The sequence below is a fragment of the Opisthocomus hoazin genome, chromosome 7 (genome assembly GCF_030867145.1).
Source record: "Opisthocomus hoazin isolate bOpiHoa1 chromosome 7, bOpiHoa1.hap1, whole genome shotgun sequence".
Classification (NCBI taxonomy): Eukaryota; Metazoa; Chordata; class Aves; order Opisthocomiformes; family Opisthocomidae; genus Opisthocomus; species Opisthocomus hoazin.
Window position 1 is genome coordinate 42,904,004 of NC_134420.1, and position 288,358 is coordinate 43,192,361.

General features: G+C 38.3%; 1 protein-coding gene across 3 annotated transcripts; it reads right to left on the bottom strand.

Annotated features, from left to right (window-relative positions):
- Positions 1-7,317: 7,317 nt before the first annotated feature.
- On the bottom strand, positions 7,318-160,206 carry PRKD1 (protein kinase D1). 3 transcript variants are annotated; one of them, XM_075425851.1, is made up of 19 exons: positions 159,847-160,206; positions 77,452-77,590; positions 53,427-53,558; positions 52,545-52,705; positions 49,657-49,680; positions 38,162-38,372; positions 36,416-36,493; positions 32,736-32,940; positions 30,149-30,272; positions 29,265-29,342; positions 28,265-28,544; positions 26,035-26,087; positions 24,582-24,654; positions 23,489-23,595; positions 22,879-23,040; positions 21,433-21,531; positions 20,067-20,334; positions 10,406-10,491; positions 7,318-8,246 (listed from the first exon to the last, which is right to left on the bottom strand). In XM_075425851.1, the coding sequence occupies exons 1-19, from the start codon at positions 160,045-160,047 to the stop codon at positions 8,028-8,030; spliced, it is 2,700 nt and encodes an 899-aa protein (XP_075281966.1). In that variant the 5' UTR covers positions 160,048-160,206; the 3' UTR covers positions 7,318-8,027. The 3 variants fall into 3 exon arrangements, with proteins under 3 accessions (XP_075281966.1, XP_075281968.1, XP_075281967.1); XM_075425853.1 differs by lacking the exon at positions 159,847-160,206 and adding an exon at positions 158,839-158,904; XM_075425852.1 differs by lacking the exon at positions 49,657-49,680.
- Positions 160,207-288,358: the final 128,152 nt, after the last annotated feature.

Below are 288,358 nucleotides of genomic sequence, written 5' to 3' on the forward strand. Positions count from 1 at the left end.
ATGAAAAATACTGCAGTATTTATGATACTAGTCCTGCATCCTCTGTACTACGTAGCCTTCCCGCTCTGTAGTCTCCTTCCCCAGAGCCGAGGAGGTATTATCTTCATAGGCTGTCTGCTAAAACAGTGGAAGAGCTGGTAGACAGTCTTCTTCCTTCTGCCCAAAACCTGCCTGAGCCTCCTTTCAAGCAATAGCATCTAGCAGGTCTACAGTAAATCTGGAAACAGTGGAGGTCTGTGAGATGCAAAAGGAACTGGTGGGATGCGAGGGGCTATGCAAGGGCAAAGCACGCCGAAGCCGTTAAAAGAACGGCAGGGAGTGTCCCCTGCCACAGGCACTGGAGCCCCAGCCACAAGATGCTTCTAGGGACAGGTAAGATCAGCTTTGGCTGGAAGGCTGGGAAACGAGAAGCAGAAGAAATTGTAATCGTAGTACCATCACTGATACCTCTGTCCTCTTGATCAGAAGCGTAAAATGTCATGCAGCCATGCTTTTTTTTCATATGTCATGGTGAAGTGCTATCACCCATCGGTGACACACTGTCTATTTGTGTGTGCATTCATTATTCCACTGGACTGCAAGGCTGTTTTTGCAGTTTAATCTAATGAACCATGAAACTGTACCCTACTTTGTCATAGTACTTTGTTAGCCACGTGCAAAGAGATTTGTGCTAAACGAGGTCAGAAACCCATGGATCTGCCATGGCTAGCGAGTGCCTGTTATGAGGACTTCAAGGGCTCAGCAGCTAGCACGCGGACATTGTGACCTCTGAGACAACTGTGGCTGTAGTTGCAGGAATTCTGTATATTTACAAGCTCTCTAAATGTCTCAGAAAAAGACTTCTTTGTAAATGGATTGTAATTCCCACATCATGCACACAGTATAGCCTTTGCCTCTCACAGAACATCTCATCTAAGGGTGCATATTCTTTGGATGCATCAAAGTTGGCCTGGAAAGGTGAGAAAACATCACCTACTATGCCTGCCTTTACTTGGCTTTGAGTTCCAGATCACTGCTCTCTGCTCCCAAGTCATTCATTTACTTTCTTTGTCAGTTTGCCGTCTACAAATGGAGTTAAATATAGAAATGTGACGAGGGGCTGACTGAGAATATTGTACATTCCTGCATATTTTTGAATGTTGTGTTTTCCAAGCGTCATTAATTCCATAAGAAAATGAAGATATAAGTCAGGACAATGTCTGGCTGTGAAGGTACTCTTGTTTTGAGACTGCTTTTGAGGCTGATTTTTTTTAAATGTAAGCTTGTTTTGAGCAAGCCAGTTCATGTGTTTAAACCTGTGTTACCCCAGATGTGAAGCACAAACAGTGGTATTTGCCTACTTTCTGACAGACAAGTGGCTAATAGTCATAAATTTTTAGAAAAGGTAAAAGTGTTGTGCATATGAATAATTGCAAAAAGAGGAGTAGAATTCTGGATATCTAGCAGTTTTGCTTTGTGCTCTTTCCAATTTGTAAGTATGGATTCATCATCCTAATCCTACAACTCTCTCTGAATTTCCTGAAATGTTGTGACCTTGAAAACCAACAGCCCATGAAATTTTTCCTTCATGTTTTACTGAGTTCTGAGAATGAGAAGAGCTATTTGAATTTTAAATATATCATTCTTTCTTATGATGCTTTGCTTGTTTAACAGGTACTCTTCCAACTTTCCATTAATATGGAAATTAATTCCATTAATATGTATATGCATATATACATACGTATGCATTTTTTCAGGGGAGGGAGGCTGTTTACAGGCCACAATGAATATGAAAAAGCCATTATCAGATTCAAAGCGGTTAATCTTGAACTGGCCCATTTTCCGGATGGAACTTTGATGTACAAAACTTCCCATTAGGATTAAGGTAAAGTTGAGTTCAGACCAGGAACATAAAAAGTATTCCTTATTTCCCTATGAAAGACTACAGTCATTATGTTTCTACTAGTAGGTCCCATTTTGCCTATTAGAGGTTTTCAGGTCTGGGGCTGTGAGCCAAATGCCTACTCTAAGTTTTCACCGCTTTGTTCCATGAATATTCTTGACTGTACATGCTGCTGAACATACTTCCTTCTGACAGATTACAGAATAAGGCCTGTGGATATATACATTTTACATGAGCATGGGTTTGTAACATCACCTTAATTATTGTTTCTATTAAGATTCCTATTCGTAACACCTGTAGTGATCATCTGTGGTGAGCACATCTAGAAACACAATGCCATGATCAAAAGTGTCGGGATTAGAAACCTCAGCAGTCCTTAGTTACTCACTGAGGACCTTAAATCCTATTTCAGAAGAAATCAGGAATCATGGGACACTTAGAAATCCACAGGGATTCAAGCTTGCAAGCTCCTAATCAGAAATACAATTAAGGACTCCGGCACGTGAATTCTGGCTATGGTAGTGCAATACCTGCACTCTCCCTCCTGCCCTTTTTCCAGATGCCTCCCTGTGGCAGAGCTGGCAGAATGGAGCATCACAGCTCTAATTCGCAATCGGGCAAATGAACTTACACATTAAGACAAAAATTGTGCTCAGATGCTTTTGAGTGTCAGCTAGAAAAGTTGAAATGTTCTATTTTCACTCTGTTATAAGGCCAGTAACGAAAAGCTGGGGGCTGACACAGTAACATCTTAAACTGCTGCAGCTGTTTACTTGGTAAATGTGAGCCAGGTCCCACAAGTAAATTTTTATTTTTTTCTTCTGAATATGTCAGTGCACTTTCCACTTATTAAATTTAGTGACCTTACTGCTCAAAATTAACTCATGCTTTTGTATGCCTAAGTCAACAGTGGAACCAAAATGAACTACTTGCTTTTCAAAGGGTAATTACTAGGACTTTCTGAAAAACCAGTCCCCATTAAAAATGTTAAGAGGTCATCATTAATAAGTAACTATTCATTTTGGAAGTTCTAGCAGAAGCAGTTTAAGTTATAGCTGGCAAATGTATCATAAATTCAGACTGGAAACTAGTTTGTCTGGATAGAAATACTTCAACAGAACCTGCCAATTTTTGTCAAACTTTGGCAGCACACACGTGCTTGCAGATTTCGGCATTTGCCTTAAAGGCACGCTTCATTGTGCCTGCTTTCCTTTTAGCTGCCCTGGTCGGCACCCTGCCTGGCAGACCTCTGCACCGTGAGGCCTCAGGCCCTCCAGGCTCACAGTGGAGCTAGACACTCTAGGGTGTAAGACCTTAGTGCTTGGATGCCCAAAGAAAACATTTCATTTCATGGGACCTTTCAAAACAGCAATTTTTCAGTCCAAAACGTAAGTAGACTTTTTTTGAATTCGTATTTGAATTGAACCACTGATGTTTGTAGATGTGCTTAGTAAGGCAGCAAAACAGTTTACCTTTCTTACAATGTGTGCTCCCTATTCGTCTCCTAAGCAAAGCAAAGTTTCAGTAAGAAGCACAGACAAATACCAGCTCACCCAGCAGACCCTGATTTCAGCATACACTTGCTCCAGTTGCTAGGAACAAGCTAAGCAAAAACAAGGTGAAACTCTGCATCCCATTCAGGTCAAATTTGTCACCACTGAAAAGTACTTGATCTACCAAGACAGTTCTTCTGGTTTACATTTGATTTAGTTGAGCTCCTTCCCATCTGGCACATGCACAGCAAATGCCAGGAATATGAGACTTGGTTCAGATGCCGTTAAGTCTGGTCGTGAGGTAGAAAGTGGCCTGTGCCGTACGTGGCTGGCTTCCTTTGCTGCTAGAATAAATTATAGCCTATGTTTCTGGGAAAAAAACAAACAAACAAACAAAAAAGAATTAGTATCTCTGTGAAACCGATAAGTTGAACAAAGTTTGGGGTGCTCAGCAGCTACAGGAGCTACAGGGACAGGGCTCTGGTTTATCTGCATGAGGCAGAGCTTTTCCAGGATGTAAATATTTTGGTATACCTAACTGAATAATACTGCACCATAATCCCTAATTACTCATCTCTGATCTTTCTCCCTGTGTCTTATGGACTGAAGTAGTATATGGGGGTTAACCTGCCGAATGATTAATTCTTAAAATTCCCCTGGGAGTTATCTTTTTTTCCTTTCTCCCTTGTTTCACGGGATTCCAAGTATCTGTTCCCACTAGTCCAGTAAGAGTTTGGGTTTTTTTTCAGCTTATTAGCATTTTCCATTTCCTCTGTGACTTCACTGTCCAGGATAAATTCAGGTATACAGAAGAGGTATTGATTTAGCCAATTAATGTAAAATAAATAACCTGGTTTGTTTAATCTCTCAAACAAAAAAAGACTGTTGTTGACACACAACCCAGATGGTTATTGCCTCGCCATGAGGTCAGGATTTACAACTTTACTTTTCTGGAGAGGTCAGATTCTAGGAAAGCTTTGCAGTAATGAGGCATAGAGGGGAAGGAGGAGGAAGAAAAGGGGAAGGCAGAATATCCAACTAGTTTTGAAGAGATCCGGCTAAGCTGAGGAGGTCTGATGTAGTATCTGACACAATGGGAGACAAAGCCCTCTGACAGGAATTCCCTTCCATCCTACATGGTAAAGGCATGGATGGATGGTCACACGTGGCTAAGCAGCTCTGTGACAGTTGAGCTGTACAAGTTGTATAAGTGCGTGCTTTTTGCTCACCTTATTGGCTGAATTAGTTAAACTGCTGGGACAAGACAGTGGATAAAGAAAGTGTACATGACTGAATAAAGAAGATCGTAGAAGTGAAAAAGGCAACAACATAAATCAGAAGTTCTAACTTCCAAGTATGTGTTGGTTACTCCTCTGCCCTCCACAGCTAAACTTTGACACAATAAACGTATCTACAGATGTATGATTATGTGTATACATGTGCTTGATATGCATGTGATATGCAGTATTAGAGCAGAAAAGGAAATACCATCAACAGAGCCTCAGGTCAATATTTATGTGCAGCATAACCACTGTTGATTTTGCTTCCATGATGCACACGCAGGAACTGTTAGCCTAATGGAAAATGTAAAGGCCATGGAAACATTACTACAGAGCAGCCTACCATTCCTCTTCCCTGAGTAAAACAAGCCAAGGAAAATCATGCAGGACGACACAGTCCCAGATTTGCTTCAGTACACTTCGATGCTGATGCATCTGGAAGAGCAAGTTTCCATTTAGGCTTTGAGTTAGGAATCAGTGAATTCATGTCTGGCTGAACTGCAAACAGTTCAAATTTCACAGTGCAACATTTTTGAATGGCAGCAGGGAAAATTTTAATTTATTGCATTGGCCAATGGCAGATTCTTTTTTGAAAAGCAATGAATATTTGCACAAGTTCCTTAAAGCCACGAAGCAAGCTTCAGCGCTCAAAAAACCCACAGGCATGGGGAGGAAAAAAAGAGTAATATGCCCCTAGTAATATAACAAGAGTTCCTTTGAAATCATGTTTGGTAGCTAGTGAGAAAGTGTCTCACAGTAGTAATTTATTCATAATTTTGTCCTTGCTCTGTTGGCAAAGAGTTTATCAAAAGTTCTCCATGTGCTTAAATATGTTTATCAACATAGGTCTGTGCTTGGCAAACCCTTGTGCATGATAAGCATTGTTACGGCAGAAGCCAGCAGATGATAGGGTTTAGTGTGCGTACTTGATGTCCTTCCTTCATTTAAAGTTGCGCTGGTTTTAGTTTTGTCACCCAGCTTCTTAGAGATGCTGTTGCAAGCTGCAAAGTAGTTTTAATCTCCTGACTAGTGTCCATGCTTGAGAACAGAATGCCATTATGCCATCTGATATTTTTGAGAATTTAAGTCCTTTGCTCAAGGGTTGGTACACCACTGTAAAGAAAAACAAGCCACTAATAAAAACCTGACTCACCTAAACTGATAAATATGAAAGCAGAACTCTGAATCTCTGTTACTGGTTAACGTAGAGGAATGAAACAACAAAATTAAGGCACTTCTGTGGTCATGGCTCCTTATGAACAGTCATGATATCAACATCTGACTGAATTGTTTATGATTCTGATAATTTTCCTCAGTTTCCTTTTGGAAAAGTTAATTTGGCTTGGCTTCTGGGGTTGTTAAAGAGCTGTGAGTCCACCACTGCACCTTTAAGTGGACTTTCTTTTAAATATACGTATATACTTTTACTGACAGAAGTTTAATAATGAGCCTGAGTCTGTTTTTGTGTTTATTTTACAGCTGATTTAAAAATGAAGCTGAATGAAAAAGAAAGAATGGCCAGTGATTGTCCAAATTTAGCCTTGTCCTGACTGAAAATACAGACATTACAGCATGGCAGAAGAGTCAACACATTCGGACTCTGCCCAGCCGGAGTTGCTTCAGAACATGTTATGAGGCTAGTGTTACTGGAGAGCTTCCTTCAGGGTCCACCTGAAGTGGAAAAGGATTTCTGAGCTTGAATGGGTATCTTTCTTTTCTGGCAGTAGGAGTAGGGGAAAAGAGGCGGGTAGGAGGAAGAGGAGATTAGTAAGTAATTTTTCACAATTTTTTTTAATTTTCTGTAATTTTTCCTGTTTGAATAAAGGTGCCTTTTCTTCCTTTCTTCTACAGTACACATTATCTGTCCAGTAAAGGTGCAATATCAATAAAATTCTGCTGGCTTTGGTCATGTTATGTATCTGGCACAAACTTCCTCTGGACAAAGCTCTTCTCTAAGGAAAGAATGGATTTATCTAATGAAAAGCTCATGATCGTATCATAAAGCCAAGATTTGATCAGTAGAGGTTTATTGCATGTGACTCCAATCATTGCACACTTCTGCCTCTCATCCCATGTCTCTCTTCTTTTTCGACCTCACTCTTCAATACCTGTATATCAGCTGCTCTTCTCAGAGATGACCTGTGGCACAGAACAATTTTCAGCTTGTCACTGAGTTACTCTGGCACATGTTTTACAGTGCAGCCTGAACCCCTCTCACAGTTAAAGCTAAATGGGTTAGTGTTGGAACACTAAGTAATTGTTAGAAATGAAAATTAGTATCTTCAAAGTTTTCAGGGGAAGGAGGGTGGGAGGGATCCATATTACCTTGTCAGTTCAATGGAACTCAGTGGAAAAAGCAGAAGCAGCATGTTTCTCCAATAAATAAATTCCCATTAATTTCACTAGTGCAAAATCGGTGTACTGAACTTCCCCACTCCCCCATTATGTTTCAAAACTGACTGAACTTACGATGCAAAAGCATGCAAGTAGTTTCTTATAAAGTGTGTTTTATAGGTACGCAGGTTAGCTGGCAGCATTTTCCTACCTACCCCTACATGGGCTTCTTCCACCTACTTCTGATGCCACTCCAGGGATATTTTAAACAGAAAGATTAATCAAGTGAACCTATTTTAACAAGACTTTTATTGAAAACATACACAAAGTCAACAAGTTATTTAGCTTCTGAATGTACATATTAGAGTATACTAATATTAGAGAAGAATATTTTAAGAAAAGGGGAAATACAACCGACATATGCTGCAGTTTACATTACTAAGGCATTTAGGCTTAAGGGCAAGATATAGTGTGTGTGTATCTATATACAAAAACACACCTACACACAGGTTAACTGATCTGAACCTGTACAGTGCTATGCAATTTGTTATTTTTTGCTTTTTCTATTTTTTCAACACTAAATAAAGCTTTTCTCCAAATGGTAGAAGTTGTTCACAGAACAGCAGTTATAATCTACTCTTCAAGAGTTTGCTTACAATTACAATACTAACGATGCACAAAAAACCCCCCAGATCTTCATGGGAAAGTTCTCTCTTACCAAAATGAGGCTCAAGTAAGAAAAACACTAGTTTGCAAAGGCACCGTGGAGACAGGTTTTAATACATTAAATACAACATGAATCATTCACAATAACAAGTTTAGTGTTTCTGGGAACTTTTGTAAATACAACACAGTTGGTCACACAAAAATGTTTCTGTTGATTTGTCTTGGCAACTCAGATATATCAACAGTGTAACAGCATAACAGCTTTGTTCCCATCTGACAGAAAATAATGGCAGTTCTGCAAGGCAAACGTTAAACCTGACCGTATGTATTTATTAATTCCACAGTGTTTTGACAGATTATAGGGGATGCAACTTAAAGGATGCTGACACGCTCACTGAGGGCTTTCATTTCTGTTTCTTCCAGCTTGGTGTTTTCATTATGGTTAGCACTTGGACTGATAAGGTGTGCTGGGTACTGCAATCCATGTTCTCCTGAATACTGTTCCCATCGGGAGTCGTCACTTTCATGGGTGATGTAACGCTCCCCCATTTTACATTCAAGTTCCCTTAAATCTAACCAGGTTTGATAGTCCTGAAATAGAATAACAGTATCAGTTTTAAATTCCTAAAATAAATGACATTCCCTTCTACAATCAATAATATGCAAAGCGCTATTAACTCGACAATCTACAGGTCATGTATCCCTACTGCTCCGAATGGAAAAATCTTATAATTTATAGATATGAAATCTGCCTATAGAGATAGGTTTCATCTCTAGAGGATTGTTTAATTCATCAATTTATTAAACTCTGTCACAAGTATAGTATGTAGATGTTACAGGTTGTTTTGCATGATGTGTGGATAGTCTACGGATTTCCATAACATCTAAATGAGGCATGGGTGGTAAAACAATTCCTCACACTAGTCACAAGGTGAATAAGGAAGAAGAAACATCTTTAAATCATACATGTACATCCTAGTGGTCTGTATCAGATAGTCAAGACAGGTGCTGCATCTCAGTATAATGGTGCAGGATATGAATTCAGCTTTGGCTAGAAAAAATCTACTTTTCCAAACTTGGACAATTACTTGTGTGCTCAAAGAGTCGTATACACCTAAACATCAAGGTACTTTGGAACTTCATGCTGACAGTCAACAGTAAGGCTGGAAACTGGTTTGGTTCTCATGCTGTTTAGACCATCACACTCTGCAGCCTCTGACCTTGTTTTCGTATACCTACCCAAAGCATACATGACACTGCAGTTATAAAGCCAATCCTAGCCCCATGCAGACTAACCTTTGCTCGTGATCCTGTACCCAGTTTTTTCTCCTTGAACTTGTCTCAACTTAAGACACAACCCCAGTCACCTAGCCAAAGCACCAGAAAGCTCACATGCTGTAAGTGCGTAAAAGCCTTCTTCCTTAGTATCTCACATCCTCTGGCCCACTTCTCACACAGACGTCCTCCCAGAAATCATCTCTAAGTCTCACCGCCCTGCACCACTGTTAATCTTTCCTTAGCCCACAAGATTGGGCTCTTCTGGAAACAGGACTCATTTTGTCTTCAGTGCTAGAGCTGCTGCTCTGCTGACTCACCTTGGCTCATCTCCACTCACTATTGCACCAGCGATAAAAGTGGATATAGAGAGGTGAAGGACTCTGTCCCACCATGTGAGACAGCCAGCATCTTTGCTGCAGACCTTAGCCCAGATCACCTCTCTGGTCCCCAAAGGCTCAGACAAATGTATTCTGCAATCGTTGCCAGGGGGAAGAGCAGTCCTGGAGGAGAGTGGCAGGAAATCTGGGAGGAAGAAAGCAAGCCCAGGGGAAATGTCCCTGAGGAACGTGGGGTGTGGGGTGAGAGGTTGCAGCCCTTTTCCTTCTACGCCAGTAGGTCACCCTCTACTTTGAGAGACAGTTGCAAGTCTAAAGTACTGGAGTAGTAGCCAGGTTTCAGTTTGGATAAAGATTCCTTTGGGATTGTGGATTACGCATCTGATCTGTGCCATGCCTGTGCCGTGATTACTTTCCTAGATGCAAATGTGGATGCCTTGGGAGATGCTGCGGGCTGATGTCCCAGCCTGGCCTCAGCCTGTCCCTGTGCCCAGAGAGGGGCCCAATACCCTGGCCTGGGGCTGCCCCCAGCCTGCGCTACTCCCCACCTGGGGGCGGTGGGACTGGCCCGGGATGCTCACTACACTGGTTCTGGTTTAGGTCTTTAACTTGCAGTGATATGGCTGCTGCCAGGATAAAGAAATTACCATATGAGGAGCAGAAGACAGTGGCTGCTAGCATCTCAGAAGTTTCTAACATTTCAGTTTTTAGTTGAAGACTTCAACTGCATGTAGCTAATGTATTTTCCTGGAAAGCATACAACTTCACTAGTTCTGATATCTGTGAAGTGAAAGCCCATTGACTAATTTTAAGAAGTAGTGAATCAGGGTAGACTCCAGGCAATGAGATAATGTAAGTCAAAATTTTTTATATACATTATATTCTCAGCAGACAAGCAAGATAAAATATGTTTGTAATGTATTTTGAAAACAGGAGACAGTTTAGTATTGGAATCTAATACTTCAGAAATTAATGAGAATCTATAGGTAAATTGGTGAAGGAATATGAGTGTCTCAGGATCTGAAAACATCTTCAGGTTTGCAGATTTGCTTAGATTCTACTGTGCTTAAAGATGAAAATTTGTTATGTACTTAGAGCCTAAATGCATAGGAAAAAACATGGAATCCATAGCAATACCTGTAACCACGGGTGGCTTAATGTTTTGTCCACACTGTAGCGCTTTCTCATTTTCACTTGCAACAAATTATTTATGAGATCAATAGCTGGAAAGAAATAATATTGGAAAATGTCAGTTTAAATATATTTGTTTCAACTAGGACATGTAAACAGAGAAAGACATGGTAGTTGCAAAAAACGGACAATTATCCCTTCTTACTCCAGCTTTTTACAAACTGCAGTCAATGCTGATGTCCCTGAAGGTACCAATGCAACCATTCATAATGGGATTACAGCTATTTTACTAAACAGTTGCCTCCTAGCTAGCGCATCATCTACCTCTGTGTGTTCATTTGCAGGCATGCAGCAAAGTCTGAAGATAATTCTGACGGTTCCTGCTCAAGTGAAAAAAATCTCAGGTAAGTGAAGACTACAGTATTCTTCAGGTATCACAATAAACATACATATATGTGTGTATATATTTCTCTGAGACTCTCAGTATCACTTTTAGATGATTGACAGAGGCACCTTCACAGGCACTGAGTGGAGGGATCAGGTTTTGTGAGTCACTAAGTCTTGCAATACTGTGCTTTAGAACTGAGCATTGCTTCTACCTGCTAGTCAGCTGTATGGTGTTTCATAAAGGCAAAATGGGTTCTTTACAAATTTCTTAATTTCTGTGTTTTTGAAGGAGTCAGTGATTCACTAACGTTATAGGTATGTGTGCTGTGATGCCTGAAGGGGAAGAGGCCCATGAGTCAATGACCAGTGCATGGAACTACACTGAGTGACCCATTTGGAAAAATCTCTGGGATGAGCCTACTGAGCTTTGGACACATCTACTAACACCACTTAAAACATTTAAAAAATAAAAAATGAGGGTATCATGAAAGGTTAAATTCTGTTCTAGGCAGTGCTGAATGTTCAGCATGTGCTCTGGGGGAAGCTTATTGTTAAAGAATAATTGACTGGCCACTAGGAATTATAATGTCACTGCAACTTTCCCATTTCATCACAATATCCATTGGCTTGTCCAAAGTATGCTGGTTCACATCTTTATTTCTTTGGCTATACCATAATGACAGGGAAAGATGGTCTTGAAAGTTACACAGAAACATGGCATCATTGAGGTGAATTGGGTCTGAAACATGTCACAGAATCACAGAACGTTAAGGGTTGGAAGGGACCTCTGGGGATCATGGAGTCCAACCCCCCTGCCGAAGCAGGGTCACCTACAGCAAGCTGCACAGGACCTTGTCCAGGCAGGTTTTGAATATCTCCAGAGAAGGAGACTCTGCAGTGTCAGATGGACACTGTTGCCAGCTGGGTATTGAAGGAGCTGAATAATCATCTTGCCTGTTTTAAGCATAGGACATGGGACAAAATTCCTTAAAGTGGTACATCTCTGAGATTGTATTTTGTGCAGCAATATGGAAAAACTTTTTTTTTTTTTTTAACAGAGGCTCCCTCTCCTCAGGCTCAACTTGCCAACTAGAGCTTTCTGTGTGTTTCTGCCATGGGGCAGAGCACAATGTCCAGGAAAACAGGAATGGTATGTGGCAGCCTATCTGGATGTATGCAGTGCGTTTGCCAGATAAACCTTTTCTTAGCAATAGCACACTATTACTAAAGTAGCCCTGACTTCCTGGTGCTGAGTATTATCCTGGAAATCAAAGCAATTGTGGGAATGAGAGAAAACAAATCTCAGGACTTCTGACAAATAAGGCATTGCCAGAGGTTCTGAGCCATGATTTTCCTAGAACAGATGGTCCTAATTTTACTTTTTCTGTTGTGGACAAACAGATTTTTAGCTACTGTCTCTTTTAGTGTAAAGTACATTTCATGCTAAATTCTCTAACTCATGTTTATTTTGTTCCCTCTCACAATGTCCATGAAGTGGATGTGGGATCAGAAAGCCAGTGGATAGCCAATAGGACCACTACTGATAGACGACAGCACTCTGAAAACTCATTTGTTTTCCAGAATCATGGGGTTTATCTTTTCCTCTTTATTGGCAAGAGAAGTTCTCAAGTTCCAAGCTATGAGCAAGAGACAGAAAGGTCAGTCATATGCCACGGTTCAGTTATAGAGTGACTTCTGATATAACCCGGGAAAAAGCAGTGGCCATGATTTTTATCTGATGCTTGGAAGAGAAGATAGTTCTTATCCACTGCAATAAATCTGGGTATCAGAAAACATCAGCATCTTCTACAACACTATCATCTTAGCCTTAAATTCAGCAGAACTACGGTAAGGCTTCAGCCTGGCTTTTGATAAATAGGCCAGTGCTGAATGTGAATTTAATAGGGTTCCCATTTGTTTATTATCTTCAGTGGTATTCAGGTGTATATCATCTTCAGAGATAATATTTCATCATTTGCTATGAATCTCAGTTTGGCAAATAGGTCAAGAACTTGATGAAAGTGTGCAGTGTCCTGTGAACTAATTTCAGTCAGCCAGCTGTTGAGATATAAGTGCTTGCTTCCCAAGATATGCCTCTGTAACTGCCAAGTACCTACTGAATATTCTTCCTGCCATGGAGTATTGATATTATGCATCTTCTGTCCAACCCGCTGGAAATAGCTATGACTGTGAGCCTTACAAGTGACAAAATTATACATAGCTATTCAGCCTCCCTCAGGTTACAACAGGATGAAGACCCCTTTGCCCCTTTTTTGTCCTTCAGGACAATGACATACTACATGAAGTAACGTATTTCTTTGTATTCTTGGGGGAAATTACCAATGGCTTGTTGAACAGACCAGAAAGGCATTGATCTAAGAAACAATCACAAGAGAAGGTACACAAAGAAGGACAGCGAAGGAAACTAAGACGAAAGTGAAAAGGCAGCTTCACAGGATGGTTAGGACTGTCAGTACTGAGCAATCATTTGCTCTTGAGAACAGTTTACACAGATAGTCTGCTTGTTTCACCACTGGAACATTGCTGTCTCTGTAACAAGTTCTGGTGTTTGTTTTTATTTCTTTGTCTAGGGTTCTTTTTGCCAGGGAAGTTTTGAATATCACTTGCCTTTTAGCAATGAATAAGCACAAATGCAACGTGACTGTTATGAAGACTTCGGGCCCAAACTATCTGACAGTTCCATTTGCTTTAATACTCAAAATAATTCAAATGTAGGTGATAAAAGAGATCAAACATGAGTTTCAACAGCAAAAAGCATTTTCTATTTTTTACCAGGAAATTATGCAATCTAAGAAAAGCCACTTCTCCAGTCTAAGAGTTCTGAGTATCAGAAGTCAAGATGCAAGCGATATGCACTGGCAAGACTGTGTAAAGGAGAGCAGAAGCTAGGGAGTTCAATATAGACAGGCTGAGTGCTGGAACTGAAGGATTAAAGGATTTCCTTAGGGATCTGGAATAGTCTGTTAATGAGAAAATTCTGAATTTAACTGATGTTAAATAAATTGCAGAGGTTCAGACACTAACAGGTTCTGTGGGACTATTTAAAGGAAATGAGGAAAGATGCTGGTTGTTCTCTCTGTTTCAGCTTACAAAAAACCATCCTGTCCTGATACTGTCCTGACAGCCACTATCTAAACAGTAAGATTCACATTGACTCAATTTCCAAATTAAAAAGATATTAATATAGTTAATAGCTTGATGATTTTGTTTTGAGTTGTACTGCTTAAAAACACTGGAGGTAAGAATTTGGAAGGTATTAACATTTAGTTTAGACTCAAGTGTGATTCAGGGGACCAGACTGTGGCATCACCTGTTAGGAAATGAAGTTTTCTGTCTCGGAAGACAAAGAAGTTTTGAGAAGAAGGCAGCAACTACACTGTATTTAAAGTACATTTTATGAATTTTCACTGGAGACTGATTTTTTTTTTTAATCAGGTTTTAAAGTAATCTTTGTCAAGCATTTCAGGAGCTTTATAAAGTTTGACTATATTCCTCTGTAAATTCATAATTCAATAAATGCAGAGCATTAAGAAAGACCACCTGTGGTCTGCACATCATCTATGGGAATCCAACAGGTAATCACCAAGGAAGCAACCTGAATGAAAGTTCTAAGAGGATTATGGTACTGCTTCTTCTAACGCTTCTATGGTCTCCTGTTTACCTGCTGTGATTTAAGGACAGCGTAAGTAGCCAGCTGAGGGCTTATCAAGTTCCAGGAGCTGGAGACTTTGTTAAAGGGCATAAACTAGCCAAGTACTCCAACAGCATAACTACTGGTCATTAAGGTAGGTGATCATTCAACAGAATCCCCAATGAGAAGATTCAAATGCAACTTCAAGAAGCTGTATAACCCCTTGATTTTTGGAAAGATTGCTCTTGAGCTCCATTTTACTGGGAAGAACTGAACACACCTATCATTAACACATGAAAATTACAGTTTTCATAGGAATGACTGCTTTAACTCAATTAGGATGTGACCCACACATTAACACAAAAGTTTCCGAAATATCTGAACAGCCTATTATGAACCTACCATTACTTTAGTCCTATCATACAGACTTTAGCTTTTCATATAAGTTATAAAAAAGAAATCACCTTAAGAATATCAAGAAAAGCAGTCCTAAATTAACAATAAATTTATACTTGGTCCAGAAGTTTTAAAGTTCACCCATAATATTAGGTACTGTTACAGCCATCACTTGTAAAAATTTAAACTGCTGCCATTAATGCAGAACTTGGGAATTCTAGGTCCTGGATTCCTCTGAGTACAGTTCTGTTGATTAGTGGTATCATTTTTTCATAAACATAAACCTCTTCCCTATTACTGGTCAATACAGCTTTGTTGACAAATGCTGTAGTACACATCCACTTATTTTGGCAAAAAATAATCTGCCAGAGCTTATTATTTTCAGAGACATGGATTCAAGAAATCATTAGCAATTACAAGCTGCACCTTTACAAGACAGGTTTTCTAATACTAATCTATCTTAGCAAACATGTGTAAGTAGAGCCAACACCTTAGTTTAAACAGCTAGTTAAACTTCTACTGAGGTAGAGAGCATCTTTGATCTACAGCATGCTTTGACCTCCTTGTCCTTAATGCTCATTCATGTGACTTTGTCATTAATGTGTGAAACAGTTTCTATTCACATTATGCTGAAACAAGTCTATATAAAGACTGGCTCGAAGGCAGCTGTGGTATTTATTTCTGATTCAAGTGTAACAGGTACACCATGATCAAATTTAATGCATGGAAGAAATGGCATTGTTTCTTCCCAAATTATATAATACTATGAAGTAGTCTAGTAGGAATAGCTCTGTTGCTAGCTGATGAAAAAAACAATTGTGAATACAATTACTTATGAAAATTCCACAACAGAATGAAACACACCATGAATAATCCAAAGTTTGACAGAGCACATTTTAGGACCATGCAGTTCAAAAGAACAGCCACCACAGTGAAGACACACCAGGTACACTAACAGGTAGAGAGACAAAATCCTTCAGGGAGTTCTGTCTTTGTATTTACCAGTATTTATTTTTTGTAACCCGCAGTTAAGTCAAAATAGATATTTTGAGATGAAGCAGATTTGGTGAACTGGAAGGTCAAAGCTGCAAATGAACAGTAATGCTGAAAATGCTGAAAATAAACACCATGTTTGATAGATGTGAAATTTAAAGCTACAGAATAGGAAAAAATTCTACAAGTAGATTCCTCTGTATGAATATTTAGCAAAATTCCACAATGAAGTCTGAATTAAGGTCAAATTGTCATACAGCAATTGAGTGACTTTTGAAATGTAAGCTGGCTTGGCAGTCACTGAAGACAGAACAGAAATAGCAAATTGGGCGATGGAATGTTGAATGGCTGTGACAAAATCTGGTTTTCTACAAGACATCCAAAGTTTACCAGAGAAACTACCTCTCTACTGTAATGTCTTAAAATTCTGTTTAGACATACAAACACAAACTTAGTTTTGGGGGAGTATTCTTTCAAAAGAAAGAAGCTATTGGAAAAAGTTGGTAAAACATAGCCATTTAGTGAGAGTGGAAATCACAATTCCTGATGGAGGAATCTGTGTGTACGCACACATTCTCTGAAAAACATTTAAAATGTAAAGCAATTGGGTTTGGCACAGTTAGGGATGGGATTTTGTGCATGAGGGCTAAGCTTTGGGAAACGATGCTTGCAGAAATGTTCTGAATGGATAATCAGTTGGGGAAAAATACATTTCTGAGAGCGACAAAACTGAAAAGTCGTAGTTTTTATAGGTTAAGTTTTAATGGGGGAAGAGGACAGACAAAGCATTACACAGCAAAGCTAGAATTTCTCAGCAGGAAGAGCTGATGAGATTAATCCAGATGTTATGATATCAGACAGACACATTATGGAGAGAAAAGAGCCATAGTCAGTGACTAGACCACATTCCTGAGTGGCAGAGAAGACAGAACTGTTGATAGAGACTGAAAGACATTAAACACTCAAAAATATTATTCTCAAATGGATTCTGCCTTCTTTCTTGGCTTGTGACTGCAGACTTTTATTTGAAAAATCGCTAGAAAATGCTACAGAAAAAGTAGTTCTTGGGAAAACAAACCAACACAGACCACACTACTACACTGATGACGCACTCTTCCTCCAAGATAGTGTTTCTTTGCATATGTGTTTACTCAGTACCTGCTACACTTTAAGTGTATTATTTATATAATCGTACAGTTTGAACTGTTATGGGTCATGTGTTTTCACAGATCTATCGCCTTATCAGTACAGTTTAGAATTTAGTGCATGGCAAAGCACCTTAAAAAGATCCTTCTTACCTTTATTAAAGATAATATTTACTTTGTATTTCTTTTATCTGCAACAACAATACTTGTCTAATCAATTTTGGTTTCAACTTTATAATGCTATAGCAGTGCAGCAAAATTTTGGTTGAAGGCTTCTGTGAAGACTGTGGTTGTTTATTATGTGTTAAAGCTCTCAAATATTTACACAAGTTTTTAAATGTCAATAAATAAATTGGACTAACTGCTGGATCTTCAACATTTTTTCTGTCTTAGAAGTAAAAATGTAACTTAAATAATTTTGTCTGAATTTTAAAACAATGGATAATGCTTCTTGCAAGAAGAGATCTGTGTAGGTCCTTCAAGACAAACAGCAATTTCAAATCATATCAGCTTGAAAGACACAGGTTGATCAATATTTATTTACAAAGAATTTACTGGATTCTCCTGCAGCATTACATTCCACACTGCGACATAACTCCCTTACAAGCCTGAGTGGAAGAACTGGTTTATGTTAATTAATGTCCTCTTGGGAGAATTACTACTATGATACAAATTCCAGGAAACAGTTAAACAAAAAATCTATTGTGCCTTTAAAAGAAATCCATTATGGGTCTTTTTATATGAAAATTAAAATATCACAAAAAGTAATCAGCCATGTATGTTAAAACTTCTGTTGAAAAATCTTCAGTGATTAATAATAATTGGCACAAAGAATAATGGAAAAGATATGGTAGGCAAATACCCCATTCATTAGCTTAACCTGTTTAGGAAGCTGGAAGAGCCTACCACAAGCTAATGGAAGATTTTCAAGTACACAAATGTAACCTGTTGGGATGGAAACTAATTCTCTGTCTGAATTTTGTAGATTCATGGCACAGTGCTGAGAAATTTATGAGCCCCAGTGAGCGTATTTTAGCTTGAAATGAGCTTCATGTTACTATAGCTCACACCTAATTATACAAAATTTTAAAATTGTTTTTATCTGTAATGTTGAGTAAGCAACTTCATAAAATCTTCAAATACTCATCTGTGCTTGCCCCCCAATGCTTCAACAATTTATAGCATCAATTATCATGGCACTGTTCAGAATTGTAATCCAGATTCGATGTGTTAGGATACCGGGCACAGATTTCCATTTTTACCATGCTATATGGTCATAGACCACACAGATTGGATGGGGCCAGCAGGTGTCCAGGGCCCAGGCACCTGCCCGCTTGTGACCTGCACAGGAGTGTGGACCAGAGTAGCTGACATGAGAATACTGTTCCTTTGTTTCCCCTAGCTAATTTGGAGTTTGAGTTCAATTTTGAGCTATAAGTCAGCACTATCAAGTAATACTTGGACAGAGATCTAGACTCCAACTCCCTGTGTTGAACAGAATGGATCTATTCGAACTTTTTTCAGGTTTTCATTTAGCACAACAGAGTGGCTCATCAGCTAGGAATTAAAAATATATAATAAAATCACAATGTATAAACAGATTTCAATTTAGTAATTTGTTAAAGTGTATCCTTTCCCACCCTTCTGCATGCTTGCTGCCTGATATCCATTAACTTTTAATGAAGGCTGTGATTTTACGAAAGGAGAGGTAACACCCCAGTAGGTGAGTTTTCTGTAGGTGCTTTACTGAATCTTCACCTCTGAATGTAGAAATTATCTTCTGTCTACCACAGCAGAAACTTGTGGGAGACAATTTCTTGCAGCCTCTTCTGTGTTGATTGCTGTTTGCTTATCTCTCTCGCCAGATAAAGCAATGCTGCCAACAGATTCTGTCAGCATACATATCAGAAGTGTGTGGAGGTTCAGGAGGACTTCAGTGTGTAATTGTGCAGATTTATAGCTGCTTTCTTTTTTTTTTTTTTTTTGGTTTCCCAACAGATCTGATCAAACCTCATCTGCCACCGAGATAAAACAACAGACAATGCTCTCGGAGCATTTTTCAGCTGAGAATCTCACACGGCTATAACATATATTATAGTGAGCAGCAGGCACACTTCTCTAAGCTACCATTAAGATGCAAGTTAAACATGTCATCTGAAACCCAGAAAAACTGTGCTGTAAATATCAGAAGTTATAAATGCTGGTATTTTAATTCAATTTGGTATATACTACAATTCAGAAAAAAAATAATAATCTGATGTTTATAATGTTTCCTTTGCTTTTAAGACTTACGGAGCAATCTTGCAAAAAGTTAAGGACATAAAGAAAATGACTTAAAAAAAAAATCCCAAAGAAAATGAAGGTGCCTGAAAATGTCTGTTATGTACAAGAAAATGTTGGTAAAACCAGAACTGATCTTTTTGTTAAATGCCCTACTTTATAGTGTTTAGAGACATCTTTCATAGAATTCATTTACCTTCTTTAAAGATGTACATAGCGAATTATTCACATTGTTCTTTTACTGTCAAAAACCTTTGATGTCATTGATCAGAATTCTATTTTCAAGTCTTGATGGTTATCTCCAAGCCTCCCCTCCTCTGCAGAAAGCCGCTTCTCTGACACATTCTCACACTGTTCTTGAAACCTCATCTGCTTGGAATTGTTCCATTTATTTTTTATCTTCTCCACAGAAAGACTATCAGGGTACAGTATGCTACTGAACAGAAACTAAAGTACTGGCACAAGTAGAATGAGAAAAAGACTGCAGAGGCACTAGAGCTGAAAGAAGAGGTACAGAAGTAAATATAAGCAACACCAGTCCCAGCAGCTGAGGTTCCCCACAAGATTCTATAGCAACCCAACCTGTACGTGGCTACGTGCCTCCTGCTACACCTCCCGCAGAGATCTCATTCTAGGGGATTACGCCACATGTAATACACATGCTCTGCAGGAAATGTGTAAAGCAGCTGATAGCACAAACCTGAGACAATACATTACCTTCAAATTTTTTTCACCAGTATGTACGGGGAGGGGGGGGCAAAATAGAACTACTTTTATTTATCATTTTATATAAACAGTCACAAACAGATACTACCTTCAGGAGAAATTTCTTTCCATGGATTAGGTGGATACATGAAAGCGGCATTCTGGATTTGGTCATGTATGTCTTCATCTTCATTGAATGGAAAGGTACCACTGAGGCTTACATAAATGATGACACCCACAGACCACATATCCAGAGATCTGTTGTAGCCTTTGTTTCTCAGCACTTCTGGAGCAAGGTACGCTGGTGTTCCCACAACTGAACGCCTGAATGATTTCTCTCCAATGATTCGGGCAAAGCCAAAATCACAAAGTTTTACCTGTTTAAAGAAAAGTGCTACCGTAAGACAGCCATTATTTTTATTATCAAATATGTACTTGAGGAACTTTTGTCATGGTTTAGTTGCAAGATGCATCTCCTACTGTTTCTTCAAGGACACCTTTTTTTAAAACTCCTCTACTCCTTCACTCCATGAATAAAGCATGGTAAAAGCAGCAGCGCAGGGCAGCTTAGAACGAAAGAAATGCAGTTTTGGATGGGCCTAACAGCTCAGGCTCCTGGTGAAAGCAGTAAAGTAATGCTTATTCATTCACAGCATAAAAACATGGCAAACGGAAAAATTGTTTTACCTATGGCTTTTTCCTGAATCAAGCAAATTGACAACATTTAGTTCTTGAACTTTCACTTTCATTTTATTGTGGACCTAGTTACACCCTGCCTCTCTGCAGACTTCCTTGTCTCATTTCTTCAGAGGGACAGATTTAGCAGCTTAAAAATCCTCACTTAATGCCTCAGTGTAGATCCTTCCTTTCCAATTATTGATATTGGTATTATTTACAAATTATCAACAGCGGTCCTTTTGAATATGGGCAGTTGGAGGAGATTATAGATGAAATCTGCAGATGAAAGCTAACAGGAGCTGATACAAATACCTTCGACTGAGAAATACAACGAGCCAGAAAGTGTATTTAAATACTCTGCAATCTACCTGGCATTTAAATTCCTAAACTTAAAGAAGCAGCTCTTGTTCTTCCTGAGCTCTACCCTAACTTTCAGAAAAATAACTGTCTTTCCAGTGACTGCTTGCAAATTGTCACTTCTCTGGACCTAATCAACCAGATAAGTAATTAGTGCTGTAATGGTGAGCACATTAGAAACAATCACACAAGTAGTTATGTCACACTTGAAAATCTAGTTTAATATTGTAGGCAAATGACAAAAGGTGAGGATTTTCAAACATGTCTTCTTTGGAAAGCTTTTTGAATAAGTGAACATTTTTTTTGATATCTAAAATTTCTGTGTAGTCCCTGGAGGAGATACAGAGAGGTCACTAGTCACTTTTTTGTTTGTTCATAAAATCATTGCTAACACTTATTAATTTGAACAATTCATTTAAGAAAGGGCATTTTCTACTTGCCTGTGGGAAAGGATCAGCTGATGCCAGTAACACATTTTCTGGTTTGAGGTCACAATGAACAATATTTTTGAAATGAAGATGTCTCAAAGCAACAAGTATCTGTGAAGAAATAAATCAGAAAAAAATTCAGTTTTAAAAGTATTTTTTTTTCTTTTATAATGTTCAGACAATATTAGTGATCAGAGGATCAAGGCGCAGAGAGAAACAATCCAACAAAAATGTACCTTTTACAACAAAAATCTACAATGGAAAAAAAAATATCAAAAATGTCAGCTATTATTTACTGTGCCTCAAGTTTTCTTGACGTTTCACAGTATGGAATATGACTTTTCCCTTTCAAAAGACTTCATATTCTAAACATTTTTTTTTTTTAAATGGGTTCTAAGTACTTTTTGTACTTTTTTTTTTGTGTGACATCTTTGGATGCAGGAACATTTGCAAAATGACCTTCCAGATCTAAATCCACTAAAAAAATTTCACAGAAATATTATGTGATCCATTTAAAACGTTTTCTTGAGGGAAGAAAGCATAGGGTGTCTTGCATGGGTTTTTTTTATTCTGTTAGACACACAAGAGAATGTGACAGAATGTGACAGAAGTTTTCTCCTATTCCTGTGGCTTTAACTCCTTCCCTTGAGTCTGGTGAGAGGCTGGCAGAATTTCCCACTATATTAGAGTAGGGAATGACGAGGAGGCTGAATGAACTTGGGAAGGCAAGAAACCCAATTCTGAAGCTGGTGGCAGTTTCACCTGTGAAAGGCTGAAAACTAGGCAACCTACTACATTCTACCCTGAATAACAAACTTCCACTGTAACACTGTTGTTCCAGCTTCTTTCTTTTTCCTGACTGCTGAAACAGACTGTTCTGACTCTGAGGTGGCTCACAACTTAATTTGTACCTAAATTTAAATCAGTATTATGGGCAGCCAAAGAAGCAATATGATAATGTGACAACAAGAACAACAAAAAAAGCCCCCTAGACCACATTGTTAACAGAATTCATACAGGAAACCAGACTAACTTAATCAGAGGTAGTGCTGAGATACAGTCTCTGCACAGAAAACATGCCCAAAAGTGCATGGTATGAACCACAGTGGTAAGATATGGGGCAGTTCAAGAGGCCCAAATTTCTTTGTGTAGGTCTTCAACAGTTTGCTGTTAGTGCTTTGCATCCCTTTCTTGTGCTTAATTCTTCAGGCGTATGAGAAACAGTAGCTTGATGGCCCTTCATCCAGCAGCTAGACAGCTGCACATGTGTCTAGTTCTAGGTCCTTCTAATGGTTTACTACCTATCAGATAAGGTACACAAAGCTGTCTGTACCATCCCTGGTATTACGATTCAGGCTTTCATAAATCAGACAGGTAAATTACAGCAAAAGCAAAACATACAAAACTGGGATAGTAACTGACCTCAAATCTCTCCTAGGTCTATACTTAATTTCTTACCTGAGTAATTAAAAACTTTGTTATTCTCTCTGGCAATCTGCCCTTTTCACTTGATAAGATCATCTCCAGCATGTCTCCATGGAGTTTTTCCATAACAACAAACACTCTTTCCGGTGTCTCAAACATACACTCCAGATTTACAACCCCAGGATGATGAAGATTCTATTAAAGATAAATACAGCACTCGAGTAACATAGATTTCCCAACATGATTAGTAGGTTTTATCGTTACATAGCCAGTCCTCAGACCTCCCTAAACCAGGCGACATTTCAGTCTTCCGTAATTTAAACTGTGTGCCTAATCTGTAGGCAACAGGCATGAAATTTCTAGGGACAGTATAGGAGAATGGATGAACTTCAAATCAGTTTAACAAACACACACTTTCCTTATTCTTCCTGGTGCTTAAAACTGCAGCAACTGTAATTCTTAGCTTTACATTCCAAATACATTTGGTCTTGGCTATTTATGCAGATTCAGCAGCAAAAATACTAGTATTTTTATTTATTTTACAAAATACTGGTGATTATCAATTAAAATAATTATCATATTATCTGATATTTATAGTAATGCATAAACGGAGTTAATACAGTAAAAAAAAAAAAGAAAATACCTGTAAAATTGCAACTTCATTACGAAGTTGACTTTCCTGTTTAGTTGGAAATCTTAGTTTGTCAATTATTTTAATGGCAACATCTCTTCCTGTTTTACGATGTTTTCCTGCATTATTAAAACAAAAGGCCTCTATCAATTAACACGATTAATTCTGAAAAATGTTCCACTTTCACTGGACTGTACAAATGACCACAACCAAGTAATTCTCAGAGCAGGTTTGCAGCAAATTAAGTCACATAAGTAATTAAAAGTTTCCTGTAATTTCCCTTACTTCTATCCTTTGACAAGAGATCTTTTCTCATTATCATCTACAACACTGTTTAAATATGTAAGAAACATACACATATGAGAAAGTCAGCTCTGCATTTCAAGAATACAGATACAAAGTTAACTTTCTGTTATCTCTCTCTCTCTCTCTGTGCTTGTTGATCTACTTAAGCTGCATTCTCTGCAGTTGGCAGGTTGTATGCTTAGTCCTTCAATAGTAGTTCCAGACTAGCAACTAATGATATAGGTGACTGTCTTTAGGCATGGGAGTGCATGTCCCAGGTTTACCAGAGACTCACAGAGATTCTTCAGTGAGAAATTTATAGTTAGTTCTCATTTCACACTGTCTCAAACAACAGCTGTACCTAAATACACCCCCAAAAACTGCTGAAAAAAGGAGAAAAAAGAGGCAAAATTATTATGAAAATGTATAAAAAAGAAACAATTGTAACAAACTATTGAAAAATGAAGGAGAAAACCTCATAAAAACATGCCAAGAAAAACAGCAGGAAGAAGAAACTATACTTTTTTTTTCTTCTTCAATTACAGTTCTCAAAAAGAACAGTGTTCTGCACTTCAGGGTTTTCTTTCCTAGAACTTACAGAGAATATGAAGCTATTGATATGCACTGACCCACTACTGCGTTGAAAACTTCAAATTACAAAACAGCTTTGTCAGCAAAAAAACAGTTTCATTGTTTAATGAATACTGCTTGTATAAAACAATGGGTAGCTAATTTCTGTAACATTTCAGAGCCCAAATACTTTCACTATTCAAGAAATTTTCTGTCTTAAGCATAAGCGTACAGCACACCAAAGCCTTACCTCCATAAACAATTCCAAACTGTCCTGATCCCAACACCTCATCTGGGAAGATCTGGTATACAGTGCTAATATCCTGTTTATATAAACATGAGAAATATTAAGCCCTCAGATATGGAAACAAAATTTGTATTCCATTTGATTTTTCTAACGGGAAGTAGCACACATTTACTACAGTATATTTCAAAACCCATTATCTGCCAAAAACATTCGTGCAAGTTTTCTTCAAAGCCACGTTTACTGCAATTGCTGTAAAAGCTGCTGCATCTTTGACAGGTTCCAGCTGCTGCCATCTGCCAAGCCAGGAGCCCCCAGCGCACAACATTACACTTTATCTTTATGAAATTTGAAGGTGAAAGTACATATGGAATTAAAGAGGGTGTTGTTAGCAACGTTCCACCCTGAAAGTCCCAAGATCCCAGATCTAGGAATTACTGCTGGTTTTTATGAAAACGGAGAAATTATTAATTTAAAATTTTCTTGAAAAAGTTACTATGTCAGCCACAGCAATGCATGTGGTTTCTCAGTTTATTGACAGCTTTGTGAGCATCAGCTGTTCTGGGCTTTGGCTGTTTGCGTTTGTCCACTGAGAGGGGGGTAAAATATTCCATCCATGCCAGAGAGGACATCTCACTATTTCTTAGTGCCTAAACACAGGCTAAAGCACAAGCTGTTAGTGGATTCATTTGGGAGACTCAAACAAACCTCAAATCTTGGAGCTCAGTTTCATTTTCCTGATATTTAACCAGCAGCAGATACAAAGAAGAGTAAAAGAATGCCAAGGAGTTGATAAAAAAGGCTGTCTTGCTTTTTCTTCACAAACAAATGTACACATCCTTCCCAGGCATTTTTCTGGCAAATGCCAGAGCTGCCTCAAAGCTGTACTTGGCTGCAGGCAGTCCTGTTTATTTCCTCTGCCCATCAGACAGAAGATCAGTGGTTTGACTGTTTACCTTGACCACATGTCCTGTGTCTAACAATCCTAGGTAAAAGAAACTCAGAATTCTTTACATATGTGTAACACCATATGTTACTCTTCCTTCAGACAGAGCTGCTTCATCTTTGTACAACAGAGAATATCTGATCTCTCAGTGATGACAGGAAACACCATACTTATCAAGGCTTGTGATTAGCTTTACAAAGTTCAGCTGACAGAAATCCCATGCACTAATAACTTCGACAGCTCGCTTTTCCTTTTGGCAATTAACATCCTGCAAGAACACGTGGTGAAATTCTGTGTTAAGAGGCATTACTCATACGTAATTCTCGTGTCTCAAGACAAGGTGCCCTGAAGATGATTGTTCTCAGAAGTTAGCAAAGCTAATTGTTAATTTCTACAAAGTAAGCAAAATGGCTGATGGGAACTCCTCTCCAACATTCCTCTTTGCAAAACAGATCGATGACTTTGCAAGCTTAATCATAGCACGTCTAGCACCAGCATCCAGAGAATACTCACCACATTTTCTTGAACTTGGCAGTTTGACACAGAAATACTGATGGATATATCCCCTAGGGAAGAAAGTAAAATATACTTTAGATTGCTGTGCTTTTAGTTCAAACATGTAGTAATAGGAAATGACATTTATGTTACATCAATATCTACTGACAGCTCTAGAAATTGGACCAATTAGGTCAGCTTGTTCATCTACCAGCCAATATAAAATTACACCGGCCCACAAATATGTGACGTGAACAACAGTTTTGCAGTGTATGGTAAAGAACAGAATTATACATGTCATTATTAATTTTTTAACAGTGGAATCTCATAATTCCTGTTTTTAAGCTTACTATTGCTTTTGTGCATTCTTTTTGGGGGCTTTATACCTCATGCAAATAACACAACTGCAACTAGGGTAAACTGGTTTTATTTAGTGGATTTAATAACCATTTTTATTTACAGCGTCATCTGCAATGCACTTTATGCTTTTCATGCCGATACTCAAAACTGGTACGCATACTGTTAGAAGTAATACACATTTCAACTGGCTTTGGAGACTTTATTAAAACACATAATGGAAATAAAAACTTGCACTTGTGCTTTAATACAACAAGTATCAGATCCAACCTCTACAAAATCAGATCTTAGGATGTTACCATAAGCATTTTGAACTGCAAACCTACTGAGGGTTTCAATAAAGCTTGAGAATATGTCTATTGCTAGGTGCTGCCTAGAATTTCTTAGTATGGATTTCAGCCTCATCAAAACCAGTGTTCTTTACTATAAAGCCCGTATTACACACTGAAGACACTCATCACTGCCCATCAGCACCTTTCCTAGCTGCAGTAAGTAGCACGAGTAACTTCTGCCCCGTGTGACTTATTCCCTCATCCTTTTCTTAGGAATAGACAGTTTTTGGAATGGAATGTTTCGGTTATGTAGAGGCTTTTTTTCATTACCAGTTTGTTTTCAAATGTACATACTGCTTTGTGTTTACATGAAAAAAAAAAGCATGGACAAAGACTGTGAGGGGAAGACAGAAGGTTGCTGTCATTCTCAGTTCCCAGAGGAGTTTGTTCTAAAGGTCTCAGATGACCTTGATTTTCACACAAAAACCCCAAAGATAACGACTAACTTGTAAAGAAAACTTCCCAAGAGAGGACAGCTGTCATTCCCAGTCCAGCATTTTAGGTGATTTGTTTAGTTATGCTGGGCTCAAAGCAGAGGCACTAGGCAACTAGCCTGACTGAAATGACATCCAGAGTTTGACACTATTTTATGCAGGAATCCAGTCAAGAAAGCAAAAGACAGAGCTGATCTAAGTTGATACGTGAGCTGCTGTGCCTGGAGACGCAATGTCACAGCCTGCTCTATCATTTGGTTCCTGAAGGGCTTGGGGTCTCCTTAGCGTTTTGTGCTGCATTAATAGCATCCAGATGTCAAGTGCTAAAGCGGGTGTATATTGCAACAAAAGGTCTAATCCAAATTGCATAGACATCCTCAAATTTGCTCTACACTAACTAGGCTGAGTATGAGCAGCCAGCAGCACACGCCTAGTAGCAGGGAATTGTTTGGACTGTGCTACTTTGTCATCAGTACCTGAGCTAGATTTAAACGAGTTTCATGTTTGGTTTACATAAGATGTCATCTTTGCTCGAGAGTTCCTCAAATGTACATAAATTTGGGGCAAAGATACATTCGGTCCTTTTGGTCCTGGGTAACATCCACATCTTGTGCTCAGAACAGCTGTTCTTCATGCTTGAGCTCATTTCATCTCAGCATGGGATAACATTTGTGGCAGTTGTAGAGCCAAATGTGATGAAAGGGAGTATATCATCTATGCTGCAGTGAAGAGCTGCTTCTGCAGATAGCTAGAAACGTACCTTAGAGTCATGATGGGAAAAATCTATCAATTCCCAACTGGATCTCAGAAACCTCCATGCCTCTGCATAAGGAGGCTATTATATCAGCAACACAAATGTGGATGAGATACCTTACAAAACAGAACAGCTATTTGCTCGCTAACAAATCTGCATCTTCTATATTAACACAGATGCTTTAGCGTAAATTTGAAACACATGGATGTGAAACTGCGGCGTTAAAAATAATACGCAGACAGGTGATAAGCCATGACAGAACAGCCTTTACTGGCTGTGCAATACTTCCTTTCAACGTGTGCAGATGATTGAGCAATGCCACTTGTGATATGACTCTACTTATCTGAAATGGAGAAAAAGAATAAACTTACTGTGCAGGCTGGGTCCTGAGCCAGTTGATGCCCCTTTAGGGATGACGGGCATCAGGGCATGCTGTATCGCCATCTCCCACATTCGTGCCACATCAATGCCAATACCACTGGTGATAACACTGTTATTCAGTGGAACACTTGAGAGGTTTTCTATGTTTTCTCCAACATAATAGACTGTATTTGCTGTGCTTATTTCAAAACAATGAAGATTGGCTCCTTGAGGCAGTAAAGTGAAAGTTTTTGCAGGATCCAGAGACAAAATTTCAGACAATGGGATTTCCTAATGAAAAAAATGATTTATTTTCTGTGTAAAGATTTTCAACATACAAAACTAAAGCATGAACTTTATTTAACTAATTTATGATATTAGCTGTTGCTTTTAACCACATGATTCTTGTACAAACAAAAAAGGCTCTTGTAACCTGAAACTCCATGACACAGAGGACTGTTGATGTTAAAATACTAAAGATTTCTGTCCAAGACCAAGTAGAATTTTACTCATTCAATTAAACTCATCAGAGAGATGAGTAAGGTGCCATCAGAAAAGAGCAAGCCCATCCACATATCAACAGAACTCCACTAGAAAATTAAACCCTGTTGACTCCTTTAATAAAACTGATTTGCAATAAATTATTTGCAGAATAAATGTATTCAACATTAAGATTCCAAAACCACCAATTGTTTGGACAGAATTTGTATTATGAATGACAGAATGTCAGATGAGTTTCATGGCAGAATTTGTCCCTGGTACTGAATTGCCCCTGTATAAAAACCTTCCATTTCCGCAATATGTATTTTACAGATCCTTGTTAGCTGACACCTTTCTGACCTGAGACTTGTTTGTGAAAGGCAAAACACGCATAATGAATATTCTTAAATAATGAAAACAAACATAGATCAAAGTTAAACTACTACTGTACTTTTAGTAAGTATCCATTAATCCAGCAATTCAGTCATTATATTCTGCTGGTAGCGAAAGAGATTGAAAAATATTCCTTACTTTGTAATATTTGCTTCCAGTATCATTCTGAAAAAGTGTAATGCATTTGCTGTCCAGTCTCCAGTAGTGTCGTTTCCTCTGTAATGAAAAACAAGGGAAAAATCTTTCTAGTGTTTTCCAAGTAAACTAATGATATGTTCATTTCTCAAAAGCATCACTTAAAAATGTTTCACTTAAATCTGAAGAGATGAATTGTAAATGATAAAGATTCATTTGCTATTACAAGATTTTTATGAGGACTTTATATTTAAGTTTCGAATTTATAAGACTCCTCTGTTGTTTTGGTAATAACCTAACACCGTTCAAATTGTTCAAGTTTTAATAATTTAAAATGTCCCTTTGACATCTGCGTTACATTCAGCACAATTTGCTACAGGTATGTGGCTAGAACATTTCAGATTTTTTTTTGTATCAGTTGTAACACTCCAGCTCACTTCAGAAGGCCACATACCGGAGTCTTTATTCCTGTTTTAGCAGGTCGGAATGAAAATAATTTTTTTTCTACACTAAATCTATTTTACAAAACTCTCAATTCACCTAGCAGTAAGATATCAAGGAGACTGCAGCTGGAAGGTAAAGCTACCTTCCAGAACCCCTAAGGTGCTAGTATTATTTTTTCCTTCCTTCAGAGTGTCTTCACATTTGGCTGCCTATGATAATGAAACTGACACATTCAGACAGTTTTCGTGTGTTTCAGCTGTCTCCTGTTTCTTACAAGCAGTGCCAGTCCTCAGTTGTGACAAGAGTCAGGACTTTAGGAATCACAAATACTGCAAAAAAGGTCTTACATGAGTGACTGTAAATTCTGAAAGTATTGTTAGGACTTGATTCTGTACTATCATGTAGTATGTACGGTAAGACAGGTCTTTCTTTACATTTCTTACCAGTGTGTCCTTGCTTGTATAGTGAACCATCCAACCCTCCTTCATCACTGTGCTGCTTCTTCGTTTTGTGTGCTTCACAGATTGTACCACTCTCATTAATGGAATATTATTGCTGGTTGAAGGGCTTAAGAATAAATCAATAAAGGTTTTTACAACAAGAAGACAATTTAGGATGAAAAAACAGCTCTTTTAAATCAGAAAACATGTATCTCATATCCACATTTATATTTATCATCACTATCAGACCTGGACTGGACACTATTTTGTTTTGTCGTTCCAAGTATCTTGACGTTACAAAGGAAAAAAATAATGTTACACCAGGAGAATGTCAGAGACCTTCTGAAGGCTTACACACACACACACATACAAACACACACTCTCCATCTTTCTCTCTCTCCCAGAAATATTCCTAAAGATGAGCTAAGAAGATGGGCCAATGACTAGGGCCTCAGCTAGGGTGTGGGAGCCATAGCTCAAGCCTGTGCTATGCATGATTCAGACCAGTACTTGATCTTGAATCTCTCCTAACTGAAGTAAACACTGTCCATCAGATTACTGTCCTGTGATCTTTCTTGGGTTCAAACAGACAGTGGATTTCTAATGGTTTACAGAGCAGAAAATGTGTGAGCTGACCAGCTGTGAGTACCCTGGCAGGGCACAGCAGAGAATATGCTGGAACCTCTCAGAGAAAGAGGTTTAAGCTATATATTTTATCTTCAAAGACCTAAAGCAACATCCAATTGCCTTGCACTCTGGGGTATGCATGCTGAAACTTTCCACGATCTGCTGACACGCAGTAAGTTGGGAAGGCATGGGAACTTGACAGTATGTCTGATAGCACTGTCAGATAAAATCTGGACTATCTAGTTGGAGACGTTTAAGAAGCCAAGCCCATTCTCCCACTTTCCTTGCTGCTGGAGTCAACCATTCTTAGAGCAGATTCTGCATAATGGAATATGGACTCATCATGCTTAGTTATTTCTGGCAGAACTTTAAACGGAGATGCTGCATTGTATGTGAAAACACAGCACAGAGAGCTCATGCAAAGCTATTGGTGCAACAACTCCAACAAAAAAGGGCAGAAACCACCCAGGAAAAGAATAATATCTTAAGTATCGACAATTGTTCTGACCGTGGATGTCTGCGGATGGCCCTGCTTCACTGTAATGCATCCTAGCAATAAAACATTTTGTGAATTGGCAGTTTCCGATCAAAACACAAAACGTGTACTGTCTTAAAGTTTCATTAAGACTGTAACATGCAATTAACATCTCTCTTTTGCTAAAAATGATCAAGTGAGCTACAGTCCCTATATAACTATTCTTGTCTATACTGACAAGATATTTACTTTTTTATTTGCTTTTAACAGATAACTTAAAAACAATCCATGGACATAGAGACGACCCATATGAATGTATTACTGCATACATTACAAAGGTATTACTGGAAATACAGGGATGCTTCTCAACTAAGTAAAACACGTACCTTGGTTATGAATATTTTTATTAGTTATAATTGGCTATTTATATTTTAAAAACCTGCAATGCTCTCTATTTAATGTAACTTGGACATTGAAAATGTTATATGACACTGATTTTGTGATATAAGCACAGGCTTACATTCCAGTGACACCAGGTATCTATAGATAGTGTCTATGCAGATGAATATGACAGTAGGAACAACAGTTCACTGCTGCGAGAGGTAAAACTGCAGATTGTTGAAACGGATCGCTTTCTATCAGTGCAACAGGTGTATAGGTTAGTAAGAGAGCTAAGGGGAACATGTTACCCAAACAGACTCCTAGTAAGCAAAATAAAAAAGTTGACTGCAGGTCAAACTGGGACCCACGAAAGAAAAATATTCTATTAATTCCTCAAGGTACAGATCCCTTGCATCAAGGAAATCACAGCTGAAAGGACCTTAATTCATTTTAGGTTCCCTGACAATGAATAGTACCTACTTTTTATCCTACTAGTCTGTACAGTTCCAATAAGTGAATAATGCTTCCTTCTCTTCAGACATTTCTAAGGTAAGTTGCACAACTCAATTCATGTTTTCCTTCCTGATTAGTCATTTCAAACCACTGATCTATTTTGTAACTTGCTTGAAACTACTACTACAAGTTTGTCAAACTTTCCTTCTTTCTAAAGGTATCTAAAAACACAAATAATTAATCTAGAGCGATTATACCACAGCCACTTACATAATTTCTTTTTTTTTTTTAATTTAAATGACAAGGCATTGCAATTTTAGTCAGGGAAAAAATGCTTGGGAAAATAAATGAAAAAAAATTGCTCTCTATTGCTTATGCACAAGGTTTCACAATGTAATTTTCATAAAAGGGTAGACCCGTAACAATTACTTGTGCATCAGTTTTCAGTTGCTACTTCAAATTGACAATAAAGTTTCTCTTAAATTCCTATTGCCGATATTCAGTGAGGCAATCTCACCGCAATTTCAGAACGACCACATATCACTGGCTCTCTCCATTCTCAAGGAGTGAGAATAGGGTCCATGTAGATTCCCCCTTGACCCCTAGGCATGACACTTACAAATAAATACAAAAGAAGATGGAAGGTACACTCACCTGATCATCCTGTTAGACTCATCGTGATCTAGATCAGCATCCTGCATTTCGCCATTGTCACTATGGCATCCTGTCATTGACATCTCGGAATCATGAGCTATAGATTCTTCCATGTCATCTATAAAACCACTGTTTCTTTCACTGTCATTGTCGTCACTCCCTTCTTCCATGACCACGTCAGACTCAGCCCCAGGACTAAGGAGATCTGGAATATCATTTCTGAAGTTATTATCTGAAAACATACAATACTCCTATCCCAACATCCTAACACACTTCTAGCTTCAGGAAAACTCAGGTTCTCTTTGGGTCTATCTCTACTCAGTGTGTACTGGTGAAGCGTGGTCTGTAACCAGCCATTGAGAAAATCACTACAGAAAACTGTATATGCATCAAACCAAAATACTTTCAGAAATATAACTTTCTATTACAAAATGCCAGAGTCAAGGCAAAATTTCTTATCCATGGATTTCTATCAAACATTCTACAACCATGAGCTTTATTTCTGAGATCTGGCAGATTTTCTATACCGCTTGTATGTTTTATACTGGCTTAACGGCTGTTGGCAGGCTACAGCTGCAAACTGATGCCAGAAGAGCAGTGATTTCAAAACCAGGAATTTTGTAATATGACGATGACATGACGATGAACTACTGAAATAACTCCCAAGAAAATTAATTACAATGTGAACTATATTTGGGGGGAAAAAAAGATATTTTCTTTGCACCAGTGTTCTCTGTGAAGGCTGCACAATATGGCGCAGTAACCTATATTATTGAAATAACACTCCCTGCCTTTAGAAAAGAAATATTAAATAAATGTCAGAAAGTCCAATGTAAGATAGCATAGGAAAAAAATACAGACATAGGATTTAACTTATTTGATTATGGCATAGTATTAATAGTACTTTCCAGCATATATTTAAATTATGTTCAACTTTCCAATTTCAAGATTAAATATGCCTGAGCAAGATCAATGAAAAAAACAACTTTTTATTGTATTGCTGCTTATGAATAGATTTATCTGGAAGACAGAAAGGAAAATTTTAAACGTATTTACCTAAGGACTTACTTTACAAAACCAACCAAACAAAACCAAACCATAATTTAAAAAAAACCCACAAACACAAAAAAGGGCATTTTGTTGAAACTCAGCCTGCTGCTACACAGGCTGTGATATAACAGGTCAAAATCATCAGTCCTGTCAGACAGAAGAGACAGCAAGAGTTTTTCTGGGATGTTTCCAGCGTTCCAGGAATCTGAAGTAACGTAAAGTCACATAGAATACACCAAATATTCTCATCGAGAAACTTTTGCCTAATGGTGTGGAGGGAAGTTCTTGACAGTCAATATAGAGGATGCCCCAAAAGAAAAAGCATGCTGAACTGGCTGACAGCAAAATGTTTTGAATTGATAGCACTTCACTCAAATCGGAAGTGCACAGTTGAAAGGTTTGTTTTCATGTAAAGTAGTCTTAAAATGTTTGGATATAAGTTACTGATGTGTGATTAAGGACACATTATACTTCATCTCTAGCAGAAACAGTCATCCAGTCATGAATGACACTTCACAGTGCAAGGCTCTCTCTTTGCTATTCCTACACCACTTTTTTAATCTCTATTTTTAATAAACCCACAACCAGTTAAAAATAACCTCCCACATTTAGTATTTAATGTGTTTATTAATGAGACCATACTTGGAATTTTATTGCTTCAGCTTTCCTTCACTTGCTATTTTGGGGAAGATGCATCACACAGCAGATGGACAGAGTGACAGACACTGTATTTATTTATTAAGTTTGAAAATAATCCAAATTACTCTAAAAAGAGAAATGAGATACCAGGATGAAATTGCCTTTGATAATCCTATGGACCCTACTATGAGTCATTTAGGACACACAATTAAGAGTCCTACTCTGACACTATGGATACCATACTATGGATATTATTTGGTGGGGAAAAGCCAAATGCTATGAATTTTAAGACAGAGAGCTTCAAGAACTACACTTGGAGTAAGCCTGGAGTATGTGTTCTCACTCCAAGTGGCTTTGCAGAAGGTTTCCTCACTCAGTTCTTCCTCAGACAAACCACCACTTCCTGTGAGGCCGGGATCAGATTCATACGTAGGGGGCAAGTCAACAAAAGTAGCATGTTGCTTGTGGGGCAAAGGCACAGAGGGTGTGCTGGAGGGAAGAAATACAGCTGTCTTAGATGGAAAGAGGGAACTTCAAGGAGTAATTCAGAAATAAATGTAAATTTTGTTCAGTTAGTGCAGCTGTCCAGAAACAAGGCTTGGCTTCCTGTCTTCTCTTAGCACTTTTCACTAATTCTGTTTTGCACTCCTCTCTAAAAACTTCACCTATGCAGGAAAAATTTTATCATTTATAAGCAGCTTTAGCTACTTTCTCTGACTGCAAATCTCAGGAAAAACTCTATACTGTTATCAATGGAATTAACATATCATGGTGTATGTTTAGCTCTCGGATTTGAAAATCAAGCCTTAAACTTCCATAAGCATCATTACTCGCATTCCTGAAGAGAGTTATGTTGTGGGATGGTTAATGGTGAAGTGAGCTATAAATGGTGTAAAGATTAAAAAAACCTCAATAATAATAGTGAGTTCAAGAGTCCAGTTTGAGGTGCATCAGAGACGAACATGCAGTAGGAGTGCAACACCAACCTTCCAGAAAATCATGCACCTTATCACATTTCAAGTTGGATACTCGGCATCTGATATATTTTTGCCTACACTAATTGCCATTAAACAGAAAAAACTTTGTAGTAACACAGTCACAATACCATGGGAAATACTACAAAAAATATTAGTTAACATTCCTGACTTCAGAAATTCTTGATAGCTCTTCAGTAAAGTAGGTCACCGATTTAAAGTTTGAAAAAGGATACCTAATAAGGCAATACTTATATTAACTTCATGACAAGTTTAGGCTGACAAATTAACATAGTAATACGCATTAGAAGCTGAACTCTTTACCACACTTCTCATTCCCTTATCACATAGAAAAGTGACATTTTAAAGGCAATCAACAACTCATCTACAACCACCCGCTTTTTCTCCAGTACCGTCTGTCAAGCCTACCCATACATTCCTATAGCTGACACAAAACCGACAGCACATGTATGGGAAAATCGGCAGATACTCAAGCTTTTATTTCTGGCAACTGATACCATTAGTTTTACGCCAACAGTAAGTGGTGGAATTTTTTTGTGGGAGGCCTCCCCAGTTCTTCCAGGTGTACTTTTCCTTCTCAGGAAGATTATCCTAAAACAAACACTATTTCCCCCCACCAGATTAAAAAGCAATTTTGTGCTTGTATCTGACAGGTGAATGCCAACTTCTCATGCACGTGGCTTTTTGCTTTACTTTGGCATCCTGCATCCAACAGGCTCTGATCAGCCAGCTGCTCGGCTGCTGACACCACCTCCGGGGCACGGCTGAGCCCATCTGTCAGTGCCACCTATTTGGAAGACACGCGCTCTGCGCTGATGGCATATGAACCATTCGTAGGGTTCCTCCCACACTTCAGCTTCGACGTACAACGGAAATACTGCGGAGGAAAGGCCACTCAAGCAATGGAAAAACGTGTCTTTGTCCATGACACAGTGTTACATTTCTATTTAACTGGTGGTTTAAACAGTGGCAGAAACAATTGTTAAGGCAACTTACCTCCATTAATGGCAACTTCTCCCAGGCAGTTATTTGGCACTTTCGGAGCACAGCGTTTGTGACAATTGAACCTACAGTCTGATAAGAAAACAAGGGATACAGTAAAATTATGTCTCTTTTTCTGCAACACGACTAACTTTTTTTTCTGCTATCCAGCCTATAAATGTCAAGCCCTACCATTTCACTAATACAAAGTTGACGTGTCCAGAGAGCGTTCCTTAGCTGGGATGCAGGCCACCTGCCCATGGAAGGGACAGGATGAAGATGCTGCAAGTGTGCTTCCCTGAGGGGAAAGGAAAGCGTCACCAAGGGCAGCTGGGTGCAGGCACTAGCCGTAGCTGTAGCCTGTGCTTGACTCTTCTAGGGGAGTGATCCGGAGTCCCGAGGGCTTGGCTGCAAAGCCAGAGCTGCTTTTCCAGTGAAAGCAGCAGATTGGGCTGCAGTACACCCACTGCAGCTCCAGAGATTGACTACATATCCAATACTGACGACTGAAAATTGAAACAGCAGAACTCTAGCCAACAATTATAAGTGAGAAAATACTCAAAACAACTTCTAGACAGCTTTAGGTGGAGGGTTCCTTCAATACCTTCCTTATTTTCCAGATATGTTTATTTCACTCTACCTTTACTTTTTTCCTATCTGTAAGTAGCACTTTATTAGATGTCATCTTAACTGCTTTGTTTTGGCATATGGAACACGCTTTACCTAAACTAAAAGCTGTAACTTATTAACACACCTGGAAAACCAAAGAGTCAAGAAGGAAGAAATATACTAAGGTTGTCCTTGTAATTATTTAACTTCGGTTGATCCAAAAACCAGCTGAGGTACAGCAGTGCCAAACTGTACGTAAATATTTTTTTAAAAAATCAGGTTAATATTTTCTAATGTCACTGGGATTCAAAATGAAGTGAAACAGATGACGCATTCATAGAGATTTTGCTTTAGTTAAATCACAACAGAATCACATCTTAACTTAAACAAATGCAGCTTCGAATTTTTGCGGGGTATTAGTTCAAAGAGGCAACACAAAGTATACCAATTAATTCTATGATAATTATTGTTTATTTTAATAGAAGGAAGGTGATTTTAAGGATCTGTTAGCCAATGTTATCTAACATCATAGCATGCACAATGCTTTGTATTTATGGGCACTGAAGTTGGATAAAGTGAGCCAGTCACCTTGGCTACAGTCCAAGGGGCTTAATTCATTCTGGCACCTACTCAGGTACAACACCATGAGACCTGAGAGCACATTAGTCACATTGAAAAAATGTGGTTTTAAATTCTCGCATAAGCTCATCTTATTTTATTTCCATTACAACTCCCCCAAACCCCTGAACTGCTAGGACTCATGCACATGCTTCAATTCAAGCATAAGACTTTGTAGACTGCAAACAATGCAGATAAGAATACAGTCCTTTGTGTTCACTGTTCTGCTGTAACTGCCTGTGAGCACATGCTCACCTAGAGCCAAGCACAAGATAATTTACACCTGCATGAAAAAGATGCAAGCTGCTGCTGATATACCGCAGGGTAAGAATGAACAGCCATGCAGCCAGCTCCTGCAGAACAGCAATTACTGTAATTTTGATTCTTAGCTTAATCCAACATAATTGTATGTGTGCCTACACCTAGATAGTTTAGTGAAGAAATCATGAGTAAGGCCACATAGTAACTACTCAAACACTAATCTATTAATTTGATTATGCTTAGCTTTTATGTTCCTAAAGGGCGTTTACTTACCTTTGCACTGCAAACCCTGTCTAAAAAGCCCTTTGAGAAGCTTCTTACAGTACTGGCAAACTGTTGGCCGTGTGTAAGAGTGGATGACAAAAGTGTGAGGCACTTTAACCTTGGACAGTAAGATCTTGTCTAGCTGAATAGGCCGTCCAATGTAGGACTGTGAATTTGATCTCTTCTCTCGCCCAGTGAATGATTCTGATGGTGTCTTTTGCTGGGAAATACATAAAAAGAATATTTGAAATAATCATTATATATTAATTTTTAAAAGAATAGCATATTTAAATATTCACTCACCTCAAGAACACTAAGTCATATGTCATGAAAAGTAACGTAAGTGCTTTTAAACAGTAACAGAACATGCAACATACCCATCTCAGACTGCTTCTGAAAAATTTGAATAATATCAAACAATATCTTTGCCAACACTACTATCATACATTTCACATTGTGGCTGGAACAGGTTTTTATTAAAAAAAAAATCTGATAAAAATTAAAATACTCACTAAAATTTTCTCAGAAAACCATTTTGTGTTCCAATAAAAACACAAGCCATTTTTAACTCTCATTTTCTGTTTTATATCAAAGCTAACTTTGAAAGGCTGTATTTTTTTGTATAAACATTAACAAAATTATTACCTTTTTCTATGTGCATGCAGGTTTTTGATAGAAAGTGGATCAGTGTTGTCCATCTCCTTTATTAATAATTTTTGCTATTGTTAACCTTACCACATTTAGATTATGCACAACAGATCACAACAGGTATTTAAATACATATATATAATTATGTATGAAGTGAGACACACAGTCTGGAATAAAAAGAATTCCTGAAAGGAACAAGTTTCTCTGCTAAATTCATTTATATGTAAGTATGGTAATGACTCCCAGAACAACTCAAAACAGCTGACCCAGAAAACTGCCTTCTCCTAAGAACTGCCCTCGAGAAACAACCAAACTACAGCCACAGTTAATATGGAAAGGAGAAAAAAAAAAGTGACAAGATGCAGCTTGATCATTTAAAACTCTGCATCTTCTTACCATCATCTGCAAATAATCTGGTAATTGAAGGCTAGAAACCAAGTCATTCCCAGTGACCCTGCACTGTTCAAAAAGTTGTAGCAGCTGAAACTTCAGACTGGCCTAACTTGAAAAACTGTTGGTTTCAAACTAATAATGCTATAGGAAATTCTGCATCTGAGAAGGCTGATTAATCATTATTTCCTGGTCACCAAAATATAAAAATACATTTCTGTATGCTTCTGTCTGAGAATCTTGGAGCAAAGAGGAATTTGAAAGTCATTTTGATGGCAGAACCACCTCAGGAGTTCCACGCTTTGCCTTTTTGCCATAGGGGAGGGAAGAAAAGTTTCTTCCTTCCAATGGTCAAGACAGGTTTCTTACCGTGTAGATCAACATTTTTCTTTTGATTATACTGCAGAACTACCTGTCTTTCCAAAGACACACGTGCAATAGATATCCTGAACATTAGAGCTACCGTGCTAATTGACAACAATGCCAACATCACACGCTTGAATGGAGTCCTCCCAAATCAAGGAGAAATATGCAGAATAGACTGTACGAGCCAGGTACCTGTGATCACCATAAACAAACCAGATTTAGTAAGAAAGTACCTGTCATTTCTTCATCACGAATAAAAGTGGAAAAATTGTGAGTATATACTTTGATATTATGTGTTTACTTCCTGAGTTTCAGATCTTTGTGCTCTGTAAAGCACTTGTGCACATGAAAAAAACTCCCAAACTAGTCTTAATTTAGGACTAAATTTATTTAATATATGTTAGTTAGCAACATTGTTTGCCTAATATTTCCAAGGCAGATTGCATTAAGTCTTAGGAAGTCAACACGAGCAGGGCTTTGGAAGGGAGGGCAGAAGTCGAGCAGGAAGGAAGAGGGAGCACATATATACAGCACCAACTGCATCGCTCACCTTCTGCAAACCACCTGCAAATGACAGCCCTCAGTACCTGGGGACAGGATAAAACTCACAAGAGGAGCTCCTCCCAAGAGGAGGAACGAAAGTCCCATCCTCAACCCCATGCTATGGTCAGATACCTAGCTCTGAATTTGCTCACAATAAGAACAGTTATACATGTGACGTTACATTTTAATATAAGTATTTTCTTTTTGAATTAAGTCATTCTTTAAAGGTTTTCCTTAATTCTAATCACTACCTGCAAGGCATTAGTCACAACACTTTGCTGTCTTTGTCCTGAATATGCACATTTGGTGGACTTTTCACATGTAGTGACACCATTCTCTTAAAATGTACTTCAATTGAAAAGGAGTAAGAATTCCTAAGGGGAAAGAGTTCTATTGTTTGCTTTCATTATGTCACTGTAACAAATTAATATTTCAGTTTACTGTTCTTACCACTAGAGCTATTTCTCTGAAGAACGAGTGATCCAAGTATCTGCTAACATTATGATCTCTCTTAGAACCCTGTCTAGTATCACCTGAAGTACATCTACTTTGTCTTGTCATTCTTTGCCTTCATTTTCCAAACTATTGCCAAATCAAAAATCATTTTGGCAAATGAATACAGCTAAAAGCTTTTTAAAAGTCCAAACCACCCACATCTAAGTTAACCTCATGCTCAACGGATTTCAGAAAGCTGGTTTGGTCCAGTTTTTCCTCACCATATGCTGCGCAGGTTTTAGAAACTTCAGTAGTGTTGCTGAAATGTACTCAGACTAATCTTAGACACTGACATGACTAACAGAGAGAGTCAGGCTTCCCTACAGCATTAACTCTGACCACTGAGATGCGCTGTCTAGATGATGTCTGCTCAAACCTCAAGTGTGGTACGGTATGAGTGTAGGACAAATTATTTGTTATATTTTTTGCTTTTTCAGTCTGATGGCAAGTTTTTTCAGTTTTAATATGCTAGTATATGCTTCTGGATGGTTCTGAGAAAATGTCAGGTTGACAAAAAGTGAATTCTGTGTGCTCTACATCGACACAATCCTTTCTGAAAGATAACTGCAACAATCATTTATCATGATCATCATCTATGATTATATCACATACCATCAGCTTTGATCAAATACCACGTTACCATTGAGAAAGTTTTTGTCCTATTGTTTATTAAACTTGTTTATCAAAATCTTTATCGGTCTATGCACAGCTGTAATTTTTGAAGGATTTACTTCAAGTCTAACTTCACATGGCTGCTGAGCAATGTTAGAGAATAGGTGACTAACGACATTTTTGCTAGTAATTCAGAAGTATTCTCTACAGTTCAAGCAGTAATGGATACTAAACAAAAGATAAACATTGGAAGATCTACTGCAGAATGTCAGTCTTCAAGACTCGTACCTACCATAATTCAACATGATTTTAATAGTCAAACTGCTGCTTATATTTCTGTTAAAAATAATACACTGAGAATCCATAACAAGCTCAGTAACAGAAAAACACAATTTCACTGCCTTTACCTCAAAACGAATGAAAGGAAATAGGTAGGCTTAAACTCATTGGAACAAATTCTTTGTAGAAAACATTCATCAGCTTTTTCTATTTACAGAAAAGTATTTTGGCTTTTCTTTGCCATTCTGCAAGCACTGGGCTGCTACACAATAGCACACCGCGTAACACACCAGCAATTCTTAATTTACAGTGTCTGCAGGTCAAGTAAGAGGTAAAGGTGAGTTTCACTGTCTCCCGTACTAGAAGAAACATCAGCAGGCATGGCCCTGGTCTCCTGCACACCCAAGCCTGGTCTGAGGGACTCGCACTCCTGCCGTCTTCCAGCTGGAGGCAAAGTGACCCTCTGCTTCTGCTCAGAGGTAGCAAGGGAAGGGCAGCTGGTGACAGAACATTCGTGGGAGGAGCAGGCAGAGCGGTCACTCCACAGCCCTCTGATGAGTGGCCGATTAAGAGGAGGAGTACCTCCTCCATCTTGTCAATGACAAGCTTCTCCTCCCAATATCTTCCAAAACTCCTGTCAATATCCCTCAACTTTAACTTGCAGCACTCCTAGCATTGGATAGATGCTGCAATTTAAAGTTCCTGAAAGAAAAGGAAAACAGAAACTATCCTATTTTGACTGCAAAAGCAAGAATCTCTTCCACAAAGCACCTTCTTCTTCAGCCGGTACGCCTGGTTAGTTAGAAAGATAAATTAGTTTTTCCTGGTAGTCAGCCAGACTACTGACTCAGCAAATCTGGAAACTTCCCAGGAAATGATTGCTTAACTGGATTACACCATGGAAACTAACAGCCTACGCAGCTCCAAACACTAAACAGCCCTTTAGAACAACCATCCCAGCAAGGTAATCTATACCTTAACAGCTCAGAATATGACTTTCCAAGTGACAACAAACATGAAGAAACATGTGCAGATATTTAACTGTATGGATGTCTGACCAAGCCAGTGACACTGATCACATCCAGAGACTTCAATGCAATTATGCCTTAAACTGTGAGAATATCTAATAGAATTCAGTGTTGGCTTACTCTTTTATTTTAAGAAAAGTTTCTTTTTTTTTTTAATTCAGAGAAGGGAGAGGTGCCAAGCTTTTCCCCAACATGGGGCAATCTTATTGCCCTTCCTTCTTGCTCAATTTCTTCGAATTTTTGGAATATACTGAAGCTACTCATGGTTTATCTGGTGAGCTTTGCTAAAAGCTATTCAAGAACACAAGTTTGCCTACAGTAGCCAAAAGCACAAAGTCACTGTGCAGAACCCTGTCACTGCAGGAAGGAGACAATCCTCCATATAACTGCTACCCCAAAGGTAAAATCCTTCGGTAGGAGAACCCTCTGTCTGTGTTTTTACCTTGTCTAAAACCTTTGCAAAATACAATTAAGAAACTGAAATAAATACTGATTCCCTGCCAACAGACTCAGCCGTTCTCTTTAGCTGGGTGAGTCTGACTGTCTTCTGGCACCACTTCTATCCCTCCCAGGCACTGAAATCAGAGAAACTTCAGGGAGATACTGAAGGGACTAATGGGAAGCAATAAATGCTGACTGGATGCAGAGTTGGCCTCTTGGGAACAAAGACAAGGAACAGTCCTGTAATCCAACTGCACAGGCTAGCCTAAAACATAAACCAGACTGCTGTTTGCCTGACTTCTTTTAAAAGTTTTCAACAGTCCCACTAAAAATGTCCCACGGATTCTGACAAAACTTGCTTGAACAGCTTCATGTTCTAGAAGAGTCAGAAAATAAATACTTCAGTTTTGACATCTGATCATTTTATTTTAAAGCATGCTTGAGGAAACACATTCAAGTGAGTAAACTACACTCAGAATTCTGAGAACAGCCTACACATTCTGTACACTCCTAAATATATAATTTTTCAAGACTGTTCACAAAGAAGTGCTAACCTTTTGCAGGCGCAATATCTAAAAAAGTATTGTAACATTATTTCTGTACTCTACACAGATGTTAAATCAAAAACAACACAGGTATTCCTACTTTTTTAAATGTTTGCCTTAACAAAAGAAGCAAACTATCATGAGCTAGGTTTTTTTTATTTACTTTGACAACTGAGAAAAGTGATGTATATTTAAAAAAACAAAACAGCAATAACTGTCCACACGAAGTTTCATTTTAAGTGTTGAAGCACACTTGTTGAAACATGCATTTCCTTCCTATATTGAAGCCAGAGGATAAAGCCTTAACACGTTCATATACAATTTCTTCATAGGAAGCTACTGTCAAATGAGGTGCTAGATAGCTAAGTAACCACAGGAACTACCAGGTTTTTAACGCAACGCAAATGTTGACTTTCTTTTACAAATTAAACTATGTGACTGTAATTAAATGAATTCAAGGGAACAAATCTTCAGTTAAATATACTGAAATGCCACACTTCGAATGCAATCAACTGTGTTGTCTTTCAAGGCTTCTTACACTCTTCTCTTTAAGTCAAGTGTATGATTTAATCCTACAAGCATCATAGTTAGATAGCTATGGTCTGAAAAACACTTCAGTGTCACATGTGTAAACACATCAAAGAACTGACTTCAGTACAAGCTTTTAATATTAAACTATCCACAGATGGAAATTATTATGTACCCTGCTCCTCCACTCAGACATGATTACCAGCAAACAGTGGTTTGAACGCTATGTCTGTAACCTGTCTTATTTTGCAAAGTAATAACAAGAGAAGATTACTGGGTTTCAGCAGCCCTTGTGTGTCTACACTGACTTCTCAGAGTCAGGGATTTCCCAAAACAAAAGCCCTTTGTTGACAAAGAATTTGCTAGTGACAGCAGGCATAGTAGGGCTTATATAGCACAAAGCTTTTTTTCCTGCATCTTACAGATGCAAATTCCTTCAAAAATATTAGGTTTAGTTAGACATTCTATTATGTGCTTCATAATTTTAAGTATAATAATTTTAAGTAATAAATTAGTTCTATGTAAGTCTCTTGCACTACTAGAATGCCCACACCGTAAGCCAGACTCAGCAGCTCAGTTGTGCTTACTGCAAAGAACTAATAAAAAAGGAAAAAAGGCACATTCCATGATACAAAGGTAGTATAGCAAAGTTATAATTCAAGACAAAACCTTTCAGGGAACAACTCTGGTTCACACTATCACGTATGGATATTGCCTTTTCCCCCCCCCCCCAGTGTCTGTGTAAATGCCTCCCATCTGACACTGTCTCCATACCATTCTTACCAAATCAAGGATAACCAGAAGGCCCTCAGCTTAATGAAGAGCCGTTGCTTTGAAAAAAGATTTGGCAGTGGACAAAGGGGGTGTAGAAAAATCAGCTTGGTGAGGCTTGTCTCAAGGGAGAGTTTGGGGACAGTACACTGTTACGATGCACAAAACCAAGGGAAAGCACCATTGACCACGTCTGGGCCAGGTAAGTGGAGATAAAAGGTTGCACTGATTGCCTCTATTCCTCAGAATACAAATCGCATGTAACGATTGTACCATTTCAGAAGATGGAGTGCCAACATGAATGATGTTTCAGAGATGGCATAGGAAAGTAAAATGTGTGCTGCACAGTTTGCCACTTTTTAAAACTGTAGACACGTAAATCCTAGTGTTAGTATTTAGAAGCTACAAAAACTTTGCTCTGAGTGTACGTTTGCTTAGATGTATCATGCACTCCTAAAGAATTTCTTCTGCCACAGTTGCAGAGCATCCACAAGTCCTCAATTTAAGCTGTGGAGGCTTATATGGAGGATCATAGTCTGACAACTATTATTGCATGTCTTTCGTAAAAACAAAATAGGGGATCTAAGAGTAAGTAGCAATTATCTGAGGACAAGAACAACCTGAACCTCTCTCCTCTTCCAAGCTGAAGAATGAAATACACACAAAACCTCTCCAAGGGATCACAAACAAGTTGCACTGAAAAGCATCAGCAGACATGGCACATACGAAATTTCAGGACATGTACATCTTAAACTGTTTACCGTTTTCTCTTCCACCTATCTTCCTAGATATTTGTAAAATATTAGATGCAAAATTGATGCAATATTTAACGCTTTCCTAAAGATACATCTTTTAACGTAAAATAATTAGCTTGATCATCTTTTAGATCTAATCTAGCTGTGATGAACTTCTGAACAATCTTATTCAGGCAAATTAGGACAGAAAAGCTCTAATATAGTTTGAATTAGTCAAAAGATACTCAGTTCTACAATATTTAGTCCAGAATACTGCTACATGGCAGCTAGTACAGGGACTACTACTGTTTTACAGCACAGCAGTGTACAAGGTAAGCCATTCCAAATTTAGCTTCTGTATCCTACAATTTTTAATTCAGGGTTCAGTTGGACTTTGATTGTCATAGACATGCAATGCTTTAAGAAAAAAAGGAACTACATTTTTAATAGTTTTTGTTGAATTTTTTAAACTTAATATGTTTTAATATTTTAAATAATTGTACAAAAGCAAGAAAAATAAAAAATTACACCTAAAAGATTGTGGAATTAACTCAAATTCCTATTTAAACATTTAACTTTCAGTGTCAGATTCACTGAGTTCTTGATTCTCAATTCTGTTCAGTGCACGACCCTAGATTCACCTGGTGAATCTGGTACTAAATCAATGTACACATTACTTAGGATTGTTTTAGTTCACAGCCTATATTTTACACTTCTGTTATTTTTAAATAATATCTAGATTTTGGACCTCAAAAAATTTCCAGGAGCACTGCCCAAAATAGCTCAGGATTTTCTACTAAACAAATGAGCACACTGAAAACAAGTTCCTGTAAGACAGAGAGGAAGGTGCAGAGCACAGGAGGATAACTTCAGGGTGACAAGAACAGAACATAACTACGAACAGTATTAATTTAGAGTTGAGTGTCTTCAAGAGGAAACAGTAATTTTGCCTCTGAGGATCTTCGGTCTAATGAACTCTATCCATTAGAAAAGGACTCCTACTAATTACAACTGGCTTAAGGCATGAAGCTGTTCTCAGCTGCAACACCCTAGCTCTTCTTTAACCTTTCCCTCAAGGGCTCCTTTTTTCCAGTCCAGTGAGTTGGGGAGGCATATGAGGCTCTGTAGGGACTGGAACTGGGAAAAGGAGATGCATCTTCTGTTCAAGCATGGAGAAGGAAGGCTTTGTAGAGTGGGAATCTTTGACTCATGGGAAAGGAGGACTCCGTATTTCAGTAGAGTAAAAGAACAGCCGTATTAAGAGCTGGGTACAAGGGAAAGAAGAAAACGGCTATCTACAGCTCAAGACAATTCTCTCCCAGAGACTCTGCTGTCCTAGTTCTGCAAAATCACTGTTCTATATATAGCTGAGAAGCCTCAAGCCAGCCCTGCTTATATCAAATCTTGTAACAGAGGCAGACAACACCTGGTACTTTATATTCTGCCTGTGATATATAAAAAGTCTTTTTAAACTAAAATGAAGTAAATTATTCAGTAAAAAATAATTCCTGATCCTCCCTCAAAAAGCAAAGATAATACGTAAGTAACTAATATTCTGCCAAAGGTCTTGGAAGCCTGGGGTGGCCGCTGCTGGGTGGAAGCTAGCCAATGTTATTCTAATCTACAAAAAAGGTGTGAGGAAAGACCCAGGGAACTACAGACCAGTTAGTCTAACCTCATTTCCTCAAAAATTGCAGAGAAGATTATACTGCATACTTTTAAAAAGTATTTAAAGAATAATGCAATCATCAGGCACAGACAACATGGGTTCACAAAAGGAAGGTCCTGTTAACTAACTTGACATCCTTCTCTGATAAGGTCATATGCCTAGTGAAGGCAGTGGAGGTAGTTTTTCTGGATTTTAGTAAGGCTTTAGATACTGTCCCTCACAGCATCCTTCTGGACAAGTTGTCCAGCTGTGGGATGAGCAGGTTTGCTGTGCACTGGGTGAAGCACTGGCTGAATGGCAGGGCTCAAAGAGTTGTAGTGAATGGGGCTACATCTGTCTGGCTACCGGTCACCTGTGGTGTTCCTCAGGGTTCAATTCTAGGGCCAGTCATGTTCAATATATTTATCAACAATCTGGATGCAGGACTTGAATGCACCATTAGCAAGTTTGCTGATGATACTAAACTGGGAGGTGCTGTTGACTCTTGAGGGACAATCTAGACAGATTGGAGCATTTGGCTATGATTAATGGGATGAAATGTAACAAGGTGAAATGCCAGATTCTGCACATAGCATGGAGGAATGCCAGGCACAAGTATAAACTGGGAGAGGAGTGACTGGAGAGCAGCACTGCAGAAAGGGATCTGGGGGTGCTGGCTGGCAGCAGGCTCAGTCTGAGCCAGCAGCGTGCCCTGGCAGCCAGGAGGACAAACCCCATCCCAGGGTGCATCAAACACAGCACAACCAGCTGGTCAAAAGAGGTGATTATAATCCCACTGTATTTAGCATTGGTATGGCCTCACCTTGAGTACTGTGTGCAGTTCTGGGCCCCACAATTTAATAAGGATGTGAAGGTCCTCGAATGTGCCCATAGGAGGGCAACAACGTTGGTGAAGGGCTGGAAGGCACGTCCTGTGAGGAAAGGCTGAGGACTTTGGGCTTGTCTGCTTTGGAGAAAAGGAGGCCGAGGGGTGACCTCACTGCTCTCTACAGCTTCCTGAGGAGGGGAAGTGGAGGGAGGTGCTGGTCTCTGCTCCCTGGGATCCAGGGATAGGATGTACAGGAACAGTCCAAAGCTGCACCAGGGGAGGTTTAGACTGGGTATTAGGAAACATTTCTTTACCGAGAGGATGGTCAGACACTGGAACAGGCCTCCTAGAGAGGTGTTCGATGCCCCAAGCCTGTCAGTGTTTAAAAGGCATTTGGACAATGCCCTTAATAACATGCTTTAACTTGATCAGCCTTAAACTGGTCAGGCAGTTGCACTAGATGATCGTTGTAGGTCCCTCGGAACTAAATAGTCTATTCTATTCTGTTCTGTTCTATTCTATTCAACTTCCCTGTGTCCTGTAAGACACAGCATTCCTATTTTAAATGCAAAGCTCAACTAGGTTTTTTCTGAGAAATCACTGCCAATATGTCTAAAAATTACCTTAACACATCAACATTCATCTCTTCTAGAAAAATTAATAAAACTTACCAAAATAATGGAAATGCATATAAAAATAAATAGAAATAAAATGCTGTTGTGTCACATAAATATATTTTTTACTTCTTTTTACTAAAGAAACACAATTCTGTTTTTACTCCAAATACCTGTATCTTTTTTCATTATTACTTTTAATTATTGTTAATTTAGGGTAATGCACCGCCATCTTGATTGCTGGATTTACCTTTGTTCAGATAGCACATACTTACAATAAAACTATCTTGGATATTACAAAAATCGCATTCTCTATATGCTTTGCATTGTTTTATGCATATTCTGTACAGTTGTAGTTTTGGGGCACACTATGATACTTAGGCACACTACAACCAGAATATATGTGTTTTAGGAAGAAATTCAGTTATTTCTTTCAAAAAGATAGATATTTGGCCATCATAATCTCCACTTCAGCATAACAAAGTATTCCTCAGATTAACTATGCAGTATTTCTGAAAAGAAGAACATTTGCAAAGCCCGCTCTTCTCTGGCTGCATCTCAAATACATGCTGCGTGGGAAAGATGCTGAGATTTCATAGTTTCAAAACCTTTTGAAACTTTAAACATCAAACAAACTTCTTTAGAAAATCCACACTGAAAGCCAAAGGACAGTCTTTAAAGTGAAGTTAAAATTATCCTCCTGTGTGTTACTACCAGTAAAAAAGGTCTACAGTCCAACCAATGATCTCTATTATGCCTAAGAAATGAAAATGCCACTTTTGTGTCAAAATATTTTAATGTTACTTAATTTTACTGTTTAAAATAAGAGTTATGACCTTCGCTTTGGAATCCAGACTTCAGAGTTTTGCACTGGATATATTCTTTCTAAAAGAAAAATAATTGCTCTTGAGTTCTAAAGATCATAAAATACTAATCTGATTAAATTCCTGCATTTCTTCACATTGACACTGACAATCATAAAAGAAGATGTTCCTGATAGTATGATAGGAAGTAGAGCAAATTCAGTACATACCTCATAGCCGGGGCTGACAGGACACTGAGACAGGAGGTTGGAAGGAAGAAAAAACAGAACAAAGAAGTAAGAAGGGGAAAAAAAAGACAGAAAATAATGTTACTTTAGAAGCAAGCATGAGTATGTGATCATTTTATACTATTTTATTCTATTCTATGTTCTAGAACAGAATGAAAAAGAATTGCATTTGAGCTATGGCAGGTAAAAATCTGAGCTGCATAGCACCCTCCTAGTTCTACATGCTTTTAGCATTTCTGTTTGAAGAGTTTAACTGCTAAGTTAAGAATCAAAAAAAGGACATTGCCCAGATATTATTCTTTGGAGGCAGATTTTTAAAGCCGCATTTCAATGTAGCCACCAGTCAATTTTCAGCTCAAATGAAAAATGTTTTATTGGCAAATGAAAACATTTATACCGAAACTGAAACTGTGTTTATGTGTGATGGTTCCCTATGAAGGGATAATTAAAGGATCCTTTGCAGGATTCCATATTATCCTGTCTCAAAGATTTTTCGAATGCCACAATTTCATAAGTTAGGGTATAACTTCTTCACTTCATAAGTGGTATTTTTCCAGAAGCTAGACTTACAACCTAAATTTAACACTGTGAGCTAAAGGTGGCTTCTTGCTGATTCACAACATCAACAAAATGGTTCCGAAATCACAACTTAGTTAATTCCATCTATGAAAAAAAGGTCTCCAGGAACTCCTCCTCTCTCAACTGCTCCGATTCTACATAGTAAATAGGGATAAAAATAACATTTATTTTAGTCCTATTTGAAGAATTGGCAGACATCTGATTGAATTCAGTGGTCCCAAACAGAAGTTCTATTTTGTTACCAGTGATTCAAATGCCCCACCAATACAAATAACGAACGATACGATTTTGTGAACGAGGATGATGTTTCTTAGTATAGTCAGGATGTTTCTTAGTATATTCAGACAGACTGTAGAAAAATGAAACACATTCCAAAGTGCATGCTTTGATTGGTACCACAGTATAAACTGCCATAAAACTTATCTCATGAACAGAGTAGAAGAATGGAGTCCAAAGGACAGATCTGATACAGGAGAACTGACAAAGTTTATGCACACTTAAAAAAAAGTGAAAAAGAACTGAAACTCATTCGATGCAAAAAAAAAAAAAAGCAGAACAAAACGAAAGACATATAGAAGCCATATGTGACAGCATTTCTGAAAATCTGGTAAATGATACCATGATTTCCTGAAACAAAGGCAAAATTGGAAAGCTATTTCATTTCTCTAGGCCAATGCCCACCCCTGTACCTACTGTAAACCTATTTTCTTTGTGCATGCCTGTGTGTGTATGCATGTGTGATGTTCTGAATCATCAGCGTGGGTACACCGATGATGACAAGTTCTTAGAGAAGTATAGCCTGCAGCGCATATGAAACTTACTGTATTTCTTCACTGGCAATTTTAATATTTTCAACAGTTTTAAAATATTTAGCTTTGCAAAACAGGTATTTCGTATCAGAATGTATCAACAAACAACACAGTCATATAATTAAAAATGTTTTCAAACAGAAATCTTTTGCTACATTGTAACTGTACAGTGCAGTCAATATTTACAGACAGTATACCAGGACACACACTCCTATATTTTTTTAAACAAAATTCCAGAAACAACCCAGAATTAGGGCCAGCCTTCCTTAAAATTTTCTGTCTTGGTCCGAATAAGTCAGCATTTCTGACACAACCTACTGAGAATTATGAATAATCTATAAAGATTTCTTGCTGCAGCTTTTGCAGAACTTAAGCACCTTACTCATTTATGCATCTTTTCAATTAAAAATACAGATTCATAATGTTAACCTTAATTTCCAAGTAGCTTTAGGCTAATGATAATCAGTAGCATAAGTACATAATTATGGTTCGTAGATGGTACTGCATATAACACCAGGTCTACATCATTTGCAATAGTGTCCTTTTAGTATGTCAAGTTTAATAAGTTTAATACTCTAATTGAGAGGAAAACATTATAATTGTTGTGTGTACTTATAAATTCTCTCCTCTCTTTCAAACCTGAAGGTTTTCAAAACTTTCACTTAGGAGTGGATTCATTTACACACAGTGTAAGTTCTTAAGTCTTCAAGTATATTATGACCATGAGTGTTAAAAGGAACAAATATGCCAAAGATAAAGAATACGTATCATTCTAATTTAGTCCAGTTGTTACATTTTGTTCTCAGAAGAGTTGTTTTTATGATAGAAAACTACTGTATTGATGCATATACAAGTATACCACATATTTACGTGTGTCTGTGTGCATACTGTACATCTACAGCTACACCTACACACATATATACAGATATATACAAACATTCACCACAAAGATCTCTAAGGAAAAAATGATTTCTCCTGCTTTCTTCTGAACCTTAGAAACATGCTAAATACACAGGCTCCAACGAATTAGCTATAGCTTAAGTGTTACAGATACCCAGTTTGATACAGTGGTGTTTGGGTCATAGTGTTCTCCTGAGTCAAATTTTTCATATATAATAAACCAACGGATATAACGGTCTGATTTAGAAGAAATTAAACTTTAAGTGCCACGGAAGAAATCCTCCAAGATGCAACTGCTCACATTAGCATGGGTGGCAGTTTTATACCTTCGAAATAACCTAGTTCTTGCCAAAGGGAGGAGACTATTGGGAGTGTCAGAAGTGCCACATACCTTACACCCAGATATCTTAAGCTGGTGACCTCACTTTTACATTGAGATGCCTTTTCTCACAGTAATGCTTTATAATTTACATACCACCCTCCTCTGTAGTCTATAGCAGGCAAAACTGGATCCTGTAGCACTAGATGTCATTGTTTCTCAGCAGCAACACCCATGGCCTCTATAGCTAGGGAATCCCATACCAAAAGGGCTTCATCCGGCACGCTGGCCGAGGGTTCTGCAGACACTGTCCGAATGGTGCTGAGTCCTGTTAGGGAAACGTTTGACAGGCGCCTTTTCCGTACTCCACTGCAGTTGTTAGGGATTTTAAATGCACATCTCTTATGGTAATTTAGACCACATCCTGAAAAGAGAAATTTAAAACCCATTGATTATGGTTTATTACTGGAAAAAGCAAACAACCCAAGGGTTCAAAAACATCACCCTTATTTTTGATTAAACTTTTTTCTTCTACTCTGCTGGCTTAGCTCCTATATTCTACAAGTTTTTAGAGAGATAATGTTATGAGCTCTGAATAGTTCTATCTATAACCAGTGTTTTAGCTTCATTTTTCAAAAATCTGTGGTCCCAAAGTGCAAGAAATATCTGTCATCCCCATTTGGGAGGTAAGGAAGTCTTTCACTGGAAATGGTATATTCCATTGGATAGAGTCTGCCAGGAGTCAAAGAGTTGTGGCAAAATGAGAAAAGATAGCTATTACAACCTCACATGGACTGACAGTAACTTCAGTTAAATGATTTGAATTAATACGATGTAGAATTAGATACTGGCTCATGCTCAGAAGGAGAGCATAAGGCACAGAAAACTTTTTCTTAAAAATATATATAAAGCAATTTTTTTGCACTTCAGGTTACAGAGCCATATCTAGGAGGCTTCAGAGCAGCCAAAAGGATTAGTTCCATAACCAGTTAATTATTTTGATAGTTCTTACTGTCTCTACCTTACTGCACCTATTTTTTTTTCTGATGCGTAACCAGTTTAGAAGCAGCATCAGAGACAACATGTGTAAGTGGAAAGGACGGGTCTCTTCCTGAGACTGGAAATCCCATCTCACTGCAGCTTACCTTCACATTTGAGTCCCTGACGCACCAGCCCCCACAGCATTTCTCCACAGTGGTCACAGAAAGCTGGCGCTCGATATGAATGAACAAAAAGAGCATGAGGCCGAATTTGAAAGTCTTCAAATGTAGCAGAAGCTGTAACAAGAAGATCATTCCGAAAATAAGTAAAATTAGTAACATAACTAAGATGCTTCATTTATGTGGTACTTCGTCACAGAACAAAGCAAAACACTTTTTGGTCACTATGATGAAGAACTTTGACTTTTCTATTGGTTGTTCTACTATATTTTAAAGACAAAAAGATTGATGATATACCAGCGACCAATGGTATAGCATATATGATATACAGCAACAACTGGAAAAAGAATAAAGCTTCTTTTACAAACTTGCAGCAATAACTTCTCTGACAATACTTTTTCAAACACAGGAGGATAATAGCATATCAAACATTTAACAGAAACTGGCAGAGTTCAATCACCTGTTGGAAATTTTTCAACATACTCTTTTACAGACTGTAAAGGTCCACAGATATAAGATAAACTGAATACATCCAGTAAAGAACCATCTTTTTTTTTAGACAAGTAAAGGAATATGTATCAAAAATGGGCCATTTCAGCTGACCATTTGGTACCTCTTATTCAGTAGCCTGTGCTGGTATCGGTGAACTGCTCGCTCAAGTTGAACATATACATTAGAGTTTAAGAAGAAAACATGTAATTATGCAGCCAATCATCAAAGACCAAAACCCTGCAGAGCAGTCTGGAAGACTGCAGTACAGTTCCTGAGGCGCCAATCCTTTTAAAGCAATGTGAGCTTGCAACTAGTGTAACAGTCGCAAAAGTTACTGGGGCTAGTTAAAGGCACTTGTGTAAGCTACAAAAATAAACAATGACAGTGTTTTAAGAACTATGTAGTATACAGAGGCAGCCAATACCATAATACTTTTAAAAATCTGTTTTAATGAAGTATTTTCTTTTTCTTATTAACTGTTAAACATATATCAGATAGTTTAATGAAAATAATATCTGTCAAATGTTAAACATTAAGCACATATGCAAACATTTGATCTCACTCAGACTGCCATTTAAGCAGCTGATTTGTGTGTGCTTACTCTTCACAGATACCAGTATGAATGACCCAGGTATGTGGCCACTTAACAGAAATGCTTTGTCTCTCAACAGAAATACATTCCTGATTCGCAACTGAGACAAAAGAAAACATTTTTTTTTAATGGTCCAGTTCAAATGAATTCCTAAAAGATCCACGTACCTGTAGTCCCTGACTTGTTCCTTCTGTATTAATGAAAAGAGGACCAAAATCTGCATACCAATCAAGGAAAGGTTTTTAACTGATTAGAGTGGAGTACCAATAAAGATCTGTGCTCAGGACTCACTGTCGTCTGTGCACAAAACTGCTACTCTTGGGAAAAACCTTTCTAAAAATGTCAATGGAAAAACATGTTTCTAGTCTCAACTGATTTCCAGTCTAGGGATCTTTTAACAGAGCTATTTGGAATACCACCATAAAAGTAGGATCCAATGACTCCAATCATATAAAACCCTTTTTAAAAAATTTTTATTAAAACCATCCAAATTGCCTAACAGTTTGTTTAATTCAGGATTTCATTTTCGTTTCCCAGAATTATTCTGTTCCTAGTTTTCATAATAAACCATGTTAACAAGCTTACTTAATTCATAAAAGTAGGACTTCATAAAACAGTCCGATGTGTTAGAACATGTCAGATCTGAAACAAAATAGTTTTATGTTTATTTAACAATGTTAGGCCAGCCATTTTTTTCAGCCTCAAGGGCTTCCAAACACATAAGGGTACTTGTTCAAATTGGTTATTTTGCTGTTTTTTTTCCTGACTACAGCAGTCAAGTTCACTACTGTTAAGGCGATGCTCACTCTGTAATGGTAATGCTGTCCTTGGTACACTAGAAAACACAACTCATCAGAACGCATTTTTGATGTTGAACAGAATTCTTGCTGTTTTACTTTGTCTAGGACTTAAAGTCAACCATCTTTTCTGTGCATATAGCCAGATGTTTTTCTGCAATTGTGACCGAATCAAACAATACGTTGGAAGGATCAAGCACTCGAACTTTAAAATATATTTTGATGTTATTTAAAATACAAAAATATGCATTTATTCTTCACTTGTACAAACAGAACAAAGTACAGGCATATTAACTTCCCTATTTAATTTCGTATTTAAGATATATTATAGGAACTAGGACAACACCTCCCCAGTAGATCATTGGTTTGTGGAGTTTGAGAAGGATTCATTTTTCTGGGTCTCTGTATCACCAGCATGCAACCACCAGGAGGAAAACGTGCTACATTCAGGCAACAGACACCTCTATGGTCCTACCACATACGGATCCTAACTGAGCTACAACAGCCCAGGAGCTGGATGAGATGAAATTATAGACGGAAAGCATACTGAACCTAAAGAAATGTTGGACTGGAGAAGCAGAAGCAAGAAAACACTTCCAGGAGTTCACAGTCATGCTGTAACTTCTCTGCATAGAACACACATGCTAGCATCTGTGCTCGTCAGCCTACAGGTTAGGAGGTTGGATTCTCTACTGTTGTCTCACATGGAAGCAGCTGACAGAGATATCTTCTGTCACCTGTTGTCCTAGAGACTACCAAGGAGTCATTTTGGGCCTTGGTAATTCACACCTGCCTCTCCTCTTGACTGGTCTACAAAACTGTGATATACACGTGCAGACATGGTCTTCAGCATTTTGGAAACTCCAGCCATACGGCATGCTACAATAGACCTCCTCAGCAATGCAGACTGCTATAAGCACATCACTAAGCCTTCACATCTCTCTACTTAGTTCCTTCAGAGTTTCAATCTAAGTCCAGAGCCTCAGCCTTTCTCTTCAGGACTTTTGATTCTCTATTTTCCACAGCGTATGTACCTACAGCTTTATGAAAAGTACTGTGATTAACATCTCCACTTCTTTGCAAAACAAAATGATCATGGAAAAGCTATGTATCTGGGAGCTTTCTCAAGGATGAGAACCAAAACTGTAACACCATGCCCTACCAGCTTCCAACAGAACTGCAATGTACGCTGCTTTGCTATTGTCTCTAGTTTAAATTTACATGTAACAAATATAAACCTGAAAAGCTTACTAAAACAAGATACCCTGTGAGAATACATTTCTCCCCATTGAAGAAGACAAGGAAATACATTATTGTAAGATGCTTAGACATGATAGCTGTGAATTTTGATAACGTGTAAGTGATGCCAACTTTTTTTTCACAGAGTAGACTTTCCTGAGGTTGCTTCTAAAAGCATACAAGTAATAATCAAAGCACTACTAAAACACGAGTGATGTGTAAAATAAAAATAGCGTAAGCCTCAATCTAGCAAAGGATTTAAGTACGCACATAAGTTTATGCCTATTTCCTTAAATACCTACCTAAAGTTATGCATGTATTTAAATTCTATTTTCAGTAAATTACGTTTGCTAAATTGGAAGATTGGAGAGGAGTTTTACATGGATTTACTGGGTGGGTTCTTCAAATAGTATGAACACTGCAGTAAAAACACAACTAAGATTAGAAAAAGAAGAAACTTCAATTGATCTTAGTAATTTAGATCATGGATTAGAAATATTTTAATATACCTTGATATTAAAACTATCATTACCTTGATATAAAACTATACTAGTTTTTGTGAAAAGTAAATATCGCTATCTCTGTAGAAGCAAATCTGAAATTAAAACCTCTCACAAGCAGTTTTGCCTCAGGGATTTGATCATTTGGCTTTCTTCCTGTGTCCTGAATTCAGTTCTATCTGAAGCTGTTAAGTGGATGGCAAGTATTTTGTTATTGAGTGCCATTCTCTCAACTTCATTTCTGTTGTACTGGTCTATTCCAACCCCCCACTGTCCCTTCACAAATGGTGAAGAAATAATTGATATCCTTTCCATTGAAGCTGTAACTGAACCTTCCAGTCTCCCTGCAAATTAATTAATGGGTTATCATGGCTCATGCTCTTGTAATAAGAAATGTTTCTACTTCCAAGGCAAAAAAAAATTAATTTAGAAATAACTTTATTATTTCTTTTGTTTAGTTCACGTTACAAATATATGTGACATTAAATAAATACCACACTTAGCAGTAATAAAGTTTATGCAATTTTAGGGAGGCAGAAATCAAATGTGAAGACACTTCTCAAAGTACTGAACTTGTTGTACCAGTTTCTATAAACACACATGTAGTATTACATATTTAGGGTTTTTTTGTGTAAACGTCCTTTAGTTTAAATGTCCTTAAAATTTCTTATACAGTACATGTTGTAAAATAGAGATGACCATTTTTCAAAGAAATTGCCTTTCAATGGAAGCTTAAATTTTGCCTAAGCATTTAATTAATTACTGTATTAACACTGGGATTTTTTTCCTTGACAGAAAGATAAATTGTCTGTGCTGAATTACAGCTGGATTTAAATAGCTCTGCAGCAGGTTAGGCTGTCATTTTCACGGTGAACTCAACCTCCTTTATCTGCTGTATCTGCCACAACACTAACTTTGTATTGGAGTTAAAACTCAGCAGGGATGAGTTGACCAGCAAAACTGTCCACCTGCCATGAACTGTGAGACACCTGTATTTCTGTGACAACAAGCGAGCAGGAGCTAGTAATGAAGGGTCCACCTGAACTGAAAGGTCCTGAAAGTTATGCGTAGAAGCTCCAGAAACCGGCGACAGAGCACAGAAAGGCAGGGAACAGTGAAGGATTGGTAGATCCTACCTTTGGACCGATTTTTGCAGCGGGAATACAAGGGAGTATAGACCAGCATCCCAACAAACCACTACTAGAGGATTTACTCCCCCGCTTAAAGACAGTTGTAGGCATCACCCATAGAGAAGGTCAGCAAGAAACTGAACTTAACAATCAACTACTAGATAAGGAACATCAATCTGTTGGTTGAAAAGGTAACTGAGGCAAGTTCTAGGATGCTTCCAGCATTATAAAAAAAAAAAAAAAAGATATCAATGATAAAAAATATCCTCCACACAATGGTAAAGATAAGCAGTCATAATACCATTCTTCTTCTACATTTCAACCCTCCTGGCTGAACAGAAGACTTATCATGTCATTTTATATAACGATATATTAAAAAAAATATTTTTTTTACTGACTTGATAAATATTCAAAAATAAAAGACAGGGAGAAAAAAAAGCGCATTTTATTTTAAGAAAGCTTTAAGTTTGGCAAGTACTACAGAATACAGCAGTAAGAAGAATATAAAACATCGTTCTTTTTCCTTCTATTGAAACTGTTTGGGTAATATTCCACTCTGTTGAAAGGCATAGAAGTGTTTTGGGTTTTAATTTTTAAGGTAAACATAGTGCTTTTCTATGCTTCAGATTTACGTGTTCTCATCAGGCTTTACAGACAGGATTCTTTTTTCTTGTCTCACAAAATGATGTTATTTCAGAGCACTATTCACTGAAACTAGTGTGTCATTAGTACCTGGCTACATTAGCCATCAAGTTACACAAATCTTTAATCTGTACAAACATTGATAATTCATATTATTCATATTTGAGAGAGTTGGCGCTGTTCAGTCTCGAGAAGGCTCCAGGGAGACATTCTAGCAGCCTTCCAGCAAGTGAAGAGGGCCTACAAGATAGCTGAAGAGGGACTTTTTACAAGGGCATGTTGCGGTAGGACAAGTGGTAATGGCTTCAAGCTGAAAGAGGGCAGATATACATTAGACACAAGAAAAAAATTCTTTACTATGAGGGTGGTGAGGCACTAGAAGAGGTCGCCCAGAGAAGCTGTGGATGCCCCCTCCCTGGAAGTGTTCAAGGCCAGGCTGGATGGAGCTCTGAGCAACCTGGTCTAGCGGAAGATGTCCCTGGCCATGGCAGGGGCATTGGAAGTAGATGATCTGTAACATCCCTTCCAATCCAAACCATTCTATGATTCTATGATCCTGTATTTCTTCTTCTGCCACCTGTATGGCGTAGTTGACTTTCTATAGCTAAACCTAGCACAGCTTAAATTTTCAGAGCATGCAATTCCAGAAGCAGTTGTATATGGATTAGGTTCTTCTTTTAAATTTCTTTATCATTTTGTAACTTGTTACTTTAATTTACATGTCTAGAAAGGCTTTCACTAACAGTTCTACCTTTCAGAATACTCCTGTGTTATTGACTGGAAAAATAAAAGCCCTGCTGATGAAGAGACAGATATGTATAATTTTTTTCAAATTAAGCAGAGACCTTTCTTGTTAACAAAAAAGCCTCTGTAATGTCAGGCTCTCCTCTTGCTTTGACAGAGCACTGATCCTGTGAAGGCAGCTTTCTGGCTGTACGTAAAATCGTGCAGGAAAAAAAGAAGGGCTTCCAAATATGCCTACAACCATATCCTGAAAAACTTACTACTCTGCAGAAAAGTTTGCAATATTACATTCTTAAAATGATACTGTTACACTGTTAACTCTCAGGTTAACCTGTCATCATCTGTTTAGCATTCTGAGTATCACCAAAACACAGACATTGAAACTACAACAGTTTTGACAAGACTATTTCATCAAGTCTGTTAATGACTCGGCTGTTCATGGCTAGTACTCCTTGTTCTGGGCTCAGGAGCAGATCTGTCATTCAGCACAGCTGGGAATGAGAACAAGAAGCCATTGCAACTCAGAGAGGCAAGGTCCTACTTTCAGAAAGAGGCAAATGATTTACTGATCTTCTTGAGTTCCAAGCCCAAAAGGGCTTTGAACTATTAGCAGAGGTGAGATCCTGGTATTATGAGCAACAAAGCTTCATGTAATGGGAGCTGTCATCTAGCATCCACGCCTCTTACAGCATAAGAAACCATCAACCACATGACCAGCAGTATCTTGCAGCTGTGAAAAGCAGACATTCTCCTGCCACCCTCTCCCATGTGGAATGCGTTTAAGAGTAATGTATCCCATGGACTGGCCACAGGCACTCCTGAGTCCTTCCCTACAACAACTGCTGGCATTCACCACTTAAAAAATAAGTACCTGCCATCATACACTATTCCACTTCAAGCACTGATTAAGCCATAACAATTAATGACTGTATATACAAATTCACTGGGCTAAGAGTAAGGAAAACATTTTCTTCTTTTTGCTGTTCCATCCTGGTAATCGAAGACAGTCTGAGTTTTCAGAGTCCCATCAAAGTCAGCAGGGCTGGGGCAGTTCACACAGGCCAAAGATTTGATCTCTGATCTCCATCTTGAAATCTGATTTAAAAATTAAACTAAGATTATTGGGACCATAGTACATAATAGAAATCACAACTTTCTAAAATCTGGACATGTACAGATTTATAATCACTCAGTTTCGTTATTTGCTCTGAAAAGGGAAACTTGGATTTGGAAAATTTGAATCTAATGAGCTTTCTGGATATTTATGTGAGTATGTCAGCACCCTAAATTTTACATGCAGGAAAGTCTGTCTAATCCAGTAAGTTTTGCTTTGTTTTCCTTCGCTATTATTGTATCCCAGTGTTTTAGGTGAAAAAAAGCTTAAGTTATGAATGCTAACAGTTGGCATGTACTTGGCTGTAGAGAGGCAGGAATGGAGGAGGAGACAAATTTTCAGAACAGAATTTTGAGCTCTCAAGCAGAAGCCTGCTATTTTGTTAATTCCAACTGGTAGAGGCTAGTCACTTTTTTTTTTAACACCCAGACTAAGCAAAAGTGGCATGTTCTCAGTCTGCCAGTGGCAGGGAGACAGGAAACTGAACCACCAACTACAAGGCTGATCACAGTTGGGCTGCTGCACATGGACTATTTAGATTGGAAACACTGTGAGCTTGGGGGTCTGGAAAGAAGAGGAGGTGGAAAAGAAAGGTCCCCAGAAAGAAGCAGTCATCTCAGGAAGAAGGGGGGCTGGAAAGACGAAGATGAAGATCGTGCTTAGAGGTAACAGGCTGGAAGTGGCGGAAGATCCCAGAGATCAGGCAGACGGAGGCCAGGGGACGTCCGTGCATTTTGGTCAATGACACCCGCGACTGGTAGCTGCAAGCAGTGGCACAGCAGGAATGAACACAATTTTGTGCCCAGCCTTCCCTGGCCAGCAGCTACCTCCTTACTGAGAGGTCCAGCGGGGAGCTAGTGAATGTAAGGCTGGGAAGGGAGCAAATGAGCCAGGGTGGAAGGCATTCAAGTAAGGTAAAAGCTCTGATCTCCTTTGTTCTTAAAGCCCAGTATCCAGATTCACTATGGGTTGTTTACATTGTCTGACCTGTGACATGAGATTTAAGCAATAAATCGTAGGAGAAAATAAACCATTTGCAATCATTTGTCCAGTGCTAGCTCAGACTTTTATGGAGGGTGTTAATAAAAAATTAACATTTATGAGTCAACATGCTTGATTCATCTGTACATTCTGAATGTCAATTTCAATTCATTCTGAAGTTCAATTTTAATGTACTTCTACTCATTTGAGAATGATTCCACAGTTTCAAACCCACAAACTATACAGCACAGCAGGTTTTGTATTAATTTGAAATCCCAGCACAGAACTCTTCCTTTATGAATTTACCCATTTTTCACCCAAGTGGAAAAAAAAGCAATACCTTAGTTCACTGATTCAGGCCCTGTTAATCATAAAATTACACTGCAGAGGTATTAATTTAGCACTGGAAAACAAAATTAACTACTCATCAAGTTTATTTGAGCTATTGATGCAGTGTTCAAAATTAATTCTGACCATGGGCCATAAGGAGCAGCTCCAAACTAAAAATAAAGCCTCTTGCTCGTTTTCTGTGCTCACACTGTTCTAAATTAGTATCATAAAGTAAACACTACAAGTCCTTTACATCTTTAATTCCTCTGACTTTGTTTTGTAAGTTCTTCATAGTTCTTTTCCAAGGCTTCTGAAAAAAATCAACTGATGGATTACAATTACATGGTCACTGTCAGAAGTATCATCTCCAGAAGAAGAGGAGCTCAAAGAGAATTAGTAACACTTGTAAAATTTACCTAGTTCCTTCAAGTTTCTTTCATAAACAGTTAAGAAAATGGTTTATTACATAGTGAATAAATGCTAATGGCTAAAAGTACATATGGTGAATAAATGCTGATGCCTACAAGTATAATGGAATTAAAAATACAATCTTATGTTGAACTCAGTAACGAACCTCTGTGTACATTATTTTTAACACTCTTTCATGTGAATGATCTGCAAAAGTTTAGATATCTCTTAAAATTACCCTAAGAACTCATAAATATATATCATTATATACAGAATATGCACAGGTGGGGTTTTTTTTGCGTAGTGTCATCGGATGTCCATGGGCTCTGATGGGGTACACCCAGAAGTGCTGAGGGATCTGGCTGGTATCATTGCAAGGCCACTCTCAACAATCTTTCAGTGATCACGGAAATTGGGAGAAGTGCTCAAAGACTGGAGGAAAGCAAATGTCACTTTTACCTTCAAGAAAGGGGATACGGAGGACCCAGCCTCACCTCGAGCCCTGGGAAGGTGATGAAACAACTAATCCTGGAAATATACAACCACTTCTGGCACACGTTTTAGTGTCTGCCTGACTAAAAATGCTTTCTTCAGGTCTCAAGTCTTTGATAAGGGACCATCAGAGACAAGGAACAGAAGCATGACTGTATATAACTGTTGCATTTTCTCATCCCCACTTTAATTTTTCTAAGAGAGATCTGAAAAGGGAGAAGGGAGAAGGGAAGCTGACAATGCCAAGTAAATGGACAATTTGCACATGAAATGCCCAAGATTACATAGAAGAAACAAATGAATTATTGCTCTGAACTGTGGTTAATCTTTTTAAATCGATTACAACAGTTCAAGAATGACTCATCATGGAAACATCTCCAGTGCCCGGCCAGGTAGATCTGAAGGTAAATAACATAAGCAAAATGTTTAGAGAATACATCATTGCTCCACTGATAAGAAAAGTGTTTTTCTGACTCAACAGGTTTACTCAGGATTTCACCCCTGCACATAAATAAATGGAATTGAAGTTAACATTGGGAAATGGTAATACTAGTATTCCTCACTTGACATTCTGTGTTCAGTTACCGAGAGACCCACACAAAAAGAAGTACAATAAGAGGGAAGAACTGATGAATGAGAAAAACCAGTGGAGGCATGGAAGAGACTTCCATACAAGGAGAGATTAAAAGACTGGAATTGTATCATTTGGAAAGGAAATGAGTAAGAGTTTACCAGGTTCCAGAAGAGGAGGAAGCCAAAAAACCAAACCAGGAAACAAACATAACCCCTGTAATATAACCTTCTGCAGCAACAAACCAGAGTGATAGTAGTTTTTCTTTCCTAAGAAGCAGGCAAGCTCTCCAGATGTCTTTTTGGCAACAAGTTACACCTTAAATGGGTTAACAGAAACATTTTTGGGGAATCTTTAAGAGCCACAGTGAGCCAGATTTCAGTCAGAATGACAGTCTCCAGGCCTTAGTCACACTACCATCCAGATATAAAAACAAGCAGATTGTAACCTGTGGCAGTTCCTGAGCCTCCTCCTCCTTAGTTTCCGTTTCAAACTGTTACATTCCCCAAGGGAAGGAGGTTTGCTTGTTTGTGCTCAGACCTGCTTTAGCTACAAACCTCAAGCACTTCCTAAAAGACGATGTGTATCTTACCACAAAGGGTTGCAAACATCATTTACTGGAAATAACACTGAGACTGTGTACTGCTATTTGCTCTTTCAAAATACCAAAGCCAGCAGCCAGCCAATGAAAGCAAATTCGATGAGTTTAATAGTGATACTGAAAGATATATTTTTTAAATAAGTCATACTTAATTTGAAAACAACTGGAGCAATGAGTTCTTGATACCATGAATTAAAAAAGACTGAAAAAGCAGAGACTCTCCATATAGTAGACTGTTTTCCTGACATATATCCAAGCAGTGTAGAACACACTGTTGACAGGTTAACACCACAACTAGTCTGATGGGCAAAGTGCTCCAAGTAGGTTACCTTTTATTTTTAATTATGTTCCTCTCCGAATCATTTACAGTTACTCTCCATTCAAGACTCACTACTATCAACAGATGCAATGATACAAATGTTTCATCAAGCATGTATTGGTCAAAGAAACTGTCAAACAAATGTATCAAATAAAAACCTGTTTGACAAATCAGAGTTTTCTGCTTAGCCTAGGCAACCTTGTTCCCAATTACATGTTGTAGCTAGTGAAAATAAAGTGGGAGAGGTAGTTATTTGACGGAACGGAATGGAGTCTGGTGAGGAAGAGAAATCTTCAAGTTTTGGCAGTTTTATGATCAGAATCGGTGTTAGTAGTAGTAACAACTGAAAGCATATGAAGAACTAAGAAAGGAGAAAGAAAATTTGATGGAAGCTTTCTTACTCACACACTCAAAAAAGACAATTTAAATTTTTTAGAGGTGAACAATTTTTTTTCTAACATACAACTTCAAGTGAACCTATAGCAGTGGTCTCCACAACGGGGTGCACACACCTCTGGGTGTGCGCAAGACAATCCATCAGGGTGCAGGAAGAAAATATTAGAACTTCAGCAAAACATGCAAGTTATAAATAAATAAATATACATATATTGAGGGTATATGCTCAAAAATTTTAAGTGATGGGGTGCATGATAAAAAAATTTGGCGACCACTGATGTATAGGATTTTGCCACTTTACCTTCAAGAAAAGCTCAAGTGCTATTAAAGACACATCCTGTGAAATAATTTATAAGCCATGTCCAAGTTTCACACACCACAGCATAAGGAAAGACTAAATCAATTAAATAAATTTGTAAAACAGTGAACATAGTTGAGTCATCTTTTGATGGAAATAACAGGCCCTTTTGTTTTCTCCATCAATGCCTTTTTAATCATAAGCATTTCATATTGATTCAGATAGCTAACCAGATGATTAAAAGTCCAAATGACAACCCTCTGAGTTCTGCCATTCAGCCAGTTCTCTATCCACTTCACTGACCACTCATCCAGCCCACACTTCCTCAGCTTCCCTAGGAGGATATCATGGGAGACTGTGTCGAAAGCCTTGCTGAAGTCCAGGTAGACAACATCCACGGCTCTCCCTTCATCTACCCAGCCAGTCATGTCATCGTAGAAAGCTATTAGATTGGTCAGGCATGATTTCCCCTTCGTGAATCCATGCTGACTGCTCCTGATAACCTTCTTTTCTTCCACTTGCTTCATGATGGCCTCCAGGATAAGCTGCTCCATCACCTTTCCCGGGATGGAGGTGAGGCTGACCGGCCTGTAGTTCCCTGGGTCCGCCTTCTTGCCCTTTTTGAAGATTGGAGTGACATTGGCCTTTCTCCAGTCCTCGGGCACCTCTCCTGTCCTCCAGGACCTCTCAAAGACGATGGAGAGTGGCTCAGCAATGACATTCGCCAGCTCCCTCAGCACTCGTGGGTGCATTCCATCGGGGCCCATGGATTTGTGGACGTCCAGATCGCTTAAGCTATCCCTCACACAGTCCTCCTCGACCAAGGGAAAGTCATCCTCTTTGTAGGCTTCTTCTCTTACCTCCGGGGCCTGGGATTCCTGAGGGCCAGTCTTAGCACTGAAGACTGAAGCAAAGAAGGCATTCAGTAGCTCTGCCTTCTCCGCATCCTCCATCACCAGGACACCCTCCTCATTCAGCAGCGGCCCCACATTGTCCCTAGCCTTCCCTTTGCTGCTGATGTAGTTGAAGAAGCCCTTCTTGTTGTTTTTGACATCCCTTGCAAGCTTCAATTCCAGGTGGGCCTTGGCCTTCCTCGTCGCATCCCTGCATGCTCTCACCACGTTTCTGTACTCTTCCCAAGTGGCCTGCCCCTCTTTCCACATTCCACGGACCTTTCTCTTCTGCCTGATCTCTGCTAGAAGCTCCTTGTTTAACCATGCAGGTCTCCTGCCTCCTTTGCTAGATTTCTTTCTCAGGGGGATGCATTGCTCCTGTGCATGGAAGAAGTGTTGTTTAAAGGGCGACCAGCACTCATGGACCCCCCTGCCTTCGAGAGCCCTGGCCCACGGGATTCCTGCAAGTAGCTCCTTGAAGAGGGCAAAGTCAGCCCTCCTGAGGTCCAGGGTTTTGATCCTGCTTATCGCCCTGCTTCCTCATATGAAGACATACACTGCTTGCTTTCTTGTAATTCACGTCCACAAAATCTTGCAGTTATTTCAGATTTTCTGCTGCTGAAATAATCCTTAAATACCGAAAACATACAGAAAGACCCAAGGAAGAATAACTAGCATGGCCTGTATTTCTGTAAGCGCACCAGAAGCAAAGTCAGAACATTAACCGCTTCCCTACTAACATTTGCCTGTCGCATATCATTTTACTCAGTGTGTATTGTTGATAAGCCAGAGAATACAAGGAAGATATGTTTATAGGATATCTGTTTCTTTCATCCTATTTTTACCTACTCTTTCCTGAAACAGAAAGAAAAGAACGGTAAGGCAAGACAGTCAGGGAGTTCAGAAAGATTCTGCTGATGCAGAACAAACACAGATCTTGAAATCTGTATCCAGAGGTAACCATTATAAAACTTATAAACTGAAGAAAAGACAATGAGGCAAAACACAAACAATGAAGGAAAAAAAAAATCTTTTAATCTTAAGAGCTTCCAACACAAAGTCATCTATCTGAAATTCATCCAAGCACCATGTAGGCTAATGAATAGCGAGGGATACAAAATCAATCCACTTTAACGTGATTGGTAGTGAGCCCTACCTCTACAGAAATAAGAAAAAAGATGACAGCTAGAGACCATTAAAAAGACGTAGAGGAAGGATAATTTTAAAAGGTATCATCTTGGACAGGACAGAGAAAAGATAGTTGTATTTTTCAAAGACACCAGAAAAAGGGGGTGTCAACATAGCCATGAAGACACCAAGAGAACGTTTTTCACTCACAATGAAGCAAAGCCATAAACTATGACCAACCATATAAGTATTATAAAATGATGTTCAAAGATATAACATCATAATGTTTCTCTCAAGGAGCTGACAGTCAAGCTAACGTTACAATCCAGTTATACGTTGATATATGGCATTTATTATAATTGCAGTTACCCACAGCTTTTACTCAGTTCAATATATTTTATCATATACAAGACAGTGTAAATTGCACTGAATCCAAATAAAATGTCAGCATCTAATGATCAGATGGTGTACCATCTATGTGATATTAAAACACAAACAGCTTCTTAACAAAAGCAGTGGATCAATTCCTGTCCTCATCAGCTCAGCAAGGGAACACAAAATAGCTGCTATTTGACTTTCCTGCTTCAGGAATCCTGCCAAGCTGAGCACAACTGCTCACAGCAAGCAGATGAAGTACATTCCACTAATTTGCACAAGATGCTAACATTTCATCGTCTGCCTTCCCGTGGCTGGCAAAGATTTCTTACATCCCAACATAATTTTGCCCCAGTAAAAACAGACAGAATTTTTATAAACAAACTCATATTAAAACTGTAAATATAAAATTGGGTTTTGCCCTATATAACATGAAAAGACTTGGCAAATCTACACAGCAGTTTTTAATAAGCTTTCATGAACAAGGTATATGCTGGCAAGAACAAAAGTCTGAAAACATCTAAAGTAATGGTTTCCTTGAAGGCCTCGAGAACCAGAACTCTCTAAAGAGAGTCTGAGTATAGAAGTACAGAGCCACAGCAACTCTCGTCACCTCATTCTATAGAGTCCGCGTATGAAGGACTGTACCTCTTCATCATTAATATCTCTTCATTGGCGTTAACAAATGGCAGTTGAAATAAATAATTTTTAAAAGTTAGTCAAAAGAATAACAAACAGCTTCAAAAATCTAAAAGTTGAGCTTAAAGAAGCCAGTATATCAGAGCAAGCATATTCCATTCAGTTCAAATCTCCTGTGAATTTTACATTATGTTATTTTGGTGATTCTCATTTGTATCCTTTATTTCCCGAGTGGAACATGAAAGTTACATTTTCATAGATCTGGCTGAAGCTTGTAGCAAATACTACTTAATCACATCAAGACCAAAGAAGACTTTTCAACTTAAGCTCAGCTTACATAAAATTTACTCCCTTTTCTTGAGCAAACAGTAAGCCTGCATTTTAGAGAGGGACACCTACAAAGCTGCAACTTTCGGTTTCTTTTCCTTTCAGTGTTTCTGAATGACTGACTGCTCATTTACAGCCACCTTTGATGATAACACTGACAGCAACTGCTGTACCTTTCTCCCCAGTTTGGGCTGCCTACTAATTTTGAGAGTGTTCTCTCTAGAAGGAACCCTTCCTACAAATATAAATTGATAAAATCCTTTCTCCAAAGATTCGGATCCTTTTTCAGTCTGAAATGGAACTCCACTAAGTAAATGTCGGATTCAATGCACACATTAGTGGAGATTTCCACAGCACTAGTACAGGACTTTCCTCTTTTGTGCACCAGGAGACCAGATGCACTTTTCTAACATTTTGAAGAAGAAATGAAACAGAAAATACACAACTAAGGAAACAGCAACATGGCAAATGACACGTTACTGATAGAATGGTATTAGTGATACTGTTCAATGAACACTCAGGAGCGTGTAGCCTAATAAACCAACTGGGTCCAACATACAAATCAGCGGGTTTAAGTAGTACATTTCTGACATATCCGCGCATCTCCTACACTATCAGAATCCCATGTAGTCAACTGAAAAAGTATTAAAACGGGTAATATTTTAAAAAATACATAAAAGGAAGAAACAGTGTAAGAGGTGAAAATAAAACTGTACTTATGAGGGCTACTAATATTCATAATGAAAGTTCCCTTTTCCTCTTTTAATGTGCAGTTGACTGAATCTGTAACTCAGCATACCCTTCTGATTCTGGTCTCATAATAACACCCAACCTTCCACTTCCAAAATGCCAGAATCTGTATTGGCACTGAACAACAATTCCTCTGGTTGACTACAACCGCCTGTGCTTATCTCCTCTGGCCCGGTCAGCACACAGACACACAACATTTGTTCAACGGGCTGCATGATTCTTACACTCCATTAAAATCCTACTGCATAATGCACCAGTGCAAAATGCAAGTAATAATGCTCATTATGAATATAAAAGCACAACAGGTGCTGCATTCTGAGCTAATTAAATTTCTTGTGTTTCACCAGAAACCTCTAGCTCTACCACAAACTATTTCAGTTATATTTTATGACATCCGCAGGTAAAATTTTCTACCCTAAGATGGACTAAACTGCTTCAGCTACAATGAGCAACTCTCTCAACTATAAATTTTTCTAGATAAATTTTCATATCTTTCCAGAACCTGTAATATAAGCTCTAAACCAGAAGATGATCATATTTATTATTTCTTAAACTGCCAAGAGTATAAGTACAATGGGGAAAAAAAAATAATCACATGCTGCCCAGCCTTTATAAAAGACCTTGTAACTACGTAAACTACAATGAAAACTAGAAAATGCACAATATTAGGATATGAACTGATTGTATAACCCCATAGTACTAGGACTGCGAGTTCAGCTTTCTCTACCCTGACCAGTATCGACACTTGCAATAAAAAATGAATGCAGTGGATCAGTAAAGCTTTTGACATCAGATATGAGTGCCTCAGGGGATGTGTACCCACAGCGAACAGAGCATTCAGCAGCAAAGCTGTAGCAGTAACACGACATTCTACTGCCTCTTTCAGACATGCTACTCAAAAATAACTGCCATAACATACCTTGAATTTACAGAACTTTAGAATGTATATTCTGTTCAGATATTTGTAATGTAGGCTAGAAGTAAAACACTTTTAACAAGTTCAACGTAAGCATCTGAACATACATTGCATGTATCTTGCCCTTCCCACTGCTCAAATGCTCAATATCATCCACTGTAGTGCTCAAGGCCAATCTCTCCTGTTTGCAAAGGGATTTTTTCCTCCCATCAAAATAAATTTTCAAGGAACATCCAAACTAAGTATCATGAAAAAAAATTCATATGGCCCTATATTTAGGTAGACTTTTTTTTTATTAAAAAGGAGAGCTAACCCATCTTCAGCTAATTTGTAATGCACTATTGCCAAAAGCTATCATAATTTGAAACTATGTCTGAATAGATTTCAATAAAATATTGCCTGCATTAGTTTGAATGCTTCCCTGAACTCTACAAACTGTTCATATAGTTCTCTTCTCCAGTGCTGCAGAACTGGGCATACTTTCCTTCCCTCCATTACACAGGAATTTTAACATTGCTCAAATGAATTGCTGCATTTAGTTAAGGCTCATCTGTGGAGGACATTGATGCTCTTGAGTGTTTATGGAGAAAGTGTATTTAATTTCTTGTGTAACTTGAGACAACTGACTGAAAGCTTTCATTTGTAATAGTGCAATGATCAGGTCATGACATACTGCAAGTTTCATTTGCTGTCCTTTCCATTTAGAGAGAAAAAAAGCCTTCTGAGCAGAGTGTGGTCTAGTGGAAAGCACTGAACGGTTAGCAGATGAGTCTGGCTAAACCCAGCCATTTCTGCAATGTTAAAGTTCATGTGCAATCGGAGCAGGATACCATTCTCAATTTTACAATATTAGAACAGGTACTGCGCGGCTGATCTTTTACTTGTTCTTGCTGTAGTGTTTAGGAGCTGGTACTACAGCATGTCCATATAGAAAACATGTCTTCGCAATTACTCTTCACAGGAAACTCCTGCAGTCGGACAGGAGGAAGATTGAAAGCAGACGCAAGTTGATGAAAGCAGGGATTCCAGCTTCAGGAAATCAAACGGAGGAATCTGGTGTAACAGTGCAACTGAAAAGGTGCAAACAACTGACACACTCCTTTTCTTGGGTTTCAGCTGTTAAACTCCCTGGGATATCACCAACTGATGACTGAATGGTCTCCATTCCTCCTCCTCCTCTGGTGAACATCATGTTGCTGTCAAGGTTTCATAATAAGATCTCTGTACACAGCTAGGTAGGTAACAACTGGTTTTGTTTGTTGTTGTGTTTGGGTTTTTTTTAAAACCCGATTTCAGTGTTTCATTAAAAAAATCACAACAGTTGGTCTAAGCAGCAGCTTGCATCAATTAACTACATCACTTCAAAACCTTTTATGTGCAACTGTACTAGCAGAAAGGCATTTATGGGTATGTGATCTACAAAATGAAGAGGTATGAGGAATGAAATTATATTTCTTGCTAAACTCACACCACTGTAATTGAGGAGGGAAAAAAAAGTCCTTGGCTCCAGAACTGCACAAACCAGATACTTAAGCAGTGGTTCTCCACTAAGCCCCATATAATTCTTGGATTATCAAAGTATAGCAGAAGAAAACACTTGTCATTTTCGGAGAAGAGGAGGGAAGAAGATCTGTAAATAAAGTTTATTAGTCTATAAGAGGAGTTGTGACATCTGACATTTTCTTTCCCAGTACCCTAGTAAAATAATAAGCAATAGAACTGTTTGCCTTCAGAGCTCAAATTTGCATAATCATTTCATATATTCCATACTTGAAATAACAAAATCATAAGACTTCTACAATTTTCTTTGGCATTTTGTTTGTATTATATAAGAACCTTAAAATCTTACATGCCAGAAAAGACAGTATATCTGAAAATAAACACCTGCTTAGAATTACAGAATAGTGTTCAAAAATGCATTATGCTTTCTTGAGGATCTAAAGGTCAGAAAGAGAAAATTTTCTGACATACCATTGCAATAATTGCTTTCATCCATTATCAGGATTTAAGGTGTATCTGTTTTAAAGTAAAACATTTTCTCTTTGATAGATCTGCTATTAAATACTTATTTCATCTAATACTAAAATATCAAAATAGTTTGGGGTCAAGATAGTGAAATAATTTAAATATTGTTTCCTGACTGCTTTAGTCCATTCTATCTGAATGGTCGTTCTAATACTTATAAACTGCTACCTGCTGCAAAATCCCTTGGTATCTGTTTAGGTCACGTGCAAGAAATGTCATTTTTATGCAAAGTTCTAATAACTTGTAGAAGATTTTATATAGTAGTTTTCTGAAGGATCACTGGCATAAGTGGTAGGCATAAAGTTAAAGAATCTAAAAAGTGGTACAAACGGCTTCAAAAAAACCCCACAGCACTTCTTGTCAGGAAGTGCCTTATATTTGTTACAAAAAGAGTGGAGCATTCAGTCACTAGCAGCCAGAAGACCTACAGTTGTATTTTTGTGATCTGTGGTGATATGATGGCTTGGTAAAGATTAACTGAAATCATCCTTACATAAACAATATTTGGAATGAAAATGCTGGAGAACTGCTGTTAAAGTACATTAATTCACAGTTTTGCTTCTTAAAGCATAACAGGAGTGAAAGATGAAACCAGAACCCTACATAAATGAGCTTTCTTACCAAAGCCCACTCAAGCAGAATAGTTCAAGAGCAGAGCACTAACTCACACAAGAACTCGGGCAACAGGAGAGAAGAGAGAAGATGAAGAACAAGAAAAAAGGACAACTAATAATTATACATGTAACAACACAGACCTACTTTAAGCATCTGAGGTGCATGTTTGTAATCTCTTCTCAGTCCCATTTCACCATATTGTGCTATGATGATTTCCACAAGCTTAAGAGAGAATACCTTTTGATTAAATATGAAGGAACAGTAAGGTTCACCTTAACTAAAGCAGCAAGACTAGGGAAAAGCATTAGGTTTATACTCTATGCAATGAAATATTAAACTGCTGATACTTCATGCAAGAAAAGAAGGTTATCAGGAGTAGTCAGCATGGATTCACCAAGGGGAAATCATGCCTGACCAATCTAATAGCTTTCTACGATGACATGACTGGCTGGGTAGACGAAGGGAGAGCCGTGGATGTTGTCCACCTGGACTTCAGCAAGGCTTTCGACACAGTCTCCCATGATATCCTCCTAGGGAAGCTGAGGAAGTGTGGGCTGGATGAGTGGTCGGTGAAGTGGATTAAGAACTGGCTGAATGGCAGAACTCAGAGGGTTGTCATCAGCAGCGCTGAGTCTAGTTGGAGGCTGGTAACAAGTGGTGTCCCCCAGGGGTCAGTACTGGGCCCAGTCTTGTTTAACTTATTCATCAGCGACCTGGATGAAGAGTTAGAATGTACCCTCAGCAAGTTTGCTGATGACACCAAACTGGGAGGTGTGGTAGATACACCAGAAGGCTGTGCTGCCATTCAGCGTGACCTAGATAGGCTGGAAAGCTGGGCAGAGAGGAACCTGATGAGGTTCAACAAAGGCAAATGCAGGGTCCTGCACCTGGGGAGGAACAACCTCATGCACCAGTACAGGCTTGGGACAGACCTGCTGGAGTGCAGCTCTGCAGAGAAGGACCTGGGTGTCCTGGTGGACGACAGGTTAACCATGAACCAGCAGTGTGCCCTGGCTGCCAAGAAGGCAAATGGAATCCTGGGGTGCATCAAGAAGAGTGTGGCCAGCAGGACGAGGGAGGTTCTCCTTCCCCTCTACACTGCCCTGGTGAGGCCCCATCTGGAGTACTGTGTCCAGTTCTGGGCTCCCCACTTCAAAAAAGATGAAGAGCTACTGGAGAGAGTCCAGCGGAGCGCTACAAGGATGATGAGGGGACTGGAACATCTCCCCTGCGAGGAGAGGCTGAGGGAGTTGGGCTTGTTCAGCCTGAAGAAGAGAAGGCTGCGAGGGGACCTAATAAATGCTTATAAATATCTGAAGGGTGGGTGTCAGGAGGATGGGGTCAAGGTCTTTTCAGTGGTGCCCAGTGACAGGACAAGGGGCAATGGGCACAAACTGAGGCACAGGAAGTTCCGTCTGAACATGAGGAAGAACTTCTTCCCTCTGAGGGTGACGGAGCACTGGAACAGGCTGCCCAGGGAGGTTGTGGAGTCTCCTTCTCTGGAGATATTCAAGACCCGCCTGGACAAGGTCCTGTGTAGCCTGCTGTAGGTGACCCTGCTTCAGCAGGAGGGTTGGACTAGATGACCCACAGAGGTCCCTTCCAACCCCTACTATTCTGTGATTCTGTGATTCTGTGATATGTGAAGACCAATTCTAATTTTCAAGCTACTCTGTTGTTAAGTATATGTTAAAATATCTATTGTACTTTATTGTTACTTGTTACATTTTGTCTGTACTGTTCTTCATTTCAGTGAGGACATGAGCGATGGCTGTAGTTAAGATTACATAAATTAGGCACTCTCAAAATAACATGTGAAACAGTTTTTAGCACTGGACTGGTAGTTGGTCAAAGAGATAGTAATACTTATCCCTTATGTTTTCCAGAAGTAGCTTTAGATATATGGGGGAGAACAACACCAAAACCAAACCAAGGCTGCCAAGAAAGCTAATGGGATCCTGGGATGCATTAGGAGGAATGTGGCCAGCAGGTCGAGGGAAGTTCTCCTTCCCCTCTACACTGCCCTGGGGAGGCCCCATCTGGAGTACTGTGTCCAGTTCTGGGCTCCCTACTTCAAGAACGATGAGGAGCTACTGGAGAGAGTCCAGCGGAGGGCTACGAGGATGATGAGGGGACTGGAACATCTCTCCTGCGAGGAGAGGTTGAGGGAACTGGGCTTGTTCAGCCTGAAGAAGAGAAGGCTGCGAGGGGACCTAATAAATGCTTACAAATATCTGAAGGGTGGGTGTCAGGAGGATGGGGCCAGACTCTTTTCACTGGTGCCCAGCAACAGGACAAGGGGCAATGGGCACAAACTGAAGCACAGGAAGTTCCGTCTGAACATGAGGAAGAACTTCTTCCCTCTGAGGGTGACAGAGCACTGGAACAGGCTGCCCAGGGAGGTTGTGGAGTCTCCTTCTCTGGAGATATTCAAGACCTGCCTGGACAGGGTCCTGTGCAGCCTGCTGTAGGTGACCCTGCTTCGGCAGGAGGGTTCGACTAGATGACCCACAGAGGTCCCTTCCAACCCCTAGCATCTGTCATTCTGTGAAACTAATTCTAACTACTACTAACAGGATGATAAAACTGCAACAAGAACCATTCTCAGGGATTAGAACTACTAATTGCTTTCAGTGAAAACAAGTTAATGAAATCAACAATTAAAGACCCAGAAACACTATGACTATGCAGGTATGATCACAGTCCATTTCCTGGAAAATTATGAAACAGTGTGCAAAAAATTATACTTAGTTCTCAATATATCATAATCTCACATGTGCGTTTTGCATTGCCAATTTATTCAAGACACAAGAATTTTCTTCATCTACAAATTTCCTCCATTACAATGACCTTTTAAAAGATCTGGATCCCCTAAATTATCTATTTTCTTTTTCTTTTTTTCAGCCCATCATGACACACTGCTACAGCTGCACAACTTTTGATACAGTTGACACAGCCATTGAATTGCAATAGGGAAACAGTCCATCACAGAAATTACGTAAATCAAGAACAAGAAGGTAATGAACAAAGATAAATTTCTTTCATGAGTTCATCATAAATAAAACCAGATTAAAGTATAGAGCTCATCAATACTGTCAATAAATGTATAACAGAATTATTAGGAAGCCTATAATAGTGCATTTTGGAGATTTACCTTTAGCTAAAATTTAGTTACTAGAACACAGTAGAACAGTACTTTGTAATATTAAAAATTCCAGGCCTTCAGCCATCAATGTGTACTCTAAGATGGAGGGTGAGAGGAAAAAAATACACAGAACCTGGGCAATTGTAAGTACCACCCACACTTTCACACAGTACTGGTTTAATAGCCTTCCCGTAAATATTGCTGAGTTGCTTATGCTTGACCACTTTTGTAGAGAGACACTTTACCTAAAAGTATAAAACTATAAATCCCCTAATACTCTTAAACTGCATAGTTCTCCTTTATCACTTGCAAGTACTGCATAAAGTGCTGCTCTTTAAGATTTAATCAGCTACTTGCCCAATTTTGGAAAACGGGAAGATATGTGGTCTCCATTTCAAAAGCATATAAACAATACATCAAATAAAGCACTAAAATCCTTGCTGATTTTTTTCCACCGCATCCGTTTTACTGATCTGGAGTGATTATATTCTGTGGGAAATATGAAATAGAGATTACTGGTATCTTTTCAAAAGGGAAAAAAATGTTTCCTGATATGGAAAAGATGAATGATGACTTACAGGAATGACTTACATTATTCCTTATTGTATTTCTTCCTATTCTAATCACAGAGTATGGAATAGGGTCCTGTACAAGAACTATATTTAAAAGCTCAGTTGACTTCGATTATGTGACCTAACTCTTACCTCTACTCTTTTCAGCATCCATTAGGACTTTGGCTTTCTCTTCACTAATCCTACACTCACCTGTAGATTGTTTCTGCCTTTATATGACATATGTGTCTCCCTATTTTTAAGCATCTTTCCAGATGCTCTAACTTTATGTTCCAACCACAAAAATAAAGCCCTTCAGCCATCTTCTAAGTTTTATTTATCAAATACCACCTTTGCATCTTTACAATTCCAGCATTCACTCTACTGCCTACCCTTGTGAACTCTGCACCATTCCCAGTCACATACCTCATCCCATGTACGGAGTGAGAGCAGCCCTGACAGAACGGCCTTGACAATTCCTCCACAGGTAATTATGAACTGACTGCACTGACTAGTAGAAAAATGTATACTCTATCCAATTAAATATTGAACTGTTGATACTTCATGCAAGATATGTGAAGACCAATTCTAATTTTCAAGCTACTTTTAATTAAGTAAATATTAAAATATCTATTGCATTTTGTTGTTACTTGCTACATTTTATTTCTACCGTGCTTCTTTGAATAGGGTTGTGCTGCCACACAGGATGATTTTTTTCCTCTAAAAATGTGGAGTATACCTGTGTCAAATTGCTTATTAAAATTAACCTGTTGCAGTAATATGGACAAAATAAAGGCTGTTAAAAAGTATACAGTGCAATACAAAAAGAAATAATAGGCATTAATATGTCAATATATACCCAAGAAAGATTTTGACCCAATGTAGGTGAAAGCCCATACAAACAAAATCTCCTTTTCCTTGAATCCTAACTGGGACAAAAATACTGTGGATCTTTTTGGTTGCAAAAGCATGACAGTAATTTTTACTGGTTTTTAGTTACCTGACAAGACAACTTCAACTAGGTCTCCTTCTTGAATATCTGCAGCTGATTTCACCAACTGGAGAATGTTTTCAGAGGTAGGGTCATGGCGGAAGAGCAGAATTTTGTCATACATTCCGTAGAAACCACATTCAGGAAACTGTAAATAGAAACCCATGAGAATTTACTACACTGTGAAACACATAACTGTAAAATACAATTAATTAATTTTGAGGGCAGAGTAGTCCATGTCTCAGACTAGTACCAAATAGGATATATATTTTTTCATATATGACAACATTTTTCACTGTATTCTTAAAATTTATTTTCCCCAGAGCAAGTAAGATCATTTGCCTTCCTCTTCCTCTGTGAGCAATGCGGTATCCACTAGGAAATGAGAGAGAAGTGCATCCCTTAGCCACTGCTGATGACTTTTCAAAGATAAGTCCTGAGCAAGGTGATCTAATTAGACCCTTCTGGAGCAGGTGTTTTGACTAGATGACCTGTGTAGGTCCCTTCCAGTCTATATTATTCCATGATTCTATAGTCTCCCCTGACTGGTGCCAAAAAGATGCCTTGAGTCCAGAATAAATATTTTTCGTCTCTGCCTAAGATGCAATGCCTAAATAATATCTCATTAAGAAATACCTATTTCTTGAGACTAAAGTTACTAGACACATACTACCTTAAGTTACTGTACACACAAAACAGTGTTTCCAAACTTAGTCATGATCATCCATTTCCATGCAAAGGTGTTGGAGCTTTGACACCAGATTAAGTCCTGTTTAAACTAAAAAAAATTTTTCAAAACTCTGAGTTTAGAAATTAAACTTGAGATTATAATCTAATCAACCTTTTTCCTTGTCCTGTTCACTGCAGCAGGAAAATGGGAGTTATTTTTTTTCATGCTCCCAGCTTAAAGACCTAAGATTTTGTTTTGAAAACATAACCAAGAAACCCTTTTTCTGATACACAACACTCAATTCGATTTTACATTACTGAACTACTTCATGTATTATTTGGTATTTTTATCAACATGCAATGAAAGAAACACAATGATAAGTATAGCTTGAGAGATAAACTGGCAGGTTTTGAGGTAATAATTACTTTGAAAAGAATGTAGAATGGAAGGAACCCGACAAAAAGTACCTTAAAACAGTATACACATTACTGATTACTAGAAGCTCTGGAACCTATCCAAGTATCCCAAGAAAGTTACGCTTTTTTTAAAGTTTTAAAGCATGCACTGAAAAGAGAGAGACTAAATGGTCAGATCCCTGGTTTGAACTAAATGCATCTAAGTCTCTGAAGTTTTGTCTGTCTTATTCCAGATTATACCATCAGTACCAACCCACTCCTGATTCTTGGGTTGGGCAGATTACCTGTCTGGAGGAAAAAAAAAAAAAAAAGTTGTTGTATCTAGTTATTCATACAGGTTTTACACTGAACAGAAACAATTTCTAGTCTCTGAAACATAAAACATTCTCACAGAATATCTGCAAAATACTACTACAGTGCATGTGTTTAAAGCAGCATTTTTGCTTATGTGCACCACATTAAAAATCCTAGATAGGACACTTATCTATATGACATGAGATACTATTTCAAGGCCATTTCATTGATCACCTCTATCAGCTACTAATCATGAAGACAAAGAGTTGGCAATCTATTGTCAAACTGAGAAGGTCAACACCAACATCAACCCGTCTACTTCTAAACAGGCATTACAACTACATATATGAGAGATACGTACATGTAAAGCTTTTCTAGCAATCAGTTAATCATTCATATTCACAAACTCAGTTCAATAACAGTCATAGTAACAGCAAGGTGTACTTTACCATGTTCATAAAGCTGAAAATTGCTTACTACGTCATGTACAATTCACATTTCCAAAATATTTCTCACTGATGTGTGGACCAAAACCTTGCTCTCTAGAAGTTTGGTCTGTTGCCTTCTAAAAATATTATGCATGGTTTTATTCTTGTTAAGAGGAGCAAAAATGGTATTTTCTCTTTTCATATTCCTCTGTAAAATCATGAACACTAAATAAGCTAGTTCTGCAACAAATATGCATTACTACATTCAAAACTGACAGAAGCAACACCAGGTGGAATAGAATTAGTAGGAAATGGATACTGAAATTTTCTTTATTTAAAATAAAATTGTCATATAGCCCACACTTGTAATGGAGTTGTTAGCCAGCCAAAAGTCACATTTTGTCATTAAATAACCAGTTAACTAATGAAACACTGCCATATTTGGATGATTCCACTGTGCAGGCACCTTCTACTTGCTTCATACTCCCCTTAGACAAGTGCCTTTTCCTGGGAAGCCAGGAACCATTCTTGACTGTACACAGACATTATTATTGGTGTCTACACATCAAAAACATCCAAATTTTATTCGATTACCAAAAGAGATGTAATATTAAGGAACCATATTAACATTCAGTTATTTTAAAAGCTTACCGAGAAGGAAAAACAGCAGAGTTTTGGAAAGAGAATGTAGACATAACCAATTTTCATTACGGAAGAATGAGTATCTGTGCGTCTTTGTGTCTTCCTGTTACTCTACAGGTATATTTTGATGCTCAAGTAATATGCTCTATCATCTTAACTAAAGAAGAAGGGGCAGAAGTGACCTGAAGTTTCAATATAATAGAACTCAACTCCTAAATATAGTAACAACGGTAATTTTCACCTAAGGGAGGAATTTCTGAGAAACAGTGCAAATCCTAAAAAATGTTCTCTTGCATGGAGCGTTCTTAACCTTGCATAAATACAACATAACCTAGATGACATTTTCTACCACAGTCCCAAATGCGAAGATAAATATTTCCAGTATCACATACTTAAGATGCAGTACATATTAAGGATTAAAACTGTAAGAATAAGCCAAATAATGCTGAAGGACCTTAATTCTCAAGGTATCACTGCTTCCAAATGTCATTAAAACAATAAATTATTCAACCTAGTGCAAAAAGCATTTTTCTAGTTCAAGAACAAATTAAATTCATGGCATACATGTGAAATAGTTACTCTACCTTTTAAAGAATTTGCTTCACATTAAGCGTAAGTGGGAATGAATCAAAAGCTTTCGACAGATGTAATCTGAACTGCAATTTACTCTCTTCATCCATAGCGGTGCTAGCATAGCATAGGTAATAAAAAAGCAGATGACACAGGCACTAAGAGACACCTGAGCGTCTTACAGAGCCATTCAATGTCTGAACTAGTAGTGTCGATCTGAACCTAAAAGCCTGCTGGAGCCACTCAGATGCCTATGTCCTGGTGCTCCACAGCTGGAGAAGGTCTTCTTCCCTCACACCAGCACGTGAGCTGGCAGCGGGCAGATCCACTCTTGTCATAAACGTTTTAAGTTTAGAACATGCATGACAAAGTAATCCTCGTGGCACTACAATTTTAATTAAACAGATTCCTAGCTTGCTACAGTATATAAGCCTGATGGCATGTCATAAGAGTGAGAATTTTCTTTTACAGGAGCAGTGAAAAATTTAAAAAATCCTTCAAAATGGGCACGGCTGATCTTTTGCAAACACTGAAAGAATTCTCTCATTTCACCAGATATCAGAGATAGTACAGGCATTTCCCTCTAAATTCATTATGACAAACTGTTTGTTCTTTCCCATTCCATTTGCTCTTTTCAAATTAGGTCTATTTTTTTATTAACTATAAAAGCATTTGCTATATTACATGTATTATATCTGGTTATGTATAAATAAGTGTATTTTGAGGTATCATTTATGACATTCTGTAGAGAAAAATAAATTAAGTCACAATATTTTTGGTAAGTTATATATAAGAACTATCTTCTGGGTTCAACCTAGTTTTCCTCAGATAAACTACTCTCATGCCAAGAAAGCCATTTTGATGGTGTGATTCTCCAAATAAAACATTGTGTAAGGACCAACTGTTGCAACAGTGACAAAAATACTCCCTCAGCTAAGCTTATTCCTGCCAACAATAATGTTGATATGCATAAACAAAAGTAAACAAAAAGCAGCCGCATTGCTTGGTACTACACCATTATAAATAGCATTTCTTTTTTCTAAATGTAGGGCAAAATAGGAAATACATATATGTCAAGCTACCAAAAAGCTAATTAAAGCTAAGCTAACTAAAAACTAACTAAAATCAATGGTATTGGATCTAAATTCCCAACACTAATAAAAGCCCTCGTTTTGACATAATAATGTGGAATTACCAGGAGTAAAACGGTCACTGTAACTTCTACAATGAGTGAATACGATATTTCTGTAAGAATCAGGAGAGTGTAAAATTGTTTACATGGGGTTCAGGAAAAGGATCTATTTCTGTATGCTTAACAAGGCATCAGTAGTCATTAAGACATCGCAACTGTGCACATACACATTGGTTGCCTACTCCAAGTGTGAAATAAAATGCATCTTCTTAAACTGCTTTCAGCGTGGTTGAATCCAAGGTGCATTAGTTTACAAGTGCAGCAAGATAAACTACCTTCACACATAACAACTTGTTAAACTGCCACAGTTTAGCTGTGTATTTCAAGTATGCCTCCCCCCCCCTTTTTTTTTTAACTGAGAGAAAGATCACCTCTCTAACACGATTCATATCACTTACAAACAATTCTGGGTTCCAGATTTGCAATGTGGCAAAATTTCTGCATCAATATGTCTATCCCCAGTCTTGATGTTGTTGTTTACCAGATATTTTCCAGTTTAAAGAGAAGAAATATTGGACAGTATGCTTCTAAGACACTTAAAACTACAAGATGTATTAGGTCAAAAAAATGCTAACCTTAGCATGACTGTTCTCGACTGTCATTATCATAGAGAGGAAACTGTGTATTAAACATCCACAGGTTTCGTTTATTAATTTACAAAATAAAAAGTAAAATAATGTAAGATTTTTTTTTAATTAAAATATAAACTATGCTAAGATGTACAATATTAGCTTTTCTACAAGAGCAGTTAATGTTGCCCAGCCTTGCTATGTAAATGCCATTTATTACTACATTTATATCAGTGCAACAGACTTACAGTGGAAGCACTGTATCATTCCCTCTTTCTGTATGGTAGGTATTTGAAGACTAGTCATTTATGTCCAGATCCCAGTTAAACAGCCTGTGATGTACCAGAGGGATATCATAGTACACTACAGGAAAACTACTGTAAAAGCTATATCACATATAAACAACTACTACTTTCAAAGCAAACTATTATCTGATCTATAACTTGCTCTTCTGCAAGAAAGGAAATACAATATACTATTTTTCATCATACTGACAATGACACTTAAATTAATCACCCTCCTGAAGAAACAAAATTCTGGCAGTAAATAAACTGACTGTTTACCTGGCTTAGAACTTCAAGGAGGATCTGGATTCTGTGCCCTTTACATTCAGTTGACTTACAATTTGTCTACTACTGACCAGTGTAACTATTTATAAGAACACACATTAAAGTTTGCAGGATAAAAGGTTTCAGTCATTAGTGTAAAATAGCATTCATGCATACACACAATTATGTCACAGTAAAGCCAAATTGATTTCAGACAGCTTGATGAGGAAAACTTGTAATTTGGAGATCATCTCCACCTAAAAATCAGCTTTTTTGTTTGAAGTTTTAGTGAGACGATGTTTCTGGATCAAGGTCCAAGTTATTTCTTACTTGTCCACTTTAAAAAGGAAAATGAAATATTCTATTTACAAGATAGCGTTCGTTACTATTGTTTGTTGAGATTACAGACGTATTACAATTTTGAATACAATGTGTTTGTTGGATGATAGTGATTTAAATTTGCTAGTTTATTAGCTTTTAAATTATTGCTGTAACTGAATGTAGATGCAGCAATCATTCACAGACTGTGAATACTTGTTTAGTACTACTGTAATCAATTACAGTGCCACAAAAAATGAAATGTATGTATACAACTCAAGGGGTGCGATTACCCTCAGCTTTACTTCTAAAAACATCAACAACAAAGACCTGAATGCCAGTTTTCAGCATTCCTAGTCTTGACTTTAAAAGAATACTTGTCTCATATTATGTCAACAGTTTCTCCTTACACGTACTATAATATTACCACAATAAAAGCGGATTATTTAGAAAAAGCATAACAGACCTTTATTCCAAACACTAAGCCTTAAAAATATGCTGTCTAAACATTCATATAAAACCTACTTTATATGATATTGTAGCAGCTTTTATGGTAAAAACAGGAAACACTGCAGCATTTGAAGTTACCCATAAGCAGACCGAAGTTGTGTCTTCTTTCATTTCCTGAAAATATCATGCAACCGTTATCTACCCAGAACACTTAAAAAAAATAGAAATAAAATAAGCAAAAAAAAAAAAATTACTTTTTTCAGATGAAAAAACTGCTGGTCAGGATCTCAAGTAATAATTTGGTATTGCCCAGCTTGTGGGTACTATGGTAGCAGACTATCTGTACAACACAGGGCAAAAGGAGGCTCAGCACTATCCTTTCCTCAGCAGATACCAAAGCAGAAGCAATCATTGAAGTGTTTTTACCCTTAGCAACTGTAAACACCTCAAGAAAATCCACCAAAATATTTCACCAATTACCGTACAGAAGCCAACTGATAACGCAAATTCTGGTTTTTCACTTAAAAAGATTTCAAGTGATACTACAAAAAAAACTGCAGACTCACACTAATTTTCAGTAACTAGAACCTCTAATTATAAGTATTCAGTAATTCATTTAATCCATTATCCATTGTATCAGTCAATAATTTTAATGGCATACATCCATCCACACGTAGGTACAAGCTGAACTACGTACACCCATAACTGTGCTGTCCTACTAACAATTGTTCTCCATACAGGGATGTGGCGGGCTGACCATGGCTGCACACCAGGTGCCCACCAAAGCCACTCCATCACTCCCATCCTGAGCTGGATAGGGGAGAGAAAAATATGACGAAAGTCTCATGGGTCGAGATAAGGATAGGGAGATCACTCACCAATTACCATCATGGGAAAACCAGATTCAACTTGGGGAAATTAGTTTAATTTATTACCAATAAAATCAGGGTAGGGTAATGAGAAATAAAAACTAAATCTTAAAACACGTTCCTCCACACCTTCCTTCTTCCCGGGTTCACCTTCACTCCCAAATTCTCTACCTCGTCCCCCCAAGCAGTGTAGGGGAATGGGGGCTGCGGTCAATTCATCACATGTTGCCTCTGCTGCTCCTTCCTCCTCAGGGGGAGGACCCCTCACACTCTTCCCCTGCTCCAGTGTGAGGTCCCTCCCACGGGAGACAGTCGTCCATGAAATTCTCCAGTGCGTCTCCCTCCCATGGGCTGCAGTTCTTCACAAACTGCTCCAGTGTCCTTCAGGATCAGGCTGCTCCAGCATGAGTCCCCCAGGGGGTCACAAGTCCTGCCAGCATACCTGCTCCAGCGTGGGCTCCTCTCTCCACAGGTCTGCAGGTCCCACCAGGAGCCTGCTCCAGCACAGGCTCTCCACAGGGTCACAGCCTCCTTCAGGCATCCACCTGCTCCTGCATGGGTCCTTCACAGGCTGCAGGTGGAGATCTGCTCCACCATGGACCTCCATGGGCTGCAGGGGGACAGCCTGCCTCACCACAGTCTTCTTCTCGATGGGCTTCAGCGAACCTCTGCTCTGGTGCTTGGAGCACCTCCTTGCCCTCCTGCTTCCCTGACCTTGGTGTTTGCAGAGTTGTTTTTCTCACACTTCACTCCTCTCTCTGCTGCTGTTTCCACAGCAGTTTTTTACCCCCCCTTCTTAAATACGTTATCCCAGAGGTTCTACCAACATCACTGATGGACTTGGCCTTGGCCAGCAGCAGGTCTGTCTTGGAGCCTGCTGGCACTGGCTCTGTCAGACATGGGGGAAGATTCTAGCAGCTTCTCACAGAAGTCACCCATGTAGCCCCCCTGCTACCAAAACCTTGCCGTGCAAACCCAACCTGCTTAAAAAAAAAAAGAAATGGTGGTATTTAAAACTCTATCCCATTACTGTGACAATCAAATGGTTTTATTATTAAAGGAACAGAACTTTAAAAGACCTGCTATATCTAAATGTTAACGTATTTCCAATATGACTTGGGAAGCTTTCAATAATTAATAGTAATTAACCATATACATAGTTATTTGAATGGAGAACATATTCAGCCTTCCTCTTCGCTGTAGTAAAGCACAATTTCTAACAGAAATTAAAAAAAGGAAAGGTGAGACTGTCTAAGGTGAGACAACTCTCACTAGTTTGGTTTAATGCTTATGTATTTGGAAGCTCAGCACAGTAGATAACTCAAATAGAAAACTGACAAGAAATAAATTTCTTCCACGTAAAGAACGTTATCTGGGACACCTGGAAAACACATACTCTAGACACTGATGCTGGTTTCAGTGTAATTATTAATGTAATCCAATAGTTGAAACAGTGTGTTGCTCTGATCGTTTTGCAAAAATACTTATCAACATACTAGAATTGCCATGTTTTTGTAACAAAACAGGTAGATAAATTCTCAGAGCTAAAGGTGCAAAAGAAAAAAAAAGTCCTCTTCTTGTTTCTGTCTTTTTGTATGTTACTACAATTTTGCACATTTCCTGTAAGGGATAGTTTCTGTTGCCTTAATCTGGGAAGTAATGATAGTTGTCTTTTCAATTTTTTCAGCCCTTGCTGACCTTTTTCTTACCATTACATTGAACTACGTCTTTTTTAGTGATAATTATTTTTTCCTTCTAAAAAGTAGCTATTTTTTCCTTCTAAATTAGTTAGATTTTTGCAAGCCTTCCTCTTAAGAGAAGTCCTCAGTGATTACCGTAACAGCAAAAAGAACCTTGTTAAAGCCTGGAAGTCTTTCACAGCACAAAGACAATTATCCAGCATACATACAGACCGTGGGCTAAACAATGTGTTCACAGCATCTGGAGAAGTTTACTCACGTTGAATGTTTGTTGACCTAACCTAACTTGCTAAAACACAAGTTAGGTTGACCTAACCTAAACAAGGTTGTTGACTTAACCCTAAATTGTTGAAAAACAAATAAATAAATAGTCCTACATTGATACAACTGTTTTAAAATAAAGATATAACTTTACAACATTTTTGAAACAATCATATTCACCAAAGAAACATTCTTCTTTTACATTCTTAAAATAACAATGCATTTTATTTTTAGAAGTCAGGATTTCCTTTCTCTACAGAGGTTATAATGCAGCAACTTCACGATACTGAAAAGCGGAGAATTTTTGGCCAAGAGGACTGCCTAAATTCTCACTTACTTCTGGCAGTCACTATTAACTCACTTGCAAAACTCAAGAGATTTTTAAAAGGTGCTGTTTACCAAGCGCAAAGCTATCAAGAAAACGTTAGTCTTCCGTTTATGCATACAGAAAATACCACAAGACTTCATGGCTTTGTTGTAAAAAAAACTTCAGTTAGTATTCAAAGACTTTTTTCACATGCACCACTATAGTTACTACAAACTCACACAAACTCTGAAGTTTAAATGGAAGTTCACACTGTGGCTATACAGCATATATGTAGTAACATCTGAGTAAGAACAGGAGCTGGTGCCTGCTCCAGCAGCAGTGGTATCCCCACCTCATTCCACGATGCTTCACACTGTGCTTAAGACATCTCAGAAATGGTGACTCTCTCTAGACCTTTCAAGTGATTGCCTTCGCACTTGCCAGGCAGCCAAACAGCAAGAATAGGCCATAAGCACCTATTCCCTTTCCTTTCTTTCCTTTTTTCTTTCCGATTTTCCCCAGACAATCAGTTTTCTGTTGTACAGGAAAGAAAAGTGTCAGAAAATTTTATAAAGAGTAGTACTCACCATCTGGATACTGCCTACATTGCAGTACTACCCAAGACAGGTTTAGGTCAAGCCCTTTTGTCACAGGTACAGAAAGGACGACAAATGATTGATCAACAAAGATCTTCCACTGGAAAGGTCAAGAAGCAACCAAAGAGATCTTGAAAGGTTAGGAACAGAGTTAACCAAAGCAAGGAAAATACACCTAGAACAGCGGCATAGGAAAGACCTTGATGTCTTGTGAGCCTTGAGGACAGCAGCAAGGAGCCAAGTGTACAAGGGTTAAAGCCACAAACGGGAACAGGAGTACAAGTCCTTGCTTCCTCTTTGCCTTTGCGTTCCTGAAAAACTATTAGAAGGTTTGCTTCCAATCTAATCACTAAGTGAAACAGAGAAGTTTCTAAGATTATACCCACTAAACCAGCCAGGAACCATTCTCAGGATCCAAGGCTAAGTGCCACGGAAATGGCTTGCTGACGTATAGCTGACCTCTTGCCCCAGGAGCAGGGAGACACCATTCCCATCACTTGTTTTAAACAGTCCCTTACACGTGCTGGGACCCAAACCACCTGGCCATCATCTAAGAGTGTGTCATTTCACACGGTTCAAACCGTATCAGGCAGCACACAACAAAACAACTAAAAAGTTTATGTGATTTCTGGGCCAGTGCTTGAGTCTGTATTCTTATTTTGGTTTATTTATATATTTTTAGATATAACTTCAGAGAACCATCACCATTTGGTACATTCCTAACATCAGTTAAGCTTCTTAATGTTTTAATACAGACGGTGTCATTCCCTATTTACAGAATTTATTCTTCTTTTTACTTTTTCACTACACTCCTTGATTAATTACATGTTCTATAAAGCACAATGCGATACCTGCAGCATAAAAGTTAATAAGCCCTTTCCAAGTGGGTCATCAGAAAGGAGAAAACTTCTTATTGTTCATAATGTAAACAATATTTTAGATAACAAATATGCACATACAAATATTTAGCTAATTCTGTTTGCAGCAGTGACTTGCAGCAGAAATCGGATTCCTCCATCTCTCTGAGATCAGGAGCAGAGTACTTTGCCCACACCCACTGACTTGGACTGGCACCAAACTACAACTTTTTCTGCAGTTGCCGTCTATGGAACAATGACGACCACAGAGGAAAAATACAGCTGAGCTCCCTCCCAGAAATAGTCGTGAAACAGATGAAACGTGGCCATGGCAAAACACAGGAATATGGCTATTTTGGAGAGAGCCCGACCTCTGAGCAATCTTTTTGTCAGCCTCTTTCGGTACAGGTTGTTCCCTGTGGCCTTTCAGGGCAGGAGTTGTTTCCTTTGCACAGTATCTTTAACCAGACACACCCTCTTGCTACCTGTGCCTCCTACCACTGCATGGCAGCTTGCCTTCTGTCACTCAAATTGCTCACTGCCAAAAATACTGAGTATACACCACATTACTCAAGCTACTTGTATGCAGACTTTTAAAACGTGTAATTAAGGACAAGCAGCAAGAGATATAGGCAGAGAATCAAAATAAAGGCATCTTAACAATACTACACAGCATTTTTTTCAAATATAAATTCTTTTATCCAACAGTAAAGAGAAAGCAAACTTCACAAATCAGAAACGCAGCTCAAAAAAGCTTCTTAAATTTTACTTGTGTGGTTGCAATTGAAAACTTCAGTAGTATCATGGTGACTTTGTAGATCCTGATTCCTGGTAATGTTGTTTTACTGATTTTAAGATATTTGAAGACCAGGGGGGAGGGGGGAGGGGAAGTGTTTTCTTCCATTACTCCTGAACAGTCTGGCAAGTAGCTGCTGGCTGGGGTCAACTCACCACAGCTCAATGCAATTAAACATGAAAAATCTTAAATAATAACACATCTCTCTAAGACAAAGAGATCTTTAGCATAATTAATGTAACTCTATTCGTCCTACCCCAAGACACTAATATAACTTTCTCCATTTCCAGTAAAAGAATTGGATTTATTTTTCATTGAGACTTCTGTGGAAGTACTTCATTCTGAATTACTGCCTGGAATGGGTATAAATATATGTTGATAGTGTCTTGGAAATTGATTTTCACTAATAAGATATACAGACTATCTTAATTTAAAATAACCTCTGACTCTTAAATACAATTTCTCTTCTCCAAGAATTAACTTTTTTACTGTTACTTCCTCAGCATTTTGTGAATACTTTATTACAGCTTCCAAAGCAATGAAGACGATGCAGAATCAAACAGATGTAAAGAAAAAGTCCAACTGAGATTGGAAAACATTCAAATAATTTTATCTCATAAAAATATTAAAATTTCATGTGCCATGCAAATCAAAACACACTTGTGTAGCTGACTTCTATCATGTAGCTTAAGAGGTTAATTCAATAGAAATATTTAGAAAAGTAATAAACACACAACAATGAACCTCAAAAGAGGAACTGCTCTTCGCATCCTGCTGCAGCCAAAAGTATTCTCACATATACGACATCTGCAAATGCTGCATAATTTCCATGAAAATTTTCACTGGCAGAAGCACTGAGGGAGAGCACTAGCAGTTTGCATCTTCTCCATTATTTCATATTGAGAGTTTGGGAGCACTGTTCTGCTAACACTGATCCATTAATGCCCCGTCTCTCTAAGGCAACATGGGGACCTCAACAGCCAGGCTCCCACAGCTCCTGTGTGCGTTCTCTGTGCAGCTCAACACTGCCCACCCCAGTACAGAATTATGGAGCTTCCTGTGAAGCATTCAGGAGAAAAACGTGACAACAACCGTGTCAGATTGTTGACAGGCATCCATTTATGTAGCTGCTTCACGAACAGATTGCAGTTCTCACCAAGGAGGTTGAGAACTAGAGCAGAAATTTTCATGACCTTCAGGGAATAGGCAGAAAAAGGATGATGAATCACTAAAAAAAAAATCAAGCACTTTTTCTAGTACTTTTAATCTAAAAAAAAGACTTAAGACAGTGACTAAAGAGTCCCTTGTTCACAAGTATTCACTGTTTCTGAAGCTGCAGTCTTACTAATTCTATGCCATATATTACATCTAGGAAAACAAACCCCTCATTTAAGAAAGATGAAGCGCAACCAATTCAAGCGCCAATTCTACACATTATTTTAAAAACAAACAAACAAACAACCCACACTCCCAGGCCTCCATTCCTGTGAAAGTCTACCACCAGAGGTGTTTTAGCTATCTCTGAGCAAGCATTACATCAATTCAGGAGACTCAAGTCAGCTACGTAACTCAATAGACTACACAGACACAGAGCAAGCTTTTTTCATCTTTTTACAGATTGCACAACATGTAAACTACTCACATCCAGTCAAAGTGTCTGTGTATGAGGTAAGAGATCTAGACAGATCTAATAAGGTAAGAGATCTAGAGATCATTCTCACTTATTTGTACCTCTACTCTGCTTCCAAAATACACTTCCATTTCCTTCAAGATAGATATCAGTTTAGGTAATTGCTTAAAGATAAATGCAAGTTTTATGGTATTTTTTTCAAAGAAACAGAAAACAGACCAGCTCTGATCAAGACTACTGTTTTAATTAAAGCATTCCCAAGTATATGGTTTCCTCCTGAAAAAGCAGAACTCCCTTACAGGCTGCCCAGGGAAGTGATGGAATCCCCATCCCTAGAGGTGTTCAAAAAATGTGTAGGTGTGGCACTTCAGGACATGGTTTAGTAGGCATGGTGGTGATGGTTTGACGGTTGGACTTGATGATCTTAGAGGTCTTTTCCAACCTTAATGATTCTATAATTCTATAATTTTGATTAAAGTGTTAATAGAGATTACTTACTCTTTCATCCGCTCACAACATTAATTCTTAGTCCAGGAAACACAATAAGAACCATCTGAAGAATAGTTGTAAAGGGCTCTCTTCTACTGAATTTGATAGAAATGTGGATTTTTTTTTTTTTTAAGTATCAGAAGCATGTTGGTTCAACTTTTAGTACTAATAATTAGTTTGTTCCTTGGTCAGCTGTCTATTTTACTTCCACTTATTAATAACTAGGATCCTTATTAGTAAAGGATAAAGAGACAACACCAAATAACAGGATTACTGGGCTCCCTAACCCTATAATGAATATAATCAGGAGGAGATTATAGCAGGAGAAAAGGCTGAGGGCCCTTACATCAGACACCAGTTCAGCATGAGAACACATACCCAGAACCAGGTCTCCACAGGTAGGCAGATGACTAACTTATAAGAACTTATAATATCATGTTACACACGTTAATTCCCCATTCAAAATGTGGCTTAGAAAAGCCAAAATACTAAGAGGAAACCATCCATAATAGCCAGTAAAGAACATTAGGACAGAAAGTCTGCAAATTATTGTATTACGCAAATTTATCATCTCTTTGCAGATCTGAGTAAGGCATGTCATGGGAGGTTTGGGATTCATTGTCCACAACACCCAAAAGGATTTTCCTTGCTGAACACCTGTTTGGGGGTAGGAAACCAGCAGGATTTTATTTTTTTTAACATGTCAAAAAAATGGCAGCTTTTATATAACAATACCAGATATATATACACAGACTTCCAGATAGTGAGTCACTCAGGCAGAGGCCACGGGGGTTTCCAGGCCTTCCTACTTGAGAGTTTCAAAGCTGGATGGTACAACTTTTCAAACACAGTCCTAATCACTAGGCTAGGACAAGATCACTAGAGAAACAGAAACCACTGAAAGATGTATGGGATCACAGATCACAGCAAAGCTTCTGTCTCTGTAATGGGCACTCAACAGAAACTGGACAGTTAAGAGATTTAAAATAAAAAGTCCTCCTGAGAGCAAAGACCTAAACTAAGATTCCTCTCTCCAAACATCTTGTCAGCAATACTGTTTCTTAACAAAAGTGCTTGTAGCTGCTGTGCTTCTATCTGCATCCAGTACATCCTTTAATAACACGTAAGCACTGAAAGAAAATCTCTCAGCACACTTGGGCATAAAAATTAAAAATATGTTTAAGTCTTCTGTGAATCTAGGAACACTTTCACAGAACTAGGAAAATCATTTAAAGAGAAGCACATGAATAAACCTAAAGGTTAATGAATTTTTAAAAAATTTATTTCCAAAGAATAAATGCACTAAACACACAGAAATTGCCAGGTTGCAAAAGGAGCTTTAAAGTGTGTCTCATACATACAGAAATATAATGTTCAAAACATAAAGTTCATAGCAACACATATAAATAGAAACTTAAGAGCTGTAGAAAACCACTAAGGAAATCCAGAAGATATGCAGAAATATTACGTTCAGCATACTTAAGGCACATTGAAATTTTTGCTAATACTTTAGAAACAAAAAGAACTAGAACAATTCTACCATCCCTAAATATTTATCAATCACTTTTCTTTCTTTCTTTTTCCCCCTACATTTTGGGAAAAGATAGTATTTGGTATTAATGATGAAACACTTTCTATTCTAAGAGCAGTTGATACAGATGTTGAAGAGGACTCACTGAAGCTGCATGCTTACATTCACAAGTCCAAAAAATTGTAAAGCAAAAACAAGAGAACTGTGAAATCAATGGCTGAGTTCTGGAGCAATCAAGAGGAGGAAAACTGATGTGTTACTCTTTAGAAAGGGAACCAGAGCGAACGGCATAACTGTAGACTTCTCAAAATAATGGAACAAAAGATGCACAGTTCAACAAATGAAAACATGAAGGACATTACTACTATTTAACTACCACCTTGGCTTATGGAAAATCTAGAGAACTTTGTAATGTAATGAGACTGCCCAAGCATAACTTTACATCAACACAAAGTCCGAATTTGCAAAATATTATGTCAGTCCCCTGGAAACATGGAATGCAAGCTGCTCTGATGTCAAAGGTACTATTCTGAAAAGCAATGATGAAATTTTGCTAATGTAGTGGGTAATTAGATGAACATGTGCTCCCAGTGAATTGCTTTTCCCATAAACTGGGGAATATCAAAGAAGCACACAGATTTATTACCTCTGCTTTTAGCTCTGACGCAGCTGCAACTGGAAGCCTGTACTCTACCTAGCATTTAAAATTCAAAAAACTAGGACACTGGACAAAGGATTCAGGGAAGAATGATGGACTAATTAATGAAATGAAAGACATGCTGTCCTGTATGTGGCAGCAGGGGATTAAACTGCTTAATTTCTAAAGGAAGGTCAGGATGTGATTTGATCATTTTTGATAAGCATCAGTATGAGAAAGTGAAATCTGACTATCTATTGAGTCACCTGCATTGCAGACAAAGAAACAGCAAGTTCCAATTTCTGGCAGCTGAGGCTATGTAGAACTAGACTACACAACAATTATCTTGCTGATCCAATTTATTTCTTTGCTTTTTTTAAGTAGCTAAAACGAGTGCTCACTGAAAAACAAATATGGTAGTGCTATTACCACATTATTGGATTTTTGTTTCTAAAAGAGATGCTCTGTTTGAAAAGGAATTAATTCAGACAACTCTTATTGCCTTTCATATATAAAAAACATCAAAACAAATTACCATAATGTTGTACTCTCTTAGTCGGCAACAACACTCAAAGTCAGGCCAACCAGAGTAAGCTAACAGCTTTCTTGGGGCTCTTCTCAGAGCATTTTTTTTTTTTTTTTTTGGTATCAGGATGACAAACCAGGTATCTAATACATCAAGTACCTGAAATTATCCTGCCACTCAATTTTGGCACTGACAAGACCTCTAATGTAATACTCTGTCCGGTTCTGGGTGCCCAGAGACAGTCCAAGGACAGCACCAAAAAAAAAAAAAAAAAAGAGTCCTGTAAAATGTGACATAAAAGGAAAGACTTAAAGAGCTAAGCAATGATCAAGGCAAAGAAGACAGATCGAAGTCTTTGATAGTCTTTAGTTCTGTTAGTTAGGCAGTAAGGAGTTTATACAAAGGGGATTTAAGTTAAATGTTAATTAAGGACAGTTGAAAAACTAGCAATGACTTTTTGGGGAGGCTGTGGCATCTCCGTCATGGGAGGTTTTCAGAACAGGTTACACAGAGAAGAATGGTACAGAGAGCGCTGATTCGAACTTGGACAAGAGGAATGCCTTTTGGGTCTTTCTATCCCTACATCTACGAGTTGTGTCTTCTGAAAGACACAAGAAAAAATTACTTGTGGTTCAGATAATAAAAATCAACAACATAAGGCACATTCCTACAGTTTCATGTTCCTTTCTGTAAGTCACATTCCTGAGACTCTCCTTTCTGATTATCTAAAACTCCCATTGTAAGTTCAACTGGAGAAATACTTCCCCATTTTTTATCCTGAACTCTTGTGTAGAGCTCCTCTGCAACTTTACATAGCTGCCACATTTCACAAGGGAAGTTTTTGCATCTCAGTGTGGGTGAATACATGTCCACCCCCATCCAACTAGTCCTGACGGATTATTTGACAGTTTAATTTCAGTCAGACCTATCTGCCTCAAGAATATTTTTAAATATCAAGACAAAACTTACTTTAGAGTTTAATACCTCTGGGATGTACATCATAGAAATCATATCTCTAACAGATTAAATGAACACACTGTTAACCCTGAATTTCTGCATAAGCTTGCCCATCTTCAACTATCCCCTCTCATCTTCCAATGCTTTAGTGTTTAATTTTTCCAGTACAGAATTTCACACTCACTAAATCTCATCTCTTCTCGTACAATGGGATTGATATTTGACAGTATTGTTCTCAGAGTCAGCAAGTGACTGAAACTATTCCCATGGCTCTGTCCCTCTGATGTTGGACTTGACATAGGTCTGCTATAGTTTTTGATGGGATTGAAGCTCTCCTGGTGCTAAAAAATTTGTAAATGCTTTTGTGAATACATATTGAATTAATCACGTCTCTGATTACTTAATTTACTTTTTATTCATTGTGCAGTGCTACAATTTTCAGTTACAGAACCATGTTCCACAATTGATGCTGGAATTTTAAGAAAACATGTTTTTTTAGAGTCATCTTCTTATCAATGTCTTAAACATGGCCATAAAATAAAGACAGAAGATTAGGGTTTGTTTTTTTTTTTATTTAAAGTCACAATTGTTACACTAGAAATGCTTCAGAAAATATATTTACACAGAGAAAAACAATGTAGATCACCTCCTTGAAGCTACTGGTTCACAGGGTAATTTCACACAGAATACCATATTGAAAATACATTGCTTCCAGCAAAGAAATTATGGCTTCCTGCCTTTTGTAGAGAAACTGAAGCCTTTGGCACGAACCACAATATTTTGAAGAGTGCTACAAGCAAAGTCAAAATTCTGTTCCTGGTAGGGGAAAGGCAGCTGTCACATCAAGCTAAGAAAACTTTTCAGACCTTCATCTAATATGTAAAGAAACCCTTCTAGGTTCTAATAACAAACGAGTCATTGTAAAGTAATCTCATTTGCTTGAAGTCTCAGCCATTTGGCACCCAGCCAGCTGGGGGTGAAGACCCAGACACTTAATACATGAAGTTCCTAGCAGCTAGAAGTCTGCAGGGAGCAGGAGATTGTATTACCAGCAGCTGAATGAACAAGGTCTCACATACTACAGAGGAATATACAGAATTCAGTTTTTGTGGGCCTTCTTAGTCTTTTGCGATAGATCAGAAGCAGGCAGACGGGCAGTCAGGTTCATAACCAAAGGGGGCAGAAACCTATATGTCATGTAAACTGCATGACCCTACAAACGTGGAGTAAAAATGCTAGGAGCCTAACTTCCAATGAAAGGAAAACAGAGGGAACAACATGGGTAGCCTCATTCATCACCATTTTAAAACCCAGTAACTCAGTTCAGCTGTTGGAATTTTCTACTCATAGCTAACAAGTCATCTTTTCTAGCAAGACAAAAAAAAAAAACCAAGACTTTTGAGTTTTTTTGGCTGAACTTTCAAATCCTCACCCCCACCCCATCTTTTCTTACACAGCAAAAGAAAGAGGCAAGTGACATGTAACTAAAAAGAGTAATTCCATTTTTTCATTCATAAATAATGGTAGTTAATCCTTTTAGCTCTGACTGCATTCATTTTTCTGGAGTGCTGCAGTGAGCCACAAGTTCTTAGTGCGCACCACGAGGAACAGACTCCTGGCCAGTGCAGGATTAAGAGAATACGCCAGAGTGCAAACCAAGCCAGACCAGCTGCAGCTGGGTGCTTCTGCTCCTCATCCTTTGTGTGTTGTACTTACCCAGCATTTCCCATGCCCAATACTGAACGTTCAAGGTGCTCCACACACAAACACCTAGTGCCACATGCTCATACCCACATGCAACCTCACACCATTTGCTCCACCCAGCTTCCAACAGTTTTACCCCCTGCTCAATCACTGAAGGGGTCACTGTGATCATAAAAACATCTAATGATCATTTAGAAACATAAATCTAAGTATTTTCCTGTGATTTGTTCCACTGTTTTGATTCTCTACAAGAGGCAGCGTTCTTACTATGCATCACTAAGTCATGAAATAATGGATGGATGTGTTATTAACATTATGACAAACCCATCCCTTTCATGGTATCAGAATCTCTGTAACTGCAAAGAGAAAATTTGGGGGTTTTTCCTTGCAATGTTTATGACCGTACTTCAGAGATAATATTTGTGCTTCTTGAATGGCTTCTCTTTTTCCGCACAGCAATGAATACTTTTACTCAACTAATTATGTATTATCAGCAGGTAATTTCACCTCAATTATTTCTTGCCTCTAAAATCGGTGAGTGCACAACTGTGTGAGGACAAAGCTATAAACATTTCAAATAAGCACTGATAGGAGTACTGTGATCCAGCATGCTATCTCGAGCTGCCGACATGTATGGCTGCAACAACAACAAATGACATTTCAGAAGCCTAAAGCAATCACCAAAGAATGCTTCACGGGTTATGGCACCTTTGATTCACTTTACAAAAGGTACCATTAGAAGCATACATTGATCATTACTTGCTATGCTCCAACAAGGTAAACAGGCACTTGAAACTGGATATAATGCAGATCAATCTGACTTTTTGGAATTTTCAACAGAGTAAAATGACCGAGGCCATGATTTTTTAAAAGCACCTTGTAATTGCTCTTATGCGTGGAAAGTTAAAATTGCCTTTTAGGAACTAGATTCTCTTGGTTCAACATTCATTTCTTATTGTTGTGCTGACCATTTGTAACCTGTGCCATAGTAAAACCTTCAAAAAGAAAGCTAAAAAAAAAAAAAGTCAAATGGAAAGAATGAAATGTATAGCTGTCTGTTAAGAGGATGCATGCAAGCAGAAGCTCTCTACAATCAGTTATAACTTCCTCACGAAATGATTCACCAGAAACCTCATTTCCACCACTGTGTAACCTATGCACAGAAGAGAAAGGTTTTTTATTGTTCACAAACAATCTTGGAATCCAGCAAAAATAAACTTAATGAGTCAGAAAAATAATGTATTATCATGAAGAGTCAAATCTGAATACAGACCAAATTACTGTGGCCAGAAACAGTTTTGCATGCACAGATGCAGATTTCATATCCAGGCAGGTGCGCATTCAAATTACATGCAAGCTTACATTGTGCATATTGGTTTCTGACCATTCCCTCCTTCCCGCCCACTGGTCCTTCTTTGGACCTATCGAGTCTGCAGATCATTTCAGCCCAAAACCACAAGTCTGGTTATAGCAAGAAGCTCTGCTTACAGCCTACAGAAGTCTGAGCAGATAATCTCCTTCAGAAAGCCAAAAAAATGCACTACTCTGAAAAAGTTACATTTCAGAAAAGCCCTAACAACTGATTATTTCTCATGATACAGCACAAAATACAGATAGGCAAGGTGGGGCTTCTAATTTCAACCACTTAAAAGATAATTAAATAAGGAATAGTCTAGAAATCTTTCTTGCAGTAGTTTATTTTTCTTCTAAAGGGAAGCAGACAAATGTTTAATGCGCTTTAGTGCAATGATAATACATCTCTCATTCCTCAGTATCACTCAAAATCATTTCAAGTTGCAAACTTGCCTATATTTTGTTAAATCTCTTGTTAAATACAGGCCAGTTCCTTTTTTGCTCTGAAGTTTTTACAGCCGCAGAAGTGGAGGAAAATGACCGCCCTGCAGTAGTTGTCTCAGAAAAAAAGTCTGGGCGAGGACGAATCACCAGTAGCTTGGTCTGCGTACCGGGGATAAGAACCAACGAGTCCATGCCAACTTCCCAACACCACAGCAGCCGCCTCCTCCCTCCCCCCTGAACTGCAGCTGGCTTTGCTGAGAGAAAAGCACTTGCTTTCACCCAAAAGCCCACGCAACCAAAACAATGGAATTGTCTGATCCTGAATGGAACTGGCTGTATTTATGTATTTATTAAAAAGCTGAAAGAAAAAAAAAAAAATGAACGAACTATACTATTCAGAGGAATTTTTCAACAGAAAGAGAACTCTTCACACTGGTATTTAAAAAAGTAAAAAATCATTCTGCCAATGATTACTTCTGCCAAACTGGAAAAAAAATCCTTCTGGTTAAAATGAAATATGCATACATATACAGGAGTGACAAAAGACTTTTTGTTTTTTTTCTTTCAGAGCACTATAATTTTACTTAAATGGTAGGTGTTCTTTCTAAACAGAATGGCATTTCAAAGAGACATCCAATCCTGCATTTCACATGCAGCAGTCATCTCTGAAACAGGGTCTTTAAGAAAATTTCTAAATAGCAAGAAGCAAATCAGTGAAAAAAAACTTATCAACAGTATTTTGAACAAAACCATAATCATCAGGAAACAAATGCACCTCTCCCTACCCTCCTTCTCCTTCCTCCAAAGCCTGTGTCTGCAGAGAGTTAGAAGAAGCCACTAAACCACAGAGTCCCACGCCTGCCAACCGCAATGGCTAAACTCACCATGTATCAGCATCATCATACATGAATGCCTTCCCCTGAGATGTGGAAGTAAATAAAAATGTATATAGCAAAGTGATCAGTGAAATTTAATGAGAACACTTTAAAATCTGTATCTTTTAACAATTATTTTTTCTTTACCGAAAAAGGTGAGCTTATGGCTTTATACTAGCACACAATGCGTCTCTGTACAGTGGCTGAGTGGCTTGAGTAGACCATCAAGTCGGAGGGCTTTTCCCTAATGACAAAAGTAGCAAACTTGCTACACAGATTATTTTTACTAATTGATTCTAATTGTTTAACCTTCATAACTATGATTAGAGGGAGAAGAATAAGGAAGATAAGAATATGGAGGATGAATTTAAATAACAAGAACAGTAAGTTTGGCCAATGCTGGTGAATGAGTGTGATGAGAGGAGAACAGGGCACAAAATTCCATGAACACTGATTCCAGAACTACAATGAAGGAGGATCTGGGTCTCACACCCAACAACTACTTCAATCTCTCCTACCCCTAAAGAAGAGCAGAAAGGTGCATTTTAGACTCTGTCTTACAATCAGGGTTCTTCACGAGGCCTGAGAGTGAAAAAGGATATGTACTGCACATTTATATCCACAATTATAGTATAACCAAAAGCCACTGATAGCAGTTCAAATTCAAACACTTCTTAGGTTGTTACTTTTATTTACTTGTTTCATCTGTCATGCTTTTTAAAAATATCAGTGACTTCCTTTATGCATTGCTATCTAGTACAACAGATAATACAGCCCTTTAGCACTAAAAAGCAAAAAATACCTTTTTTTTTAATACAGTGATAAAATGCTAGCACACCAGTACTGGCTAGGTAATGGTATCTTGTATATGGCTTTTAGCAACTGCAAGGTGCTGCAAATATCCTAGGAATGGATGAGACAGAAAAGCAGAAGACAATCTAGTGATGTTACAGACTGAAAAAGAAAAATCATTGAAAGGTAAAGAAAGCGATAGGCTACAAAACACAACAGACACCTAGAACCTGCACCCTGATGTCTCATACAAACCATCTACAATTTTTCTTTCTACTTCTTAATATTTATAATCTTTTTTTAATGAAATGCAGTGGAAAGCTAGGTTTCACTAGATTCTTGCTGTCATCTCACATACTTCACATGCATTATCAATGTAATCCAGAGACACTCCTGCCCTCCCCACCAGGTCAAACAAGTTATAAAATACTGATGGTAAATCCATTTAGACTGGCAACTCGGAAAACAGAAGCATATCATGTCGAGCAACCTCCTACACCCTCTTTTGAACTCAGCAGAAACTCCTTCAGAATTGTGAACACAGGAGTTTTTTACTTACTAAATTAGACATCAGTACTCTGCCTCATCATATCTGGTGGAAACATGCTGTTATATCCTTAAACAACAGCCGGCTGACCTCACATTCAACAGAAACTGGATCATGAAAGGACGTTTTGAACTAGATTTTAGAAGTCAATTAACAAAGATGATTTGTACTGAAATCGAAAGATTTATGCTAATTTATAGCAAAGCAGAGCCTAGATAGAAACAAGACACATTACATGAGGATACAAGGTCCGAAGTTAACTTTGATATTACAACTTTATAGACTTTTACCAAGAAGTACAATGTTGCATTTAATCTTAAACAAGTATAACACCTAAGTATGAAAATGGATGTGTCCCTATAAAAAAAAAAAAAATAAAAAAAAAAATCCATACCTCAGGTTCTAGGCATATTCAATAGAGAGGGATCTGTTTGCGCCATAGTACAAAGCACTGGTAAGACTTCAGGGTGGGTATGATGCATAATCCCTACACTCTACTGTCAATCAATCAATTATCAAATTGATTACGTGGAAAGAAGATAAAACTAATATGATTAAGGAAGAACTTCTTTACTTTGAGGGTGACGGAGCACTGGAACAGGCTGCCCAGAAGGGTTGTGAAGTCTCCTTCTCTGGAGATATTCAAGACCCGCCCGGACAAGGTCCTGTGTAGCCTGCTGTGGGAGACCCTGCTTCAGCAGGGGGGTTGGACTAGATGACCCACAGAGGTCCCTTCCAACCCCGAACATTCTGTGATTCTGTGAAGCAAAAGGGTAGTGTAGCTTATGGGATGAGACTAAGCTTTGTTTGGCTAATCTCTCTCCGTGAACCTGAAAGAGACAGTAATAGTAGCTTACATATATATCAAGATCTAGAACAGAGGAACAAGCAAACGCAAGACACAGCTGAACAGAAGTGAGTATCAGGTGACTAGGAAGAGGGTCAGGCTGAATACTTAAAGAGGATTCCTTAGCTTCAAAGAAATTTATCTTTTGGATAGCTTTTCTAACTAAAGCCCCAGAGGCAGAAAGCCAAATCTTCTTAAAAGTCAAGTTTGACAATTTCATGACACAAGTTAAATATGATTGTCTGCAACCACAGACGATAACACAGGAGATCCTTTTCAGTCCTAGAATCCCATGCGAATGTGAAGGAAAAAACATGCCCATGCTGCTACTAATCTTACCAAAATACTAAGTTATTACTAATCTGTTAATCAGTTTTATCCTCTTAGAAGTAGGCATAATGAATAAGCTGCTGAGGCAATGCAAAATCTTTTGAACCAAGTTGATATTAAAGCTGAAATCTGCTGAAATCTCCCAGTCATAAATTTTTGCAGTGTTTTATACTACCTTGTGGTAAAGAAACAGTGCAGAAGACATTAATTTTTACTAATGTGCAAACTTTTTAAATACATATGATAAACAATCTAATTCAAGTAATGCAAGTTTTCCTCCAGAAAGTTCTTAAACATTAATAGAAATACGAAACCAAACTAATTAATTCTATTTTCATCAGCCCAGAAATTTTTTCCTTTTGACCTGAGAAGTTTTTGTAACCTTTTCCTATCTAATACAGCTATCTGTATTACTATAATGCTCTGTTGTTCTAATATCTATATACGTTATGAAAATCTAGTTTATATATCTTTATAACAAGCTACTTCTATTAATGTTAAATGTCCAAGTGAGTTTTTTTGTACACAGAAGATTTATTTCTGAGGTGCTGTCTCACAGGTACAGTGGGATTACAATCTAGACTGACCTACCTGCTGGCAGGGTGGGGAAAAAAAAAAAAAAAAAAAAAGAGCTGCTGGCAAAAAGGGGGAAAAAAAAGAAAAAAATCAAGCGCTGCTGCGATGATGTGGGAATACAAACAATCCTCAGTGTTGCAGAAGCAATAACTACCTGTCTTTCTTACGAAGGCTAACAACCTTATCACCTTTCCCTTTGCTAATACTTCTCTCGTCACACAGGTTCCTACCTCCTTTTCACTGAAACTGTAACATGGATTAACGTAACTAAGAAAAATTCAGAACTGTTCTCAACTGTACTTAGTTGTAGAGCCACTGCTTCTACTTTAGCCCTAAAGAAGAGCTGGCATGATTTTTCCAAACAGATCAGTTAACACAAAAAAACACGTTACTTCTTCCTACTGCAGAAGTCAAAGACTACAGTTTTAAGTGTTTTATGTCTTATTTTTGATTTTTTAAATGAAACTGAATATAAATCTTTTCTCATGGTTTGGAATTCTTTTCATTTAATGTTGCACATTCTGCCTTCAGCCACCCCTACAACAGAGGCTACTTTCACCAGGTCAAAATACTGCTTTCCAGTAAAGCTGCACTGCTACCACTGGCATCCATATCTTCTGTGGTGTTTCAAGTATCATTCAAATTGTCATTATCTCCTGCTTTAAGTTTTATACTCTTCTAATTTGACAGTATTCTAGTCTTACAGCTTTGTCAATGGTCTGGATATTGCAATTTCTGATACCTATAGGCAATTGCTACAAGACTTTGCGATTAATGCTCTCTTTGTTCTTCTGCATTCTTCATATGTGAGTTATTTCATCTGCTTATACAATTTTAATTATTTTAATAATTTGTGATTTTTATAATTTACATTAAATTATACTCTTAAAAATAATTTATTTCTAGATAATTATTTTCCTAACTGCATATTTTGCATCTCCAGCAAGTCCTCTGACAACTACTCCCATAAGCTTATCAACTTCAAAAAGAATCAAAGTAAACCAATATAAAGCAATTTCATTGGGACTGAGGGTTGACAGGAATGAATCATTAGGTCATACATATTTGCAGAATCACGTCTTAAATTTACGCTTGAAAAAACGCACACATTGCTGAAGATCGATCTAGTGTTCATTTTTGAAAAGGCAGCTTTCTGCATTGACATTATCTTAGTCATCATCTTCAAATCAGTCAAACGAAACTTATAGACAGAGGTTACAAGAGCACTAACAGGTCCTGCATTTACACCACAACGAGAGCAAATATAAGTGTTTAGCAATACCGATGCTCAGAAAGCAAGCAGCATTTTGTCACAATTTGAACAGCAACAATAAACGGTACCAATCTTTTTTCTGTTTAAGTTTCTTTTTGAAAATCCATTTAATACTTTGTCTTTCAAGCACCTCAAGCTAAAGCAGATGCAGTAGCATCACACAGCTTTTGATTGCCCTCTGATTGAACGGTGTATTTGCCTGCTAAATCTACCCGACACAATGCCTAATCACTTGTTGCCAGAAATTCCTCCCCATGGAAACTTCAGTCTTTAAGCAAGCAAAAGGCAAAGTAGTGTTGCATTTAAGTTCAAGAAATTGAAAACCAAAATCCAGAGCTTGAATTTCTAGAAAGTCAAATTTCCCTTTCATCTTATATATGAATATAATCTCTAGCACATCACTGGTGCAGTTTAAGGAATATTAATTTTGCGTTGGTATTGGTAGACAGTCAGCATCACCAGGAAAAAGCAACCAAACTGGAAACCACTTGTATTCAAAGTCCTCCCTGTTCTTGTCTCCTGCTCCTCAGAACCGGGTTGCCCAGCAACAAGTGAACTTCCATACAACGTGATCCCTGCGTGCCATGGCAGAATGGAGTCGGCCGACACTATAGCTAGTAATTTAAATATCAGCAGACACAAAGAGTTTTAGGAAAAATAAAAACTATTTAATCAGAACTTTAGCTTAGTGACTACATGTTTTTCCCTGACAGAGCTAAATACCCCATGGGTGTACTGCACACACTCACTCTTGACTTTATTTAACAGCAAACATTCCCAGCAGAGTATCTGCAGTAAGTTTTAACATCACTCTCTTCAGTCCTTTCTTGTGGCTGAAAAAAGGTAAATGTGTGGTGTTTATCTGTCTATCTATATATGTGTTTCTGTATGTATGCACACAATAAAAATAAACCAATGCTTAATATTTGTAAGCAGAGTGAGGGATGAATTACAGTATCACAGGCCTAGTATTTTCCTTTGGTAAACCACCTCTTATTAAAAATGTTAACTCATTACTGCACCTGAAATATACATTAATGTGAAGAACAAATTACACCAGCTGTCCCAACTTTCCTTATTAATAATCCGTTCCAACTGTGGTTGGAACCACTATGCTTACAGGAAAATGGTATATTTAGGAGCTCTGAAGACCTTAATAAACAGAAAATGGTTTCAATCTATGCACCTGATTGACAAGTAGTACTAATATACTGCCTGAAAATATTTTTCCCGATTTTCACAGAGAGCTGCAGCAATACAGGAGGCTAAACAATGATGGCATGCATCAGTTTTCTGGGCAGTTATGTTACAATTTGTGACCAAATAGATATTCAACTTTTCCTCTTTAAATGAACAAAAATAACAATGGAAAGTGTAAATATTCACCATATATTCCCAGTGTCATCCATTTACTTCCCCTGAGCCCCCATACTAACTATGGTTTCTATCAAATATACATATTTCCATCATTTCTCTACCTAATTATATCAGCAAACACTTCTAAACTTTATTCACATGAAAGACATGTTTAGTTCATAAAGATTTTATATAAAAGTACAAGACGACAAGAATGAGCAGAAACAGAGTTCAGTTCAACAGTACTCTGGCAAATAAAATCTTTACTGAGGTTTACTTCAAACTTTAATACTGAAATAGAATTAATATTCTTAGCTTGTAAGTCATAGAAGTTTTCCTTTCTGTAGATTTGAAAAATTCAAATAAGAAAAACAAGTATTGTCATCTTCTTAAGCAACTCAAAAAAAACCCATGTCCATCAGGTTAACCTGATCATAAATTCATGAATAACATACTTCAATTAACACTAATATCCTGAGTTTGAAGACAGCTTTGCCTCTGCTAGACTGTGTCAAAAGCTTTCCTGAAGTCCCCACAATAGCATGTCATTTCCATTTCAGAGCATGCAGCACTAAGTCTCCTAGCCATAACTATCCTGGGACAATACATGCATCACCTTGATTTAGTGTCATAAAACCTAGAGCACAATGTACTGTGCCAGGTGGGCCGGCCCAGTCCAACCTCCCTGAGACATCTGCGTATTGAGCCCCAATTTTGCAATCTGGTATGACAATGCTTAGGTCTGTTACTTCACACAACAACATAAAAATTTACACTGAATAGGAATATAAATGTCAAGAAGTTTTAGCCAGAAGATTCAAGCACGTTGCCATAAGAGCAGAAGGAGGGAGCAGTAGCAGGGTCCTGCCTAGGAGACCTGGGCAGCTCAGACTTGAGTAGCAGGAAAAGCAGGTAAGGGTCCTTCAGCCACAGGATACTGAAGGAAAGGACCAACTCCTGTTGGTCTGTCCCCGCTGTGTAAAAGCACCACGCTAATGGCATTTCCTCTTGCCTCCTGCTCACCACATCTTTGTAACCAAGCCAGATGCAACATTCCCTCCATTGTACAGCCCACAGCTCTCACGCCATATAATGATCCGGGGGAATGAGAAGTGAGTTCATGAGAAAGCACGTGGGTCATCAGCAAAATATTGTGCCCAGATAAGCCATCCACCTGCTGCCTGAGACTCCACACTATCAGTCAATATAGATCTTGGAAGTCCAGTCTTGTCTCACCTGTTCCACCCACCAAAGCAAGTGCCCACGTAAAGACACTCACAGAATCCACGCTTCCACACAGTATTAAATACTTGTAGAGCTAGATCACCATTATTTCATACTATTACATCCCAGAAACTCTTTCAAATCTAAAGCCATTCAAGAGCACATAGTCCAAACCTGTAGTGTGCACAATCCCACATCATATCCTTCTACAATATACAAAAGTTTCCATGGGGATTTATGTTGCTTGGCACTCATCAGCCATTTACAAGCATGCCTGAAATATGGCAAGAGAAGACTAAGATATGAGGCTTGCTGGGACCCCTTTGGCAGGCTGGAATAATGCATGTGATGTAGGCAGGATCATGTCCATGCGGCATCTAGAGGTGAAACTATACCAATTGAACGCTGCTCTCCATTGGCCTTCCTAAGGAAGCTACTTACAACACAGTGTTAACAGTCAGTGAGAGAGGATGATGGCATGAAGCATGGAACACACTGACACAGACTCATTTAGATTGGAAGAGACCTTTGGAGCGTATCTAGTCCAACCTCCTCCTCCAAACATGATGGTATAGACATACCCTCAGAATTACCTGTTGGGCCATCTGGTCCAAAACCAATGCAGTAAAACCACATATTACCCTACATTCAGAGAGTTTTTAAATAAAAATCTATCACCTTTTTAATATGCATTTTGTTAAGACAAGACAATTACATATTTGAATAATCTTAGATTTCACTTTAAGTCATTGTTCCATTATAGATTTCTGTTTACATTGGAAGCTGGGGAATGCACTTCTTACACCTTTTTTTTTAATGTCAATGATATAGATTATACACATCAGCAGCAAAAAAGATTTTAAGTCTCACAAGAGTATGAAATCACTTGGAAGAATAAAGTCGGTTCTATTAGCCAATAGCAGAAGACATGGACGTTCAAAACACAAGCTTTTAAAGCTGAATATATGGGCAACACAATGTAAATATGTTGTACTCTGGACAGAAAAAAATAAAAAAATCTGATTTCCTTCACTTAAAGTCCCCTCTCAATGGTCTGACAAACGATAAAGTGTTTTCTTTTTGTTTTTGAAAGCGCAGTCCAACGCAAATTATGCATTACATTGACTAACTCCCCTGTAATCTTCCCCACTGTAGTTTTTCCTTACAGATTTTAACCTAGTATTCTAACAAAATTAAGTCATTGAAAAGATCAGAAAGATCTTTATTACAAAGTGGGGAAAAGATTAAAATATATCTTTTCACTGTAGCAGTCCTGAAAAAACTGCACTATCTTGTTAAGGATATTGCACTACAAAATCTAGGACTTGCTTAAATTTTCAGGAGGTTTATTAAATTTAAGGTGGCCATATAGTAAACATGATTGTTTTATCACCAGTCACCTCACTTCTTGGATATCTGTTATGGAAAAAAGCAGCAGCAATTTCTAAGCATTTTCATGCAAAGTCAGAGTACACCTGAACAACATACACTCATAATCCCCAGGAGCAACGCTGATGTCCTTAAATGTCTCTCATAATGAAAAGGATTGCAAATTGAAAGGTTAAATACTGCTAACTCAAAAGTGTGAATAAATGTCATATTTTCTAGCCATACATCAAAAAACACAGATGTTTTCAAGGCCCATGGTCCGACATCACAAGATTCTGAGGAAAAAAAAAACCACAAAAACCACACAATAATCCACAACCAAAAATCTACTCCAATAAATTACACATGTAATCTATAAATCTTAAAAAAAAACCAAAAAAATGAAAACCAACCACAACCCACACTGTTTACTCAGGGCCCCATGGTTTAAAGTTTTTGCTCAAACAATCTTAGCATCATAACAAAAATCTTATCTTACATTCCTGCTCTAAAACTGATGAGAGAAAAACAAATTGTTAAAAGAAATTTAATAAAGAAGCACTATGTAAAATGTTAGGTAATTTGAAAAGTTTTAATAAATATTCATGTTGGACTACCCCTGCCACAACAAAGAGAAAAAAAAAACATAAATATGCTTTCAGCATAAAACAATCATTAATTTCAAGTGGTACTTAATTAGTGAGTCTGGAACAAATTTACATAAATTCTCATTACAATATAAAGCACATTTATTTCAACCTTCTGAGTCAAGCTAACTGTGGGTAAATGAAGGGTTTGACCATCCTGTGTCAGCGTGCCGGTTAACGCTTTATCTCCTGCTTTCCAAAGTTTCAGTTTCCTGCCACTGTTCCTTCTGCAAAGACTGACAACCCTATCTAGAAAAACCAGCTACACATTGACAAAAACTTGCTAGTGAATTAAACATCTTTTAACAGAAATAGTAATTTCAGCAACCAAGTATGATTTTGTTAGTTGCAATTTTCACGAAGTTTGCATTTAAAAAGCTGTCGTGATGCTATGCAATTCCCACGTGTTACTCCTTTATCCAGGATAATTCACCACAATAGATTTGGATTTATGGCCCCACCGTGCAACATTGAGTTTATACTTGCTAATATTACCAGATGGAGGATTCACAGACATGCTCTGTATTCTAATATCTGAAGCATTTTACTGCACAGTGTTCACAGTAATTTTCAGTATGTGAGAGGACACCTCTGTTTCATCTTTCATTTTCTGGCCTGCAACACCAGGCAACTACTTCCACCTTCCCCAGGCTTTCCTTCTTATTAGTCCCTTACCAGTTCATTAACAACTAGCCAGAGCTGCTCTGTGCTGATTTAGCATCACACACCGCTTTCTAATACAGTTTACCACAACAGCCCTCACCTTCATAAGCATACAGCACTGAGTCATGCCCACATCCTCCTCCCTGCTGGGAGCCCCCAGGACTACTGCTACGTGCCTCAACCAGCTAAATGTTTTACCAAGCAGTTTCTGCACTATATTGCAAAGACGATATCTGTGCATGCAATATATACCATTACATTTCATTTCTTAGTTTCCAGAGGTTTAAATTTCAGTTATCTTCAAGATACCAACCCATATTATGAGTATCACTGGAATATTTCATGAGGATATAAACTAATATTGAAGGGTAGCTTCTTTCCAAATGCAAGCATAGAGAAGAAGCACTAAAACCCAGAACACAGCTCTTCCATCTTCCCTGATCCACAGGCAGCAAAAGTCTACACGGAGCAAACAATAAACAGTTGGAAATAGAATAAACTGCCTAAGATCTGGCATGTCATGGAAGTTACCCTTACTTTTATCTCCCACATTGCAAAAAGGAGCACAACACTGCAGTCGTTTCAGATGCCCTCAACATTTTTGTCTCAAGACGTTATTTCTCCAAATACTCTTAAATATGAAGAGCTTATGGCATTAATCTTTACTTTGAAGTATATGTATTACGAATTATTTAACTTATTTATTACTGTGTATGACAAAAGTCTAGGTTTCGTCTTTAGTGGAGGTATCAGAAAAGAGAGAAAAAACCACAAAACCAAATATACCCAAAAAACCCCTAAACTGCAAATCTGATCTTTGCATTTCATAAAATTGTTTGGGATTTTTCACTTGCTGGATTTTTTTCTTCTTTGAGTGTCTCAACAATTATATCAAGAGAGTAAAGCTTTAAAATTAAAGTCAAAACTTGGAAGAAAAGCACAGTCCACTATGAAAAAAATATAGCAAGGCTCGGAAAGAGAATGCCAATTTAGCAACATGTTCTAGGCAGTGATTAATGACGATTGTAAGCTTTCAATGCGTGAGTGGCTAGCTTACTGCCTGTACTTTGTCCTACAATAAACTGACTCAAAATTTTGTCATTTGTTTCCTCATAAAATTTTCCGTTTCTCCTCCAGCACCAAGGACTGCCAAAAATCTGATAAACTGGTTTGCCAGATTTTGTATACAAAATCCCATCTTCACTGACATAGGTTTATATCGACTTATTTTCACCTCCTGTACAGCTATGCAGATTCTGCTATAAATGTAAATGTATCTTGTGACAGTTTTACACTTTGGCAGATTGCAAATGCTGTCAGATTAGAGTTGGTATCTTCATTAAAGTAAGTTACACGGAATCACTACAGGAAAGGGCAGTGGGGATGAATGCCCACATTAGTACTCGATGCTGAAGCTCTCAGCAGCTGAACATTCATGCCTGAAGGCTAGGTGTTGCTGCTCATCATACTAAAACTCTGGTTTACATAAAGCAATGACATATCTGACTTTTGCTTTTATCACTTTTTTAATCGCTGTACAAAAGCTCCTGTAGTTCCCCATCAGGTATATAAAATGGAGAAGAAAGAAAACCAACCTGAAGTATAAAAAAATCCATGCACGCAAGAGCAGGAGGCGGTACTAAGGTCATAAGCAAGCTGTTCTGGGGGGTCATTCTTCTCTCTTTTAATACCAAACTCATTGTTAGCCCATAGCTGAAGCTCTGAGAATACTCTTGCAAACTGGCAAATTTTGTATCACTTCAGATTTTCATTAAGATTATGACAGAAATATTTACAGCAACAGACAGGAGACAATGCAACCTCCTGTGACTCTCCAGTGTGTTAAAGGAAATAAAAATAAAGAGAAGAAATATATATATGCGTATATAAAAAAACACTAAACATCTTTGGTGACAGTTTTCTATTTAATTTCAGGCAAAGTTGTATGTAACAACTTCAAGCTGGTGCTTAAAGGTGGGTGCTATGAACGTGTTCCATGCACTTACCACCAATACAATCCAACATTTACCTTCAGCAAGTGCTGAGGAAAACCCCTAAAGCGCACTAGAAGTAAGCAAATCTCCAGACTTAAAATGTGGACAGATGGATAAATGTATTCGGAAATTAGTTTCCTACACTTTCTGACTCCAGAAATAGTTGTACTGGCACACAGCAGCACCTGAGCAGAGATGTACATATAAACAACTTTGGACAAGCAATTATCCGAGGTGGCTGCCGTAGGGAAAAAGAGAGTTGTGACTATGTACAGTATGGAAGGAAAGGGGGACAAGTCAATATTTCCAAATGGTTTGCCTTCATGCCTCTTATCCTCCTCTACTTCTGTGTTTTTTCTCCCCCCAACACCTAATATGGCTTGTTTCCCAGACAAAAATAAAACATTTCTTTTCAGAGCTCTTCATTTCTTTGTACTTCAGGTATTTGTACATTAGCTCAACTTTTCTTACCATCTTATTCTCATCTTACACCACTCTCTTCCTTTCTGCTTCTACTTCTCTTAAATTTCTTTCAAATACTTGCCCTCCCTGACCGAGTTCCTATTGTTTTACCTCACTTCGTGTCTCTTGAGATCAATTTTCTTCTGCTTTCCACAAAAAAACTATGGCAGATGGAACCGCCCAGCTCCAGATGCAGGCATGTCCTCATACTATCACAAGGCTCTTTAATCCCATCACCATTCCACCAAGGAGAGCTGCAGCTGGCTTCCACAGCCAGCATAGCCTCCTGCATTTCCACTTCGCAGAACTAATCATTAGAAGGAAGCTTTGCTGATAGCTAGATCGAAGATGCTTCAAGTCAGCCATGCAAATTCTTCTCATAGGAGAATCCTGCTATAATTAACACAAGAAAAGCATCTACAGAAATATTATGGTATTGCAGAAACATTGTTCTCCTGCTTGTTGACCTCATACAGCAAGAGGTAAGGCATGAGTCACAAGGGAGATCACGTATTAGTCTATCTAGGGAGCACAATGAAAGTCATAAAACTCTTTGTAACATAACATAATTGAAAATGGTGCAGTTTTTATACAGTTCCCCAAATAACAACATACTCCACTGAACCACAACAGTTTTCATCACAGGGCCAGCCTACCTTAACATACACCCTCCTATTAACTGCAGACCTTTCCCATATCGCAAACATCTGGCTACTGCTGTTCTCAAGCAAGGAATTGTAACCTGTTGATTTTCAAACAAGAAAATCTAATTTAGTTTAAAAATACATGCTTTAGTGTTCTGAGAAATATCAGGTAGAAATTATATCAAATTACAGAGAATTTTATGCTCGGTCTAGACACTAGTCTTGAAGTTGTACACCTAAGGAAAACCAGACATGACCTGTATGAAAAAAAGAACTTTCTAAGAACGCATTAATTTTAATGCCAGGGTTCAGGCAGAGCTACAATTACCATCAACATTAATTCACTTCAAGCGAATGACTGGACAGGAGGGAAAAACCAGGAGAAGTCACTTTAACAGCAGACTTTGTCACTGCTCTAGCCAAATGAGTTCTCCAATGAAGCCAGAAAGAAAGCAGTTTTCACTCTATCCAGCTTTATGAATTCTCAAATATTCTCTGTCTCTGCAGCAGAAACAATCTCAGATCTTACAGAGTTTTACAGAAAGAAAAACACATTTCACACCAAAACAGCCAGCAGCTACTCATCAGCACACTTTCAGGGGGTTTGAGAGCCCGTGTTTTCACCCTAGTGCTCCCCAACTCAAATAACGAATTTCAATTTGTTACTATATTCCCATAGTTTTTCTCCAGTGCAATTCCTCCTTGTTGAGCGCCATTAATTGCTGGCTTTCTGTTCTCACTTCGAAAAAAAAAACCACACCCCACAACACAACTCTGTCTAAATCCGTGTAAAAATATCCTTAAAAACAGATATTAGAGTGAAAAACCATCTGTCAATTATGGCACAATAACAGTTTGTATTGATAACTGCAAATAACAGTTCTGCTTTTGGGTCATTTTTCACACATTTTGATGGCTTCTATCACACACACTGGCAGGCTCGAAAGTCGAAAGGTATGATAGCAAAGCTTTAGTGAAATCGGAGCCATCTTTCATTTTGCAGTTCTATGCCTACTAGAAACAATAGTAAGTGCTGATCTCCTCCAGTAAGTTCATCCACCAGTCAGGAAACCGCAAGCAATTTTACTGACATCCTGCTAGTCTCACACTCATTTTTAGGTACAAAATTTTTAAGTCATTGTGAATATGATAGGAGAGGTGTGGGGTTTTGTTCTCATTAGTAACTTCATTCACAATCTGATTCCCTTAAGAGCTAATAAAGAAAGCTGAACTATACTGCCAGCCATTTGCTAGCAAGAGGTTGGCAAACAAGTTCTTGAACTGAACATAAACACTAATTTTAATTATTTTAACTTCAATATTAAATACATATATAAGTAAAAATGGTCATGGAATGGGTACTATATTTTAGATTGTAAGTTTACTATTCATTCAGTAAAAACATTGAGAACCTTATTTAAATGAAAAATCAAACCCAGTGTTGGTGAGAAATCTTTCACTTTTCAAAACAGTAACTCTAGCCAATAGCTAAATTTTCCTTAAGAGAAAAGCCTGTTCAGTTCACACGGAATTTCTCTTTTTGCAGTGTAAAATCTGAAAAACGTATGTACTATAAAAAAAAACAAAACAGAAAATTCTAAACTGGAAGCAAACCACATCTATAAACACTAAGAAACATACCGTAGAATAAAGAACTACTCAGATTTCTCCACCCACAGCAGTTTAGTGTCATAATCCATACTGATACAAAATGTCCATACTTGTAATCAGTAACTGTGAATCAGTGCTGAAAACCAACTCATTGAATCCAATTCTTTGTACATTTAAGGACTGATAATTCCTTGACTCTACATCTACCAGCATCTAGCTCACGGCTTATACTCGCAGTCACTCTTCTACCATCAGCACAGAAAGCGATCCAGTTTTCACAATGAAAGATTTGAATAAATAATACAGAGTTGTTTAATGCAAAGTATTCATGACACTCGAGATGAAGAGCTCAGTCAGCAGTAGATCAAATTTAGTAACGTCAACAACTAACACAGTGGCTTTATTAACACCGTCTTTTTACCCCCATAAGTTTAAGAATGTGATCTGGTATCATTTATTAACAGTCACCTGTTCCACTTAAATACCTGCCACATAGTTTGCACCTTAATAGGAAAATATGCTAATCTATAACAGGAGTCCTCCTGTAATTTCTAATTTCATTTTAATAATTCATTTGAAACAATAACTAATTATCCTCCTTTAGAAACTGCTGTCATGTTGACAATCCTTCAGCATACAACTAAGAGTGCAAATAAAATCATTCCAATAAAAAGAAAAAAGATGCAAAAATCTTACAAGACCTTACAAAGAAGTTACCCTCAGTCAGCAAAACCAAGGAAAAATTTAGCCGCAACAACAGGATTCAGTAAACTGTCTAGTTTGTTATTAGTTATATAGCTAGTGTTTATACAGAAAGTATATGAAAATTGAACATCGGCAGTATTACCTACGCAGTTATGCCAGGTTTTTCCTTTTCCTTCAAAAGCCCATTCGCACCTGAGAACATTAAGCACATTTTTCTCCATTACCAGTTTTGTTACACAATTAGTATTGAGCGGTGCAATACCAAATGTCTGCCTGCTCTCCACGAGCGAACTTCCCAGCGTACACTGCAAGCAGCAATCAGAACACGCACAGTTGGAAGTCAGCGCTCAAGGCTCTTCAATAGTTTAATCAATCCATGTGCATTTTAAGTGAGTTGTCTGCAACAAGAATGGAGGTCTATTCCCAGCAGTGGTTATGGTGTTATTCTAAGCAAACAATAGAAAGCAAAAACTGTTTTCACAGAATCACAGAATCACAGAATAGTAGGGGTTGGAAGGGACCTCTGTGGGTCATCTAGTCCAACCCTCCTGCCGAAGCAGGGTCACCTACAGCAGGCTACACAGGACCTTCTCCAGGCGGGTCTTGAATATCTCCAGAGAAGGAGACTCCACCACCTCCCTGGGCAGCCTGTTCCAGTGCTCCGTCACCCTCAGAGGGAAGAAGTTCTTCCTCATGTTCAGACGGAACTTCCTGTGCCTCAGTTTGTGCCCATTGCCCCTTGTCCTGTCACTGGGCACCACTGAAAAGAGCTTGGCCTCATCCTCCTGACACCCACCCTTCAGATATTTATAAGCATTTATTAGGTCCCCTCGCAGCCTTCTCTTCTTCAGGCTGAACAAGCCCAGCTCCCTCAGCCTCTCCTCGTAGCAGAGATGTTCCAGTCCCCTCATCATCCTCATAGCCCTCCGCTGGACTCTCTCCAGTAGCTCCTCACCTTTCTTGAACTGGGGAGCCCAGAACTGGACACAGTACTCCAGATGGGGCCTCACCAGGGCAGTGTAGAGGGGAAGGAGAACCTCCCTCGTCCTGCTGGCCACACTCTTCTTGATGCACCCCAGGATTCCATTGGCTTTCTTCGCAGCCAGGGCACACTGCTGGCTCATGGTTAACCTGTCGTCCACCAGGACACCCAGGTCCCTCTCCGCAGAGCTGCACTCCAGCAGGTCCGTCCCAAGCCTGTACTGGTGCATGAGGTTGTTCCTCCCCAGGTGCAGGACCCTGCATTTGCCTTTGTTGAACCTCATCAGGTTCCTCTCTGCCCAGCTTTCCAGCCTATCTAGGTCACGCTGAATGGCAGCACAGCCTTCCGGTGTGTCTACCACACCTCCCAGTTTGGTGTCATCAGCAAACTTGCTGAGGGTACATTCTAACTCTTCATCCAGGTCGCTGATGAAGAAGTTAAACAAGACTGGGCCCAGTACTGACCCCTGGGGGACACCACTTGTTACCAGCCTCCAACTAGACTCAGCGCCACTGATGACAACCCTCTGAGTTCTGCCATTCAGCCAGTTCTCTATCCACTTCACCGACCACTCATCCAGCCCACACTTCCTCAGCTTCCCTAGGAGGATATCATGGGAGACTGTGTCGAAAGCCTTGCTCAAGTCAAGGTAGACAACATCCACGGCTCTCCCTTCATCTACCCAGCCAGTCATGTCATCGTAGAAAGCTATCAGATTGGTCAGGCATGATTTCCCCTTGGTGAATCCATGCTGACTACTCCTGATAACCTTCTTTTCTTCCACTTGCTTCATGATGGCCTCCAGGATAAGCTGCTCCATCACCTTTCCCGGGATGGAGGTGAGGCTGACCGGCCTGTAGTTCCCTGGGTCCTCCTTCTTGCCCTTTTTGAAGATTGGAGTGACACTGGCCTTTCTCCAGTCCTCGGGCACCTCTCCTGTCCTCCAGGACCTCTCAAAGATGATGGAGAGTGGCTCAGCAATGACATCCACCAGCTCCCTCAGCACTTGTGGGTGCATTCCATTGGGGCCCATGGATTTGTGGACGTCCAGATCGCTTAAGTGATCCCTCACACAATCCTCCTCGACCAAGGGAAAGTCATCCTCTTTGTAGGCTTCTTCTCTTACCTCCGGGGCCTGGGATTTCTGAGGGCCAGTCTTAGCACTGAAGACTGAAGCAAAGAAGGCATTCAGTAGCTCTGCCTTCTCTGCATCCTCCGTCACCAGGACACCCGCCTCATTCAGCAGTGGCCCCACATTGTCCCTAGCCTTCCCTTTGCTGCTGATGTAGTTGAAGAAGCCCTTCTTGTTGTTTTTGACATCCCTTGCCAGCTTCAATTCCAGGTGGGCCTTGGCCTTCCTCGTCGCATCCCTGCATGCTCTCACCACGTTTCTGTACTCTTCCCAAGTGGCCTGCCCCTCTTTCCACATTCCATGGACCTTTCTCTTCTGCCTGATCTCTGCTAGAAGCTCCTTGTTTAACCATGCAGGTCTCCTGCCTCCTTTGCTAGATTTCTTTCTCAGGGGGATGCATTGCTCCTGTGCATGGAAGAAGTGTTGTTTAAAGAGCGACCAGCACTCATGGACCCCCCTGCCTTCGAGAGCCCTGGCCCACGGGATTCCTCCCAGTAGCTCCTTGAAGAGGGCAAAGTCAGCCCTCCTGAGGTCCAGGGTTTTGATCCTGCTTATCGCCCTGCTTCCTCCACGCAGGATCCTGAACTCGACCATTTCATGGTCACTGCAGCCGAGTCTACCTCCAGCCTTCACATCCTCCACCAGTCCCTCCTTGTTTGTTAACACAAGGTCCAGCAGCGCGCCTTTCCTTGTTGGTTCCTCCACCACTTGCATCAGAAAGTTATCATCGACACTCTGTAGGAACCTCCTGGATGGCACCTGCCTAGCTGTATGGTCTTCCCAGCTGATGTCAGGGTGGCTGAAGTCCCCATGAGAAGAACCAGGGCCTGTGACTGTGAGGCTGCTTGCAGCTGCCTGTAGAAGGCCTCATCAACCTCCTCCTCCTGGTCAGGTGGCCTGAAGTACACACCCACCGTAATGTCACCCTTATGAGCCTGTCCCTTAATTCCAACCCACAAGCTTTCAACTTGTTCCTCATTTGCCCCCAGGCCAAGCTCAATGCATTCTACTTGCTCCTTCATATATAGAGCAACTGCCCCACCTCTCCTTGTTGGTCTGTCTTTCCTAAAGAGTCTGTAGCCATCCATGACAGCATGCCAGTCATGCGAGTTGTCCCACCACGTTTCTGTGATGGCGACCAAGTCGTAGCCGTCCTGCTGTATAATGGCTTCCAGCTCCTCCTGTTTATTGCCCATGCTACATGCATTGGTGTAAATACACTTGAGCTGGGCTGTCAATCTCACCCCTGGCCTTGGCACGCCAAGCCTAGGCTCATCCCTAGTGAGCTGGGCAATATCCCCTTCCCCCTTCGAACCTAGTTTAAAGCCCTCTTTTTCATATTAAGGAAATGTGAGGTATGGAAAAAAAAGAACAAACCACAATTTTTTATTTTTATTTTTTTTAATTCTTCAGGTGTGTAGCAGTGATCCACTGACACTTCAGTGCCTCCAGTTTCTCTCTGCATTCAACTCATGGTCTGTCTTGGATATGAAGCTTTAGCCATTAGGAGCTTACAACTACTTCAAATTCTTAAGACACTTGGTTTATAGGTTGATGACACAAATCTGATATATCTGTATCGCTGGTTCCAATAACTGCAGCCACGAAAATGCTGGACTGCTCAATGAACAGTAAAGCTTAGTTTTCAGGATGCTGCTATTACATAGTCTTAAATTCGAAGCAGTGTGAAAAATGTCTTAGTTACCATTTTTTCTTTGTTTGGTGTTTTTAGTTATTTAATATTTTGCATTGTTACAGATACTTAGGTGAAAATTCTCCAAACCAATACAGGCAAAAATGTCAAGAGTACTAACCATTTCATACTCATATGTAAGTACTCTCCAGTATGTAACAGGTAAGTTACCTACAAAGAGGACAGAAGCTGCCTCTTCACTCACAAGGAGTCAGATGGAGAAGACAAGGGGTAACAGGTACAAGCTGCACAGGGAGAGGTTTCACCAAAAAATAAGCACTCTCTACAGCGAGAGCAATCAATCACTGGAACAACCTCCCCAGGGACACTAGGTAGAGGCCCCATAACCAGAGGTTTTCGAGATCAATTGGACAGGGTGCTACATAATCTCTTCTAGCTCCCTTTCCCACAAAAGGCTGTACCAGATGATCTTTCAAGATCCCTTCCAACCTGGGCTGTTCTACAACATAAAAATCTGGCCACCAGAAAAAGAAAATAAAAGAGCATACACAAAATATTGTCAGTACTGTTAACAATCAAACTGTAACAATTTTTAAATTGCATGATCAGTTAAATCAAATGAACAAATAAAGCAATTTTCATGTTTTCTTTGTCACTAGAGAAGGACAAAATTTTAATATAACAACTTTACTTGACTTTTTTGCGTTTACGTACACTGGTTCTTTTCTGCCTGCACATCTGCTCTGTAGCTGTCCTGCATCAATTTGAAATGTGCTGGAACCACCATGTTCTGCAGGAACCCACTCAAAGTTTACATATATTCAGCAAGGCTGCAGCAATGTAATGATGTATGCAGATTTTTCTGCCCATGTCTGATGGAGGAGAGGTTCACTAAAATACAACTTTTATTAAACCAAACTAAGTCAGAAAATGAAACCATCACTGAATGGCCTGTCATTCTCGTTTTTAAAAAATATTTTGTAACATACCTAACTGCAGCACAGATAGCTCCTACAATGAAAGTAAGGTCTGTATCACCCCGGACTGGTAGCAACTCAGACATAAGCCGTTACAGAGCTGGTTTAGGTTAGCTTTAACCTGTGTATAGAACTTATTAGAACTATTTATTAATTTCTCATTAAAGTATCTGTGAAACTTGGTTGGAGGCAATTGCCTTTCATCAGAAAAGTCATTTAATAAACTCAAATATTTGTTCAACCTAAATATTTGAAGAAAAAGCACACAGCTTCGAACTTGGTTTGTTTTAAGTTAGCTAAATCAGGTAACACACCAAGACAAATCCAACAAGTACTGTTTGCTAGTAAGAAAAGAACATTTTAAGGCAATTACTTCAAAATAAAATACACATATCTTATCCTTATCTTTAAAGATTAACAATTACATGTTGCAAATTATTCAATAAAAAGATATTTTTGTAAGAGTTACAATTACCAAATTAAAACAAATTAAAAATACTGTTCCAACTGGCAGTGAAGCAACCTATCTGCCAAAACTGTAAAATTTTGAGTATCTAAACAAACAGAAAGAAGTTCTACTTAAAATTTAACTACGTTCATTATTGTCCAAAATTTGCTAATCAGTCCTTCGTGATAACAAGTTGTACTGCCCTCCTAGTGAAATAAACAAACAAAAAAGGCCTCTGATTTAGATACACTTTGTTGTTGACAGAATTCACATAAAGCTTTTATTTATAGACACACACATATGTATATAAAATATTAATGAAGTAACAGTGTTACATGCAGACATTGCCTACTTTATCTCTTTCACTTGCAAATACATTTTAAATGAGCTAATTGAGACAACACATTTGCAACTGCTGTTGCTTCTTCTCCAGCATTTATTCACAATTCAAATCTTAAAATAGCTAATCTACAGCATTCTGGGGCTAATCTATGGATACTGTACTTAAAAGTGCATTGTTTGAGCATCTGGAAAGCTAAAAATCTACTAAATAGCCAATCCCCTAAACATATGATTAGAGAATAAAAATCTGTCTTAGATCCGTTTATACAAAATGGCTTGAAACAGTATATATTGCAAACTGTACTTACTTCTGCTGAATATGGTTTTTTAAAAGTATTGATTTTACTTCATCTTAATTCAAATCTAATCTCGAAAAGGACATTCACCTCATCAAATTAACTTACTGAAAATTTAAATTATTCCTGTTAAGAAACTACTTAGGAAATGTGATTTTTAAATATTAATTTATCTCCAAGTGATTGTATGATATCAGCCTGTCTTGGTAATGTCTTTGTGCAAGATTTGAATTAAATGCCATTTGAGGGGCACAAAAACATTAATTTCCAGACATCAGCCTACAGTCAACGTTCAACTAGTTTTAAGCACTGTCATTACTGTGAAAATAAGAACACATTATGGGTAGATTGTTGTCAGGTTATTGAGCTTTTCTAAGAAAAAAAAAAGTATAATTTATTGTTTTATTCATTTTAAGCAACAATGTAACTGAAATTGCTATGAAGAACTGGGTTAACACTGAAATACAGCTGAAGAGAAAAATTTCACAGAGTTCATAATGACAAGATGACATGCGTTTTATTTAAATTCTGCTCACTGGGACACCCTCATGAGATGCATACCTCATTAAAATGAGGACATCTGGATGACAATTGTAAAATTTGACTATGAAATGTAATGACTAAGGTCTAAACTGCATGAACTTACAGACATAATTACTCAGCATGTACCATACAGTATAAGCAAATGAAGTGAGAAGATCTATTAATCAAGTTTAAATACAGTGATAGTGTGGTACAAATGACGTCCAGCAAGTACTATAAATAATATTTTGCAAGCAGTACAAACTAAACTGCTCTATGACCTAATATTTATTGAAAAAACTCTCGATATTTAAAAGAGTTTATAGCCATTTGATACTGCTCAGCCCCACCAACACCATCTCCAGGAAGGTGACTACTTTAGAGGTCATACAGGCTATTAGGGCAAATCCTAACTTAGGTACTCTAAACTGCATTGCTCTTAAACTTATTTCCCCCCATTACTTTGAAGAGCTGACGTTATTTTCGGTATCTCTTTTGGGTATCGCCCCAACCCTACAGCTGACTCGCTCACAGTGCCACGTTTCTACTCCACCAGGGTAGAAAACCCGCTAATTGTACTACCATTTATACGTGTTTTAGCTTATTGCAACTTGACATTAAAATATGATCTCTGAAGGAATTAACTTCATGCTAAGAAAAAAACTAAATTAGCCTCAGTAGAGCAGCTATAGTTTTGAAAGTCTTAGGAAGAACTTTTTAATTTTTCCTATGTATTCAGAATCTAAAACAGTGTCTCTCAGCTTTCATAACACTAACTCCATGTCACAACAGATGAAAGCATTGAAGACCTTATCCACCTCATCATAACTGAAGGTAGAGGCTACCTATATTTAATATGTGTACAAATAAACTTTTAAAGAACATATATAAAAAGATCGGAAGACCTGCTGACTGACTTGCTGATTGAACATCTGCTTGACTGTTGACATAAACCAGGGGTAAAAGACAGAGAGGGATCAACCAACCCAAAACACAAATGTCTTAATTTATGGGTTAACTTCAACTTCTGTGGCAGCTGGTTATATTCCCTACAGAGATGAGGCCCCTGACACAGACATGATTTTCAGGTTGACCTGTAGTATAATTTTCTGAAACAATGCTGCAGTTTACCTCATTTCTTTTTAAACATACAAATATCCTCGTGATTAAGATATCTGCTAAGAAACTGTGAAATTAGCATATTTTGTTTCCATTGAAAACATTACTATGCAAATTGATGAATATCAAACGAGAAAATAATAGAGTTCACCTTTGTGTAATCAAACATTCTGGGAAAGACATTCTTTTTCTCCTCAAAAATTGAAAAAAGTAAAGGCAACACAGGAGTAAGGCTACCATCAGTTTGCCAATTTAAGTAAAAAAAGAAAATGAAATACATTTAGTACTGATTACATTTAGCTATATGTTATTTGTAGACAATATCAAACGTACAAAATTTGAGTTGTGTAAAATACCATTACTTTTCATGGTAGAATCATAGAAAGTTTTGGGTTGGAAGGGACCCCTAGAGGTCATCTAGTCCAACCCCCCCCCCGCAGCGAGCAGAGAAAGCAGTTCAGATTTTGAACAGCGGATTTAATATGCAGTATATTTACAAGGCAACCTATCAGTAAACAGTATACTCAATTGCTCCTAGTCCAAATCTAGCAGGACAAGAAATCAATGGCTCAGATTCTGAATTTCTCAAACTATTCCTTCTAGAAAAGTAGAAAAGGCAAGACAAGGTATCCACAACACACCACCACACAAAAACCTAGCAAGACATAAGCAGAACTTGGGAAGTCCTCACAGCATAAAAAAAACCAGTAAAGTATCTTGGAAAATCTTTTCATAGAGAGGAAATTTTGGACTGTACAAGTAAAATTAATATGGAAAAACAAAGTCTATTGTCTGAAAAATAAAACTAAAATTGATAAAATGTCTTTCAATACAGATACATACCTCCTTCCTTAGTTTTGGCATTAGTGGTAGGTCAGGCAAGAAAACATGCCTTTTGCTTCCATTTTTCCACACCAATGCAGTTGCCTATTGACACTCTCTTCAAGGTTTGGTGTGCCCATTAACATACCTCCCCAAACCAGACCTGCTATTCCTGTACCTTCATTGAATTAAGAAGACCCATGTGGACCAGCCATAAAAGCAATCTTGCCTATTTATTTCACATATTTAAGCTTAAGGATGTAGACAGACAAGTTCTTGTATTGACACCAAATCCTTTGCTTAAATCTATAAAGAGACTAGGACTCCAGAACTCTAAGAACTTGGTCCCTTATCCTTTTCCTATTTCTCCCCAGAATTTACACCAGAATTTGTCTTGAATGTAAAAAAGTCACACACTCTATGAACTCCAGTTATAAGAAATCCTGTCTCTGTCTTTATATATGTATATATATGTATACACATTTGTATAGTATTCTATTATTGCACTTGTACACTTCAGGAATCTAGATAGTGCAACAACAGGTCTGCAGCCGTACCTGAAATGGATACTCAGATCTATAATTTACCCATACCTTGTACAGGTATAAGATAATAGGCATGTACACAAGAAAAGCAGTATTTCAAAACTATTTTCCAAGATGAATATGGCCCAGGAGATACAAAAAAATACTAATGAATCATTGCTTTCAAAAGAGGAAAAAAAACCCAGTGTTTGCAAGAAAAAAAAAATTGCTGGGAACATCATTATTATTTAAGTAATGAAACTGAAGAACATCCAAAATCCTCACTACCTACTACATCTTCCATCATTCATAGGGTATGAACTAAAAATACTGTTTTGGCTAACAAGCTAATACTCACCTTTCAAACTTGTGTCACTTTTTAGGGAAGAGGGGGGCTGGAGGGGGACAGGAAGGAGATAAAATGAAAGCAAACACTGTTGTTTGTACACGTTGCTTAGCAATACACCATATGAAACGAGCAGAAACAGTGACATAGGCCCCCGGTTGAATTTACATAAACGCTAAACGTGCGTCACTGAAAGAGGTGTGAATGCAAAGTGTCAGGTATATAACCTATAACAACAAAAGAGACGCAGCAGCACAGAGATACTAAAATCTAAACAGAAATGTCATTTCTTTATAGTATAGAAATGTTTAAAGTATTTCCCTTTTGTGATTTGGGAACTGATATGAATTAAAATTCAAAATAATTTTCTTTTCCCGATAAGCACCACAATAAAAGAAATTAATTGTATTCCTGTAACAATGATTGAATACATCTTTAAAACATGCACTTCCCACAAATAAGCTTTGCCTCATAGCACGACTTTTTTGTACTTACTTCATTAATCACCTATTTTTATTCTGAATAAAGTTTAAAAATAGTTATATACTACTGTTATTACCAGTAACACTTCTGTAAGCATTGCCCACTGATCCCAAAGCACGTAACTGTAGAAAGAGTGAAATATACTTGTTCTTTTTAAAGGTGAAAAAATAAAGGCAAAGTGATGTAATGACTCAATCAAGTACACGAAAGGGTCAGAGAGTAAAATTTTCACAACAGAAACAAAATATTGAAAGTAACAGTAAATTAATGTCAGCACTTTCATACCACAGTTCAGCCCACAGTCCATATATAAGGTCAGTTCTATCTACAGCAATATGTCAAAACACAGAGATCAAAGACTTACGGGAGAACGGCTTATATTTTAAATTTTTTTGCAGGTTTTATACACACTTTTAAACACATTATCTACACACACGTAGAACAAGTTTGTATATATTCCCTTCTTCATTAAAATGAAATCTTTAGAAAACAGTTGAGGAAATTTCCTGAGCAGTTTCTTACAACTTCGTACATAAAATAGGTATTTTTTTCCAAAGTAGAGGAAAAAAAATCAGGACACAAAACATTTTTTAAATATTCAATATAAGATAGTACATGTTTTTATCCCAATAATCTGCAACAGCCAAAAGAGATAACAAAGGATACAATAACTTCATATTATAATACCTTATTGCTATATAGTTAAACTTCTAAGAATAATTACTTTTCAAGCAAAGTGATTCAAAAGTTTAAAGGTCATCATATGACACTAATTCTACATTAAATATACTAACCAAGAATGTAATCTACACAGTGAAAACACAAATACCACTCTCTATACATAGATAAAGCCATTATTTTTTTTTAAAGCAGGGATTGAGTAGGGGTTTGTATTTCATGATAATGAAAATTCATATGGTCTATTTTTATTTCCACTTACTGGTTTTCACATACATAGCAATTAGTTAAACAGCTGAAAACCAAAAAAACCTGCCAGATTGTCTTTTTTCAGCTGTGGATCCATATTTCTAAAGCACGTCACTGAGTATTCAGTCTGATAAGACAGATGCAATGATTATCGGTGGTCTTTTTGGAGGTTGGGGACAAACAAATGCATCAAAATCCTCTTCCCAACAGCCTGCCCAGTGCCATTGTGAGTGATGTACTCCACAGGGATAGTTATCCTACCACCTTGTGAGCAAACAGTATCTTCACTGGCCTTCAGAAGGCAAATCTCTACTGCACTGCAGAGTAGATATTCCCCTTATTTCCTCATCTGAAACGGCTCCAATTCTTCAAGTTAGTCTCTTTTTTGATAGCTGATCAACTGAGTTGGAAAAATGATGCAAACTTGAAACACAGTAGGACATAAAAAATTCCACAGATTGTTGTTGCATCCTGAAACTTTTCTTCCTGAACAATTTAGTCTCTATTCTTCACACACAGTAATAAACATAATTTTAAAGCAAGAATGTTTGCTAGTGTGTATGTTCAGGTGTAGCTATTTCTTCCTCCTCTTCTGAATTAGGATGGCCCACATGACACATAATAAAACTCCAAAATGTAGAGAAACATTTTCATTTTCTATGAATTAGCCAGAGGAAATACAAAGTGAAAGTAAGAACATACCACTTAGTTCAATACTTAAAATAATGTCAGAAAAAGTCATTACACATAGTGAATTGGAAACTGTTGTTTTCTTGTATGACAGAAACTCCCAGCTGGCCAAAAATGGAAGGAGGCGTTTCATATTCTGTTCAGAAGCAACAATTACAATAAATATACAGCAGACTTTTATACACACTATCAGAGTGAGGCATTCCAAGTACTAAGTTTTTCAAGCTTCCTGAAAAAAACTCTGAAAAATCTATTATTCTTGCAATATTCAATTCAGGCCCAAAGAAACCAAATCATGAAGAATTTTGATTGATGGATAACCAAATGATCGATGTTTACATTACAGCTTAAACAACATGTTCTACTCTGCAATTGGGATGGACTAAAAACACACCAAAGGATCAGTTACAGCATCAAATGTGACTGAGATAATTTAACCATGCTTCATTATCTGTCCATGCTCCAGCTAGCCCTTATTAAATCAACCCAAGCAGACTTAAAGTAAGCAGTATCTAATACTCAGAGACATATGACTATCATCCTACCCTACCAGTAGCGTCCATCATGACACAAGAGCATGACTGTCTTTTTCCCCACATGAAAACTGTACACGTGGCTATCGAATAGCTGCAAGGATCTCATGAAAGAGGGTGCAGGGCATGAGTTACAATGTACCAGAACAATTGATTTGGCTGCATTCAACACTCACTTTTTTTCAGGCCCATAGTTCCAGAACCTTTTGGTATACTCTCAGAATGCAGTATAAAAGACTCAAGATGACCACAAGATATGAGAAAACTATCCCTGATGACAGATTGAGATTTACACACACAGCTCTTATCATGCTCCAGCTGACAACTATAGCCAACCCTTTCTCTGTAACTATAAGTAGCACTCTAGCTAAAGAAATGCCTCAGGTTCCTCAGGCACAGAGTAGACAGGCTTACACAAAATTTGTTAGCTCTAGTATAGAGAGATCTTGTGGAATCAGAAGTATCAACAGAATCAAAAAGGTATTAGATAAATAAATCGACCACAGGTCCAAACCGGATCCTAAAATAAGAATAGATGTGCCCTCTAAAATCCCTAATCAATGATTTGGAGTTGGGGAGCGGTGTGGGAAACAAGCTCATAAGAGGCACCAGGCTTAAGCCGCCTCCTCAAAGAGCTTCTCCTAACTACTGCTGCTGGAGACAGGAGTACTTGCCCAGACAAACAACTGGTCTGGCTTGTGAGAATTTTGATGTGCTGAAGTCCTTTTGTACAGATTGGTGCACTATGGAGACCAGAAAAAAAAAATTAAGTCTCATTTTATACAATTTAAAAATCAAAACAAACCTTTTAATTGTTCACCACCAGGGCTACAAATGCTATGGCCATTTCAATCCATTTCCTACATTCCTCCCTTAAGCAAAAACTAGTGATGGCAACTGAGGAGAAAGGAAATAGAATTTTTACTGCAGGTGTTTTATTTTAAAGTAGAAGAATGTCAGCAATGGCACGCGCATTTTATGTCCTTCATGAGGCACATGATTTTTCAAACTTTCTGCCTCGTACAGAAAGTACTTGCCTCAGGGGACACAAATAAAAGAAACTTCCAACTCCTGTACATATTTGCAGAAGGGACAACACATTTAGTTGCCTAGAAGAAGTAAAGTTAATTGCACCATGAAGTTCCAGATCACTGGATTGGAAGACTGATGAGTGGATTTGATGTGAGATTATGGGATTGAATTCAATTTACTAGGCTGCTCATTAGCATTAGTTACCATATATAGTTTGCTCCCATATTAAAAATGCATTCATTTAAGACACTAGTGCTCTTAAACCTAATGTATACAACATAATTTAATTGGAGGATCTGAGCACAAATTAGAACTATTTATAAATATGAATCCGATTAATGTAAAAAGAGTATAATTCACAAGAACCATATGACTTCATAGCATAGTCTTTGTCTTGACAGTGATTTTCTTCTGCTGTATTGTTCAACAAATGACCCAGGGAAACAGAAACTCTGATCACCTGAACTACTTACTCAGAATCAGATTGGCAAAAATATTTAATTACAGCACTATCTGAGAATTTTTCTAAATGTAAAGTGTTTACAGATATTTTGTAAACATATAATATTTTATCATGGAATGTGATGACATCACAAGCTGCAGGATGAAAACAGAAACATTAAACATATTCGTCTAGTTTATTAGGTCAATTGGCAAAACTGTAAGAAGGTTTAAGGTTTCCAAGTCAAACAATAAAGCACACAGACATCAGTACAATTAATTTACATTCTCCTTGTACGTGTTTGAAATAGTATGCTATACATCTTAACATACACAAAAAGATTAAGTTTGCAAAGCCAGACATTTCAAACTTCAGAAGTGCCAAAATTAAGGCTGCCTATGAAAGCTTCATCTGCTTTGCAGGACCCTAATACTACTGGTAGTCATTACACTTGTAATTATACTACTTTTGACCCCTCCATCACTCCATGCCTGCAACTAAACAGTTTATCTTATTGCTCTTCGTATACAGTATGGAGCATCTTATTTTAAGTTGCTGATAATTTTCTTTTAAATAATGTTTGAATAAAGTTTCCTCAATTACTTAGGTATGCTACTCATTGCTATAATATGTTAATCTTTCCAAAAATATTACTGTGACAACAGTCAAGTGAAATAAGAAACACGATTAGGTCTGTTTGAATTATCATGAACTTAGTCAAAGGAAGAGTAAGCAGAAAGTAGTTGTCTGTGCCCAGGTTCATCTTACATGTATCTGGGTAACTTTATCCCCAAAAAACTTCCCATTACATATGGCTGACATGTACAATGCAAACCCAGAAATGAAGGTGGCACATCCTCTGTGTCGCAAAATATAAAGAAGGGCTGTGCTTGGAGCCACAGCAGGAGATACTGGAGAGAGTCTGGCGGGGGGCTACAAAGATCATTAGGAGACTGGAGCATCTCTCCTACAAGGAAAGGCTGAGGGAGCTGGGATTGTTTAGCCTGAAGAAGACTGAGGGGACCTAATAAATGCTTATAAATATCTTAAGGGTGGATGTCAGGAGGATGGTGCCCAGAGACAGGACAAGGGGCAACGGGCACAAACTGAAGCATAGGAAGTTCTGTCTGAACATGAGGAAGAACTTGTTCACTTTGAGGGTGACGAAGCACTGGAACAGGTTGCCCAGAAAGGTTGTGGAGTCTCCTTCTCTGGAGATACTCAAAATCCACCTAGATGAGGTCCTGTGCAACCTGCTCTAGATGACCCTGCTTTGTCAGGGAGGTTGGACTAGATGATCCCCAGAGGTCCCTTCCAACCCCTACCACTCTGTGATTCTGTAACAGTGGGAGAAATGGCTTTTCACAGCACTGCAAGTTGTAAGTGATGAAGCGTAATCGACAAGATAAAGCCACAATAATTTCTTCCCTTTTGCTCTTCCTTACACCCAAAATAAATCCGTGTTTGTTAACATGGTGTTCAGTTCATTCAACATTTCATGTAGTTGCAGATGCAAGCCCCTACACTTCCACAAGCCAGGTTTCATAGTTTGAGATTGGATACAAAGAAAGGGATGGTGCAATATTAATGAAAAGTTGCTTCTCTTGCTCCACAAAGGAATCTAGCAGCAGGTATGGGGATCAATACATTCTGCCAAAATGGCATCCTACTGTATAAACTATGCCGTTATCCCTTCTCTTTTTCCACTTTCCTGCCTCATTCACCACATGCACTTCAAAATTTGCACCAAATAAAGATGATTCTATGTTGGCAACCGCCTCCTTCACTATTCAGTCCCAGTTCAACCCCAGAGCCTATAGCCCGAAAGTTCAAACACGTTTGTATTCCTCTGGGCGCTTTCTTTACCAGTGGAATAGCTGGCACAGACCTATTGCTTCAGATCTACTAGATCTTCACTACTGCAAGGTATTTGTACAGCGAGTTGTACAAACATGATTTCCTGGTCTACTATTGCCAATAAATTAGGACATGGCATATAAGTGGTTCCAGATACAGAGGTTGCATAGAGAACCAGATCTCAACAGTTTTACAGCTCCACCCTAATTGTATTTTCTACAATCTCAGTTTGTACATTTTACAGAACATCTCATCCTCAGGCTAAAAGAAAAACCTGATATTTTTATAAAGATTAAAAAGAAAAAAGAAAAGAGTTGGCAAGACTTCTCCACACTTGATTTCAGTCAATAAATTCCACTATGTTCTTGTTCCCTAGGTTTCCCTCAAAAAAATCCTAGTTACTCATCAAATGCCGGGGAGAGGTAAAGTTTCATTAGCAATGGAGCCAAGCCCTCTGAAAATTTGTTTCTTCCAATTGTCATCTCACGCAGCTATACTAGCACATGCACTGACTAGTAAAAATTTACCATAATGTTACTTGTGTCTCCTAAAACCGATCGCTTAAGTATTTCTACAGCTCTGAAAGAACTGCTCGGCTTCCTTGAGAAGAATCCTAAAAGGTGAAAGAAGTAAAACCACCAGGTTCCCCAGGAAACAGATTCCTTTTGTGGATACACGATCTGAAGTGCCCTCAAGTGCTGGCTGACATTCAGGGAGCTGTGCAAGAAGCATGCATGTGCAAACACGGCATGCAGTTGATGGAAAAACAAACACAGAGTAGCCTAACAGTGGAAGTGCGTGGCAAATGAAAAAGTTCACAGACAACTATTTCTCCAGGCTTGGGGGTCAGATCTAAACAACCGCTTCCATCCGGTCTCAAGTATTTATTTTATTGTTGCTTAACTTATTTTAAGGAATGCAGGAGACTCTCCTTATCCTGACAGAAATGTAGATATAGAAAATCTGTGCCAGTTACAAAGAGCACTAAGGATGTTAATTAGCTTGTTTACAATCAGTAAAAGAATTGTTCTAAAAATGATTATATTCTTAAGACTTACTGTCAAACCACAGAAAAGCTTTTTAGCTTAAAACTCTAACCAAGGTAGAAGTGCAGCATTTTCTAAATCAGCTTAAACCAAATTTGTTCTCAATGGAAGAAATGCAGTCAAGTTTAAAACACAACTGACGTTCTGAACAAACTGTGCAGCTTTTTCTTGCACGTTTTTTAGCATACTATCACTGAGCTTAATTATATCTTGTACATTCCATGAAACAATATTTACACTTATCTATGAGAGTAAATTACATCCTCTTAACAAAAAGAGTTGGAAACAAAAATGTAACTGACATTCTCTTTTTAGGCTCCTCAAGTTTTAAAGGTTTCTTGACCTAAACTGATTTAGTAAGTTGAATCTTTGATTTTGTTGCAGAATTTTTCTTCTGCAGTCCCTTCTTCATAAAAACTACAATGCAGACAAACCAATATGCTCCAAAACTCTACATCTAAACTAGACCTGTATTTCTGTAGTTAAATAAATTGCTTTTGTTCTCAGTTGTAAAAATGAATATTCCTGAAACATAAATACATCCCCAGCTATTTTTTCCTCATCCAGCTCCCTACTTTTCCTCTAAGTTACCTATTCCCATTGTATCACTCAACTGACTGATTTCTCTTTTCATGACAACAGAGCTTACTCCAAGAAGGTTACACAAATTGCGTGGGTGTTTTTTTTTAACTGGAAAGAGAAAAAAAATAGGTGCAATCAGAAATTATTAGAACCCTAGTTCAGATTCCCTCCACATTTCACGAGACAAAGGAAGACCAAATTAGGCTTGGTGTATAATGAGCAAAAGCACACCCCTTCAGCTGCAGCTCTTCTTCACAGGCATTCATGCATACTAATACCATAAAAACAAAATGCTAGAGTTGAAGACAACTTCACAGTATCTGGGCTTTGTTCAAAAGATTTACTATTATAACCACAAACAACATGAGAAAACAGTCTTAAATTTGCATTCTACTGCTATATCATAAGGTGTCCGATATACTGAAGCATGGACCAATCCGTCCTATTAAAGCATGGCAATTTTCTGCACATTTTTAGACATGCTAATCAATTTAGATCAGAGGATACTGGAAAACCATTCCAGATTGTTGCTTTCAACCAGAAGGATTTTCGAACCTTTGAATAAGCAACCTCACAAATACTGAAAATTTAATTCTTAGTTTTCAACTGAAATACAGTACCTCTTCCAACATGCAATACCTCTGCACCTGCTGCTTTACTGCTAAACCTAACCCAACAAGCCTTACTCATCTTGGAGACCTCATCAATAGTTAAGGAAAAATCATGGCTGCACTCCTCTGAATCTCGTCCAATAGGAAAAAGGAGACCACTTAGAATCACCAAGAGACACATTTGACAATTTTCGGATGCAGATGTCAAGCTGCCAGAGTAGGCATTGTTCCACAATCATCCTGTTTACTTCATCGTTCCTACAGAGAATATTATTGATATATTACAAGTTGTCACTCAAATGTCTTCATGCAGTCCTGAAATTTACAGGTTCGTAAAACTGATTTACATTTTTTGATTCTCGGGAGGAAGGATCACCTTTTTATTTATATATACAAATATATGTGTGTGTATGGATTTTTGTTGATAAATCTTAATTATATTAATCTATTTTAAAAAGTCCTCTTTACAGCATTTGCACAAATTACTATTGCAAAAATACGCAAAAATAGCATATTTTTGTGTTTGGTTAATATACAAAAATTCCGCCAAAGCTTAGTGGAAAAACTCTGTAAGGCATAGATATCCTTCAGGGTAATTACAACCAACTTCCTCATAACCAGACAAGATAATCTACTGTTTCAGACGATCCAGAACGTCACTCAAATCCATAACCTAAAACCAAGTAGTGGGAACTCATATGGTTAAATATAAAATTCATCATATTCACCTTGTCTTAAATTCTTTTAGACTCTTTTCTTGGTCAGCTAGGGTTGTAATTGAGCTTTTTTTATTTTTCTTAACAAAAGAGGTTAGCAAGGCCATTGTGACAGTTTAAAAAATTGTAGCATATATTCATTAGTAAAAATAATGCAAGAGTGGCCAGCAGGTCGAGGGAGGTTCTCCTTCCCCTCTACACTGCCCTGGTGAGGCCCCATCTGGAGTACTGTGTCCAGTTCTGGGCTCCCCGGTTCAAGAAAGATGAGGAGCTACTGGAGAGAGTCCAGCGGAGAGCTACAAGGATGATGAGGGGACTCAAACATCTCTCCTATGAGGAGAGGCTGAGGGAGCTGGCCTTGTTCAGCCTGAAGAAGAGAAGGCTGCGGGGGGACCTAACATATACTTACAAATATCTGAAGGGTGGGTGTCAGGAGGATGGAGCCAAGCTCTTTTCAGTAGTGCCCAGCAACAGGACAAGGGGCAATGGGCACAAACTGAAGCATAGGAAGTTCCGTCTGAACGTGAGGAAGAACTTCTTCCCTCTGAGGGTGACGGAGCACTGGAACAGGCTGCCCAGGGAGGTTGTGGAGTCTCCTTCTCTGGAGATATTCAAGACCCGCCTGGACAAGGTCCTGTGCAGTCTACTGTAGGTGACCCTGCTTCGGCAGGAGGGTTGGACTAGATGACCCACAGAGGTCCCTTCCAACCCCTACCATTCTGTGATTCTGTGATTTCCTACCAGCAGCAAGCTGGTGCTTGCTGGTAAGAAAGGAAAAAAAAAAAAAATCTGTAATTTTCAGATCTTTAAGTGGGACCAAGAAAAGTGGAAAATAGGAAAAAATGATTTTGAAAGTGATGATACTACCGACCTTTATAAACACTTTGAAATTCATTATTTGAATTTAAAGACATTATTGAATACTCTAACATACTACACCCAAGATACCTTCAGATTTACAAGTCACATTTGATTCACTTGTGGCAATCCATTTTAAAAATAGGTTGGAGAATGAGTTGAGGAGCTGCAGGAACTTTTAACAAAATATAGGAGTGTACATATTTCTAAGCCTTATGCTTTTTTACATACTATGAATTTACATGTTTGAATATTTTTCTCCTCTCTGGATAAAGTGACTACATGCAGATCATTCTTTCATTCCCCCAGAAACATCTGATTAATTTTTAAAGAATCATTTTGCCATTAGTTATGGATTTGACAGAAACAAAGACAGCTGAGGTACATTCATGTAGTTTCAGAAAGCAGTGGGTGGAAGATAAACAGAGTCTGAAACTCTGGGCCATAAGCAAGTCTGCACACAAGGAAACAGAAATGTGACAATAAATAGAAGTAGAATGGTGGAAAGAGACATTTACTTTTTTTCCCCTGGGAGAACAAATATTCACAAAGACAAATAACTCCTTCCAAATCCTGTTCTTGTTTCTACAGCTTCTAGCTGACATCAGTCTTTGTAGCAATAGTAGCTCACTCACCTTGCTGTCCTACAAACTGACACATAATTGAAGACACAGAGCAAACACACATATTCCATGAAAACCAAATGTTTTCATGGAAAACACTTTTTTTTTTTCATGGAAAACACTTTTTTTTTTCACTTTTTTTTAAACAAAAATTCAACCAAGAAATCCAAAAAACTTTTTTACCCCTTGAAGATTTACTTCCATAAATGTATTCACTTTTTTTTCTTTTTCCTTCTTGTATTTAACAAACTTTATTAGTTGATCATTACCTAAAAACATGGACAACAGTTGCCAATATGCTGTTCACTTTTAGTAACACAGCTAGTCAGCGAAATCTTCGACAACCATTTATCTTCCTTCATGCAACTGCTGCCCAGAGCCTTCCTGGGCTGAATGCACCAGACCTTAGTTGCACTTGGAAGCCCTGGAACTGGCTAATATTTGAACACCACTCAGGAATCCTTGACATCACACATAACCCAAATAATCAAAACTTAGTGAGCATCAGACTATAGATACCAAATACACTAGTAGGGAAAAAAAAAGTCTAAAAGTAAGATTCTAACAACTGAGAATGCTGCCTAGAACATTTACACAAAGGCAAGAGACCAGAGAATGAATGTCTAGTGAGGAACAGAATTGAAAAGACCTTTTTCATTTTCCAGGAAATGGAGACCTGTGTTTCTGCGATCTTAACTAAATTCAAAGAAATGACACAACTTTAACTGCAGAACAGAACACTTTCCTTAATGTTGATATAACTCAGCACACACAAGTAGATTGCTTATATTTTTACAAGTAACATTTAATGGGGTTTGTGCCTCTGTTACTCTTCCTTGCATATTAGATCTTCAGTAAATCATTTCCCCAGGTATGTATCCGGAAGCATTGTTAATAAAATTCAGAGCTGTTTCTACAAACATAAATAAGTAAGGAAAATCTACTTTCTATCAGAAAACTGAACTTTCCCAGTTTAACCAAAAACACTTACAAGTGTTAACTGAAGTGCAACCACAGGTAGAAGACATTGCCTTCAGCCACATTTCTTTGGTGAACAAATAGTTACTGAGAGTCAAGACTACATGCTGAATATTTACTGTATTAGTTTATTTTTAGATGGTTTATTGATTTGATAAACTATTCTTCCTATTCCTGAAATTGGTATAAATTAATTTCCGATTATAGTTTCAAATATTGCACATACGCCAAGAAAGCTCAAAACCTCTACTGAAAGCTGCAAAAAGTTATTTTCCATCTATGTATCAGTGTACTATTCATAAAGCCAGTCCTACAAGCTGACTAAATATGCAATGATGGGTACAATAGCAGCACGGCCCCTCAGTAACATGGCCCAGAATTCTTTTTTTGGACAATTCTTTCACAGGATTTAGAAAAAGGTTGTGAGCTTTGCATAAATCATAGTACTAGCAGACAAGCAAGTGCCAGTGCAAACATTTTTGATCCCATGATAATAAGTGAAATTAGCCTATTAAATTTGTGGACGCCTGCCACAAATCACTCACAGAAACACTCCAAAAATTCTCAGGACAGGAGTCCAGGCAAAATGGTTACATTTCCATGAGTCTGACTGTACTTCCACAGTTGACACAGTTCACTAGGATGGCGGAAGTGACCGTCTTCTACCCCTATTGTTACCTTATTTCACAGAATGGTTGTGGTTGGAAGGGACCTCTGAAGGTTATCTGGTCCAACCCCCCTGCTCAAGCAGGGCCACCTACAGCCAGCTGCCCAGGACCGTGTCCAGACAGCTTGCAAGTATCTCCAAGGATGGAGACTCCACAACCTCTGTGGGTAACCTGTGCCAGTGTTTGGTCACCCTCACAGTAAAAAAGTGATTCCTGATGTTCCGATAGACCCTTCTGTGTTTCAGTTTGTGCTCACTGCCTCTGGTCCTGGCACTGGGCACCTCTGAAAAGAGTCTCGATCTGACTTCTTTACACCCTCCCATTAGGAGGGTATAAATCTTACAATGGTAAGATCCCCCCAGCCTTCTCTTCTCCAGGATGAACAGTACCAGGTCTCTCAGCCTCTCCTCATACGAGAGTTGCTCCAATCCCTTGGTAACAGCTGCAGCCGTCCACTGAACTCTCTACAGTATGTCCCTCTCATACTGAGGAGCCCAGAACTAGAGACAGTACTTCAGATGTGGCCTCATCAGTGCTGAGCAGAGAGGAAGGATCACCTCCCTTGACCCACTGGCAATGCTTTGTCTAATGCAGTGCAGGATACCATTTGCCACCTTTGGGGCAAGGGCACATTGCTGGCTCATTTCTGTTTAGAAAAAAAAAAAAAAGAGGAAGTAGTGACAAAACTCCACAGTAAAGATTAAACACAGAAACATGTACAAAACATGCTTTGCATGAAAAAGGATAGAGAGATGGCTACTCATAGTAACATTACAGGCGGAAAACAACTTGGGGACATCACACAACTTAATACACATAGTATGGGAAATAAACCAGAGGACGTGGATGTTCTAAGGCATAATTAAGACTTAATCAGCTGGTGAAATGGCTCATACAATTCTTAAAAAGGAGCTGTATCAGTCTTCTAAATAGCCAGTAGACTAATTCAAAGCACAGGACTTTAATTTCTTAGGGATTTGTGAGAAAAGTACAGCAAGACACAGAGACACATCTAGGTTAGCAGCTTGGTCCACTGAAGGGATCTTCAGGTGCAAATGCGCCTTGAATCCACTCTTGGGGTTCCACAGTGAAACACATCCCTGGTGTATTCAGCACAGCTTCCCCTCCAGTGGAACCAACGTTGAAGACATGCACAGGAGCACTGTCTATGCAAGGCAGACAAAAAGGTTATCTACTGTACCAGAAAGAAAGTGTATCTTCTCAAAGCTCCCCAAGCAGTACACTCCCTGTGCATGCACACAAATCTGTAGAGGAGCCTACTTTGCATCACCCACAGATTTGTGATGCACACCCAGGACCAACACCTGGTGCAAATTTCCCACAGGTGATAAATACGCCATGCGAATGAATATATGCTCCCAGGCATGCAACAGGCTGCACAAATAAAACCGTTTCCTTTCTCTTTCAATTTTACTAGTCACTAAGGCACCATATTGTGCCTCAAGTTCTTGGAATGCATTGATAAACATTATTACAAGGTGAAGAAAGTAGTAAAAGGCTCTTCAAATTCTGAATACAACCAATACAAAGGAGATGGCCAAGAATGAGAAAGTTAAAAGCAGTTTGGCAAAGAGCAACTATAGCACGAGAGAGTTCACGTTCCTCAGGGAAAACTGGAATGAGAATAATAAAATGAAAGCAATAGCCTTGCAGTCCTCAATAATCTTAAGAGTTGAGAAAAGTCTAAGTAGGAACTCAAACCTGCAGTTCCATTAAAAAACTAAACAGGCTGAAGAAAAAAAAACAACCAGTAAGTGGACTAAAATACTGAACTAGGCAAATCATGTGGTTTTGACTGACCTCAAACATAAAAGACGACATTCAGAAAGTGGAAACTTAGTATAACTAAGAAGGTTGAGTACAGAATAACACAATAAACGTTTAAGGCCAGACCAAAACCAAGGGCACAAGAGACTGCATCAATAAAAAGTATCAGCAATTGCAAGTAATAATTCAACTACGGTTCTGTGGTCTTAACATATTAGGAAAGTTTGCCTGCTACTCTGGGGAGAGATCAGTGACACCACAGAGATCAAAAACATTTTCAAATGTTTTTCTTCATCAAGCTTCATTAAAAACATCACCAGAACAAAGACGACTAACCCAGGCTGGAGAAGAATTAGAGTACTTACGCAAAGTAGATGTTTTCAAAAAAGGGTGACTCTGAAGAATTTCATCTAGCATTTTATAAAACAATTCAAAGCAGTTCTAATACTCTTGGCAATTGCATTTGAAAACTCATGGATGAATGCAGTAAGGTAGGACTTAATGAAAGACCATTATTAGATATGAAAATCAGGAGAAAAGGGAGGAATTGGGGAATTACAGACTGGTCAGCTAAACTTTCATCCTAAAAGCACTGGCTCTTAATTATCAGATTACTTACATGAACCTCTAACGCAGACAGGAGTTAGACAGCAAATAAGCTAAATAAGCTAAGAACAAATTATTGCAAATTCTCTGATAGGGGAAGCAGCAGAAGCCATGTATTTTAATTTTGTCATGTCTTCAAATATTTTTTGACATGACATTCTTAGAAGCAAATTTGACATTATTGATCTGAAATTGTCTTAAAACAGAGACAAAGCTGACTGGATAACTAGACCCAAACAGAGTGCTTAGCGCTGTCAAAAAGCAAGGACATTCTGAAGAAGGCTGAGAAGGGCAGGTTCCAAAGTGGAACCTGGTCTTGGTTCAGTTCTTTACAATGATTTCATTGACTATCTGGATGATGGGTCAGAGAAAATTCTTAGCAAATTTTCATACTATTTGAAACTGAGACGGACAGCAAGCACCTTAAGAGACAGGATTAGAATTCAAAAACATCTCAAAACAAATGAAGTGACTTGAAGAAAAGAATATGAAGGTTTATAGAGATGCATTACTAAAGAAATAATTCGAGAAAAGTAAGCATGAGGAACAACTGGTTAACTAGCACTTCTTCAGAAAAGGATACAGGGGTTACATGCTGAATATGAATGAACACATCAATTTTGAAAAGATCAAGAATAATGGTAGGAAAATTGATAGTGCTTCTCTAAAAACCATTTCTTGACATCTCCACCTCTAAAAGAATCATTAAAGAAATAGATGCAGGATCACGTCTGGAGCGCAACTATTACGTTAGCTTATTCACATAGGCTTGTTTAACAAAGATCTTAATCTTGTACTCAACACCAGACTGGCAAAACCAAATTACACAGGATGAAAATTTTACATGGAAGTAGGTACCTTTAGAATCTATTAATTTCCTCTTAGCAGCTGAGAGCATTATAAAAGTCAGTTGATTTCATCTCAGTTTTGGCCTTTGTTTCATTTACCTGCCAAGTATGGAGAGTTATTTGGTTAGTTCGTGGACTGGGACCTGGGGGGGCCAGGGAGGGTATCACCAACTCTGTAAAAATATTTGATTTATTCAGTATATAGGCCAATTACACCTAGTTAGATTCTGCATGATCAAAACTATTCCATCATATTAAAAAAGATCAATTTCATAAGCACTGTAAATCTCTCCCTCTCTCTCAGTCTCACCCTAGAAGAACAGTTCCATCTGACAGTTGCTGCAGTGCAAATCAGTATATACTACGTAGTCAAAAGTATATTCATGTTTTTCTAAAAATGGTATTCTTCTGAGCTCGAGTATTAGGAACACTAGAGGTCAAGTGTTAGGCTGTTTGTTGTCCTTTTTATTTCATTTAAAAAAAAACACAGAGGCTCCCATGAAAATACTGTTTTCATGTGTTCTATCAATTGTTTAAGCCCATGTCTTACAAGACATTTGTCTTGGTATCTAGCTTATTATCTGTTACCTCCTGAAAGAGCAGATACAATCCATTTGGCAAGTGTCTTCACCTAGCAATGTCAAGAATCTTCTATCAAAAGATGGTATGTCAGCTAAAAAATTTGTATCCAACCTCAATAATTATGTATGATTCTGTGATATCAGTTTAAAATAAATTGTACAAGAAAATAAAGAAAAGTATTTTTCTTAAAACTTAAACAAAAATATCATCTTTGGCATCCACACAAATGAAATTGTACTAATAAAAACACATAAGCTAAGCAACTAGGTGGAATTGCTACCTGCAAGTAGGTTTAGTTGCAGCTATCTCATTAGGCTAAAACTGGCTTCTATTTGTGGTGTAAACAAATTTGTAAAAATGTAAAAACAAAAAGTGTGTCCTTACTTCAAATTCTATTTTACAAATGTCCACAAGCAACGAAAAACCCACCACAAAGACAGAAATATGGTCACGCTTATTTTTCTTTATCAAATAAAGCTTCTAGAAAGGATTTTTGAATTATTTCTCTGACCATTAAAAATGTTTCTGCTGGATCTTCTATGCTATTGGGGATGTTACAGTGAAAATTTCAAAAAGTCAAGTATTCATGGCAGCAGACAGCAAAGCAACTTCATTTTTCATGCTCTCCAAGTGAGATATCCCAGATTCATTGTCTCAGCGGTATCAGTCCCTTTTTCACTGAGCTGCATTAGTCTATGTAACAGATACCACGCTCAACACATATTGTTGGGCAAGTGTGCTCCAAGGTGCGCAAGGGACCTCTTAGAGCACAGCCCATATCCCCAGGTCTCCAAGAACATGGTCATAGCACCCACCTGCATCTGAAGCTGGGAACGATTCCCAGGCTAGCATAGAAGAAACCTATGTTAAGGTAGCTTTTACAATGCACAAATAATATCAGTGGTAAGTTATGCATTTTCAAAATACCGCAAAATGGTTTCCACACACACTTTAACTATATTCTGTCCCTTGTTCTCTTTCTAATGACCTTTTAGTTAGTCTGCATAAAGCAAAATTATACAATGAAAATTTAGGAGAATAGTGGGAAGTCGCTGACAATTTCTTTTAGCAATCATGTATTAATATAATGTATTTGCTCATCTTTATTTATGCAGTATTTTTTATCTCATTCAAAATGTTTTAGAGAGTATTGTCATTAGTCATTTTGCTTGATTTCTCTGAAAAATCACACTAACTTTTAAAAATATATGTAAAAGTCATCTTTAAGAACCCAAATTTTCATGTTTCATTAATAAGTGGTCTCTATTATTTTATATTAATACCCATTCAGGTAAAAGAATATGTCTAGCATATGCTTCAGGCCATGTTTTTGTTATTATAAGGATTCCAAACAAAAATATATATACAGAGGTAACTTTGACAGCTGTTTTTCATTAGATGCCCTTCATTTTTTGTCCAGCTTTCAAAACCCAAGTCACTGCATAACAGCCTTCAGTACTTACTTTCTAGAGGAACATTTACTTGGAGAATTTTTCCTTCACCTATTCATTGTCACGTGATTTCTAAAAAGCAGAAGTTGTCACCTTGTCTTTACAAGAAACTGCAAGAACAGAAATTGGACCTTTCATTACAAATACCCTTTTGCCTGAAGAAATAGTCTATAAAATATTTTACAGTTCCATTTTCTGTATGACAGCCCTGTATCTGCCTACGTTCCCATTAGTGAAACTCTCATTTTCCAGGCATTCAGAGAAAATTAATTCCCAAATGGAAATTGGCAAAAAAAAACAAACAAACAGTTTAAAAATTTCATTTCAAAAGCATTTTCAGTAATTTTTTTGAAAAAAAATTAGAAGAATCCACCTAGTTAATGTTTACAAATCTGACAGTTGTCCTGTGAACTTCAGTATGTGTAGGGGTTTTTTTGCACAATGACCATAGTAGTCCAAATGTATAATGCAACCACATAAATATTTGTACAGAGTTGTCCTCACATATAAATAACACTGCATAAAATAAAAAACTATCACTTTAGTACACAAAACACAAGAATTAAAAATTAGGAGTACTCTATTCTTGTGTTACTAAGATATACACACAATATATTCCAAAATTAACAAACTTTTAATTACTATCATTATCCTTTACCAAAGTAATCCTAATGAAAAGCTCCTATGAGAAAAGTGTGAAGACATACTTCAAAGTGAGTCATAATCCAATTTAACTATGGTTTTCTGGAGCAGGTGAGGTTGTATACATACACATGTAGGAAGACAGAATTGTTATAAAGTGTCTTTAAAGTGTCACGGATTTTTTATTTTCTGAAAACTCTTGTTTAGATGTACATCTATCCTTTATATGATCTCTTCACTCAAATTTGCCATTACAAATCTCAAAGACTATTACAATTTTAGCAGAGTTTTAAGGGGGTCTGTTCTTTTGAGTATTTCTTCTTGTTTTGGGGTGCTTCTTTTCTAAAAAGAGAAAAAAAACCACCACAAATTGTGTTCCATCTAAAACTGCATACTGGAACATACAAAAAGATGTCAACACATCAATCTCTCATGACAAGCGGTAAGAAAAATGATCTTGCTTGTGTAAGAAAAATGCTAGTTCAGATCTGCCTGTGCCATAAGAGTCATAGCCCAGATCCTGAGATGCCAGGAGAGACAGTGTGATGAAAGACATTTAGAATAAACAACTAATTTGGGAAAGCTCATTAATATTCTATCAATATTTATGAATTTACATATAACTAGGGAACCTACAAACAGCTCCTTTAATTTCATCTGCTGAGGCAAATTAGAAGGCAAAAGAGATTCTAAGGATGCACAATGATTTGCATTCATTTAACCTAGTAATAATAAAGCTTGATTTCCAATGCATTTGTCTCACAATTGTTTGTAAATTCTGACGTAAAATTTTCTATGCTTCAGCCAGTTGAAATGTCCGTCTCCCATACGAATTCTCTGCAACCTAATAAGTCTGAGCTCCAGGGCAGCCTACCTTCAGTCAGGTTACTTGGCTCCTTGTTCTACCCAGATGTTGGTGTCCTTGAAAAAACAGAACTAAATTCTCTTTGATATTTCTAGTTTTCCATCAAACATAACTGAACCCAGCCAACAGGGGTGGAGGAAGGGCAGAGAAGACAGAACAACAAACATGTGAAGGCTTAAGGCTTAGAAAACCAAGATCTGGTTTCTTTCAGTAGTGTCCACTCCACCCGCTTGTCATTTCTCGCCATTCCCCCGCTAACCTTTCAGAGCAGATGTGCAGCAAGCTGGATCAGATAACTGATAACAGAAAAGTTAAATACATGCTTAAGTGCTATACATATAATACTCAGTTCAAAAGAAAACCTCAGTGTTCTGAAAACCCAAATATTTGCATACTGAGCAATTACTCTAATCACTACTAAACAAAATAATGAGAAACTGAATTATGTTTGAATTGGATGAAAAGACTGTCCAGATTAAGTATCTCCATATATGCTATATGTAGTTAAACAGAAACTGACTTACTGAACTGAAAAGTCTTTGCTGTCAATTTTTTAAATACCAAGAGAAATTGTGAGCAGTAGAGAACACTGGAGTACCTCAGGGAATGGAATTATCTTTACAAATAACAGAAGACTGTAACTTCTCTTTTCAAACTTTTTTCCTCCTTATCTATCTTCACAGGAAGCCAAAACATGAATACAGAAATAACTTACTTAACAACAGTTTTATTTCTAGCCTTTCCCTGGAGGTTTAAAAGATAATTAAAAGAAAAAATCCATAAATTATTCAAAAAATATAAATCCATAAAATACTATGGAAAAATAGTATTTTACTTCCAAAAGAAAAAGAAATATTAAATGGCATAATAAAGCACACAAGGGAACTGCAACTATTTGGAAATTTAATATAAAATAGACAAAACAGATTCCAGTATGAATCTGCAAGCTGTGGTCCCCAGTATTACCACCTAAGAAATGCAAAGGAATAAATTCAGAATATTTTATTGCACAAAACTACAGACTGCTAAGCAGAAAATGTAAATTTTATTTAATAATGGAAAGAGCTTTTTTTTTTCCCCCTCCAATTTTTATCCTTTGTACCTGGAGAATCATTCAGGTTGGAAGAGACCTTAGAAGGTCACCTGGTCTAAGGTGCCTCTTAAAGCAGGTTCAACACTGAATTCAGAGGATTTAGAAAGCTCGAAATAAGAAAACTAAGTGTATGAGTTCAAAAAAGCTGAGTCAACAGCAACATTAAGAGTTTACAGCAGCATGTTTCTGATGACTATGACAACTGTATGTTCACCTTCTGACAATAACAGGCTGCTAAAAATAATTTTCCAGTGAGGTTTTAACTGTTGTATGCACTTCCTCACACATCAGCTGATGTCATAAGAAAAGTGAACCTGCAACAAAAAGGTTTTGGTCACTTTTTCCAGTTTCACTGGCAATGCGATAGCATCACAAATCATCATTTCTACTCTTCTTTTCCCATCTTGCTTACTTAGGAGAAGACATAGCAAACTCTTTGTTTCAATGAGCAAAACAATCTCTGGGATATAAAGTCTTCAATAAAATATTCCCTATCATATACTTCAAAACAGAATGTTTCACTGAACAAAGATCAAAAAGAAGAGATGTCATGTACCCTTATCATGCTGACGTTTCTGTATTTTTCACTACAAAAACTTCAGTGACATTTTACTCTGATAATAGCAGAGCTATGACTGGCTCCTTTAAAATCAGAAAACTATAGAAATTTCCAGGACACCAACAGCTGAAGATGACACTGAAAAAAAAAAACTCTCTTCTAAAATTAGGAATTAATTTAAAGGATTTTTTTTTAACAAAGAAAAAACAATAAAGGAGAAAAAAAAATCTTACTAAAATCTTACTTTTCCACACAAACATAAAAAGTAACATTTGAGATGTTAAAATGTTTCAAAAAAATAAAAAAGTTATGTGAAAGTACCTTGACTTTTTCTGCAAACTGACATATTTTCATGCTGAGAAACACCCAAAACATAGATTTGTATTTCCATATTCTGATATAACCACAAGAAAGAAAACAGGTTAAAAGACGTCCAGTAACACTGTCATTTCATAGACTCTATACATAAAAAACACTTCAAATACAAGAAATTATTCATCTTTTCTTGACAGGGATAACAAAGACTTTGTTGACATTTGCTTTCCATTGACAATTTAGTTAATTTCATATCTTCCAAAAAAAAAAAAAAAAAGCATGAGAAAGTAGTCCCTTCCACGGTATATCTCCGTCTGTGGAAATTACTGAAGAATACTGAGAAATTCAAAATCAGAAAAATTTAACAATATACCGGAATGAAGGGCAACTTCACAGAATTCTAATAACACTTTCAGATAAGACAGGTCAGAAATCTACCTAGAAGTGTATGAGAAATTTGTCTGGAGTGTAAAATAAAATTTAAAACCAATACTACAGTATTGTAGTTAGTACTACTATAATTCACTGTAATCCTTTTCAATTGTTATTTACAACTAGAAAGTATCTATATACTAACAATCACCATATCCTAACATTTTAGAAACATTCTAAAGATATATTACCTAAATTTTCATCAATGTTTCTGGTTGTATATACACATCTTTGTACTGGAAATTCTAAGATTCATCAAAAATCCCTTATTTATAATCGTCTGCATACATCTGCAATTCTTAGATAAGAATAACAGAGTAAACAATTCTGTTAAGATTACTCAGTCAAAAACCTGCTTTATTCATATTTAGTTCTCCTCAATATCAATATGCCATTCAGAAAGGGAAACGAGTATGTTGGGGAACATACTGAGCCTTGCTCAGTGGCATCCACGGCCAGCAGGAATAACAGAAATGATCAAACACACATTTCCCAGATTTGGTATTTTCTGAATGCCTTAATACCTAAGTTTGTAAAGCCACCACAGAAATGTCTTTCAATACACCTGAAGACACAAACTTCAAAATATTAATACTAGTGCTTATGTTTGTAATTTTAATACAAAGGTTAATCTCCTCAATACAGACAAAAAAAGGTGTGTGAAGAGAAGGCAAAAGTTCTCTCATCACGCTACATTCACATGCATAAACAATTCTTTGTAAGTGTAGAGAAAGAATAAAAATACTGATTTTTCTAATTTAAAACTCCATGTATTTTCAAATTGTTGCAAAGATGGTTGATCATTTAATTCATGAGGATCTGAATGCAAACTTTGGAATTAAATAATAGCATCTGTCGGATTAAAAATAATGGAATAGTTACCTTTATGAATGTATCTGCAATTATGATGAGGTTCAGTCTCAAATTTGGTGGGTGTTGTTTTTGTTTTTACACTCTTGTCATATTGTTTATCTGTACTGATATAAGCATGGTATCAGCATGGCAAGTGACGTTCAACATTCATTTTTGATTGAAACACATTGGGAAAAGAAGAGGGTAACAATCAAGCCACACTAGTGAAAGATTTTTAAGAACTCCCACTCAGAAGATGGAAATTACACTCTGACTTGCCCTTTGTGAAGCCTCTTTCTTGTTATGTAATGATTTGTGTTGTGTTCAGAACCTCCCTTTTCTACTGCTAAATAGAGGGGGAAAAATGCTGAGGCTATCACTCAAAAATGGACTTCTTAAAAGAAAAAAAATATGCTTCCTTAATTATAGGTAAACAATGCAGCCTCACCCATCAGCAATGGATGAGATGCATTCAGTATTTTAGGGAGATCTATGAAGGGGTTTTGTTTTTTTTTTTCCTTTCAGATCTTTTCCTGAAGCATCTCCAGATATATTCTTTATATTATTCTTTAATTTATTCTTTGATTATTTACTTTTCAAATAAGGATGCAGACATTTGCCGACCTTTTAAACTGATCATATGAAGTTTTTTGTTCTTAAGCTATCTTTGAACAAAAAGGTCTGATTTTCAGTACCTTAAGAAGTTTAAAATTCTTGTTTCACACTTCAGTCTTCAAAAGGGATTTCATCCTTATTTTCTTATCTACTTTATACCAAAAAAACTGAAACTCGCCAAACTGTCAGTAAAACTGACACAAATTGGGTTTTCCTTTTGTAGCAACATTCAGCACTTACTTCTGGGTAAGCCAAGATATTTAACAAAATTATGTGACTGCAGCATGAAACAGTACTTTGAATGTTACCAAAATATTGTTAACATTCTTAAATTTAAACGTACAATTGCACATACAATTATGTGCCATCTGTGAATGCATACATGTTAAGGTATGTTGAAAAACCAGCAGCCAAACGTTAGCTTAGACTGTATGCCCTGAGTTTACTCAATGGCTGTCTGTCAGTCTGGCATATCAACTTTGGATGCCTAAATTACATAGTGTGACCATTTCCTAAGAGCCTGTTACGAAGCATAGGAAAAAATGAGCAAAGGTGGAGGAGGAAGAAAAACACTAACTTTAGCTTTGTTATCACCTTGGCCTTCCCTCTAAGCCCCAACAGCAAGGTGGGGTCTAAAAAACACAACTTTTTTTCCTGTGGAACAACTCTGACACACACGCATCCTCCCTGCAAAGACAGATAAATCAAGCATGTCCTCATCAGTTCACTTCTCAAGCAATATATTGTCTTCCTTCCTTGAAAAATTACATGTTGCTCCAGTTAAAACAATCTTTGCAGCAGATGGGTGTACTACTTCATTTTGTTATTCCTTCCTTTAATCTCTGCACAGGCCAACCCTTCACCATTCCACAAGGACAGACAACTCAGTAGGCCCCTCCCTGACATAAGACTATGTTTTATTTCTAATCCATGACATATGAGGTCTTTATTTCATACTGAAAGGGCTGCTGGTTTTTACCAACCATTTTTGCTAACCACAGGTTTCCATGAGGAATTTTTGTGCTTTTGCCCACAACCTAAGATAGATTTGTCATACCATTTTCTTCAGAGATACTGCTGATAAACTGCTGAGTTTATGCCGAGATATGATACCATGTGGTTTAAGATCTGGTGTAACAACCAGATATCCAGTACACCTTGACTAAAAAATACTGAAAAGAGGGACTTCTTCCTGTACACAATATAGCATGTAATAAGGCTCCATCACAATACAGACTGCTTAATATCTCTGTTAGACATTAATGCAACAAATGGACACACATAAAGATTCAAAAGCACTGTTAGGAATAGTGTTTTCTACCTCCTCTTCAGTACGTATATGTAATTACCAGCTATAACTTTTATTTTTTATCAGACATAACTTTTAATTTTTAAATATTCAAATCAGAGATGGCAGATGCAACACAAAGCATGAATAAAAAAAACACAGAATCATAGAATGGTAAGGGTAAGATCATCTGGTTCCAACCCCCCTGCCATGAGCAGGGATGTCTTCCGCAAGACTAGGTTGCTCAGAGCTCCATCCAGCCTGGCCTTGAACACTTCCAGGGAGGGGGCATCCACAGCTTCTCTGGGCAACCTCTTCCAGTGTTTCACCACCCTCATGGTGAAGAATTTCTTCCTAATATCTAATCTAAATCTGCCCTCTTTTAGTTTACAGCCATTCCCCCTTGTCCTATCACTACACACCCTTGTAAAAAGTCCCTCTCTATCCTTCCTGTAGGCCCCCCTTCAGGTACTGGAAGGCTGCTCTAAGGTCACCCCGGAGGCCTTCTCTTCTCCAGGCTGAACAGCCCCAGCTCCCTCAGCCTGCCCACGTAGGAGAGGTGCTCCAGCCCTCTGATCATCTTCGTGGCCCTCCTCTGGACCCGCTCCAACACATCCATGTCCTTCTTATGTTGGGGGCTCCAGAGCTGGACGCAGTACTCCAAGTGGGGTCTGATGAGAGCGGAGTAAAGGGGCAGAATCACCTCCCTTGACCTGCTGGCCACGCTTCTCTTGATGCAGCCCCAGGATACGGTTGGCTTTGTGGGCTGCGAGCACACATTGCCGGCTCATGTTGAGCTTCTCATCCACCAGTACCACCAAGTCCTTCTCCTCAGGGCTGCTCTCGAGCCACTCTCCACTCTCCACCCAGTCTGTACCTGTGTTTGGGATACCCCGCCTCACGTGCAGGACCTTGCACTTGACCTTGTTGAAGTTCACGCGGTTCACAGAATCACAGAATAATAGGGGTTGGAAGGGACCTCTGTGGGTCATCTAGTCCAACCCCCCTGCTGAAGCAGGGTCACCTACAGTAGGCTGCACAGGATCTTGTCCAGGCAGGTCTTGAATATCTCCAGAGAAGGGGACTCCACAACCTCCCTGGGCAGCCTGTTCCAGTGCTCCGTCACCCTCAGAGGGAAGAAGTTCTTCCTCATGTTCAGACGGAACTTCCTATGCTTCAGTTTGTGCCCATTGCCCCTTGTCCTGTCACTGGGCACCACTGAAAAGAGCTTGGCCCCATCCTACTGACACCCACCCTTCAGATATTTGTAGGCATTTATAAGGTCCCCTCGCAGCCTTCTCTTCTTCAGGCTGAACAAGCCCAGTTCCCTCAACCTCTCCTCGTAGGGGAGATGCTCCAGTCCCCTCACCATCCTTGTAGCCCTCCGCTGGACTCTCTCCAGTAGCTCGTCATCTTTCTTGAACTGGGGAGCCCAGAACTGGACACAGTACTCCAGATGGGGCCTCACCAGGGCAGTGTAGTGTTCATGCAGGCCCACCTCTGCAGCCTGCCAAGGTCCCTCTGAATGGCATCCCTTCCCTCCAGCATGTCAATCACACCAATTAAACCCGTATAGAGGCTGTGTGGACTGCTGAACAAATTTTAGCTGTTTCTGATAGGGCAAGGCCACTACTTTAATATTAGTTTAATTATTGACTATGATGAACTGCATACTCAGAGAATCACAGAAACATCGGAACCTCTGGAAGTTATCTAGTCTGACTCACAGCAGTACTATCTCCAACACATTAGCCACGTCCAAAAACAAAGGATGAAGTTTCCATCACCCTTCTGAGTACCTGTTCCAGTACTGCATTATTCTTCTAGCAAAGAAGGTTTTTTCCTAATGTCCAATCTGAATCTCTTTCAAACCATTATTTGCAGTCATTGCTCTCTGTTTCACCTCTGTCACTAGCTGAAGAGTTTAGCTTTGTCACCTTTGTAACTCCTCCTAAAGTACTTAGTTCACATCAAGAAGTAATTCAGCCCCACAATACAGCTCAGAACCTCCTCAGTTCTGTGACAGTTGCCAAATAGAAGTAATCAAATGGAAGGAAGAAAGAGGTCTACACTGGATGATCATTTAACCAAGATTAAGAACTGAAAGTCAAGACACTGGCATTTGTTTGAAAAATGTCATTCTCTGGGTCAAGTTCACATGGCATGAAAACAAAAAGCACGACCACAAACACAGACTGAAGATATACGAGAGATACATTTCTAGATGTAGAGCACAAGTATTTATTTTCCAAACTGTTTGATTTTACCATACTTTCTGCCTAGCAATCTGCTAGCTGGTTACTGGAATTCTTTCTGCTGCAATGACTTACCAAGCTTCCTGTGAAAAACAGGCCAACAGACATAACATAACATACAGACAGTAAAGTTTACTTTTCCTTGGGAAATGAGGATAAAAACTCAGTCCAGAATCAAGAGATCCTCTCCTCTAATCTAATCCCCCCGCCCTCATATAAGTACACATACAGACTCTCACCAGATTGTTTCAATTTTCACTCCATTTTTTTTCCCTAAATTTTTTTGTAGGACAGCCAATTCCTTAGGAATAAAACCCAGTGAAAACCATGAGAGTTTGGAACTGGACAGACTCCTACTCATATTCTACATTTTTTGCTACATTCCTTCTTTTTAGAAGTAGGAATAATAAATGCACCAGAACAAATGTGTAAATTCACACATATTGCAAATATCAGCAAGGTTGCATTTTATTATTTCAGTGTACAGTTTTCACATTTTCCTAGATGTTGTTGATCTTGGGTGGCAATATGAAATCCTCAGACAGGTAAGACCAGCACTTACAACATTAGACAGCATGGTCAGCATATCTAGAGTCACATCACATAAACAGACAGCAAACCTGTAATACAACCCTTTAAAGCTGATGCAGAGGGGATTGAACTCCAGAGAAAAATGTGAAAATTATTACAGCTAGACTGAAAACAGTGTGGATAACTCATACTGTCCTCCCTATCAGAGGGGTTTCCTTGAGCCCACAGACCCTCATCCCATGGATCAAAACCACAATTTAAAAAGCTTAAATCACACAAACAACCCTTTGGGGGCCAAGGATATATAACGCTTTCAGCAATCCCAAACACAAGTAGAGGCTGGGCGGAAAGTGGCTCGAGAGCAGCCCTGAGGAGAGGGACTTGGGGGTACTGGTGGATGAGAAGCTCAACATGAGCCGGCAATGTGTGCTCGCAGCCCAGAAAGCCAACCGCATCCTGGGGCTGCATCAAGAGAAGCGTGGCCAGCAGGTCAAGGGAGGTGATTCTGCCCCTTTACTCCGCTCTCATCAGACCCCACTTGGAGTACTGCGTCCAGCTCTGGAGCCCCCAACATAAGAAGGACATGGATGTGTTGGAGCGGGTCCAGAGGAGGGCCACGAAGATGATCAGAGGGCTGGAGCACCTCTCCTACGTGGGCAGGCTGAGGGAGCTGGGGCTGTTCAGCCTGGAGAAGAGAAGGCTCCGGGGTGACCTTAGAGCAGCCTTCCAGTACCTGAAGGGGGGCCTACAGGAAGGATAGAGAGGGACTTTTTACAAGGGTGTGTAGTGATAGGACAAGGGGGAATGGCTGTAAACTAAAAGAGGGCAGATTTAGATTAGATATTAGGAAGAAATTCTTCACCATGAGGGTGGTGAAACACTGGAAGAGGTTGCCCAGAGAAGCTGTGGATGCCCCCTCCCTGGAAGTGTTCAAGGCCAGGCTGGATGGAGCTCTGAGCAACCTAGTCTTGCGGAAGACATCCCTGCTCATGGCAGGGGGGGTGGAACCAGATGATCTTTAACGTCCCTTCTAACCCTTACCATTCTATGATTCTATGACTGTTTTGGGTCTGTATTCAGACCCTAGCCTAGCATTCGGAAATTACATAAGGACATACGGTGCTGCAAAGAGGGAGAGTATGGTATACTTCACCATTATGGTAAAAGTAATTTATACTTTTATGTAAAAGGATTTCTCAGGTGGTAGGAAAAAGATAAAGCAATATGAAAATTACTGTGCTTAAGGATAAGCATCTTTTAGGCAAACTGCCTCATAGCCAGAATGTTGCTCCAAGTCCCAGCTGTGTCTCGTCTGTGCTTTTGCAACTGACAAGATGCTAACAAAAACTATTTCTAACACTTGAAGAAAAAAAAAAAAAAAGTATTTCTCAAGGTTGACTTTTTTTTTTTTAGAACTTGAAGAGAGAAGAAAAGAACATGCCTTCAGACTGCCCAGGACGTGTTCAGATACAGTTCTTCTAAAGTGTACATGACAGAGGTTTAGAGCTTGGCAAATGTGCCCATGGTCTGCAGCTTCTCCTTTACAACTTGTGCTTAAAATTACATGTGAAAGACCCTTTCAGGCTGACCACTAACAAAAGCCTCTAAATGCCTCTTTTCTTTTCTTAGGAAACAGCCAAGATCCAGATTAGATGAAGTACGTTCATGTTTCTTACTTTTTTAAAAAATAACATAATTTGATAAATTTTGATCAAAATATCCAGCTATGTTCTAGCTTTAATGTCATAACACTGTTTCTGAGCTGGCTGTGACTGCAGAAGAGGCACACGCAGCAGGCTACGGCTAGGTAAGACAGACAATCACAATACCAATACACACGCATGTAGTGATAGGACAAGGGGTAATGGCTTCAAACTGAAAAATGGTAGATTTAGATTAGACAAAGAAATTCTTTACTATTAAGGTGGTGAGGCACTGGATCGGGTTGCCCAGCGAGGCTGTGGATGGCCCCTCCCTGGAAGTGTTCAAGGCCAGGCTGGATGAGGCTTTGAGCAACCTGGTCCAGTGGAAGGTGTCCCTGCCCATGGCAGGGGCATTGGAAGTAGATGATCTGTAACATCCTTTCCAACCCAAACCATTCTATGATTCTATGTTGCATGGTGAGGGAAGTGAAAGCTTACCTCTTGACCAAGTTTTCCTCAGCTGAAGAAGAAAAAGGAATTATAAGGAACAAGCAAAAGCAACCCACAAATACATGGAGGAACAGAAAGTAAAGCACAGTGATATACACTGAAATTGATGCCTAACTTTATGTACGTATCACTGTAATATGTCCACACTATTAGCTCTACAGTATAGCGTGATACACTATACTACCTTTCTAACCTTCACATTGTTCCAGCAGACAAAACTAGAAGAGGATTTAGAAAGTAAAAATCTGCTTCATGAAATAGCTGACTTAAAGTGCATACTTCAAGGTTCTGTACTTCAAAAGTTCAAAGATAAATACATACAAGTTGTTTTAATCTTATACACAGTTTTTCAGCAACAGTAAGCCTGTCATCATCTTAGATTGTTACATGGACAGAAATATTTAAAAAGAAAGAAAAGTCTCAAAAAGAAAGAGATCATTTAGTAGTACTATGAGTCTTGTATGAGGAAGAAGAAAGTTGAAAGCCTGTGAAAAATCTGGTTTGGTCTGCAAAATTCTGCACATCCACCACGACACCACAAGCCAGGAGAATGTAAACAAATGTGATGTCCAGGCAAAGCACTGAGCAGTTCATGCTGGGCATCCAAGCTTACCCCAGTGAGTGCCCCACCAGTCAAGCACGGAAAGGCATTGCATCAAAAGTCTCCTCTCGCAAAGTGGTAAAGCACATGTATGGAACTATGCTTTACAATTTACAAATGAACCTAATGTGTATGGAAAGAAAAATCACCGCCAAAGATGGGGTAAAAGATACCTCAATGAAATGGGGATTTTTTTTTTTTTTATTCTCATATAATCTACATTCTTTTGGAGTTAATGAGACATGATAACAAAATTCAGGTGGCCTTTCTAGCTGAATCTCTACAATCAACCCTGTGCAAGAGACACTGAAGTCTGACATTGAAAAATGAAACAGGTATTTTACTAGAACACACCCTAAAGCATGTACTAGCTCCAGAAGACAATTTGAAAGAGAAGTCCTCCTCCAAGCAGCAAGAGCCAAATACACACCACTTGCTAGCACTGACTAAAGACATATACACAGCCACACTGTTGCACTGAGAGGATTAATCAAATATTTCTACAGAACAGGTAACTTAGACTTTGGATGAACTTTTGGTAGACAGATTTATATACTTAATTGCATCTGTATAACTGCAACCCTATTACATAATGTCAATACAAACCTGTCTGATGTCAACCAGAGGGCAAAGTCAAGAAGTTAGTGAGGGCCTGTAGCATTGTACACAAGTAATTTAAAAAAAACCTACGAACAATGCACATGCACAGGTTGCTTGAGATAGACAACTCTTGGTCTCACTGTACTCAATTTGTCTTTATCAGTTGTAATTTTTATTTTCACGTACCCATATTTTAAAAAGTCCAAAGATGTCCAGAAAATAATTGCTAGCATAGAGACCCTAAAAAAAAAAAAAAAAAAAAAAGCAAGCATACATTTGGAAAAAAGTTTTTAACTGAAGTAGTTTCACACACAAAATACAGTAAAAGAAACCAAAAGCAACAATATGCAGACTTCAAGAAATGTGCTTGTTTCACTGCAGATAACCACAGTACAACACAAATGGGAACCATACAGCCAGATTTCTCCAAACACAAGGGAAGAAATCCAGGTAAGAGCAGCAAATAGTTTTGGATGTTTGCAAAGGATTTCCAGCAATCATGTGAAAATAGCTGTGGACAAAGTCTGCACAAACCCATACAGGGATCTGACACCTACTGAGTGTTTCACACATAATTCACAGCACAGACCACCTGCGTACACGGCGCAAGCCCACTGCACCTTCAGGACACACTGTGCTTTCTCAGGTCATCCATGTGGTTTATGCCCAGTAAGTCTTGTATCAGAGAGATAGTCAGACCTTAAGTATTTCAAATTCACTGAGCACATGTCATACTATGTCCACATATGCGCTTCTGTCTGGGAATGTTGCAACTTTATTAATAAATTCCATCCTTTCTCTAGCAATAGAGCTTCATCTCATTGGTAATGAGAGAAGCATCTCATATACTAATTCATCTTCTACTTTTTTTAAATCATTATGGAAATTATGTATTTCCTGGGGTAACCATCAGTACACCAGAACAATAACACAAGATCAACACAAGATTCCTTTTGTAATTCCTTTAAAAATTAAAATTTCAAATGCTTTGGTTACAAGTCTGTCCTCTATCCAAAGCTCCATCTTATTTCTTATCCTATAAGAATTCATTTGATAGCCTTGAATCTTTGGCAAGGAATTTCTCAAATGCTCTAGAAAAATTTGTGGCATTAGACCAATTTTCCTCATCTGGATCAGTGACAGGATAGATAACAAATTTAGCATTTCTTAAAAACTCCATAGTATCTTTAAACAAATTCAGACTGACTCCCTTTCATCCAGGTTAGGCTTTTTCTAGTGTTCTCCCACACATACTCCGAAAGTAATTTTAACGAACCTACAAACTCATGTTACATACACTGGACTTACAGTTTCCAGGGTGGAAAATAATAAATGTAAAGTCAATAAAAGATTAAACAGCAAACATCAAAAGTTTCAATTGAGTTTTTAAGAGTGCGATTATTAGAAAAGCGCTTTAACTTTGGAATATGTTTATATGGATAATAACAAGGCACCTCACGTTTCTCAAATAAAATTTAACAACTTGGTGTTTTTTACAACACAGGCAGAAGGAAGCATTCCATGCAGAGAAAGACTCACTTGAGGGAAAAAAGTTTAATGTTTTGTTACCAGTGTACACCAGTTAAAGACTCCATGAGTATGTAACTTTTAACAAATGAACAGCACATCTGTACTACCTTCTCCAGAACATATGAAGACTGACTACAGCCAAAAACGTAGCGAACATATGAAACATCTACATCTGTGTGTGTGATTGACGGTATATGAGTTTTGGTCAGTGTGGTAAAAACCTGTTACAGTTTCTGTGTTTATCCTAAGGCTAAAAATCCTTCTTTCTAGTATACTGTTTACCCTGAGTCCCTATCCCTTATCAAAGGAAATGATTTCATTACCACCAGGCTCTTGTCTATTTTAGGACAGTTTGTAGATTAGGGACACACACACGCGCACACACACGTGCGCACACACCCATATAAACAAACCCCATATGTTTTCCATGGCTGCTTGAAACCCTTGCAGAAAAGGTTAAGCATATTTTCACATCAACCTTTAGAAACGCTCCTTTCTTCGCTAAGACCACAAGTTTATAGAGATTCCGGCCTGAGAAAACAAAATTAAGCTTATTTTTGTTTGTCTATTTATTTATTTAAGAGTAAGTTAGATTTCCCTTACCAAAGACAATCAGCAGCACAAGTGTATGCATACCTGTTCCTGAACGTGTTTGGTTCGATTCTCAGGAATACTTTAAAAGGCTCTTGGTCTGATTTGTGACAATTCCCATTAACTTAACATCAAATACCTTACATAAACAGGAATCTGGGCCCCGTATTCCACCTGCAGTATGCCACTTGAACCACCTTTTTATTACTTTTCTTTTTGTCCTTTCCCCTTCCCTAAATGGCGTACTTTCTATTACTTTTTTTTTTCTTACTGTAAAACTTCAGAATTATCTAAACCAATGAACCATCTACAACACTACTTTTATAAATCAGCCTGAACTACACCTGGTCTATGCAGATCTAATTTTGTTTCCTCTGTTTCAGATCACATCTTGTTTCTTGTATTTGTTGTCTGTGTTTCCTATTCCTCACAACTTCTCTGCCCTCAAATGCTGAAGGCCTAGACAACATCTGATCTTGATGGCTGACCTAAGGGCTATTTTATGAAACTCATATTCTCAAGTCAAATAATATTGCATCATATATTTACTTGAGAACTCAAAATTTTCAAACTTGGCAATGCCACTATAGTAGCCCAACAGATCCCAAGTGAGGTATAAGGACGACAAAGAATTTCAAAAAACAGAAAATATAGATAATAACTAGTTTCCCCTTTGAATTAAAATAGTATGAATTTGTATACAGATTCCTTCCTTTGTCTTTTGCTAGTAAAAAGAAAACGTCTTTGGTAACATGATCATTCCAGGCAATTAAAAGTATGCCACATCCCTACTTACTGCGCTTTGTATTACGCTTTTGCCCTGGAGGAGTGGTTCTATTGTGTGCAACTAACCCAAAAAGGGCAATAATTCAAATTATTTATCTTCAGAAAACAAAGACTGTATTTCACAATATCCTCTCACTGTTGTGTGGGGGAGTCAGCCTAGAAGTCAAGCACTGACACCCATTTTGCAGTTGATCCTTGCTTCTTGTCAACCACATCATCATTTAAACACTAAAATGCCATTTCAGCTGAAGAAAAAATAACCCAACATGAACAAATCTCAAGGTTTTCATGTCACTGGTTCCAAGACAAACAAAACACACAAACTCAAAGGAATCAAATTCCATTGTCTTCAGAGCAGTTCTTAGCCGATTTAAATGTGTTCGAATTTATGCCTGAAACTGGTACATACCATTTCATCTTCAGATTTGTTAAGAAAGTTTCCATACAGCTATCTCAGGACGAAATTCCTTGAAAGAATGCTTCCCATGGACAAAAAAACACATTTTGCTTGTTCCATTTTTCACATCATATACATTAGATTATTAATGTAATTATACTCTCTACCAAAATTAGAAAACCTAACCATTGCACTTCAAATGTTATTTACAGTCCACTAATGTAAATATAAGCAAATACATGTTTATATCTAAACTTCTAAGTTATACATATCAATAACATTTTATACATGTACATGCACATGTATATTACATATTATTTGCATAAAACCCCACCATATAAAGATATAGAATTACAATGGGTTTATACATATATACACACATGCATACATAAATACATCTATGCACACACATACTCCCTCTATATTAACATCCTACTCAGGCCTAAACTTGCTCCATTCTGCACACTTTGAGGAGCTTAGTTCAATCTAACACAAATTTTGAGCAGCACTAAATGAAGTTGGTGTATAGATCTGTGAAGAATAAGGGTCATAAATATCTGTCCTCAGGTGTACCCACATTACCATGGAAGAGGCTCTCTATAAGCAGATCATCTGAAACCGATACTGAAAAGAATTTAGCACAATCCTAAAAATAAAGTTGTGTACAAGAGGACTGCTTAAATATTTAACAGCACACCCCAGAGACAGAGTTGATATTAGCAGTCTAACATGACAGGCAAACAGAAAAACAAAATCACATTTTCTCATCCTTATATGCTGCTTAAAGAATCCATAACAAACAGAGACTCGGGGACAAAATTGTTACCTAGTAGGCCACTACTTTTACAGATCCAGAGAAACTTGGAAATAGTGTGAGATTTCAATAAAATTTTCTTTACAGTATAGTCTCATGCTTGATTGTGACAAGCAACTACATTTTTCTCATAAAATCAAGAGTAAGCAATGCTTCACATCATTTCAGGAAAAGAGAAAACAGTGGATCAGCAATGAACAAAAAGTTACCTCATAACAGTTCTAGATACCACGTAACTTTTTTGAAAAGAAGGTCTCTGCCAGTATGCCAAGTAACTTTGTATATGCAAACCATCCCCTCATGTTTAGAGAAACGATGTTTGTTAATGAAGTCACACATAAAGGCATACTTGCAGGTTTAAGCTTAAAACAGAGGTTCTGAGGACTAAGCAACATACGAATTAATCTGCAGAGTGGAGGACCTAGAGGCCACCAGCTGATAAGAAAACAAAGAAAAAAAAACACCAAACCAAAGCCTATCTTTCTTCCAGTTTTCCCTTTCTTTGAGCCACTTCCTTCTCAACAGCCTTGGAACAGCAGACATTTGGGCTCTAAGAAACTGGGTACAGAAGAAAGTTCCTCATTCAAGTGTGCTCTGCAGAGCAACAGCTAAACGATGTTCTCTTTTATGTGGTCAAGAAACTGTAACAAATTGTTCAAAGTGTTCAAAATTTTTATGTCAGTACTTACTCAAACAAGCCTCACTCCTTGAGCACAAGCCAATGCGTTTAGTTTCCTTTAGACAGTGGTACATTGTTAGGAAATTAGGATTAGACTCAATTTTATAGTAAACCCATGAAATTAATAAACTACTCCAGCACTAAAATACAAACACAGCATGCAACAATCTTAACGTTTGCACTACTCCAGCACAGTAACTTACGAACGGTGAAGCACTGAAAGTATTTGTCTCTGAGGTATACATGACTGAGTAACAAGTTTTGGCCTAGCTTTGAAAAGAAGTAAGGTGATGTTAAACAAGAGGGTATGTCTTTCATCAGAATCAAATTTAATAAAGCAGGTATCCATTTCTTAAACTAAGGAAAATACAAAATTTAGAAGTGAAGATGCATGTTTCATGTTTTTTTTTTTTTGAAAGCACTTCATTAGCTGCTCTGCAAACAAAAGGAAATCCTGCTATTTAGTCAAGTTCAGATGATGGGATCTACAAACAGAGCTAAGGCAAAGCTATCAACATTAAAGAAAAAAAAATCCCTGCCTGAAGTTATTTTACTTCAGTAAAACCGAGAGGGTGAAAAAACCCCAATTTTTTCCATTATAACCATCCCGAATATTTAGTATTTCTTTTAATCTCTTGCACTCACTCTGACACTTTCACGCGGGTCTCTCACACCCAACACCGACAAAGCGAGACTTCGGTTCAGCGCACTGGACAGGCAGGAGCGGGGGCGGCGAGGGCCAGCGGAGGCTCAGGGGCAGCCGAGGGCGGTTCGAGCGCGCCGCGCCCGCTGCCCCGCGCTCCCGGCGCGCCGTGCCCAGCCGCGCCACCGCCGCCCCTGCCTCCTCGGCTCCCGGGGCCAGGGCAGCGGCCGCCCGCCGGGGCTGTCTTCGTCCCCTCCCGCGCCGGGGCCGCCTGCCGGCTCCCGGGGCCGGCTCCCGGCGCCAGCCCGCGCCGCAGACCCCGCTCCCGCCGGGGCCCCGCGGCCCGGCCCCGTCCCAGGGGCAGGCGGGGCCGGAGGAGTCGCGCCGAGCCCCTGCCCCGGCTCACGGCTCTGCCCGGTCGGGAGCGCGAAGCGCTGCGCGCCGCTCTGAATCCTGGGCTCTCGGGGTTGGTTTTTCCTTGTTGCTGTTTGCCTTTTTTTTTTTTTTTTTTTTTCAAGTGGAAAGTTTCCTCTCCCGGCAGAGGCCGGGACAGCGCGCAGGCTGCCCCGGGCGCCGCGCTGCCATCACAGCTGACAGGTTTCTGCCTCCCCCACCCCCAGCACTAAAAAGCGGGCAGATAGATCCGGCTGGGGTTTGTTTTTAACAACAGCTGCCAGCGCAGGTAACTGCATCCCCTGCCAGCAACGTTAGAGCCCGGCTCGCAGGCAAGCATCCCGCACGGAGCCCCCTCGGCGCCGGGGCCGGGGCGGGCGGCAGGGGAAGAGCGGGGGGCCGGGGCGAAGGGAGCGGGGCCGGCGGCAGAGGAGGAGAGGCGCAGGAAAAGTTGCGATCGGTGTCCTTAGCCCCGGAGCCGAGCCGCCCGGGGGGCCGGGGATAAGAAAGTTCGCAGCCGCCAGCAGCCCCGACGGGCGGCGCGTCCGGGGGGTGGGGGGGGGGGCGGGAAGCAGGCTCGGTCGGGGCGGGGGGCGGGGGGGGTGGTGTCCCCTTACCTTCTGGTCGACGATGGAGCAAGCCATTTCCCGGACGTGGGCGAGGCTGAAGTCCCCCGAGGAGTCCTGCAGCAGCAGCACCGGCTCCCGGCTCAGGCCGATCTGGAGGTGGAAGGCGACGCCGCCGCCGCCGCCGCCACCGGCAGCAGCCCCCGGCAGCGGCAGCGGGCTGGGCGGCCGGATCAGCGGAGGGGCGCTCATCGAAAACCTCCCGCCGGAGCCGAGGGGTCGGGGACGGAGGGGGAGAGGCGGGCGCCGCGGCGAAAAGTTTGCGGGCGCGCCGGGCGAGTTCCCCCGCGAAGTTTGAGGGAAGTCCCGCCGAGCTCCTCCCGGGTGAAAATGGCGGGGGGAGTGGAGGGGGGGGGGGGGTGGCGAAGGACCGGGGAGGATGCAGACAGGAAAAGGCGGCGAGGAGGGAGCCCGGCCCAGCGCCGCCGAGGTGGTGCCGCCGCTCCGGCTGTTGGCGCTGTGCGCGGCGCGGGGGCGGGACGGACCGCGCCCTCCGCCTGGACGGGCCCGCCGCCCAGCTGGGCCGTGCCGCGCCGCTCCGCTCCGCCACCAAACGGCGGCCGCGTCTCGGCAGGCGGCGGGGTCTGACCTCGGCGCTGCGGCCCCCGGCGCTCTCCGCCCACGCGGGGCCGGCCGGTACCCCCTGCGGCAGGGCTTCGCCTCAGCCGTGTCCGGGCTCCCCACCCGGCCCAGTCAGTGGGCTGCGGTGCTGGGGAGGGAAGAACCTCCCCTCCCTCGGTCACCCCCGTCGGGCGGCACCTCAGAACCGCCTTCATCCCGCCTCGCCTGGTCCTCCGCGCCCTCCTGGGCCGCAGGTGGAGGCAGAGCCTGAGGAGTGCCGGGGGTTTCCCTCGCTGGCAGCTGCCCCCGAGGACGAAAAGAAGTGCCAGGGGAGGGGGGGCTCCGGCCTGGCCCCGGATCTTCTGCCTGGCCTCGGCCGGCCGCTCCGGGCAGCACCGTGCCGCCTCACCCGGCAGCGCCCGTAGGTTTTAGGGAAGCACCAAGGAGGACAGCTCGCACCCGTCTCTTCTCTGGAGCAGCTCCCAGCTGCAGGTGCAGCCTGCGCCGAGGGGCAGCTCGCTGCCGCCTGAGCCCGGGACGCGTTGTTCCTCCGGGACCGGTGGCAGCCCCGTCCGCCGGCGCAGGCAGCGGTCTGTCGGCGCAGCCCGCCCCGCCTCTCCCCTCGGAACCCGGCGAAGGCGGCGGGAGCGTCAGCGGTAGAGGTTTTGGGTACCAACGGAGAAACTCTTAAGCTATAGATATGGCACCTGTAAGGAAGGCATTACCGAATGTACCCTCGTAAGTACAATGGCTGACCAAATTTACGTCCTGTTTCTTTACAAACTATTTTTTTGACTAAATGTACAGCCGCAGCTTTGATTTCATTTTGATCAGCTGTCTTATTAGGACCCATTCTACTATTGTCAGCTTGTTTCCCGCCTGGGATTTGCACACACACAGCACCTTCCTGTCTATCTAACTTTTGAACCCGTTTATTCCTTGGTGAATTTTCTTTTGGAATTGCTGCTTTTTAATCTGCCTCTTCTACAGACTACCAAATCCACTGAAAGTGTCAGCACTCTAGAAGATGATTACCAGTCCCACTTAGTAGACTTCTTCTTATCACATGAAGAGTAATAACCATCTTCAACCATATCTTTGGCTTTGCTGTTGAAAATCGTACTTCGTTTTGCTGTTGTCTGCAGTGTTGTCTTGGGAATGAGTCTGTTTCGGTACAGTGGTGTACCCTGGCTATGCTGGTGAGCACTGTGACAGAGCTGCTTCCTAACGGCTCCCTGTACACTAGACATTTTGAAGCATGTACATTTATACTCGCAGGTCAAAGGCTGCTGGGGCGTTATAACGAGTGCAAGCTTCCCGTGGCCCAGCCAGCTATCCTATGGGGGAGTCAGCACAGGAGGACTGTGAGGTTCATGTGTGAATCTGTCTTGGGAAGGGTGTGTGAGATCCAGGTGCCATCCCTCAATGGCTGCCCTAAGTTCAAATGCCAATGCAAGACCAGAGCCACGTCAGGTAGCTGGTGGTAATTTATTTTCTGAGCTCCTCTGTTGAAAGAAGCATACTAAAAGATCGTGAAGCCTTGCTTCATTGTTCAGGTGATCCTTGAAGGCACTAAAGTGTCCTAAGTGTCATCAACTACTCTGAGTGCCTCTTCCTTGCAGCTTACTGTGGCAAAAGCAGATGTGGCTCTGATGGTAATAGGGGTGGTGAGTTGTCCCCATCTTTCCTGCCCTTGACTTATTTAATTATAGGGTCACATAGTTGAACGTTTCACAGCAGGAGTCACGTGATGGCATTTGCTTTCAAGGGAAAGAGTGGAAAAATTACAGCTGTAGATTACCTTAGCTACTATACGCTATTTTCAAGCTGTTCTGCAACTCTTGAAATAACCAAAGAGGAGAAGTAGCAGTAGCAATGCTGAGAATTGTGTATCCTTGGTTTTCTCGTCTATGTGAAATCTAGCGATATACCTCATAGGCTTTGACTCATCCACAGATCCACATCCTCTGTGCCAACACGGGCACAATTTTTTTTTCAAAAAGAAAGATTACAGTATTTTTAAAAAGTTGTAGGTTTCTGAGTCATTTGATTAGTGTATTGGCCCTGTTGAATACACCTTTGTAATCAAAATAGATGAGGACAGGACTTCAACACTGTGTCAGCCAGTCAGATACAGATGCTATTTATAAAAGCATTCGGTGAAATCACATGATGTGATCCTGAGTACAACCTGGCCTGTTGTACTGACTGAAATGTCATCTATTTCATGGTCCTTCCAGATGGGACAATTATTGCGCTGGTGCCAGGAAGGGCAAAAGACCATCCACAGCAGTCTGTTCTCTTCCCTGTGACCTGATACAGCGTGAATGCCTGGTTGGGCCAATCTGTACTTGCACAGTTGGAAAACCCTCTGTAGTTTAGGTTTCACTGCACCTGCACAGATCAGTTAAGCAGTATCTGAACTGCCATATGAACTTGCAGGGAAAAAAATTAGTTTGCCGCACATGGCTACACAGTTTATGCATCTGGCTACATACAGGAAGAGGGCAGTCAGCAGAGGATATCACTGTAATATCGCATTATGCAAACCTTTCCTGGCTGCCCCCAAGGTATAGTGGCTGTAGTGTCACTTCTAATTACTCAATATCACTGCAGTATGAAGAATAAGTAGTGGTCTATGTGTGTTTTCATGTATTGTATGCTTGACCTTCCACTGAAGCTGTTATCTTTCTTCATTTCTTTCAGCTTACTACACTGTGTAGACAGAATTCTGCTCTGTTGGTTTGGAATAAGAATTATCCCCTGATGAAGTGTTTACTGCTTTCTGCTTTCTCCCTCTGTGATGCAACTGGTCCTTTTTGAACAGCTAGCTATCCATTTATCTTTCTGCTCTTTAACATGTGCAATTACATGAATCGCAGAATGTTCGGGGTTGGAAGGGGCTCTGTGGGTCATCTAGTACAACCTCTCTGCCGAAGCAGGGTCACCTACAGCAGCTGCACAGGACCTTGTCTAGGCAGGTCTTGAACATCTCCAGAGAAGGAGACTCCACAACCTCCCTGGGCAGCCTGTTCCAGTGCTCCGTCACCCTCAGAGGGAAGAAGTTCTTCCTCATGTTCAGATGGAACTTCCTAAGCTTCAGTTTGTGCCCGTTGCCCCTTGTCCTGTCTCTGGGCACCACTGAAAAGAGTCTGTCCCCATCCTCCTGACATCCACCCTTCAGATATTTATAAGCATTTGTAAGGTCCCCTCTCAGCCTTCTCTTCTTCAGGCTGAACAAGCCCAGCTCCCTCAGCCTTTCCTTGTAGGAGAGATGATCCAGTCCACTCATCATCTTCGTAGCCCTTCACCGGACTCTCTCCAGTAGCTCCTCATCTTTCTTGAAGTGGGGAGCCCAGAACTGGACACAGTACTCCAGATGGGGCCTCACTAGGGCAGTGTAGAGGGGGAGGAGAACCTCCCTTGACCTGCTGGCCACACTCTTCTTAATCCACCCCAGGATACTATTTGCCTTCTTGGCAGCCAGGGCACACTGCTGGCTCCTGGTCAACTTGTCATCCACCAGGACTCCCAGGTCCCTCTCCACAGAGCTGCACTCCAGCAGGTCTGCCCCAAGCCTGTACTGGTGCATGGGGTTATTCCTCCCCAGGTGCAGGACCCTGCATTTGCCTTTGTTGAACCTCATCAGGTTCCTCTCTGCCCAACTCTTCAGCCTGTCCAGGTCTCACTGAATGGCAGCACAGCCTTTCGGTGTATCAGCCACTCCTCCCTGTTTGGTGTCATCAGCAAACCTCCTGAGGGTAGACTCTAACTGTTCATCCAGGTCATTGATAAAGAAGTTGAACAAGACTGGGCCCAGTACTGACTCCCGGGGAACACCACTGGCTACAGGCCTCCAACTAGACTCTGCGCTGCTGATGACAACCCTCTGAGCTCTGCCATTCAGCCTGTTATCAATCCACCTCATATGGTGCATATGTTTTAATTTTAAAAACAGAAGATCAAACATCTAGGAAAGAATAATGCAGGGTATGCCTAAACAAAGCAGAATATTCTATAAGGCAGTTTCTTTGACGTAGATGGTGTTAGTTTTTAGGTCAAAGTAGTTGACCTAAAATTTAGTTCTGATACTTTTACGTGAGAGTAGAACAGAGGTGATTATGATGACATGATCACTACTGGTTTTATGAGACAGGTACTGAAATATGATATTGAGTTCTGTGATCAATATTTTGAAAAATAGGTTGCTTGGCAGTATACTCAATTGTATAGTGTATCTTGACGAGGAGAAAGTGATAGGACTAAAGCAGAGAAAGAAGTAAGAAGCAGCAATCTGTGGAAGCTGGGTAGAAAGCAAGACTGGAAATAAAGCTCAAATTTTAACCATGAAAAAGAATAAGCAAAGAAAGTGACAGATATCCTTTTTCTAATGTTTCCAAATTCAGACTGAGAGTTTACTCACACACAAGCTTTTGGACTCAGTACAGTGCTAACTTTTTTGTTTCTCGAGGTCAAAGTAGAAGATAATGGACTTTGTCCATTAGCTATATTCTTAATAGGATCCAAAAGCACGCAGACTTTGTTGTCCATGAGAGGACATACAAATTCAAGGATGTAAAGATAGTCATCTCTCTCTCTCCCTTAGAAGAAATGTATCTTTTCTACCTCAGAAGGAAAGCATCAAATGGCCAGTAAGAAAATGAGCTGGCATAAACCCTTTGTTCCTTAGGTCACTTCCACTTGTCCACCTCTGCTGGACTCCGTCGGTTGTTCCACACACACAGAAGCCTGTGGAAGAGGGTCTTCTCCAAGCCACTGCTGAAGATAACAACAGCTTTTCATCCTTGAAAAGTTACTTCCTCAGCTGGCAGCAACAGATCAAATGTAAAAGTAGGCAAAGACACTGTTTGTTGCTGAATCAGGCTGATACCCATTTTTGCATTCTACCACTAAATTTTTTCTGTTTTCCTTGTCTCACACATTCCTGAACCACACGCTCCTCCAGGCTTACTGCTTTGATCAGGCATTCCAATGCCATTTTTCAAACAGTCTAGCTTCTTGGCGTATTCACTTGCCTCCAGAGCATGAGCCGTTATAAGCTCCAGATCTCTTCGTGCTAAGTAATTATTTTTTTTCTGTTTCTGTATATCTGAACTTGATTATTCCTGCACAAGCATCCTTCATTACACATATCTGTTTAGAAACCCCTCCTATTTTTCTAGGCTGTTACACCAATTTGTCGAGATAATTTGAATCACAAGTACTATCGCATTTGCAGTCCATCTCCTTTTTGTATAATCCACAGGTTTAAAAGGTATAGTCATTATTCAGGTCATTAGTAAATTGACTAAAATGGGATGAAGTACAGAATCCCATGGAATTCCATCACACCTATACTCTTTGGATGCTATTACCCAGCTAGTTTTGTGTCGACTTTATAATATTTTCTTCCCAGACTGATTCACTGTGTTTGCTCAGAAGAATGGTTTATGAGACTGTCAAAAAGCTCATCAGTCAAAATACATCACACCTATTGCTTATGCTCTGTAATAGGAATAAATTGGATTTTGGTTTGGCATGATTTGTCTTTTACAACAAATCACTGCTGGCCTGGTACTGATTTCACTGGTGTCTTCCAGTGTTTGCATTTTTTGTTGTTGTTGTTGCAGACTAATTTCACACATTAGTAATGCCCAAAATACTGTTTTCCTACTCTGAACCTTCTAGAATCACAGCTATCCACGAATCTTCAAATGTAAGTATTTATCATATTGTCATTGCTTCAGTGAGATATTTAAATAACCTGATATTCTAGGTTTATCACGCTATTTGAAAAATTATTTAAATACTCTATAACTTCTTTTGCTCCCTACTAGGTTTATTTTTTTCATTGTTGCTAACAACGTTACTGCGATAGCCACCTGCTTGAAAAAAAGGCATTATGGATGACAGCATTATCCGAAGTATCTTTTCTATTGGCAGTGGATCAATATTTCCAGAAGTTATTTCTCATTGTATTATGACATGCAAAATGCAGATGATGTATGGTCTATTCCAACTATCAAACTTAAGCAGAAATATCAAATTTTACAAGGAGTAGCTCTCGTGTCTAGATGTGGTTTACGTATTCTTTATATAGACGTAGACTTTAACACTGAACTTTCAGCCAGATCAGTTTATGTTAATAACGTGAACTTTTCCTGTGTCTACGGTTGAATACAGACCATGGTATGTGCATTCTTGCTAAGCAGCAAAACATACTTTATTAAAGATAGGTCTACAAAAGTGAAACCATGTTTCCTTTCTGTTCTTTTCAGATGCTGAAATGATGTTTAAAGTGGACTCTGTACTCCCATAACTTCTGTTCTGAAGCAGACACCATTGGAGAGGAAGTTCTCTGGTTCAAAAACAGAGCATTGGAAAAAAAAATAATCAAGGAAGAGAGAGAAAAACAGACTAGTAAATACAATGGAATGAAATTTGTGAAGAAACGTGGAGACCGTGATGGAAAGTAAAAGGCCAACAGAGCTGGAAATGCAGATGTCACTGGATCTGGGATTGGTATTGTGTTAGGGGCTGAACTGGTAAGTTAAATGGAGCTGACATCTGAAATACTGGCAAAATAGTTTTACAGATAAGCTCCTTGGTATTTACTTGGCAAGAGAAAGCAGATGGTAGCTGTAAAAGTGGTTAGGGATTTTCTGATGAGCTACTTACTTCCATGAGAAAATGATAACTTTTTAAGATCTAAATGGTTGATGTGAATATGGTCTCTAAATCTCCCAAATTGTTTTGTTTGTTGTTTTTGTTTTGTTTGGTTTTTTAAAAAAATATTTCCAATTTTTGAAATTCCTTCAGCATTTCTAAAAGGAAAGTTTTGAAGTATTATCTTCCATGACTTTCTGCTAAAAATTTTAGATAATTAGGACAAAACATTTAAAAATATTAAACCTGAAAATTCAAAACTCAAGTTTAAAAATCTGAGACAACTCATTGTAGTATTTTTTATAAATGGATCACAGAAACCCCAGATTTTTTTATTTTTGATATCTTGGCAAATTAAGTTAAAATCTGATTTAAGCTAGCAAAACTGTTTTCCACCTATGTAAGCCTATCTCTGGGCGAACTGACCATGGACATGCAAGGTAGATTAACATTAAAATAAGATCTGAAAGATTGGAGGATAAAGCTTTCTTGTGTCAAACGTCTGCATAGTCTGTTTCTTTTCTTTGAGCAAAAAGTGTGCTGGTTTGGGAGGGAAGAAGTTTTTTGGTGTTTTTTTTTAATCTGCACTCCAAACTGACCTCACTATCCTTGAAAAATCTGGGATAGGACAGGCTCCATTTATCCCAAAGTATGCTTTGAGGATGTTTGTTATGGCTTGACGACAGAATAACTGATGCATTCAGATAAACATGGGTATCTTGGCATTGCTCATGCATATTTGTGCAAATTGTCCTCTCTAGCTCTCTGGTTCTTAGCGTTTGTTGCTTAAAACTGCTATCTGAGATACATGCTTCCCATTCTGAGGGTACTGGAAATGAAGTAGTCATTGTACCTTAAAGCAAGACACAGCACAGGTTTTATTCAGAAATTTCTTAATGCTACTTCTTAGGTTATTTCTGAATAGTGTATTCTATGTGAAGGACACTTTTTTATTGCTTACATGGCACCATTTCACTAAACAGTCTCCTGAATGTCACTGTCGTACAATTGTACAGAATTCTGGGCTGCAGTGACCTGAAATTTCTAGGTCTGAGAGTCAGACTTTGTAATAGTGTATAACAGCTGTTTCCTCTTCAGAAATGATTACATGATTTTCACGATTTAGCTGGGGATAATTTTCAACAAGCAGCTAGTATGTTTTCTATATTTTGGTAATTTTCTTGAAACTACACTGATAATTCAGTTAGTAAAATATGTATGCTACTGAAAATCAGTTATACTGTATTTTAGTTAAATTTAGGTTTTATTATAGCAAAGTTTCTTGACGTACTGTTCACTGATTAGTACATACGAGCATAACCAATTTACAAACTTTGTTCTTTTACGCATCAGGAACCTGTTATATTGTTACTTAACACTAATATTTTTGTGGCTGCTGTCCAGGCCTGCATGTCATTTCCAGTGAAATTCTTTGGCAAATCAAAAAATAATCCAGGTCCTGGGAATGAGAGTACTGCCCATGCAGAATCAGATACATATGTTGTAATTTATGCATGATTTTGACCTGTAGGAATGGGTGTCATACTGTTTCTGTGAGCGGATACAGCCTAAAGAAAGAGGTATAAGTTGTTAACTATCCATCAACAGTTGTCTCCAAAGCTTATGGGACACGTCAAAGTAGAGAACATTCAGAGTGGCCAAGGGTAAGTAAAGATGGCAGAGTCTTATTCGTGATCTAAACAATGTCTCATAGTATGGAAAGGATACAGGTTTACAGGCAGTTTTAAAATTGAGCTGGAAATTTATCTAGGAGCTAGACATTACTGAAAAGACTACTGACTTTCTGCTCTGGTATTTAAAAAGATGTTAAGTGAGCTTGTCAAACTGGTTAGTCCCACTGCGACTAATTTTACCGTACTTTTATGTGGTTTGATATTTTTATGCACAAAATTAAGTGTGCAATATAATTTGAGTAGATTAAATTATGGTTAACCCAAACTATTTAATGATTGCTGCATGAATACTAAGACCGCATACAGGCCCAGTTAATACTTAGGTGGGATTATTGAGGCAATAGATAGAAGACAATCGATAAACACTGCTTCTCTATTCTTTTGTGTGAGTTTCCTTACTTGTAATGATTTAATGAGTTAAAAGAGACTGCCCAAAGGAGCAAGGAATCAATAGATTTCTTACCTAAATTGTCATTGATCTTTTAATGTTTATTGGAGTTGGTTACTGCTGCTGCTTTTCACTTCATGAAACTGAAAAGCCAGAGCTAAGAATAACTTTATGGGGGAACCCAGTATTTTACATAGGAGGGGAGAGGATGGAGTTGTGGAATGGTGCAGGGGATCCCAAGGAACCAAGGTAGGAATGGAAAGAGGGAAGATTCACAGGAAGGGAATTTATTGCAAGGGGTACTACCATTCCCCATCACAGTTTCTTACTTGAAAATGTTTGGATTTAAAGATTTAACCTTAAAAATTCAGCAAGCTGGGTTTTAAGATAATTATAACTATATTGTCCTTTCATTTACGGTCACTGTCTTGCAATCTTAACTTCATCTTATCATAGCTTTTCAGTTTGGAAATCAAATTAAGAAACATTCCATTTCATTTTCATATGCGAGAAACAAAAGACTGATAAAACATGTAACAACATACTACATACTATAGGAACACTAAAAGTTCTTCCATACAGGCCTTGTGAATAACTTAATGAAAGTTCACTCTGACACCAATTGCATCATATGTTTCTTTAGGATAACCTCATAGATCTAAATATACACACAAAACATAACCTCTATTCCTGTGCCTTACTCCAGGATAGGAAAAATAACTGCACATAAAAAAAGACTTAACTGCTGAATAGTTGCTTTAGTAATATAAAAAAAAGCCCTTTCATTTAAACCACAATTTAGGCTTAATCACAGGGGAAAAAAAGTGCAGCTTTTCCTTGTCACAGTAGATAAACATCTCAACATGAAGCCCTACACAATGCTGTAGCATTGTCATCCTGGGTTATATAAACAAGGAAATCATAAGATAGAGTAGGAAGACATTTCAAACAGATTAACTGTGTTTGATTATGCTTAAATTTAATGGATCTTGACACAATCAAGCATGTGAAGAGAGTCTGAAAAATAACTTGATTAGAATAATGCCTTTCAGGGATATAAGAGAATGTAACAATGTGAAATTAGATAAAAATATGGATAGACAAAAACCAGAATATAAAAATAAACAGAATTAATCTGATCGTAAGCATGCTAAATATTATCAAGAATAAAAGATTTTTTGGAAAAAAAGAGTACATTAAAAAAAACCCTGAAAGTTGAAATCAGGCTTATAGAAATAAGGCACATTTTTTTCATCTTTCGCTCTGGAGCCTCTCACAGAAAGTGGAGAAATTAATGTGTGCCTATCTTCTGAACGTGAGTGCATGATTGTCTAAAAGATGTTCATTTTGTACTACACATGTTTAGGTTCAACAAGGAAGTATCAGGCTAACGTGCTGAGTCTATGTTGTAAAGACACAGTAATATATTTGTCTCTGTAATCTTTTCTAGAGGTCTAAGGCAGCAAGAACTTTTTATCAACAATTTTCTGCTAATTCCAGAACTAGGAGAGAAAAACAGACAACTTAAGATGGTCATCTTTGTGAGTATCAAACTTTTGGATATGTATATCTTTGTAACCGCCTATAACCCATTGTCTTTTAAATACAAAAATTAAATATTTTTATATTCCAAATGTAGAACCCAGTCATCTAATTGATTTTGCATAGGTAGCAAGACTAGCGAAGAACTTCACTGGATTCTTTGTGAACACAAAGATCCAGCTGTAAACTTGAAGATGCTTTGAGGATCACATCTCCTAGAGAAGGAAGCATCAAAAGGAGCCTGTTAGAGCCTAGAGAATTTTCCATGCAATCTTAAAGACCTTAATCTGGATTTGTGATTTTTGAGAGGTGCTTTTTAGTTGTCACCAAAGCAAGAACAACCTACGTTTCAAGAAGTATTGTAAGACGGCTACACCTTCTCCAGACAGAGATAGTGCTGGAAAAGCAACCAGCATCATCAGATCCTGAGACGACATTGAGCAGCTACAGCATGCATTGATGACAAGCAGCATGCGCAGCCATGTACCTGATGTCATCATGTCCCTCAAACTGCTGCTGTTCATCAGTGATCGATTGTGGCTGTGCACTGCATTCACTCCCCTACATTGCTTTCCTTCATTTTGTCCTAATAGTTGTATGATTTGTGAATGGGTAATAGGACTATCTGCAGCTCTGCACCATGGGGATAGAGAGAAAAGCAGAATAAGACTGGCCACTGCTAGCATATAAAATACATTCTGAGCTACAGAGATGCCATTGCCTGCACTGACCCCCATGTGACCATTTGGTTTTGAGATAGGTACTTGGCCTTAAAGATAAGCTTACATTGAATCTGTTCCTTCTGCCTAGAATGAATCAAGTCAAAAGTACCATTTTGAGTATGGTATTTATCCTCAAGGGGAAATTTGCTCTGTATCGTTCTCTGTATGACAGTTACTGGAGCAACTCCAGTCTTCACCTGGACACTCAGCCAATTAGGCAAGGAATAGCCCTTCGTTGATGAGATTCTGCGGGGTACCAGCGCACGTATATGCGGAAAGAACAGTGACAAAGCTTTAGTTCCTGATACAGGCTGCTCTCCTCCTTTTCTAAGTAGGTATCTGCCTGAATCAGGCAGTTTCTTTTCTGTAGGTTGTAGGAGCTGGGATCTGGCATGTGAATGTCTATGGACAACCAGAAAACCTGGTCTTCAGGGTACCACCAGTGTCACTGTACCTTGATAGTTTCATCACAGCTGTGTAGTAAGGCATTAGAGGTGAAGAAAAGGTTGCTAAATATTTCACCTTAGCATCTCAAATTTCTTTCTGTTCAATTTTCAACATGATTCTAAATAATTTTTGTTTAAAAAAATTCTTCTTAGTGACTTCAAGATGGAAAGAAAAACAGTTAAAAACTGATAATGCACCTGAATCGACAAGTGTATATCTGTAAATATATATTCCCTAATACTAAAAACATAATGATGGAATGCTGCACTTGCAGAGAAATGATGCTATGGTGCATAGGGGTCAGTTGCACTAGCACAAGAAAATATGATTTATTTGTTAAAGATTATTTGTTTCAGTGAGCAAACTATAGCCAACTTTGCAGCATACAACACAAAGAAGGATTTAGCTTTTTCCTGTATTACTGATCATGACTAACGAGAGTCTTCAATGGCCTCTGTGATGTTAGGGTTAGTTTTCATGTGTTATGAAAGCAAAACACAATTCAGCTTCAGGAAGCTTCTCCAAAACTTCTAAAGAAAAGCCACTTCCTACTTCAGTTTAATTCAGCAACTGCTGAATTATTTGAATTGTACAGCTGGAAAAGGGTTTCTCTGAATATATGAATTCAAGCTTTTCTGTGATGTGGGCAGATAACATATCTTTGTGATTTAATCCAGCTTGTGGGCTATACCTTTTTAAAAATACTGTTTGTCCCTTTGCCACCACATTATTTTTATGCTGTAGTTATGGGTCAGAATAAAGACTCATTTTTAATATTTCTAAAAGTAAGAAAAAAATATCCTGTTAAGGATGTTAAGGACACAAATCAGTGGACTTCCACTTGCTACCTTGCGGGTGTTAGAGTAACAATGTATTTTAGAATTTTTTTAAGTGTTTGCCCCATGCTATCTGAATACCTCACTGTTTTTGAAGTGTATTTTTACAGCAGCTTTGCAAAATAGGACAGAACTATTTTTCCAGTATTGAAAGTCATGGAATGAATCACATTCGTAATTCATGATATTTTGTGAAAACAAAGATATGCAGTCTTGCTTTAAACTGGTATACATATAAGCTTTATACTTTGCAGTTAGCAAGCTACAGCAGACACAAATTAATTTATTTAAAGCTTAATTTCATACCAGTGCACTGTGCTTTACAGCTGAGACAGTTTCTCATAAATTATGGACCACATTAGTCTGTGATAGAGCAGGGAATTGAATTCAGGTGTCACCAATATCAAACTAGCTCTATAGCCACTTGCCCCCCACCTGCCTCCTGCCAAGAACAAATATGCTCTTCTCCTGAGGAGGAGACTGTGCACGCATGTATGTTGGTGCAAACCTCCAGCTGCTTCTTTCAGTTCAGTCTTGAGCACGCAGCATTGCGGAGAACACTTTCTAAATATCCAGATAAATGTGTTACAAATCTTTAATAAATCTGATTTATTTGAAGAAATTTCATGAAATTAGAGTTTTAGGTAACTTTCTATCTTCTGTCTTTAGGACACTGAGATTTGAAACTCCTCACAGATGTAGCAAAGAGCAGGCATTTGTCTAAAGCTTGGCTCATTAGAATCCTAGGTGGTCCTGTTTAGCTGGTCCATATTAATTGCAGCAATGACAGTTGGGGTCAGGGGATCATGGAACAGCCGGTCTGTATTACTTTGGCCTAATCGCAGGTGATGTGGTCTAGGAAATAGTTAATTATATTTAGCAGCACCGCAGTGACTCACATCTTTAATATTAGGGTGATTGATCTGTGTGCTTTGTAGGCTCTTGCAGCTGTTCCTCATCATAAGCTACTTTATCTGTACTCACCAGAATAGTGAAATACATTCAGTTAAGTTTCATAAATGATGTGATTCTTTAACCAGCAACATAGTATCTCAAAGTAAGCAAACAAATATCTTACTGGTACAAAGCTGTACTGGAAACTCTTATGGGGATGTGGAAGGAAAAGAGAGGAGCAAATGATCAGAAAGCACTTCTTTTCTCATTTCAACCAATCCCCCCTCCCCCAGGCGTTTCAGTTAAAGTTTTGAATATGAAATCTTTTTAGATATTTTGCGATAGAAAAAACATACATACCATGAACTGAAAAAATCAGCTATTAATATATTTAAAGATTTGAAGTACATATTTAAAATACAGCACTTCATTAAACTGAGTCAGTAGTTGGTAGATTACATACGTGCTTTCCAGTGAAAAATCATCTGTTTTTCCAAAAGCCAAAACAATTCAGTGTGGCATGCCAAATATTATATTCATTGCAAATGTTTATGTTAATTCAAGAGGATGTGAACAGTATGCAGAAGTCGAGAAATTGAATTTTATGTTTTTCACAGCAACTGTCACTTAACTGCATTGTAGCCACAGCGGCATATACTCACAGCATTGTTCTAATAAAATTTTACGTCTCTACAAAGGGGCTTAATGCCAATGACTGTGAGAACCTGCATTTTGAATTTCCTGAGTCTGGCATATTTAAATTTTCATCTATAACACCAGATTAAATTAATTCTTTATGTTGAATATATGGTAAGAAGCTGGATTAAGCTCTGAATTCTGTAGTTAACACTCACAAAGTGCTTCTTGAAATAAGATCACTTGGATCATTTATCCTGTATACCATTCATGAAGATAGATGTTCAACATTTCCGCCAGAACTCTTTGTCAGAAGTTTATTCTGCCTGGGATAAAGTTCAGCTGTTGTATCTGAAGTGTTTCATGGCAAAGGTCTGAGCCTGCTTCCCTTAGTCTGTTCGAGAATACAACACCACATATTTGGAGGGACAGGAATCCCACAATGTTCATGAACGTTATCCCATAGTAGATATTTGCAGAAAAGAGATAGTATTTTATGAACATTTTGAAAATGTATTTTTAAAGTATTAGCTGAGTCTATAAAATTATTTTTTCTTTTTGCATTCAGTGACTGTTTTTAAGTCTCGCTTCATTTTATTAAAACTTTGAAAGCTCTAGATAAATATTTGACAGGGATTGCAAAAATATTTCTTAAATATATTTTAAACTTTAAATAAACAAATGTTCATTCGTATGCATGCATGTTCTGTTCTTTTTCCACAGTACTACATATTTTTAATGACAAAAATTTTCACAGAAAATCAATAAGCTTCAACAATCACAGTCATATGTGCAGGTAATATAAATTACAATAAATTCATCCAATTAGGGTTTATCTTAGATATTACACTTAAGCAAGAAGTTTGGTTAGCAAATTTTAGTATCTGTTCATGATAAACAGTACTTTCAAAAGAATCATTAGCTCATCTTGGCTAAAGCATGGATTGGACTTAACTGTTATCTGTGTAAGGATATTTCCACAGACAGCAAGCTTTCTGCAAAAGAAAAAATAGGATAATTTCAAAAATTATAACACATGCTTCTGAATGCATCTTAACTACAGGCTTTGAGATCTTGTAAATATTCTACATTTGAAAACAGCAGCTTTTATACCAATGTGATTTTTATTTAGTGAGTTTCTGGTATTTGTGAACATTGTATGGTTTTCACTTTAAAAACTTCAAGAGGATTCTTTATTGGTGTGATTGACTTTTTTTTCTAATTCTAATACATATTGCAAAGATCAGCCTACTCAGGGTAGCATTTGTCTGGCAATTTGTCCTCCTTTAAATTCGCTGCTTAATTTGCCGTGTATTAAACATCAGGGATACAGAATAAAAGGAAGATCCACCATGTTTCCTAATCAAAGTTTTATACATGGGTTGTTTTGCATCAAAAGTCTTCGTAATACTGGTATCATTCTGCCTCAGGGAAAATAGTGGTTAGGAAGAAGAAGATGTGATAATGAAGGCTGATCAATTATCTGTTTAAGAACAGGTCATTGCCACACTCAGCTCTGTATTACATGCAGTTCTTAATTAACAGACCAGGCACTTTTCTATTCTTTTTGACTACGACCTGGCCAAAACCAAAGATATGAATTGTGATCTTGCCCATTTCTGAAACCTAATTAAAAATGTCAGCATTAAAACATATGGACTGACAAATTGTAATAGAAATATTCAGCTATGTCACATCCCAGTCTCTGACACCTGAGACTCTCTAATAGACACAGGAGAATTTGTTAACATACTTCGTTCCAAGAATTGCCTTAATGTAAGACAAAGCATGGCAACTGGGTATAACTATCCTGGAAAAATTTGGAATTAAATTAGCCTCAATGAGGTGAAAACAAATTTAACAGGTTAGTTTATGTGCAGAACCTGCAGATTCCAGGCTTAAGTCAGAGTACTATGACCTACATACAATTTATTGGACTCTAATGTAAGAAGGGAAATAGTTTCATTTAGTTTATTTTACAAGCAATTAATTAAAAATTAAAACAATTATTTTCTCTTTCTTCTGCTTCAGGCCCTCTTACGAGGATCACCTCCCTAGTTAGAGTAGTTTTACTCGGTACTGAAGAGACAGTGAAGCCAATGTATGTTCCACAACAGTAATGGTTCCATGGTGATGTGATGATTAAGGCAAGTAGGCTTTCCATTCTCAAAAGAATAAATGCATGGCCAAGATCATCTCTGGTGATTGTAACATCACCACTTCAAATGCACACTCCTTTCTTCATTCTGTTATCTTTCTCTCACATGAAAAAAACATTGAAACCTTTCAACAGGACTGAGAATATTTGTTCTCATTTGATGCTCACATTTAAAATTCCAGTCTTTGTAATATCAAGAAAATTATTATTTTTCTTTTCTCCCTTTTAAAATTGTCTCTATTCTGAAAAAGATTGACAATGATTTCAGGAACAATTGGATTAATAAGATCCCAGGTATCTAAGTCCATGCACATTAAGCTAGTTTGTCTTTAATTTTTTGCTTCAGTGTTCCTTCTCTGTTCCACTGCTACTGACAAGTCATCCAGAATCCCATATCTGATCCCCACTAATGCTGAACAGCTTTATATACTGCCCCCTGAACTTTTTGAACTCAAGAAACTACAGATCCTCTTGTCCTTTAGTGCAGATGAATCCCACGTTTGTTAAAGCACTTAGCAGAGACTCCTATAAATGAATTACATGAGGTTTCTTAGTCAGTGGTGAGAGATATCCAGCTCTGTGTGTTTTGTGAACTGAATCATTCTCTGGAGGTGCTTATCTCTCTCCCTTGTCTACACAGGGATGCTGAAGTTAATGCGTTCTCCAGTCCTATATTCAGCTATGATTATCTGGGGAATTAGTGCCAGCATTCATACTTTTTAAAAGTTTTGATAGTGTTTTCAAAATGGTCATTTTAGTCTGGTCATGCTCTCAATTTCAGAGAGAGCTAGCTGCTGTATTTCAGATAATTACGTTGAAAATTCCAGGAAACATCTACTTCAAACTTTTTTCCGTGGTAGTTCAATGACTTAATTTCCTAAGACTAATGGCTCCCACTTCCACGCACGTGTTCGTGATTAGATTTTTGGCCTAAGCCTCTAGAGAACAGGAAACTTGCTTTTGACATCTACAAGTAAACAAGAAGCCCTGGGCTGCTTTAGAGCTTTGGCTGGGCAGAGCCTCCAGAGGTGGTGATACTCTCTTCTTGCATTTGTCACTGAGCAAGGAGGAGAACTGATTAGGCCAGGCTTTTTTTCCACTACATGTGTGTAGCAGCTTGGAACATTTCAAATAAGGCAGATCTTGTTTGGAGAAAAAAAAAACACAACACCTTATTGTTATCCTCTGCTGACAGAACAAGTGACAAAAGCATGAACTGAATGTGCCAGGGAAAAGAAGGTAGTACAACTGTTTGTGCAGCTTTTCAGTACAAGGACTCAAAATACTGACAGCCATGATTTGTGGCGGATTTGGTTTCAGCTTTTGGGTTTGCTTTTTGTGGTTTTGTTGTTGTTTAGGGTTTTTTTCCTAGACTGCTGGTAACACAGGACAGTTTCCCAGTGTACTGTATTGAAACTACACGGACAAGGTAGTTTCTGGTTTTTTGTGTTTTTTTTTTTTTTAAATTTTCAGGAACTTTGTATTACTATAACAAAATTTAAATAATTTGATCTGATAATGTTTACTGATAATTCCACCTGGCAGGATATTTACATTGAATTTGAAGTACACAGGATATTCCATAGATTAATTGGAATACAGATATCCCTGTACATCTCTTTCGTATTAGTCTTTGTCATGTTATTACTGTGTATCTAGGTATCTTGTTGAGGGCTTGCTGCTTTATATATTGGTGGCATGTTGAAGATTTGCGTTATAGGAAAATCTTCCTGCAGTTTTCTGTGTTGTAGTCCTGCTGAGTGGTAATGTGAAAAAGAATAAAAACATGTGATGGAAATTAATTCCTCAGGAATACTCCACAGTTGATTGTGGCAAACAAAGCAAGAGCGTTCAGGATACATTCACTGCTACCATGCTGCAAGGGAAGGGTAAAAACAGTGATTGTTATATAGTGTTATCCCTAAATACACCTTTGGAGCTTTAGTTCTAGATCTGTTTGACATATCTGGAGCATGTTACAAGATCTTAAAAAAATTTCCACTTTCTACACTAGCCTTCAACACTTGTGAAATAAACTGACTACAGAGTGCCATGTTAAAGCTCCATTCTCTCTTCCTTGTCTTTTTTTAACAGTAATATGTTCACAGGGAGTAGCTTCAAGACCCTGGACTGAATGAGGCTGACAAAGTCTTGCAATAATATGAAGGAGTGAACATTGTTTGTTTTGACCTACTTCCTGAATTCCTTTATTCTTTTATTGCTTACCTTTTTTCTAAATTCTCAGGGAAAGGTTATTTTTCCCATGTGAAAAGAAGTGACCAAAGATAAGGAAGATGTCTGAGGTTAATAGTGCCACTCAGTTCTAATGAAAAATCATGTTTATTCATCAGTATTAAACATTCTTTATTATCCAGAAAGATAATTATCGTCTTCACATTTGTATGGTAAGTGCTCTTTTGTTATCTTGAATAACATGTATGTATGTAACATGCATATGCAGCAAGCCATTCAAATGAAAAATTATTGACTAGAATTTTTAATGATTTGTGCAAACTCAACTTTATAATCTAAAGAAGTTCCACTTTTAAAGAGCCCTAAAAATTAGTGACACATTTCATTTTTCTATGATAAACATGGCTGCTGGCTAAACACTTTAAACAGTTCAGGCTGATCTAGAATTAGTGTCTATGTTTTTTATTATGTTTATAATTAGAGGAAACCTCTCAATATTTTTTAAAAAATGTCTCTGAAGGTGGATGAATGAAGAGATTGTATTGCGTGTTATATCTATGTGTGTGGGAGCGGAGCAGCAAAAAGTACCACAAAGAATGAAAAGCTACAGAAATAAAAAAAAATGCTGGGAGCATGGTCCTAAAAAAAAAAAAAGCTTGGGAGTAGCTTTTTGTTCTGATTGCTGAGGCATGACAACACACGCAAAGATAATGTCTCCTATTTTATTCCTTCTGTGTTTAAGAAGAGATCTTTGTACTTTTTAGATAAATAAATAAGATTGCGCTAAAGACATAGTTGACTTCACTAGAAATTCCTTTTCTGCTCAAACCAAACCGACTCTCGTGATCCAAACTATGACCTCAGAACAATGACCAAAGTGGGAAACAGGCAGAGTGCAGATGAAACACTGGGAAAGTTATGAGAAGTGCTTTTTTCTGTACGGCTATTGCTACCACATGTGCTTTGTATGAACACAGATGCAGAGCTGGTATCATCACCTGTTATTTAAGTTTCCTGCTTTTTATTAAGGTGATTTTCTGTTTTATGTTGCTTACAATTTTATTTAATTTATCCATTTAGCTGAATTTTTTTCATGTTTGGCACCTGCATGAGAATTTTTTTATTATTATTATTTTTTAATTCAGCCAAAAATAATTACATGGTTTCCAAGAATCAAGCTCAGGGAAATCAATTAACAGGTAAAAAACTTTCTTGCTCTTTTCCTTGAAAAACTCTGAAATTCACATATTTGTGAGCAGGAAATGAGGTTTGGCAGCTTTTTTATTCATATGGAAGTCTTCCCATTTCCTTAAAACATCAAAATTTTTTCAGGTAACCAGCCTTTAGAAAACTTCAATTTCTACATGCTCATTAAATGCTTCATAATGTTCCGTGTTGATTCCATCATTGCTTGCATCTCTCACGCCCCTTTTTACTGACAGTACTGGACTTTTGCCATCTCCACAGTGGGACTGAGCCCGCAAACTTTAGACTATGTGACAAAAGCAAGGCTTCCTTGCACAGGTTCCTCCATTTAGGGAGAGAGTCAATATTAGGCACTGGACTGGAGAGCATGATAGATATTAACATGTTGATGCTCATGTGGTTTTTTTCATGATATCACATAATACCTTGTTTTGTGATCCCCAGACAACAGAAAAAAGGAAAGCATCTCATTCAAGACTGGCATCTTAGAACTGGGGTGAAGGGACTTCTAGCACCAGAGTCTAGGAGAAGTAATGAAGGCGGAAGAAGGGAGCCAGGTGACTAAACTGTGAAACATTGAAAGTGTCCAATGAATTGCCGTTAGAACAAAACCAAAACCAAAACTGATTGCATAAGAAGATTGAAACAAGATTCCAGTGTATTGTTTTCAGGACAAGCTGGAGGAGGGATAGGAACTAGAGAGGAAGATTTGACCTGACTTAGAATGTGGAGGAAGAAGTGAAATAGTCTGGCAGATATATGGACGTGAGAAACCAGGGAGAAGGTTGGATGGAAAAAAAACAAAAAGGAAAAACAATGAATGCCAGTACTGGTTAGAGGAAGGGTTAGCTAAGGACAAAGATAAACCATCTGGAATTTAATGAGAGGTGGTTGGAGGATACGAGCTGCAAGACAGGAAGTACACAGAATAATTAATATTCGTATGGTGAGTTTGAGCAGAGAAACCAAGAACAGTAAACATGCTTGTGGGATGACTCCACCCCCTGCTTTCTGTGCCGTGCGACCAAACGGCGGACGTCTAGGGAAACTAACTAGAAAGTATGTGCTTTTCTGTTTTGTGTGGAAGCTGGAAGAAGGCGTGGAACAGAAAGAACACGAGATATGGTTTCATGATGAAGGTGGGGAAGCCTGCCTGGAAAATTGTATTTAGATGGTGCTTTTAATAGCAGCTTTTGTATGATGTTAGTCTTTTCCTTTAAACTATCCACCTCAGAAATTTTCACTAAGTGTGCAATTGTCTTTTTTTGCACTTGACTTGCACTCATGACTGAAAGGAAAATTAATAAATTTTTTTAACATATTTGTAATGCTGTAACAATTAACATGTACACACCACACTCCCCCCAAGAAAGTCGGACCATTCAAGGAACATTTGCAAATACTTTTGCCCTCAATCTCAAAGCATCTGTTTTCCCCTTTCTGAAACAGAGATGATATCAGAAAATCAACTAACCAAACCTTGGTCAAGATGAAGTGGCGTTCCTAACATTATGAAACTGATGGACACACAAAAAAGCACTTACAGAAATGAATGAGATTTCAGGCTTCAGAGTAGTTTGAAGTTGTATCGGTGTGCAGTGGACAAGGCATGGGGTCATATACTGAGCAATGGAAAAAAAATGAAAGGTTTTGTCCCTAATCTGTAACTGAACATAAACTGTCCTGTGTTCTGAGAGGCAGAGGAGTCCTCTGCTCCAAGCAGGATTTTATTACTCAATCTTCCAGTAAAAAAAAAATAGTCATCATTTCTTGTTTATGTTGATGTTGGTTTAGCTGACAACCTTGCTGCTGAAATCTCTAAATTTGTAAATGCTTGATTGTCATTTCATGGTTCTTAATTTTTTAGTGACTCTTAACAGAAAAATGAAATCTTCTTTATGGAAAAAAATATATCCATTGCCTTAAAAAGTGGCAGATTTATGAAAAACAAAAATAAATATGAAGTTTCTTATTTCAAATTCCTGTTTTAAGATTATCAATTATGGTTTTTATTTGATTGTGGATATTACTCTGAGCATTCGAGTTCTCCGTGAGTACTGTTCAATGTGTTCTTTATATTTTTATTGCTTTATAATTTCCGTTTTTTAGTATTTAATGTTTGTGTTAAACATTCCTTTTCTTCTTGGTATATTTTCCGTAAAGATATTAAATGTAAAAATACATGTATATTGAAATGCTGTTGCATTATAAACAAAACTCAACAGATAATAGCATCTTGTTTCAAAAATATAAGAGTTTTGTTGAGTTTTTAAAAGTTTGAAGTACTATACCTGCCATCTACTGGAAGTACAAGGACGATGCATTTAAGTTGTGTTATGTTAACTGTTCAGCCAGTAACATGTACCGTCCTACTGCTTTATTATTTGATTTTTTCCAGTGAAAAAGAAATGGAATGAACTTTAACCTGAATTGTTTTGTTATCACTTTATTAAAAAATGGCAGTGTTAAAATTTGCCTCAAGTTTTCAAATTTTCGGCTTTCATAGATTTTTAATTAACCCACAGTAAAATCTAAACAAGTATTAAGAATCAAGTGTAAGAAGTACGTTTGCCTTGTTCCTCTGCCCCATTCTACATGACCATTTGTTTTTATGGATCTGTGCAACTTGCAGCTGGAGTGGGGGTGAACTGTATATGGACAAATAAGTTTTCAGATATTTACTTACGTATTTCTTTGGAAAAGAATAGTTACAGTATTTTACAATAACACCTTACATAATCAGGTGGGTTGGGTTTGTTGTTATTAAAGTTTTTATCTTTTCAATGTGGGACACGCTTTTAAGGGACTGGTAAATTACATTCGGTCCCTTTTCATCTCTTCTTGACTCTTAGTTCTGGTCCCATAAACCACAGTAGTTTAATTCCAGCATGGTCACTTGGGCTGACTGAAAATCAGACAAAGTCATATAAGGTGAAGAAGTCCATTAATCTTATGTTGCCACTGGATTTGGGACAGTCTGACTTAAATATAATTTGATTCAGTTTAGTAATCCAAAAGTAGTTAGCAACAGAAAGAAAAAAAAAAAGTGCTTAGTTATGGCTCCCACGAGATTCCCAAGGCTGCATACAATCCAGTTGAATCCATTTTGATATGAGAAACAGTATTTTGTCTGTATATTAACAGCAAAACCAAATCTAGATTCTTTGGTAAGCTAGGTTTCCACCAGATCAAACTGTGAAAAGGAAGAGAAAAAATTAAGTTTGTATTTACCTTTTTTAAATCTATTGTTAATCAAACTAAGACAAGCCTAAAAGGAAAACAACGAATGTCACCAGTTGTCATCAAGGAAGCATTACTGAATTCTTAAGAGATTATTGTGGAAAGTTCTTTTACAAGACTATAATACTGGGTACCATTTAATTTTGCATACTACTCAGCATCATCTTTTTTGTCCATTCTTAGACACTCTCAGAGTATTACATTCTGAGTAATTTATGACTAAAATTTTTATCCTTTTCTAGAACTGTTGATAAGCAAGAAATTATGTATTTATTCTTTGCTGCTTGCTTTCCTTTAGTTTATTAACAACTATTAGTACGTATTTTATCACTTTACTAGAGAAAGAATGATTTGGCAGTTAAATTCATTTTCACACTCTTTAAAATTGAATTTCTTCTTTCTTACACTGGGCTAGGAATCATTTGAAATCTGTATGCCAAAACCAGACAACCTTGGACAAGAGTTACTTTCAGTGGAAAATATAAGTGCTTTAGGCAAAGAAGATCTTGACCTTTTGACTTCTGTTTGAACTGTGTATATGCTAGTTTAATTATGGAAGAATACACAGTGTCTGGGTTCTGTAATTCATTTAAAATTGATTTACTATGGTAGGTGTATTATGTTGGCATTTTCCAATCTTCCTAGCTAATCAGATGTCAAGTCTAAAACCATAACATTTCTGGAATCTTTTGAAAGCAGGATAAAGAAAAGAAGATCATTCCTTTTTTCCCCAAAATGAAATTTTATTGAGAACTTTAGGAATAGTTATTTGATATTAAAATAAACTTATTCATTATGAATGATAAATATATTTTATTAGTGTCATTTATTAATAAAATATGTAAAACCACTTTTGAATAATGGCAAATTCACTTAATCTGAGGGATGGAGTTAGGCTCCATGCTGAGGCTGGGGTTGCTTCGTGCAAAGCTAACCTCATTCACCTAAACAGCTGAAAACCCCGGACGTCTAAGACACCTTTTCCATAAATGCTTTGTGTATGCTCCCCTGACAACCTCTAGCTCAACTTCAGACTCCGTGGTAAGCTATTTTCTGTTTTCCAGGCATTTTAATACAGCTAACCCTAAGGCTGCTCGGCCTTTCACTATGAGCTATAAACTTTTTAATTTCTCTCTCTGCGCATTCTGGGAAAAAGATATTTCACATAAGCAATCTTCATATTTTCCAGAATTGTTTTTTCTCTCTCTCTTTGACTTTAGAGAAGAAAGAATTGAAGGGAGGTAGAGGGGTTTTTGTTAGGGATTTTTTTACCAGGTCTGCATAGCTCTAGGCCAGAGCTGGTTAACTATTAACAGTTTAAATTAAACACTTCACATGCATAATGAAAAACAGGTCTCTTGTGTTGCTGCTGAAGCAGCTCTTTTTATTCAATACGTGCTTCAATAGTATTCCAAATTCATCTTTTTGCATTTAGATAGGTTTAGTGGTCCCTGAAGGATGATTTGCAAAGTATTACAAAGAGTGGAGCTGATAGTCCACAGCAAAAGAGGAAATATTAAAAGATGTTTTTCTTTCTTAAGGAAAATGTCATCCAAAGTTTAATATCCATGTGGAGCAGACATATGCTCGTTCTATATTTCCCCATCAGAACTACTCTTTTACTTTATGTCAGGCAAATTTCTGTGGTATGGGCTTCCCCACAGCTGTTCATCTACTGCCACCTGATGATAGAAAATATTTCACTGCTATCTACCCAATTGATTCCCCACAAATGTTACTGCAAGGTTCTGTAAACTCTTTGTTCTATATATCTCTGAAGTTACTTTTTCATCATGGAGATCTACTGTGTGAGATATTCCCAAGCGTGCAAGAGTCTTACCGGTTAGGTTTATTAAAATCAGAGGAGAAGCAAACTAGAATGCTTCCATTAATGCATGCAAATTTTTATTTCTTCTGAATTAAATTAAACTAAGTTAAACTGTATAAGCCTCTCTTCAATGAGTGAATAGTTTCTTTCCTTTCCTGTCAGTATATCAGGTTCTCTTCATCAGTAACTTTGGATTTGTGTTCTAGAAAAAAAATCAGTAAGAAAATGTGCAGTTTTGTTTTTATGCTGCCTCCCTTTAACACTGAAGTTCTGTCAGTAGGGTTTGCTATGTTACCTTACCTCTGGCTTTAAAAAAAAGGTATGATTTCTTGAGGTTGCTTTTGCCATAGGTGAACTTTTTTTTTTTAGATTTCTTTTTATTTTGGATAGTTGTCTAACAGCACTTATTAGATTCATGTTGTGATTACTTAATGTGACTATCAACACAGCACAGAGGTTTTCAATGCTAAACTTGTTTTGTTGGAGAAAGAATTTGTGGTAGTGTAACAGGACTTTCCCTTAACTATTTCAGTTACTGAAAATCCACTTTTTTTGCAAAGATTTTCTGCATTAAATCTTTGCAGGATAGAAAGAGAAGAAAGTATTTCTTTAGCGTGTTTTTTAATAGGCAAAGTTAGAAATTGAAATTTTATTTGTTCATCAAGGTTTTCTATGAGAAGAAACTATGTATTTCCTGGAATGTATGATCACACTATTTTTATAAGCTGGAATGCTTGGAGGAGCCTTAAGAGCACACTGCTGATATCTCTGAGAGCTACCTGCACTGTGTGACTTCTTTCCTCATCTTTGACTGAAGATCTGAAGACTTCTCTGAAAATTAAAAACTACAGAAAGATACTTAAAACTAAGATTGGCCAAAGAAAAATAAAATTAAAAAAAAATGCTATTTTTAAAGTATTTCCTAAAGAGTTGGGTAAGCATTCAGTAAGTCATAAATTGGTGACAAAATTGTATGTAACAGAAGTAAGAAATAGATTAAAGGAATCTGTGATATCTTAAATCAGACTTTGGCCTTTTCATTATGCCTGTAGAATAAACATTCTGGGCTGACTCTACAGAAAAGATTTTTTCCTGAGATGCCCAGTAGAACATGATCAACCTTTTCTTTTAAAGCTGAAAGCATTTTCTTTGAGCCATTCAGAACCAGATGCTGACGATTGCACGTCTTTCTGGTATGTGCCACCTATAAGGTGATAAAAGGGTAAAATCATATTAATTCCATATACACATTTCACCAACTTGAATGGGTGAAAAAGGATTGAAGAACATTAATGACATGCTAAATGATTTTTGGGACTAGCGATGGCGTGCTGGAACAGCTGCATTTACCTGGTTAATAAAAGAGCATAAGAGAAGTGGGTAGAAGGCAGATGGTTATGTTTTGATTACAGCATGAAACCTATATGCCCAGACTGAATTTCCAGATCTCTCACAGTTGTGTGAGTTTGGGCATGTCAGTTAATCTTTCACATGCTTCAGGTTTGTACCAAGAGTGATGACAATGTTTTTCCTATCTTCCCAGAGTTCCTGGAGGAACTTTGTGGTAAGAAGTTCAATCTAGCAATGATAAACCAAAATTTAAAAATCACTTTGTGGTTTTAGCTAAATAAGAAGTAGTGCTCTTTTATCATATACATTTCATTTCAATTTAAAGCATTTTTAAGAGGTTATGCATAAAAATACCACCTGGATAATCTTGTTTTGAATAAATCACTTATTTGTCTATACTCTTATTAATTACCATTTTAACTGCTAGTCAAACTTTCTGTTTCATTTAAGTTGATTATTCATCTAAGATATCTAGTAATGTGGGTCATTTACTACAAAAAAAATATAAAAAAGGAACCTGATGCTTTTCTCCAAGTTGTATCTGGTCTCCTAGAAAGCCATTTCCTTCTTTAGAACAGCTTTCATACAGAAATATGATTTCTTTCAGCATTAGTGTACCTAGGATAAATGACACTTTCCACCTCTGTGTTTTGTTGGGTGCCTAGGCATAATGTAGACAGCCAGCATCTGTGCTACACGTGAGCTCTCACAGAGAATCTCCCAAACAGAGTGAAAAGATCATTAAGAACCCACATTTCAATCTTCTTTATGCAGCTCAGGTATCAAATGAGCAATTTGCTGTCCGTAGCTTTGAGAAGCTCAAATATAAAAGCTACAAGAGACAGGATAATGGTATCTTAGCGATTACACTGTTTTTTCTAACTACTTCCAAGGCTTTTGCTTTCAGTTCTGCCTTAACAAAAAGATAAGCCTGAAAACGAGCCAGGTCCTTATTAAAAGCACAGCATATGTCTAGGAAAAAAAGGTCTTGCTGTTCAGATTCATGTCTTTTGGCAGATTTATAAGGTGTTTATGTATAGTAGGTTTGATCCCATGGACCAGTGCTGAAGGCTTTGCTTAATTTCATAAGTGTTTAGAAATTCTGATTAGAAGAAGTTCTTGGTAGTAAGACTTCATTCTTGGTAACGGCTCTTTTCAGGACCAAAGGAGGTGGTGCTTGTACCCTATTATAATAAGCACATTTCACGACCACGACTGGTAGGACCAACCAGCAAGGAAAGAATGGGTTACATGCTGCATCTATCCAAACTTAGACAAACTATTGCTCTTGTGAACACATAATGTATCATCATTTTTTATTCAGACATGCTCAGAAGGCAGTGGGATAAGACCATGAATTCCAGATGTGTAACTCTCGTAACCTAGCTTTGCTGTAGGCAGGGATTCATAACAAGTCTCTGCCAAAATGTTTTTAGGTCGTAGTTATTAAACCAGAATCAACTACAAACATTTCTTCCAGATACTTTTAGCTAAGCAGGACAATACTTCAGGGATTGTGTTCTAAGTATACATAATCTGGATGTCAGAAAGTATATGAATGTTGAAATGAAGTATTTCAGAAAGGGAGAGCAAGTGAAATGTATTAATCCTGTGATGTATTGCTTGTGCTTGTTTGCCATAGGGAACTGTTTTGCTAGTATCTTTTTTAAAGGTTGTGGAAACGTAGGCTTAATGACATGGTTAAATGTTTGCTTGTGACAAAGGATACTCAAAATGATGTCTTATAAAGGATATAACGTATCTTGTACTGAAGGTTTGCTGCCACTCTAAATTGCAGGCTTATTACTTTTCAGGAAATCAGAGACTGTTTCGTAAATTACTTTTTGTTCTGTAAAGACCAAAGAAAAAATGCTTTTAGATGTTACTTTTCTCACATTGCTACCCACGTCACTACTTTTTGTTCATTTGGTAAACTTGTAGATGGATCGTAGTACTGCAAATAATGGGAATGCCTAACATGAAATGTAGAATCCTCCCTGGAATACTTCATTATTTTAAAAAGGTCATATATGAATCTGAGTTTTCAGATATGGATTTTCTCCTGCTATCTGTTACAGTATTGCGTTCCTCTTATTGTTTCCTATATCTCTATAAATAATGGCGTAAACCTTGAACATCTTCAATATGAAATTTTTCATTCTTAATAGCTCTAGCACCACTTAGAAAAAGAATATATGGAAAAAAGCATTCAAATGCCTTTTGTTGTACGACCATTTCAGTATTTCAAATAAAATTCTTGGAGAATTGCACAACTGAGGTGGCCACTAAGGCAAAATAATTTCACCACAATGTTATTCCACTATATTTTTGTCAAAAGCTAGTTTTCTTTGTCATGCAACTGAAGAAAACAAATCAAGACCCTCTTCCTGTATATATTTAAATGTTTGTAGAGCATTTAAACATTTAAAGCATTTCTTTTTCAGCTTTGTTTTATCAATAAAGAACAAATAGCTATATAAGGAATGGAGGACAGAAAGGGTACTGGCTAACTATTGCTTTAAAGACCAGGACAACGCTAGCTTCACAAGCCTTCCTCTGAGAGTTTTTATTCAACAAATCTTATTATACCAGTAAGTTATATCTAAAACAGTGCAAACTGTTCTGCATTTCTCCTTCCCTCTGCTAACCCTAAACTTCTTCTGTCTGTTTAGTCCGTGGGATTGGCAGAACGACTCTCCTACTCCTCTCTCCTCAGACACCATTCCTTGTCATTCGTCACCAATTTATGCACGCGTTTGGCAATGGTTTCAGCTTACAGATCTGTGCTCCACCATGATAGGAATCTAAAGAAAGCCCAAGGTCTTGCTAACAAAAACTTCATAATATCTCAGGTTAACCTTGTGCTCCATGTACGATTTCCTTTGGTGTGGTGCTGCAGACGTTGCTACCGGTTTCTCAGCAAAGCAGGTTGTTCCTTTAGCAGCAATTGAAAAGAGCTCTGTTGAGGGAAGTAGGTCTCTCTCTGCTATTCTGAGCAGTGTTATCAGGGCTTTTTTTTAATTATCGTCTCTGTTTATGGTTCTCTAAATGTTGTCTTTAGACAACACAATGGTGTGGAGAAGTAGGAAGAGAACATGAGTTCTGTTCTCAGTGAATTCAGTTTGGATGTTTTGCAGAAATGCAGATTGTTATGTTTAGGTACTTTTATGGAGGGAAGAGCATTGATAGTTGCTTAGTGACAAACTATGGGCCTGAGAAGGCAAAGGTACAGTCAAGATAAATAAAGCTGTGTAGTTAATTAAAAGTGTACTCAGCAATCATAAATCACAGTGTTACTTTCACAGGTGCTGCTACTTGTATCAGAAATCAGGTATAAGAAATCAAATACAAGGAAAAGCAAGAACAAGAAAGACAGACATCGAAAAAGCTGCTAGCTGCTCTTCATGTATTTCAAATGTGAAGGGCACATAGCACTTATATATGAGTGTTCCAGTTCTTTCTCCTAAGGGGAATTATGGTACTCAAAAAATAACCTAAAAGTGAAGCATCATGTTGCTGATAGATATCTGTAGTACATCCTTATTTTTGCACTGCCTTTTTCAAAATTATGAGAAAGATTGATAACTTAAAAAAAAAATTCGTTTGGTATGGCCCTAATTTAATATGAAACAAACTTACATATAGCAATAAGATTACTATGATTCACTACAGAGTCTTCTGAAGAATTCTAAATCTCCGGGAAAGTCTGATGTTTTAGAGGTAACACGTTTCTTCTTATTACCTACATCATCTGATTAACTTTAAAATATTTGTGATCTTTTCTAAATTGATATAATTTTAAAGGGAAATTTTTATATTTGTAGGTTACATTTATAAAGCTTAAGAAAGTATAAGGCTCATAATAAACCCAGGCTTCAAAACTAGGTTTATAGATCTAGAGACATTCACCATAAACTCAGTCAGACTGGGAATTTTTCATGGGTCCAATAACTGAATACTTGTCAGCAGTTTTCTTAGAAACTACACTGAGTAACAGGTGAGCAAAACTTCAAGGACTAAACTGAGTTAACTTCAGCTGTGTTGCTGATGGTACCAGTAACAACATTGATCAAAACAATTGACTCAGCAAAATTCATCAGGCTAACGTCACCAGTGCCTAACATTGTAAGATTTATTAATAATTGTGCAGTCATACTGAAATTTAATCTTAGTCTTTAAATATCTGTAAATATTTTGTCACAAACACTTCAAGTTTCAGCTGAAGCAATGTGCTTTGCCTTTTTCAAGCAGTGCAAGTCACTAAATTTACTGTGCATGTTCAGTGTTGAGTGCGAACAACTGGATTCACAATGAGAAATACATGCTGGAGTTTGCAGATGAATTCCCTGCGATGTGAAGCCTTTGATAAGTGGTGAACTAGGTTGCAACCTCTGGGTCAAGTGTCACCATGAATTATAATAATTGCAATTTATGGTAAAGACTAGAGTAAGGTTTGAAACCTGTCAGTACATATCACGAAGTAGAAATAAATTACAGCTTGTCATAAATGACAGATTTCTGTTAGGTGCTTTCTTTCACTTTGACTGCATCAGACCTTTATCCACCCAGAAATTAACTTTATTCACATTAATATTCAGTAGTGTTGACAAGACTGACACAGTAAAACTCAGTTTGTATAAAAGTAAAGACAGTTTGATATAGAGTTATTATATTGTCTCATAATTCACTGTTGAGAGGTAGATCTTGATAAATGCAGAACAAAGCTATTGACTCTGGTGTTGACTTAGTGTGCCAAAAAGGACTCTGATTTTCTGTTTTTCAAGGTACACAATTTTTTGTTTGGAAATAAATAGTAATTTTATCTAAAGCATTACTAAAGGTAATATTAATACACTGGTATCATCCTGTTTATTATTTCCATATATTCACTGGTTCCCCAGACCTTTTTTGAATATGTAGAATAGTTCTGATTAGGTATAATGTTAAATAAGGCTAATCATATAATTAAAGCATGGTTTTAACTCCTCCGTGAAAGAAAAATGTGCATACTACTGCTACCCTGGCTAAGGCTGTGGCCACACAAAAGGAAAAAATACATTTTCAACTAAAGTGGAAAGGAAATAACTACTGAAAACAAAAAAGTCCCCAACAGTTGGTGTATCCATCCCATATAGTATTACCCAACAAGAAGTGAAGTTAATTATGAGAGAGAGCAGGTTTACGAATGTTTAAAAGAGGTGTTACAGATGTTGTTGAGAGATTTAACAGCTGCTCTTTTTAGGTTTTTAATGTTTACTCAAACTGCATTTACAAAACTGCTGATGCACTGTTGAAGCCATTGCGCAGACACAAACTTTAAATTAAAGTACAGATACGAGCTTTCTTGCGCTACCATTCTACTTTCATGATGTCTTTTATGGAAGAATCAGAAGGCCTTAATTAATCAAGCCTTCTCTCAGGCACGACGTTTGAGTTAGATAAATAAGATACTATATTACAGGAGTTGACAAAGAGACTTCTGTACAGCTTCTTGCTGAATGTGGCAATTTTACAGCACCTTTCTCAACAGGGTTTCTGAATGAGATGGAAACAATAATAATTTGTATCAGCATTGCCTGTAAGTTTAGTCTCTTTTTTCCCTGTTCTTTCCCATTGAATCTATAGATTTAGATAGAGGAAATTTACATGAAAGAAGCCTGAGTCTCTGTTGCACGACAGCCTTCTGTTGCTACTTCAATATAATGAGACTGCAGTACAAGTAAAACTAGAACATGTAGGAGAGCTCGTGAATCCTCCACAATGTATTTTGCTGTGTACTAAACAAAAAGGAGGTAAATGTTGTGGCAGATTGACTAAAACCTAGTTTATTGTTATTTCTTGGTGTCAAAGGGTTTCCTGAGCTGAAAGCAAATTGGAGGGGATCCTAAGCTGTTGTAATGTACACCGACAGCTTTGTGTCCTAATACCAGAAGAAGAATTAAGCTTGCTTAAAAACTACATTGTTCCTCTGTTCTATTTCTTATTGTAGGCTTATTGAACAAGGAACTGAGTTTACTTTCTATACCTTTTAAGAGACCCAAGTAAGGCTTGTCATCCATTCCGAGTTAACTTAGCCGCTGAATTTAGGAGTTGCTGATTATGCTACTCGTGACCAAACATGTGGTCCTCTTACCCAAGAGTGGTGGTGCTTTTCAGTCTGGGACACCCTCCCTAGATGAAGGCGTAAAGAAGAATTTGATACTGAGGGAGGGGGCTGATGGTGTCATTCTTACCTCCAGGACCCCAGGATGAACATGAATTCTCTGCTCAAAGGAGCTTTGTCTTTTTATTTGCCACATATCAGGCTGCTAGGCAAAAGAAATATATCATCACTCCTCATCAGTCTTGTGCATCTAAGGTGAAAATTTATTTTGGCTAATCTGATAAATTATTAAATAGTTTTACAATGAATTATATGAGTGAATTAACAAATCTATGATTAATTATCTTTTTCAGCTAAGCCTTTTACTAGAAATGCTTACCAACCTGTATTAGAAATTCTGCCTGAGGCTCCTACGATTTCATTTCGTGGATAGAAATAATTGTCTTGCTATTTTGTAATCTTTCATGTCTTTGGCATTATATCACATTTACTTATTCTCATTTCTCCTGCTGAGTTTAATCATAATTTTCACCGGTGCTGAACACCTCCAGAAGCCACTAGAACTTCTTTGGAGATGTAGGCTGTGTAAATGAGACTTGCAGTTACACTAGTGAAGGAAATACATTGGCAATTGCAGCCTTTAGCTCTCAGTCAAGTTCAACATACAAGCAATCTATGCAGTACATAGCTGAACCAGATTCACAAGAGTCAGCAAGCCAACTGGGGCTTTACCTTGGCTACTTTGGGGACGTTATGAGCCACACTGCATCCAGCTATTTACTTCTATATGAGTTCCGGTGTGCTGTGAGGTGATTAGATTTGATCAGTCCTGTTTTAAATGAGGAAAGACAAACTGCGATGTATTATTAACAACAATGCATTCAGGGGCAGCAAACTTATTTTTAAATCTCCATTCTGCTCGCTTTGGAGGAATACTTTGAATACAGGTCTCTGGAACATGGACCAATCGTGAGGCTCCTGGGCACTCTTAGATGAAATTCTCTCAGCCATTCGCTTTTTCTCATTTTTGCTTTATATATGTTCACACCTGACTTTCCATGACACTGTGAACACTTCTGATTACTAGATAGACTTAACCTGCTGATTTTCTTTTCTTGGTCCAACAGTCATGAAACTGCTGATCCAGAATGAATGTTTCCCCCAGAACGCTTTACAATCTCTGTGCATGTTCTCTGTGGGCACAGATAAGAAGAGTGGGCTGCTCAGATGCAGGCCTGATCTCACAGGTCTTCTGGCTGCTAAGTGGAATTCCTGACCACATGCTGAACAAAGCAGGACAACCTCATTAGCTACACAAATCTTGTCTTCGGGCATGAAGGTTTCCTTTGGTGTCTGCATTTTACAAATGTCCTTAACTGTCACTTTAACTGTTTAGCGCCACTTTGGATCCAACATCTGTGTGCCTTTCACAGATTAACAGGAACAGGAAGAAAAAAATATTAAGCTCTGGACAAATGCACAACTACAAAAAAACCCCAGGAGATGGGATGACTGGACTACAGTACTTTCGAATTCTTTATAACGTATTGGCTATTAGAGCAATCCTTTTAAAATTCACATAGCCTGTTCTGCAATTCTTGTTATGATTTTCACTAGTGTGCAGGGAAATAGCTATGAAAGAAGAGCTCTTTCATTTGGATTTTTCTCTACTAGCAAAGTTATTATGATTAAGTTTCTGTGAGCATAAACCCTACACTTTCTAATTGTTATCCAGCTGTTATGCCAACAGTGTTGCCCATATTATAATCCGAAAAGTGTTGTTGGTATTCTGTAATAGTGTAAACATTAGAGTACACAGTATGTTTCTTCAGGAGTATCATCAGGAGTCATTCAGTTTTCCCTGACTTCATTAACATTAAACTTTCATTTACATATTTGTATCCCTGTTGATTCTAATGCACTCTGTTGATTCTAACACACTAGGATTCTTTCAGTTTTTCTTGGGTTTCCAGCACCAGTATAATACCTTCTTGTCTTTCAGGATTTGAATGATTTGCCATAGATTTCTAAATTTATCGATTCCCTTAACCACAGGACAAGCCTTACTGCATACTTGCATTGTCTGCCTTACTGCCTTCTTTTCCACATTGAGGTAACTGTGAATCAACAGCAAGACAGACCTCTTTCTTTGCCACTTTTTGTGCATGCTGGTTGACGTTATGCAACTCTCGGTTCACCTAGAGAACAGTAGAGTTCTTATTTTCGTGATACCCTACTGTCAGTAACTGGGTATGGCTGTTATAAAAAATCAGCACTAGGATCTTCTTATCCATTCCTCACAATCCTCCTTTATCATCAGGATATTTTTGGCTAGAATTTGTTTTTTAGTGGCAAACTGATTAAGCTGTAACTTAGTTAAATTTCATAAACCATAAACTGGCTGCAAGCCTGGAAACACTGAAACTTTTGCCTAATTGGAATCAATTGCTTCTCTATTTATACTGGATTACAATGTTATTGGCTCAATTTAGTTTGTGGGAAATAAATTGTTGACGGTTTGGCTGAGCAGCTGTAACAATGAAAAACGGAAAAAAAAAAAGATGTGAAGATAACAGGCACAGACTATTTAGCATTGCTAAAACCATTGACATTATCATGGAGAAATGGCTTCAAGCCAAGAGAAGCTCATTTGGACATGATGGAAGAGAAGAACTGTGGAATGTTACTGAACATAGCAGACTCAAAAGATATGTTTATACTGTCACATTGGCACACTCTCTGTTTAGTGCCAGGGTCCTAATCCACCATTGTTCATGCTGCTTAGATGTTAATATGCGCACAAGCTCCATTCTGGGATGAACTAAACATTTGTCTTGAGAGGAAATCCTACCCACGTGATCTCTGTAGCCATAAAGAATGGAATATGTTGATTTTTTTTAACCCTGCAATATGCACCAAGAACGGAAGACATGCTCGCTACCCTTAAAGGACCTCTTCTTATGACTTTGGAGAGATCTTAGGATCTTTCAAAGAGCGGTAAACCCTGTGCCTATTTCCTGTATAATGTTATAAGAATAAAACTCCAGCAGCCCCAGCAAGGAAGAGCTTGTAGGAGCTTACTAAAGCAGACAGGTTGGCTTCTTCTTTCCCTCTTCATCTAATCAGTATTTGCTAGAACTCTCTTTTGCTGAAGTCCAGCAGAGCTCTGCAAAAAAATGAACGCTGATCTCAAGGCCCTGCCTTCTAACTTCAGTCCGTGCACACCTGGGTGTAGCTGCTATGTCATCTTGGACCTCCTTAGTAATTCTCCTCAAAGGCTTCAAAGGAATAGATCTATCTGGGCCTCAGCAGCCACTTAGAGATTTGCAAAGTTTACTCAGCGTTGAGTATGGGGCATCTGTTGCATGTCACACACATTGCTTTCTGAACAGCTGTGCTAACGGGCGTGTCATTTGTCACCAAACGCTACCAAGAATTGATGTATGTGTGTGTTTTAACTCCACTTACTGATATTGGAGAGGCTTGAGATCTGACCGTTTTAAGACCAAGTTTTAAAGTACAATGCAGGATTTTGCATTAGTAGGCTGCTCACTGTAAGAAATGATGACGGAACAAGGGAAGAGCAAGAGAAATCTTTCTCACCCAGGCTAGGAAGGGCTGTGGCGGCAGAGACAGGTGTGGACCGTGGCCTGGAAGGCAGTGTGATTTTGCATCTACACACAGTATAAAAACTTTCTTGAGGCCTGACACAAGTCATAGAGAGCACAGCAGCCCAAGCAATATGGCTGGCTTTGAGCACAACAGTGCCAAAGCCACTGCTGAGGACCTGCCTTCCCCCTGCCAGGCAGCTAGGCTCATGCCTACCCTCTTTCCCTAGAAGTTCCAGATTTCTTCAGGGAGCACAGGCCTGCCTCTGACGGAAAATGCCAGCATTTCAGAAAAATAGGAGTGTTATATATCTGACATGAATGTGGTAAACCAAGGATTTTTGACTATTACTGACTGTGAAAAAAAAAACCAAAACAACCTGCATATCTGGCTTGAGCCTTCAGCTGAGAAAAATCAGAAACCCATCCTACAGGACATAAGTGCTTCTTTGCTTTGCTTCAATATTGACGCAATGGTATATTCAGATTTCATAGGTTTTAACCTTAACCTTAAAAAGAAACCCAAGCTGTTGAGGTTCTTTCAAAACAAAACATAAAGTAAATCAAACTGTGTTTGCAGACAGACTGAAACCATGACTGCAATGTATGAGCATTTCCCATCTGTCATTAATCTCATTGTGATATTTAGCTCTAAAGCCTGATGATGTTCTGTTAGCAGCCACATTGGCTGTCTTAGGAGTGATTATTTTAGTGTAAATACCGCAGAAGTAAAGGAGGTGAAACTGTTGGGAGATATTAAGGCTTTTTCATTGAATAAAATATAGAGGGAAGGACTGAATTAGGACAGAAACAAACAAGAAATAAATGAGAAAAGATAATGGCAGGAAAAGGGAAAACAGAAAAAACTGTAACTCTGAAAAGGAACCCTTTTCTCACAGGGATCTTGCATGTGACGTAAAGGCACTGAAAGAAGGTAACAACAAAAAATCAAAGTCTGATATCTTCCTTGATCACTAGGCTTGTCACTGATATCAGAAAGAGTTTCACAAAGAACTGAGAGCAAACCTGAATTCACCCCCAGATGACAGGAAACTTGACTATCCCCTTAGAAAAGGTTTAGCATCCTTGTCCTGCTCTATCTGAAAAAATAGCGCTGCAAAAAGTCTTGCATTTTCCCCATACAAATTACTGTGTTGTTCTGTGAACTCTGGTTATGATTACTTCAATACTTATACTATCAATTGCTTCTATGCTGAAAGACGCTGTGGATTTATTTATCAAGTGCTTCTATCCTACTCATCTGGACAGACCTGTCACGTCTTGGAATGTCACTCACCTGAGAACGACACGTAGCCACTTATTTAAACAACACTGAAGAAAGCTGAAAAAGTGAGGATGAAGTGCCTCCTTTTTATTTTCAGTTTTCCTGTTCTTTTCTTTTTCCTGAGACTTTCCCTATTTTCTCTGTAAATGACTGCTAGAATTCCTAAATCAAACTTTGGGCATAACACTGAAATGAATACAACTATACCAGTTTACCCAGATAAGAAAATAAATATGGATATTCATCCATTTTCAAGTGTATTATCTTCAAGTGTGACCGTGCATATACAGTGCTTCAATAACACAGTGGTTAAGGGATCAGTTTTCATTGTACTTTTTTTATTGGGTAAAGTTGTACAAAAGAAGGAGAAGGATTTTAATTTTACTAACATTACAGCTTCTCTTTACAATACATGTCATGCAAGAAAATAAAATTTGGAAAAGTGGAATGATAATAAAAGTGTGACTAAGAAATCTGAGTTTTTATATCAAATTTCACTTTGAACACTTTTTGTTTCCAAACTCTAATGAATTTGTTGCCATCTTGATGACACCACCTCCCAAAGTACTGCAGGAACAAGAGTACACTGTCAGCTAAATTATGTATCTTTTTCTAACATCTTCTCACTAAACTGATTTAATTTACTATAATTGAAAACCTTTTTTTAATAACTTGGATTGACATATACTTTATGTGTTGGTTCTGGTGGCGGTGCCTTTTAACAACTACGTCATAAGCCTCTAACGAGACACTATCACAATAATGATTATTGTAGAAAGGAAAAAATGAACACTGTCATGAGCCCATTCTTCACTTGTCTCCCCTTCTTCCTTCCCTCTCGCTCAGCCCCCTCATTTCTCTCACTCTACTGCTTGGAAAGGATATTTCAATGATGAAACTGAAGGTATATGACAAATATTCTGTGAACAATTTCTTGGTTTTTATTTAAGAAATTATTATTTGGGACAAAAGTGAAAACTTATCTACTGAGTATACCTTTGCACTTTCAACTATGCAGCTTGTGACAGGACTCCAAGTGAACTCTGGTCTTGAGATTCTGTCAAGCGTTTACTTAAAACCCTTCAGCCCACTGAGGATGCTCATTTTTGTACCCCATAAAACCCTGTTTTGTTAGATTGTTAGAACTAGCTTTTGAGACACAGAAGACTCACACCTCCTGGATGGGATCTGAAAGCAGCTTTAAAACAAACCAAAAGGTGACACAAATCCCTCCCTGTGAGGCCAGCTCACTTTCCTGTGTCCCCACTGCCCCAGCCAGGTGGGCATCTCCTTTGCTTTTGCAGCACGAGGGCAGAGCTGATGAGTAGCAACGGGTCCAGCAAATGGATTATTCCTTTTCTGCAAGGTTTGAAGGGATGTTCACTGGCAGGATTAGGTGTTCAACACATGCACTGTCCTTCAGGAAAAGATGTGTTTCTTTTCCTTGGTTGTCATGTTTCACGCTGTGGTTGTCCTTACAATTTAAACTTAGATTTCTTGGTTTGTGGTTAAGAGACCGGTGTCAAATAGGCCAGATTATCTGTTGCTGCCAAGTCAATCTGAAATGCAAAAATCAAAGGTACTCTGCCATTAAGAACTGCTAACCACTGCACTGGGTTAGCTGGTAAGGTGTGGGGCTGTCTTTCATAAAAACAGAGGAATAAAAGTCACCATGTTAATTTTCAACACCCAGCAGCCCTCACATCTGCATGTATTTACTAATTCAGAACCTGCTAAAATCAGGAACAGATTTTCCTTGGTCTTCGCAAGTTTTGGCTTACCCAGTTCAGCAACTGGGTTTTATCATGACAGGAGTTTTTTAAATGTAGATAGTTTAGACTTTTTTTCAGATTTCGATAAATAACAGTAATAGATGAAATAGCATTTTTCTTCACCTGTGAACAGAATGTTGTTTCTTTTCTCAGAACCTGTTCCACTTAATAACTCCACCATATTTTATATTAATTCCTTACATATTTTTGTATGATAGCCCTGCTCATTCTTCTGTGTGTGTAGCAGCTGAATCCCACAGTTTATTGGATAGGAGCACAAGGTTCTTCCACCTAATGAAGACTAGGTCTGCGTGGTTTATTGATCCTTGTCTTCAGGAAGGAGGCTCTCCTGTTGAGCAGAGAAATTGCAGCTTAGCAAAGAACTCATAAAGACTTCATTGTCAGGAGGACAGCAAAGAGCAAAATCCTTTCTCAGGCTGGCATTCGTAGGGACACCTGCCTGCTTGCAATATGAGAACTGCAAGTAGTGTTCCCACTTTTTTTTTCTCTGCAGAATGAAGACTAGTGAATTTCCAGTTCCTTTATCATTCCTCTCCAGTTTCACTTCTTTCCTTATTCTAGTTTCTCCATGCTGTCCTTTTCCTTTATTTACAGTTATTCCATAAGATCTTGATCTAGCAGACGAGCCAAGAACTAGAAGCTTTTGAGGTTGTCTGAAGTATTTCTTTCCAGTCAAAGCATGAGTCTCCCTTAAGCCAGCTGAGAGACAGTGCTCTATTAAAACAGCCCCAGTTGCTTAGCTTGACCCTGGATGGGAAAATGAAATATTGGGAAGTCATTTAAGGGGGTGCAAGCAAGCAGTATAATAAGCCTTGGTAACTTTTGGCCATTAGACAAAACAGAGGACACCATCTGCCTGTTATGTTGTCTTATAGTGTTTCATACGCATTACAGAAAAGTAATTACAGTAGATTTTCAGAAAAAGGTACAAAGAGTGGTACAAAGTCTTACTACATAATTGGAATGTTCTGATTTGCATTGAAAGTATCCGATGTGTCTGTGAATAAGAAAACTCAAGGTCTAGTAAATTGCGTTCACTTTTCAACAGATCTCTACAAGTTTTTATTTTGTGCCTGCTTTATCTAAAAGATTTTTTCAAGTAAAAATCTCCACAAAGGAGCAAAAAATATAATTCTGGCACATTGTATTCTTAAATATCAGAAAAATAACAAAATCTTATAAGAATTGTTGTAGCAAAAAGTTATTATGCTGCAGTTAGAATTTGCTGGTGGGAATAATTTTTTTTTTGAGTGCTCTTCTGTACCCACACACCAAACACAATAAATTTACCTCTATTCAATTGAATATTCGCTCTTGTCAAAGGTTAATAGAGTAGGTTCAAATTCAATCAGTGTAAGAGGTTTTAGGTTTGATGGGTTTCAAGGATGCTTCCAGCTTGTCAATGGAAAAGTATGAATCTCGCTTTGGCCTTGAAGTAACATTAGGAGGTTTTTGTTCAAACCTTTGTACTTAATAAAGTTCTTTGCATTCAGAATGTCACATCTTGACATCTGTTCATTTTCCTTTTGTGTCACCTACTTTTTCTCTTCTACAGGGCTTACACAATGGGAAGAACAGTTGGAACATCAGAAAATTTGAGCTAGGATTTCAAAATCAGGAGACTAAAGTGCATCCATCAAAACAAAACCTTTAAAACTAAACTAAACACATTGCAAGCTTGATAATGAGGGTATGCTGTTATGAATAACCAGTGTGAATTCTCTGAAGCTGTATAGACTAAGTGCCTCATGTTTGCTATTGTTACAAGTCATGGATAACAACAGGACCTCTGACCATTGCATTAAGCTGATGCATTTGTTATTATTTTAGAAACTGTCCTCCATATCACAGCCAATATGAACCCAGCATGATCATGCATAGTGTGCAGTAATATGCCATATTCACATTTGAATCCTGCACAGACTTTTTTGATTCTTTAATAAGTTAAATATTTTTTGGTTTTGTATTTTCAGAGTATGAGAATTGTTTATTTGAGTGACCATCTATAGCTAAACATCTTTAGAGATTTTTTGGCTGGATTCAATCTATTTAAACTTAATTTCCAGTTCTGAATCACAAAGGCTTCTTTTAAATAGGGCTTTAAAGCAGATAAAAAATGAGAGCAACTGGTGTGGAGATGGAAAAACATCAGACCATAAATAATTTACTTTTCTTTGTAAACTGGGCAATGGCATTTTTTCTGCCTTAATTTATGCAGGAAGATATTTAGTTGTGTGAAAACAAGGAAGCAAAACACAAAATGTTGCAAATTTGGAAATAGATTAATTCACTGTAAAGAAACAGCATTGGAAAGAATAAAAGAAATAAAAGTTCAAATGCTTAACTGAGCTCTGAAGCAACTATAAGCACTCAGAAGAAGCTTGGGTACCGTGACAGACATTGCAGTGAAAGTCTTCTCTTGGATGATATTCTTGTTTATGTATAAATGAGAAAAAAAGAAAAATGCTAGAAACAACATTTGAAAGGTAAGCTCAGACTTAGTCTTATGGACAGACATCTAATTTGTTGTTTCCCAAACTTCTCCTCAACTTCTTCCCTTATTTTGGATGATACTGCAAAAGATTTTAGCTATCATTCGAAAGACCATCAAAAAAAGACTGTCAAAATAATGGTGTATATAACTCTAAAAAATCTTTTTTCTCTGCTGTTTCCCACTCAAGACACATCTGTGTTTGTGTGGTTGAGTTTCTCGGCAGAACTGGTTTCACGTGGCTCTAAATCTTATCTCAGTTTGGCTCTCAATTCATGGATCAGTATTGTGATGATTTCTAGGAAGAGCTTTTAACTCCTCTGAATACATAGGGGCATACCTTTAAACCAGTTTTTTAGAGTGATGCTGAATGAGGACACCAAACATGGTAAGAACTGGAATTTATGGTGTGAATGTAAGTAAAGGTTGATGAAGTTCGCAACTGCAGAAGACAGAGAGAACATGATCTTCCGATAAGGATGTCTTCCTCTCCAGCAGTCACAGATCTGAAGTCACTGCACCTACAGTGGTTAACTTTCGTCTGTGTTTGCTATCCAGTGACTGTGGAGTACTTTGTTAACTTTGTGTGTTGTGTTTTGACACAAATGCTAAGAGAGCTCGAAATATCTGAATTGCCTATGTTAGCACTATTAACACAGGATATTTTAAAGCTGTGACGCTTTCTATCAGAATGAAATATTGCAGAATTGAGAACGGGGTACTACAGAATCTGTCTTGTTTCCTTCAGGCTTCCTGCTGTCTTTCTAATTGTACAGAAGTATGAAAAATGAGATACAACTAGATGCAAATAAATAAAGCATTTTAAAAACTATTTATTTGGGTTCAGTGGCAAAATTTCCATATTAGTGCAAATGGGCAGATTTTTTTTCTTCATTTCTTGTTTTAGATTACACACAGACACGAAAGGTCAAAACTGATTCATGTGAAACAGGTTCAGGAAAATATCACTATTATTTTATTGTATAGATTCCAGAAGATTGTAATAAGCTTATATGTGCAGCCTTATTTTCTTATTTGGCAATGTAGACTATATTTAAGATTTATTTTACCTATTAGCTGAAATAGAAAAGCAAGCAAGAGTAGGAAGTATTGGCAAGCAAGCTTGGAGAGGGGCATATGTGCTAAAGGGGCTTGAAATCACTAGTGAATAGTCCTCTGAATGTAATCTGTTACATTTCTGATTAACTGTGAATGGTTTCAGACTATCATAAAACTTTTTTCAGACTAATTCTTACCCGATCTATAAATCAAGGAATTTAACATACTGTGAAATATACCCTCTTGCAAAGCTTTCAAAATGGCATGTTGTTTATCAGTTTCTTTTTCTTTCATACTAAATAGTTTCATTTTATTCTACCCTCCAACTTAATGATTAAAGCCGCATCCTAAGTTACAGATTTTTCCTTTTTTTCTGGCTTTTTAAAAAGCTAGGACTTTTAAAATCATAAATAAAAGTTTACTATACTAGTGTGGATAAAATCTAACTCAAGAAATATCAGTGTTTGAATAACTCAAGGAAAGCAAACCCAGATATATAAAATTACAGTGTTCTTTAATACCTGCAGCATTATTTTACATATCACAATCAGCTACAACTCAGCCCCATCTGAAGGCAAGGTTAGGTTCTAGAAAATGAAGTGCATATGTAATCTTTTCAACAATTCCAGAAATAAGTGTAATTGGAATCTAAAACCAGCAAGGGACAAAAGATCAGTTTATTACAGATTCACTAACTGGAAATGGCAGATAAAAATCTTTTGTCTGATACAGATGTACCTCCCAGGCACTATCGGTGAACAACAGGCAACATGCTAATCACAAGGAAGACGTGTTTGCATTATTAGCCTTACAAAGCATGACTATGGTCACCACAAGCTTTGAAGGCACAGATCATCAATTATTGCACTAATTGTTTGTTCTGTTTGTGCCTGAGGCTAAAAAGAAAGAGTCACTAAAGCAAAAATGACACACACAGAGTTGCTACCTTAGTGACTGTTCAGTTCCAGCGTCTCATTATTCATTATTTGTTTTGTTGTGCATATGTGACTTTAAGTTGAATGTACTCATGTATACTCCAAGATACATACTGTGCAACACTTCTGAACTCATTATACACAGTATTCTGCAACTTCAGGCATGAAAGCTGCTTCTTAAAGTTCTGCCAGCTTCTTTCTTAGCTTTTGTTTCCAACTCAGGTAAGAAATATCAAAGGCACTCATTTTAGAGTTTGGCTATCTCTATTTAGATTTGAAGTCCAGGTGTTAGCAAGCACATCTTTAGGAGGAAAATGCCTCCATCTGGACAAATGCACCTTTTGACACATCTTAAAAAATAGACTTGTTTCAAAAAATATAGTGTCTAAAATAGTGTATAAAATAGTGTATAAAATAGTGATGTAAGGAAGTTCAAAAAGGACATACCGTTGATAGTAGAAACTTCCTTAATTATGATTACTTCCCATAATGAGCCAAGAAAGATAGCATGCAGACATGAAATTTAATAGTCATACAATAGATTTAACCTTTTTTTCTAAGGTTATAAGAATTATCTTTCACAATATACTGTATTATAAGCATTATAATATCTATTAAATATAAAGCAAAGCAGTAACAGTGCTCTGGTAGCAGACATATTCATGGTAACATCCAGACAGTCTGTTGGAAGGAAGGAAGCACTGAAACAATAAAAAGAACAGGACAAGAGTGAGGGATCCTCTGGCTATGATATAAGAAAATGAAAGGAGCAGACACTCTATAATATTGTGGACCTTTGCCCACAATCTTAATGAACCTACGGTGTTAAGGAAGCATTTTTTGGACAAAATAGAAATTAAATATGCATATTTGCAAAAGGCGAGCAGGTCAGAAGAAAAAAAATTGTGAAGATTGTAGGGCCTGCTTGACCTGTGGCACTGGTGCTTGAGAAGATATTGTCATTCTTCTGAATTCTTGTTGCATTGCGGTTTTTTTCTCTTGCAAAATTCTTTGTTCAGATAAACTTCTAACTTTTTCACTGTAGGTGTTAAAGGATAGTAGAATGAGTGTTTATTCAGGTTTTACTTAGTCCTTTCTTACTCGGGCAAACTCCTGTTGATGTGGGTCATTTCCTACTATTGAGAGAGAGTCTGCTAGAGGAAGAAATGGTTTTGGTAGCTGCTTTGCTACCTTACAGCTAAAGAACTACGGTCCTTCGCTAGTAGCATGTCATGCTGTCGCTTAGCTTGTATCATTTTCTTTGAAGTTATACCTGACTTTGAATCCTACACTCCTTTTGGTGTCCAAAAAAATTGGTCAAATATATTAAGCCTGCACAAGAAGGTAAACGTACCTAACTGTAAGGTATGCTTTCAATTATATGTGATAGAAAGACCAAGGAATTTATGGGAACTCATGTGTGAGACACCCTCCTGCCCTTCCCCCCGCAAAAAGTACATATTTGAAAAAGCAAGGACAACCAAGCTCTAAAGTAGTCAGGGTGCAGAATAAGTCTACTTTTGATTTGCTTTACCTAACACTTTATCTCTTTCCCAGCCATTGTCTATGCTTGCTCTGTCTCTTCTTGCCTTCTTTTATTAGCTGAATGACTGTCTGATTTTCAAGAGTGGGCAATGACACATCTGTATACAGAATCTTTTTAATTCTCCTATTGCAGCACTAGTAATCCTTGCTTGAAGAACATATGAAAAATATAATTCCTATCATATCCAGAATGTATTGAGGCTCTAGAGTCTGAAGAAAATATTTTCTTGCCTCTAGGATTCTGTTGTTTCCTTGCAGAAATTTCTTTCTAATGAATTTATAATTTAAAAAAAGATAAGGTGTGGCAAACATACAGAACTTCTACATTCATTGGGTTTTTATTTCATATTCAGCACTTATATCAAAGTTTTAAATTTAATTAGATTTAATTCCTTGAAAATGTGTTCAATATTTGTAATGAAACTCTCGTTGTACAACTCCAACTAAAGGTTACATGAATATTTTTATTTATGATTTACTTCCAAATAACACAGACATATCAGTGGTCTGTATCTGTGCAGTTAAATAGAGATAAGTACTGCATTCAATAATAGTCTTAGATTTTATGATATATAGTGGTTTGATAATATTAAAGGTATTACATATATCACTTAAATGTTCAGAAAGAATTCACATTTTGAAGAGATATCAAAACTAGCTGATATTTTTTTATGACAGTAAGTTAAACTTTTTTGACAATGTGCTTACATTTCAGCGGTGAATTGGAAAACAAGCCTACAATTATCTGAAAGACTATTACTCTTCTTTAAAAATGGCCTCCTAATATGAGTGAAAACTCTATGTGAAATGTGAATCTTCTTGCTAATGAGATTTCCTTCTGCTTCCTCTCATCTGAGCTACACATTCAGGTGTATTATACGATTATTTTTTTATCTTCTGTCTGCTTTTTGAGACAAAAAGTAGATTTTTTTGTCAAATGCACAGAAATAATTGACACAGTTCAAAACTATTAAAAGACTGGTGATGCTGATTCAGGTCAAAGTTTCATCTAGTCCTTTTTACCTGCTTCTGCCTGGACCTGCGCAGCGACTGGGGTTTCAGGCCCATCCTGCTGCTCAGTCCAGGCCAGACTGATAGATCTCAATCACTTATCAAAATCTGTGACCAGTCAATATCGACAGTTACAAAAAAGACTGAACTGGTGGGCTGCTCCTCCAGGCGCAGGGTAGGAGTCTTTAGACCCAGTGTCACCTGTCCTGTGCTAGTAGAGGCTCACTGACATGGAGGAGAAAAAAGAACTGCTTATAAATGGATGTCTAGGGGAAAATACCAGGCCAATCATGTATCCTCGCAATTCCCTGCTTACACTTTCCCTGGCTGAAAATCCTTTCAGTTTAGGGGATTTCCTGGGCATTGCACAGTTTGTCACTGTGGAGTGGTTTTTGATTTACAGAAGTGCAAATTTACCAAAACAGAAATTGTTTAGAGATGGCTGTGACACTGTAACTGGATCAAAGAACCCTGCAAAACAGAGCACAATGCATAAAGAGCAAACTTATCTTTATGGTTATAAAATTGGAAGTTCCAGGGAGAAACACTTCATTTGTAATGGATCACACTTTATTTTTAAGTCATTCCATTCCTGTAGGTTGGGATTAACTGAATAAAATATGAATACTCTTTAAATGTGATATTATACAATGTAATTAGATTCTTCTCTAAGTAGAACTAAGTTTAAAGATTCATCTACTATAAGTATGTCAGAGTAATAGTAATTCAAGGCATAGTTTATCAGCATTGACTTAAAGACTTTTTCATTTTAATAATTGCATATTTGAAAAAAAATGAGCATACAATAGTAATATAGGATGTACAGGTGATAGTGTTTACCTTTCCAATGAAATGCCACTTTTTTTTTTTCCTAAATTTGCCAAACAATGACCCTGGGTGAGGGCTGAAAAAACAACATGTTTTTGTTCATCTCTTACACATAATTTTCTGAGAAATTCTAGGTCCTCACAGTTTTGCTATATGTACTGGCAGTTTTGTGGTGAGAGTCACTGTAATAAATGACACGTGGCTTTCACTATGCATATATAAAAGTACTGAAATCCAGCCAGTGGCTAAATCTGTGAAAAACCTCAGTTTGTAGAAATTCTGCAGAGGAAAGTTCTTAAAGTTTGTCTTTTGTATTCGCTTTGTAAATGAACAGTTTCATGACACTCCTGAAGATAAATTTAAAGTCATGACAGGAAAAGAAAAATTGACAAAACAAACCCAGAAAACATCTCGGGCTTTGCTGGTAAACAGGAAGCTGCCTCTGTGCAGCTTTCATACAAAATTACTGTTCTCCCTTGTTTACCTTTAAGCACAGAATCAATGCTTCTGGGTACACTAGGTCAGGCATGAGAGACTAGTCGCACTCTGTAGCCAAAACTTTCAGTGGTGTTTGGGACTGACAGAGTTCTTCCCAGCAGCTAAAAATGATATTTCTGAGGTTTGCCTGTCACAGCTTTTTTTCATTATACAGTCAGAAAGGGATCCAAGTTTCCAAACACGAAGGGGAAGTAATTGTGCAGAGAAAGATAAATATGCTGTTCCCTATTGTAAAAGACACAAAATTGAGAAAGAAACCATGGTGATGAGGTGTTATAGGCAAGAAAATTAAACCGGTGCAAGATCAAAAAAATATTTTAAAGCAGGAAGTGGTTTAAAAGCAGTGTCTCTGGTTCTATGAATACCTGTTTCACTAGCTAAACTGTTCAGCTTCATTAAATTGTTGCCAAATTTCCTGAAAACCCCTTCAGGAATTGCCAATGGGCAAGTACTATGGTTTGGAGCAGCTTTGTGATAGCATACTTGGGCACTGATAAGGCCTCCCTACTCTGAGTGAACCTTGTGGATATCATCACTTCCTACTTATCATTTTGCTGAAGAGTTGCTCTGGAAGCATTTTAATGACATTTTATCATACTTCAGAATTCCCCTCCAGCATACAATACAATGAAAATGTGAAAGAAATAGTGAAAAAGAGTGGGTAGGAAAGGTAAAAAACAAAACCAGAATATATTTAATTTCTTTTACTGTTTATGATTCTAAATTACTTAATTTCACTTAGTCTATTTTGTGCATTGTCTTCTATAGCTAGCTCACTTTTAATTGTCCAGCCAGCAAGTTGACAAATAGAACATTGTGTGTCAGAGCTTTATAAATAAATATGTGTTCTTGGTTTGCAACAAAACTCAAGAAACCTCATATACAACCACAGAATGACAGAATGGTTGAGGTTGGAAGGGACCTCTGGACATCATCTTGTCCAGCCTCCCCCATGCAAGCAGAAGTCTGGAAGAAGTATATTCTGGTCTCACCTCATAAAGGTGTTCAAACCCATTTTACTGACTTACTAGAACAGTAGGTAGCTAGGTTTGACTTGTGGGTACTACCAGTGTCTCCTGTGGACTGAGTGGTCTTTCCATCAGCCTTGAAATTTTGTTGAGCTATTGAGTATAATTGATTAAGGCAGTGAACCCAGTACGTTCCTAGTATGTCAAATATTTTCATTTGAATTCCCTTTCTCTGACTCATTAAATAATTAAGTAATGCCTACAAGATAGGGCAAATAGGTCAGCATGAGCAAATGAGGCAATGTGTCCTTACAGTACAGTACAGTGGACAGAAATATATCAAATGGCAAAATAGGTTCTGATAGTCTAGGATGCAGGCTAAGAGAGACCACGTACAAATCTTCTGTGTTGTAGTTCTGTTAGATTTACATGAATTCTGAGGTTGTTATAAATCAGTCTTAAGGCTCACTAGAAAGTAGAGCATGGTATCCTCAGGTCATCATACGGGCACAACTTCACAGAGAATACAAGCTTTTCAGTAAATACACTGACTTTTGCAAACTGTAAATCATCTGTGAGACACTACTGTTCTACTAATTACAGTAAGAAGCTGTGCTCATTAGCTGTTCTCATCTGGTTCACTGCACGAGCTAAATAGTCAGTAAATGAGCCAGCAATTATTGCTGTATTACTGCTACCAGCTCTGTTCGTATCAAAATACCTTCACCAAATGTTGTGCTTCTTGGTATTATCATGTTAGGAAAGTCACAATTTCATGTTGAAGCAGTTAATTGGGAGATTGTTCTTGGAAGATGGAGGAGTTTCTAGAACTTCTACGAATGACTGGGTGTCATAAGTATCTTCAGCCCATTTATGACAACCTCTTAAACCAGGCAACAACACGAGTACAGAAATATTGTACTTAATGAACCAAGAAAGAAAATTCACACCTTGCTCTTCATCCTCAGTTCTTCTTCTAATAATAAACTTTAGTTAGGTACTAGATTTAAACATTTAATTATGAACGGGAAGCTTTATGGTTTTGGCAGTATTCATAAGCTTTATAGATTTGGCAGTGTTACACATCAGTCATATAAGAATTATCAGTACATATACTATATTACTAACAGAGGAAATACAAACTTACTGCTTTATTCCCACTGGCACCTTCTACAGCAATGTTTTTCAGGCAACAACCCATGTGCCAAGTACAGCCTGTACGTCCCACCCAAATGTCCTGCAGATGAATTTTCAGACAGGGAAGTGCGCTTTAGACTCAGAGGGATAGGTAGGGGATATGAGCTTCCCTTTTCTCATCTCCAGTCTCACACATATACTAAGCTGTAAACACTTGTCTCCCATTGGTTTGGGTACATCTTCCTCTGTTTTCGGACCACTGTCATTTAAAAAAATTCTGAAGTTCATTGCTGTAAAATTTATACTAAGTCTGCTTGTGTTGGTCAAAAGGCCACCCATTTGCTCTCCCCATTTTTTCTCAATGAAGTTCAGACTTTGCTCTTTCTACTGCCTTTGTTGTTCAGGAAAGTTTTGCCACAATACATAGTTAGAACCATTTTTCACATGTGGCACTTTCTGATGTTGCTGAGAGAAAGCATTCAAAGAGGAAAAACATTGATTTTAAAGATGTGGCTTGTCTCTCAGAAAGTCAAAAAGGCATGCACTAGAGAAGCAATTCCTAAACTGTGACATATATCATTAAATTTGTAAACCTGGTGATTTAAATAAGGTGATAGCAGCAGGATGAAAAACAGTAATTACAATTTCCTAGATGTTTCTATTGGAATGTATGAAGTTGTGAATGTATCTGTCCTTTAATATGTGAGAATTGCTCTATATGACTTCATACAACACAAGCTCTATTAATTCAACTCAATGGCACACATAAATGTCTCTTGCTTCTTAGTACTGGGCTTAATCCTGCTGGGCCAAGACTTAGGAAACTAGGAGTATTAGCACAACAAAACAGAGACTGCCATGAGTAAGTGGATAATTAGTTACATATTTGCAAAACTAGCTCCAGGATCGTGGTGTTCTTCCCTGAGGTGCCTTAATAGTGCATGATCAGTGACACCTCTCCCTACCTGGAAGGTAGGGACTGCCTAGCAGCAGCTGCTGTCCTCGTGGGGCTGCTTCTCAGTACGGGATGTCAGGCATCAGGAACACTTCAGGCCTGGCGTGAAACAGGATTCTTCCAAAGGACACTATGGTGAGTGAAGAAGAAATGTGAGAAGTGAGTTAAGCAGAAATGTGAGAAGAGCGTCAGGAAGTGGTCATTTGGAAAAGGAAGGAGGGAGGAACCATTTTGAAATATAGTGACTGAAATACTCAGACTACTGAGGTTTCCAGGGTTTACAGCTTATTAGAATTTTTATTCTATTCATTACATTTTGGCAGCTATCAGCCAAGTAAACCAAAGGAAGATCATTTAATAACGGTTGTGGTAACTGTGCTACTCTTAGGCATTATTTTCACTGAGGATTAACAGAGTGGGGAAAAAACAACATTCTACATAATTTATCTTTTCCAAATACGATGATCCTGCATTTTCAATAGAAGTATATGCTGTATATATCGGGGTCAGTCTTGTTTAACACCTTTATCAATGACCTGGATGAGGGGATTGAGTACTCCCTCAGTAAGTTTGCAGATGACAAGAAATGAGCTAGGACTGTTGATCTTCTTGAGAGTAGGAAGGCTCTGCAGAGGCATCTGGACAGGCTGGATCGATGGGCCAAGACCAACTGTATGAGGTTCATCAAGGCCAAATGTCAGGTCCTGCACTTCGACCACAACAACCCCATGCAACCCTACAGGCTTGGGGAGCAGTGGCTGGAAAGCTGCTTGGTGGAAAAGAACCTGGGGGCGGTGGTTGACAGCTGGCTGAACATGAGCCAGCAGTGTGCCCAGGTGGTCAAGAAGGCCAATGGCATCGTGGCTTGTATCAGCAATAGTGTGGCCAGCAGAAGTAGAGAGGTGATCGTGCCGCTGTACTTGGCGCTGGTGAGGCCGCACCTCGTATACCACATGCAGTTTTGGGGCCCCTCACTATAAGAAGGACATTGAGATGCTGGAGTGTGTCCAGAGAAGGGCAACGAGGCTGGTGAAGGGCCTGGAGAACAAGTCTTATGAGGAGTGGCTGAGGGAACTGGGATTGTTTAGCCTGGAGAAAAGGAGGCTGAGGGGAGACCTTATCACTCTCTAGAACTACCTGATAGGAGGTTGTACTGAGGCAGGTGTTGGTCTCTTCTCCCAAGTAACTAGCAATAGGACAAGAGAAAGTGGCCTCACATTGCCCCAGGGAGGGTTTAGATTGCATATTAGGAAAAATTTCTTTCCTGAAAGAGCGGTCAAGCATTGGAGCAGGCTGCCCAGGGAAGTGGTGGAGTCACCATCCCTGGAGATGTTCAAAAAAGATGTGTAGATGTGGCACTTAGGCACATGGTTTAGTAGGCACGGTGGTGTTGGGTTGACATTTGGACTTGATGATCTTAGAGGTCTTTTCCAACCTTAATGATTCTATGATTCTATGTTTTAATAAGGACCTGTTTCAAATAGTTTTGAGGCTTGAAAAACTGTTTTTATCCTGCGTTAGAATGAAAGTAAACCTGTCAGTGTTCAAAGCAGGGCGGCAATAAACAGAGTGGCAGACGCTCTCTGTTAACCCGCACCCTCTCACCAGAGGAAGGGAAACGGAGGAAAAGGGAGAGAGACTTACAAATTGAATATAAAATGTTTTGCTAATAACACTAATAATACTAATAATATTAATAATAAATCATGTAAAATATACAAAACCAATACTGAGTTTCCCAGAGTTGGGTGCCTGGGCACTGGTGTCATCCCAGCAGCTGCCAGGCAGCACCAGGAATTCCCAGGCTGGCCTCGGCAGTGGGTGGGAACTGGACTCAGGAATGCACAGATTCGAATCTGGATCTGGATCACAGGCAGAACAATGGGCAGGGTCCTCGTCAGGAGGCACCCATGGACGGAGAGAGCAAGACCCTCGTGATCCCCCAACTTTAAACTGAGTATGACATGCATGGCATGGAATACCTCGTCATTCAATATGGGGTCACATGTTCTGTCCACCCCTCCCTGCAAGTACGACCCCTTCTGACTCCTCACTCATGGAATCTAAGAGGTCTTTCGGTGACCTTGGCTGCTACAGTGATAATTACAAACAGGGGCCTTTTTCTGCACTCCTTTCCTACCGTTAGCTCAGTGTAACCATAAACATTAGGTGTTATCAGCTTTGGAGCAGACAGTGTCTGTAAAATATGCAGCCAGCTTCAGAAAAATGGACTTACTTGGAAGAACTTGGCTGTAAGGAGGATTCACTAAAAGGGAATTGGTTCTGTTTTAAGCAAAACCAGGACGTTACCCTTCCAAAAACAGGATGAAAAATGTAATATGAGAGGAAGAGGTGTAATGGTCTGGATATGGGAGCCCTCACGGAAAATCTTGTCACTTAACTCTCCTGAGGAAATTATATATTCATGAAATTATGTGTATTATATTGAAGATTATAGCTTTAAAAGTAAAGTTTTGTTTTCAGTGAAACACACTTTTCTTATGATAAACGTGGTGTCAAAATATTCCAAAACATCTCCAGTTACGACTTCTTCATATCAGGTGGTTTTGCTGGACTTGTTAGACGTTGTTACCCCTAAAAAGCAAGCTATCATCACAAACAACTAACATCTTAAACTGACTAAGTAGCCTTATTTTTCTCTAAGGAGGGAATGTCTGGCATGAAGGGATATAAAGATAGCTTTGAAAGAATTTCTCTTTCTCAGATGAAAAAAGTCAGACATAATGCAGTACTCACATTAACATCTTTTTAAAAAAGTTGATCAGAAATGCAGCCATGGTGAATACATTATGTAAATGTTGTGCTTTGTGAACTTAGGGTCCCCATTTTATACAAAGAGGAGTTTCGACCTGCTTTTTTTAAAGGTACATTACACTTTTAACTAACTGCTCTTCAGCAGAAAAACTAAAGCACAACTGGTGCATGTCAATGTAGCAGGTATCTTCAGCCAATAAGTAGTCATCTATTTTGATAAAAGGCCCTTTGGATTACCAACCTTTACACTCATTCTTCATTTCAACGAACATAGTTCATTTTAATGGAAAAGAGTCTAGTGTGAATGGTCCTTCCTTTTGTTGTCGTTGTTGCATGAAGCAACAAGTAAATCAAGGGAAGAGGGACACAAAACCAGGGTTGCAGTGAAGTGAAAGGTCATACACTGACTTTTCATGTTGATTCTGGAGAATTATTAGCTGCACAGTGACTGGCACACTTAACGGTACCTTCATGATTCATTTGCCAGTCATTTTGCAATTATTCCAGGTGCTGCTGGGGAAATGACTCTCAAGTTTTATAGGAGTAATCAGCGTATAAATGTTGGCAGAATAAAACCTCCAGCGCAGGCTTCAGGTGCAGCACTTAATGCAGATGGAAACACTTCAGTCAGTTCTTAGAAGGGATGGTTATATCTTGGCTGGAAAAAAAATTGTTCTGGTGGAACTTTGGTTCTTATTTTAGTCTTCTCTGAAAAACAAAAGAGCAAGTAGGACTTAAGAAACTTTTCAGTATTTGAAAATAAAGAACATTTTTTTTCTCAACTAAGTCCTTTGTGTAAGGATCAAACTATAAATCAGAACATAGAATGCTGGGATTCAGAGGAGTGTGTGTTAATTTTATTTTTATTTAGAGGAGTTCCCCGTCTAATCTTTCTAGTTCCTTTTCGTCAGTAAAATAATCAGTGATACTAATGTGGGCAAGTCAAAGGAATACAGACAGCGCTCTGTTGTTTAAATCTTGGTATTTCTGAAAGTTTCTCATTCCCTTCCAAAAGAGTTTGAGTCAGTTGTAAAAGATAACATATTGAATGCAATACAGTCTGTCAATTTACCTTACAAATGTCATTGACATAAAAATATAACAACTTCAGAGCAAGGTACTTTCTGGGACTTAATGATCAAAAAGCAGGATGAAGGGGTTAATTAATTAGGTTGCCAGAAATCTTTGCTTGAATATTTTCCTTTCAAACTGTTAAAGAAAGCACAATTTGACCTAAATGAAATTTTACATATGGAAAGCACTTCTTTCACAAGATTTTTAATGAAAATGCTTGATACCCAAAAACTTTGAAAAAGTGGAAAAACTGAATTTGGATTCTGTACACTTCTCCCATATTTGGTGAAAGGTCCAGTACATTGTCTCACACCGCCATTTTTCTTTATGATCTAAATTAACCAGATGAAACTGCGTTGGATCCACTGAGGTAGACATTGCTTCATTTCAGGGTATGGAGTGCCTTGGAAGAGAGTACAACAACCTAAAAGCAAGCTAGAAATTAAATCCTTTTTGGTTTCATTTTTTCCTCTAAAAATCAACAAATGGCCAGTCAGCTCTAAAAATTATTTCTACATATTAACCTCATTCAATTATGTAACTCCAGGAAAAAATATAATGTCTCTATTCTTTGAATAATAAGGTAGCTGTAGATCAAAGAACCATCAGAGTTTTTTGGTAAACTGTAATTAATTCATGCATATTCTTTTCAGCCAGTGAATCTTAGGCTTAATTTGGAAATTAATTTCCATTTTCTTTTAAAAAAGCATTTAATCAGCATATCTTTAAGTATATTTCATTGTGTCCTTGGATCATCCTTCCTGTATTAAGGTGAGAGGATGCATCTGTTGGGTTCCCATCCCTGCACTGAATAGGCACTAGGAACTATACGTAAGACAATAGCGTTGCCCCATGACTATTAGAAACCATGAGGAAAGGTCTTGTAATCCACAGTATCAGAGAAAGAACTTTAGAAGAAAGTATTTGCTGACAAATGAAAAATTGAACTGGAAGGAATAAGAGGAGTAAAAGAGAGTTCTCACATCTCTCTGTGACGTAGGTGACCTGGTCCAGAAGGCAAATGTGGGCAGGGGAAGGGAAGATGAAAAAAAATCCTTGACTTTTTGGGGGATAGTAGGCCTGAGGACTATCCTCCTCTACTTGCATGAGGACTGAAAACCAGTTATGATTTTGTGTCTTTTTATAGCTTAAGGTTGCTCGTTTGCTATCCGTGTGATGCTAACTACTTCATCAATCATAAGATAATATAACCTAGAGTTCTGCAATTTAGGGATTCTGTGAGGAAGCACATTTAAGCTCCTTGACAGTTTTGGGGTTTACACCATTTCCTGCACCAATATTGGTTTTGTAGCTGTGGCAGTATCTGATGGACAAACACAAATTCAGTGTCCTGAGCGCTGCTCAGGCTCACTAATCTGAGAAGGGCAAGGGATCCACAGACTGGATCAGCAGCTTGGTGTTTTCCATGCAGCAGCGTTCAGGAAGAGTGTAGGCACACACATTGATGTTTTTCAAACACAGAATAGTGATATCACAGGAATGCATTTTGCATTTGGCTTAAAGACTTTAAAGGAGATAGCTATTCTGATTTATTTTTAAAATATAGTCTGAATTGCAAATTTATTACCAAAACCTTCTCACTGTCATGGCACAACTGTCAACACTGTGATTGGCAGTTCTACGGAATGCAGCTGTCATAAGATTAAAAACACTGTAACGGACAAACCTTGCTTCAACAGACCTTCACTTCCCGTAGCATTCTGTATTCTATATCGGTCATTTGAAAAAAACTGTTGTTTTTCTTTGAAATATATAGGAATATTTTTACATTTTCAATTCTGAAGATGAGCACTGTGAAAGCTGTTCATGTGGCTGCTTAAACAAATGTGAAATTATGAAATGCAGGATAGTCTGTCAACATGGATGCAATCCTCTAAACACATCAATGCCTGTCATGGTTTAGCCTGGCTGGACGCCAGGTGCCCACCAAAGCTGCTCTGTCACTCCCCCTCCTCAACCAGACAGGGGACAAAAAAAAAACCAACGAAAGCCTCGTGGGTCAAGATAAGGACAGTCACCAGTTACGGTCACAGGTAAAACAGACTTGACTTGGGGAAATTAGTTTAATTTATTACCAACCAAATCACAGCAGGATAATGAGAAATCAAACCAAATATTGAAAAAACCTCCCCCTACTCCTCCCTTCTTCCTGGGCTCAACTTTACTCCTGAATTCTCTCCCTCCTCCCCCTGAGCAGCGCAGGGGAACAGGGAATGGGGCTTGTGGTCAGTTCATCACACATTGTCTCTGCTGCTCCTGTAACCAGGGTGATGGAATTAGTTAATCATAAAGCACGAACAATGCTGCTATGTCCCTTGTACAGCCCTGCCCATCTGGACATTAGGTCTGGGAACAGAGGGTTTAGTCCCTAGGTAATCATTAATGTTAAACAATAATGGTGAAGAGGGATTTTTAATAGAAATAGCGTTACCAAATGGTTGCAGGTGCATTTGTGGTACCTATCTATTGTGTGAATTAACTGAAGCAAAAAGTCATACATCTCCCCCCAAAGAAGTTAGTTTTAATTAAAACCAGTAGGTGCCTAGAACTGGTCAAGACGACCCGTGCCGCAGGGACAAGAGCCAGAAGAGGACTGAGTTTGTGCAGAAACTGTGATGAAGAGGATAAGCCTTCATCTTGAGACCCCCGACGACCACCACTAGGAGGCACTGCACAAGCGTGGGTGGGAGGAGTGTATGAAAATGGACTGATTTGGCTATGAAAGGAAGGGCTTATGTAATCAGATGAATATGTATATTTTGATCTATATAAACTGCACGGAAAGGGTATGGGGTATGCACGTTCGGTGGAATTATCCCCCGTGCATCCGACGTCGCAATAAAGAATGCCTGCCTTTTAACACTACATTGGTGTTACGAGGTTTTATTCCCGGATTTTCGGTAACAGTTTCTGGCGACCCAGGTGGGACCCTGCTTGTGAATACCGACGGATCCGCGGGATCACGGGACCTCCAGCCAGCATTGAGGGATTCTCGAGGAGAACCTCTGATCCCCGGACCGAAGGATTCCAAGTAAGTCCCCTGGAATTTAATTAAGGCATTCTTTAGGTATAATATATGCCTGCTCGTAAATCACGGTGAAAACCTCGTACAGTTGGGCTAAAAGGTACCTTTGTGGAAAGTCTCTGCTCGGTGAAAGCCGGTGGAGCGGGGCCCAAGGGGGAGGTCTTCAACAGGGGGTTGAAGTCTCCAAGGTCTCAGCAGGGGGCTGGGATCCTAAAGGGAGCTCCAACAAGGGTTGGGGTCCCTCTGACTAGTGTTTGTGATATAGTGCATAATCACTACCCCTGGTCATTTGAAGGATGGGCACCTTTCCAAGTAAAAGACCCATCCCAAGGGGCACGCCTTTAGGATGTATTTTAAAACACTGGAAAGAACTGGGGGGGGACCCTTTAACTCGGAAACAGTTAATTGAGTATTGTAATCATTGGTGGCCGTTACATACTCTGGATGACGGGGAGAAGTGGCCGGAGGACGGGAGACTGTGTTATAATACTATTTTGCAATTGATGCTGTTTTGTAAAAAGGGAAGGTAAATGGGAAGAAATGACATATGTAGATTTGTTTTTCTCGTTGAGAAATCATCCAGAATGGCAAAGGTAGTGTGGGATACATCCGCATAGTTCTATGGTAATGGCTTTGGGAAAGGGAAGAGGTAAAAAAGGTTCAAAGAAATGCTGCGCCGCTTGTAGCGTCGGGAAAGAGTGTTTGAAATTTGAGTCTAAGGAAGATGGTGTCGAGCTAATGGTGGCACCTTGTCGGAGATGGGGGGATAATCAGGAAGAGGAATCCGCGATCAGTAGCCCTTCCGCCTCCCCTCTGGGGGAGGGTGCAAGAGGATTTAGCCCGGTTTCGGGAAGAACGCGGGGAAGGACAGGGAGGGTAGCGGAGCCAGCTCCCCTCCAGGCTCCCCTCCGAGAGGCAGTAGGAAATACTGGTCCGGTGACAGTAAAGACTCCGTTTTCAATAACTGATTTAATGTCGTGGAAAGAAGTAGCAGGACTCTTCGCACGATTAAATTGATGACTTTAGATAAGAATTCATGAAGAGGACCGGGGGAGTCAACCCTAGCTAAACCCCTGGTCACACTAAAGTTAGGGAATAAGGAAGTAAAATTTTTAATAAATACAAGGACCACTTATTTGGTATTAAACACATGTAAAGGGAAATGTAGTCATAAATCTGTAGATGCTGTTGGTGCGACAGGGTAAAAAGAAAATTAACCTTACTTAGAGCTGTTGAAATTTAGATTGAGAAAACAGTGGGTAACTCACCAGTTTCTATATATGCCTGAATGTCCATTGCCTTTGTCAGGACGAGATTTATTAAGCAAATTAGAGGCACAAATAACTTTTAAAAAAATGAGGAAATTGAACTATTGATACCAGAATCAAAAGCCGTAGAGGCAAGGGTGTTTATGTTACAGGATTCTTTTAAGGAGGAACAAATTCCAGAAGAGGTGGAAAATGCAGTAATCCCCTTGGTTTGGGCAAATGAAGTTCCGGGACGGTCCAAATTGGCAGAACCGGTAAAAGTGACCTTAAAACCTGGATCCAAACCGGTAAGACAAAAATAATATCCTGTTAAGTGGGAGGCTCGAAAAGGATTGGAGGGGTTAATCACGAAATTTTTGGAATGTGGACTTTTGGTAGAATGCAAGTCAGAATATAACACACCTATGTTACCGGTAAAGAAACCTGGGGGACGGGAGTATCGACTAGTCCAGGATCTAAGAGCTATAAATCAAATAGCTCAAGATATACACCCAGTAGTGGCCAATCCCTATGCTTTATTGACATCCCTGAAAGAGGAGCATAAATGGTTTACTGTACTAGATTTAAAGGATGCCTTCTTTTGCATACCTCTGGATGCACAAAATCAAAGCATATTTGCTTTTGAATGGGAGAGCCCTGCTACAAGATGAAAGATGCAATTAACACGGACTGTACTTCCACAAGGATTCAAAAATAGCCCCACGATATTTGGAAAACTGTTTGTCCATGAGAGGCAACATCTGGCCCTTGGAGTGCTGGTACAACGTCTGGGATGCTGGAAGCGACCAGTAGGATACTTCTCTAAACAACTCAACAACGTGAGTAAAGGATGGCCGGGATGTTTGCGCGCTGTGGCAGCGATGGTATTGCTGATTCAAGAAGCTTGAAAACTGACTATGGGCCAAAAGATGGTGGTGTATGTACCACACATGGTGGTAACTGTTCTAGAACAAAAGGGGGGTCATTGGCTGTCCCCCAGCAGAATGCTTTGGCTCCTGGACCACCTCCTCCCCCTCCTTCTTCACTGACCTTGGTCTCTGCAGAGTTCTCACTCCTCTCTCTGGCTGCAAAATGCCACTATGCAGGTTTTTTTCCTTCTTAAATATGTTACCACAGAGGTGCTACCACCATTGCTGATGGGCTCGGCCTTGGCCAACGGTAGGTCTGTCTTCAAGCCGGCTAATGCTGGGTCTGTCAGACACAGGATAAGCTTCTCGCAGCTTCTCACAGAGGCCACCCCTGCAGCCCTCCTATTACCAAGACCTTGCCACACAAACCTGGTACAACGCCACAGCAATAAGAACCCTGTTAGAAGGCAGTTACATCCTCACAGCTGTGCTTCTGAGCAGAGTGAAAGGACAGGCAGGAACTTTGCAGTTACAATGCAATGTGTAAATGAGAAAAAAATGTGAACCGCAATGTAAATTCATTATAAACTTTGTACATGAAGACCTTGAGACAATGCATTTGTCTGACTTTTCAGTTCCTACAGGTGGTATTGCTTCTGAAACTAAATGGATTTACACTACTGCTGGAAGCCTCTGCAATTATAAGCTCTAAGAAATTTTCAACAATGACAAAAGCTGCTAATTATACGTTCTTGTTTTCATTACAGGTCCCGGTGGGAGAAAAAAATTCAGCTGGAGAAGGATTAAGAACCTAGGGTGTCATTTCAAAAGTGCTTGGAAAGGCTGTGGAAGTAGAACATGAAGCTAATGTTGATGAGGAGACACTATGAGATTGCTTGCTAGCGTATGATGAAAACTGCCTCATGTATTCAAAGTTCACATCACTAATTAATACAGAGTTTAAGTGCCAAAACAGATGAAACCAAGTTAGCTTCAGGTTTTCTACACTCTGAAGGCTGACCAAGTTACTGTAGGTTGAATTAAACATGTCAAAACAGTGATTTTGTTTAATGAAATGACACTACCTTGTAATCTTGATTTGCTCATGCAGTAGCTAAACTTAGCCATTTGGATCAAATTTATATGGTCTTTTTTCCTCCAATATGTTTCAGGCATGAAATACTACAAGTGTCTTTGAGTCCACTTGTCATTTCAAAGAGGTCTTCAGAGACATTCAGGGTATGGGACTAACATGTACTGTTGGTGTGTTTTCTGAAGTACTTCTTTACTATTAAACCTCATAAAGCCTTCTAGAAAAAAATCAGCCCATTGTTTTTGTCTGCGTATGTGTATCATTCAGTGACATTCTCTCTTCCAGTTCTAGCAGCTACAGCATAGATTTGCTTTCAAAACCTCCCCAAGACCCAAGGACAAGAAAGAAAATCTGTTCATTAAGATGGTCTTCTATGAAATCTCCTTAGGAAATGTTGGAAAACTTCCTTTACATTTATTAAATTTGTAAAGAAATCACTGAAGTATACTAGATCACCAGTTAGTTTCCCCATTAATATAATGATTTACTATTAGTATGGTATGGTATTTTAGATGCATAAGTAAATGATCTGTTATATTTAAGATATATCCTTTTCTAGTTACATAGTAATGAATCTTGCAGACTACTAAATGAAGACTTCAGTAGGTATAAATTATTTTCAATTAAATTTATGAAAGGAAGCTGTGGTATTTCTAAATAGTCCATAATAAATGAGTATTTTCTACAATTCACTCTGCAACTGTAAACGTTTCCGTAAAACTAAGAAGAGACTTTAGAGAGAGATTTTTAGACTTTTTTTTGTGTGCAGGAGCCACCATTAATAGTTGTAGTCATTAATATCCCTGGCCATGACCAGCTCTTACTTCTGTATTGGGAAAATATATTGTGTGTTTGTATGATACTTTGGGAGCTGCTGCTACAGAGATTTTATAGAAGAAGAAAATTCACTGTCGATACTTTTAGTCCTGGCAGGCTGTTTTACTCCTGACAGGACTGAATAGTTTAGATAGATTTAGTTTAGTTTTTCATCTTGATAGGATATTTGTATTTAAAAAAAAAAAACAACTAATGAGATAAGGAATTATATAAATTGGGACTATGTTCTACATCAAAATGCTACCTGTGGTTTCATTTTTGAAATTTATGGAGGAAAATATCTCCATAAAAGGCTGGAAAGTGAGGCACTTACTTTTAAAACAGTATAGAACATAACCTGTTGATGACATTCAACTATGAAAGAACTCCTCTAGAAGACAATGGGGCTATAAGGCATATCCAGAGGAACATCCATGAAGTGCTGCAAAGCCATGGTAATTTAAAAAGTTTAATCATCATCTTTAAGTTCCTATACAATTTTTATTTTTCATGTGGAAGCGATAAATGCCGTTAGTACAAAAAGGAAGCCTCTCCTAAACTAAATGGTATGATACGTTGAGAGGTCTGAGAGGGATGGGAAATCCGCATTTGCATTTACCTTAACTTCCAACAGAAAATTTGTGCACTATAATGATAGTACACTATAATTCATATATATAATGTATACACATATCTACAAAATTTCTACTCTTGATCTTCTGAAAGAAATAAAAACAATGTAGAATAACAATGCTACTTCCTAATGCTAGCAGTATTGCTACAGAATGAGAAAAATGTTACCTAGTTGAGAAAATCAGGCATTTATTTCTTTTAACATGAAATATAGGTAGGTCAGTTTAGATAGATGATTCAAGTGGGATGAATACCATCTTCTGTTTTGGAGGGCTGAAAGAATCTGGTATGCCCTGGGCAAGGAAACATCTGATTGACTTTGAATTTTCACCCTCTGACTGACCAAAACTGAAAATGCAATTTAAGCAGCGAGTGTATTGTCATTGGCTACTGCTCAAAGGTGCTTCTGTGGCACAAAAACAGCATCCCAATGTGTGCCAATGAAAAAAAGAACTATTGGATATATTTAGCAACTCTTGTGTCTCGGAGATATTGCTTTAGTATTCGTTTCTGGCAAGGATGTTTTTTTTCAGTCTGTGGGAAGAATTCTCCATGAGCTATTATCCTCACAGGTCAGTGTGAGGTTAATCCATTAGGGCAGAGTAAGTTGTTAGGTAAGAGTTTAATTGGAAAATGTCAAGGGGGACTGTAGATTTCAAAGGAATTTTATAAAATGGATTTCCTGATGCATAATTAATGTACCGTAGAGTGCTCACTATTGAACATGACAATACTGAAGCTCTTGACCAACAGTCAGTTGTCCGCATATGACTGACAATTGTCCTTGTTAACTAGACTTCAGATGAGAGCCTAGAAGAGTATTTATTAAGGTGAGCATAATTAAATAAGAGACTGAGATATGCCTTTAATGTTAAATCAGAAAGATTGAAGATCTTTCTTAACATCATAATGAACAAAAACCAGAAGTACTTTAAAATACACAGCCCAAAGGATAATGGATTTTGCCACTATAAGCAGGAAAAGTAGCATTCTGTCAGATACTGAGATTGGCATATTCCTGAGTTTCAGCATCCGTGCAGGGACAGGAACGACTCTCACACATTGATGCAATGCACAGTCAGTTCACTTTATTGCTCCACTTGCATGGTTATATACATTTTTCATATCTGTACACGCGATCACTCTTATTCGGATAGGCTACAGACATAAATCACGCGCTGTTCACGCGCCCCACATTCCCTTATGACTGGTAACTATGCACTAACGCTAATAGCAACAGGCCGCCTCCACGTCCTTGAACACATCTTAGTTTTGCTAACCCACACCATGTGCACTATCAGAACTTTCTCAATTGTTATTCTTAGCTGCCCTTTCCAGCGGCCTGTTCAGTTATGCGAACTGTTTTGCTTAAGCGGCCTAGTCATGCTCTCAAACTACATCGACCCCAACAGCGTATTTTGCTTTATCCAGAGTGCTTATAAACCAGCATCCAATTCTGAAACATAATTAAAGTCAGAGAGCAAAGAAATTGAGCTGTTCTTTATAAATACTTGACATTTACTAGTGCATAGCTTTTCCCATCAGGATTGCTTTCCTCAAAATGTTTGCAATCTGTACAGGAGCAGAAACATTAAAACGCATCAACATCTAAGTGTCAGGAGCCAACTAACATAGGGAGAAACAACACGGGCATCAAAAAACATTAAGATATAAGCAGAAAGTACAAGCAACTTTTAAAATACCAAACAAAAATACAGCGAAATTTGTGCAAAGTGGAATGCAGAAGATACACAAGCAAGACCAATTTCATTGAGTACAAATTTTCAAACGGATGTATTACCTCTGCCAAAATTCAGATCTGTGTGTCACTGCCACTTTTCCCAACAAGTAGCATTGTTCTTTATTTAATCTCAGCAGGAGAGCAAGAGAGATGGATCCTGTCTGAGAAGGCAACTTCTCTGTTAAATCTCATGACTTGTCAAAAGGATGGGCAGGTCTGTCACATGATCCAGCCTGGACCACAAGTCTTGCTGTGTAGTCTTATGCACTGGATGTGCCTCCTGGGTGCAATTTTTGTCATTTTATATAAAACTAGTCACCTTACTGTAGAAATTATTGATAAAATTATCATCAATTCTGTGTCAGTAAGACTATGAAGTAGCAGGAAAGAACAATTTCAGGTTTAGAATGAGTATTGTAGTAAGATACTGTAGTTGGGCCTGTTCAGCCTGGAGAAGAGAAGGCTGCGGGGAGACCTGATTGCAGCCTTTCAGTACTTAAAGGGAGCCTATAGGAAAGATGGGCACAATCATTTTAGTAGAGACAACAGTGACAGGACGAGGGGTAATGGTTTTAAACTAAAACAGGGTAGGATTAGGCTAGATATAAGGAAGAAATTATTTACATTGAGGGTTGTGAAACACTGGAACGGGTTGCCCAGAGAGGTAGTGGAGGCCTCATCACTGGAAACATTCGAGACCAGGTTGGACAGGGCTCTGAGCAACCTGATCTAGTTAGCGGTGTCCCTGCTCGCTGCATGGGGGTTGGACTAGATGACCTCTAGGGGTCCCTTCCGACCCAAAACTTTCTATGATTCTATGATTCCGTGAAATATGTACCATATAGGTATTGCTACTGATTAATTTAGCTTGGAGTATTATTCCTGAAGTAATCTGAAGTGGAAGGGAAAAATATGTAGTCATCTGTGTGAAAGCGTAGAAATTTTGGTTTGTATACCTATTCAGAGAAGCCCTCAAAAAAGAAAGAAAAAAAGAACAAGCAGTATATTAGACGCATTAGGTGACTTTGGTCTTCAGTATCGGGGAATGATTAGTGTTGGTATTTTTGTGTTGCTTGCATGTAAGCACATGTATGACCTGATCTGATTTCTCTCTTGTTTAATCCTATTTACACTGGAGAAAAATCCCTGCTACTAATCTGATAATGGTGGAAAAAGTGGCATTGTTCAGTATTTGCCCTTCCCTTGATTCCATTAACTGTTATTTACGTAATAGCACAAGAATTCAGTATGCCGTATTAGCAAGACCATGTTTTAAATTTTGGGGAAATTAATATTTTAACATTTGCCTCACTGATCTATGAACAACTGTTCTTCTCCACTCTTCTGTTATACTCTTCTCATGTGTGTCATATAAAATGCATATTTTGTGTGTGCTGCGCAAATTCATGGGTAACAATTCCATCAGGGACTGCAAGCATGGAATGTGAAAAAAATTCTTCTTCTCTGAGAGCAGGAAAAAAGTTCCAAATGTGAAAAACAGGCAAAGCAGCAAGAGTTAATTGTCAGGACATCAAAACCACCTGTAATGATCCTTTTTCTTTAGCAGGATTTTGTAACTATAGTATAAAAAAAAGGCAGATGAGGCTTTAATTAAGGCTGTACTGTGTCAATGCTGTAGAAGCAACAAGAACTGTTTTTGTCTGTCAATTCATGTGAAGTGCTACAAACATTTCCTTAACATATTTACATAATGTTGTTTAAGCATCTTAGGTGTGTCAGTAGTGTAGACAGTCTTAAGCAAATTCAGATTATTTTTTTCCTGATCACACTTACCCTGGAAATCAATAAACTAGCATAGATGTAAATCTATAATGAAATATATTGTCCATCTGATGTGCTGGAAAGGTAAGGTAGATGCAGCATTAAATCTTATTTGCATTAGAGTGAAAATGGTACATTACTGTTTGGGGTGACAAGAGAAAACTCTTTATACATGGTACATGATTTTATGGCACGTTACTCAAGTTCCTGCTATGTAAATCAAGGTACCGGAAATAGTCATCTGATGCAAACATCATACTATTAGTATGTTTTTGATGTTACCAGTATGCTTTTCATATGTGAATAGTTTAATAAACTCACAATGCATTTTATATGATTCTTACAAGTTGCAGCTGGACTGGAGGATCGCTGTAGGTCCCTTCCCACTGATCTCCTCTCCTCTTCTCTCCTCTCCTCTTCTCTTCTCTTCTCTTCTCTTCTCTTCTCTTCTCTTCTCTTCTCTTCTCTTCTCTTCTCTTCTCTTCTCTTCTCTTCTCTTCTCTTCTCTTCTCTTCTCTTCTCTTCTCTTCTCTTCTCTTCTCTTCTCTTCTCTTCTCTTCTCTTCTCTTCTCTTCTCTTCTCTTCTCTTCTCTTCTCTTCTCTTTTCTCTCCCCTCCCCTCCCCTCCCCTCCTCTCCTCTCCTCTCCTCTCCTCTCCTCTCCTCTCCTCTCCTCTCCTCTCCTCTCCTCTCCTCTCCTCTCCTCTCCTCTCCTCTCCTCTCCTCACTGTGTTGTGTTTTAAAGACTGTTAGTAGGCATAAGAACACAGGATATCATAAATAACATAAATTTAGTGGATTATCAGACAATACACAGCAAGACATGACAGAGTGTGGACTTCCTGGAATTATTTCTTCTTTACCCACTGGTCATTGTGCATTGCCACTGCTTACAAGGTTTACCTCAGAGGTGGTTTTCTCGCACGATTTTGCACAAACACTCAGGAACAGGAAGGACCTTCTTTCTTCCAGGTGGAATTTCTTCTACAAAAACCATTTCACTTTGAAGGCTAGATAGGATAATTAAAAGCATTTGAGAGTGTAGCTAGGCCAGAAAGGTATACCATTTCCCAAACAGAACTCCAGAGCCTGTCATAATATACACTTCATTATTTTTTGTGAAATGCCATATCAAATGTTTTGCTTTCTTCACCTAGCCAGGTCCATTCTTTCATAACACTTGTCAAGCACTGCTACAGGCAAAAAATAACAATAAGAGAATCTTTGAGTAGGAAATGACCCTTTTCTATGATCTTCTTGTCCTTCATGTACTGAGCAAGTTTGGGTACAGTCAAAAGAATAACAGACTACAATGCTGAAAATACCTGGTAAGTACCCACTGAACTAAGCTGCCCAGTTGTTTCACTGGCTGCAGTATTGATACTTTGGATGCATCAGTTGTTCTTAGGAAAGATCACATCAAATTACACATGAATTATCCCAAATTATACCAAATATTTCTCATGTTCCGTTTAAGCTATAAAATCACAGTTTACATGAAGGCTGCATCACTTACATGCCACCACCACCTGTCACTAGAAAGAATGCTTTGCATAGACTGTGAGAAAACCTTGGTAAACTCTTACTGTTTAGTTACCTGCAAAGGCTACAGTCCATGTGAAATAGCCCGAGATCCTCAAGAAAATTTGTGTGGGACTAAGTAAGGAATAAATAGGCCGCCTGGAGAAGGCTGACTGGGAAACTGATTACACTTACTCTCTTCAGCAGTTAAATTTAAGAGCAGTTTATCTGCAACTGTCTGTAAGTCTAACTGGTAATGGACCATCCATTAGGAAGATAAGTAAACCCCTCCAGTTGCTCAACATGCACTTACAGGGTCTGGAATAGCTCTGATTTGAGTGCCTCTTGGACCTGTGCCTCTGGCCTCCTGTCATTTCATCCTCGGTTCCTACTCAGCTTCTGACCAAGGGTCCTCTTAACAGGTACATTCTTGCCTTATTCCTTTCTTGACTGTAGGCTGATTGCAACTGCAACTTTCGCTTCCTTTTTTTATTCCTTTCTGGAAGTCTCCTCACCATGTCACTACCCTATACAGTTTGTGAAATAATGCTTTAGTATATTGTACATCTTTGAAGAGCAAGCCTATAATAACAAACAACATAGAACGTGAATGCTCCTCTCTTTAAGATTTCTTTCTGACATTACGCTTTTCACCCCTCCATGTTTTGCAGATCTTTCACTTAAATGACACAGTCCCAGTCAGCAGACGGTGTAGACTGTGTTATTTGAGCATTATAAGAGTATTATATGAGCATAAAAGTTGGTTTCCCAAGGAAGCAAAATCATCAGAAGAAGAAAGACACTCAGGAATTGCTGACTGCAGATGGTTGACATGGATATTTGCTGATTTCTCTAAAAGTTAGCAAAAGGCAAATGGTGTTAGACAGGAAATAATCACTACGCAAAATGGATGATAACACACTCCCACAGTATTTCTTGTGGCATTTTACTGAAATTTCTTTAAACATTCTTGTGCTAACCAAGGATTTATAAGAAAATGGATTCGTACTTACTTAAACAATTACACATCTAAGCCAACAGAACAATATGTTTTTCAGATTACCTTAAGTATAGCTCATATTAAATGATAATATATTTTTCCATGTTGTTTGCGAGCAAACACATCTCTCCTGGATGTTAACACACCTGAGGTCACCAACACTTGAGAAAAGGTGGATAATACTGTAGCATGGACACAGTGTCCTGTCAGTAATGCAAGAAACTTACTCTAACTTATTCTGCTGCCAAAGAAAATAAGTATTGCAGCTTTTGTATATAACATAGTATAATGTCATGCGTAAACTTATAGACTATTTAATATATAGGGTCAGTTGAAACTGGGACATTGTATACATCAACCAAACCACAGAAGAAATGATGGTGGAGAAAAATCGGTCAATCATCTTACTAGATGAGATTCATTTTTGTAACAGGAAAAATAAATCTGCTTTATTTACTTACTGGTAAGTTAGATAATGTTTTGCTTGGCTCCTTATTATTGTGGTTTACATTACACTCACCTTCTGGGAGGCTTTTGTTAAAACAACTTCACCAATGTAAATAACATCTTGCTATAGTAAAGCCAGGAGAACAGACAATGTATTACTGCTTACATCAATAGAGCATATATAGGGTCTGTGTTTCAAAAACTCAGTTGCTCAGATCTATTGACTCAAACTCAAATAATCTAATAGACTCCTGCCTCCCTCCTTTTCTCAGGCAGACAGAAGACAAAGCTCAGTAATAAAAAGGACAGCCCATGTCCTTTGCTAAAGCATATTTTTTACTTTTGGGAATTTCTCCTCTTGGCTTAGTAGTTGTGGAATACCCATGTTTTCTCTCTGATTAGGCTTTGCTGGCAAAGGTGCTGTACCTGCATTGCAAAAAGTAGAGCATAGAGCCATCATGTGTTCTTTTCCACAAATAATATCACCTCTCAGGTCTTTGATATTTAGTATTATTACATTGAATAGTTGTCTGAGGGTATCATTGAAAGAGCAAGTACAATGCTACAGGAAGTTTTTCTTATGTTTGATCAAACACTTTTTTCCTAAAAGTGAGCTCTGCACCATTTTGTCAGTTTTTAAAGATGCCTCCATCCTTTCTACTAAGAAGCGGTAAGTATGGTCTTAAATTCTTGAAGTAACTTCAAAATTCTCCCCTGTTATTAGGTGGTTTTGATATCTGAGGGGAGAAATACAATTTTAAGTCACAACAACTTGTATTACTTACAAATTCTAACATTGTTAATTAGAACCTGTCAAAAGTAGGGAAAAAATTCTGGCATACCCATACAGAATAGTAATGTAGTCACTTTCTTATTGATTTAAGCCCTTGGTTATAGTAATTACATGTTGGACAAGTCTCCCAGGGAATGTTGCTCACACTGATTTTAACTGGACCTAACCTTGGGAACACTTGTGCTTCTCAAGCTGTGTGGAATTCAACAGATGCCAGAGGTATCTCTAACCTCTCTAACACAATGTTAGAAATCAGACATTATATTTAACATTACTTCTTTTAATATTGCAAGGTTTCATTGTAAAGGTAAAAGACACATAAAATTAAACTTATAAGCCTTGCATATTTGCTCAGCTGTTACAAAGTATGAAATAATTAGGGATATGAGTAAAATAACACCTTGGTAGATTTTCTCTCTCCATCTTCCTAAAGCGTCCTGAGAGAATCTAATTATGTCTTTTATTTCAAGGCCTCTCAACTCTAACTCTGCTGATCCACTCCAACTTTTGCTTTCTGCTTCTATGATGAAGACATAGCAACCTAGGATATTGAGTCCCACCACTTGCGACTACAAAAAACAGAGAACAAGCTAAGAAGTGTCCATAGGTTCTGACACCTCATATTTTTCTCTGGTTTTGTTGGGAATCTTAGCATTCCAGCAGGCAATGTTGATAGAGAGCAATCTGTTCAGCAGTACTGCCTGATGCAATCCCATTATTCTACCAGCCTTCCACATTCATAGATTCAAGAAGGCTCTGTTTCCATCTGCAGCATGCACTGTTTCATTCACCTGGAAATTTGTAGTCATAAATGTTAGTAATGAAATGGAAAGAAACTACGTAGATTGTCATGTGTGTTGTCTAGTCAAATGTGTTCATAGTCTTCATTTTCTTTCTTATAACGGAAGCTAGGAACAGTTCATCGAGTGTAGCCTGCAGGATGATTCTATCTGACTGCTGTCTTTGATTCTGACATGTTAAGAAACAGCTATAATCATGAATGAACACTAACAGCCTAATGCTTCCAGCATTGACTGGGTATAACCAAGCATTTAGAGGCAGAAATAGTTACACTGAAACTGCTTAGTCCATGAGAGAATGCGATACTGGAACTCAGCCTTCTTTGCAGGAGAGATGGATTGCCTTGTTTTGTGAGGTGAAGTGATTTGGTTTTTATGGTTGGTAGGTTTTTTTAAATGTATTTCTGTTTCCTCTACTCTCTTTGCAGATTATATTGGAAAGTAGGGACTTCAGTTTACTTTGGCCCATATTTTGGTTATAAATGATTTCATTCTGGTTGGAAACTATCAGCTGGTACAGCTGCAGGAGTCTGAACAACAGCATCTCACATCTGAGAGTCAGTGTCCTTTTTCGTAATTCCAGGGCTTATTTTCTTGACTAAGTAAAAAGAGGCAGTTCCTATCTCACAGCTATTGCTTCACCTCTCTGTAACTCAGAAAGGCATTGTTCTATGGTTTATACTGAGGCACACTTTCTCAGTTTCCTCCACAACTGCTTTGTCTAAAGACTTGTTAAAAATGAAGGCTTAGATGCCAAGTAGCTGATTGGCTTGTCCATATACCCACGATGTGGTCTTGCCTTCTGAATGGTTGTTCACAATCCTTTAGATGCAGAACAGCTCCCGTTGTGGGAGGTCCCATTCCACTGAAGCTTTGCCTCACGTAGCATATTTTGCTGCTGCTAAATGTAAACAGTATGCACTTTTTAGACGTACTCCCCTAGGGCTTACTCTTTCAAATTTTTTTCAACACATCAACTTTTGCATGACTGCACAGTCATCCAAGATAAACTGCCCCAGACGCTAGAAAACCTTAGCAAAGACAACTGAAATTAATCCTTTAGTTTTAGGTGGTTAATTAAACAGTAATTTAAATCCAAAATGTAATCTGGTGACTTTCCATTCTAGCTGATAATATAATCTGCTAGACCCTCAGTGTATACATATATTCTTCTCTCCATTTAGACGATTCCTGTCAGAAGCCAAGTTAAATGCTTTACATATTAGTTATTTTGTTTTCTTCAGTATGCATGTGCAGCTCCTATTAATTGGAATGGGTGCTATGTGCGGTTATCATTGATAGAATATTAGACAACTAATATTGTTCAACAACACCCCTAACACCCCCTCATTGTCATTTGCTTACATTTACTCACATGGGCACATAATCTTGGATTTTTATGGGCAATCATTTTAATGTTATTTAAGCCGGCATTGTCTCTACAGTGGTTTCTAGTAAAAGTTAATATAAAGGGGGAGGGGACAAAGTGATGGCAGTTACCAGTGAATGGCATGTGATACAGCATACCACCAAATATCTGCTACTTATCTCCAAAACAAATCCAATTTGATTAAATCTTATGCATTTCCATTAAAATAAATATCTAGAAAAAGTAATATTAAAGAAATGGCACTCTCTTGATTGAAAGCTTCATATTGCTATGATGTAACCACAAGCACATGACCACATTGACACAGTAGTAATTGGAATCAATATTATTTTTTAAATTATTTTGCGTAGCAATAGGAAATACGCTTACTACAATTTCAATAAAGTTTGGACACAGAAGTCCATCCACCATACTAGATCTTAAATGCTGGTTTTAGTCAAAGAACTCAAACCATAGGTAACATTTCAGCCATTGTAAGCTGAGGTGTACAGAGATAAGTGACTTGTCTTGGCTGACACAGCAGAACAGTGCCAGGAGCAGTAAGAATGATTTTTTTGAGTTTTTGCCTGGGTTCCGACCAGAAGAACATTAATTTCTATCAAATTATCACCTGATTTTCTTCATAATTTAACCTCGTAAGAGGCCTTCATTACTTCAAAAATCCCTCTCTGTCTTCTGAATACATAGACAATATTTAGCAGAAACCTGATTTTTTTGGTCTGCAATTACTTCTTGAACATACACAGCTATCTCCCACAACCATGAACTACAATATGTCTGTGTGACTCTGCATCGTATAAAAATGAAATTCAACCAGCCCATTATGTTTTGCACCCTCAGTAAGTGTGCAGACAACACCAAGTTGGGCAGGAGTGCTGATCTGCTTGAGGGTAGGAAGGCTTTGCAGAGGCATCTGGACAAACTGGATCGATGGGCCAAGGCCAACTGTATGAGGTTCAACAAGGCCAAATGCCGGGTCCTGCACTTGAGTCACAACAACCCCATGCAACGCTACAGGCTTGGGGAGGAGTGGCTGGAAAGCTGCATGGAGGAAAAGGCCCTGGGGGTGGTGGTCAACAGCCGGCTGAACATGAGCCAGCAGTGTGCTCGTGTGGCCAAGAAGGCCAATGGCATCCTGGCTTGTGTCAGCAATAGTGTGGCCAGCAGGAGTGAGGAGGTGATCGTGCCCCTGTACTCGGCACTGGTGAGGCCGCACCTTGAGTACTGCGTTCAGTTTTGGGCCCCTCACTACAAGAAGGACATTGAGGTGATGGAGCATGTCCAGAGAAGGGCAACGAGGTTGGTGAGTGGTCCAGAGAACAAGTCTTATAAGCAGCAACTGGGGGAGCTGGGGCTGTTTAGTCTGGAGAACAGGAGGCTGAGGGGGGACCTTAGCACTCTCTAGAACTATTTGAAAGGAGGTTGCAGTGAGGTGGGTGTTGGTCTCTCCTTCCAAGTTCCTAGCAGTAGGACAAGAGGAAATGGCCTCAAATTGGAGCAGGGGAGGTTTAGATTGGACATTAGGAAAAACATCTTCAGCGAAAGGGCTGTCAAGCACCGGTGCAGGCTGCCCAGGGAAGTAGTGGAGTCACCATCCCCGGAGGTATTTAAAAGACATGTAGATGTGGCATTTAGGGACGTGGTTTAGTGGCGGACTTAGTAGTGTTTGGTTAACAGTTGGACTCAATGATCTTAAAGGTCTTTTCCAGCCTAAATAGTTCTATGACTCTTCCAAGATATATTTGTCTCGGTTACTCATTTTCAGGTACACGTACAATAATACTAAATAAATTGCTCTTTCCCTTACCCTTCCTTCATGTTCGTATATTTGCTGTCACACTGCTAGTACATGTTACATATCCCCCTGTGGCCTAATGGGTACACTTGCCTTGTAGAATTACTAGTTACTTTTACTCTAGCCATGTTTTTGGTCACATAAATGTGTAAGCAGGGTTTAAGTGCTCCCAAGATGTTCAGAGAGAAAAAAATCTTTAATTTTTCTATCATCTCATGCAAAATCACTGGCTTCTGTTTTGTTCCTTTTTGTATATATATGGGTACTTACGGTTGTTTACCCCTTGTGCAGTCTTTTCCCACACATATACACATTCCACAAATGTACCATAGCTACTGAAAAAATATGACAGAAATAATTGTGTGAATGTGAAAAATTCTACATTTGACTGGTTTTATGGGAGCAGTATTAAATAGAAATTGCATTTGTAATAAAAGTGCAGTGCTACCCAAATAATTGCTTAAATAACTTCTGAAAGAACACTACAGGTAGTTAAATAATGAATGTATATATTAGTGAACAACATACAAATACAAAACTATTTTGATCATATCTGCAGGCCACTGAGACAAATTTTGCCACTTGAACATCCAGTTTGGAAGCTTTAACATGACATGCAAAACAAAGTACCTTTGAATACTCATAGTCCTCCATTTATTAATTCCTGATTAAATCAATCTTAAAAAGTGAGGCTGCTTTATAGAGCAAAAAAAAAAAATCTTGTATTGCCTCTACCACTGGTTACCTGCACACCTGCCAATATTTCAACTAACAATTTGTGTGAACTTTTATGGTGCTTAGCATTTGCCAAGTATTAATTTACTGGTTCTAATGAAAGGGAACCTAGCTGCCTGTGCTGTGACGAACACTGCGGTGTTTGCCCTGCTGCTCTGAAAGACAAAGAAGTTAGGGGATGGCAGCGCGCGCTCTTCTCGGCCGCCATTCGGCAAGCAGCCCGGCGCTGGGTTTGCGAGGACCCTTCTCCCCCAGGTTTGGCTTCTGGCCGCCTTTGAGTCCTCGCCAAAACCCGCCGGCTCCAACCGGGGTCCTGCAGCGACACCTGCTGGGCCACGCGCGCCGGCGCGCGCCCGACCGCGGCCCCGCCCCCGGCCCCGCCCCGCCCCCGGCCCCGGCCCCGGCGGCTGTGGCGCGGCCCTCTCGCGCCGTGCGGCCGGCAGCGAGGAAAACCCGCGATCTTTTAATTAGAAAAAAAAGGCTTTGCGCGCATCCTACAAAACGTATCCCTGAAGCGGACGTGTCAGCGGGTGAAGTTTGTGCTCGGTGTCCTTCAGATCTCCGGCGTCGCCGCAGCAAACCAACGCGAAGGCTGTTTAGGCCGGGTTTAGCAGGCAGGTGGTCACTCACCTCTGCTTCGAGATGTTTCTCTTCTGTGGCACCTCCCCTGCTTTCCCTGCTTAATACTGTCTCTAAAAATAATCCTCGGGAATAAAACTTCATTACTGTTACAATTTGTCAATAAATAAATATTTTTGTAAGTTATTTACTTTGTATGAAAAATGTTTATGTCTAGCTCTATCGATACATCTAAAATCAAACTGCAACCTAAATTACTTAGATTTAAGCCATTTTTATTTTTAACCAGCAGCCCAAACTAGTTTGGCCATGTTTGATACTTTGTTGATGCAGTAGGACGCTGGATTTGGGCCCCATACCTTGCTACCCCCCAGCAGAAGGTGAAAAATGAAAAGGCTTTTAAAATCCGACAAGGTAAACACAATTCCACCTCACACTAAGCAGATTGTTCATGTGGGGAAGAGCCTTTATTTTGCTCCATTTTCCTTCCACCCTCTCTCCACTCTTAACGCAGTAAGCCAGTTCCTCCTAGAAAATCTCTTTAAACACACAGGCTACTGTAATACAGAACAGGCTCACGGGAACATGAACACATAAGCCTTTGCTTTGCTTAACAAAAGAAAGCCCATTGGTGTCAGGCATCATCAAGTCTGTAAAAACTATTGTAGCTGGATAGCGATGTAGCAATTTTCTAAAAATACCTACCTCAGCCTCGTCTCAGATGTATTCCCGAGTTTTGTACTTGGCTCTCTGGAGGTTTGTTTGTTATTCAGCATACTTGTAAAACAGTGCCTGTTAAATATGAAGAAACTGCCATTTTACTTCTGTAATATTGCATGGCAAAATGAAAAGTTTTTAATTTTTGTGAGCAGTTCTGTATCAGATATTTTCCTGCGACAAACATTCTGTTGGGACTGCAGCAGAACTGAATGAGCAGAGATGAATAACGTACCTGAAAAACAGTCTAGGATTATATTAATATTTTTTGGTGTCCACCATTTGGAAGCCATGGGAATTTTCTTAACACCCAAATTACCTTCATCACCAAAACTCTTGAAATGTGATTCCAGTTCACAAAATAGCTGTGAATTGCGGAGACTTAAGCAGCATCTCAGAAATCTTCCCATAAGTTGACAATATAATGATATGGAGATTTTAATTCTATTAGAGCACAGATAATTTTTAAATCACAAAAGAATAGGAAAATATATGGAAAACAGCAGAGAGAGGGAGAGGAGAAAGACAGTCACTCAAGAATAATTCTGGTCCTCCTTCTCTGTGGTGAGATCTTTCAACACAATCTGAAACCACAGGAAATTTTCTCCCTGTAGTGATGGGTCACACATGCTGTAATATCTTTGATCTATCTGTTATTTGGCTCTGAATATTGTCTGAGAAAAGGAACCTTACACCAAGTTATTGTTACCCATTATAAAAGATATCAGAGTACTGGAATCATGCAATAATGATGCATGTGGAACGAAGCTTTTTTGCAATTTGAAAAAAGTAAGTTAAAGCAAGAAATACTGAACTCTAATTTGGAAGAGAACAGAAAACCAGACTGATTTAAGGGTTAAGCATGTATACTAAATCTAAACCATTAAGATAAAACCTCTGGAAAATACTTTTCAGTAATTTGAACAGATTCCCTGATTCCTTCTTGCCAACAGGGATGATCTAGAAAGATTATCTAAGAACAATGAAAATAATCTTTTTTGGCTTTGCGTAGTCAGCTTCTATGTTTAAATCATTTGTTTTTCTAATACATAGCATAAACTGATGCAGAATCAGGGAAATTTAAGAAACAGAAATATACTCAGCACATTTCTTTGCATAGGATACATACAGAATTTTTCCTGAAGCACATTTCTTTTTGTCAAGTTCAGTTTAAAAATTCTCTTTTGATGGCATTTCCATCATTTCCCTCAGGAAATCACTCCACTGGATAGTGTATCATTTTGTCAGGGAGATTTTCTAATTATCAACCTAAATATTTTCCCTCTTCCTTTGCTGATAAGCTTCCACGGATTTTATCACTCAGCTAGCAGTATTGTGGCCTACATACTCTCAACTAAACACCACGCAACTGTCAGCTCATGAGAAAACTGAGAGTCAGGCAAAGCCTTTGTATCTTCTGATTCCCATAGTTAGAAATTTTGAGAGGTACAAACTTCTTAGTTTTTATGCTTCTCAGTAGTAAAGTGCCATACTCTATTTGGAGAAGGAGCACCTGCCCCACCTGCTTAACAGAAAACTTCATGACTGGTATAGGATGAAACTGGGGAGAATCTCATTTCCACGTACTCAGTTTTGCTGCTGTATGGTGCCACAACCTCTCTCCAAGTTTCCATATTGTTTGGGACGAGCTGCATCAGGCATTTAGGGCCTTGAGTTACAACGAAGCTGTGGTGCTGCCTGTGTTTGCGTCATGGCATCACTCATAGAGGGCAATGGCTGAAGGCGTGACGTTTACTGTGCCAAGCACTCCAGTTGACAGAGACTGGAAGAAAGGACAGAAGGAGCCTCCATTCTGCTGTGCAGGAATCCAGTGGTGCCCCAGAGAACATAGTGAAGAGATAGGGCATACTTGGGATACTGCCGCATGACAACGCTGTGTTCCTTCTCAGGGCTGTGGTACCAGACCGCTCAAACTATTAGTCTGTTCTCTGAAGTTAGTGGATCCAAGATTATTAGCTCTGGAGGCATACATATGCACATATGCAAACTTGCTGTGTAAATGCACAGCACGTTTGAAGCATCCTGGGAAAAATGTGGCAGAAACACAGGTGAATTTATTGTGTACGTGCTGTAGATCTGATCTGTTCACGGTATATTCGCCTCACTGCAGAAACAGTATGGCCTTTATGCATATATGCCTGGCCATTCATTATGTTCCCAGAAATCCAGGAGATTGCCATCTAAATGGGTAAAGTGAAAAGTTAAAAGCAGAAGACTATTGCCAAAATTGGTATGACTGGCAGATTTTTTTCCTTCGTTTGTATTTACTCTTCATGGACTTGATTGGTTTTGCGTGCTTCTTCTCTTGTCAAAGATTCATCTGTGCATATTAGTTCTGCAACGTGACTCTTAACATGAGCTTTCTCACCTGGATGGACAATTGCATCTCCAGCTTTAAGCTGTATCTTACTGAATCATGAACCATAATTTCACTAGTAGTTATCTAGCTATGTCTCCTGTAGCGAAGTGAGACCATCTATATTGAGAAGTGGTAAAAAGGACCAAGGTGTTTGAAATATATTTTAGATAAAATTTATTGGCTTTACTGCTTAGCATACCATCTCTTTTACAACTAGTTGGAAAGATACACTAGAATATTTAATGAAGCAAGCTTTATGTAAAGAAGACATTTTTTACATAGCAAGGCTAAAGATTAGGTACATGAATTGACGATTAGCATTTATGACTTCCACAGATTAAATGAAAATACAAATGTCTTTTAAGATCTAAGCAATCATTTAGAGGTCTTAATAAAATGTGTCGTCAGGCTCAGATTACATATAATGGGAAGCTACAGTTATGATATTTTCCTTATATATACGAAGAAGACATGAACAGAAGTGAAACAGCTGGAGAGGAAAATGAAATGTGTATTTTCTCACAAGTGAAGGAATATATGAGGTTTCCATTTATCTGTCTGTCTATCTATCATATAGGAATATTAGTGCCTCCAGAGATAAAGATGAAGCTTCTTTCCCTGGAGAAAGAAATATATTTTCAACCTCATAGAAAGAATTACCTTAGAAAGATGTGAAAACATTCATCTTAATTAAATTTTAAAAAAGGTTGTAAAGAACTTGAAATATAATATCTCATTTTCAGCACACTTAAGAACCATACAAAACACAGTAATATTTTGTGTTTGGAACATTTTGAGACTAAAGGTAGAACCAATGAAGGCAGAAAAATAAAATTTGCAAAGGTGCTTTTATTTCACATGTATAGTCCAATCTATTAATTTTGCCTATCCAGCAAAACGCTTATAATCAGCACCTCAATAATCCCATTATAATCAGTTAAACTATTCATGTGCTTAAAATTAAACATATACCAATGAGTCACGGATCTTGACCTATGTTCAACTGTATCCCCAAACATTTAAAAAATGCAGCATCCTTAGAAAAGCATCCATTCTGATGCTCTTTTTCACTTCATTTTCAACATCATCTATGGCCATGGACAATTCAGTATTCTTTTTGATTAAGGAGGCAGGAAGATACACCAGTGTTATATTAAGAAGCACTGTTGTGATCTTAATATGTATTTTAAACAATGATAAATTTGTATCAATAACAATGTCACAGTTAAGAGCACCACGACAGTAATTTCCTATGTGTGTGTGTGCATCTGTGTGTCTTCTCATTTCTGTTAGGGTTCTGCTATGGCATTGCAACTGTTTGGGTTGTCCTTTTCTGCAAGTAGCAGGGAGATAGCCTCTCTTCTCAGTACCTAAGGAAAGAGAAATGACATCCACAGATTCTATAAATCTTACATCATACATTTCGTTAAATTATTTGCATGTTTTTGCTTTCCACATAATAAGGCAAGAACATCCTACCTCGTTGAACTTCTTTGAAAACGTAAGCAAACAAAATAAATTACTTAAAGGACTTAAAATAAGACAACCGCAAAGTAGCATACAGTTAACAAATACATGATGACTATACAGATAAATGTTCCTAGATCGAACAAATTGTTCTTGTCTGTCTCAAGCACACAGTGACTAAGGGAACACATACCAATTTTGCATTAGACACATTAAGGTGTCCTACTCTCTAAGAAATCAACCAGAAATAAAATCACAATGCATATCTTAGTTGCCTTCACCATCTTTTTAATGAAGGCCAACTCTAGAAAGTGTCTTCAAAATACAAATGCACAAAGCCTCATCTCCTATCAGTGTACTGTGCCAGTAATTTGCCAAGAATGAAAAGCAAAGAATTTAAGGCCTAAAGACTTCATGTTAAGAAGGCCTGAAATGCTTATCATGCATGTTTTATTTTTTAAAATCTTCCTTTCTTTTTCAGTTGATGAAATCTTTTTATAGATTATGTTACTCATAGGGCCATGGAGGTGACAGAGCTGGGGTTTAAAGACCAGCTCTTGCTGCCATTCCCCCAAGGTGTGTGGCATGGTCTGCCATCCCTAAGAGTGGAGAGAGCTACCTGTACCACATTCTGGAACACCCAAAGGTCAACTTACACACCTTCAAAATCTTTGGCACAAATGCTTATTTTCCTTCATTAACTCTCACCTCTCTAGGTAAGGTTTTCACTGTCTGTGCGAGAGTTTACTGAATCTGTCATCCTCTAAGTGGCACAGAGTTTCTGCTGTGCTGTCATGCCACCCAAAAAAAGAATGTGCAAGATTAGACAGTGAACCATGAAAGCTCTAGCTGACTGAAGGACCAACAAGGCTGTCTGACTGTTGTCACATAGAAAATTGAATCTGGCTCTCAGTGAACTTTCCTTCTCAGTAACGTCTATGGTTGCTATTGTCTTGGACATCTCTGGACACACTGCTCTACTTGGAAATGCTTATAGAAATGAAAAATGCCCCTTCTGATGTATCTGAGAACACTTTCTGGCTTTCCTGCTTGCTTAAACCTAAATGCCAAAGTAAAACTCCATCAAATTAACACAGGAATGAGAGGTACTGTTCAGACTCATCCTCATCACCTTCATCCTTCTGACATAGTAAAGACATCTTTCAAAACCAATGGTCACCAATAATCTGTCACAAAAATTAAAATCTGTCACAAAAAAAGCAGGTGCCATTGCCAGGTACAATGTTACAGAAGAACCCTTAAACACCCAGTTAATATTTCTCTGTCCAATTCTGCTTCTAAGGTCAAGGCTCAAAGATTATATCTTATTCTATTGGAGACAGGATTCACCCAAGCTAGTTTCCAATTTCACATATGCAAACTTGGGTACTAAGCTTTTAGTTTTTTCCTTCTTCTGGAAGAAGATGAAACCCTCTCCTTTTCCTAATGCACCTTTGATAGCCAGAAATACAGCTGGAAACTATCATACTTGCTAGTCTCAAGCTTGCCTGCAAAGAAGTATTTGTCAAGATCATTAGTTACCTGTGACTCCCAGCTTGCCAAACTCCACCTCTTTCAGAATTTTGCTATGCCACGGAAACATTGCAATAAGAATAACCTGATCAGAAAAACATTGACCCGTAAACCTGTAACTTAACGTATTGAAATAGAAGGAATGAGCTGACAGGAACAGGACTACATATGACACTTTGTAAGACACATCCCAGATCTTCGTTATGACCAAATCAAATGAATAATGTACCACAGCTTTGCACCACTTGTATCATTTACCAAATTGTAAATTACTGGGGGAACAAAAATGATAAATCAGCCTCTGTGCATCTGGCTCTTTTTAACCATCAAGCCAGTCGAGAAGACTCACGTCTTGTGTTGGTAACTTCTGAACACACCAAGAACCTTCCTGTTCTTCTAGAACAGGGGAGAGTGTATTAGGGGTCCTAATACCTTACGGCTTTATAATATGGATTACAGGTCCTGTCTGGTAGGACATCACTTTCTACACAACCTGGTGGGCACACAAACAGCCACCTATTAGCAAGTGCACAGTGGACTGTGGTAAAGTTAACCACAGGTTCATGTGTTTAATTTGCATTCTGGGTCTGAATTCCATGCATCTCAGACCTAAAGTTTTGTCTCAGTATACCTTGATAAAGAGTACATAATTTTGTCTGCTTTCTAACTAAATACATCATATAAATTAAAAAAGACCAAAAATCATTAAACAACTGGTAAAGAAGACTGATAACTGTTTTTTCGGGTGGAAGTGGTGCCTACATGCACTGGATTCTGCCCGATTCTTACTCCTTTCCTTTCTTCTCTCACACAGTCGTCAATACCTTCCCTTTTAAAAATGTACTGGAGATGACAAACCAGAGATAGGTTTAAGTATCTGAGATTTGCCTAGAACATCAGCTTGGCTCAAATAACAGGTTTCAGACTCTGCTTCTTTGGCAAAAGTAGCAAAACAACCTATTAATCTCTACCTCCTACCTGCACATTCAGATAATGTCAACATGGCTGTTCCTCAGCCCTCGAAGCTGAAGTGATAATAAAACCTAAACATCTAATATTTTAATAGTAGAAGGAGAAATCACTGCTTTCTATGTCTGTCATCCTATTTCATAGCCTCAGATGTATAGTTTTATCTTTAGCATTAGGGAACTAAAATCAGTTAACACTGCTGAGAAGTCTTGAGGTGGCTCTGAATCATTTCTGTCAACCTCTCCGAATTCTGTTCAGCAAGTCCCCACTGACAGCAAGCCTATTTTTTTAGAAACATTACAGACCCCAGAGTAGGAAGATGAAACTGCAATGCTGATGCAATGCATTTAAAATAAACTTCCTTTGCTCCTCCAATCTTTTTGCTTTTTTCCTAACTTGGGTTCAAAATGTTTCTTTCCAAATTTTCCTTTGATCAGAGAGGCAAGAAGAAATGCCTCAAACTCTGAAATGCTCAACAGCACTGTTGCCGGTACCTGGGCTGCAGAAAAGGTTGGTGTTGGATTACAGCTGCTCCTACTCAAGGAACAAACCAGGGAATATCAAGAACTCAGTCCTAGTCTCATGTGGCCAGTAGAAAACTCTACTCACGTGCTGGATTAGTGCCATGTCATGCAACGCTGGGTAACCGGCAGGTGAGTCACTGCATCCCAGGAGAAAGCCACATGCCAGGCCTGCAGTTTCTATATGGAGTTAACTAGCTCTTTCAGCTCGTCATCTGATCCATTCCCAGGATCTCTAGCGGGTACTGCTCCTAGCCCAGCTGGCCTATTGAGTCAGCTGAGTACCCTTCCTCCCATTTAGTTACATGCCTTAATACCTGTCTTCTTGTTGACGTGATCGTTCCTACTAGATCTAAATCTAGACTGAATTCTGGATCATAAATTTTACTGTTGACTTCTTTAAGACAAAAAATAGCCACTCAAAGGTTCTTGAGGAGGTAGAGCTGAGGTAAGACATTGAGGACTTTTCAACCTATGTGTCTTTGCCTGGGTCCAGCCAAATCCTGTAACTAACTACGAAGGAAGATGAGAATTATCCACCAGTCATAAAGCTTTCAGGAAAAGGAGAAGACACAATTCCATAGTTTTTCCATAAAATATAGCTGAAAAAATAGCTAGGAGAATAAAAAAGAAAAAAAATGTTCCTCGGGTATTCTTTATATCAAACACAGAAAAGTCAAAACAAATAGAAGTGTGCAATTTTTTTTTTTCCTTTAACTGGTCACCTATAAACTACAATTTTATTTTTAATCCTCTTCTGTTTAAACAGCAGACTTATTTTTATGTAGTACTTCTGTTGGCAATTTTCCTCCAAGTGCTTTGAATGTGTTCATAATAAGAGCGTTAGTTTAGTGATTGCTGCACTAATGTGATGTAAGGAATGAAAAGAATGATTCATTTCTTATTCTAAAGCTTTAAATACAAATTAACACAAAAAAAACCCCACTAATCTTCTTTTGGGGGGATTTAGATGTTACAGTATTACACAGACTACTTAAAAGCAATAAAAGAAATAACCTTAGAAAATTAAGCAAAATGAATTTTCAATTAGTTTCAGAAACCGCGACAAATGCATTTTGAAAGGAAAGAGTAAAATGCAACTTTGTTCAGTATAAATTGAAATTGCCTTTTGTGCTTAATATAGTTCACTTATAATTAGACGAAGATTTTGTTCTGGTTTGAAACAAAGTTCCATCTTGAGATTACTATGTACTGTGTACACAGAAGTTTTCTCAAGAAAGGCTGGTGGTGCAGGGTTTGCTTTGACAGCCTTTATCATAGCTTTATAGAAATGAAAAGTGAAAGAACACAGCTGGTTTTAACAATGGGGCATGTTCAACATTAGACCAAAACACATTAGATATTGCAAAATATTGCACATTATATTTATAGCTCCATGCAAGTTTTTGAAATTCATGCTGATGCTGCTCTAATTCAGCTTCTTAGAACAATCTGTCCCCTAATGATGGAATTAGATTTAACTTTGAGAAACTGCTTTTTAAACTGGTGGCAGGAGAGTTGAATTCAGAGCACTGATAACAAATTAATGAATTTAAGCCTATTCTACAAACCATTTGTGGTGCAATTTGGAGGTCTTGCTCAGACTCTGAAACTACATTTCAGTGCTATGTTTGCCATTATGCCTTACTGTTTTTGAAAATGCCCTTCTGAGAACTTCCTGGCATCCAGCCATGATGTCCTTTGAATTATGCACATAGTAAAAATATGTAGGATGAGATTCCCCAAATATATTTCAACAACAGGTCCAACATTTGTGCACCATTGAAAGCTTCAGAAACCCCACTCATTGCTTCTTCATCCTTGAATAATCTAAAATTCGATCATTTAAATCTTGAGGTCCCCAATCAGTGTAACACCTAAACCTTGCAAATAGATCATTCGGCCATTTTTGTTTTGTTTTGGAACATGGGGCATTTTTTAGCTACTCAGAGCACACCACACAAAAGAAAGCAGAAAAGAGCATGATTTTTTCTAGAAGGCTACTGGTTACAGCCTTCACCAAATGTATGAGAAATTGAGAATCTAATTTCAGGTCTCCCTGTTTAGGAGACAATTTCAACACCGATCTACCTTCTATCGAACCATTCTTAATATAATAAAAAAGAGAGAATAGCTCATAGAAGAAAGTGGCTGTATGGCACTAAATGAGAAGCTTTGAAGTAGATCAGTGCATGAAGTGCTTTAAGCAATAGTCCATAATTCACTAAAGTCAGTGAAAGACTCAAATTTAAAAGATTCTGATCTTTATTTATAAACCCTTCTGGTTTATGTATTTATAAGACTGTAAGGCTGAAGTAAAAATGAAGAACTATACCCTTTCCAGTGAGAAGGGTTATTAAAGTATGAATTTGTCCCCTAAGAACTCTTGGACAATGGAAATGATGGAAATGGTAGATCTGGAAGATCTTACAGCCTCAGAGAATACTATCATTTTCTTTCTGTCCTCTGTCCTTCCCTCCCTTTTCCAGAACTTTCACAAAGCTGTTAACTCCAGTGTTTTGGAACTGTGTTAGACCTGTGACATGGGAGAAAGGAATTACCACTTTCCTAAGACTGGTGACAGTCTCAAAGGTTGACATATCCCAATAGAAAAACTATTCTCAGGCCCCCAGAGGGAATTAGAAACTGTAAGGAAGGGATTCTGAGCTGGTCAGTGTGTCTACACATAAAATAATGGCTGAGAGAATTGCTGCATTGTACTACCTTATCTGTAGATCTGTAGCATTCAGTACTGGAAAATCGCAGATCAAGTTTAAGGGAAGAAGCCTAGCAGCACTTTATTCCATGTGTTCTAGATTAGGTAATTGTATGAAACATTAAAAAGGTTCTGTTAGAAATGCCTCTTTTCTTGAAGTTGGACCATATCTGCTAGTAATGATTCTCCATCATCTTTAGTGGCGAGATGCAAGTGTGCCTAATGCCCACAGACTTAACGAAACCCTCCTTCTCCCACTGCACAGTAAGGGCTGATGCCTTCTGCTGCCCCTACAGAAGTCTCCTGAGAACAGTTCCCAGCCCATCCCAGCCCACACACCATGCCTGCTCTTGGCAAGGAGAACGCCAGCTGACCCAGGCCAAAAATACGCCAAACAGTTAAACGATGTGGATGGTCACATGAGCATGCCAGAACTCAAGCTCTGAAAGGTTTGGTTAATTAGTATATGTTTAGACATTGCTTACGTAAGAGATTACAGATAGGGCTGCTCCTGATTTACTGCAGAAGTGAAAGCATGTTCATACCTAATGTGGAACAGGTTGCTCTTTCTGATATTTGGAAGAGATTGCAATCTCCTGCTGCAAAGTCAAACTCATTCCAGATTGAATCTTTTGATCTCATTGTATGTGATCAAAAAAAAAATCAGTGAAAATAATTTTCAGTGAAAAATTGCGATAATGTTCCTGGTTTTCAGTATTTTTGCTTATATTTGTAGTCAAGCTTTGAATCCATTATTGTAAGCTTGACAATAAACAACAGCTGAGACTGAAATAACAAGATTAATATTTATAAATGCTGTCAAATATCTTTGTCTACCCAGTGGTATACTGAATGTAATTTCAATATCAGAAGGCAATCCTATGTCATTAAGAATAAAATAATGAATATTTTCCATATGTAATGAATACATTGCATCACTGTGCTGTGGAATTCAATCTTCATGTGCTGTAGTTTGATTCTACTGATGTTAGCAACTCAAGTGACCTGGCAGGCAGTCTCATGATCCACTGTGAAAGTTCAGCCTCTTGACAAGCATGACTATCAAAATTCTTCTGATGTAGTTGGCTTGACAAAGGATTTTCAATAATGAATTATTATATAAATATTTTAACCTATTTAACATTAGCACCAGTACTTGTACTCAAGAACTACAAATACTGGGTGCAAAGTTATTTGATGACTGTGAAGGCATAAATAATGGATATTTAAACCACTTCAGATTTCAGATCAGAAATTGCCACTATTAAGATAGTCAGGATATACCTTCGGGTATGTGACACCATTAAGCATGGGCTTTTTTTTTTTTCCAGTTCCCTGTTAGTGGAGTTACCGGGCTAATGGGTTCATCTGAAAGCTTGGAAAAAGTGTAAATCTTACATTTTTCACCACCATAATTACTAGATCAATTTTGTAAATGAAGAGTAAGAGTATGATTTTGGTGTTTGCTTTACTTAGCTGTGGGAAGCTGGATGTAAATAATAAAAAAATATTAAATACAAGAAGGCATGAAAGCCAGATGCTAAGGGTAGCTGAGCTCCCTAGTTCACATCTACAAACAGTCCCTTTTCTACAATTTGTGGCTGAGTGCGTGTTTCAAAAACTGCTTGGTAAAAATGGCAATTTGCTTATTCCATGCACTGTGTGACATTTGTTTACTTTGTAACATATGTTATTTCTACACAGAGTAACGTCTAGCTATGTGAATGATATGATATGCATCTTTTAACTGCATTAGTTCATCATGTGTTATTAAAGTTCAGAAGGAGAAAATGTGTTTTCATTTCTGTTGGTTTTCATTTTCCCAAGGCCAGTTTTGTATTGGCAGAGATATTATCCTGAACTGTGTCTAACAATAATACTTCATTTACCTGTAGTACTTCATTTTTATGGATGCAAAATCAGAAGCCTACACGTCTTCGGGATTGACTTACCAATGGCAATGTTGTTCTGCATAAAAAGGAGCATCACTTACTCACGGATTGTAGGAACAAAATAATTTATTTTCCTTGTTTTCTGTTGGGGTTTTTTGTGTTACCTTGCTGAACAAAACATATTATGTAATAAAGTAGGCTGATGATATAATTCTAAATGAATGTATATTGCAAATAAACTATTATATGTCCATTTTATATCTTAGTCATAGGCATGCTTTTAGAGTCTGGTTGTAGATAAAACATTATATGAGCTGGTCATATCCCATAACTATTTATTCTGGCTTAAACATTTACAAAGACCAAAGAAAAGCATGACGTGGAAATACAGTTAACGACTAATGTCAAGGATCTACTTAACAGAATACAAAAAATATAGATGCAACATGTTGTTTAATATGAACAGTTGTAAATCAGCTGAAGGCAAATGTGTCATTTTTACAATTACCTCAACTGGATTGGGATTTTACCCAAAGTCCTCTCTCCCTACTTTGAAGATAACAGTGAATGTCTGCAATGTTTGTTGTCTGGATAATGACATTCTATCCTAATCAAGAAAAAATTCTTTTTGAAGTGTGGCTGTGGTAGAATAGAGAGGAACAGTAGCAGCAATTAAAAAGATTGACATGCAGAGAAATCGCAGCAACCTTTATCATACATCAGAAAGCATTCCTACAAATTTCCTATCACAGAAAATGACGGGTATATGTGTTCTTCTGGTTTCCTAACAACTGTGTCTACAAATGTAGCTCGTGATTGTGAATGTGAAGACATGCCCACCAGCAAAGGTTGCAAAACATTGCTTCAGTTCAGTGCAGTTGTCAAATATATATGATAATGTTGTCATTTAATGACACAAGAGCATATGAACTTTGAAGTCTGAAACATCAGTTATGAGTATAACAAAAAATCTGAAAAAGATCTGAAATGCTACTGTATACATAATCTAATGCTCAAGATGGCATTAATTTTAATGTAAAGTGTTTCATTACACAATTCATATGGAAAGAAGTATGTGAAATATCAATTTATTGCAAATATAAAGACAAAGCATTGAGATAGTACAAGTTCATGATCTAATTTTTTTAATCAAAGCTACAAAAGGAACAAGAAATTTAAGAAGATGACCTCTGAATTATACTCCTTTATATTAATGTATTATGTACACTAACAACAATTTTACTGAAAAAACTATTGTTACATTTTGCTGGAGATTTTTGAAACATGAAATATTTATATGAATAGAAATACACATACTGTTTGACAATTACAGGTACATAGAATTTACCACTATGAGATGATGCCATTGATCAGTTTGCTAAATAACTGAATTATCATTTACATTACTGAATATTGAAGTGTGTAAACAAAGCAAATAATGCATTACAAATGTGTAAAATGAATCCAATAAGTCTATGGCATTCTTGCTAATGTTCAAATTGTCTTAGCCAAACTTGAAAAAATAAATAAATAAGTGGGCCTTATAAGCCGAGACAGGAGGCCTCTGATTCATTGATACAGAGGCAAGGCATGCCCCGCTGAGGTCAGACCAGTAAATTTGGCTGTACGGAGCAGTATTCTGCCTTCAACAACAGCAATAGGAGATGATACTTAGTGAAAGTGAGCCTGGTCACTTCAAGCAGTCCACCCCCTTCCTGCTCCCCAGCATCCACAGTTGTTTCAGGGGGTGCCAGCGGGTACATCCCTGCCTGATTTCATTAGTATTTGTTTATGGACCTTTGTGAATTAATTATTTTTTGGATTAGACTTTTGTACTTAAGAAAGATCCAAGTTATCCTCTTTGAGCCACTTCCCGTTTACACAAAGTTGCTCAGTTGATCTTAATTTCTGTCAGTAGAAAAAACAAGGAGAAAAGCAGTTACTTAATATAGCCAAGTCAAGAACAATTATTGAGTAACTTAGCAAATAAGTTATTAGATTGTACCTGAAAACAAATAGAAAACCAGTACACTTTACACATCAGCAAAGGTGTATGTTACTACATTACTAGGCAAAAAATGTGTAATGATCTAGAACTCAGAGAGTTCTAGAGTGAGAGGATGCTATACTGTCACACTTTGCAGTTAACAAATGAAGTTGCAGGAGTATATAGCCACTGAGGATTATATACAACCTTGTACTAAACACTTATGGAAAAATACTTCAATGCTGTTGCACAGAAATTAAAAAAACGCCACGCCAACTATGATCTCCTTCTGGAGTGAATTTACTGAATGTGGAATTCCGTTTGATGAAAAATTTTGGTAGAGATGACAAAGGATGATTCAAGATAGGTCAAAAATGCAAGAAGCTCAATTTATTTCACATCTCAGTTTCAGTTTTGAAAATTGTGCTGCTTAGTAAGACAAATCAGTATAATCAATAAACACCTTCTAGTTAGCTGTAGGAAAGTGCTGATGAATGTAGAGTTTGTTTAAAGATGTTCTTATTTTCCCTAGGATACCTGTCAGATATGACTTCAAGCAAGAGCATATGTGTGTGAATGAGATTAAGATCCTTGTCCACTGTTGGAATAGACCTGCTCTTCCATAATTTTGTGTCAACTGTTTTCAGGAAAGGAAAACTGGTGAATTAGCTTAAAATAACAGAATTAATGTAGTTTCTGCCATCAGCAGCTGATGCAGAACTAGCTAATTTCCAGCTTTGGGTATGTTGGTATGTTGGTAATGCTAAAGGTTTTGAAGGTGGGAAGTCGTCATATTTTTGTCAACATTGCATAAGTTGATGTCTTTGTTAATAACATGTATTTATTTTCTCCATATATTTTTATAATGATATCTGTTCTTTTATCACAGCATGTATGACATATTTGCATAGTGATAATACCAAAACCATACTTACTAATGAGAATAAGGAAAATGGCTCCTACTTTTATAATCTTTCCATAAAACGTATGAAGTAGAAAAACATGTTCAGCGAATGACTCAGGTGTCCACAGGAGCAATTTTGTGTAAGCGATTTGGTGAAAACAATACTTGCTATTTCACCATCAGAATACCAAATAAAGACTATTAGAACAGTAAATTATAAGAGTTGTGGTGCTAGCTCACAATTTTTTTCTATATCTTTGCCTTCTATAAGAGATTTATCTTACACACAACAGCTTCATGCGATAGGAAGACAATGAACTACAGGCACCCAGTTAGAATTAACATACACTTTAAATGTACATGTGGATATGATGTAGGACAAGGCTGGTATCAGAAATTAAAACTCATTATGGATTTAGACGTAAATGTTGGGGTATTTGCATAGAATATTTCATCCCATTACTTGAAAATGATTGCTTCATCATTTTTAATATATTGTCAGCTGTTCATCTTCAGAGAATGTACAAAGAAAAAAAAAATTTTAACCTTTATGCTTATGTGTATTATGCTTATTCTAGAAACTATAGTCTTACAGTCTTGCATTTTCTGCTTCTGTGATTGCGTTTAACTTTGCAGCACAATCTCCATGTAGACAAAACCTCCCTGAAGTCTGTATTAAATCAGTTACTTACTAATTACAGAATGAGTTTAATGGTATTTAAAATATATCAGTTCTGTTTAATTCTGTGAAGCTTCTTGGTAAAACACACAATAAAACCACTTTGTAATGAGCTGCATGACACATCTCTTCATTACTTCCTCTTTTGCCTTTTTCACTTGCATTCTAGTTTCCTGTTAAAAATAAGAGATTCCAAGTTTGCAAATTGTAATAGCTTGTTTGCCAATCATAAGAAAGACAGTCTTACCAGTTTTAAAGTACATTGTACTATTTGTGAATTCATCATATTGATGGCCTTGAAATCTGACCTGTTCCACCACCAAAGGATGGGGGTTGGTAGGAAGAGGGGGAATTTGAAATTCTCCACATTCTCTTATGAGTGTTAAATCACAATGTATTGGCAAACAATGCTTTAAAGGACAAGCTCATAGCTTTTGGTTCTTGGCAGTCTGTTGTTTATAAGACCATTGAATGTTGCTTAAGCCATGAGAAATGAAACAGAGAAATTAAGCAACGTATTGTATAACGGAGTCTTAGTTAAGTAGCACTGCCCATATATGCCTGAAAGTTCAGGAATTGTGGAAAAGACTATGGAAGGAAACTGTACAGGTTATTTTAGGCTTGGCTTTTCAATTAAAAATGTCTTTGAGCTGTATCTCCAAAATTTCATAGTTCATTAATGGTAAATTAGAGCACATACAGAATTGGAAATGCTTTTTCTGTTAAGTATCAGCAAGCCTTTCTTGCAAACAACAGCATGTCTGTTCATAGCTGTCCTTTGTACCATCAAAGTTTGGTGTATTGAAGGATTAATCACCATTTAAGCCCTTGGTTTGCCTTTCTACAGTTAATTTCCAGACGAACACAGACTTACGGTAGCAGAGTCCTATGGCAAAAAAAACTAAGGCTGCCTTCCTACAGATTTCTCCAGCCCTACAGAGCTGGATCAGTCCCTCTACAGAAAGGTTGGGATGTGCTACTATTCTATAGGCCAGAAGTGCTAGAGGCCATTTTTATTAGGTACTCTTAATAATAAGCCATTAACCTAATGGAAAGAAAGTTCATCTTCAAAAGTTCTCGAACTTTTTAAAGTCAATTGACAAAATCTCTCACTCAGGTATTTTGTGGTCTGTAGACAATTTTGTACCTAATGTCATGAAGGTTATACAATATCACAATATCACTAATCCTGTCAGTAGAGTGGATGGTGTTTATGGAGATAGTTTTTAAAATCTCAAAGCAGTAAGTAGAGATATTGAATACCATGTCTGTGAATATTTTGGATTAAGAAGAGTTGGGTAAATTGCCCTCATTTCTCACCCCATTTTTTGGGGCTAGTTTTTCTGTTTTTTTTAATGCCTAGGTTCTTCTTGCAGTGTACGTACACTAAAGATAGGGTCGGGTGGGGGAGACTTTGGGGGAGGGAGTAATCGCCTGTATAATCCTTGTTATTATATCTAAAGTAATAGTTGGGGGCTAAGAGCTGAAACAATATTTTATGAAAGTATCATGTTGAAGTTTTTGCAGGTTTCAAAATATTTAAATATGTAAATTTCAATGAAGAGACTTCAGATTTTTTGATAGCCTAATGATTTTAAGCATCTCATTTCTAGTCAAACACTGACAAAAGATGTTCAGATTGCAGTGTGAGATGGTTTCTATGGTTACAGTTGTTTCCTAGCATTTTAGTGACATCTTTTGTGAGCATTGGCTGCTTCACTTATTTGTCACTAATGTATGTGTAGAACTATAGTTAATAGCCTTGGGCGGACAATTTTCTTTCCTCTGAATGGTGGTATTGTTTTTTAGCAGCATTTTTCAATAAGGTGACAATGCACTAGAATACTAATGGTATGTATGGTATTTTAAGATGTCAAGTTTTCAATAAAATAGTAATGAAAATTTTGCATTTCATTTAATAGCTAAATATTCATGAATTTTTCACAGTGTGATCAACTGAGCAAAAAATAAAGCAACTGTATAATGTGTAATACTAAACATCATAAATTTAAGTTCTGTTCATAGAATCTATTCAAGACTTTTTAATAAGTAGCTCTTTATAAATTTAAACCAGCTGTAATAAAGGTATATAAAACTGAAACTTTAAATTAACTTAAAATATTTTGATATATCTTATTTATGTTGTAGTGTGAATGAAATATACATTATGAATAATATCCTACATGTGGAGAAAAACTGTTATGACCAAAGACTGGGCACTTATGTGTGATAAATGAGGGTAAACAGTTATGCATTCAGATGCAAAGACTACTCTAAGTCAGAAGCTATTTCGTTAAAAATATTTGGATTTATTTGAATTTATTTAATCACAGTGTTAAAGTGTGAATTATGATCAGCTAAGAAGAAATGGGTGCAGCATTATAATTTTTAGAGCATAGTGCTATCAATTCCTCAGCACATTAAGAGTTTGGTTGTGTTTCTGTGTTAGTAGGATTTTTGCTGTTGTCTTTAACAGAAACAGAATTAGCTTATCAGATGAGTTAATTACCTATATATTCATGTGCCAGTAACCATATGTTCAGTGATTTATGACATGCTTTCCCCCTTTAGCCAGTACTTATAAAGGTCTCTTTTGCTGAAAGGTAGCCACTCTAGACTGGGCGTTGTTTGTCAGCCAAGTCAGTATTTAAAATGTTGATTTTTAAAACGCAAGTACAAAACACATTATTCAGCAAAGGAACATTGGGCTGAAGGTTGTTTCTTCTCTACATATGAGAGAGCTTCCTATGGATTCAATTCCAGATTGTAAGAACCTGTACCATCAACTCCATCACTGTTGCATGATTGCAAGGCATATTTTTCCCTACCTCTAATTTCTTTTTTTTTTAAAGGTTGGTGTGTTATTTCAAGTTATTCATTCTACATATCTTTCCCTACAAAAATTGTACAAGTAAATATACATACAGCACCGTATTTTCCAAAAGACATGCTTAGAATACAGACATGCGCTAGAGGAATGGAATGTATAGTCAGTTTGCTCTCTTACCAATCCATCACTTGGGCTGAATTCAAGACTTACAGCAAAATACATGAAGTAAATACCTGGAACAACTTAGGCAAAATAAAAGCAGGGGACAGACAGATCAACTATATATGCATGTAGGTGATAATGTGCATTCTCTGCATAGGGAAGCACTAATGCCATGAAGAAGTCAACTATCCCTGTACAGTGCATCCATTCTCACTTCATGACATAGTGAAGACAGCTAAAGGGCCGCAAAAAGCCAAAAGCCGCTGGTTACCTGGCAATTGCTTCTGACCAAACTGTTTGCTCTGAGCTACCCTCCAGACTCTCATTACATGCAGCTGAACTGAATTCTTTACACAGATATGGCCTGTGACCACAATGAAATAATGATTATGTTAACATGATTTTATTTTGGTTTTAATATGCATGAATAAAGACAAAGGAGTAGAAAAATAAAACCTCTCATCTAATTTGGATCCTGGCTTCCTTCCTGACCTTTGGGAGATTGTTAAATTTTTCATCTTACAGGTTTTCTTGCATATTTTTTTAGTCTCTTTTTCCTGTCTCTTTTTAGGGAACTGTTATTTATTAAGATGGCTAATTGACTGAGACTTTGATTTGAGTGGTAGAATTATCCAAAGGTCTCTTGCTAATTTGCTCCTAATAGCAACTGTTTCAGGTTTAGCAGTAAAACAATTAGTTCAGATTCCTATCAAATATATCTACTTGAGTGACTTAGAAATTCTAAACAGAGGAATCAAATTCAGTACTTACAGATAGGATTGGCTATATATAAGTCTTCTTCCTTATAATTTATGCATCAGTATGCAACCTTAAGCCACAGCAGTGGTTTATGCCAATTTAAAAGGAGGGCTAATGTATTGGGGGTTTTTAATGCAATCCTTACCTGATAACCACACCTTCTAATTTCTAAAAAAAAAAAAGAGTAAGAATACCTCTTAACGATTATACCTGCAAGAGAAGAAAGCTCACTTGCCGCATGCTGTAAAAACCAGATCTTCATGAGTTACACTCTAACACTGTATGTACGTGTGTTGTTTGATTTCCTGGTATGTTATGGATAACACAGGAACTGACTAAACACCATAGAATAAATACTCAAAACAAAAAGTACTTCACAGGATTATTGGCCGACTGATTTTGGATTTGATATACATTCCTCATTAACCTCTTCCCTCAAAGATCCTCTTGTTTTATAATAAGCTCTCTTCACAAGTTTTATCTTGGACTAGAAGTATAATGCTCCTTTGTTGTTAAAACAGTTCAGTTCACTTTTAACTATTCAATAACTTGGATGATGAGAGGCATGGGAGGAAACTTAAAATCTAGGTATAAATGTAATGTAACTGGGACGCAAGTGCGTTGTACTTGCGTATGAGTTATCCGCACTTTCATTGGTAGAAGCTTATACATAATCTGTCAACTGTGTCACTAAAGTTACTTTGAAAGAAAAAGGTTTGGCTTTCAAGAGTGCTTTAAGAAGTGTACAAACCTAAAATGAAAAATCCACCTTCCGAGGCGTCACTCTTGTGTTTTTTTACATAGAACATAGCAAGTGCTGTAACGAGATGTAAGTTTCTACCTGCAGCTTAAAGCTTAGAAAACAAATGGCCCACTATTGTATTGAGTATACTGCTTTGTATCACTGAGCACAATGTAAGATCAGGATTTTGACTGAGCAATCTTTTAGCAAGAGGCATGTTGTCAAAATGGCCTGCAAGGATTTCCTCTGTAGAACAATATGCATACTGATGAAGAGTGTGCTGATAATATACTATTTGTGGACCTGAGAATAAACTTGAGCGAGCATGTAACCTTTTCTTTACTACAATGCTAGAAGTTATCTTAGCCCTTTGCATCCAGGCTTTACTGAGAGTGCCATACTTCGGAGATCTGTTGCCGCAGTAGGACATCTGGTTGCCACTCTCAACTTACAAAATGTGGAGTACAGGCAAAGGTGCAATGTGAAGTCTTGAAGTGATGTTCTTTTTTTTTTTTTTTAAACGTGTCAAAGTACAGCCTGACCCCAAGTTAATGCACATCGTATGTTCTGTAGGCATAGCCTACCACATGCCACAACATGACTCCTCCTTTTAAGGAGTTTTCTTCCAGGTGTTCTTGCTGCAAATACAGTGAAAGTTTAAGTGTAGTTAAACTGAAGACTAGCTTCTGTTAGAATTGAAGAACACTGCCTCCTCCTCCAAGCTGCTCTGTGAAGACAGAGAAATCTTTCCTGAGATTTCATATTAAAGCAGCCAAATGAAGTTTTTGTCTCTGGGAAGATCAAGCAGCTGCTCCAGCTCATTATACCTATTAGAGGAGCGGGTGGTATGTGGTGGTTCCTGAAGATCAAAGAATCCCCAGACTGCTGAAGCTGCGCTTTTTAAGCACTCTGATTGAAAAACAGGGCTTCTTTGTTTTCCGTTTTCTGTGTCTTCATGGATGTACCAAAGGCACCACCACAACAGAGGCCTTCAGGGAGCTGCAAGGGCGGCTGCTCCCTGCGGGCCAGGCATCTGCACAGCCACACGGGGCTGGGCTGGCACCCTGCTAGCCAGGGACCAGCCCATGATACTGGAGCAGGGCAGGACCAAAGAGGGCGGCCAGAGTCCAGGCAAGCATGCCCTGACAAGGCACGTCTGAGGTCAAGCCGGGAAGTCTCTCCGCAGGTCAGGATCGGGATCAGGGCTGGCGAGGGCTGCCTGGGTTGGTTACAGCCCAGCACTACCTGAGCAGGCCTAGGCCCAGGCACTCAGCAGGCCTACAACACAGCTCAGGCAAGGAGTGAAGGCACAGGCCTCAGTTGAAATGGAGCCCCGGGGCTCACGGTCAGAGGGTGTGGGTGGAGGCACCGGGTGAGTCTTCTCAGGGCCACTGAGGCCTGTTACAGTGTGTTCAGGGCCATGGCAGAGGCTGTTCCTGTTCTTACCTGCACTGGGTGAGCACTCAGAAGGGTATCATGTCACATGCTGGCCCCTATGTACGCTAAGCGTTCAGACTGCTGTCTTTAGGACAGGCTAAAAAGAACCCTCAAACTACACATGACCTCAGAAGAAAAAAGGAAATCTGATGCAGTCTGCGTAAGCTTGAACATTTGGGTGGTCTACGTACCTGTAACCCCACATCTTCTATGTCACAAAATGCCTTGCAACCCCAGCAATAATATTACAGCAATACCAGTCACAGCAGTATTACTCATGAACTCTGTGTTCTACAAAATCTAAAGTAAAAAGTATATTTAAGATGTCTTCTGAAATATTTTATTTTCATGCTTTTATTCACGGTAACTTCACTTTTGTCGTAGAATAATTTTTACAAATCTGTATTTCTTTATATATACTGGCTTTTTTAAGAACTACAGTAGCTCTGTCCTTTCCTATTCAGCAACAATATCTTGCATTTAATAAATACATAATGAGAATAATTATTGTACTACCAAAGCTGCTGGTATCCAGTCTATGGAATTTTGTAAGATGCGAGTGATACCTGAGAGTATGGTCAGTGCTTAAAAAAGATTGGAGGTTAGTCAAAAAATCTTGGAATAAACTATGGAAAATAATGTAATCTTTCTAGAAAGTTGCCTTTCTCAAACGTGCTACAAGTCTTGTTTCTGCCAAGGATTATTTTTACAAGGCAGCTCTCTACTAATGGAGAGGCCCTCCATGATGCTGTGCCTGCTACTGACAGCTAAGGGGTGGGTTTTTTCCTATTCACTATTCATAGTAGATTTGGAGTTGTTTTGTGCGCATGAAACTGAAGACTAACAGTCTCTGGAGCCAAGCATAGTCTCTTTGTTGGGTAGAAATAATGCCTACAGGAGAGGATGGATGTGCTCAGCGTCCCAGCAAGTGGCTTGAGATGAAGTGATATTGGCAGGATTCAGACTGAAATTATTACAAAACATGAATGCCGCGTGTGCAACTGCTGCCTGGCTGTTGCTGTGCTTCTCTCCTTTTGTTAAAAAGTGCTATCTTAAAAAAAAAGTAATATCCTCGATCATGTGCCATTGCTATCTGAAAATTGCAGGGTCTTACAGATGCCAGAATGAAGGATCAAGGGGGAAAATTCTTGTTCTGCCAAACATGAAGCTTTTATAATGACAGTATTTTGTATTGCTTCCATAGAACAAGCCTCCCATTTAGCTTAGCTTGTAAACTAGCCTTACCTAGAAGTTTGGTGACATGCTGTCTCCTTCCCAAAACAATCTGAGAAACTATTCACAATGGTTATTATCCAAGTCTGGCAGTCATTAATAGTAGATTGGCATGTTTTCAGTTTTATTCATTTGGGTTGTGCTGATACAAAGTTATATGGAATTTCCTTTAGGTTAGATAATCACATTAGATTTTGTGATGTTAAAATGAAGGAAAGTACTGTCTCGAGCCAGTTGCAGGCAGGGTCCGTCAATCCTGCCAATACTTCTCAATTCTAGTTGTGCTATCCCCTTTAGTCAGTCCTGGGTTTGTCAACAAGAAATCATGACAGCTGAGTAATGGTTTTGTGATAAGAACAGTTGGAAATTAATATGAGATCATTTTCACCTTAGAGTTTGAATCTAGTTTCAAAAGTGAAAAACTGGTACTTACTTCATTGTCTCTTGTTCCCCTTCTGTGAAATAATGTGAGGGTCTTCTACCAGAGCCTTCATTATTCCTGGTATCATGTGCCACTCTATTTTTGTTAGTAAAAGCATAAGATCATTATAAGCATGTTAATTTCAGTCATGAAAGCTAAATTAAATTCCTGAGTTTGCCAGAAATGTTTTAGTAGTGGTGCAGATGAGAGAAGATGAAAATATCTTAGTAGATATCCTATTATCTGAAATTAGAAGCAAGGACATTACTGAAGCCCAATTGCATTGCTTGATTCAATGAATTGGATTTATTACTGAACTGCCATCATTATTGAAGCCCAATTGCATTTCTTAATGTTGATACTCTTCAGGAGAAAGAACAGCTACTATTATTTCTTCGGTAATGTTACTCATTTTGGAATTACTGCCCACACACCCTTGCAAAATCTCAATTATGATCACATATTAAGGCATGACCCTCTAATAAACTCACTGTTCTAAGACAAGTCTGGTAATTGTTCTAGAAAATATATTTTCTTGGCATTGCTCCAGAAAGCCAGGCCTTTGGAACTTGGCCTCTCAGTCCAACCCGTTTAACATCCTATTCCTTCTAATGTAGTAATAGCCTTCAATGGATCATGACAAACAAGAGCACTGAAGCTCTTCTGTTAATGAATTAGATTTTGGTTTCAGTTTCTCCCCCATTTTGTCCTCTTACTGTTGCTTAGTCTTTTCCCTCTGAAGGTGGCTTCTCTCCTAGCAAGCCCTTTTGTGAGTTGTGTCTTCCTCATAGTTACCAGATGGAACAAATTTGGTAGCCAGATTCCATTTAATACCTTCTTTACATTTCTTGGTTTATGTAAAGTATAGCCACTCTCAGTCTTCAGTATAGTGCCACGCAGTCACTGTACTCAGCTACTGTCTAGCAATGGTTAATGGAATCTGAAGAAGCTAAATTTCTGTAATCCTGTCCCTTCATATATCGACTTAACCAATACAATAGTATATTGCCTTGACTCTAAACTACAACAATTCAGGATGAGTTGCGGTCTGTTAATTTTCAAATGTTACAGAAACTTTAAGTGAATGAAAAAAGCTTGGTTTTTTAGCCTGTCTTTTGCAGGAAAAAATAAAGGCAAGATTACTGACATTACCACCAAAAGTCTGAGGTAGCATTTTTGACCTTTATTCTTGTGAAGTGGTGAGAATGTATTTTAATAATTTTTAAATCCTGTCCTTAGTGCAATGAATGTGATCATGCTGACATGCGAATAGGCTATTTACTAAGGGAATTAATTTAGCTTTTATACTGTATAAAGAACTAAGAATCACATTTTGTCTTTTTCTCTAAAACTTACTGGTGCTTTACAAGCACATATTGAAAAAAATAGTTACAACACTGTTGGGTTTCCAGCTGCTGTTTGATGATCATCCTAATTTTTCTTCATCTTTAAAGCCTGTGACCAATCTAGAGCAAGTTTGCAGAAACATGGTGGAGGTTAATAATTTTCTTCCTATGTTAGACCTGCTTTGGATTAACCTTGTTTGCATATTTCCAAAAACTGTGTTTAGAGGAAAATTTTGTTCACAACTTTCTACTGGTAATTTTTGTTAGTAAGAAGCTTCTTTTTCCTTCTTTTCCTCTAATACATTAATTTCAAATTGCCTTTTTATAATTTTACTATTTAAAAAATTATAATCTGAAATATAGTGGACTCTGTTACTCCTTTGGACTCCTGGTAATCACACATTCAGTCTTTGAATTATTTCCACCTGCTTCTAGGTTTTGACCATAGTTGTAAACTTGCAGTTTCATCTGACTTGATTACCTGTGCTGTAATAGGATATTTTACATTCTAATATTGCAGTATATGTAAGAGTAGTTCCTGTTCCTTTATAGCTTTTGCTAAATGTTATGTTCATGACTCTGCATTGTTCCCCTGAATTTTCCCTGTACTGGTGATAGAGAAGTGACTCAGAGACCGTCACCAACATCTTTTAAATTGAAACCCAAGATAAATTTACATCATTGACATTACTAACACAACATGATTTTAAATTACATTGTTTTCTACAAAGCACTTGTGGAGAGATGCTGTAGGATATCAAGTGTTAAGGCAGACATTTAAAATTTATTTTATTACAGTAGCATTACTGGAACACAGTTGTGATCTGAAAGGCCAGTTTAGTATTTCTCCTGCAGTACTGGAACAATGAAGAAGCATAGTTTTGGGACTGAAGAGGAAAATCACTGCATCTATTTAGTACATGAATGAAATTACAGTTGCAATTTTGAGTCAAGAGGTCTTCTACACCGACATTTGCAGCAAATATGAAGAGAACAAGAAGCACTAACTTTCATTTCTGTAGTCTTTTTCGAAGTGTTTGTATTGAATAATTTTCAATTTTTTGACAGATCATGAGAAGAAATGTTTATTATGGTAGCACATATTTTAGATGGGTTTTATCCAGGGGATAAGCTTTTATAGTTCATTTTAGAGAGGGGACAATGAAGGGAGAAAGGGCCCATTTGATGTTGAGATTATATTGATTTTCAAATAGCAAGTAATCTGTAGAATAGAGACTATAAAATTAAAAAAAAGACAGAATTTGAACCATTAAATTCTGTGCATTTCAAAGAGTCTATAATTTCATTTCCAATGCCCTACACAGACATTTTACCAAACAACAGCTATTCCTGATGTGATATATCTTTAAAGCTGCAGCAGCCATAGCTCATTTTTAATCATAATTTCTATTTTGGGTTTTCAGAAACTACTCTTTTAGTATATTTTATGTATCAGGGTAGATTTCTAAAATAATAACTTGTAAGAAAAATAATTTTAAGTCCCAGAGAGCTGATCATTATTAGAGAAGTCTTTCTTTTTCTCTTTCCTTTCTGCTCACTGAGCTGAAGAGGGGAACATGCTTAAGATCAGTAAATACTACTTTTCATGGAAGCAGCTGCTAGCTGCCACATCAGAGTTATGGGAATTTGGATGCAAGGTTGGTAGAGAAGTTGTGGCATGTCTGTGCTTGCATATGTTAAAAAATTCGACTGGACAAGTAACTTAGAAGTTGGATCGGACTTCAAAGTTGACCCTGCTTTGAGCAGTGGATTGGAATAGACGACTTCCAGAGCTCCTTCCAACCTGGATTATATTATTATTCTGAGTATGCAAGACTACTATGGAAGGAGATATCTTCTGACAAAATAATCTCAAAATAGTGTCAAATTACTTGTTCAAATTTCCTGATTCCAAAAATTCTAGTTCTGCACTCAGAATTTGGATGATGCTTAATAACTGTATAATGCATAATAGTAGTATATATAATCTTCCTTTATAATTAATGAGTCAGATCAGCATTACAGTGCACTTAATTTTCAGGAACACTTTTTCCTATCTTCTGATCAAGTTTAAGGTTGTATAATCTTGTAATCGTAGAAGGGGAAAATCAAAGTTCTTGCTGATTTCTGTCTTGTGTAATTGATTCTATAGTGACTTTATGATGAGATTCCTTTCAGATATAAGCTTTGTCAAGAAGGTTTTATCCAGTGAATCTTGAATACCTACGTATTCACAATAAATATGCCAAATAGGAAAGCAAATATAGATAAAACAAATTAATGTCTAAGTGTGGGTAAATATCCTCAGACACATATCCTCTGCTTATTCCACATGTGTAAATGAAGAGTTGCCTTAACATTTACAGCAAGATGTCAGTTCTGGCTCTTCATAGTAGATGTAATGTAGATGACTGGTTATCATAAGCATAGCATTTTACCAGAGTGTAGGAATAAAACCAGCTCTATTATACTGGACCATTTATTTTTTTTTAGCTAACGTTTGCCTATAAGACATTTATATTGCTGAATTCTGTATAAAGGTAACTGAGTGGCAGTTTAAATTTTACACAAAATTTTATAAACTGTACAAAGGATTTTTTGGTTTTCTTTTAAAAGTGCCTATGGTTTTGTCCTAACAGTATTCAAATTCAAGAGAAGCTGTTACTGTCATCCTCTCAAACTGCAGGCATAGATTCTATTTTTTTTTGAGGAATATGACTCATTTTCAAACAGCCTCAGATTACAAATCCATATTTTCTGAGAATCTCGAGTCTATTTGTATATTGTACATGGCGGCCATGTATTGTTCTTCAAAACCATTAGAAATCTAGAATTACTTCATGGTGGAGTTCAGTACAGTTCTTTCAAAATTTAGGTCAGACTTTTAACCAGTATCTGTAAAACTTTTGTTATAGGGATGGAAGGTCTGTGAAAGTTGATGCGTAGATTACTGCACATTTTTCATGGCAGAGAAAGATCTGTCATCTTCTACTCCATAACAGCCTCTTTGTAATTTGCAGTATTTTGATTTTAAACTTCTTCTCGATCTTCATAGTATGAATTTTTTTAAAAAAAGAAGAAGCATGCTTTGAAAATACATCTCATTTAATTGAGCAATCTCCAGTCTATGTTACTGTAAGAGTTTTTCAACTTGGATGGTGTGTCAGTGTTTTCATAGAATCACAGAATCATAGAAAGTTTTGGGTCGGAAGGGACCCCTAGAGGTCATCTAGTCCAACCCCTCCGCAGCGAGCAGGGACACTGCTAACTAGATCAGGTTGCTCAGAGCCCTGAGCCCTGATTTTCAACAATCAACTTTCAGAAAGCACAGTATTTTGTTTTGTATTTGTTTTCTTTTCGAACCGAAGTGCCAAATTATAAAGCATGAGAAGTCTCAGAACCTAATAGTCTCAGGAATGGGAACTGTGGCAAGAACTCTTCCACTATGTATTGTAGTAAACGATCATCTGGTTTCATTTCAGTTTTGCTTGTGTATTTCAGTGCAGCATCTTTCAGGTGGAGTTGTGGTAGGAATCTCTTTAGGAAGCAGCTAGACTCCTTTTTCTTAATCTTATTTGCTGAGATAGCTGAGTATATAAATGCTGCTCTAATTGTAATGTTTTTCTCCCCTTAGTGGAAGTCTGTAAAAAGTATGACGGTTTCTGTAGTTTATTCTTCATCAGGTAGATTCATTAAATTTGTTGTTACAGGACTGTTCCAGATTTCATTGATAATGCTGGTAATGCTTCTTTCTCTGAAAAAAGAATTTAATCAGGTATTTAAAGGAACCCTTCAGTAAATAATTTCATGGTCTGTAAAAGCACCATATTAAGGAATGAAGGAAGAAAAATCAACTAGTTTGAAACTTTTTCCATGAAAGCTGGCACCCAGTTCTGGGAGGGTTCAGTAATTCTAAATATTTAATGCTGCAGTGGGTTGTGCTTAGAAAATCAGCATAAGTTACCACTTTTTGTATTACAAAAAATTGTTTACCATATGCACAAAGAATTGTTTATCATAAGTTTATGCATGTTAATTTATTCTTGCAATTTGGATTAACGTCCACTATCAGAAAGTGAAAATGATTTTGCCAAGTGGTGGCCAGTTTACTTCACAGGACTTTTTTCTTCAGTCATTTCCAGGTAACACAGAAGAATATGTTATTAAAGTACTGATGGTTTATTAAAGTGGTTTTACATATGCTTTTTATTTTTTGACCCACCCGTATGATAATTATTTACTGTTCTCCACAGCGATGCCACACAGTCAATGCCCTGATTTTTCAGCAATATTGTTATGATAAGTAAACGATGGTTAAAGTCACCCATTCAAGGCCAATCAGTAAGAAGAAACAAGGTAAACTCTATTAACTCCACTTACTCTCTACTGTGAGGATGTTTCTTATTATAAATGAAGTCGTTCACAGACTAAACAGTACTAGTTTTATTCTGAATACTTATGATTCTTCGCTGATTTCTCCTTCCACCATCATTAGCTATTTTTCTGTTCATTCTTTAAACACAAAGTACTTCACAGAAGACTTTATTGAAGTCATTTTACCCATGTTTACACAGCATTGTTCTCAGAGAAATGAAAATCACATAAGGATCTAAGTGTATCTCCTGCTGATCCAGTGGTAACATCTGGTCACAAAACACAATGCTAATACTGTAGGAGCAAGATCTTGACATAATTGTTCCAGTTCAATATCTATGCTATTTCTTTTTGCATTGAGTTAAAAAATCATTGAGATAAAACTGTGTATTATACCCTTAGCTTTCATTTTTCCCACCAAAAAAATTAAGGTGGCCATTCAATTAAAACGATGCATAGTAAGTATCTTAAACAAGTAAACAAATATTATAGCCCTCAATGGACAGTTTTGCAAAGTCTGAAATAGAAGTGAATAAGATATTTGACCGATTCAAAGATGAAATACGTTCAGGAAATGCTTGGGACTTCAGAAAGGAGTTAAACTATAGAAAAGATCTTTGGAAGTAAAGATTTTCAGATAAAGGTGATTATGTATGTAAGACTATACTGGTGACCAGAACCAAATAAGAAATGGCACATTTTCAGCCCTGCAACTCAGCCCAGCAGGCTTTCTAGGAAGTGATATTGCTATTATGGACTAGCAGAAATGCATTAAATACTTTTCTCAAGGTTCAGGTAGCATAGATATTGCACTTTTGAGTCTGTTTTCCCATAAAGAGCTGTCTGGAAGTAAGGATAGTGTTTCAAGGATACTCTGTCTTGCACTGTGAAAATAGTAATGAAAGCAGTTCCCTTGTTGTGTCATTGTAGCAGATAACTGATGAGCCTTACTGCAGCTTGAAGACTCACATGTTCACATCAAAATGTTCTTTGTTTTTTTTGTTTGAGAAAATTGTTCCATATTTGTGTATTGATGGTCTGGACTGCACATTTTTAAATGATGCATTTGAAAGATTTTTAGAAATGTGGACCTAAACCTGGAGTTTTCAGGTATTTAAGTTTGAAGCCTTTTTGCATTATATTTGCCTAACGTAAAACTGATAACGTAAAAACTGTAAGATGGTACTTACTATTTCATTCTTATTTTAGAAAAATTTTGAAATGCCACAGCATTCCATAATAAGAAATACATAGAAATGTGGTAGGTAGGACAATAGATACTGGTAGGAACAATAGGACAATAGATATTTGTTCCCAATAGGGAAGAAGCAGCCTTAACATGAGCAGAAAAAGGAAGAGGTAAAAAAACTCATGGCTTGTGAAAGAAGTGCACCAATCAGAATGCACTGTGACTAAGCAGGGGATGGGTCATAGCTCTGTTATTTCTTCTATCTGTCCATCTGTTAAATCTGCAGTAAAGGGATCTGATATCCAGAGCAAATCAGAATTTTCTGTAAATTTGGCCGATTATAAGATGTTTCGACCTCCGTTTGAAAAAAATCATTAAAAATTTGAATCTTGGCTTTTCTGAGCCTAAAAACAAAGTTAAGCCAAAATATTAATTAATTTTAAGAGAAGATTATTTGTGATCTCAGCAGTTAATCTCCATTCTTTCTTGCTGCTAATTTGCATGTCTGAAGTCATATTGGCTCTGTAAATTGGTAGTATGAGGAAGACTAATCTAACGTCTCGGGAGTTGCCATTGACAAATGAATCTTCCTAAGACTCGTTTGAAAGTTATGTGGCCATATACTGGCTTTGGCATCAGTTGTTGAAAAGAACTGCTGTCCTTTTTCAAAGCCCTGTGAAAGCAATGCAGTCAAGTGATGAAGTACACAAAATTAATACTTTGAAAATGCCAATTTAAGGTCTAGAAATATATATGAAGACACTACAGCAAACTTGAAGTCTTTCTAATGGTATACGAAGAAAGATGGGAAACTCCTTGTGTGCCTTGATTCGGTCTGGAATGGCAAATACTGCAATGCCATAATGGTAGTTACTTGGGCCAAGGTGTTCGCTGTCAGGGTCCCTAAATGGGATTTGGATAATTTGGATTATTACATCTTTGTAATAATTTTATACATCAGTGAGATTTATAAACTCCTAAACGTAACTTAGATTGAAGATAAAGACAAACTGGTATATAAAAGGAGTGACCAACATAAAATGAGAGAGACAGTATGTGAGGGCAACAGAGCGAGAAATGAATGAGAAACTTGAGTCAATTGCTTTGTGGATTTCTTAAGCAGCAATTTTATATGGACATACTTCACATTCTCAGAACAGCCCTTGGGATTCTTGATGCTGTTATTACATCAGTGTCAGGTACCAGACTAAGGTTCTACAACTTTTCTCTGCAGCTGAAGTCCCTTGATTTTAAAGATTTACAGTAATCAAAAGCAAGTGAATTCAAAGATAAGTGAAAAAGGCTTTAATAAAAAGTCTGATTTTTGCAAAATTTTAAAACATACAGTTCAGCTTCACTATTTTTTGAGTTCCATGGGCTATATTACATGCTACTGCATCAGATAGGTCTAAAATAGTCCAGCTATGTGGTATTATCTGTTTCATATTTAAAAGGACAGTAGATCTTGTTGATTTTAATCAAAAAGCATCATTTATTTTAAAAAATAAACATAACAAAAATATATCACAATAAATCTCAGTGATCATGTATTCAGAATAATGAAATGCATATCTGTGTATAGCATGGTGGCTGTGTAGGCACGACATTTCCTTATAAATGAAATTATTGGTATAACTGAAGATTTTTAAATTTTTTTTTTCCATAAATGATTTTATTTATTAGACTGCCTCTTTACTCGAGAAGTGAGAAAACTTAGTGGAAACTCTAAAGCAGCTGAAACCTTTTAAAAATACATCATCAGAGTCTTTTTCTAATAATTCATCAGAAATTATAGGAAAAGCTGTTTCTAACAGTTTCCTTTGCAGCACGTGAATCATTCTCACAATGGCTCCTAAATCCACAAAGCCCCGTAACTATTTGGGAGTTTGGCCTGGGATATTATGTACACTTAAAACTGCATGCACAAATATCATATAGTGGGCCTTGAAATTTTCAGAGTCTTGTTGTGTAAATTCCTTTTCAAATATTTAAATAAATGAGATTAGATGATGCTCTGTCCCCAAGATGTTTTCACTAAACAATTTCATATATGGATTTTCTGGAATAGCAGTACAGAATCTAGTAGCAATTGCCTCATTTTTATTTTAAGTCATAAGCAGTTAGAATGCTTTGAACTATTTCCATTAGATGAGAGAAATTATTTGATAGAGCTAGTTCATTTACAAAGAATTTACAAAATCTTCTTTCTATGAACACAGCAGGAATCAAGTAACTGGAGACAGTTTGTCTTCTCACATTTCTCAGCACTTTCCCAGGATTCCTCTCCTCAGAGACATTTCCACTCTTTCTTTTGCCTCAGGGGCAGTTTACTTTTATGTCTCTATGGCATTTTGACTGTTTCTCAGACTTTGTTTGTCTTTTCCTAGCTGATTTGTACACAGATACACCCACATCCACTTACTAGCACCAAAGAAACTCTTTACTCTTCACCGTCTAATCAGCCTCATATTTCAGTGAGGTATCAATTTTTTTGTGTTCCATGTTTAAAAAAAGAGGTAGTAACAGCTTGCTGCATCTATCCTGAATAGAGAGTGACTGTCAGCTTTATCATACTAATTCATTCCCCCAAATAAAGCCTTATGTGTTGCCTGGGAATGAACTGTTTACATAGTTATTTTTAAAACTGTTGAGATGGTAAAATACATTTCACATAGAATTCCTAGCCAAAATGAAGTGTGTACGCAAAGGTCTTAAAGAAGTACAGTGCTGAAGTCATTTTGTTTCTCCGCTGGTGAGCTGTGTGAAGAATTTTAACCCATAGTCAAGGCCTATGTCAGCTTTTGATGGAGTTTTATTCATGTTCCTCCTAATCATTTTTTGTTCCCCAGGCTGACAGGAAGGGTCTAACAGAAAAGGATCACCAACAATGCACTGCATTTTCCAACAGGTCCCAGCAGAATCTGTTTAGAATGTCACAGTATGAAAGACAATGGAAAGCAGATGTAACAAAGTGTCTTCTGTTTACAGGGATCATAACCTGCAATACACAGTTTGAACACTGAGATATATTGCATGAAGTCTGAAGGATTTCTGATGCTTTGAAAAAAACTTGGAATGATTCGAAGGGCTTAAGGTCTCTAGCTTTGAACAATTAATCATTGATTAATAAGGAAAAGTTATGCTTTTTTGCTGAAATATTCTTACAAATTGCTATGTATTCTGTCAGCATCTCTTGTCTACAGCAGTGAAGTTCAAAACTATTAAAAAGATCCCTTAACTGAGTAGATAACAAAGGGCAGAATAATGTATTTTCCATTCACTCTTTGTGTCCTAACTAAATTTCAGACATAGTGAAGACCAGAGATTTGCAAGAAGTTTTCTTCCTGAGAATATGAATCAGAGAGAAAGAAAACAAAGTTAATTAGCAGACATACAGATGAAAGAAATTATTTGTATAATTTGTGAGTCACTATGCTGTACCAGCCATTGTGAAAGCCATATAACATACCATGCTATTAACAATCTTCTCTGTCTAGCCATCAAGCCATATAACAGGCTGACCAATTTATTATAAAAGGTCTTTTTAGACTAAACTGATAGAAGAAAAGACTTATTGCAGAAAAAATTATGGAGAATGTTGCAGATGACATTAAAATATAGATGCTACATATGTTAGATTATTTCCAAGTCTTTATTTGTGCTGAATATTACATATGTCTCAGTATAGGAGACCCCATAGGCAGCCATAGAAGAAGACTGAGCAGACTGCCAGAATTTTTCAGATAATACATGGACAGACCATGGCAGTTAATTTTGCCCAGTTCTGCATGTGTCATTTTTCAGGCTGCCAAAGGCATGTGTAAACTGGCTTGCAGTGCCATTGTTCATCCTCTTGCCGATCAAGAAAGAAACCACATTTTATTGTTACACTATATATATGTATATGTATATATATGTATATATATTACATTCCTTAATAACTAGTATTGGTGTTTTCACAGCAGATCATTTCTGCTTGCTCACTGAAGTAGTTGTAACGCCCTGTTTCTTGGTACCATATCTGAGAGTATTTCACTCATGAACTGAACCTCATTTCTTGTGCAGCTGAGAAATAAAGATACAGAACAGTATCTCTTGGAGCAGGACCTAGACTTACCAAGTCATAGTGCAGAATAGTATCAGTCAGAACTTTCTTCCTTATGTACACATTGAAGCCTCTCTCCGTTACTTTGTGATCTGCAAAATCTGCGTAAGCGTGAATTTAGTTGGAGGTTTTACAGATCTGTAAATAAAATTCAAGACCTTCAATATACGGTATTGATTGTATAATGTATGGTACTTTTTCCTCTGGTTCCTTATAGGGGTAACTATAACTGTCAGTTACTGAAATACTAGACATGCCAACTTGTGAATGATTTTTAGAAAACTCTTACAGTCGTTGGGTGTCCCATTATTTTTTTACAAAAGCATCAATTTGGATGAAGGTCAGCTGGAATTTTGGCTGCTTCACACTTCTTTTGTATTTTAAATTCCTTTTCATAATGTTCAGTCTTAAAGTATCATGTAGTTTACTCAGCACTTCTTGAAACCTCTATATTTCACACTAGTATCTGTAACGTAGCTGGTGAACTAATCCCTGTTATGTTTTATAAGAATACTACTCTTCCTAGCTTTTCTAAATTATAAATTCCTTAGTTTCAAAAATAATAGCTATAGGGTTCTGCTGAGTTGTTATCATTATTTGTTTCTATTTTGAATTATGCTCTAGATAAAATCATCTGCATTCTGATCTTGTTTATATGAGTTCATACGCTCATGCCCTTTAGAAAGAGGACATTGTGCACACTTTGAAATGTGTGACGTGTGTGAGAAGGCACAGAAGCCAAGCAACAATGAGGTAAAATGAAGAGAATAGACTTCTTAGCATTGCGAGTACCATCTGTTCTGTAGAAACGCATCCTCTGTGTTGGCATTGCCACAGTGGTATGACATGTGTTATTACTTTTAATCATACTTTGTGCTGAAGAAAAGTCTGGTTACATGACAGATTCAGAGGTTGCAGACTCCCTCAGAGTTAGTGCCTAGAAATCCAAGACTGCTTAGAGTGTTCAATATTTTTGTTTCTTAAATATGATGACCTGTGTAAAAATACGCCACTGGAGACCAAGCTACTGGGACACATATTATTACATTTGTATGTGAGATGAAGAAAGCAGACAGTATTTACACAAAAAAGATGACATTTTCATAATATTCTGGAAAATTGTATGCTGAAGAATTTGTCATTATTTTCGTAGGGTAAAACTGTGGGGTATTACAGGATAATAGTAGACAGAAAAAAAGATGGAAGGTTTTCTCTCCTGATGCAGATTTTTTTGCCAGATTTCCGAATAATAACAATGCTTTGTTTATCAAAACAAGGAAACAGCTCAAAGCCATTACATAAAACAGACCTTACTGAGACATCTGTTATGAGGTCCTTGCATATGTAAGAAGGAAAAGCTTACAGAGCTAAGCAATGTTCTCTGTGCATCATAATAACTTTGTTTGTGTAATACACAAAAACAGGTGTCTAATTCTTGTCTTATATCTAGCCACTGTCAGCTAATGCAAGATGTTGTCCTTATGCATTAAATAGAGACACAATCCATAATTAATATGGGTTGTCTTTTTTACCATTACCAAACTATTAATAACCACTGGTCCTGGAATTGCACATTCTAGCTCTGTTTGCAACGACAACCACATGATGTCATGTCTCTCTCTTGATTAGAGCTCACTTTTATGTCATCAGTGATAGTGACCTTTCAAGCATAGACATCTGGGCATATGTAACCTGGATATGTGTTGTCAGGAGCCTGTTACTAATATCGGCAGCCCAAGGTTTTCTGAAAGAAGAGAAACAGCCTTTTGGTCTTGTGTTAGATTCAAACAGCATGCCATCTAACTCACGTTGTACAGTTATGATGGCCAACATTACAGAAGCTTGGCAATTCACTTAGGAACTCAAGTACTTTTTGGATGAAAATTGAATATCAGAGAATTATTTTATTTAATAAAACATTTAAATCAGTGCTGTTTTGAATATATTCCCAAAATATCTTTTCCATGGCTATTTTTCCACACAATATTTGTTTGGTAAGAGTCTGGGAGGTATTTTGGTTTAAATGTTTATTTTTTTAATATTCTAATTTGATTTGTCAAAAATCTTCTCAGTAGATGCCTATGGTGTATTCTTTAAAATTCTTCAGTGTCCTTTAGTATTCTAGACCATATAGAGTTAATCGTAACATACAACTTTAGTTTTATAATATTGAATGCAAATGATTAATTACAGAAAATTAGGTTATATCCGTTTTCATAATTGTTTTCACTTTTTACCAGAAAAAACTAATAAAATTGTGCTCAGAAAATGTGCTTTCATAATCTTCATGAGTCACTTGGGAAAGGATAGTGTTGATTAACATATGCATTTAGGATATTGTCTTGTACTTCATTAAATCTGAAGAAAAGATGGTCTTGTATATTTACATATTGTGTTGTAGCTCGGTCTTCAAAGGGGTGGATATTAGAAATACTGTAGTTTGCACGCATATTAGAGCAGATATCAGTGAACTTGTACCACTAAAAAAGCTATGTAAAATGTGCAAATCAGAATCCATTCATCACAATCACTTAATGTAACTGTGGATATAGCACATGCCAAGACCCATTAAATATGTATTTCTTTGAAAAAAACCCAACATTCTGCATTCTTTTAATTCTGTTTTCACCGTTCCTTTTGAAATCCTTGGAATTTTTACCCTGAAGAACATAATAATATAAATAATAACACGCTGTTATCCATATGATTAATCACATCATTCTAGCCTTTGGGAGACTTAACTGGGAAGTACTAAAATCTACTCATTGTTAAACATCAAATATATTGGTTTTTTTCACTTAAGATTCTAAAAAAGTAACAACTTTAAGTAACTAATACAGCAATATTAAACATCTATTACTAGATAGATAAATAAAATAATAAAAATGTAGTTTTCTGTCATTATATTTCCCAGACTAGTTTCAACAGGTGCACTGAGTTGTGAGTCCTATACAAATATCAGAAAATGATAGCAGGGAGGATGATATGTCACAATTCTGAGAAAGGCATGGACCAAGTCCTCCATTGCTTTACATTGCTTTACAATACTAGCTTTAATTGTAGATTGAACAGAAAATGTAAAGTTCAACCTATGATAAGCCTTGATAAACACAGAGATATTCAACTGGTGCAGGACCATCTCATTTTTATTGTCTGGTTCTCAAATAAGGTCTTAGGAGGCTTAATAGCTGCAGCTGAAATTTGCTGGAAAAGAAGTTAAATATTGCAAGCTACAGACATATGTGAACACAGCTTTTTGACAGTGGTTAAATCACTGGACTTCAAGAAGTGACGTATTTTGGTTTTGAATAAGTTGTCTTTTACCCAGTTGTAAAGATTTATGCTTTTGGAGGTTACAGAACCAGGTTCTAGACTTCCTTCTTACTTACGTATGATTTAAGTACTGCTTAACTCCAAAGTGTGAAGCTTGTTCTTTGGGTGGCAAAAAAATTCTTTCTTAATGCTTGCAGAGCTCCCTCACCAGTTTAGGATTTCTTTCCTACTCAGGATGAATGGCTGCTCATCCTGGTGTTGGAAATTCTGGATACTGGCACTGGGAAATAGGACCTCCTGGTGGTCCTTGAGATATGTCAAAAAGGAAGCATCCGGTTAAACGATCCATAGCTCTACATTTTCACTTGCTCCTTTAGCTGAACAGTTTGCACAAAGTGCAAATATTAGATGCCCAGCTTGACCTGCAACCTGTTCTGAAGTCAGGCCACCACATTATGTACTAGCTCTAGCTTCAATGTGCTCCTCATAGGCTTTCCCTAAAGGCGTGTATTACAATTATTCAGTCCAGAGGCTGCACATCTCCCTGTGCTGTCTGTTTCCTCCAGCAGTGCTTGAAAATGTGCTATTATTGAAAGAGTTAAAAAAAATCCCCTTGGAAAAGCTAATTATTGCATGCAGATACTTCTTTGTGTGATCAAGGAGGGGACAATTTAATAGGCTCTGTGATACAACCAAGAACAAAATTGCTTTAAAGGAAGTCTCTTGTTGAGTGACAACTCTGTTGCCTGAGCCAATTAGGTCCCAATAAAGAGTGTTGAATTGGCTCCTGCTTTCTCATTAATTATGTTCTGTCACAGACATGGGGCTTGATTTAGCAATTTTGTATTACATTAAGATACTGAAAGGAATGGAACAAATGGCTCACTCTGATAATAGGCATTCTATACACGGTGTGACATTTACTATCCAGCTGTCCATAAGGCAGCCTAGCACTTCAGTTCAGGGGTTTATTTGTCATTGCTTCAAAGGGACACTCAGCTTTTCACAAAAAAGAAACAGAGAGGCTAATAGATAGGACAAAATGTACTGCTGATATGCTTTATTAGAGATAGGATGCTAGGGTTTTGCTAACAAGCTCATCCGTTGGGACTAAGCCGAGTTTGCTGTCAATCATCCTACACACAAAAGCACACTAGTTAACAAGGAGAAATGAATTACAGACACTTATTCCTGCCTGTGGGATCACAAATACACCAATCTGTGAAAGAGGCACAAACTCAGAAGACAAACTACATATTTGTCAATAACCTCCTAGAAAGAACCCTAGTAATTCTTTGAAGACCTTTGATTTAGCTTCCCTCTAAAATACATGTATAGGAAATGTTTTAGTTACCATGACATTTTTCCTTTGTTACTCGTACAATTTTTCATCACATTAAAAACACAAAACTGAGGAGGTCTGCAAATGTTGTGCTAGGTATATACACTGCTTTTTATACCAAGCCACAGGGGGCAGCTGCTGTTGTAATATTCATTAATAGCAACAGAAAATTAAATCTTACAAACTTTAGGTTCAGGCTGTCTTGCATCAATGTGTAGAGTATAATCTAAATCTCAATTTATGTCTTATACAATAATTAAAGTAGCAGGAATTTTTTTTTAGCCTGTGCTTATTTTTTTACCCTCTATTGTATATTTTCATGGGGACTTTTGATCTGTTGCTTGCATTGTACTTGCAGGTTCAGATTCAATACGTATAAGCAAATTTGTTTATATATGTAAGTAAATATTATTAATATATAGATGTATGTGCATGTGCGAAATTTACCCTGAGTTTATCTTCTTGTTAAAGCACTGCCATATATAATATAACATGTCCAATGTAACTGACTTCCTCTAGAAATAAGAATCTTTAGGAAACTGGGAATTTTTTTTGCAAAATGTTAGCCTCATTTAAAAAAAATCCCAAGAACAAACTCTATATATGAAAGAGCAAAGAGGAAAAGAAAATTGAGGTGTGTTATTACAAAAAGAAAACAAAGGTTCATTTTCCAAACATAGAAGTATAGTCAATAGAGACTTTACTGGTTTGTGTAATCTTTGCCATCAAAGACTTAGCTAAACTTAAGCAATGAATTCCACAGTTTCCCATGTTTGGAGGATTTCCTGCAAGAATACTTGTTGTTTCATATGTATGGAATAGTATTTCTGAGACTTTACTATTAGCCAGTGACATCACCTATTTGGGAATACCTTATTTTACCCGATTTTGATACAGATATCCTGCAGATCACAGAATCACAGAATCACAGAATAGTAGGGTTTGGAAGGGACCTCTGTGGGTCATCTAGTCCAGCCCTCCTGCTGAAGCAGGGTCACCTACAGCAGGCTGCACAGGACCTTGTCCAGGCGGGTCTTGAATATCTCCAGAGAAGGAGACTCCACAACCTCCCTGGGCAGCCTGTTCCAGTGCTCCGTCACCCTCAGAGGGAAGAAGTTCCTCCTCATGTTCAGACGGAACTTCCTGTGCCTCAGTTTGTGCCCATTGCCCCTTGTCCTGTCACTGGGCACCACTGAAAAGGGTTTGGCCCCATCCTCCTGACACCCACCCTTGAGATATTTATAAGCATTTATTAGGTCCCCTCGCAGCCTTCTCTTCTTCAGGCTGAACAAGCCCAGTTCCCTCAGCCTCTCCTCGTAGCAGAGATGCTCCAGTCCCATCACCATCCTCATAGCCCTCCGCTGGACTCTCTCCAGTAGCTCCTCATCTTTCTTGAACTGGGGAGCCCAGAACTGGACACAGTACTCCAGATGGGGCCTCACCAGGGCAGTGTAGAGGGGAAGGAGAACCTCCCTCGTCCTGCTGGCCACACTCTTCTTGATGCACCCCAGGATTCCATTGGCTTTCTTCGCAGCCAGGGCACACTGCTGGCTCATGGTTAACCTGTCGTCCACCAGGACACCCAGGTCCCTCTCCGCAGAGCTGCACTCCAGCAGGTCCGTCCCAAGCCTGTACTGGTGCATGAGGTTGTTCCTCCCCAGGTGCAGGACCCTGCATTTGCCTTTGTTGAACCTCATCAGGTTCCTCTCTGCCCAGCTTTCCAGCCTATCCAGGTCACGCTGAATGGCAGCACAGCCTTCCGGTGTGTCTACCACACCTCCCAGTTTGGTGTCATCAGCAAACTTGCTGAGGGTACATTCTAACTCTTCATCCAGGTCGTTGATGAAGAAGTTAAACAAGACTGGGCCCAGTACTGACCCCTGGGGGACACCACTTGTTACCAGCCTCCAACTAGACTCAGAGCCGCTGATGACAACCCTCTGAGTTCTGCCATTCAGCCAGTTCTCTATCCACTTCACTGACCACTCATCCAGCCCACACTTCCTCAGCTTCCCTAGGAGGATATCATGGGAGACTGTGTCGAAAGCCTTGCTGAAGTCCAGGTAGACAACATCCACGGCTCTCCCTTCGTCTACCCAGCCAGTCATGTCATCGTAGAAGGCTATTAGATTGGTCAGGCATGATTTCCCCTTGGTGAATCCATGCTGACTACTCCTGATAACCTTCTTTTCTTCCACTTGCTTGATGATGGCCTCCAGGATAAGCTGCTCCATCACCTTTCCCGGGATGGAGGTGAGGCTGACCGGCCTGTAGTTCCCTGGGTCCTCCTTCTTGCCCTTTTTGAAGATTGGAGTGACACTGGCCTTTCTCCAGTCCTCGGGCACCTCTCCTGTCCTCCAGGACCTCTCAAAGATGATGGAGAGTGGCTCAGCAATGACATCCGCCAGCTCCCTCAGCACTCGTGGGTGCATTCCATCGGGGCCCATGGATTTGTGGGTGTCCAGATCGCTTAAGCGATCCCTCACACAGTCCTCCTCAACCAAGGGAAAGTCGTCCTCTCTGTAGGCTTCTTCTCTTACCTCCGGGGCCTGGGATTCCTGAGGGCCAGTCTTAGCACTGAAGACTGAAGCAAAGAAGGCATTCAGTAGCTCTGCCTTCTCCGCATCCTCCATCACCAGGACACCCGCCCCATTCAGCAGCGGCCCCACATTGTCCCTAGCCTTTCTTTTGCTGCTGATGTAGTTGAAGAAGCCCTTCTTGTTGTTTTTGACATCCCTTGCCAGCTTCAATTCCAGGTGGGCCTTGGCCTTCCTCGTCGCATCCCTGCATGCTCTCACCACATTGCTGTACTCTTCCCAAGTGGCCTGCCCCTCTTTCCACATTCCATGCACCTTTCTCTTCTGCCTGATCTCCGCTAGAAGCTCCTTGTTTAACCATGCAGGTCTCCTGCCTCCTTTGCTAGATTTCTTTCTCAGGGGGATGCATTGCTCCTGTGCATGGAAGAAGTGTTGTTTAAAGAGCGACCAGCACTCATGGACCCCCCTGCCTTCGAGAGCCCTGGCCCACGGGATTCGTCCCAGTAGCTCCTTGAAGAGGGCAAAGTCAGCCCTCCTGAGGTCCAGGGTTTTGATCCTGCTTATCGCCCTGCTTCCTCCACCCAGGATCCTGAACTCGACCATTTCATGGTCACTGCAGCCGAGTCTACCTCCAGCCTTCACATCCTCCACCAGTCCCTCCTTGTTTGTTAACACAAGGTCCAGCAGCGCGCCTTTCCTTGTTGGTTCCTCCACCACTTGCATCAGAAAGTTATCATCGACGCTCTGTAGGAACCTCCTGGATGGCACCTGCCTAGCTGTATGGTCTTCCCAGCTGATGTCAGGGTGGTTGAAGTCCCCCATGAGAACCAGGGCCTGTGACTGTGAGGCTGCTTGCAGCTGCCTGTAGAAGGCCTCATCAACCTCCTCCTCCTGGTCAGGTGGCCTGTAGTACACACCCACCGTAATGTCACCCTTATGAGCCTGTCCCTTAATTCTAACCCACAAGCTTTCAACTTGTTCCTCATTTGCCCCCAGGCCAAGCTCAATGCATTCTACTTGCTCCCTCACATATAGAGCAACTCCCCCACCTTTCCTTGTTGGCCTGTCTTTCCTAAAGAGTCTGTAGCCATCCATGACAGCATGCCAGTCATGCGAGTTGTCCCACCACATTTCTGTGATGGCGACCAAGTCGTAGCCGTCCTGCTGTATAATGGCTTCCAGCTCCTCCTGTTTATTGCCCATGCTACGTGCATTGGTGTAGACACACTTGAGCTGGGCTGTCAATCTCACCCCTGGCCTTGGCACGCCAAGCCTATGCTCATCCCTAGTGAGCTGGGCAATATCCCCTTCCCCCTTCGAACCTAGTTTAAAGCCCTCTCAATGAGCCCCGCCAGCTCGTGGCCAAGAATTCTTTTTCCCCTTTGAGACAGCTGAGTTCCACCTGAACCTGATAATTCTTTCATTAGCTCTTCTGATGTACATGCATCACCCTGAGAGATCAGAAGGGTTGGAATGGGGTGGGGTCAGGGTGTTCATTCGAGAACATTGGGTATAGTCCCAGATGCTACAGATCTGCAACCACAGGGAAAAGCTAACAACATCTCAGAACTGTCAGGGTTTGGTGCTCTTCCACCAAAATAAAAAAGCTCCTTTAAGCTCCCTTCTTCCTTTGCACTTGCTAACGCTGGAGGCTGGGAGTGTGAAAGAGTTACCCTCTGAGAAGCTGCCAGAAGAGAAACTAAGATGTGCTGTAGTACGGCATTGAAATGAGCTGGTTCATTGGCAATGCTGACAGAGGAACAGAGGGAGGCTTTTCCACCTGAAAAACCTAGATAACAGACTGGGGACCCTTGATGTTAAGGAATTGAAAAAAAACAAGTTCCCAATCCTTAACAGAAGTATTAGTGTACTAGATAAAGGAAGGAGGGTTTATAGATAGGTAGGCAAGACAATATGCATTTCATGAGTTAGGTAGAAAGTTCTCAGGTGAGTTAAACTACAAGCTAATTAAACCACTCCTTCCAAAGTGTAACTTTCTTCCTGAATATCCAAGGCTGTGAGTCTCTGTACAGATTCCCCCAACAAGCATCTTCCAATGAACTCCAAATACTTTTTTAGTTTTTGCTTCTCCTTTACAGCCTTTCAAAATAATCTGAGAAGTTGATATAATAATCACCTACTGCAAAGGATAAATGCAGGCTAAGGAAACAAACTCCTAACCAGTTAGTTACCTAATGCTGCTTCTGACCCCTAAAGGGAAGTATGAACCTGGTTATTGTTTTGTAGCATTGTTATCATTCTGTCTTGCTTTCGCACTCATTAATTAAGTACTCTGCTATTTCTGTGATGAATTTATGAACTTAGAAAGGAAACACGCTACAAAACATACTTCAGTATTACTGTTACCAACCTCACCATCCTTGTCTTCTGTTGTGTAGGTGGTGAGAATTATCTGTCCCCATTAACTTGTCAGGTCTTGTGCTTGCCTTAATTTCAAAATGGCTGCATCTTTTCCAGGTTACAGATATTTTTAGTAAAAATTTCCATTAATTCCTTTTATTGCTATAATTGTCTCTAATTTCCTTTTCTAAATAAAAATGAAGCATTAGAAATATGAAACTTGGAAAAGGAACATATCCAGAGTCATAGTCAATTGAGATTCAATAGCTTCAAAAGCAGCTGTATTTGAAAAGCATTAGCCATGTACAGCTAGAGAGCTTCTGTGCAAAATAACTTGACCCAGGCAGTAACTTAGGTCATTTTTTTTTTTTTAAACATTAACAAAGAATGAAGAGTTGTTACCTTGGTATCCTAGATCTTGAAAAAATTTTCCCTTTTCAAATACAGATTCACTTTGATATAAAAGTCCTAGTTCTGCAGTCCAGTGAACACAGGATCTGAAGGGTTAGAGGGACCATAGTGGCATTAATCTTTTTCTGAAACAGACCCACAGCCCCAGGTCTAGGTAATACTAGTCTGGCATAGGTCACAAATTAGGCTTGGGTTTCTTTTTCCTTGCACCTGGACATAATGAGGCCCTGAAAAGCAGTTATAGTAGCAGTAGTGTCCCATCTATGTCCTCTCAGTGAAATATAATTGTGACACAAACATCCTTTTCCAAGACGTGGTTGCAGAGAAGAGTGAAATAAGGTAATTACTAGAAATCATCTCTGCCTGAGATTTCTTCACAACATACTGCTAAGGGATTTACTTATCTGGAAGATGGAAAGTGGGCTATACTATCCAATTACAAAATTGCTACTTACAGTTCCTGCTTTAGTAGGACAGTTTCCATATGTTTTGTGCATGGTGAATGTAGGAGAGATTCTTTCAGAGGAGAACTCAGAGGACTGTTAGGAATTCTCAAAGGAGCCAAGTTCTCTCCATTGACTACGCAAGGAAATTAATGGAGACTGGCTTCCTGATTTAGATGACTTCAGGTACAAAGTGTGGCCTTCTATTCATCTTCCAGGGCAGATTTAATAATTTTAATGATTTTCCAGGATATATGACAGCAGAGTTTGGGGCTTGGGGTTTCTTTCGTAATATAAGTTCTTACACAGTATTCAAACAGCTCTGTAAAAAGTGCTACCTGTTTCCTTGGGGGAATGTACTTTAGATGGAGTATCAAATGAATCTTCAAAACAAATGTGCTTTTACCTGAGAATCTAGTTTTTCTAGAGTGTTTCATTTGGATTGTTGATAATTTTATGGCGGTAGGTGCAGTGATCTCTGGCCTTCATACAAATTATAGTTCTTAAATTGCTATCATAATAATTACAATTATACCAAAGGAAATTATATTGGTGCAGGAATTTGAGGGGAAAGCAGAGATTCTTTGAGTTTTGATGGAAATCGCTGAGGGAGTCTATGTTTCCAGTCATTTTTACAACATAGGCTGACTGATAAAATTATCTAAAATCTGTTCCTCAAAAAGAGACTGTGAAAAAGTTACATTGTGGGGTTAGGTTGGCAGACAATACCTAAAAGTTGTTCATTGTTGGAAATAAAGTTGCTGTGTGATGACAGATGAAAGACTGACAGTATGTCCAAGCTGCAATTCTGAAGTATCCAAGAAAAGCTATGGTCACATTTTAGTATGGACTACTTGTATACAGTTTGGAGATGTTCACTGTAACTACTAGGTTACTAATGATGTGATTTACATAGTGGTATTCTCAAATACAGTCTTTTTTGTTTTGGAGGAAGATCGCTTTTCAGATGACAACAAGTTTGAGGGTGGTTTTGACAGTGCTAATACTTTGTAGGTGAGAGTTCTGTGACTGGATACGATAGGATCCCTTGGGGGACCACTCTCTGGGCAGCATGTAAAAAAAATCCAGGGAGCAGACAAAAGCAGGATGAGCTTTTGAGTTTCTTCCTGGAACTGATGAACCAATTCCTTTAGCATGATATCATGGTTTAACCAGACAGCCAGCAGCTGAGCACCAGACAGCCACTCGCCAACAACTCAGGTCACACAGCCCCTCACTCACTCGCCTTGTCCTGTCCCGCCCAATGGAATGGGAGAAGAATGGACAAGAAGTAAAATAAAAAGTAAAATCCTATGCAACTCTCTAAGCTAATACATGATCACGCAGACTAAATTTGAAGGCTCGGTAGTGCCAAGCTCAGAATATCCATTTCTGTGCACTGACAAATGATGACTTCCTTCTTCACAATGAATCTCATTTATTTCAGTATTGCACAAGGAAGCAAATTCCTGATGATGATGAGTATTAAACACTAATCTTTGAGTTTACCTTAATATTCCCTCAGGCATTTCCTCTCAATTCAGTTTACAGCTATAAGTCCTCCTCAGCAGCTGTTGGTATTTTCCTTTTCCTATTAGCCATCTTAGTTCGAAGTAATTTCATAAGAATTTGAATTGAATATATTTTTTATTTTAATTGGAGCTAGATTCAGCATTTTTCTTCTTGTCTATAATGACCATTTCTACTAATATCTAAGCTTGCAAAATGCCATCTTAAAATTTTATCTAAAAAAATAAGGAAAATGATTCTCCAGTTTTACTTTTATTGCAATCAGTCTGATGCATGAAGTTGTCTTTCATCTGGGAAATACTGAAAGGCACTCATAAAAAACAATCAGCATGCATCTTGGGTAGGAATCTGAAGAATCAGAGTAAGATCTCAGAAGTTTGTCTGTGAGGTTACCAAGACCATCTGCAGCACTGTCACTAAACACAAGGCACAAGACCAGGAAGTCCAGATATTTGCAAGATGAAATACTTACGAACTCTGATAAAAACCTAATTATTTTCTGTCTTCATAAGCCATAGTCACAAAAGATGACATGTTAGGAACAATTTAATATCCACAGATGCCCAGTGACAGGTAGTATTCTGATCTAAAATAGCTTTCCAATTATACTATGTTTTTTGCAAATACTGTTTTTTGCTTTTACAGAAGTTCAGACAAATGTTGCTGAGTGTTCCTGATGTTTCTGTACTCTAAAATCAGTTGAACTTGGTCTCACTGGTAGCATATTAAGTATCACTGACACATTAGTCAGTATCCCCTTGAGATTTTTTAAATTTAAATTTGTCCATTTTCTTGGAAATAAATGCATCATTCAGCCTGATTGCAGATGGTATCACTTTTGTACACTGTTATGAACTTTCTTTTCAAAATCCAAAATGATTTTACATTGATAATGTAACTATCTTTTCTTTCTTTTTTCCTTGTGCTGATTTCTGTGCTGGTTCGTCTGTGACTATTGCAGAGCTCTGCTTAGATCAGGAAGTTTTAGATGATGGCTAAAAGCCTTTCACGCTTTTTCTCCAGGGATCTGGAAAACTTAATAGAACTATGATGCAGAGATGATCTATGAATGCTATTAAATTATCCCTGAAGTCTCTCAGGCCTTACTGCTTTACTGTTATGCTTAGGGATTCTAGAGGAAAAGTCCGCTGACTTTGAGGAGGACTTGGCAAAGCATGGTAAGGTATCCTAAAATCAGTATATGAATGTAAATTTCTGAAATCAGTCAGGCCTGAGTTATGGACCGTTGTTTCCAATTAATTCACATGGAATCCAGTGATGATCAAAAGGTTGCAGTTAACCTGTTTTGGAGGAAGATTCTTATGGCTAATTAAAGTATCCCTAAAAAGTAAGTTGATTTTCCTGTTTCAGTTATTTTAATTCAATGCAAACACTGAGTTTGGGAAAATCAAATGGTTCTGTCTTGCTCAGGTTTACTATTTCAGATTCAAAACTCAGACAATTTATTTTAAGTGGAAGTAGTAAGAATAAGCTAGAATAAGGTATCTTTTCTTATACGACCAAGTAATTATAGTGTTATTAAGACATGAAACTTAAATCTGGTGCAAATGTTTAAGTAGATAGTTTTGGAATGCAATACATGAAAAATGAAAGGTGTGCCCCAACTGCAGCATAGCGTTTCAGATCTGAAATCTGTTTGACAGCATTCTTAGGTTGGATTGGCCATGTTATAGAATCTCAAGGAAAATCATAATGCATAGGAAATAGTAGCTAATTACAGTTTTTGTTTATGAACTGGTTCAGTGAAACACATGGGATTGTATATCTTCTCTACAACTACATTATGCTAATTAGATAATAACACATCTTCAAAATTATTTATATATAGCTCTTTAGATTCTGACTCATACAAGTAACAAGCTGTTACTTTTTTTGCATGAGCTACAGTGAGTGCTTAAAAATTATATGCATTACTCAAAAAGAAAAGTTCAGGTTTTACATAATCCTAAAAAATGCTTAGGTAGTCCAGTTGAAATGGAAAATGTGGAAGATTTGCCATTATTACAGGAGTGGACAAAATTAGATTTATGTTCTTTCTGTTTCAGTATATGAAAACAGGTCCTACAGTTTTAGCTTGACCCATACTGAACAAAAATGAATACACACTATAAAATAAATATTATTGTTTTAAAGTTAGTATAATCTACAAAAGGACAAAAAAATAGGATACATTTCTGTAACTGTTTCAAGCCAGGATTATCACTTGGAATTATCTGTTTTACTGTCCACTCATGAATCAGACACAAGTTACCAAGACGTCTCTGAATATGTTCCGACTGCCAGTGTAAGACTACACAAAACCCTCATGAAATAGAGATGAAAGCAAAACATCTTGAAAAAAAGAAGCATGACATGTCATAGAGCTTTATCCACTTCGAATAGTTAGTTAGAAAATAGCCCAGTTGTTTAAATCAGTTAAGAAGATATGAGAAGAAAGCCAATGCAGAACTTTGTATATTAATTTTTTATTTAAAAGCATTCTTGTCACTATAGGTTATAAAATGAAAAAGAGAAAGAAATCCCGGCAGATTCAGCTTTTTCTAAACATTGCCCAAGAATATAAAACCTAGTAGAAGTAGAGATCTAGAAGAACTCAAAGTACTCAGAGAACTAGAAATAATGCCAATAACTTATGCATTATAATTGGTTTTTTAAATCATCAGGATTGAATTCCAGTCATTAATACTGGTTTCCCTTTCAGTGTGACAGTGTGCTTATGTTTCTCAAAATCAACCTACACAGAAATCGGAATATTCTAACCTATAATGAGCATTACCTTGTATCCTCATTTTGCAAATTTGTTACTGAAGGACAAGTAAAGGGACCAAAGGTGCTTGCACAGTTAATAAGAAGGTTCATTTTCATTTTCTTCAGTCACTGGGAGTGTTTTGAACCAATATACTTTTGGAAATCCTTCTGAGATCACAATCTTCATGTTTTACAACATTTCAACTCCAAGGTAATGCCAAGAGCAGAAAAAAATCAATACTTCTTCTAAATAAACCTGCATTTATAGATATTACCGAGAAATTTATAATTAAGAATTATAATTGATCAGTCCTAAGTATTTACATGATTTTATGGTCACATACGCAGCACACTAATTATGTTACCCTTTTCTGCACAGAATTTTCCTTTAGAGCAGGCTTGCCTTAGGAACTCTTTCTGAATCTCATATGACTGGGTTAAACACAGAGATTCTGTTGATCACTGGTTTACTTTTGCTATCTGGATTGAGCAAATACAGGCAATAAACAGTTTTGATGCAATATGGTAGTACTACTTAGTAGAATGATCTCATCCTCATTCTGCATTCTTCCTGTCTGCATGGAAAGGGCTAGAAAGAAAAAGATACTGATAAATTACACCTTCTATGAAGCGTCCTTCTAAACCTCTTGAAAGTACTTCATTTTTTTTTTCCTCTTTTAAGAACTATTAAGAGCATTGTAAAACCCAAAGCAAAAATTCTGTCAAAGAACTGACCATTTTATAGCTTTATATTTCTGTAGTCTACATCTAATTTTAAATTCCAAGACAGTAGGAAATGTCTGTATATACTTTTAGTGAAAGTTAAAATATATATAATTTTTCTGAACTCTGTTATTCATTTGATGTCTGATATTGAATTAAGTTTTTTCATGGTAAGCACACTAATGTTGAAGCTTCAGTTCACATTTAAAACTTAATTTAAATAGTCTGCTAACTCCCTTTTATTATTTTAATTAATAACAGATCCATAGAAAATACAGAGAGCTAACTATAGGTGCCAGAATCCAAAAGTCCTTCTTACCACAGAAGCAAATCACTGGGCCAGAGAACCATACTCTATGTCCAGGCTCTTCTAGACCCATTGATTTTTGTATTCTTTCCTGTATGGCAGCACAACTTAAGGAAAGTTGGAAAATATTCCCTAATAAGTCTGATCAAAAGCTGTGCTGTCTTGGACTTCTGTTGCAGAGCTTTTAACATTGGTGTACTTTCATATTTAGGAGCCAGTGGTACACTGTTTCCACATTAGCTGTACAACTTCAGCTCATGATCGAAGATGCTGCTCTAGGTAGGCGAATCTGCTCTGAGCATCTTCGCAGAACTTGTGGAAGCATATTTCTGGGGGAGTGCCAAAGACTTTCTGGCAGCTCATGGAAATTATGGGTATATAGAGGAACTTACCATAATTCTTTGGAAAACCTCTAAGAAGTGAACAGATACTGACAACAAACGCTAGACCTTATCTCAAGAAGGAAACTAGATAAATGCTCTGATGTGAGCTCTTGCTCCAAACTCTATCTGAAAAGCAGCAGTAACAACACAACTGCAGTATGTCAGCAGAGGCAAACCTGGCAATGAGAATGGGGAAGCAGAGACGAAAGCTGTAGCTGATAGGAGCTATTGCCATAGCAGTTCCCCATCTGTGGTAGGCGCTATGCAGCACTTGACAATGATGTCACCTAAATGGAACATCTTTTTTAGACCTAAACATTGCTCACAGACTGGTGGATCAGAGTCAGATTTTCATTCTAGCATGTGTCTATCCTAGATACATACATTCAAACCGAAGGAAAAAAAGCTTGAACACCTTTTGGCTTAGTGACCTGTAGCAGTTCAGTGTATTGTAATCACAGCAGTAATACTGTTGCCTGCAAGTGTGACGGTCTAGCTGTAAAAGATAGATGTTTCTGAAAATATGAGAGCTGTTGTCGATCATTCTGACATGCTTCACCTCCAATAAGCCTAAGGGAGCTGCCACGTTCCTGAATGTGTATTAACAGGAAGTGGGAGCGGTTGGTATCTACAGGGCTTTCTTTTGTCTAAGTCTGGCAAACTTCTAGTCTGCATTTATTTTCTTTCCAGGCAAAGGGTGAAATGCCAGAACTTTAAAGGCCGTGCACAACAGGAATTATTTTCTCAGTTTACTCGTGCCAGGTTTCCAAGGGACTGCTGCTTCCAATACTTCTCTACTTTTATTGTCTGTTAGGCACCGTGGTCGAGGTACTAGCTCTATGTCTTGTATGTCGGTCTATTATAAACTATGTACACTGTTGAAGTATTTGTTGAAGCTAGATGACCTCTAAAGGTCGCTTCTAACCCAAAGCATTCTATGATTCTATGATTTTGTGATCTACTAAGAGAAAAAAATAGTCAGGATCTAAGTAAAAATTGCTTGTGCCTTCATAACTCTTGTTCAAAGGCTTCATTATCTCCTTTCGGATAATGAAGGTAAGCTTCATTATTATCTTCTGAAGTTTGAATTAATTCCTTTTTTTGGTCACTTTGCTTTTGCACATTTTACCTGTGACCATATGTGAGTAAGTTTTTCCACTGCAGTCAATCCTTTTCCGGGGCTTCAACATTGCTGTTTGTCAATGCAAAAGAGACAGAAAAAGCAGACAGGTGAATGTTCACTGATGGTGACACACTCATCATCCTCGGAGGCACCAAGGAATTCAATGAAAATTGCAACTGTGATTCTCAAGTATCTGCCCAGTCTCCGTCTTCTTAGAAGTTAAATAGAAACAGTTTACAGAATGCAAGAGTTTTGCCTTGGTGCTTTAAAGTAACTCTACTAGTAAAAAAAATGCAAGAAAGCAGAAAGCAAGAACATTCTTTTTGGGATTTTGAAAACCAGAAATCATTTTCTGGATTTACAACACTGATCAGTGACGGATGATTCATAGATTTTATTTGGAGGTATAACAGAAATTGCACAAATAGGCTTTTAGATATCAGTGTAATTATTTAACCTCAAATTTGAAAACATCACATCATTTTCCATATATGTTCCATAATCAATATCTTGTTTTCTCTCATATCATACTGAAATTTGGGTATTTACTACTGAAATGAGAAGAATAATTTCTGCTTTCCATATACTTTTGTAACTGAAAAAATCCACCTCAGAAGGAGATCTCCAGAACTCCAGGTTCCACTGAGCTTCAGCTGTCCTGTATGAGAATATTTTGCAGTCCATCTGTGAGCATAAATTATTAATGTCTTAAGTAAAATAAACACCTCCAAAATTACAAAATTTTACATATAAATCAACATTGGTATAATCCTGTAAACTCATGCTCCAATATGTCAGTTAATAACACTATTCTCTGAGCTGGAATATGCAAAGTCAATATGCATCTGGACTTGCAGCATGAGCACTTTCAGCGCAGCTGAAAGTGACAGGCTCTGACCCATCCATTCAAAGAACACGGCTGTCGTTAGCATCCCCAGCTCACGCATGTCTACACTCCCTAAGATAAATCAGTGCTGGTTATATAGGGTATCTTTCTCACCATTTAGCGAGGATGTTTTTTCTGCTTCATTTGCTAGCTCAGAACAACCACATATCTGCATAGCTGGTGCTTCTGCAAAACAGATTGCTTCAAGATGCTGTAGTATGTGCCAGTGACCCCGTTGGGCTCATACATGTTTCTCTTCTGCATCTTCACACAATTCTTTCGCTGATGAAGCTTCTAGACTGGTGGCAACTGCAGTGACTGCTGCCCAGACTCTAGAGATTTTGATCTCTGCTAAAGATATCCAACAAAGGTAAGCAGAGGGCATATGCTCTATACATTCATTGACTCATAGAGTTTTCCCTTTTCCCCAAATGATAAGTGATTCTGTCTCTTCTGCAAAGAGTATTCCTCTTCCCGAAAACAACCATAGACATCCCACCTACCTAGAGGGTGATGGTCCCCAAGATTAGAAGTTTTGTTTTATTTTCAATAAGTCTGTGATGTGAAGGTTCCACATAGCAGAGCAATTGTGTCAGAGGTGTCAGCTGAAGACCTCTACAGCCAGGCAATCTTCTAGACAACATTGTCACAACCACCTTAGAATTAGCTCCAGAAGAGATGACATCTGCTTGTTTCTTGCTGATATTCCTTACTGATAGCAAATACTGACAGTCTTTTATTTTGCAAAACAAGAAGGACTTCTTGATTCTGGATCTCATGGGTAGAACTAGAACTTCCTTCTTTTGTTTACAGTAAGCTTTACTGAACACTGGGGAGCCTGAAAACTTGATCTTGGAACAATGGGGAACTAGACCTATTCACATTTTAAGATCTAGCAAGACTAAAGGAATTCAAACTATTTGCTTACAATCGAAAAAGTACCCTGTAACGAAAATCATGGTTTATTTTTCAGAATATCAAGTTCATGAATTGTGCAGCTCTTAAAAGTGAACAGAAATTTGTAGAATAAGTATGGGATAGACAGTGTTTGCATAGATTTCTCTGTCATTAACTAGATGACTGTGAATATTTCATTCCATTTTGAAGTAACTACTTAGAGCTGTTTTTCCAGTAACAAAGGTTTTTTTACACTTTTAATATCATAAAAGAAACTGTCTCAGTAAAACACAGACAGGAGACACTGTGATCCAGAAAAGGTTTTGTCAGATCACTAAGAACCTTCCTTATTAACTTTAAAATAAAATACATAATTATTTCAGCTGCACTGTTTCATAGTATGACATATCAACAGTAATAGTGTTGCCTACTATGAACTTAATT

Bases quoted from the DNA above. Each gene is read 5' to 3' on its own strand.
- PRKD1 (XM_075425851.1), bottom strand. From the start codon at position 160,047: ATGAGCGCCCCTCCGCTGATCCGGCCGCCCAGCCCGCTGCCGCTGCCG. The intron at 26,088-28,264 runs GTAAGTTTATTC...TTTCTTCCCTAG, and splicing joins CTCAGGACCCAGCCTGCACA to GGGATATATCCATCAGTATT. The intron at 21,532-22,878 runs GTAAGAAATTAA...ATTTCTTCACAG, and splicing joins CAAAGTTTTTAATTACTCAG to ATACTTGTTGCTTTGAGACA.